Source organism: Sturnira hondurensis, unplaced genomic scaffold (genome assembly GCF_014824575.4).
Source record: "Sturnira hondurensis isolate 20B ecotype Veracruz unplaced genomic scaffold, ASM1482457v3 Scaffold0008782, whole genome shotgun sequence".
Taxonomy (NCBI): domain Eukaryota; kingdom Metazoa; phylum Chordata; class Mammalia; order Chiroptera; family Phyllostomidae; genus Sturnira; species Sturnira hondurensis.
The window spans coordinates 1727057-2015414 of NW_028081413.1; the positions used below are offsets into that span (position 1 = coordinate 1727057).

The 288358-nt window shown below is 42.1% G+C and overlaps 2 protein-coding genes across 5 annotated transcripts; one reads left to right on the top strand and one right to left on the bottom strand.

Annotated features, from left to right (window-relative positions):
- The first annotated feature begins 13793 nt into the window (after window positions 1-13793).
- Window positions 13794-218844, top strand: FSIP1 (fibrous sheath interacting protein 1). 4 transcript variants are annotated; one of them, XM_037056100.1, is made up of 12 exons: window positions 13794-14026; window positions 23430-23562; window positions 34711-34894; window positions 38890-39044; window positions 40311-40404; window positions 58187-58285; window positions 62278-62402; window positions 63855-63965; window positions 75235-75393; window positions 90446-90586; window positions 209413-209929; window positions 217669-218844. In XM_037056100.1, the coding sequence occupies exons 2-12, from the start codon at window positions 23437-23439 to the stop codon at window positions 217719-217721; spliced, it is 1764 nt and encodes a 587-aa protein (XP_036911995.1). In that variant the 5' UTR covers window positions 13794-14026; window positions 23430-23436; the 3' UTR covers window positions 217722-218844. The 4 variants fall into 4 exon arrangements, with proteins under 4 accessions (XP_036911995.1, XP_036911994.1, XP_036911997.1 ...); XM_037056099.1 differs by having other exon boundaries at window positions 13794-14010; XM_037056101.1 differs by lacking the exon at window positions 13794-14026 and adding an exon at window positions 20173-20254.
- A 12896-nt stretch (window positions 218845-231740) lies between these two features.
- THBS1 (thrombospondin 1) lies at window positions 231741-245453 on the bottom strand. The gene is made up of 22 exons (XM_037056103.1): window positions 245281-245453; window positions 244625-244720; window positions 243789-244348; window positions 242809-242884; window positions 242338-242537; window positions 242106-242228; window positions 241058-241151; window positions 240094-240267; window positions 239629-239805; window positions 239125-239298; window positions 238745-238872; window positions 238484-238636; window positions 237832-238050; window positions 237257-237364; window positions 236543-236702; window positions 236269-236387; window positions 234486-234720; window positions 234070-234297; window positions 233630-233901; window positions 233103-233200; window positions 232865-233004; window positions 231741-231994 (listed from the first exon to the last, which is right to left on the bottom strand). Exons 2-22 carry the CDS (start codon window positions 244689-244691, stop codon window positions 231987-231989), a joined length of 3513 nt encoding a protein of 1170 aa, XP_036911998.1. The 5' UTR covers window positions 244692-244720; window positions 245281-245453; the 3' UTR covers window positions 231741-231986.
- Between the last annotated feature and the right edge of the window lie 42905 nt (window positions 245454-288358).

Genomic DNA, 288358 nt, shown 5'->3' on the forward strand with positions numbered 1-288358 from the left:
TTCCAGCTTGTGGAGCCCCAGTGTAAAGTCTGGCCGTGTGTTCACACAGCCAGGGCCTCACAGGCTGGCTCAAAGGTATTTACACGAGCGTCTTAAAAGAAAAAGAAAGCTTCAAGCCCGAAGGTTCAAGTGGACAGGAAGGGTGTGTTGCTGGAGCCACTGGGGGCAAGAGGTGACTGTGTAGGCGATGACACCAAGGACAGATGTTTCGGCACACACGGCCCACAGCACCATGGTGTAATGAGAGAGAAGGGCGCCTTGAATGTCTGAGGTTATTTCTATTATCCCATCATCTCAAAATGAAAATTGAGCTATAGTAATAATAATAAAAAGGTTTTTTTCACACTGAGTTTTTGGATTGAAGCAATTAGTTTGTACTCAAATGTTGATTGGGGAATTAGGCTTTAAATCCCCTTTCAACCCTGAAATTTTATGCTTCTATAGCCTATTATTGTTATTCTACATGTGAATACATGTTTATAAAAACTCTTACAGTTTATTTTGCCTTTCTCCTAGCAAAATTTTCACCTCCCCTTTGCATTTTTTTCATGGAAGAAATGTGGTGTACACGGGGTTTATATTATACTGTTCTAAGGTCCATACAGAATTAAACTCTGGCCTTCTGTCTGTGTTTGTTTCTCTCCGAGGAAACTCTAGTTTAAGTATATGATTATTTAAAAGGCCAATGATGAGAGGTATATCTTTCAAAACCCAGCTCTGGAAGATACTACTAAGACTCCAGCCAGTTAAATTAATTAATTAATTAATTTGGCTCTTTTTATTTATTTCTTACAACTTTTTCAATTACAGTTAACGTATAATTAGTTTCAAGTCTACACCCCAGTGATCAGACACTATATAACTTACTAAGTGATCATCCTAATAAACCTTGTACCCATCTGACAGCATACATAATTATTAGAATAGTGTTTTTTAAGGATTTTATTTATTGACTTTTTTAGAGAAAGGGGAAAGGAAAAAGAAAGAGGCAGAGAAACGTCAATGTGTGAGAGAGCCATCAACCAATTGCCTTTCCCACACGCCCAAACTGGGGATGGGGACCACGCCCCATGCATGTGTGTGCCCTGACCTTGGAATTGAATGTGGGTGACCTTTCACTTTGCAGGAGGATTCCCACCCAACTGAGCCACACCAGCCAGGGCTAGCATAGTATTGTCTACATTCCCTATGCTGGACTTTATACTCCCATGACTATTCTGTGCAATCAACTTGTATCGATCTCTGAATCCCTTCACCATTTGTACCCATCCCCTCAGTCCCTCTCCCATCACAATACTCTCTGTATCTGTGGATCTGGTTCTGTTCTGCTTGTTCATTTATTTTGTTTTTTTTAAAAAATTCTATTGTTGATCTATATTTACTGCCATTTTATTGTTCATATTTTTAAATATTTTTTCTTATTCTTGAAGAAGCCCTTTAACATTCCACTTAATCCTGGTTTGGTGGTGATGAACTCCTTTAGCTTTTTCTTGTCAGGGAAGCCCTTTGATTCTAAATGACAGCTTTTCTGGATAGAGTAATCTTGGTTGTAGGTCCTTGTTCTTCATGACTTTCACTATTTCTTGCTAGTCCCTTCTAGCCTGCAAAATTTCTGTTGAGAAATCAGCTGACAGTCTTATGGGAGCTCTCTTGCAAGTAAATAACTGCTTTTCTCTCGCTGCTTTTAGGATTCTCTCTTTTGTCTATAACCTTTTGTATTTTAATTAAGATGTGCCTTGGTGTGGGGCTCTTTGGGTTCATCTTATTTGGGACTCTGTACTTCCTAGACTTGTTTGTCTATTTCTTTCACCAGGTTGGGGAAGTTCTTAATTATTTTTTTCAGATAGGTTTCAATCTCTCTCTGGCAACTCTGTGATGTGAATGCTGGTGTGCTTGAAGATATCCCAGAGGCTCACTGCACTATCTTCATTTAAAAAAATTCTTGCCTCTTTTTGTTATTCTGATTGGATGTTTTTTTGCTTCCTTATATTCCAAATCACTCATTTGATTCTTGGCTTCATCTACTGTACTTTGATTCCCTGTAAATTACTCTTCATTTCAGTTAGTGTGTCCTTCACTTATGACTAGTTCTTTTTTATGGTCTCTCTGTCCTTCACACTGTTGAAGTTCTCACTAAATTCCTTGAGCATCCTTATAACCATTGTCTTTAACTCTATATTTAGCAGTTTGCTTGCCTCCGTTTCATTTAATTTTTTCCCCCAGAGATTTCTTATCCTTTCATTTGGGATGTCTTCTTTGTCTCTGCATTAGGGAAAGTGTGGAGCTTCCCTATCTTTATTTCTATGGATTAGGTAGAGTTGCTTTGCCTCCCAGACTTGGTAGAGTGGCCTTGGGTGGTAGGTGTCCTGTAGGACCCAGTGGCACAGCCTCCCCAGTCACCAAGCTGGGTGCTGCAGGTGCGCCCCTGTGTGGTTGTGTGCACTGTCCTGTTGTGGTGGAGTCTTTGTTGCTGTTGGCATCAGTGGGAGAGACTGACCCCCAGGCCGATGGGCAGAGGAGCTGCTTAGCAGGAGCTGACCCTAAGGAGCAGGGTTTGCTTCAGTGGGACTTCCACGCTCACTGAGTCTGCTCCTTGAATGTGTTGCGTGTGAAGGTGGTAGGGTTATGATCCCACGTGGTCTGAAGCTGTCAACAGAGAGCACTGGCTCTGGGGAGGTGCAAGGTCAGCCACTGCCTGTGCCCTGCCTGGGCCACTGGGCACCAGCTACAGAGCAGTCTTCAGATGGCTGCTTCTCTTGCTGGGCTTGGAGGTGCCCAGGAGAAGCCACACTTCCACCACTTTGCAATTATATTGTCTTAAATCTGATGAAGCTACTGGATGTTGTGCTTCAACAAAATGAGAGTATAAACCGTGAAAGTCCAAGAAACAGGGAACTCACTTAGGATATAGGCCAAGGAAACTCCTAGGAGGAGGGTGGAAGGAAATCCCAGGATGATATGCAGTAGGCCTAAAAAGCAACCAGTCCAAAGAAAAAGGGATAGAAATTCCTTTAGGAGGGAGGTCTCCTAGAAGAGTGTAACTGATAGAGTACTTGACCTGGTGCAGGGAAGTCTTTGGGAGATGTGGGAAGAGTTAGCAATGGGTACAAGGAGCACTAAATGAAGGAAACAATGAGGCTATACTGACTTCAGGTGAAGGGAAAGGTAAGAAAGCAGAGATGCTTAATAATAGATTATAATTTTTGGAGGTGATATTTGTGTGGGTATATTAACCTAAACATGGAATGTTGATTTAATAAATATTGTAATGCTATTGGAGAGGAGAAGTTGAGGCAATGATTGTGCAAGAGAGCAATATCCTCACCTGCTGTAACAGGTTGCAGTCAAATTATATCCAAAATGGATAATACACAAGACAGTGGAATACACATATTAATTAGAATGTGGAGATGTGTGAATGCCAAAAGAGCTACAATTTTTGCAGGTCCTTGTCTCTGGGACTGTTTTTGTTTATTTATTTTATTTAAGCCCTCTGTTCTATTTTAAAAGAATCTACATGTATAGGAAAAAAACCAAATTAACTTTAAAAAACTCCTGAATTTGATGTGATGCACCATTAGACTAAACAAAAGAAAAATAAGGACATGTGCATAACTAAAGGGGACTGAGAAAACAAGGCAATTTAGGCTTTTAGGCTCAGAGTAATCAATTGCTTTTTCTGATATGCTCAACTGATGTAAATTTATTCAGATAATATCTTTGGTTTGGTTGTATGAACTAGGCAATCATAGGCTGTTCTAAATTCTATTTTTCTTCCATATCCTCTCAATAACCAAGGAGAAATATTTCTTCTTTCTTTTTTTGTGTATTAAAGCACTTTTAATTTTATTCTTACTTTTTAAAAGATTTTATTTATTTATCTTTAGAGGGTAAGGGAAGGAGAGAGATACCAATGTATGGTTGCCTCTCGTGCGTCCCCTGCTGGGAACTGGCCTGCAACCCAGGCATGTGCCCTGACTGGGAATTGAACCGCGATTGTGTGGTTCGCAGGCCTGCGCTCAGTCCACTGAGCTACACCAGCCAGGGCATTATTCTTACTTTTTATGAGTAAGTTTAATTTAAATGATGCTAGTTTGCTCCAGAAATTTATTTTTGAACCCTTAATGTAGTATTTTTAGATATATACATATAAAATATCGAGTTTAATAAATTACAATATCCTGGCATTTTTATTTACTTATTTATTATTTATGTTTTCATCTGCTTAAAAAATACCTATAGTGAATGCAAAAAAGAAAAAGGAAAAAAAGCGAACTCAAAGAAGTACCTTTGCCTTAACTACTTCAGTCATTAGAATGTCACCGAGGAGACCTCAGTTTTCGTTTGTATTACTCTGTGCCTCAGAGTTTACTCCCTTGGCAGCATTGGCTGCTCCCAGCTTTGTTTTTATACACGATGCTTCACTGGAGGGCATTAAAGCACCGTGCGCAGACTTTCTGTAGGAAATGATAGGGTCTCTAGTTTGCAGATGGGGAAACTAGAAGCACAGATGGCCGCGTCATTAGCCCCGAGAGATGGAGCAAGTCAGAAACAGAGCTAAAAACAGTGCGGGAGGAATTACAGCCCCGTGCTCCCACTGCACCCGGAGTGCTGCTGATCATCATCCTCTATTGTTATGGTGACTATTTTTGAATACCCACTTGGCACATATTATTCAACTGTACTGGGGACTGGATTAAAATTCTTAATGCCTGGCAGCTGTTTTTCTCAAGGTTATTTCCTTCTGCTTCATAATTTCCAGTTTTGCTATAAAGTCAGTGGGTTCAGAGTCAATGGTAAAAATGCTTCATGGGATGCCAAGATGAAGATCACTGGGCCGGGAGGACTCACAGGCATCGCCTTCTGCCCCACGTCCTGCTTCTTCATTCTGCGCCAAGTTTGCCCTTAGGTTAATGTAAGAGTCACTGACTTCAAATCACTCTCACCAATTGCCCATGCTCCTTCAGGGTCACTTGATATTCTTGCAAATCCATGAACTATTAACAAGATTCATTCATTCCTAACAGTAAATAGCACCTTTAACACACACTATTATAATGGAGTATGAAGTGTCTGAGATATGGTCCTTGCCCTCCGGACAACTGAGGGAAGGAAGAAACCTCACAAGAGATGGAGAGTAGTGAATGGCCAAGTGCAGACAAGAAGTGCTGAAGTAAAATGAAAATTATATTTCTTTGAGAGCGTGTCTTCCTCAGTATTTTTGTTCGATGGATGGCATGGTTTTTCTTTAAATCCAGGAGATTTCTTTCTCCATAAAATGCTCCTTTACCTCATGAGTCAGAGCACCTGGAATCTGGAGGCTCTTAGCCTAATCATATCCCACCTCTGAAATTTAATATGAAGAAATCAAGGCCCAGGAGACTATGTGATCTTTTTTCAAGACCTTGGATCAGAAGTCATGATTTAAAAAAATGCCTAATCCATAAACAGGATGTGAGGAGCAGAAACCAGTCCTTTTAAGTGTCTGTTTCATGATGAAATTTAAATAGTTCAGTAGGTAGTAGGTTGAGAAGATTAAAAAAATATTTCTCTAAGGCCTTCAATTTTCTTCTTGCTAGTTATTGTGAATAGGTAGGTATCTACTACTTAGCACTCAGAAATCCCTCTTACTCATGACACTTTCATATATATGTATGTATGATTTATTTAATACTCGAGATTTGAGAGAAAGAGAGAGAAACATCACTGTAAGAGAGAAACACTTATTAGCTGCCTACCATGTGTGCCTGACCAGGGATTGAACCTGCAATCTAGGTATGTACCTGACTGGAATCAAACCCCGCAACCTTATGTTGTATGGTACAGTGTTCCAACCAAGTGAGCCATGTGGCCAGGGCCTCCTGATACTTTCTATTTGAAATGAGTGGAGATAAGAAGCTGGAGGGGATTCATGTGACCAACTAGCTCCCCTCGCCACCCCCCAATCAGGATCTCTGAACAACTAAGCATGAATAAGAAAAAGAATTGGAAAGTTCATTTGTCCTTAAATAGCTTGCCAGAGGATTTGACTCAGAGTACATGACCAATAAAAGGTAGACAAATGAATGCATGAGTGCAGGTTTGCCACCTGAATAGTAAATTCCCATAAATGTGGGCCAATGTAATGATCTCTAGATTCATAACAAAAAATAGTTGGCAATTTTCACAAAAATACCAAGTCGTCTGTAGCAAAACATACAAGATAAATGAGGTTTTAGTGGATGACTGATGTGACTTGAACCTGATAATTTACTTTTTTCATTTTCCAGCATAGATTGGAAGGCTGCTTTTATTTGAAATAGAAGTCTTCATTTTATTACCACTGCAGTGAAACATCCAGTATGGAATCTGCAGGACATTTACATTTTTCTACAGAGTAAGAAGAGTAGTTGGGAGTTATCTTCCCCATTATTTAGTAGATGGGCTGGTAAATGGAAGCCTGAAGTGAAGAGGCTTGTCCTAGAATCAACAATTGAGAGGGATACAAACACAAATCTTATAAAAGCTAAACCGGTGTTCAGTTCATTTTATTATTTCATGCTATAAAACAGGGCATACCTATTTGGTTTTACATTGTTTCATTCTTTGGAGATTGCAGAGGACAAAACAGATGGCTGTCACCATTGCCCAAATGTTTCTAAACAGACAATTCTTGCTGCTCAGCCTGTCGAGCAGGTGCTTTTGTGCTGGTACGAACACTGTTGCGGTTCAGGCTGGAATACACGAGCAGATCGTCTCCTAAGAGAGCTCTGCCTGCTGGAATAAGATAATCACAGAGTCTCAGAGCTGAATGTAAGCTCAGAAACCTTTCGCCAGTTTCTTATTTTACTAGATAAAGAAACAGAATGAGCCCTGGCCGAGTAGCTCAGTTGGTTCGAGTGTTGCCCTGATAGGCCAAGGTTGCGGGTTTGGTCTCTGGTCCGCGCACAGAGGAAGCGACCGATGAACGCATAAATGAGTGGGACAACAAAGCAGTGTTTCTCACTCTCCCTCTCTCTTCTTTTCTCTCTCTCTAAAATCAATCAATAATATTTTTTAAGAAGGAAAAGATTGAGAAAACTTAAGACATCAGGCCCAAGTCGGCTCTTAGCAGAGACCAGATGAGAAACTAGGAATGCATTTCAATTTAATGAATTATTTAAAATGGTTTTATGTGTCCAGGTATGAGTTATATAACACATTTTGAGCCAAATTAGAACACTAATTTTGAATATTAGGATAAAACTGAAGGAAAAAGATATCAGCTTCTGTTAAACAAGCGGCTTGGATGATCAAATAAGAAAAAGATTTAAATAAGAAAGCCAAGAGTCATCAAAATAATTAGTTCCTAGTCTGATAAACACATTAGATGTTCAAGGGAAAACATTACTTTGACTTTGAAACAAGAAACGAGAGGTGCAAGAAGTGAGGCACTAAGCATGCCGGCCGGCCTCACTGCTGACTGCGAACGACCCCTGTGGCTGTCGGCCCATTTCTTCTCCCTCTCTCCGCCACGTCGCCTCTGAGGGAAATCATTTCTCCCCCTTGCTGCTTAAGGCCTTAGGTTTGCTTGGAATCCATTTCTATTATGCCGTGTGAATTGCTTTTTCCTTCTTTCACTTTGTGTTAAATATAAAGGTTCATGTAATGATCAAGATTTATATAACAAATACTAAAATCATTTTAGCACACAGATCTAGAGGCCAATTTAAAACAAAAACAAACAACTAAAACTCACACAGGATCAGAGACCTAGGCGTGATACAGAAGGTTGAAATCGGCGACAGGCTTGCCAGGAGGCTGAAGCCTGAAGCACCCCACTCAGCGTATGGGCATGCGCAGAAACTGTGGGTGTCGACCCAAGATAGATGGGCACGGTGAACTTACTAAGTTTCTCTTCCGCGGTTGTCCACAAGCAGAGTCGCGTCCGATCCCTTGGCAGGGGCGAAAAGCCTGGAGGAGAACACCATAATCTCAACCGGCATCAGCAATGGGGACTGCAGCTAGCCTTGGGAAGCTTCTGGAAACTTTCATTTATTTACAGGTAAAGAGCTGCTGCAGGCAACCGAATTCCGGAGCCATCAACTCTAAGGAGAGTTAAGTAGACTGTTACTGTGAGGGGATTCCCTGAGGAAGGAGGAGAAAGGTTTCTCCCTTTCTGGTCAGAAATGACTCACTTGATGGAGCTGATCTCTTGAGGGCCGAATTGAAATGACAAAACCAAACCAAACCAAACAACAACAGAAAAACCACCCCCAATAACAGAAACCTCTGGATTTTAGAAGGTATCTTTATTTTCTTTTACGTACTTCACTATCTTTTTTTGGTAGATTTTATTTATTTATTTTTAGAGTCGGGGGAGAAGTAGAAACATGGATGGGTTACCTCTCACACACTCCCACCTGGGGACCTGGCCTGCAACCCAGACGTGCCCCAACTGGGAATTGAACAGGTGATTTTTTAGTTCACAGGCTGGCACTCAATCCACTGAGCCAGACCAGCCAGGGATACTTCACTATCTTTTGAAAAAAAAAAAACACCCAAGACTTTATTAAGTTTCTGGGCCATAAACGTATAGCTAGCTGCTCTGTCTGTGTGTGGGCACGCCCGCACGGTCTTGTTTTCTCCACACAGATATTCACATCCTGTGAACGGGTTACAGAAGGTGGCGTGACAATGCATAGGCCAACTCCTTTCTCTTACAAAATTCAGAAGGTATCATTACGTGTTTGGACTAATGAACACTGAGAAGTCACGGGCTTTTCCCCCCTGATTTTTAAAATGGGGACGCCCTCCAACTAGCCCTTAATTCTATGTAGCACTCCAAAATAGACAGAAATAGGAAGGAAAAGTTTCAGAATCAAGCCCTTGGGAAGGAAGAACAGCTTTCAGTTTCTAGCTTACTACTTACACGGGAAGTACTGGGTGTCTCTCCTCCACGCCGGAGTTGCAGGGCTCCAGGGGTCTCCACGGTGCCTCTCAGAGCAGCGACCTCTTCACTGTTTATCCTTTAGGATACAGTTTGAAGTCACTGTTTTTAAGAGCATGTTCTTGGTTCTCCTGCATCAGGATCATAAAAGTACTTGTTAAAATACGGATTCCTGGTCTGGACCCCAGACCTACTACATCAGGGAACAGACTAGTATCAACATTTTAAATACCACTGAGAAGATCCTTATGGGTAACAGAATCTGAGAGCCCGTTTTTAGCAAATTTATTACACAGCTTTTTAAGTACTAAAAATGTGCTAAAAACGTACCAAGCACATACTAAACTTAAAGTGCATTTTTATTTGACGAAAGATAGGATTACCTGTTCCAGAACCTGATTTTTGTTCTTTAAGGCTTTTTTTACTTTCCTCTTCATGAGTCTTGATGACACGGATGGTATTTTGGCCAAGCCAGATTGGGAGGTGCGGGAGGGCATGCAGCTCGTGTAGAGTGGGTCAGTGCAATAAAGCACAGACTTCTTTTTAAGTCTGTGAGGCCGTCAATCTCTCAGAGTCACCGATGGTATTTGGTATTGGGTATTTATAATATGTACCAAGAGATTAAAAAAATTCATTCTGTTTCTTTGAGATCTGATTTTCACTTTTCCTATTTGTGTAGCTATTTAAAGATGTACCCAAGTGCAGCTCAAACATACAGAATATTTTGGTTAGTGGTTCCTTGAATCACACCTAAAATCCAAGCAAAGTTAGTTTCTGGAAGAGCGACTGCAGTTTTGTCTTTAACAGAAGACAGCCAGCACCATCTAGTGGATACAAATAGCCTCTTTTCTTGAATTCAGTCCAGTGAGGAGAGAGCAGTCCTGGAACTTGGGTTGGCATCCCAGGGCTGATTCATTCCTGAAATAACTTTGGAAAAATTACTTAATGTCTCTGTGCTCTGCTTCTTAACTGTAAACCTGGATAATAATAGTGCTGACTCATCAGATGTTATGAAGTGAAATAATGCACCTAAAGCATGTCCTAAACAGTGTTATTTTTTAATAACACCAAGCCGTGGACTCACTGGAGGTGGAAACTGTCCAGTGGCACACACTTTTAACTGCCCTTTAAGAGAAAGGACTATTTAATCCAGTTCGTAGATTCTACGAGGCTTAATGAGGTTCCTCTTCTAATGTGTTGTTGCATTTGGCTGAAGCTTATGGTGAGAAAAAGGAATCTGGGGCAACGAGACTGGAAGGTGGTTGCAGTCCAGATGGAATACAATGTGGGCTCTCTCATTCCTTCAAAATCTGACTCTGCTCAGAAGGAGAACATCAAGAACAGAGAGAGACTAAAAACAAAAACAAAAACCAACTCTGAAACTGACACTGCCATATGTCCCCAACCTGGAATGAGACCAGAGGAATTTTAGCTTAAAATATTTTGACTCTAGAAGACATCTTTATGAATTATTTTGGAAGAAAAAATACTGCCTAGAATATGTTTGGGGGTTTTGAACATGCTATTTCAGAAAACGGCATGGAAGCATATGGTGCTCCCTGACTTACCTCTGGATGTAGTTTGTTTTCAGGGTGTCACCTGCAATACTCCTGACACAGAAGTATTTTAGAAAATTAAAAACAAAGACACGATTTATTCTGTATCGAAACACAACAAATGCAATTTATTAAAGTTTTCCCTCAAGGCACACACAGCTTCTCAGTGCTTTGCAAAAGGGAAGTAGCAGGAGGTAAATAAACAGAAAGTAATCCAAGATAAAATGTGTTTTCTGCAAAATGTAATCAATGGGGACTTAGTTTGGAAAGATCACAGTGAAGAGACTAAGTTTTTACTGAACCTGAATTTTCTTTTCACTTGCTTTATCTTATGTTGCAAAATATTTTAAAAGCAACAATTAAAAAATGAAAACACCAGTGAATCAGGGTCTTTGATCATAGTAATCAGTTGTTTTTAAATGTGTTGTTTTCATTTCTTTTTAAATCATTACCCAAGAATATTTTGAGAAAGAGAGAGGGAGAAGAGATAGAGATAGATAGATAGATAGATAGATAGATAGATAGAGAGAAAGATGGATTGGTTGCCTACCAGACATACCTGACCAGGGATCAAACCCGTGACCTTTTGGTGCAGGGGATGACAGTGGCTAGCGGGCCGAGATGAAATGTGTTATTTTCTGATAAGCATCATTGGTTGTCAAAATGGAAAGAATGGCCTTTATTCATGGACTACAAAATTGTGCAGGCATTTGGAGATTTTCTGGTCTTTACTCAAAATGGTCAGTGGACTACAAACATTGGTATCACTTGGGAAGGAGCCTATGAGACTCTTGGGTCACCCAGGTGTTTCACAGCAGAATCCAAACAATGGCATCTCTTCTCCCTACAAAAAAAAGTAAAGCAGGGTCAAGGAAACAGAGAATATGGAGTGTTGAGAGGGGGAGGGCTATTTTAAATAGGCTGGTCAGGAAAGGTACACCTGAGCAAAGAAAGGAAGCCAGCCACATGGATAGCTGGGGAACTGTATTTCTGGCAGAGGAAGCAGAGGGCTGGTGTGTATGTGTATGTGTTGGGGTGGAAGTTATTCCTATTGGAGAATGAGGAACAGTGTTTCCAAATTCTGAACAGAGAGGAAAGAATCAAACTGCCAGGAGTTCTCAAAATCTTAAGTTATTCTAAAACACTTCCAATTCTCTTCATATTCTTTACTTGTTATCATGACCATGCCAAGCACTTGTTTAAAATATAAGAACTCTTATATTTACAAGTGTTTAGAATAATTGTCACCCACAGCAAATATCAAATACTGGAGAACACAGAGAACATCACTGGGAGCCGTTTGAATAATGTAACATACAAATCTCCAAGCATAGTTAACGGCTCTTCACACAATCATGAGTTGGAAACTGCCAATCCAAGGGTCAATTTTGAATCAAAATTGACTTATTTCTTGGAACACCATAGAATTTATATAAAGTATACAATGAGTATTACCTTCTTAATATTTATACTATTTGCAAGACTATTTCCCTGTTAAGTAACGGACAGGGCAGGGAACACACACTTATAATATGGCACCAGCTCCAAGCAGTCAGATTATGATCGTATCTCTCCCAGGTGCTCCTGTCCCAGATTCTGGGATGCTGACCTCAACTTCTCAAAACCTCTTGCTTTGAACTCAGCATCAGTGGATTTCTTCAGTAACATCTCTATGTAGATTGTTAAGGTTTAATTCTCATAGGAGAATTAGGATACTTTCTTCCATTTTCCTGATTTCTCAATTGATTAAAAAAAAACACATAACACTGGGAAAAACATAAATTTCCTGAGAAAGACGGGAAAGAAATTCCTGTGTAGAAACACTGACAAGGAGGACAGTGAGGCTGGACTAACGTGTACCAGGGAAGAAGGAGAGGACTGGAGGTCTGAAAGTGGAGGGCCTGGTCCTTTAGGCCTGGTGGGCATGGTAAGGATGCTGTGAGAAATGGGGAACCATGGAGAGTCCTCAGCAGAGAGTGACATGGTTTGACATAGGTTTTGAATCATTTGGGCTACTATTCAAAAGCAGTTGGGGTGAGGAAGGCAACTGTAAAAAGGTTACTAGCAAAATCAAGATGAGACGAAGGCAGGATGGAAGCATTGAAGGCAGTGAGAAGTGGTTGGGTTCTGGATAGAGAGGGTCTGGCACAAATAATACCCCTTCTTATTACAAAATCTTTTCTTAACACAATCATAAGCATGTAATTCTGTAACAATATCACACTCAAACACACCATATGACAATGTAGGTGAAATATTCAAATGAAAACTGTAAATTATTACACCCATATTATTACCCTACCAGCCACACTCAAGCAGGCCTTACTTCTGCGGGCCCCTGTATATTGAATGTAGAGCTGCTAGGACTGATACCTGATTTAGGATGTGAGAGGAAGAGGATGGAGGATGACTTCAAGGTTTTTGGGCTGCGCCTGGGAGGAAGGAGTAACCTTTTACCGAGATGGATCAGAGGTTTTTGGTGGTGGAGGGGACTTGGAGAAGATTGTTTTTCCGTCACGTAAAGTTTGATGTGCTTCTTACATCTTGGGGGAGGTGTCCACGTGGACATAGTCAGATACAAAAATGTGGACTTCAGGGGAGAAGTCTGAGCTGGAGATAGAAAGGCAAGATTTAGCCGCATATGGCCGTATTTACAGCCAGCCAGCACTGCCCTAGTTTGGAGTTCTGGCTGAGTAATTCACTTAACTTTTGTCTATTTGCTCTGCTGAAAAACACTTAAAGAATACCTACCTAAAACGAGGATAAAGGGGCCAAGTATGTGAAAATGCATTGTAAACGTTTAGTACAGACTTAAAAAAAAAAGCAGGTATTTCATTGTACTAAGGATGACGAAAATCAGTTTGTGGACTCAGTGAATCTCACGCACCGAGAATCAGAGGAATGACAAATAGCAATTATTACCGCTTTTGGACTGTAGCCCAATTTGTGTAACTACTATTTTTAATTTACACAGCATTCAAACTTTACCAAGAACTTCACATACATGATCTTTTGGAGCTGCACAACAACCTTGTGAGCAGGTAATGTTACTATCTTCATCACAAAGTTGGAAACTGAGCCCAAAGAGGGGAGCGGACCTGCAGGGCACGCACCATACTGATAGTGAGGGGAGAGACATACAAACGCCCAGCCACCCTAGTTCAGAATTCGACCTAAATCCGAACAAACCATTCTCCACCCACACAGTCCTCCGGGAACAGGAGACAGTTGACCTGTCCCAGCTCCTGGGGTTCCGTCAGCTCTCCGCTGCCCCGACCCCTACGTTCCTAGTCGGGATGGTACAGCCCCTTTTTCTTATCGCGAGACTGGATGCATCGCGTCTCTGGTTGCCAGGGGAACCGCGTTCTCAGAAACGGGGGCGCTTGGCTCCGCAGCTCCTTTTACCTGCATAGTAGCTGTGGTAGTAGGAAAGACCTCTGTCCTTTCTGGGGGACAGTGGGTGATGCTGCGAGTGTCAGCGGTGCGCTTGTGAGCCCTCAGTGCTCTGACGACTGGCGACTAGCTCCCAGAGTTTCCTCCAGGAAGGTGAGGAACCGCACACGTTAGGAGCTGGTTCCTAGCGGAGCGACTAGCCAATGAGTGAGCGGAGCGGAGTCCTGTCCTGCCGCCGGCCCGGAGACTGGCTGTTAGGGAGAGGGGCAGGGTCAGTGGGAGGCTGGGGGGCGGTCTCGAGGGGTTGGGGAGGGTGTGCCTGGGAGCCTCGTCTAGCCAGCGTCCTGGAATTTATATAAAAATCAATCATCAGCCATTTAAAATAGACCATAAATGGCAAACTATGAAAATAGGCATTTCAGCGAAAAAGTAAAAATAAAAGGTGACCAGACCATTAACTAGAGGTTCAACCTCTCTCGTAATTAGAGCAATGGAAGTCAAACTCCAGATGCTTTTTGGCACCAGACTGACAAAGATGAAAAAAGCTTAGAGGTTAAGCAGGTTGACCCCAGTCCAGTCTGGGGGAAGAGATTTTCATTTCATCATATCTTGTTGGTAGTAGTGTGATTTGGTACAATGTTTCTGAAGAACAATTTGGCAGACTCCCAGAATTTGAAACGCAAATGTTCTTTACGCGATTCTGATTTATCTTCTGGATAAATAAATACAGCTACACAAAACTTTGTAAAAAAGGTTAACTTAAAACTAAGGTATACTTTATATACGGTAAAATTCATCCTTTTAATGTGCAGCTCGATGAGCTTTGACCAACACATAATTGCCACAACAATCCAAATACAGAACAATTTCATCATTTTCCCCGAATTCCCTCGTACCCGTTTGTAGTTAACCCCTCCTGCCCCCAGCCCTGGCACCACTCCTCATTCTCCCTACAGTTCTGTGAATTCCGGAATGTCCTGTAACTGGCCCAACGCGACAGAGCCTTTTGAATCGGGCTGCTTTCAATTTAGTATAATGCAGCCGAGATTTGTCCGTGTTTTGTATCAATTTTTGCTTCCTTATTTCGCTGTGTAGTATTGCGTTATATGGATGTACCACAGTTTGCTTACCTATTCCCTAGTTGAGGGACATTTGGATTGTTTCTAGTTTTTGGCAATTATTAATGAAGCTACTATAAACGTTCATGTACAGGTTTAAGTATGAATATAAGTTTCATATCTTGGGTGACTAATCATACCTAGGAATGAGATTGTGGAGTCATATGGTAAGTGTATGTTTAGCTTTATAAGAAACTGCCAAGCCGTTCTGCAATATGTCCTGTTGCATTGTCGCAAGCAATATATGGAAGTTCCAGTTACTCCCCAATTTTGACAGCATATGGTATTGTTATTTAAAAAAAAACTTTTTCACCATTCAAATGTGTACTGGTATTTATTGTGGTTTTAATTCTCATTTCTTTGGTGGCTAATAATGATGTTGAAGGTCTCACCTGCTGGTTTGCCATCCACATCTCTGGTGGTCTTTCTGATCAAATCTTTTGTTTTCTTCTTATTGGATCTTGCTACATCTTTATGTATTCTGGATACAAGTCCTTTGTGAGGTATGTGTTTTGCAAAGATTTTTCTCAATATTGGGTTTTGTTTTCCTTAACAGTGCCTTTTGAAGAGCAGACATTTTAAATTTTGATGCATTTCAATCAATATTTTATTTTATGAATCATGCTAACAAATTTTGTATCTAACAAATCTTTGCCTAACCCACAAGCACACATATTTTAGAGAAAGTTTTTTTAGGTTTGTGATTTATTTTGATTGAATCTTTGTACTGCTTTTAATAGCAAGTACTCCATATTCAATCTAATTGAGCTAATTAAAAAATGCTACATCTGCCCTGACCCATGTGGCTCAGTTGGTTGGGCATTGTCTCATAAAGCCAAAGGTTGACTATCTGGGCATGTGCTGGGTTGCAGGGCCCATCTCGGGGTTGGAGCTCAAGTGAGAGGCAGCTGATAGATGTTGCCTCTCTCTCTCCCTTCCCCTCTCTCTAAAAATAAATAAACAAAACCTTAAAAAATGTAAATTTTATCTGTATGTGACACTGAAGTCTCTGAAATATATTAAGTGTGAAAAAGCAAGCCGCAAAGCACCATGCCATTTGTTTGTAGTGTGGAACAGTAGGTTGGTACAAAGGATAAAAATTTGCATGGGCCTAAGAAAATGAGACCTACAAAAATCTGTTAATAGTGGTTCTTGGGCAAGGGGAATTTCGACTTTAAAGACGTTTATATTTTTCAGTTATATTTGATTCCCTCCCTCTCACGGGCAAGTATTTTTTAAAAAATATTTTATTTTATTTATCTTTAGAGGGGAAGGGAAGGAGAGAGGGAGAGAAATATCAATGTATGGTTGCCTCTCATGTGTCCCCTTCTGGGAACTGGTGTGCAACCCAGGCATGTGCCCTGACTGGGAATTGAGCCGCGGTTATTTGGTCCGCAGGCCCGCATTCAATCCACTGAGCTAAACCAGCCAGGGCATGGGCAAGTATTTTTTTAAAAATATATTTTATTGATTATGCTAGTACAGTTGTCCATTTTCCCCACTTTGCCCCCACCCAGTACCCCCTTCCCTCCAGCAGTCCCCCTCCTTAGTTCATGTTCATGGGTCATGCATATTAGTTCTTTGGCTTCTCTGTTTCTCTCATTGTTCTTAACATCTCCCTGTCTATTTTGTACCTACCAATTTGTGCTTATGTGCTCTTAAGGGGCATGTAAAAGATTGTGGCCACTTAATTTGGAGGTTCAGATTTGTAGACAATAAAAACTCCAAGTCAAATATGAATAACTAAGCACTTCATTAAGCAAGAACAAAGTGAAAGCAAGAATCAAGGTCATACATTACCAGACAGGAGTTCACCAACATCCGAACATAGATGTTCGGGAATCCCGGAGACAGCATTCGGGGTCCAACTGGGAAAGATCTGAGCAAAGCGTCCTTCCCTTGGGTGAAATTCCAAAGTCTTACTTTGGGGGCTGTGATTTAATATCTTTTAGACAAAAGTGGCTGGCAACGCTCCAAAGGTCATGTGTGACTTAACCAACCAACAGTTCCCTCTGGGACAAGAGCTAGTTCTCCCCAAGGACAGTTAAATATTAAAAGTACTAATCTCCTGGGGAGAAGGGCCAGCTCTCCCTGGGAGACAGCATGCTGGTATTTCATTCTTATAATAAAGGTCATGGCTTGGGCATAAATAGGGAGGATTCTCAATGTCCCTTTAACTGGGCAGTTTCTTAATCCCTACATCTTTTCTTCCATTTTCCCCCTTCCCACTCCCAACTGGTAATCCTCCAAATGATCTCCATATCTATGATTCTGTTCCTGTTCTTCTTGTTTGCTTAGTTTGTTATTTAGATTCATTTATTGATAGTTGTGAATTTATTGCCATTTTAATGTTCATTGTTTTGATCTTCTTTTTCTTCTGTAATTCCCTTTAGCATTTCATATAATAAGGGCTTGGAGGTGATGAACTCCTTTAGTTTTACCTTGTCTGGGAAGCACTTTATCTGCCTTTCCACTCTAAATGATAGCTTTGCTGGAGAGAGTTATCTAGGTTGTAGGTCCTTGCTTTTTCATCACTTCAAATACTTCTTGCCAGTCCCTTCTAGCCTGCAATGTTTCTTTTGAGAAATCTGCTGACAGTCTTATGGGAACTCCTTTGTAGGTAACGCTCTGCCTTACTCTTGCTTCTTTTAAGATTTTCTCTTTATCTTTAACCTTTGGCATTTTGATTATGATGTGTCTCAGTGTGGTCCTGATTGGGTCCATCTTGTTTGGGACTCACTGCACTTCCTGGACTTGTATGTCTAATTCCTTCACCAGATTAGGGAAATTTTCTTTCATTATTTTTTTAAATAAGTTTTCAATTTCTTGCTCTTCCTCTTCTCCTTCTGACTCTCCTATGATTCAGATGTTGGTATGTTTAAAGATGTCCTAGAGGTTCCTTAGCCTATCTTCATTTTTTAAAAATTCTTTTTCTTTCTGCTGTTCTTATTGGATGCTTTTTTCTTCCTTGTGTTCCCAATTGTTGATTTGATTCCCTGCTTTATCCCCTTCACTGTTGGTTCCTTATAGTTTTTTTGTTTATTTCACTTAATGTAACTTCCATTTCTGCCTGGGTCTTTTAATATGCTGTTGAAGTACCCAGTGAGTTCCTGGAGCATCCTGATAACCAGTGTTTTGAATTTTGTCTCCGAAAGGTTGTTTATCTCCGTTTCTGTTAGTTTTTTTTCTTAGGTCTTGTTCTCTTCTTTCATTTGGGCCATACTTCATTGTCTCCTCCTTTTGGCATCCTCCCTGTGTTTGTTTCTGCACATTAGGTGGAGCTGCTTTGACTCCCGTAGTAGCAGGGCCTGTTGTAGAACAGCGTACCTGTAAGTTGGATTGGGTGGAGCCTTAGGTAATTGCTAGGGTGGGGCAACCTGTGTCACTGCTCTGTTGCTCTGTGTTGAGGGAGGGCTCAGAGAGGGGACAAAGACACTGCCTGGCCTCTGGAGTTTTGTCTAGGAGGAAGCTGTCTCCCAGCGCTTGACCCATTGCCAGTCACTTCACTTTCCCCCTACATGACACTGATGCCCTTCCAGCTGTTGCTGTGGTGCTGAATCCCAGAATGGGCAGGTCTGCACGAGTCCTAAGTTTTTGCAGACCCTCAAGGGGAGTCTCTTGAGAATCCTGCAGTTTCTTCCACCACTCCAACCTCCACTGGTTTTTATAGCCAGAAGTTACAGGGACTTACCTTCCTGGTGCTGGAACCCTGGGCTGGGTGGTTTGGTCTGGGACTGGGATCCCTCCCTCCTAAGGTGTCCCTCCCAATTTTTTTCTACCACATGTGGGTGTAGGACCACCTGTTCTGTGTTTTTGCTCCTCTCCATTCCTAACCACTTCTCTGCACTTCTCTGCTCTCTGCATGTCTCTGCCCCTCCTACCTGCCTGGATGAATGTGGCTTCTTAAAATCTTTGGGTGTTGGACTTCCATACAGATCGATTTTCTGACAGTTCTGGGTGATATTTGTTTTATAGTCATATTTTTTGCTATACAGGATATGGCACAAATGACACCCCTTTTTATTACAAAAATCTTTTATTATATGATATAAGCATGTAATTATGTAACATAACAATATCACACTCAAGCACACCATAGGACATTTTAGGTGAAATATTCAAATTAAGAACTGTAAATTATTACGCCCATATTATTACCTACCAACCACACTCAAGCAGGCATTAATACTTGTTCTAGGAGGCAGTGTGTTTATCTACACCTCCATCTTGACCAGAAGTCTGGGATGTATTTCTTATATAATGAGTATATAAACTTAAAAGAACTACTGTGAAATAATTTTTTAGACATTAAAATTATGAAAATAAATGTAAAGCTACTTTTTTTTCTTTAGGTTGACTATTCATTATTACTAAACAGAGGAGCATTCATTTTCTTTTGATTCTGCTATTCATCCAAGGAATATCAGATCACAGCATCCATGTGTCCCCATTTTGGTTTTAAATTATCCATAATAGTTGCATTTCTCAAAAGGCTGTTTGAAAAAGTTTAACCTTGTTTGAAATGAATGGTGTAAAAACTTTGTATATGTTTATAGTGGCTTGTTATAATTTATAATCTGGTTATATATCTGTTTATTTAATGGTATATCATAAAGTAAATAATATTCTATTTAAAAATATTTTATTTATTTTTAGAGAGAGGGGAAGGGAAGGAGAAAGAGTGGAATGGAAACATCAGTGTGTGGTTGTCTCTCATGTGTCCCATACTGGGGACCTGGCCTGCAACCCAGGCATGTGCCCTGACTGGGAATCGAACTGGTGACCCTTTGCTTCACAGACCCATGCTCAATCCACTAAGCTACATGAGCCAGGGCATAATATTCTATTTTAATGCAGTCTTTAGTGTAATAAGGATATGGTCATCCTACAGTGTTAAGTGAGAAATTACAAGGCCAATTTTGTTTAAAAGACATAGCTCAAAACAGAAATGTGCCAATAATATTTAGCTCAGGGTGATGTATAATGGGTGACTTTTATTTATTTTTGAATACACTTTAATCTAGTAAAATTTTATCATAAATAAATTCTTTAATTAAAAATTCAAGATATACTTAAAAGAAAAGGGAACCAGAAATACAGATAAGCAAAAAGTCAAAAAAAAAAAAGATGCAAGAACATCCACCAAGGCATCAGTCCGTAACCCACCTCTGTTACTTCTTTGACTTGTGATCTTCTTTCAGGTCCCTTTCTATATATCTCTGTAAATAGAGATGTTGGGCTTGTTTTTTTCTTTAGAAGATACTGATAATTTTTGAGGGGTATGTGAATTTCTTCTTTATGACCTTAACCAGTTTTATATTGGAATTTTTTTCTTATTTATTGATAAGGGCGCTTTAAATATGTAAATGTATCAACTTTTGTGTATCATTTATGTTGTATACATTTTCCCCAGTTTCTCAGGTGCCTTTAATTTAACTTGAAGTGTTTTTTGGAGGTGGGGTTTGGCATCCAAGAGCGTTAAATAGTAACCAGATCTATTAGGCTCTTTCATTTTCATTTATGCTCTCTCTGTCATGCTTGATAAGCCATTAACTTCATACTTATGTAAATTGTCTTTAGTTTTCCTTCAAGCCCACTGGAGATTTAATATTTTATATTATTATTTTTAAAATTAGGTTTTGCCTTTATTAAAGTAATATAATATAAAATATCAAACTGTAATATAAAATTTACAATGGAAGAAGAAAGAAGCAAACTTCAGTCTCATTCTCCAGGGGCAACCATCTGTCCTTGTAAATACGGTGCTTATTTAACTGTTGTTTGGCTTTATCAATTTTTGGACGTTCTCTTAGCCTTTCTATTGTGACAGATTAGATTTCTCATAGTGCTTCTCCTTTTACACACTCCTCCCCTCACACATTCAGTATAATTAAGGCACAGTATTTGGTTAAATAAACATTTAGTGCTATGTATTATGAGTATTTTATTATCATTTGATTGCTTTCTTTTTTTGTGCAGTGCTTCATTTTTCCTGTGGCACTTCTATGAGGCTATTGAGATTTCTTCTCAAACTCTCAAATCCATCTGTAAGGTCCTAATGCAATGCCCTTTGTTCATACTTTTTCTATATGGCCAAATTCAAAGATTGTCAGTTGCATTCCCACTCACCCTGGGAACTGTATTTTATTTAATTTATTATTTCCAGGAGCAAAAATAATAGAATAGACCTATTTCTAAAGGAAATTGAAAGATTTCACGGGCCTTTTAGCTGATCCTCATCACTGACCGTTCCCTGGGCCTCTGCGGTGACTGACATGCATTATACTAGCTCTGCGTGTGCTTTCCCCTCACGGCTCCCTCCGTGAGCTGCCATAAGTCTCCACTGACAAGCTGCTTAGGGCATTAGAAGGCATTTGGCCTTTCAGTGCCTTATGCTTTTTGATTGTGACATGACAAGCCAGGGTGATCTGTCATTCCACAATAATAATGTCAGTGCCTTCCTGAGCCCAAACCCTTTTGCAGAGTTTGAATAACATTGAGATCAATGCCTTTTTCATTTGCTGAGATGGAAAGAGTTGACCTATTGGTCCCTTAAGCATCAGCTTTGTCACACTGAATGGTTGGCGACCAAATCATATCATCCCTCTGTCTGCCTTGGAGAAGCATCAAGTTGTTCATGTTTATGCTTCCTCCTGTGTCTAGAACTTCCCTGTGCTCTGCCTGTGCTGTTCAAAACAGAGAAAGAGGAATCATTTTGTAGGGTGAGGAGAGGACATTGTTATACTCGCTGGGCCAGATGCAATTGCCTTTCTTCATTTTGTTATGAAAGAAATGATTTAATTCATAATTGATAGGACTATAGGAAAAGATTTGTTGGATGATGCTCATTCAAATAAAAGCTAAGTATCAAGAAGGCAAAATCTGGAATTCTCCCTATTTCTTTAATAATATTTAGCATGCACAACACCCATATATTATCCAACTCATCTGGAACAGTCCCGATCAACGGCATGGTTTGGAAGGATCAACGTGCCTTCAATGCCTGAGTTCTCCCACTAGTTTAAACCACTTTGCCTAAAATTTCCTGCTTCAGAAAGCAGCACTGGGAATAGAGCTGCTAGAGTGGTGGGAAGCCTGTGGATGGTGTCATATAGAAAATAGTTAAAGAGGTTGGTGATATATGAGGTCTGTCTGGAAAAAGTCCAGCTATTGTTAATATAATGAGAACAGGTTGCATGACATCGATGTAACCTGGCAGCCAAGGAGAGTAGACTAGAATGCATATGTGTAAACAATGACAACTTCAATTTATTAGTCAGTAGGGGTGGTAGACACCATTGAGTGAGCATGTGCACTGTGTGGCTGTCCCATTCAAAATGACTGAGCAAGTAGAGCAATGAGTCTGCATCAGCAGACTTGTTGATTAAGTCTGCTGTAACATTCCTCTGTGGAAACTATTCGAATGATTCAGAAGCCCACAGCTATGGGCAACTGGTGATTGGCAGCTTCATTACAATAACATGCTGCGCCTGCATCACATCTTATGGAGAGTTTTTTGGTGAAACATCAAATCACCCAGATGACTCAGCCCCTCTACAGCCCAGATTTGGTGCCCTGAGACTTCTGGTTTTTCCCAAAACTAAAATCACTTTTGAAAGGGGAGAGATACCAGACCATCGATGAAATTCAGGAAAATATAACAGGGTAGATGATGGCAATTGGGAGAAATGTGTGAGGTCCCAAGGTGCCTACTTTGAAGGGGACTGAGGCATCATTGTCCTATGTACAATGTTTCTTGTATCTTGTATCTTCTTCAATAAATGTCTCTGGTTTTCATATTACATGGCTTGATACTTGCTGGTCAGACCTTGTATATAGGCAGATAATGGAAATCTGTCCCCTGGTAGAGAAAGTAGGTTTTGCTCTCTGTTGATTCAGAGGGCAGAAGTAGTATCATGAGTTTTAGAAGGGGTGGGGGATTCATAGAAAAAGGGCAGTGACCTGGAGGTAGGTACTCCATGAAAATGTGGCACCAAAGAGAAGATGAGAAATGGAGCTGGGAGAAAAGACTGGGCTGAAGTCTGAGCTAGAATGGGAAAGGCTGCAACAAGGAAGGCAAAGCCAGGAGAGAAGAGTCCTTAGCCAACCATTATGATAAAACATGAATCTTGGTTGAGAGGTGTGGTGCTCCATGGGGGTATTCTCAGTCCAGGGACACAGTAAATGTTTCTGTTGGAGGCACTGGGAGCCATTAAGATGGCATTCACTTGTGCATTCTTTTTTAGCCACTTTCAGAATCTAACATCCTAGGCAGCATGTTTTCCACCTCCAGTGACATGAGTTTTAATGATCCACAGACACAGACATCTTTTCATGAAATCAGGGTAACTTTGGTAGCAACATAATCCTTATAACAAAGGTTCTCAATTGCATATTTACACTAATGAAACATTTAAATACATGGCATAACTTGCTTTAACATTTTTGTTTCAGGACATCAATGGATATTATAAAGGGGAACTTAGATGGAATTTCCAAACCAGCCTCACATTCAAGAACCCGTCCTGGGAGCAGATGTTCAAGTGCTTCTTTGGAGGTGCTCTCACCAGAGCCTGTGTCCTTCAAGGTACTTTGCTGTTAAGGAGTGATTTAAACTCCTCCTCCTGACCTCTGGCAATTGATAACTGAGGGTTGTCGTCAACATCCCCTTTTAAGGTTCCTCTTTGGAGGGTGTGCTGGGAGCACTTGCAGATTTCTTGATTTTTACTTTAGATCATTTTATGAGAAAGGCTGTTTCCTTCTTTGTCTCCCTTCCCTCCTTTTTTTTTTTTTTGAGTGAGGCTTGTTTTTGTAAGAAAGCTTTGTTTTCCATTATCTGCTATGCCACCATTGACTCTTCCTATGAAAAAGACTTATTAATTTAAAAAATGTAGTTTGGTTAGAGGACATTAGGTATATGTTTAGTAGGTATATTATCTGGCCATGACTTCTTTTTCTTTAATGACTCTCTTTAAAAAATTAAGATAGATTTGTTGTACAAAATTATATATCATGCTCATGTAAAAAGGCCTTTCATATGTACAATTTTGGAGTGAAGCCCCATGACAAATAATTTTACTTCCTTAAAACTCTATCATGTCCTCCATTTAAGCCATTAGGTTAGTAAAAAGAAATAGGGCACGTTTAAGACTCATGATATATTGGAACACTTTTAAATTTACTTGAGTAATAACAGTAGATTTAGACTGAACACGTGGCATAAAAGGCATGACAGTCATTTAAGTCTTGCGATCATGTTGTCACTCTGCCAGTCATTTGCATATTTAAATATAGCCTAAGAAGACATGAAATTATAAAAAATCGCAATGAAGTATAAAAGCAGAAAGTGAACGGACTTTTGTGGTTTCCAATTATACAGGCAACTTTTATCATGGAAATATCTTTTTAAATTTTTTTCACTTTTTAAAAGTATATTTTATTGATTATGCTATTACAATTGTCCCATTCTTTTTCTCCCTTTTAACCCACTCTGCCCTGTACCCCCTCCTTCTAGCATTCCCCCACTTAGTTAATGTCCGTGGATCATACATATAAGTTCTTTGCCTTCTCTGTTTCCTATACTATTCTTAACCTCCCCCTGTCTATTTTGTGCCTACCATTTATGCTTCTTATGCCATATACCTTTTCCCCCATTCTTCCCCCACCCCCTCCCCACTGATAACCCTTCATGTGATCTCCATTTCTGTGATTCTGTTCCTGTTCTAATTCTTTGCTTAGTTCATTTTTGTTTTTTTAGGCTTGGTTGTTGGTAGTTGTGAGTTTGTTGTCATTTTATTGTTTGTATTTTTTTATCTTTTTTTAGATAAATCCCTTTAACATTTCATATAATAAGGGCTGGGTGATGGTGAACTTCTTTAACTTGACCTTATCTGAGAAGCATTTTATCTGCCCTTCCCTTCTGAATAAATGATAGCTTTGCTGACTTGGCACTTCCCCTTCTATTCCCATTTCCCTGCCTCCCCTCTGGTCACTATCAGTTTTTCTTTATTTCCACATCTCTGGTTATATTTTGCTCTTTGTTTGTTTTGTTCATTAGGTTCCATTTATAGGTGAGATCTATGGTATTTGTCTTTCACCACCTGGCTTATTTCACTTAGCATAATGCTCTCCAGTTCCATCCATGTGGTCTAGAAGGGTAGGAGTTTGTTTGTTCTTTTTGCTGTGTACTGTTACATTGTATAAATGTACCACAATTTTTTGACCCAGACATTTACTTAGGGGCACCTAGACTGTTTCAAGCACTTGGCTATTGTAAATTGTGCTGCTATGAACATTGGGATGCATAGGTTCTTTGAATTAGTGTTTCAGGGTTCTTAGGGTATAATCCTGGCAATGGAATCGCTGGATCAAAAGGCAGTTCCATTTTTAGTTTTCTGAGGAAATTCCATGCTGTTTTCCACAGTGGCTGCACCAGTCTGCATTCCCACCAACATTCTACTAGGGTTCCCTTTTCTCCACAATCTTACCAGCACTTGTTTGTTATTTTGTTAATGATGAACATCCTGGCTGGTATAAGGTGGTATCTCACTGTGGTTTTAATTTGAATCTCTCTGATGGCTAGTGATATGGAACATCATTTCATATGTGTGTGGGCCCTCTGTATGTCCTCCTTGGAGAAATGTCTGTTCAGGTCCTTAGCCCATTTTTTAATTGGATTGTTTGTCTTCCTGGTGTTGAGTCATGTGAGTTTGGAGGTCAAACCCTTGTCCAAGGTATTATTGGCAAATATGTTCTTCCATAAGGTCAGTTCCCTTTTCATTTAGATGATGGTTTCTTTAGCTGTGCAGAAGCCTTTTAATTTGCTGTAATCCCATTTGTTTATTCTTTCCTTTTATGTCCCTTGCCCTAGGGGATGTGTCAGTGAAAATATTGCTGTGTGGAATATCTGAAATGTTCCTGCCTGTGTTCTCCTCTAGGACTTTCATGGTGTCACAACCATGAAGTCTTTTATCCATCTTGATTTTATTATGGTGTGTGGCATAAGTTCATGGTCTAGTTTCATTTTTTTGTATGAAAGAAATAATGAACCAGATCTCCTAAAACCATTTGTTGAAAGAGACTATTTTTACTATCTTTACTTCATTTTATGCTTCTGCCCCATTTGTCAAATATTAATTGACCATAGAGTCATGGGTTTATTTCTGGGCTCTCTGTTCTATTCCATTGATCTCTGTGTCTGTTCTTATGCCAGGAGCAGACTGTCTTGATTACAGTGGCCTTGTAATAGATTTTGATATCAGGTATGGTGATCCATTCTACTTTGTTCTTTCTCAGAATTGCTGCAACTATTTGGGGTCATTTATGGTTCCATATAAATATTTGAAATATTTGTTCTGTGTCTGATATGCCATTAGTATTTTGATAGGGATTGTGTTGAATCTATAAATTTCTTTGGACAGTATGGAGATTTTAATGATGTTAGTTCTTCCAATCCATGAACATGGTATATACTTCCATTTATTTATGTCTTAATCTCTTTCTTCAGTGTTGTGTAGTTTCTGAGTACAGTCTTTTACCTCTTTAGTTAAGTTTATTCCTAGGTATTTTATTTTTCTTGTTGCTATAGTAAATGGGATTTCCCCCCTAATTTCTGTTTCTGATAGTTCATTGTTGGTATACAAAAATGGCTTCCATTTCTGAATATTGACTTTATATCTCGCACTTTGGCCAAATTCACATATTAGGTTGAGTAATTTTTTGATGGAGTCTGTAGGGTTTTCTGTGTACATTGTCATGTTGTCTGCAAATAATGACAGTCTTACTTCCTCCTTTCCAATTTGTTTGCCTTTTATTTTCTTTTTCCTGGCTGATTGCTGTGGCTAGAACTTCCAATGCTATGTTGAATAGAGGCAGTGAAAGTGAACCCTCTTGTCTTGTTCCTGATCTTAGGGGGAAAGCTTTTAGTTTTAGCCCTTTGACTGTGATGTTGGCTGAAGGTTTCTTGTATATGGTCTTCATTATGTTGAGGTGTGCTCTCTCTACTCTCACTTTGCTGAGTGTTTTTTTCATGGGTGCTGTACTTTATCAAATGCTTTTTAAGCATCTATTGATATGATCGTGTGATTTTTATCTTTCATTTTATTTATGTGATATATTACATTTATCGATTTGCATATATTATACCACCCTTGCTTCCCTAGGATGAATCTCACTTGATCATTGTGTATGATTCTTTTAAAAGATTTTATTTATTTATTTATTTTTAGAGAGGGGAAGGGAGAGAAACATCAATATGTGGTTGCCTCTTGTACATTCCCCACTGGGAACCTGGCCTGCAACCCAGGCATGTGTGCTTGACTGGGAATCAACTGACAACCCTTTGTATTGCTGGATTCAGTTTGCCAATATTTTGCTAAGGATTTTAACATTTATGTTTATCAGTGATACTGGCCTGTAGCTTTCTTTCTTTGTTGTATTTTTATCTGGCTTTGGAATAAGGATAATGCTGGCCTCATCAGAAGAGTTTGGGAGTCTTCCCTCTTCTTGGATTTTTGGAATAGTTTGAGAAGGATTGGGGTTAGGTCTTCCCTAAATGTTTGGTAAAATTCTCCTGTGAAGCCATCCTGTCCAGGGCTTTTGTGTGCCAGGAGTTTTTTGATTACTGCTTCAATTTCACTAGTTGTATCAGTATATTCAGGCCTTCTGCTGCTTCTTGACTCAGTTTTAGAGGATTATGTTTCTAGAAATTTATCCATTTCACCCAGGTTTTCAAATTTCTTGACATATCCTTGTTTGTAGTAATTTCTTACAATTCTTTGTATCTCTGTGGTATCAGTTATAATTTCTGTTTTGTTTCTCATTTTATTAATTTGCATCCTTTCTTTTTTTTCCTTGATGAGTCTGGTTAAAGGCTTGCTGATTTTGTTTACCTTTTCAAAGAATCAGCTCCTGGATTTCTCGATCCTTTGAATTGTTCCTTTTGTCTCTATGTCATTTAATACTCTTTTTATTTTCCTTTTTTAAAAGATTTTATTTATTTATCTTTAGAGGTGAAGGGAAGGAGAGAAGGAGAGAAATATCAATGTATGGTTGCCTCTCATGTGTCCCCTGCTGGGAACTGGCCTGCAACCCAGGCATGTGCCCAACTGGGAATCGAACCGTGATTGTGTGGTTCACAGGCTCCCGCTCAATCCACTGAGCTACACCAGCCAAGGTTCTTTTTCATTTCCTAAAATATCTAAACTTGGTGTTTTTTTAAGAGTAAGTTTTTTTATCTGTAATATGGAATAATTTTTTTGCTTTAGTGGTGGTTGCAATCAGCAATTTTGAATCTTATGGTGAAAAAAAATGCAATTTTATGAATGCATACTCATTTATTCTTTTGATTTATGGCTTGACTCTGTATTGTGACACTCTTAAATTTTTTTGTTCATTATGATTTAGTGTAGGAAATAGTAAGCACTGTAAGCATTTCCAATCCCAAAGGGTTGAACACAGGAAATTCACTTCCTCAACATCAGAAACAAAAAATTGGTGACCAGTCATGCAGAGATAGTCAACTGCCTTTGCTATTTCTTTCAACTTCCTCTCAAGATGGCTTCTACCGCACTTCTAGAGTCTAAGTCTTGTGCAGATGCACCTAACTGGATGACCCTAACATGCAACCAGAACCCTACCTGCTAGTGGCTTTGTAAAATGCAGTTTCTGGCTTAGCTCTGTTTTGTTTCATCTAACCCTGCATCGTTACTGTACTGTATGTTAACTCTTATAGCTTTGTAACAGTTCTTGGTATCTGGCAGGATGGGTCTCCTCATCCTATTCTTTTCTAGGACTATTTTAGCTATTCTTGGCTTTTTATTCTTTATATATTTTAGATCAGTTTTTCAAGTCCTATAATAAATACTTTTAAAATTTTGATTGAATTGCTTTGAATTTATAGATTAATTTGGAAAGACCTTCTAATTTTATATTATTAAATCTTCCCATTTGTTAACATTGCATCTTACTAACTTTTTTTGTTTCTGATTTAATAGCTTTACACACTGTAAAATTCACTCTTTTTGATGTATAGTTTTGAGCTTGGCCACCATGGAGAGTAACATACCATCATGAGATATAAAACAGTTCCATTACCTCTCAAAAATTCCATTTGAGATATGGAGTAACATTGAGTAACATTTGAGTAACATTCCATCATGAGATATAAAACAGTTCCATTACCTCTCCTGTTACCCCTACGTATACAATTTCTATTCTTAATCCCCGGAAACTCCTGATCTGTTTTCTGTCCATTTAGTTTTTCTTTTTCCAGAAGGTCATGTGAATGAAATTAAAAAGTACGTAGATTTTGAGACTGGCTTTTGTCTAATGGCACAGTGCATTTGAGACTCAGCCATGTTGTATGTATCAATAGTTCATTCTTTTTGTTGCTGAGCAATATTCCGTTGTATGGATGTACTGCAGTTTGTTTATCCATTCCCCCATCAAGGAATATTTGGGTAGTTTGCAGATTTTGGTGACAATGAATAAAGCCATTATGAATATTTATATACTGAGTTTTTTGGGGGGAATTAGGTTTTTATTTCTCTTAGGTAAATATCTAGAGGTGGGGTCACTGGGTTGTGTAATAAGTGTATTTTTAACTCTAAGAAACTCAAACCGTCTTCTGTTCCCACCAGAAATGTATCAGAGTCCCAGCTGTTTTGCATCCAGTTGATATTTTTTTTAAAACAGCCATTCTGATAGGATTACAATAGTAGCTCTTTGTATTTTAACTTGCATTTCCCGAGTGACTAATAATGTTGATATGTTTTCATGTGCTTACTTGTGGTCCACATATCTTCTTTGGAAAGCATCTGTTCAGTTATTATATATATATATGTTTTTAAATTTTGTTCTGTTATTGGCTTTTTAGGGTACTTAATGTATTCTAGATACTGATTTACAAATATTTTCTCTCAGTCTGTAGCTTCACTTTTAATTTTTTAAATTGTGGCTTTAGAGAGCATTTTATGTTTTTTCAAGTGCAACTTATTAATTTTTTTCTTTTGAAGATTGCATTTTTTTTTGTTGTGTGTAAGAACTTTTTGTCTAACTCAAGATTCCAAAGATTTTCTCATGTTTTTTTCTGAAAGTTTTCTGTTTTATGTTTAGGTTTTTTGTAGTCTCTTTTGCTACCAATGAGAAGGCTTTTGGTAAGCCCAATATTTATTTGAGTGTGGGTTGTCTAGTTTAGATGTTTTTCTCTGATTGCTTTGTTTTCTCTTTGTCTGTATCTACTATTACTTACCTATGTATGAGGTTATTTAGTTTACCTTTCTGGAGACTAGTAATTCTTCAATCTAAGAATTTGTATGTTTCATTTAGTTTGAAAATTTTTTAGCTGTTGTGTTTTCACATTTCAAATATTTCAAAAATGTCATTTTTTTCTATTTTGTCATCCTGGAAGTCATATTAAATGTCTGTAGAATCTTTCCCTCTATCCTTCATGTCTGTTATGTTCTTTTAAATATTTTCTATTCATTTATTTCTCTGCACTTTATTCAGGGGCATTTTTAACATGTATTCTGTAATTTTGAATTATTTCTTATTTTATATCAAATCTGCTCTTTAATCTGTCTACTGGATTTTTAAATTAATGATATAGTTTTAATTTCTGAAAGTTCTTTTTAGTTTCTTTTTGGTCTGTCTGTTCTTTACCATATATTGATCTCTTTTTTTAATTTTAAAAGTACCAAATAAAATATTTATGATTATCTTTATCGACATTTTAATATCTTAATTTTTGTTTATTGTGATTCTTGGTTATTGTTGGTAACATGTTCATGACTTTTAAACTTTTGGAATGTAGCTGGGAATTTTATGGAACCTGATTCGAAACTGTGTCTTCCTGAGCAGGCTTGTGTGTGCTTCTGCTGGATGCCTCGGAGATATAACATGAGCATGAATTCCTCCCTCCCTCTCTCTCTCTTTTTTTAGCCAGTTTTTCAGCTTTAAGCATCCCAGAGCACACGAATAATATAAATTGGAACCCAAACCCACATGAAGCATGACCTTGTAGTTGCAAATCTCAGGGAAGGCTTTTCATACTTGTGTCTTCATTCTTACCCTGTGCTTTTGACTAGATGTATTTTTCACTGAGGATACACCTCTTTGGGGCATCTAGCTTTATGGAGTGGAAATGGGAAGGTTCCTCTCCATCTCCTTGCCTGCCCCCTTTTTTTAAGATGCTGATTTTCTTTTTCTTGTTTTTTTAAAAAGATTTCATGTATTTATTTTTAGAGAGGGGATGGGAGAGAGAAAGAGAGGGAGAGAAACATCAGTGTGTGGTTGCCTCTCATGCATCTGCTACTGGGGACCTGGCCCGTAACCCAGATTTGTGTCCTGACTGGGAATCGAACCAGTGACCCTTTGGTTTGCAGGCTGACACTCAGTTCACTAAGCCACATCAGCCAGGGCTAAAGGTATTGATTTTTAGAGAGAGGGGAAGGGATGGGGAAAGAGAGGGGGAGGAACATCAATGTCAGAGAGATACATCAATTGGTTACCTTTGGAATGCCCCCAACTGGGACTGAAACCCAGGCATATGCCCTCCGGCAACCTTTTGGTTTGCAGGATGACACTCTAACCTGCTGAGTACACTGGTCAAGGCAGTCATCTTCTTGTCTTGCATGGAATCCAAGGCCTATTCTCCTACCATTGTGTGTTAAAACCTAAGCCCATTGTTTTCTGAGGCCAGCACATTCTCATTTGTCTCTCTTTTTTACTTCTACTCCCCCCCCAACCCCAGCCAGGAACGAGGGCAGCTGCTTTAAGGATTTATAAGGCTCCTGTTACTAGTTTTCAGTTTCCTTTTAATGTCTGTCTACTGGCAATTTCCCTAATGTTCTTGTGAGCTCATCTATGTATTTATAAGTAGATGGAGGGTTTTAGTTCATTCAGTTTTCCAGAGACCCAAAATTGGAATCTGAAAACAACTTTAGGTTCTTTAGTTCCAAGCATGGTAATTATAAACCTGAACTCTAGAGTCTAGGGTTTAAATTGGGTTCCGCTGCCCATATTTTATGTGATTTGGGGAAAATTGCTTTGACTCTGTCAATTTTCTCATCTGTTCAAACCTCATAGGTATGGTTTAAAGATAAAATGACATACAATGTTTAAAGTTCTTAGAATAGTGACTAGCACTTAGTAAGTATTCAATACTTCTTAGTTACTGGTTTCAGTTCTTCAACTCAGTCCTTTCTGTGTTATTCATAGCATTCAGCATAAAGTCTGGTACATAGTAAGTATTCACAAAATATGTGTTCAGTAAATTTAGAATGAAGATTTTCCCACTTTATGTAGGTAGAGTGGCATGGAATTAGTGTTTCTGCTTATTTATTCCTGGGTGATGATTTTGTGTAAAGCAGCAACTTCACAGTATTGACACACAGGTTTCAATACATAGATTAATATGGCTTTGTTCAAGACTTATTTAGAAGAGAAGTATCGGTAACCAAGTAAGATTTCATTTTAACCCACTAAGCTACTGTTAAAACTCTACCATATTTGTAAGTTAACAGGGCTTTGATAACTTTATAAAAGGAAAGCCTCCTAAAAATTGTGATTTGTGTTAACAAGTTCATGGAAGATAAGATTTGTGTTAGGCCGGGGGAGAAAGTCACAGATGCACTGCATGCTGACTGTTGATTGCAAATGAGTCAATGATTAAGAAACCTTGTATACTGTCAGAATAACGAATCCTGGGATTTTGATTAGTTCTATTGTTCAAATCTGGCTTTTATTAATATCTTACCAAATTTTTCTATGTGGCAGAAAATGAGTTTAAAATGCTACATTTTTAATGAAATTTCTTTAGTAATAATAGATTTCTCATTCTAAAAATTTTGGTTTATTGTTGCTTATGAATATTTTTACCAAAAGAACCTATAGTTGTAATTTGTTTAAAAATCTCACATCTCTCAGGTAGGTAATCTAATTGTCAGGAAGGTTTTTATAGGGTATTTACTTTTCCTGGGACTAACATGCAAGGTTTGGAGTGGGGGATGTGGAGCAATGAAAAATGGAGGTGGAAAGTGGCTTTGAAAATGAAGGAGAAAGGAAAGTCGTGCACACAGGCCACAGGGCAGAAGAGCGGAGGGTAGGGAACAGAGAGGCCAGTGGGCGGTGAATGGGCTAGGGAAGCTGGGTGGGGCACTGTGGGTAAAATTGTGAAATGGGCCAAGTTTGCCTTTTGTCCTCCAGTTCATCTTTTTGCCTTGTTGCTTGTTCTAAGAGTCAGAATTGCATGGGGTGATAAATGTGAGAGGTCTTTGTGTATCCTAAAGTGTGCTATCTGAGTATACTGTGAACATCTAGTTATCTTTTGTACATTCTATATAAAAACTCAGTTTCATGGTAAGGTCGGCTAAATTCACTTCTGCTGTGATATAAATGGCTGACAAGACTCATGTGACCTTTCCCAGCAATTTCAGCATTTTCACAGAACTATGTAGCCTTAAGGGTTTACTGGATATTATGGAATTTCAGGTTTTACCTGGCCCTTGATAGATGTATGTTTTTGGAGAGGGAACCGTCTTTAACACCTCTGAGATTACGTAGAGTAGGCATTGTTTTGTTTGTTTATAAGTTGGGCCTCCGCTAGTTTCATTCTGTGCTGGATCTGTTTTCTTCTCCATCAAGCCAGGTAGCAGTGCCTTTACCATAGGGTCATCGTGTGGAATGAGGGAGGCCGTGTGTGTAAGGCACTTAGCACAGGGCATGGCTAGTAGTAATTCATCAATAAATGGTGGTTATGATTGTCACATCACGGACTCAGCTCATTTCTGCTGGGGTTTATGCACTAGTTCAGGTGAACAGAGATGCTCCTGCAGTCCTGTATCCCTGGCAGTTTATTCTCAGTACCACCAACCTTCTGCTTTGGAGATTCACAAGGGGCCACAGTTACAATAGGAGGCAGCGATCACAGGATGCAGAGACTGAGGACAAGGGCTGGAGCAGTCAGTCTGTCCATTGGGAGGGAAAAGGTCCCTCTCTCAGAAGTGGCTGCTTCTCTCTCCCTTGGGCTGCATTCATCTCCACCTTGACTCTCATTGCCCTGCGCAGTCCTCAGGGCCCTATGATCCCTGTTTTTCTCCCGACTCAGCCATGAATGTCTTTTCTTGTTCTCTCCCAGGAAAACACAGCTGTGGTGTTTTCAAAAGGGACTTTCCTAAAATGGAAAGAGAAGCCATAATGAAATAGGAAAACTGTGAATAGCATAAAAATAAATTAATCACCAAAGCACATGATTCTTGCGTGAAGAAGTTCAGTAGAACCACATCTCAATTCAGACTATTCACTTTCCAGCTGTTCAGTAGCCAGTCACATGTGGCTGGTGGCTGTGGTATTGTGTTGGACAGCACGGCTTGACTTCTGACTCTACGTCTGAGTGTGAGCTCAGGGAGCAGGGGCCGTCACGCCTCATGCCCAGAGCCTGCCCGGCAGCAGTTCTCTTCAGGACTGATTCCTGACTTTTCTCCATTAGTGCTAGAAATTGCTACAGAATGGTGCATATTTCTTTGGTGCAAATTCTTATTAGATTTAACTGTGTAGTTAAGTTGCATTTAATTAAAAAGTGTTATTTTCCTAGAATACTTTAATGCTAATGTATGTGTGTTCCCTTATATGCTTCCATTATCTAAAATAGTCCAGAAATTTAAAGTTTAAAACCATACATTATTATTTTTTTTCATACATTATTTTTGAAAAATGTTTCTTTGGAAATAATTTTTAGGTTGATAGTGCAATCAAGTTGAACTCTGATGAAGAGGGCCACTCATTAAGCAGTAACCCAGAGGGAAGTAGAAGCCGCGATGATGATAAAGGAGAAAAGTACACTGAGAAAACAAAACTGGCTGGAGAGGGGTCAGGTAAAGATTTGAATTGGGTTCAACCTCAAATAATCTCTAAATGTTCAGGTAGGTGATGGCTAATGATGATTATAGATGTTAAAATATTAGAATTAGATATGTTTTTTATCAGTTAAGTAGAATAATTAAAAAATGAGTCATTACTTTGTGAATAAGCAAGCATCAGTTATTATTTAGAAGAATATTAAGAGTCCTTCAATATACTTAGAAAAATATGTCATTTAATAAAATTGTTATTGTGACCATTTTACATTAATCAAGTACGAAATATTTCTGCATTTTATTACATGAGTTATTATTGATCTTTTTTTATGACTGAAATTGTACAGTAAAATATATGCTGTAACTTATACTTTTTTTAGGGATAATCCCACTTGATCGTAGTCACTTTTGGATTTTAAAAGACTTCTTTTTTCATGGGTATTAAGTTAACACTGGTCAGAGTGAAATAGAACAGCAGTTCTCAGAACGTGGGCACAGAGCTCTGAGGGTCTCGTGAGACCCTTTCAGGGGCTCTGCAAAGTGAAAACTACTTTCATTATAATACTTGACATAATATACTAGTAATATAGTTTATCATAGTACTGAAATAATCTATTTGCTTTCTTGCCCAGTGAATGGGCATTTGCACTGATGGTACAAAAGCAATGTTGGCAAAATCGCTGATATTTTTCCCTGAGTGGTGTGGCTCAGTGGGTTGGGTGTTGTCCTGCAAACTGAAAGGTCACCATTTTGGTTTCCGGTCAGGGCACGTGCCTGGGTTGCGGGCCGGGTCCACGGTTGGAGGCCGGTGAGAGGCAACTGATTAATGTTTCTCTCTTGCCTTGCTGCTGCTCTCCTTCTCTTTCCCCCTCCCTTTCTCTTTCTCTCTAAAAGTAAATAAATAAAATCTGGTAAGAAAATTGCTGGTGCCTTAGTATGAATCAAGGCAATGGCTTTGAATCATGCTATTAGTCATTGTAATCCTCAGGACCAGGCACTGGCAGGAAAAAGAAATAGCCAGTGTCACTCAAGAAAGGCTTTGGAGCAGTACAAATTAATAATTTTATGAGACCTTGACTTTTTAAAGAGTATATTTTTAATATCCTGTGTGTTAGAATGGGAGATACACATAAAGCAATTCTGCTGTATTCCAAAATGTGACGGCTGTGTTGAGGAAGAGACTTGTGTGATAGTTTAAGCTGAGAGCTGAATTGGCCACTTTTTAAATGGAGCATCATTTTTACTTTAAAGAATGACGAACAGAAAAACTGTTATCATTCAGACGGGTATTTGGCGTTCATTTAAAAAAAATAAAATGAGCCTATTAACTCAAGGAAGACAATTGACAGTATTTTTTGTCACTGATAAAATTTGAATAAACTTTCAAGTGAAAATTAGAATTTTGGAGAACTTGTGTATGTCCGTGTGAGCTCAACAGCTTCCCAGCCCTTCGATGTTGCTTGTGTTTGGCTCCCCACTGGGGAATTGAACCCCTGTTGTCCTGAATGGACTTTTCTGATAAAAATTGGTGGCCATATTAACAAATGTGATTTTTTTTGATATTGTGTACTAAAATATGTTAACAGTTTGAAGGTCAACGTAATTCAGTAAAATAAAACCGAACCACTGTTTTCCAAATGACCAATGTAGGGTGAAAGATCCCTTTAACATGATAGATGGATCCATGGATTTTAATGGAACAAATACAAAAAGCTCACTGATACTGTTACAGATTTTTCATTATAACTCACCTTTTAGAGAACAACCCCTGTAGATTTATACAGTGTCAAAGAAGGATATTCACTGCTATATGAAAAGGCTATTAAATTTGTCTTCTTCTTTCCTGCTACGTGTCTGTGTGAGGCCAGATTTTCTTCACACACTTTAACTAAAATAACAGATTGCAATAGATTGACTTCAGAAGCAAACATAAGTATTCAGCCGTCTTCTACTAAGCCAGATACTCAAAAATGAAAACAAGGCCATTCCTCTTAATATTTTTAAAAAATATAGTTGTCAAAGTGTTCTGTTTATGTTAATATATAATTAGTAGTAATGCTTATTATTTAAAATGAATAAATATATACTATTTTAAATTTTTATTTCTAGTATTACAATTATTAATAGATATAACTCATATAAACAAAAGCTATTTTGGGTTTTGAGTAATTTTTAAGGCTGTAAAGGGAAGCTGAGATTCATAAATTGTGCAAACTGATGATTTAGAATATGTTTGGGATAAAGTCAGCTCCCAAAGTTAGGCCAGGTGATTCAGGCTTACCGTTATCAGGAAACAAGATATTGTAGTTGAGATTAGCTATCACCCAATTTCATTGTATTTGTATGTTTTTTTGACAATTGATGCATTTTTTAAAATTGTTGTTCAAGTACAGTTGTCTCCATATTCCACCACCACTTTCTCTTGCCCCACCCACCCCCACCTCCTACCCTCAATCCTTCCCCCCTTTGGCATTGTCCATGGGTCCTTTATACACGTTCCTTGATGACCCTTCCCTGTGTTTCAGTACAGCATGAATTACTTCAGAATGCCTGCTATATAGACCACCTTTGTACATGGAGCCTGAGAAGGCTCGGATTTGCACTTGGGAATTAGCACTAGAGGCTGTTGCATTTGAAGTACGTAAGCAATAAGATTTGCAGAGCCTCTTTATTAATATGATCAGTATTAATCAGTATTCTTTTTTTTAAAGATTTTACTTATTTAATTTTGGAAAGGGGAAGGGAGGGAGAAAGAGAAGGAGAGAAACATCAATGTATGGTTACCTCTCAAGTATCCCCTACTGGAAACCTGGCTGGCAACCCAGGCATATGCCCTGGCTGGGAATCGAACCAGCGACTCTGGTCCACAGGCCAGAGCTCAGTCCACTTCAGCCAGGGCCACACTAGCCAGGGCCATCAAAAGTTTTTTTGAATAAGCTTATTCAAAAAAAAGGCCTCTAAAAATATTTTATTTTTCTTAAAGGGAGAGTAATATACATTATAGAAAACCATCAAACCAAAAACTCTTTGGATTTCCAAAAGTCACAAAATTTGGCCTTTGTTAGCATAATATGCCATTTCTAATGATCTAAACTGGGGTAGTTGAGACTTTAGTATTTGAGCATTTATGCTTATTGCCAGATTATTATCCTTTGTCAGACTTCACAGAGTAAGTATTACCTACCTAGTGGTGAAGCACTTTGGCTTGGGAGTCAGACAGATCTGGGTGGAAACTGACCCTGCCACTTACTAGTTATATCATCTTGGATATGTGTGTAACCCAGTTACACATTAGCCTCAGGCTACAAATTTGTAAAAGGGTACAATAATTATAGCACCTCACAGGGTTATGATGAGAATTAAGTGAGATAATGCGTGTAAATAAAGCACTTAACACTGTGCCTATCAGGTAACTATAAATGTTAGCCACTATGATGAGAAAAGTTTCTATAGAGTTCTTAATTTGAAACAAGTTATTAGGAATTATCCACAACTCAAGAACATTTTAGGTACATTGAGAAAACAGAACAAGTGGGAGGGGCATAGATAAAGGTGTCTGGTTACACGGAGCACTTTTCTGAACGTGTTTCTGTGTGTCGGAACCTTTTTGTGTCACTACGGCATGCTGTGTTTTACCGCAGCACCGTGCACATGCCTTCTCTTTCGGTTAGTCTGAAGCAGCTCTGGGATGGGGTTTTGGTCTTACTCCATACTTGTTAATCATGAATGTAGAAGGTATAGCAGAATGAAAGAGAAAGAATTGGGGGTATACAATCATACAAGACCCACTTTTGGGTTCAGTGCTATAATTTATTAGCTATTTAAAAGGGCCCATCTATCTCAACTCTAGAGAAACATGTCTATTTTGCAGGATTGTTAGATAGTTATGTGAAAAAATACATGTGAAAGCAACTTGAAAATCAAGACACTTGACCTGTGTTAGCTATTACTATCAGCCATAAACATTTGTTGAATGAAAGAAGAAATAGTAAAAATAAAACAAAACAAAGCTTTAAGGTTTGCTAAACTTCAAGCTTATTCCTACTTTCAACACAATATAGATGAACCCGAATTAAAAGAATTAGATTCTCAACTTCAAGATGCTATTCAGAAGATGAAGAAGCTTGATAAAATATTGGTGAAGAAACAATATAGAGAAAAGGAAATTAAGAAACAAGGTCTAGAAATGAGAATAAAGCTGTGGGAAGACCTTAAGGTAAGAATTGTATAACCACATTCTGACATGTAAGAAGCAATTTCCTCTGTTTTGAGTAAGAAGAGCACGGACTGTGGTAGTTATTAGTGTGGTCTGCGCTGACTGATCCATTTTGTGGAGGTAGGTCACTTTTCAGCACTCAGGCCCTGCCCCGGCATGGGTGCGTTCATGCCCTGTGACCGCAGCCCAGCAGGCCTCTTACCGCTGTTGGCCGGGGCTCCTCCATCTCCAGACTAGAAAGGCGTGTGATGCCTCCTTTCATTAAGCATGTATAGTTGCTTTTCTTCAGCAAGTTTACATTTTGGAGATAAATGTACAAATACACAAAATCTAACCTCCCTGTTCTCATTATTATTTGAGTCAACTTTTGCGACCAGTAAGTGGGAGAGTTCATCATTTCATATGCTGGTCAAGATCCCTTCGGGAAGCTGTAAAGTGGTTGAGACTCAGGGTCTGGGACCATGCTCTCCTTGCTTGTGTCTTAATATTTCTAGTGCTTGATTATCTGTCCTTGGCCTTCTTGGACCTCTTATTCTCTGTAGTATCGAGGGGTGGATGTTGACCAGATGTGAGCACTGACTTGATGTATAGCTATTAGCTCACACTTGAACTTTGCCCCTCAAAGGAGAGCACTTTTAAGGTGAGGAACATTATAATAACTGGTTTTGACAAATTCCACCTTGATCAAATGACTGACTTTGGAGGAAATTTCCCAGTCAATAATATGAGTTAATAATACAGCAATTAAGAATACATTTTTACAAGTTTCCCAGGAAGACCACTAGGACAGAAAGAAAGCAACACACAAAATGCAGTGCTTTAAACTAAGGAAATAGTCTGTGCAAATTTTAACAGAAAAATATTAGCCTATCACTTATTTCTATTGAATCTCAAAGCAAATTTTTGCCTTGGAAACAAGAATTATAACTGGAAGGAAGCATAATAAAATATAGTAGTAATCTTAAAATATCTGAAATTGTAATTTGATGATAGCCTCATTAGTTATAAAAATATTAGACAATCTTAAGAAACGTTAAGCAAGGTAATTGTGATATGATGGTAGACACACACTCCAGTGCTCTTTGTGAGTGTTCGTTGACAGTTTTGAGGGGACAGGAGACATTAATGGAGTTCTTAATTAAAGGAATAAAAATGGTCTGAGTTGTCTTGTTTGTATATGCACAATTGGAAACCTCATTGAAATTTAACAAAATATCAATGTTGCTTTCTTTTCTCATATTTAAACTTTCATTTCTCTTTCATTAGTCTGCAAAAAATAGTGACGCCTTGTCAAGTAATGAGGAAATGGAAAATACAAAAAAGTTTCTAGCTTTGACTGCCGCATCAGAAGAAACTGTTGGTGAGTGAAATTGACTCATCTAAGAGGCATAGAATATTTGGATTAAGGTAAAATTCCCAATTTAATTATTTTTTCTTTTTTTAAAATATATTTTATTGATTATACCATTACAGTTGTTCTATTCCCCCCCTTCATTCCCCTCCACCCACACACTCCCTTCCCCACCATTCTCCCCTTTAGTTTCTGACCAGGTGTCTCAAGTTCTTTAGATTCTATATTTCCCCCACTATTCTTGCCCTCCCCCCTGTCTATTTTTTACCTACTGTCTATGCTATTTTCTGTGTCTTCTCCCCCGTTCTCCTCCTTCCACTCCCCTGTTGCTAACCCTCCATGTGATCTTCATTTCTATGGTTCCACTCCTGATCTAGCTGTCCTCTAGGTTTGCTTTTGTTTTAGGTGTGGTTGTTAATAACTGTGAGTTTGCTGTACTTTCACTGTTAATATTTTTCATCTTCTTTTTCTTATATAAGTCCCTTTAACATTTCATATAATAAGGGCTTGGTGATGATGAACTCCTTGAACTTGACCTTATCTGAGAAGCACTTTATCTGTCCTTCCATTCTAAATGAAAGTTTTGCTGGATAAAGCAATCTTGGCTGTAGGTCTTTGGATTTCATGACTTGGAATACTTCTTTCCAGCCCCTTCTTGCCTGTAAGGTCTCTTTTGAGAAATCCGCTGACAGTCTGATGGGTACTCCTTTGTAGGTGACTGTCCCCTTATCCCTTGCTGCTTCTAGGATTCTCTCCTTCATTTTAGTCTTGGCTAATGTAATTATGATGTGCCTTGGTGTGTTCCTTCTTGGGTCCAACTTCTTTGGCACTCTCTGAGCTTCCTGGATTTCCTGGAAGTCTATTTCCTTTGCCAGACTGGGAAAGTTCTCCTTTATTATTTGTTCAAATACGTTTTCCACTCGTGGCTGTTTCTTTCCCCCTTCTGGTACCCCTATAATCCGGATGTTGGAACGTTTAAAGATGTCCTGGAGGTTCCTAAGCCTCTCCTCATTTTTTTGAATTCTCATTTCTTCATTCCTTTCTGGTTAGATGTTTTGTTCTTCCTTCTGGTCCATTCCATTGATTTGAGTCCCAGTTTCCTTTCCATCACTATTGGTTTCCTGGACATCTCCTTTCATTTCAGTTAGTTTAGCCTTCATATGTTCCTCTAATTTGTGACTATAATCAACCAGTTCTGTGAGCATCCTGATAAACAGTGGCTTGAACTGTGCTTCTGAGAGGCTGGCAATTTCTCGGTCGCTTAGAGTTATTGGCTCTGGGACTTTGAGTTCTTCTTGCGCCATCTTTTGGGCTGTTCGTGCCTGTTCTGTAGCAGGATTGGAGCCCTAGGTGTTCACCAGAGCAGGGCAACTCAGTAGCTGGGTTGTGACGTTGTATGTGGGGGCGGGGTCAACGAGGGACAATGGTGTCCCTCTGCCCCCACAGGTGCTGCAGCTGCCACCATCACCGGGCCCACTTGCCTAGTCCCACTGCACGCGAGTGTGCCACCGCCATCAGCCCTTGCCCCCTGGGGCCTGCGTGGTCCATCTTACTGTGCGCAAATGTGCGACCGAGGTCAGTCTGCCCCACACCCTGACTGGGTCCGGGCCACTTGCGCCCCTGGGTCTGGGGATCTGTCCTGCCCAACCCTGCTCTGCTGCTGGCTCTGCCCCTCTTACCGTCCCCGTTGAACGGTGAGTGGTTGTCGGACTTCCGTATAATTCAATTTTCTGTTTTGTGGCTGTGTCTTTGTTCTCCAAACCTTTGTTGTATTCAAACTTGGTTGTGGGAGAAGGCACAGTGTTTCCACCTATGCCTTCATCTTGGCGGAAGTCCCTCGCTGAGCTAATTATTTTTTCTTTTTCTTTGTGAGTTTTTTTTAAGAGGAAATGATCACATTAGGTAGGATTATTTGGAACTATCTCAAGTTTAGGTATGTTTCTAGAGTTTTTAAGTAAGGTTTATATCTGCTCAAAGGTGGGGGACAAGGCAGTGAAAAGTTGGGGAATAGACAAAGCATGTCTTTGCTTTACTTCCCGTGTGTCTTAGCTGCCTCTGTACACCCAGTTTATGCTGACAGTCCCCTGAAGGCCAGGGCCTCCTGTGAGGTAGCTCTGGTCTCTGCAGCCCCTTTCATAAAAATTCATTACTGGTTTGTCCTGTTTTCTGGTCTTTCACAGTTCTTTTTAAAAGACCAGCCAATTAATTTTGCACATATGTTTTTACTTCTCCACCTGTGTGTGTGTATATTTGTGATTCCTCTCCTCCTCCTCATCTTCCTTTATCTTCTTCTTCTTGTATAGAACTGTTATGGATTCATGTAACCTATTTAAGTTACATAGTGGTGAAACCTTTAGGGATTGGGAAGCAGTTGGTATTTTTTGGAAGGACACTTTTGAAATCCTTTAACTACATCACATAAGTGGTCATCTCATATTGGTTGGGCATTAGATAGGCTTCAAGCAGGGGCTTCTGATTTCTCTGAGAATCCTGGAATCCATTTGTCTTTTACAAAATGAATGCTTAACATTTTAGAATCCCAAGAACCTGATACAGGCTACTGCAACTCTTTAGCATGAGTTGTGATGTGGATGAAATTCCTTCAGGTTTGTGCCTTCCCAGTCCCAGCAGTGAGAGCTCAGAAGCTGCTTGGGTCTGTCTCCATGCAGAGAGAGAACGGCGCTGGCCAGATCCTGTCTGTAGTGAGTTCAGTAGTGTCCCTCCGAAGAATTCATGTCCACTTAAAACCTCAGAATGTGACCTTATTTGGATCTCTGCATGTGCAATTAGTTAAGATGAGGTCATACTAAATCAGAGTGGGCCCTGAATCTGATAATTGGTATCCTTATGGGAAGACTAATAGAGACGCAGAGACACACTGACATAGGAAAGATGACCATGTGAAGATATAGGTAATGATTAGAATAATGTAGTTACAAACCGAGGAACACCAAGGATTCTAGAACCACCAGAAGCTAGGCAAAGAAGGATTCGTTTTTATTTTTTAAAATTTTATGTATGTATGTATGTATTTATCTATTTATTTATTTTATTGTTGTTCAAGTATTGTCTACATTTATTTCCCACCACTCCCCCACCCCAGCCATCCCCACCTCCCTCCCCTGCTTCCACCCCCCAACCCCCCTTGGTTTTGTCTATGTGGCCTTTATAGTTGTTCCTGAAAATACTTCTTCCCTTCTCCCCCATTATCTCCTCCCACCTCCCCTCTGGTTACTGTCAAATTGTTCTTAATTTTAATGTTTCTGGTTGTATTTGGCTTGCTTGTTTGTTTTGTTGATGAAGTTCCACTTCAGGGTGAGATCATATGGTATTTGTCTTTCACTGCCTAGCTTATTTCATTTAGCATAATGCTCCCCAGATACATCTATGCTGTTGCAAAGGGTAGGAGCTCCTTCTTTCTTTCTGCTGCATAGTATTCCATTGTGTAAATGTGCCATAATTTTTTGATCCACTCATTTACTGAGGGGCATTTAGGCTGTTTCCAGCACTTGGCTATTGTAAATTGTTCTGCTATGAAGATTAGGGTGCATAGGTTCTTTTGGATTGGTTTTTCAGGGTTCTTAGGATATAATCCTAGCAGTGGAATTGCCAGGATTTAAGGCAATGAAAAGGCAGTTCCATTTTTAGTTTTTTGAGAAAATGCCATACTGTTTTGTATGGTGTCTGCACCAGTCAGCATTCCACCAACAGTGCACTAGGGTTCCCGTTTATCCAAATCCTCACTTGTTGTTTGTTAATTTATTAATGGTGGCCATTCTGACCAGTGTGAGGTAATTTCTCATTGTGGTTTTAATTTGCATCTCTCTGATGGCTAGTGTTGTTGCTCATCCTTTCATATATCTCTTGGCTCTCGGTATGTCCTCCTTGGAGAACTGTCTGTTCAGGTCCTTAGCCCATTTTTAAATTGGATTGTTTGTCTTCCTGGTGTTGAGTCATATGAGTGTTTTATATATTTTGGAAATCAAACTCTCATTTTCAGTATCGTAGGCAAATATGTTTTCCCATAAGTTTGGCTCCGTTTTCATTTCGATGATGGTTTCTTTAGCTGTGTAGAAGTTTTTTTGATTTAATGTAGTCCCATTTGTTTATTTTTTCTTTATTTCTGTTGCCCTAGGACATATACTGGCAAAAATACTGCTGCATTGAAAATGGCCTTTTAAAAAATTATTTATTTTTAGAGAGGGGAAGGGTGGGAGAAAGACAGGGAGAGAAACATCAACGTGTGGTTTCCTCTCACACACCCCCCACTGGGGGATCTGGCCTGCAATCCAGGCATGTGCCCTGACTGGGAATTGAACCAGTGATCCTTTGGTTCTCAGGCCGACACTCAATCCACTGAGCCACACCAGTGAGAGCTAAAATGGCCTATTGACATTAACCTTTTCAGTCACAGAGTTACCACCAAGTGAACTTTTGGCCTTGGGGGGCAAGATGTTAGTTTTCAGTTGCCCTTTCTCCAAAATTAAATGAGAATTATCAAATACATTAATGCTTAAGGCTCATGACATGTGTATTTGGCTTAAACTTACAGAGCTTACAGGTGTAGCTCTGGAGTCACGTGACTCCGGTAGGCCCTATAGACAGTTATAGTCATGTTAGAGTAGTACTGGTGGTTTTTTTAAAAAAGATTTATTTATTAAATTTTAAGATAAGATTTTATTTATTTATCTTTAGAGGGGAAGGGAAAGAGAGAGGGAGAGAAATATCAATGTATGGTTGCCTCTCATGCGTCCCCTACTGGGAACTGGCCTGTAACCCGGGCATGTGCCCTGACTGGGAACTGAATCAGCAACCCTTTGGTTTGCAGGCTGGTTCTCAATGCCCAGCCAGGGGAACATTACTAATGTTCCAACATGGAAATTAGTTGGACCTAATGAGCTGAAAGCTGAAGTTACCAGGGGCTTGAACATTATGTTCAGAGAATCGTCACTTTAAATGATCACATTAGAGTTTCAGTTTTTAGATTTTTGAACTCTTAGTCACTTATTATATATTGGCAAAGCAGGTAAGATTTATGAGGTTTATTTGTGTTGAATATTTATCTATATTTCATTTATCTATATTTATATATTATTTATATTTATAAGATTTATAAAATTGATTTATTGTGGATTGGCGGAGCAGGTAAGATGCAAAAGTGGGGCCGATGTACGAGAGTTGGGAGTAAAGGACAGGTGAACCAAGTGTCTGTCGCCCTTCACTCTTGTTACCGTCTGTCTGGATTAGCTCACACTTGACCAGTCCCCCAAAGGAAGAGAGAATATTATTGTATTCCTGTGCTTTCAGATTTAATTAGAATGAATTAGAATTAATTTTAGTAATTCTAATTAATTCCCTCAGATTTAATTAGAATTAATCTTATTAATAATTAATTTTAGAATTAATCAGTTTTTTATACTGGTCTTTTATAGAAAGCAGATTTCTTAATAATTTTCTGCTGGCTCTTTATATCACAGGTTTGTATTTAGCAGTTACAAATATAATTTTTAAAAATATTTAAAGCACCTGGCTGGTGTAGCTCAGTGGATTAAATGCAGACCTGTGAACCAAAGGATTGCGGTTCGATTCCCAGTCAGGGCACATGCCTGGGTTGCAGGCCAGTTTCCAGCAGAGGATGCACGAGAGGCAACCATACATCGATATTTTTCTCCTTCTCTCCTTCCCTTCCCCTCTAAAGATAAATAAATAAAATCTTTAAAAATATTTAAAACAAAAGGAGATAGTATTTATTTTAGATTACATTATTAACTTAATTACACATTTAAAAATATTTTTATAGCATAATTATTGCCTTACTCCAAAAGAGGAAACTTTCGGAATCTGTGATTTCAGAAAGGTATTATTAGCAGAGTATGAAAGAAATAAATAGAAATGCAAGAGTTCAATTCGATCACATAGCATAGATTTTTGAAAGTCTCATATTCCTACTATTACAACGTGTTATAAAGTGGCGTGAAACTGCTTATATCTGTTTCATTCTGAGATTAGTTTCCCGTGTTACTCCCTGAACTGTGGTTACCTCTTAATTAAAAAAACATGAAATATTAACTAATTAAAATTATTTAAATCAAGCACATATGTAAGTTTTAAGGTAAAATATTTCTATAAGGCTTATTATGAAAGCAAATCTTTTGCACGGTTTCCTTCCATGAATGTTTTTTCTTTGTTACCAGGAAAGCACAAAGCCCTTATAAATTGTCCAGTAGATGGCAGCATCTAGTTAAAATACGTTCTGTACTGAAGGCTCTTGAGGATGTTAGAGGCAGATGTATTTGGATTTGAGTTCTAAACACACACGTGTACAAACATACCCAAACCTACTTTCTACCTTTATTCTTATTTTTTTCCTTTAAAAAAAAGGGACAAAGTCTTAGGATGAGTAGTATTCTTAGTGTCTCCCAGTCATTTCCTTAACTTTTTATTTGAGAGGAACTTGATGGACTTTGGAGTGGCGCGCAGTGGCAGCCTCCAGCCTCTTCTGCAGCCCCCCAGGCACGAAGTACACCCTAGGCCCCTGCTCACAGCACAAATAACCAATAGCAAAAAAGGCATTTGTTGTTGAGTTGTTATTTGGTTTTATTTATAGGTACTGAATAAAAAGAGGCCTTGAATTTGAAAGATAAAAACCACATAAATTGGTTTTCACCCTATTTTGACTTTATAGCCCAGAGTTAATAACTTCAAGTTTACTGAGATTTTGAGGTAGACAGTATTGTGCTTGCTAGAGATCTTCTTGGCGATACTTATTTTTAAACATCTTAAATTATTTATTTATTTATTTATCTTTAGAGGGGAAGGGAAGGAGAGAGGGAGAGAAATATCAATGTATGGTTGCCTCTTGTGGGTCCCCTTTTGGGAACTGGCCTGCAACCCAGGAATGTGCCCTGACTGGGAATCAAACTGCTATCCTCTGGTTCACAGGCCTGTGCTCAATCCACTGAGCTATGCCAGCCAGGGTGATACTTTTTTTTATTAAAAAATTTTTTTAATCCTTACCCAAGGAAATTTTTTCATAATGTGTAGAGAGAGAGAGAGGAAAGGAGAGAGAGAGAAACATTGATGTGAGACTGAAATGAAGATGGGTTGCCTCCTATATGTGCCTGGACCGGGGATCTTATGTGCTCAAACCCGAGATCAAACCTGCAATCTAGGCAGGTGCCCTGACTGGGAATCAAACCCTCCGTGTTTCAGTTATGGGATGATGCTCTAATCAACTGAGCCAGGCCAGCCAGGGCTTGGTAATATTTTAAAGGTTTATCCCACCCCTTTTTAAGGGATCACTTTTAAGTTTTTCTAGAGAATGTTGTGAAAATCCAAACTTTTTGCTATACCAGCAGTTTTCCTTTGGTTTTTAGCATTTATCGGATGGATAAAAATAGAATTCAGCCCTGGCTGGTGTAGCTCAGTGGATTGAGTGCGGGCCCGTGAACCAAAGGATTGCAGATCCATTCCCAGTCAGGGTACATGCCTGGGTTGCAGGCCAGTTCCCAGCAAGGGACACGCGAGAGTCAACCATACATTGATATTTCTCTCCCTCTCTCCTTCCCTTCCCCTCTAAAGATAAATAAATAAAATCTTAAAAAAAACAATGGAAGAACTGAGATTAATTAAAAAATAAATAAAAATAGAATTCAATACTCTCTGAGATAGATATATTCAGTGCTAGGGGTTGTTTGTTTTTGGTGTTTTTCATAGACATTATTCTTTTTCCTTTGTCACATTTGCCTCTTATATTTCTGGCTCCAAATTTATGTGTGTGTAAGCACACAACAGCAGCATATTAATCAATGCCTCTCACGATCTGTGAATACCTCTTTCAAAGTGCTTTTCTGTGAAATTCAGGTGTATGATACTTATGGTTTTAGATGTTAAGATTAAATATTCTGCCTCTCCCCATGCCACCCCTTGTCCCCCACCCCCCACCAAAGAATCTGATAGTTTCTTTCTGCTCAGATTTGCAAAGGACAGAAAGAGAAAATCGTATAACTGTGCTAACTGGTACAACTAAGGAATTGTGGTTTTTAATCTCTGTGATTCTCAGTATTGCCTAGCAATTTCCTTTGCATCTCCAAAGTGGCTATTTTAAATAGTTACTATATATTTAACCTTCTAATCTCTTCTTCAAGTTCTCCACTTTGGCAGTCTTACTCTCCAAAGGAAACAGTTCGGCTGGGTGGGAATCCCTTTCGGACTCTGCCTTCCTGGCTCAGAACTGTACTCAGTGCCCCTCTGTCCCCTTCAGTCTTACCCCGAATCAGCTATGTTCAACCTTTTTCATCTCGTGTCACATGTAAACTAATTACAAAAATTTTGCGGCCCGTCAGTATTATATTTTTTGCTGATCTGACCAAAAAATAGGTATGATTTGACTTATTCACAGTGGACAGCTATTGTCGTGTTGGCTGTTGTCATTTTTAAGCAATCCAAGGGAAAAGAGTCAGTGCCCCTGACGAAGGAACCCAGTACTGCATGCTTTAAAAATTCCTGCTGCATGCCATTGTGCCTCTCGTGGCACACCGGTTGAAAATTGCTGCCTTAGACTGAGGGAACGTGCTCTTCTAGAAGGCCAAGGTCAGTAACGTTTCATTCCTTTCACCCTGCCACTGACTGTGGATCCATTAGTCATTCCATTTCTCACCAAGCGCGTCACCCTCTCTCTTTTCTGACTCATTCCCTTCAGTTTGCTATAGTTAAATCTTCTGGTCCTAAACAGAATCCAAGAGCTGTATAAAACTTCCTCCCTCAGTCCTTCATCCCACCCCCAAACAGATACCATTCAATTTTCCTCCTCTCCTTAGAGGCCAGACTTCTCGAATATATCCTGAGAATCCCGAAATACCAATCAGAAAGAATACGCACACCCCTGTGTTCATAGCAGTGTCATTTGTAATAGTCAAGATCAGGAAACAGCCCAAGGGCCCATCTACCAAGTGCCCAAGTGGGTAAAAAAGCTGTGGTACATTTACACAGTGCAATGCTACGTGGCTGTTAAAGGAAGGAACTTATCTTTTGTGACAGCGTGGGTGGACCTGGAGGTGATGCTAAGTGAAATAAGTGAGTCAGACGAATACCAGGTGATCTCACTTACATGTGGAATCTAATGAACAAAATAAGACGACAAACAAAATAGAACCAGAGACATGGACACATAGAACAGACTGATGCTGGGGTGGAGGGAGTGGGGACTGGATGAAAGGAGGTAAAGAGGTTAATCAAGGAACATGCATGCATAACCCTAGACGCAGGCGATACTGTGGTGATGGCCAGAGGGCAGGGGCAGGGGCTGTGTGGAGGAGGGCAAGGCGGGGGAACATAGGCACGCTTGCTACCTGGTCGACTTATAACTTCTTAATTCCTCAGTGAAGTGCTTTTTCTGCATCATCAGTGGTCTTACTTCATCAGTAGTCTTCCTGAATTCTTAACTGAGTGACATACTTCCAATTTTTATCTTATTTAACATCTCTGTAGCATCTGACACAGTTGACCACTCATAGCATAGTGGCATTTTTACTGGATTCATTGTTCCCTGCTAGCTCTCCTCTCTCTCCTCCCTCCCTTCTTTCCTTCTGATTGTATGTTTTCTCTATCTTGGCTAATGGTTTCACCATCCATCCAGTCTTTGTGATGGTTAGTTTTATGATACCCAGATGTCTGGTTAAGCCTCGTTTCTGGGTGTGTCTGTGAGGGTGTTTCCCGAAGTGACTAACATTTGGATTGGTGGACTGAGTGGAGCGCATTACCCTTCCCAACGTGGGTGGGCATCATTCAGTCTGTTGAGGGCCTGAGTAGGACTAGAAGGTGGGAGAAGGGAGGATTTGTCCTCTCTCTGCCTGACAGCTGGCATTGGTACATTGATTCCTCCTAGCCCTCAGTGACAGTTAAATTACCTTACTAATTCTAAGTATCTTTAGTTGTTTGCTTTGGGTCTCGTTAGTTTATGATCTTCTGGTCATAATGTTAATTTTTGTGTCCTTTTCAGTAATTATTCATGTTCTGAGAATACTAGAAGGATTAGTGTTGAAATTTATTGAATGCATTCCAATATCTAACTTATCACAAAAATTTTCTTACTTGACAAACTCATTTAATGTTTTAAATTTAATAAATTTAAACTCTGAGTCTCTTATTCCTTGGTCAATATTTCTTGGTTATAAAGTATTATTCTTTCAATTTAGTACCAAACTTGAATGGCTGAATTTATTCAATTTTTGCATCTACATTTATAAGTTAGATAAGCCCTGTGTGTGTGTATGTGTGTGGGAGAGAGGGAGGGAGAGAGGGAGAGAGGCCGATGGCATCCCCCACGTGACTGTGTATTGTGTTGGGGTAGCCGTGGGATTGGGGGTAAATGTATGTATGTGTGCTTTGTCAGGCTCTGTTAACTTCATGAAATAAATGGGGCTGGCTGTTCATTTTCTATGCTTTGAAATAGTTTATATAACATGTGGATTATTTGTTCTCTAAAAATATGAAAAATTTCACTGGAAAAACCATCTGGTTGAAATAATTCCTTGGAGGCAATTTTCTGACATTTTTTCAGCTTCTTTCATATTTACTATTATATTTCAGTTTACTAGTCTTCTGGAGTCAATTTTGGCAATACAGCCATGTCACTGAGACTTTAAAGTATCCATTTCACTGAGATTTTAATTTTCTTTTTTTTGTATCTTTTTTTTATTTAATTATTTTTCAAGTACAGTTTTCTGTCTATTACTCCCATCCCATCCCACTCCCCGTGCTCCCCCCTCCCTCCCATTTCCACCCTGCTCAGTTGTTGTCCATGTATCTTTTATATAGGTTCCTCTAAATCCCTCCCCTATTTCCCCTGAAATTCCCTCCCCTCTTCCCTCTGGTCACTGTCAGCCTGCTCTCTATTTCAGTGTGTTTGGTTATATTTTGCTTGCTTGTTTGTTTTGTTGTTTAGCTTCCTGTTAAAGGTGGGATTATATGGTATTTGTCTTTCAACACCTGGCTTATTTCACTCAGCATAATGCTTTCCAGTTCCATCCATGTTGTTGCAAAAGGTAGGAGCTCCTTCTTTCTTTCTGCGGCATAGAATTCCATTGTGTATATATACCATGGTTTTTTGATCCATTCATTTACTGACGGGCACCTAGGTTGCTTCCAACTCTTGGCTATTGTAAATTGTGCTGCTATGAACATTGGGGTGCATATGTTCTTTGGGATTGGTGTTTTAGGGTTCTTAGGATACAATCCTAGCAGTGGAATTGCTGGGTCAAAAGGCAAGTCCAATTTTAGTTTTCTGAGAAAATTCCATACTGTTTTCCATAATGGTTGTATCAGTCGCAATCCCACCAACAGTGGACCAGAGTCCCCTTTTCCCCACACCTGAGATTTTAATTTTCAACAACACAAAATTTCATATTTCAGAGCATTTTTGTTTTTTATTATTAAAACCCCTCACTCAAACATATGTTCATTGATTTTCAAGAGAGAGGAAGTATAGTGAGGTGCAGAGAGAGAGACAGACAGACAGACAGACAGACTGGAGATTGAACCCAGAATTTGTGTATGTGCCTTGACTGGGGATTGAACCTACAAACTTTGGTGTATAGGATGATGCTCCAACCAACTGAGCCACCCAGCCAGGGATACCATAGTATTTTTAAGTAATAATTCTCCTTATTGTTTACATTTCCTATTTCTTATTCCTATTTTTGTTCATGTTTTTCTGCTATTTTTAATCTAGAAGTTTTTTTTAAAAGTTAACTTTTTAAGTATAATTTTAGATTTACAGAAAATTACAAGGCTAGTATGGAGATTTTCTATACACCTGCAACCAGTTTTCCCTGTTATTAACATTAGTATCATACCATTAGTTATAATTAATGAACCAGTATTGATATATTATTAACTGAAGTCTGTACTTTATTCAGACATTTGGTTTTTGCCTAATGCCCCTTTTCTGCTCCAGGGTCCCGTGCAGAGTACCACATTATGTTTAGTCCTCCGTTTCTCCTTAAGCTACTCTCGACAAGGTGCTTTCTCAGACTTTCCTTGTTTATGATGACCTTGGCAGTTTTGAGGAGTACTGGTCAGGCATTTTGTAGAATTTCCAGCAGTTGGGATTTAAGCCATATTTTTCTTATCATTTGGCTAGGGTTGTATGTTCTTGGAAGACCACAGAGTGAAAGTGCCTTTCCTTTACATCACAGGACCCTATCAGCATAATTTACCACCATTGCTCCCCTGGCTGAGGAAGTGTCGGTCAGGTCTGTCCACCGTGATGCTCCTGTGTTTTTACCCCTTTTCATGCTCTCGTCTTTGGGAGGAGCCGTGTGCAGACCATGCGTAAGGAGTAGGGAGTTAGGCTTCACCTCCTTGAAGGCAGAATATTTAGGTACATTATTTTGAATTATTTTGCATAGGGATTTGTCTGTTCTCCCCATTTATTTATTTATATCAGTATAGACTCATGGATATTTATTGTGCACTTTGTTTTATAATCCAATAGCACTTTACTTTCTTGCTCAAACATTTCCAGCTTCTGCCATTGGGAGCTCTCAGTCGACTCCTGTGCCCCTTCGGCAAACCTCCATCGTTGTGTTTTGTTTCGTTTTGTTGCAGTTGTTGAGCACTTTCTTACTTTCTGGCATTGCAAGATGCTCCTGACTCACCTATGTATCGTCCTACCTGAGTCCTAGGTGGAGCCCTTTTTCCAAGGAAACCTGGTTCCTCTGATTTGAAAATATTAGAAACCAGGATTTGGATGTTAGGTGTGCTTGTTGCTGCTGGGGAGTTGTAGATTCTACACTTCTGAGAATGGGAATATTTGTATGTATACTAACCTGTTATATACATATCTATGCATATTTCTACATGTGACCATCCATACATGTATTAAGATAAAAATGACTTCACATCGATGTCTCTGACTTTATTACCACATGGATCACTGTAGCCTTTTCCCCTTGCTCTTAGTAACCTTCACTTTAACAGTGACAAATGTGGCTGTCACCACTGGCCGCCTATTTGCTTAATTCTTTAATTCCACCACACATGTGTAGTGATATCAAAATTGTTGACCTCTACTGCCCCCCGGGGGATATAACTTAATCAACCGGAGTGCTATGCTCGTGTGCAGTTTCCGTTGCCTGTAGTCTTTCTCCACTCACTTCTGAAGTTGCTTAGGTAGCATGTTTTTCCTCCACTCCCTTCAGTGAAATTGTTTCATATACTTGTAGTACAATTAGATTGCTTTGAGTGTTCTGTATTTCTTCTGGGATTCTGTTACATCCTAAATAATTTTTTGAAAATTTGCATCATTAAGGTTCACTCTTTGTGCTGTGAAGTTACAGGTATTCAAAAATGCATAGTCATATAGCCACCGTTACAGCATCATGCAGACTAGTTTTACCACCCTCAAGATACCCTGTGTGGCCCTGGCCTCTGTGGCTCAGTTGGTTGGAGTGTTGTTTCATAGGCTGAAAGGTCACAGGTTCAAATCCCAGTAGGACACATATCTAGGTTGTGGGTTTGGTCCTTGGTTGGGGCACGTGTGAGAGGCACCTGATCGATGTTTCTCTCTCATATTGATGTTTCTCTGCCACATTGGTGTTTCTCTCCCCCTATCTCTCTCTCTCCCACCCCCTCTTTCTAAAACCAATAAGCAGGTCCTCAGGTGGGGATAGGAATAAAAAGAGTTGCTGTGTGATTTTCTTCTTCAACTCTCCCTTCTTCCTCCAAACTCAGAACCACCGCCGATCTTCGTACTGTCTCTAGTTCTGCCTTTCCCAAACGGTATGTAATTGGAATCATACGGTATGTGGTCTCCACAGACTGCGGGTTTGCACTTAGCAATATGTACCTAAGATTCATCCATGTCTTTTTGTGGCTTGATAGGTATTTTTCTTGTCGCGGAATAACATTTCATTCTATGGATATACCATAGATTCTTCACCTATGGAAAGGTATCTTTATTGTTCCCAGTTTTTTTGTGATTATGAATAAAAACTGCTTTAAACATTTGTGAGCAGATTTTTGTGTAGACATAAATTTTCAGTTTATTTAGGTAAATATGTAGGAACAGAATTCCTGAATCACATAAGACTGTTTAACTTTATAAGAAACTGCCTGTGCTCTGAACTGGCTGCACCATTTTGCATTTCTACCAGGGAAGCGATGGAATCCTGCTGTTCTGCATCCTCTCCAGCAGTTGGCGCTGTCGGTATGGTGTCTCATTTCATTTTAATGTGCGTTTCCCCAGTGAACTATGATGTTGAGTATCTTTTCAGATGCTTATTTGTTATCTGTATATTTTTGTTAGTGAGTTGTCTGTTCAGATATTTTGCCCATTTGAAAAATTGGATTTCTCTTTCTTATTGTTGAGTTTTAAGAGCTCTTTGTGTATTTTAGATACAAGTTCTTTATCAGATGTGTGTTTTGCAAATATTTTATCCCAGCCTATGACTTGCAGTTTCATTGTGTCTTGGCAGAGCAGAAGTTTTTTTTGAAATAAAGTTTAACTTATCAATTTTTAATTTCGTGGATTATGCTGTTGGTATTGGATATCAAAACTTATTACCACACCTAAGGTCACATAGATTTTTCTACTATATTTTCTTTTAGATGTTTCACAATTTTGCATTTCACATTTAAGTTTGTGATTCAGTTTGAGCTGGATTATAGGGCGGGGAGGAGGGGAGGAGACCTCTGATGTCTTGTCCTTTTTTTATAATGACACCCTTCTGTGGACTAGGACCCACCCAATGGCCTCATTTAATTTGCAGTCACCTCCTCAAAGGCCCTGCCTTGAAGTACAGCCACATTGGGGGTTAGGGCTTCAACATATCAATTTTGGGAGGATACAGTTCAGCCCATAACAATATGATAAAAGCATCGTTGCTCTGAATTTGTTTTCGAATATGGCTTTATCTCTGATACTGCATTCTTTGGTATGTGGTGTCACCATTGTTCTCTACAAGTTGCTATTGTATTCTTATTTTCTCATTGATCTAATAGTTAATTAGAAAGTGATGGTGCTTTCCTTTGTTCTCTGGAATTTTTTAGAAGCCCTATATTTGAAAAACTAATACAGAAATTTGTAATGTGATTATTATTTTAATATTTTGAATTTACTGAATTTTCTATAGTGTAATAGAGTGGCTCTCAGTTGTAGAGGTCATTTGTATACGTGCATGTTCCGTTGGCATGATGATGTGTGGTGGGGGGAGGGCCACTTCCAGTTCACAGGGGCAAGTGAGAACTTCTGAATCTCCTCCGTGCCACTGGCCAGCCATGGGGAATTGTGGGTTTGTGTGTGTGGTGTGTGTGAGTGAATATTTCAGGCCCTGCCTCTCTTTAAATATGCCACACTGCATCACTGCTCTGTAGTTGTCAGGCGTAGGCTGAGCACTGTGTGTGGAGTCTTCTCCCAGAGTCCCAGATGTGCAGTGAGGCAGAGCCCATCCTGCACTGGGCTTCCCCATTCTCTCTGGGGCTCTTTGTCCGGCTCCAGGATGTAGAAGGGACGTGTGCCAGGGAGCAGCCTCATGCTTGTGTCACTTTATTTTATTTCTCTGAGAGGGGAGGGAAACATTGACATAAGACAGAAACGTCTGTTGGTTTCCTTTTATATGCCGCCCAACCGGGACTGAACCTACAGCCTAGGCGTGTGCTCTGACTGGGAATCGAACCTGTGACCTTTCGGTTTGCGGGATGACACAGAATCAAGTGAGCTACACTATCCAGGGCTTGTGTCTCTTTTGTCGAAACTCACACCCTCTTTTAGGTCCTTCCTATTGTCTGGGGTGGACTTTAATTTCTTCTCTAGGTGGCAGCAAACAACTTAAATTATATCCTTCAATCTTCCTCTTTCAAGACTAAGTAAAAATGGTGCTTAGTCCTTCAAGCTCTCAGTCTCTGAAGGGAGATTATTTCTTTCTAGATAAACGTTTGTAGTGAGGAGAGGAATGTAAAAAAAATTCCTATTAACTTTTAATTTTGATGTAATTTGAAATCTAAAGTCTCAAACCAAGTACAAATAATTCTCAAATACCCTTAACCCAGATTCTGTGTGTTAACATTTCACCACATTTCACCTTTTCTCTCTCTGTAACACATCTGTGTGTGTACAGATGTGTATATATGTATAGATGCTTATATATGTTTGCGTGTATGCACAGTCCCTCCGCTTGTCTCCCTCTGCACATGAGGATGGACATACACAGAAAATCAACATAGACAGACTGTAATACTCTTATCCTATCTACAGGTTTTATTCATATTTTGTTAATTGTCCCACTACTAACCTTCATAGCAAAAGCAAATCCCAGATCATATATTGCATTTAGTTGTCATATCTTTTTAGTCATTCTTTGTGTTTTATGACATTTGCATTTTTGAAGACTATAGGCCTGTCATTTTGTAGACTTTTCTGCAGTTTGGGTTTGTTTTTGTTTCATACCATGCGGTTCAGGTTATGCATTTTGCATAATGCATTTTGGACAGGAATCCCACGGAAGTGATACCGTGTGCTTTTCAGTGGATCATGTCAGGAAGCACCTGGTGCTGATTGTGCCATCGCTGGGGATGTTAACTTTGACCACTTGGTCAAGTGTCTGCAAGGCTTCACTATAAAGTTACTGTTTTTCCTTTTGTGCTGAATAAGTTACCATGTGAGGAGATACTCTGAGGCTATTATCCTGTTATTCTTCAAACTTTCACTCACAAGTTTTATCATATGTTGATGATTCTTACCTGAATCAGTTATTATGATGGTTACCAAATGGTTATTTCCTAAACCCACCATTTCCTCTAAGAAGGAAATCATTTCATTTGCCAGGTTCTTTCTTTTCCCTTTCCTTTCCCCTTTTCCTCTCTCTTTCCTTCTTTCTTTCTCTTTCTAAAAAAGGACTTCTAGAATTCAGGAAATGCTTTTTTTTCTTTTCAAGGAGTTAAACTCCTGGACTGAATGCTTGACTTTCAAAACTGTTGAATCTTAGGTCCAATGCCAAGCTCTGAGGCCTTTGTTGTGGGCGGTACCACCCTCCACCTGAGGTGTAAACCCCGGCAGACTGTGGGTGAGGAGCCGCGGGGTCACAAGAATAATGTCAGCATCAGAAAAGCCTCTAGATTTAAAATCTTCAAATATCATATTGCTATAATAGTTTTTAGTATTTCCAGTTTTTATATTTGTATTTTTACAGGTGCTTTACTGTATAATTGAGCAAAACTCAATTGAGCTATTAAAAAGGAATTATGGGATCAAAAATAAATATCTTAGCACTTTAAGTATATGAAGTAACTTAAACCTGTAATAAAATGTTGCCAAATTGCTGATTTGCTGCACATGCCTTAATGGATATTTAAAATCCTTAGACACAGTCTCATCTTAATGACCGACCATGTATTTGAAATCTGCACCCTGGCAATCTAAAACAAAAAAAGAAAAACACACTTAAAGTTACTCAGTGTGCATAATCTCTGTATTATGAATGTTGGAATCTAGCTGCATTATCTCCAGAGAGTTAATGTGATATTTTACAAGTCCTTGTATGATCTGTTCACAGAAGTTTAGGGAAACGCTGTTTGGCCCTGTAGCTCTCTGCTGTCTGTTTCAGCGGTCGTGTCTACATAGGTGATCGTCACTTCTACCTGGAAGTTACACTGTCTTCAGAAATGTGTGTGTTGAGGTGATTGAGGACTATTGCAGAGAATATTAGATTTTATCTTTTTCTTTAAACTGTTCGTATGCACAATTCCTTATTTATCTTGTGTGTATAAAGTAAATGATTTTTAAAATTAATAGATCCTTCTCGCTATGAACGTGAAGACACCTTTTTCTCAGTGTTTCATACTCAAGTCCCTCCAGAAGAATATGAAAACCATATACAGACTGTCAGTCAAGGTATGTTTTGATTTGTATGATTTTTTACATATTGTCACAAGAAATTACTACCTTTATATAGAAATGTTCACTGATGAAATGATTTGATATGACTTAGTCTGGAAATAAGGGGATGTAGGTGAGGTTCTAGATGAAACAAGGTTGGTCATGAGTAAATTATTGTAGAAATTAATTGTTGAGGATTCATTATACCATTCTTTCTCCTTGGAGATGTTTGACATTCTTTATTTAAAACAAGTTAAAGGAAAGCTGACTGCAAGTAATGAAAACCTAGTTTAAGCATAAAGGAAAATGCATGGAAAGAATCCTGGTGATAGACAGCCTCTTTGATTCCCAAGAGCACATTCTGTGGGTGGTCACTGAGAAGGACACTGTATTCTGAAATGCTGCAGACCAACTGATCCAGCTGGGGTTAGGTGCCTACCGCTGGTCCAGTCAGTTCCTTCAGCCCAGCATGGATGGGGGTCACTCCAGGAACATGGCAACTTCTACCGCGGATCACTGCTGGCATGAGGAAGAGAAGAAGGTGCTTCTAGTGAGACAGTTGTGCCCATACAATCCAATGTTTTTCTCCTATAATTTATTAAAAGTATATTTTAAAGAAAGTCTTACAGGTGTAGACATGGGTGCATTTAATTTGAGTTACTTTAATGTTGTGTTGTTTAAGACTATTTGAAACTTCAACTGAATGAATACATTTCATATTTTAATTTAAAAGACTATTTACAACTTGGATTATGGTAAAAGTTATATATTTTATATCTAAGGAGGCTACTCATCAAAAAGTGACTCCTACTTTAACTATTGGTAGTTGTTTAAAAAAATTATGTTATTGATTAGAAAATAAAACCCCAGGCACTTCCAGCCAAGATGGAGGCATAGGTAGACACACTGTGCCTCCTCACACAACCAAAGTAAAGACAACAAAAATTTAGAAACAAAATAACAACAGAACTGACAGAAAATTGAACTGTATGGAAGTTGGACAGCCAAGGAGCTGAAATAGTCACATTCATCCAGACCGGTAGGTGGGGTGGAGTGGGGCGGCTGATCAGAGAGGGGTCGAGGCACAGGAAGTGGTGACACTTCCTGGGTGAGCAAGGCATCCCGGGTGCACAAGACAGCACTGGGCAGACCCTGGGTGCCCAGGCGGTGGCTGGCAGACCCTGGGCGTGGGGTGGTAATGAGCAGACCCAGCAAGGCGGCGATTGAGAAGTGGGGCACCATGCACAAGGTGGCTGGCTGACTGGGCAGCAGTCCCACACTCGCACACAGATAACTGGGGAGCGAGACATATCGCACAACACAGGGTTCTAGTGCCAGGAAATAAAGCCTCAAATCACTGATTGAAAATACCTGTGGGGGTCGAGGTGCCAGGAGAGACTCCCAGCCTCACAGAAGAGTTCATTGGAGAGACCCACAGGGTCCTAGAACACACACAAGCCCACCCACATGGGAATCAGCACCAGAAGGGCCCAGTTTCCTTGGGGGAAGCGGTGGAAGAGACTGAAATCCGACAGAGAGCGGAGGAGGTGCCATTGTTCCCTCTTGGACCCCTGACCCATATACAGTGTCATAACCCAGCAACTAGTTGCCCTACCCTGATGAACACCTAAGGCTCTGCCCCCATACATAACAGGCATGAAAAGACAAAAAAAAAATGGCCAAAAAGGAAGAGCAGATCAAAGCTCCAGAAATAATACGATGAAGCAACCAAGAGGTAGCCAACCTATCAGATGCACAGTTCAAAACACTGGTGATCAGGATGCTCACAGCAGTGGTTGAATTTGGTAGCAAATTAGATGAATACATGAAGGCTACACTAAGTGAAATGAAGGGAAATGCACAGGGAACCAATAGTGATGGGAAGAAAACTGGGACTCAAATCAAGGGAGTGGACCAGAGGGAAGAAAAAAATGACCAAACAGAAAAATATGAAGAAACAAGAATTCAAAAAAAAGAGGAGCAGCTTATGAACCTCCAGGACATCTTTAAATGTTCCAACATCCAAATTATAGGGGTACCAGAAGGGGAAGAGGAAGAGCAACAAGTGGAAAACTTATTTGAACAAATGATAAAGGAGAACTTCCCCAATCTGGCAAAGGAAGTAGACTTCCAGGAAGTCCAGGAAGCTCAGAGAGTCCCAAAGAAGTTGGACCCAAGAAGGAACACACCAAGGCACATCATCATTACATTAGCCAAGATTAAAATGAAGGAGAGAATTCTAGAAGCAGCAAGAGATAAGGGGACAATCACCTACAAAGGAGTTCCCATCAGACTGTCAGCTGATTTCTCAAAAGAGACCTTACAGGCAAGAAGGGGCTGGAAAGAAGTATTCCAAGTCATGAAAGGCAAGGACCTACATCCAAGATTGCTCTATCCAGCAAAGCTTTCAATTAGAATGGAAGGACAGATCAAGTGCTTCTCAGATAAGGTCAAGTTCAAGGAGTTCATCATCACCCAGCCCTTATTATATGAAATGCTAAAGGGACTTATATAAGAAAAAGAAGATGAAAAATATGAACAGTGAAAGGACAGCAAACTCACAGTTATTAACAACCACACCTAAAACAAAAGCAAGCTAAGTGGACAGCTAGATCAGGAGTGGAGCCACAGAAATGGAGATCACTTGCAGGGTTAGCAACAGGGGAGTGGGAGGAGGAGAAGGGGGGAGAAGGTACAGAAAATAAGTAGCATAGACAATAGGTAGAAAATAGACAGGGGGAAGGGCAAGAATAGTACGGGAAATATAGAATCTAAAGTACTTGTGACACATGGACGTGAATTAAAGGGGGGGAATGTGGGTGGGAGAGGATATGCAGGGTGGAGGGGAATAAAATGAATTGGGGGGGAATGGGATAACTGTAATAGCATAATCAATAAATATATTTTTTTAAAAGAAAATAAAACCCCAATTATAAAGCACAGATTTATTTTTCTCAAAACTTGTAAATTATATTTGAGTAAAACTTTTTTAACTGATAATTTTTTTTTGTTTTAAAAGAATTTAAATTCAGAGATCTTACTCTTTCCTGGTTCTTTCCAGCTATTATCAGAAGTTATTGTTTAATTATTTAATTTTTATTGAGTCTGGGATAATTAGCTACAAGTATCCTTAATCCTTTTAACCGAGACAACCTGTCTTATAAAACAAAGATAACTTTTAAGTAAACCTTGTCTGGATTGAGCTGCTGGCTGGCGGTTCCTCCCTCTGGACTTTATTGTGGTAACTTACCCTATTTTGCAGTGGCTCCATTTGTCATTTAAGAACACTCTTCTTTAGGCATAGTTTTAAAGCATTAATGAGGCTTTCACATGGTCTTGTTTTACATGCTTTAAATATGACTACAGTGAAAACAAGATACTTAACAAAGGCAATAAGAGTGTACAAGAGTTTTTCTTCCCTCGTTTTGAGCACTCAGTGCCTGAACAACTCAGAGTTGACCTAAGCCTCCGTTCCAAGGAGGAGAAAGCTGACACCGCTGGGTGGGCCCCAGGGGTGCGCGCAGATGGGACGCAGGTCACCCGGGACACTTGTGCCCAGACCTCACTTAAAAGACAGGCTTGAACAAAAAGTTTATTGTTCAGAAGGGTGATGACAAATTAGTAAAGAATCTAGTCTTTAGGGAAAGTTCTGGTTCATATAAAGACTAAAATACAATATATTTTAAAATTCCAAAACATCAGAGATTTCTCCTTCACATGTATCACCTGCAGTATTTTTCATATGCCCCATGATTCCAAAGGAATCAATAGCAAGAAGTTTGATATGTGATAATGAATAACAAGCTTTATGAGAACTCCATTGTAAATTATGTAGCACATTTATCTTTTGGAGAATAAATCTTTGTGTATTAGATTTCTGGATCTGGAATTTGGACGTTCTTCTATGTGTGTTTTATTTCTTATATATTTTGATATATGCTTAAGGTAAGATTTTAGCATAATGGACAATTATAATTATGAAAAAAATTGAACTTTTTTAATATTAGATTTTACCTGTGATGTGGAAAGAAATGAGCCATTGATCCATGCAGAAAAGAGACCTTTCTCAAGTTCAGAAAAGATTGAGCTCAGAGGTCAACACAGCCGGGATTTTATTAAGCGAAATATTGAGGTATGTACTTAGGAATTTAGAAGCCACAATGTGGACTAAATAAGTTCTGAAAATGGAAATAGTTGTGTTCAGTGTCTTTACATATTTTCTGATTGTGATACATGTATATGTAAACAGCACTTATAACGGAACGAAAAATTTTATGAACCAATACTTCACTATTTTCTGTTCAATCTTATTCTCTCCTAGCCTATCCCTTTAAAAATGCTAGCTTCAACTCAGTACGTTTATTTTGTTGCCCAGAAATGAATCTTGCTCCTGTAATCTGAAAAACACTTATTTAGATAAGAGTTTTGGAACATATTTCCCAGATTTTAAATAGCATGTTAGCAACATTGGTTTTTTAGAGTAACGCGACAGGTTTTATAGTCGGTGCACTTGGAAATTTGAATGGAAAATGCTCCTGGCAGAGCTGGAGAGGCCAACTGGTTGTTCCTCACATTCCTACCCAGCCTCACTCAACTGAACCTCCTGGCAGCCCTTCACTTGTCCCTTGTCTTTATTAGCTCCCTGCTTCAAGGCCTGACCTTGGTCTTGCAGGGCCTGCAGCCTCACTTGGTTTGTTTTTGGTGCAGACTCAGATTAACCAAGGGCGCGCATGGAGGCTCCTCTATTAGACCAGAATGCGAATTAGTTAATTTATAGCAAGACCTGTAAGTGCAGTGGGTGGAAGGCTCTTGGCAAACCACTGAGGCAGTCAGGTCATCAGAAAACCGCATTGGTGTGTGTGAAGCGTTAACAAGAGGAGAGAGTTAGATAATTTTCACAGTTGAAGCCTGATCCTTTTTCCACAATTGGCATGTCATTTCCATGCAGACTGGGTTCATGGGTCAGCCTGCTCCTGTCACAACTGGAGTCTGGGACTCTCGATTTTTCTTTGCCCCGCATTCCTATAACCAGAATGAAACCTTTCCCAGTGTGCACTGTCTCTTCGTGTTAGCCCGCTGTGTGTTGCTTTACTGTTTTTCCCATATCCAAGTTCTTGTTGACACACCAGCTCCACTGGAGATTTCCCTCTTAACAACAGTAACTAATTCTTTATTTAGACTACTGTTATAATCTTCTTGAATTTTAAAAGTGATTTCATTTAGTGGACATATGCCACATAGAAAGTGACAAGAAGATTCTTCCCAAATGTCCCAGCAAATATGTTTTCACGTTGCTATAATATAGAGGTTTGAACACTGCTTGTGTTTTGCTTTCTTTTTCAAATAAAATGTTTGTTAAATGGTTAACAGGCAGGCCTGCTTACAGGGGAAATCTATTTGCTTGGAGAATGAACCTATACCAAAAATCTGACATAAAATGAAATTACCTGCTAGATGAAAATGCCTAATTTCACAAATTTTACCTTATTGTATCTGTACTATAGAAACCTCAGGTTTCATTTTTATTTTCCTGAATAATGAATTGCTTTGAGTTTTTAATATTTTTCACTAATGCACTCTGTAGTTGGCCAAGAATTCAGGAACACCAGTGGTTATGATTGACAGAGAGAAGAAAAGGCTGGCTGAACTTTTGAGGGACTTGGATGATAGAGACTCTGGGCTGTCCAGTTCTGAGGTATGTAAACGCTGATATTCAACAGTCTCTACTCTTCTTTGTATTTATTTTTTATCATGTTATTCACTTATTAGTATAAATCAATCATTATTTTTTAAATTATGAGATAATGTTCTCTGACTTTAAAAATCCTGTTTTACAAATTTATTTATTCATTTATTTATTTATCTTCCCCTCCAGAGAGAGGGGAAGGGAGAGAGAATGAGAAGGAGAGAAACTCTGGTGTGTGGTTGCCTCTTGCACACCCCCAACCAGAGACCTGGCCTGCAACCCAGGCATGTGCCCTGATTGGGAATCGAACTTGTGACCCTTGGGTTCACAGGCTGGCACTCAAACTACTGAGCCACACCAGCCAGAGCTACAGATTTATTGATTTTCAAATTTATTCTTGGTCAATTCATTATTGATATTCTTTGTTCAGATTCATCTTTTTATTGTTATTCTGTTACAGTTGTACCAAAATTTTCTGCTTTGCCCTCCTCTACCCATTCCACTTCCTGCTCCCACAGTCAATTCCCACACTGTTGTCCATGTCCGTGGGTCATTCACACATGTTCTTTGTCTAGTCCTTTCCTCTCCTTTCCGTCATTATCCTCCTCCGACCTCCCCTCTGGTCACTTTCAGTCTGTTCCATGTTTCCATGCCTGTGCTTGTATTTTGTGCATTAGTTTATTTTGTTCATCAGATTCCTCTTAGAGGTGGTGTCATACGGTATTTGTCTTTCACTGACCAGTTTATTTCTCTTAGCATAATAGTCTCCAGTCCCATCTATGCTGCTTAAGATTGTAGGAGTTCCTTCTTTCTTTCTGCTGCATAGAACTCCATTGTATAAATGTACCACAGTATTTTGATCCATTCATTTACTGATGGGCACTTCGGCTGTTTCCAGCACTTGGCTATTTTAAATAGCACTGCTATGAACATAGTGGTACATAAGTTATTTTGAATTTGTAATTTGGGATTCTTAGGGTATATCCTAAGATCCTAGCAGCTGTGTCACTGGGTCAAAAGACAGTTTGTTTTTTGAGGAAATTTCATACTCTTTTCACGCAGGATGCACTAGTGTGCATTCCCACCCACAGCGCACTAGGGTTCCCTTTTCCCTGAATCCTTGCCAGCATTTGTTGTTTGTTGATTTATTAATAATGGCCATTCTGACCAGTATGAGGTGGTATCTCACTGTGGTTTTAATTTGCATTTCTCTGATGGCTAGTGATATTGAGCATCTTTTCATATGTCTGTGGGCCCTCTGTATGTCTTCCTTGGAGAAGTGCCTGTTCAGGTCCTTAGCCCATTTTTTAATTGGAATATTTGTCTTCCTGGTGTTGAGTTGTATGAGTTCTTTATATATTTTGGAGATAAGTCCTGGTCCAATGTATCATTGGCAAATACGTTCTCTCATATGGTCAGTTCTCTTTGCATTTTGTCGATGTTTTCTTTAGCTGTGCAGAAACTTTTTAGTTTGATGCAGTCCCATTTGTTAATTTTCCCCTTTACTTTCTAGCCTTAGGAGATATATTGGCAAAATCTGAAATTTTTGCCTATATGGGATATCTGAAATTTTCCTGCCTATGTTCTCCTCTAGGACTTTTATGGTATCACAACTTATATTTAAGTCTTTTGTCCATTTTGATTTTATTCTGCTGTGTGATATAGGTTGGTGGTCTAGTTTCATTTGTTTTGCATGTACCAGTCCAGTTCTCCCAACACCATTTATTGAAGAGGCTACCTTTACTCCATTGTATGCTCACATTACCTTTGTCAAATATTGCTTGACCATTGAGATTTGTGTTAATTTCTGGGCTCTCTATTCTGTTCCATTGGTCTATGTGTCTGTTCTTATGCCAGTAACAGACTGTATTGATTACAGTGGCCTTATAGTATAGTTTAATATCAGATATGTGATCCCTCCTGCTTCCTTCTTTCTCAAGATTGCTGAGGCTATTTGGGGTCATTTTTGGATCATATAAATTTTTGAAATATTTGTTCTATGTCTGTGAAATATGCCATTGGTGTTTTGATAGGGATTGTGTTGAATCTATGGATTGCTTTGGGTCGTATGGACATTTTAATTATGTTAATTCTTCCAGTCCATGAACACAGTATATGCTTCCACTCATTTGTGTCTTCCTTAACTTATTTCTTCAGTGTTCTGTAGTTTACTGAGTGTAGATCTTTTACCACCTTGGTTAAATTTATTCCTAGGTACCTTATTTTTCTTGTTGCTATAGTAAATGGAATTTATCCCTAGTTTCTGTTTCTGATATTTCATTGTTGATGTGCAAAAATGCCCTCTATTTCTGAATATTGACCTTGAATCCCAGTATTTTGCCAAATTTCATTTCTTTTTTTCTTGATGAGTCTGTTTAAAGGTTTGTCAATTTTGTTTGTCTTTTCAAAGAACCAGCTCCTGGATTTATTGATCCTTTGAATTGTTCTTTTAGTTAATATGTCATTTAATTCTGTTCTGATCTTGATTATTGCCTTCTTTCTACTCACTCTGAGCTTTGTTTTGTGGTTGTTTTTCTAGTTCTTGTAGATATAGTGTTAGGTTAGTTTTTTGAGATTTTTCTGTCATTTTTAGGTAGGCCTGTATTGCTATGAACTTCTCTCTCAGGACTACCTTCGCTGTATCCCACAGGTTTTGGGTTGTTGTGTGTTCATTTTCATGTGATTCCAGACACTTTGATTTCTTCTTCATCTCATTGTTAACCCATACATTATTTAATAGCATGTTATTCAGTCTCCAGGTATTTGAATGTTTTTCAGTTTTTTCCATGAGTTTGGTTTCTAGTTTCAAGCCATTGTGATCTGAGAAAATGTTTGAAACAATTTCAATTTACTTGAATTTGTGAGTCTTGTTTGGTGTCCTACTATGTGCTTTGTCTTTGAAATGTTCAATGTGCATTTGAAAAGAATGCATATTTTGCCTCTTTGGAGTGGAAGGTTCTGTGTATATCAGTTAAATCCATTAGATCTAGAGCATTGTTCAGTGCCACAATATCCTTTTGTTTGGAAGATCTATTCATTGTTGACAGTGGGTTGTTGAAATCTCCTATAGTGATGTGTTGTTGTCCATATATTTGGAGTCCTCTATGATTTTTCTTATATATTGGGGCACTCCAGTGTTGGGTGCATATGTGTTTACTAGGATTATATCTTTCTGATGGACTACTCTCATAAGTATTATGTGGCCTTCTTTGTCTCTTTTTATGGCCTTGTTTTGAAGTGTATTTTGTCTCATATAAGTATTGCTACTCCAGCTTTTTTTTTATGTCTGTTTGGAATTTTTTCATCCCATCACTTTGTTTGTGTAGATCTTTTGATCCGAGGCGGGTCTCTTGTAGACAGCTTATGAATGGGTGATGTTTTCTTATCCATTCAGCTACCCTATGTCTTTTGATTGCAGCATTTAATCCATTTACATTTAAGGTTATTATTGATAGACACTTACTCATTGCCATTCTTTCCCTTTGTACCTGTGTTCCACTCTCTCTCTCTCTTTCTCTCTCCTCCTTTTTATAGCAGTCTTTAGCAGCTCTTACAGTGCTGGCTTGGTGGAGATGTATTCTTTTAGCCTTCTTTTTTTGTCTGGGAAGCTCTTTATTTCGCTTTCCATTTTAAATGAGATCCTTGCTGGGTACAGTAGTCTTGGTTGCAAGCCTTTGCTTTTCATTACTTGAAATATTCCTTGCCATTCCCTTGTGGCTTGTGGTATTTCTGTTGAGAAATCATTTGATAGCCTTATCAGAGTTCCCTTGTATGTTACTAGCTGTTTCTCCCTTGCTGCCTTTAAGATTTTCTCTTTGTCTTTAAAATTTGCCATTTTAATTATGATGTATTGTGGAGTGGGCCTTTTTGGGTTCATTGTGATTGGGATCTTCTGTGTTTCCTGCACTTGTGTCTTCTTCCCTCACCAAGTTAGAGGAGTTTTCTGTCATTATTTTTTCAAATGGGTTTTCTATCCCTTGCTCCTTTTCTTCTTCTTCTGACATTCCTATGATGCAAATGTTGTTACATTTCATGTTGTCCTGAATCTTTCTTAAACTATCCTTGTTCTTTTGAGTCTTTTTCTGTATTGTTACTCTGGGTATTTCTTTCTATTTTGTCTTCCAGCTTGATGATCGGTCCTCTGCTTCATTTAGCCTGTTTTAATTCCTTCAAGTTTATTTTTATTTTTTGATATTGTGTTCTTCAATTCTTCCTGGTTCTTATTCATAGTTTCTATGTCTTTTTTCATGCTGGTGTAGTTCCCACTAAGTTCCTTGTAGTTCCTATAAAGTTCGTTGTAGTTCTCACTGAGTTCCTTGGTCATCCTTTTCGCCATTGTTTTGAATTCTATGTCACGTAGGTTGCTTCCCTCAATTCCATTTAACCCATTTTCTGGGAATTACTCCTTTCCTTTCAACTGGGGGTTACTTCTTTGTCTCCCCAGTTGAGGTAACTCTTTGTTTGTTCTGTATCTCAGGTCTCTCTGCTTTACCTGCTTGTCTTTGTGGGGTGGATTGCTGCGGTAGGAGCTCTGTAGGGCTCAGTGGTGCAGTCTCTTTGATCTTCTGATGCGTATGCTCTAGGGTTTCCCCTTATTCAGTTAATGTGGACTCTCGTTGCATGTGGGCTTTGATAACTGATGGCTCATTCATTGGTGGGTTCTCCCCTCCAGCTGGCTGACGGGACTCACAACCACCGCTGCATCTTGTGCTGTTGTACAGGTGCTGCTTAACAAGGCAGCACTGTCCAGAAAACCAAACCCATGCCAGGAAAAATATCTCCCTACCACATCAGCAGTATCAGCAGCTATTGAGCAAAGACTAATAAAGGTGGAGAGAGATTAAGGTAGTTATGAGATAGGAGAAAGGGAACATGTGATGCCTACTGGAGAGACAAATGATTTTGATTGGAAAGAAGGAGGAGAAATAGTAAGAGTAGGGAATAAAAACGAGGCAAAGAAAGGGGGAAATAAAATTTAAAACAGAAGTAAAACAGGGAAGGTCGATGGCAAAATGGAATAAGAAAAGGGAAGAGTATAATATGAGGGTTGAAATAAAATTAAGAGAATAGTAGATCAAAGGGAACAAGATTGCAGAAAAACCATAATACGGTCTGAGCAAAGATTGATAAAGGTGGAAAGAGAATAAGAATATTATATGAAAGAGAAAAGAGAATGTGAGATGTCTACCATAAATTATTTTGAGGGGTTAGAGGAGGGAGACATAATAAGAGTAAGGAATAGAATTCAGGCTAACAAAGGGGAACAAATACAATTCCAAACTCAGATACACAAGGACAGGAGGAGGGCAAACTGGAGCAAGACAAGGGGAAAGTAATCTATAAGATTTTAAATTAAAAAAAGTGAACAAATAGGAATACAGTTGAAGAACAGCAATAATTATAATATCCATTCCAAACAAGCCACAGTTTATAAAGGTGGAAAGAAAATAAGAATATTATAAGAAGGGAAAAGAATGTGAGCTGATTAAAAGTAAGGGAGAATGATTTTGAGAGGATAGAGTGAGGAGAAATAGTAAGTAAGAGTAAGGAATGGGAACAAGGAGTAGCATGGGGAAAAGAAAATTTACAACAAAAATAAGAAAGCTCAGGAAGAAGGCAAAATGGCGTAAGACAAGGGAAAGGTACAATGTGAGATTTGAAGTGAAAATAAAATAAAAATAATATAAAAATCTAAATAAAAAGAATAAAAAATAAAAGACAAAATAATCAATTAGTTGGAATACAATTGAGGCAAAAGAAGAAATATTAAAAGGCTATGTGAAAGAAAGAAAAAAGCAAATTCTGAAGAAGAATGAGGTGGAATTTGTCTCAGCAGAGTATGATGTTTGCTTTCTGATTTCTCTTTCTGGATCCACCTCCGTTTCTTTTTTTTCACCAGCTCAAGGTCCAGGATGGGTGGTCCAACTTCTGGCAACACCACTTGTATCACCTTCACCTGCCTCTAGAGGGGGCTTCTGTTGTGGACTGGAGGGTGGGATTCCGGGGTCTCCCCTGGGAGGCGCTGTTCAGTCTTCTGGGAAAATTGTGGGTGTGTCCCCCTGCTCATCTTGGTCTGTCCCAGCTTATTTCCAGTAATGTATAGTTTCTGGTGAACTAGCTGTCCATTTCAAGGGAGGGACCAATCTGTGTAAGAGGGTCCCTCTTTCCTGCTTGGTGCTGATGGCAGCTCAGTGTGGAAGCCAGCGCTGGGTTGGGCCCTGATTCCCCCGTTGCTGCACTGATTTCTGATCTCCCTGCATTGCTGGCCTCAGTGGAATAGGGACCTAGGAACCAGTGTATTTTGTCTTCCTGAGAGAAGTTCAAAATGGGCCCTTTAGGTATTTCTCTTTCTTTCGCAGATAAGCACCCGGCATGGGGTTCTTCAGCCTGTCCTGCCTGTTTTGCCAGAGCTTCTGTGTTGGTGGTGCTTGCCAATCTGCAGGAGGTGGGGCTGGATGTGTCCTTCTCTTTCTGGAGGTTTGATCTCTGCCTTGGAAGGGGGCTCTGTCTGGCTATAAATAATCTCAAGTGCTCAACTCTCTCCCATCCAGTTCCCAGCCCACTGTCCTCCCAGCAGACTCAGTCCTGAGCTCTCCACTCTGTGCCGCCTCCAGCCTGCTAGCCGCCCTGGGCTGGGGCTGACAAATCCCCCTGCTGTGCTTTCTGATCTCTCTGTCCAGCTGTATCCAGTGGGAGCGAACGGTGCCCTCAGTAGTTTCCCCTTGCTGGCAGGGCAGCAGCACACTGGGTTCCTGCCCAGCACACCTTAACTCCCCTTTAAAAAAGTCTCTCTGGGCACTTCCACTGCAGTGCTGAGTCACTGTCTGGCACTCCATACACACCACCTCTCCAAAAAGCCAAGTCTCTCACACTCACGGCTGGTGGCAGCCTGCCTCCATCTGACCCAGGTGCAGATAGAGTCCCTCTCTCTCTCTGGCATTCTCCCTCTCGGGCGTTTGCCGGGTGTTTGCCTGGCGTTTGCTACGGTATGGGTGTGCTGCTTGCTGTGTGTGTGTGTGTGTGTGTAGCATAGATCTCCTGACTTTGTGTATCCACATCACTCCCAGTCTGGGTCTGGGGGTTCCCTGCCCCAGGAGGGGAGGGAGCCCAGAGCTGCAGTTTGTGACTGGGTTCTCCCTGGCTGTAGGCGCTATGCATACACGAGGTAGCTTCCTTTCAACCTACAAAATCTTACCGCCGCTGTGAAGCGGCATCTGAACTCCTTGGCTTCCACACTTCATATCAGCTGAGATTCTGCCAAATGTTCAGTTTATTTGTTGGAAGATCAGCCAACAAATAAGTTGGTGGCAAGCACAAGTGGACTCAGCTTTCACTTACAAGGCTGCTATCTTTTCCCGTTATTGACTTTCAGAGGATTATTTGTCATAGGAGTTACAGCACATTGGTTATCACAGTAATAACCTCGGCCTGTGATATAATGGGCTTAGTCACTGATGACATATAATGTGTTTTCCTGTATTTTTTTTTTTTTTACTTTGGACATTTCTTATTGTGCCTAAATTGGCTCCACCATATTTCAGTGTGGTCCTCAGTAATCCTAAAGAACACTGTCCTGCTCCTGCCCAGTTAACTTGGAGCATACAGTTCCCTGATGAGTCTAGGGGCAGCACAGAGTGGGTCTAAGAACAGCATGAAATCCAGGGTGCAAACGCCAGTATTTGTAGGGCCTGGGCAGGTCACGTAAGGAGCACCACCACCGGTAGGCATTTACACTTATTTGTATACTACACTGAGAGCAATATTCTTTACTTCTGCAAAGAAACATGTTCTTCTAGGTTCCTTGAAGCTCTTAGCCCTGTCTTCTAGTTTTTATTTTTCTATGTTTAATAGAGATGTGATGTAGTGAATGCTACTGGCACCCTGCCCAGATCTGTTTAACCTGGTGCTTGTCTGTGCATCCACCTCCCTGGCCTGTTCCAAGGGTGCACAGCTGCCCCCTTCTCTGGAGCACTGTCCTGGACTAAGTGGGAGCTGAACAACCCATTACAGCACCCTGTCCCCACCCCATTCTCTCACTGAAGATGAGATCGGCTCTGTGGTGCATGTGTTCTCTCCAGCTTCCCCAGGGGTCAGCTGCTCTTCAGCTCACCTGGCTTTGTTTCCCTGGCCTACCCTGCTTTTCTAGCCGGCATCCCCTTCCTGCCATAAGTCACTGGAACAAGAATCCTTGCCTTGGGTTCTGTATCTAGGGAACCCAGCTAAAGACCTGTAGGTTCTGAGGGTAATTTTGCTGTAGGTGCAGAAACAGGCCATGGGCAGCAATAGCTGTGACCACTGGGGCACGGCTCTCCAGTCCATGGGAGCCAGCACTTGGCGCCAACTGGTTGCTGCTGTGTGGAAATCCCAGCCAGGGCCACCTGGGTCCTCCAACTCGTCAAGAGATGCTGGAAATTCAGATCTTTTTAAATAGGAAGCATTCCTCTTTTTTAAGTGTTGACAACTAATTCTGTTAAAAAAATTCTGTGTGGGCAAATGCAGTCTGTACCCTAAACCAAAAGCAAATCCATGAAACAGAACAGACTCCAAGCTCAAAAGTCTTTTCCAATATGGCGAAGGCTCACTGAGGGCTGTGTCGAGGAATGTGGTAAGGTGTTGCTTGAATGAATGAACACTTTTTTTTCAGTTACAAGAAATCCAGGTGTGAGCAGCTAGTGTCTTTTTCTCTTTCTGCTCCACATTCTTAGTGTGGTTTTATTTTTAGTTTTGTAAGATTGCTGCTATATCTGTAGGTAATGTGTCCATTTCCAGATAGAAAGACAGGCGGAGGGTTTAGGGCCAAAGAGACACTCCTCTGAGGCTTTGCCTTTTCATTTGGGAAGGTATGGTGGCCCCAGGACTTCTACCTGCTTGTCATTGGCCAAACTTCATCACAGAGCGATTCATTTCCCAGGTTGCTGCCAGTGAGACCGAGGATTCAGTTATTCCAGTTTCTCATTTTTGTAGCAGAGGAAGACAAGGAAGAGGAAAACTGGAAAGAGAGATCAGGTCAGTCAGTGTACAAGTCTCTATCGCAAATGGGTGTCGAACCTATGGATCTCTCCTCCAGGTCTTGTAGCATTTTTCTCAGAATCTTCATCTTTTTTTTGTTGTTTTGTTCCTAGGAGGTCATTTTACAGTTTTCCAATTTGGGTTTCAGTCATGTCTATTCTGCTATTTAGTTAATTTGCCTTTTTTTTGCGATTGTTGTTATTTTACAATTTTGAAAACTATTTGCTGAGAGTTTCTTCCTTCATGTCCTGTGAAGAGAGACAGGGTTCTGTCTTACTCTCTGACGTGGGAGAGAGCCGTCCGATACTGAGGCCCCACTGAGTCAGAGGCTGGCAGGTGTCGGAGCAGAGACCCAGAGGCGGGTCTGTGGAGTCAGCAGGGTGGGGGTAGGAGCACTTTAGGAGGGGCCTATCCACTGGATTCTCAAACTGAGCTGAATTTCCTGCCGTCCCTTATATTTGCTGTGTTCCCTCAAACCTCTGTGTGTCCTTTTCTTTATGGTACCCCACTGCTTCATCTCTGATACATGCTATGTGACCGAAAGAGGATGACTAAGATGATAATTTTGTTTGTACTCCCTAGAACTCTTGCCCTCTGGTGGTTCTTTATAGTGGCATGTTTAATTGTGTGGATGTAGTGTTCTCTTGAATCTCTGTGGGATACTTAGAATGTTTAAGAGATTTTCTTCTGTGGTGGGAACTCACGCTTAGTCAGACACTCCACATAGTCAGACGCCTCTACTTCCACCCACCCAGCAAAAAGGGTTTTACATCAGATCTCAAGGGACAACTAAATCAGTGCTGAATGGGCGCGTCTGGTTGTGGACTCTTGCTTGCTAGCCCGAACCCTAGCTGTAAGGGAAGGACATTTTCTAGGTTCTGTACTGGGGAGGCAAGTGTCTAGAAGGTGCTAGACAGGCAGAATACCATGATATCATCTATTACCTGTTATATATAATTTTCTTCTTCACTGCATAGAATGAAACATTTAAATTTCTGTTGAATTTAATCTGGGATTTTTTTTTTACCTTCAGTTCATTAAAAAAGAATTCCATTCAGACAAGAATTTAAAATGTATTAACCAATATTTAGGCATTGCAATTCTGTAACTTTACTTTTTTTGTGATTCTTTATCCTCATTTAAGTCATACAGTATTTATATCACTCTTATTTAGGAAACATTAACCAGTGTTTCTTATTTGTAACTAGATAATATTATTTTTAAAATAACTATGTATGACTTCCATATGCCAACTTACAGGTATAGTTAAAATCTTTATTACTATCTCATATTCTTGTATGGATATACTAAAATCTTCTCATTCTATCCTTATTTTTAGACATTTAGGCTTTTTGCCTATGCTCTTTATTATGAATAACTTGGCAAAAAATGTATTAGTGTTCTGGGTTGCAAGAAACAGAGATCGACTTAGGTTAAAAACCAGAAGATGAATTTAGTGGGAGACTTGAGTAGTTCACAGACTCAGTGGGAGGTTTGAGAACCAAGTTTGTACGCCACGCCGATATCGAAGTAGCCGAGCTGCGCCGGTTGGGGCATGTGGCGACGCCTTACTGGTCTGGTTGTTCTGACTGATTTTTTCTTTAATTCCTTGGTTGTTGGAGTTCCATGCAGTCTGATTTTCTGGTGCTTCTGGTTGGTTGTTGATTTTAGATTGGTTGTTACCCTCCTTTTGGTTGTGTGAGGAAGCAAAGGGTTTCTTCCTATGCCTCCATCTTGGCCGGAACTCTAGTATGAGATTTTTGAATAAATGTTATGAATGAGTCTTAACCTATTATGAAACTATAATGTTAGTTGAATGAGTTAGATAACCAGTTAAGCTCGTAAAATCCAGACAACTGAGTTTATAGATCCTATGTTACTTTTTAGGAACAAATTTTGAAAATACCACATTCATTATAGGGTAAATATGATTTCTCCCTGTTCAACACATCACAACCACTTTTTCAAAGTGGAGAAATGAGAATACAATGAGAACCAGACTGTAAGGCTAAGAGATTTTTTTTCCACAGGCCAAAATCTCCATCAGGTGTAATTTATGAAGATGCTTTACAAAGAATGGGCAGATAATGAAGCCATAAGCTATTTAAATATTTTCTTTTCTATGCCAGTGTTAATGCTGTGCCTTTCTTTTCTTTTCTTTTTAAAATTTGTTTTTGTGAAGTCCTGAGCATTGGTGTAGCAGTCTGAAAGGTACGTTTGGGGAAAAAGTCAGCATGGGGCTGATGTGGTGCCTGTCGTTTCCTCCTAGGGTGATCAGTCTGGCTGGCTGGTCCCGGGCGAAGGATACACGCTAGAAGCCGCCCAGCACCAGCAGCTCGCTGAAATTGAGGTAAAACTCCAAGAACTCTCTGCAGCCTCCCTGACAATGTCCAGCTTTTCTCCAAGACGTGAAAATCAGAATGATCAGGTATATTAAACTCAAGAGTGCATGGACGATTCAGGTTTATGTGTTTTAAAGCTAGTTCACATTTGCCAGTCTACTTGTTTAACTAAAGAGGTTTCTTCACAATTGCTTTTCATTCACTGACTTCACCTGCAGTGATAGTAATTTTTTAAAAAGTATATTTTATTGATTATGCTATTATAGTTAACCTAATTTCCCCCCATTTCTACCCCCACCCAGCACCCACAACTCACTCAGGTGGTTCCCATACCTCGTTCATGCCCATGGGTCATGCATGTAAGTTCTTTGGCTACTCCATTTCCTATACTGTACTTTACATTCCCATGGCTATTCTGTAACTACCTATCTGTACTTCTTAATCCCCTCACCTCTTCACCCATTCCCACACACTCTCCTCCCATCTGGCAACCATCAAAACCCTCTCTGTATCCATGATTCTGTTTCTGTTCTTGTTTGCTTAGTTTGTTTTTTAGATTCAATTGTTGATAGGTAAGAATTTATCGACATTTTATTGTTCATAGTTTTGATCTTCTCCTTTTTCTTAGATAAGACCCTTTAACATTTCTTGTAATAATGGTTCGGTGATGATGAACAACTTTAGTTTTTTCTTGTCTGGAAAGCTCTTTATATCTGCCCTTCAATTTTAAATGATATCATTGCTGGGTAGAGTAATCTTGGCTGTAGGTCCCTACTTTTCATGACTTTGAATATTTCTTGCCAGTCCCTCCTAGCCTGCAAAGTTTCTTTTGAGAAATCAGCTGACAGTCTGATGAGAACTCCCCTGGAGACAACTAATTTATTTTCTCTTGTGCTTTTAAGATTCTCTCTTTGTCTTTAACCTTTGGCATTTTAATTGTCATGTGTCTTGGAGTGTGGCTCTTTGCATCCATCTTGTTTGGGACTCTGTGTTTCCTGGACTTGCATGTCTATTTCCTTCACCAAATTAGGGAAGTTGTCTTTCATTATTTTTTCAAATAGATTTCTAATTTCTTGCTCTTTCTCTTCTCCTTCTGGCACCCCATGTGATGCGAATGTTGGAATGCTTGAAGTTGTACCAGGGGTTGCTTACACCATCCTTATTTTCTTCATAAAAGATATTTTCTTTTTTTATTGTCATTCTGTTACAGTTGTCCCAATTTTCCCCCATTGTCTCCCCTGCCCACCCCCACTCCCACAATCACCCTGTTGTCTGTGTCCATGGGTCATTGTCATTCCTTCACTACACCCTTTCCCTTCCTTCTCCCATTCGTCCTCATTTTTTTGGATTCTTTTTTCTCTTGTTTTTCTGGATGGTTGTTTTTTGGTTTGTTATGTTCCATATCATTGATTTGATTCTCACTTTCATTCACTCTACTGTGGTTTCCCTGTAAATTATTCTTTATTTCAATTAGTGTATCCTTTGTTTCTGAATGGATGTTTTTTATACTGTTGAGGTCCACACTTAAATTCCTTAAGCATCCTTTGAAGCAGTGTTTTGAACTTTGCATCTGATAGATTACTTATCTCCCTTTTGTTTAGTCCTTTCCTGGAGTTTTGATCTGTTCTTTAATTTGGGCCATGTTTCTTTGTGTCTTCATTTTGGCAGCCTCCCTGTGTTTGTTGTTATGTATTAGGTAGAGCTGCTATGACTCTGTGTCTTGGTAGTATGGCCTAATGTAGTAGATGTCCTGTAGGGTCCAGCGACACAGCCTCCCCTATCACCCAAGAGTACTTGAGGTGTGCCCTTCTTGTGGGCTGAGTACACCCTCCTCTTGTAGTTGAGCCTTGGTTGCTGTTGGCAGATCAATGGGAGGGATTTACCCAGGCCATGAGCAGAAGGACTGGCTGTGACCACTGACCGCCAGCCTCTGCCCTCCATGGAGGATCAGCTGTGAAGGAACAGAGTGGCGGTACTCTGACATGGTCTGTAGCTGTCCACTGGGTGTGCTGGCCCTGGGGTTTCCTGGGTGGTACAGGCCAAGGTCAGCCCTTAACTGTGTTTTGCCCCAGGTTACCCTGCCTGAGCTGTAAAGCAATCTGAGATGGCTGCTACTTGTGCTGGGCTTGGAGATTTCCGGGTGAAGCCAAACTGTGAATCTAGGCTGGTTGCTGCTAGAGCCATGACTGGGACCCCTTAGGAAGAGGTACAGGGGCTGGGGGTTTACTGAGGCCAGGTGTTGCTTGTTTGATGGGATTTAGGAAGTTGTGAAGTAGGGGCCAAGACCAGCCATTCCTATGGAAAAGTCACAGTTAACAGTTTGAGTGGGCCCATAAATTGGGTGGGATAGAGTCTCAGGGAATCTCCAAGGCAAGGCAAACAGTGTTAGCCAGGCTGATGTAGCACCCACCTTGCCAGTGCTGTGGCTCTGTTGGGGGGAAGGCTCAGAAAAGGGACAAGGCCACTGACTGCCTTTCTGTCTGAAAGAAAGCTATCCCCAGCTTCTACCTTGATGCCAGACACGTAGTTCCTCCCTGTGTGCCACTGGTGCCTTTTACACTGCTATCCTCGTGCTGGAGCTCAGAGGGAGTGAGTCTGAGTAAGTCCTTGTGTGGGTTCTTTAAGGGGAACTGCTTGGGACTCCAGAAGTTTCCTTCACTGACTCAATCCCCCTGGATTTTGCAGCCAGAAGTTGTGGGGACTTATCTTCCTGGCACGGGAGGGCCTGATGTGGGGCTAGGACTCCACTCCTGAGATACCCTCCCGAATTTCCATCTGCCGCATGTGGCTGTGGGACCAGCCTTTTCCACATCTCTGCCCCCCTACCGGTCTGGACGGATGTGGTTTCTTTAGTTCTTTAGTTGTCACACTTCCACTGAACTCGATATCTGATGGTTCTGAGCGATGGTTGTTCTGTAATTTAGTTGTAATTTTGATGTGGTTGTGTGGGGAGGCAAACTGTGCTTAATTATGCCACCATCTTGATTGGAAATTAAACGTGATAGTGATTTTCATAAGTGTATTTTCCTTGGTGACTTCTACTCCCTATTTATTTTTACTTTATTTGGTAATACACTGGGATGGAGTCACTGAGGAAATATTATTTAATATTATTATTTCTTTATGATTTAAGCTAATTCTTAATCATGACCAGGAGAGAGGAGAGGGAAGAAAATTGTGATAGCACTAATTAGTCCTTTGAGAGCTGGATTTCTCTGTAGTCGTCTAGTTACAGGTGTGAGCAATGGCAGCCACCTGTCCCTTATTCCGACACATTCTTCCAGCTCCTCTAACGTAGCGTCCCCAGGCCGAAGCAGTGAAGCTCACTAGGTTGATGGCTATCCTATGAGGGTTTTGAAATGAGTGTGTTTCCCCTCTTGGTATTTTGCTCTGATATTCTTTTTCAAAGCGAGCAAAGGGGTAGAAAAACAGAAGAATAATATCAGCTTTGGAAAAGTAAAATTCTTTTTCTCTTTGTTGTATTTCATTACTGCATGGAATCTAGTTTGCGGTCAAGTGGTAGTTTTCACCTGAAAAGAAAATGGCTGGTCTTTTGTTATTTTACTAACCTTCTACCAGTTTCCTAAAAACCTTATCAAATCATTTGCTGTACAATCTTAGATGCATGTCATTTTATTTAAAAAGATTTAAATATCAATAGTCTATAGGCAATAATTCTGCTTTCTAGGGAATCTTTGCTCCAAGCTCTCAATTGAAGGTTAGGGATTTGGCTTTGGGCAAGTTGAAACAACCTCAGGGGAAAGAGCAGTGTTGAAATGTCCTAAAAACAGTTTGGTCACTGGCAACCCTTTATGGAGCCAACTTAGCTTCCTCAGGTTCTGTGTCTAAGGGCGGGGCACAGCGGCTTCTGAGCCCTTTGCGCAGCAGTTGTGGTGGCCGTGGAAACCGCCGGTTTCAGGGCTGGGATCAGAGTTCTTGGGAAACAGAGAATTGGAATCTTGGTCTCCACCGAAGGTGCCCCTGGACATTGACACTGGTGACGTGGGTAGTTTGTTTATGTTACTGGTACCATTTCTCAAAAGGAGGCGGCCAAGATGGGGCCATAAAACTGTTCTGGGATATTCTTTGTTCTTTTCATGTTACTACTGATTTTTTTGGTTATTGTTGTTAGGTATCAAGGATAGCTGACATCTGAAAGCTGGATAATGGTTCTAAAGATGGGAAATGTCTTTTTCATGGCTGTCAAGTATTATCCTTGAAAGAGAAATGGAGAATTTAGAGATTTGTTTAGCCAGTAGGACTTTAAATAAAGCCTGGCTATGGCCAGACTCTGTCGTTGTCATCTAAATCGTATTTTTATAGCTCACGTTGATGGTTCTGATAAAACATTTAAAAATAATGAAAGGGAAACCAGTACATTACTTATCTGTTACATACTGAGATTATGTATTTTTATGTGGAACAACAGACTTTGGAGGGAAAAGAAAAATCTGTGTTGTGGGACTCCCACTAGATGCAGAAACACAAATGTAACATCCTAGTTGTTGAAAGAGAAATAATTCATGGTTCTTGCATGCAAAATAAAGAATATCTTTTGAGCTTTTGTTCAATTTCCTCTTGGCATTTTCTCGTTTCTAACTAAAACCAGCATTGCACATTGAATTTTCAAGCCAGAAATGCTAACTTGGAAAATTATTTTATGGATATTATTTTTGGATTGGAATTCTTTTGGAATAAATATACTGAAAAGTATCTTGGATAAACCCAGCATATCTATTCAGTTGATGAATGGGCTCCGATCTGTTGCTGAACCACAAATATTCATACTGAATATGCACATTATTTTTATTTCTTAACCCTTCTGCAAACCATTAACTCATCAGTATCTTTTCTCCATGCTTCTTAAGAAAGAATGTCTTTTCACTGAAATAGGGAACAGGCTGACAGGGTCCAGAGGGGAGAGGGGAGAGAATCATAGGGGAAAAGGGGATGGACTCACATGAACAAGTATAAAGGACACATGGACAATAACTAAGGGTGGGGGGCGGAAAGGGGAGGGAGGTGGGGAGCATGGGGCGGGGGGCGGGCAGGGTTGGGAATATAAGACAGAAAGCTGTACTTGAACAAGAATTAAATAAAAAAATTATTTAAAAAAAGAAAGAATGTCTTTTAAGTAAAATATAAATTCCTCTTTTTCAACAATGAATTCGACAAATATTAATCAAGTGCTCACTATGTGCAAGGAAGTATAGGGCACCTACAGATCAGCGGGGCCAATGTAGAGCTGTGGGGGTAAAAGCCTTCAAGTTCTGGCTCTTACTCGTTCTGAGGACTTGGGAATTAATTAGAAACACTCCGCACTCCAGTTTCCTCACAGTAATAATAATAATACCGTTCTTTAAAAGGGCAAATGAGTTAATGTATGTAAAGTGCTTAGCAGTGTCTGACACAGAATTCAACCAAGGATATAATAATAATAATAATAATAATAACAACAACTTAAGGAATTTATTTCCTTATGGGAGGCATGGATTATACGTAGATAACATAGGTTCACACAATAGAAGGCTATAAGCAAAATATTGTGATGGTTCAGGAGAGAGAGAGAGGGAGGGAGGGGGAGAGAGAGAGAACACATCAGGAAGGAATATCAAGAAAGTCTGTTTCTCTAATTGAGGGTCAAGGGGAATGAGAGGAACTTGTGGATGAGGCAGAAGGGTCAGAGGTCCAGGAGAAGGCTGTCACTGTACAGTAGGAGGCGGAACACTGGCGGTCTGCATGGCAGATTTGGCTCGCAGGTGGGTTCTCTTTAGCCCACATAGAGTTTACAGTCTTCTTTTTCTAGCCAACATTTAAAAATTGGATGACTGCATATAAAAATTCAAATTTCTAGTTTTTTTCCTGAAAAATTAGGAAACCTGGCCACAAACCTTGGCCACTACAGGACTGAGCTGAGTAGCAACTGCTGCTGTATATGGAGCACAAATTCCCTGGTTTGCTCTAGCGGCCACCACTTCATATTGTAGCACAGGCCCTGCGTCCTACTGTGTGCATTTATGTTGCTTGTCCAGCCCCTGCACAAGCCATCAACACATCTTTGAATGCCAGCTTATTTCATGAGAGATGTTGTGCTGGCTGATGTTAAGTATTTGGATTAGTATTTAGACTCTAGAACAGCTTGTGGGTTCCTGGAGGAGAGGGCGTAGACACAGAACAAGCTGCGGAGTGATCATGTGGTGAAACAAAGGTACCGCATTGCAGGAACTGGGAAAGGATGGGTTGGGGGACCACAGAGAAAGAAAAAGTTACTTGAAGGTATGATATTTACAAGATTCCTTTGGAGATTCAAAAAATTTTGGACCAAAAACAGTTTCCTAAACCAGTGGAAACGTGCAGACTTTCTGACCAACCTGACTACGGCAACTAAGAGTGCCAAGTTGGTAGGCACGTAAGCTTAGGATGATAAACGTACCTGAGTCATAATGATGTGAGGGACTCCAGAAATGCGACTCATAGATTAAGAAAGTGTTGATTGTTATGAAAGGGGAAGACAGGAAACTTTCTTTTCCTTAGGAGCTTTCTGGTTATAATGTTCTCATATAGATAGATGCTTTGGCCTGGCTCTGAACTCTATGGCAGTATTCTAAAAGCAGCATTTGGCTTTTACGGATCTGGTTTCCTTAGTATAAAACCAAGTATGTGGTCACATTCAGAAGGACGAATGGCATATCACGGCTATTGCTGTAATGTGAATAATGTCATGTAGCTGCAGTTTTACATCTGCTTTTTATTTTCTTTTCAGCTTAGCAAAAGGGCTCTAATTGAAGCATTTTGTTAAAGATATGTGGCTTAACTGTGCACACTCTCCTGTATTTATCTCCTAACTCTCTAACAAGTCATTGAGTTCTTTCCATGTATTATAAATTCCACCATAAAATTGAGTGATGTTCCACAGTCTAGTACTGTATTTCTTACTTGTAGCTGAATTACAGTCTAGCTTTCTCCAGAAAGAGCTAAGATATAGGAGTTGTGTAAGCATTCAGTTTCTTAAATTCTTAGCAACTGGATTCAACAATAGATTTTTTTCAGTTTGGCTCTTGTAAAGAAGTGTAGTTTATTTATCTTCTGTGAAATCAGTCTTACTGCATCTAGGATTCCAGTTCCTGGAAGATTGTTTTTTCTGGTTGGGAGAGTGTCTTCAGAAATGGTTCTTATGGAGACTTCCGCCAAGATGGAGGCATAGGTGGAAAACTGTGCCTTCTCCCACAACCAAGTTTGAATACAACAAAGGTTTGGAGAAACAAAGACACAACCAAAGGACAGAAAATTGAATTATACGGAAGTCCGACTACATCTAACCGTTCAACGGGGATGGTAAGAGGGGCGGAGCCAGCAGCCAGCAGGGTCGGGCAGGACAGGGCCCCCGACCCAGGCGCGCAGGCAGATGGGAACCAGTTGGGGTGCGGGGCAGACCGCGGGCGCATATTCGCGCACAGTGAGACAGACCACACAGGCCCCAGGGGGCGAGGGCTGACGGCGGTGGCACATTCGCGTGCAGTGGGACGAAACGTGTGGGCCCGATGACGGCAGCAACTGCGGCATGGGTGAGGGCCGTGGCTGCAGGTGGCGGACAGGACGCCATAGTCCCTCTTTGACCCTGCCCCCACATACAGTGTCACAACCCAGCGACTTAGTTGCCCTGCAATACCAGTGAGAGCCATTGTCCCTCTTTGACCCCGCCCCCACATACAACGTCACAACCCAGAGACTTAGTTGCCCTGTTCTAGTGAACACTTTAGGGCTCTGATCCTGCTATGGAACAGGCACGAACAACCCGAAAGATGGCACAAGAAGAACTCAAAGTCCCAGAGCCAATAACTCTAAGCGACCAAGAAATTGCCAACCTCTCAGAAGCACAAGTCAAGACACTATTTATCAGGATGCTCACAGAACTGGTAGATTATAGTCACAAATTAGAGGAACATATGAAGGCTAAACTAATTGAAATGAAGGGAGATGCACAGGAAACCAATAGTGATGGAAAGGAAACGGGGACACAAATCAATGGAATGGACCAGAAGGAAGAACAAAACATCCCACCAGAAAGGAACGAAGAAATGAGAATTCGAAAAAATGAGGAGAGGCTTAGGAACCTCCAGGACATCTTTAAACGTTCCAACATCCGAATTATAGGGGTACCAGAAGGGGGAAAGAAACAGCCACGAGTGGAAAACGTATCTGAACAAATAATAAAGGAGAACTTCCCCAGTCTGGCAAAGGAAATAGACTTCCAGGAAATCCAGGAAGCTCAGAGAGTGCCAAAGGAGTTGGACCCAAGAAGGAACACACCAAGGCACATCATAATTACATTAGCCAAGATTAAAATGAAGGAGAGAATCCTAGAAGCATCAAGGGATAAGGGGACAGTCACCTACAAAGGAGTACCCATCAGACTGTCAGCAGATTTCTCAAAAGAGACCTTCCAGGCAAGAAGGGGCTGGAAAGAAGTATTCCAAGTCATGAAATCCAAAGACCTACAGCCAAGATTGCTTTATCCAGCAAAACTTTCATTTAGAATGGAAGGGCAGATAAAGTGCTTCTCAGATAAGGTCAAGTTCAAGGAGTTCATCATCACCCAGCCCTTATTATATGAAATGCTAAAGGGACTTATATAAGAAAAAGAAGATGAAAAATATGAACAGTGAAAAGACAGCAAACACACAGTTACTAACAACCACACCTAAAACAAAAGCAAACCAAGAGGACAGCTAGATCAGGAGTGGAACCAGAGAAATGAAGAACACATGGAGGGTTAGAAACGGGGGGGTGGGAGGGGGAAAAGGGGGGAGAAGGCACAGAAAATAGCATAGGTGGTAGGTAGAAAATAGATAGGGGGGAGGGCGAGAATAGTGGGGGAAATATAGAATCCAAAGAACTTGAGACACATGGTTATAAACTAAGGGGGGGAGAATGTTGGGGGAGGGAGGGTACGGGTGGAGGGGAATGAAGGGGGGGAATAGAACAACTGTAATGGTATAATCAATAAAATATATTAAAAAAAAGAAATGGTTCTTATGGACGAGACTTCTTTGTTTTTAAACAGAGTAGTTTAATTGAGTACAAAGGTCCTCCTTAATTTGATTTATTTTCTTGTTCTTAAAATATTGATCCATTTGTGCACAATTTGGTAAGAGCAACAAAGCTTCAACACACATTTAATTGAGGAAAGTTAGTTGCATTTATCTCTTTTGTTATCAAGAGCTTCCTATTGCTAATAGCAACAACTAACTGTTTTTTGTCTCTTCCCCTTTCAATAGTAGCTAAAACTGAGGAAATATAAACCATTGTTTAACATGCAATCCTGCAAAATGTTTTACTTTTGAGTCCAGGGATTTTCAGGAATCCAGTAACAGCCATGTAGTCCAGATGACTTCAAATCACTTAATACAATGCCTGAAGGCAGGAATCTAGGAATTTTTTAGGTACGCTAGTCACAGGCATAGAAATCTTATCGGCCATCTGTTCACTTCCAAAAACTATAAAAGTATGCTGGTCTTAAGAGCATAGGAATTTGGATTGAGGAATAAACAAGAAGATACTTCAGAGGTTCTTGCCCCTAATGTTAACCTATCACACATTTCCACTTAAATCTGAGGAATTCACCTATATTTTACAGATGACTTTGAATTTTATATTTATGTTTCATTTTTTTAATGCTAAGCCTCCTGTGTAGTCAAGGTTTCTTTCATTTCATGGCAACATTCCAAGATGATAAAACGAATCTGGCTGAAAGATTTTCCTACTTTTAGTGCTGCCAGGCAAACGGTCCGTCTGATGACAGGGAATAGCAGTAGCCTATGGAAAAGTGTAGCATTAGTTTGAAAACACAGGGAAGCTGGCTTTGTTTAGGCAGCTTTGTATTTTTCTGGCCCTTAACTCATCATGCCTTATTTGCATGTCAGATAATTTACGAAGATGTGAATGATTTCCTCTGTATTTCGCTTTTGGAAAAAAGTTTACTTAACTTCTAAGACCCCTCTTGGCTTGGTCAACAGCTTAGATATGTTTCTAAGGGTGAACTTAGAATCTCTTGGCAATCAATAAATCAAATCAACAAATATCTATTGACCTCAGGGAGAGTTCTCTTCCTGTGGCTCCTTAGATATTCTGTGCTTGTCACAAAAGCTCTGTCTGAACTGAATTTTACTTTTTAATGAATAGAAGCATTCCTATCTGACTCAGAAATGCAGAAAAGACATGGATGGTCAGAGAGTCTGCTCAAATATTTCTCATCATAGGAGATCAAGGTATTTCTTGATGATTGTGAAAACAGACAGTACTGGTTGGGGCATGGATGTGCCAATAGAATCTCTCCCGGTACCACGAGCTTCCTGAATATGCCACTGGGCACTTTCTGCCAGAATCAATGACTGTCTTTTTTTGCTTCTTAGCCTCTGCTTTCATCAAAGGCTGTCCTTTAAATATTTGAACTCTGCGGTTATGCTATCAGAAACCACGGCTAAGGAAATATATTACGTATTCTTAGGTCTAACTGTAGAGAATTACAGACATATAAGCTATTAGAGTTTGAAGAAACGTTATGAGAAGAAATTTAGACCCAGAAAGAGAAAGTGACTTACTCAAAAGAACAGAGTAGAAATGGGGCTAAAATCTAACTTCTAGACCAACACCTTTTGAGTACAGAGAGTCACATTGTCAGAAAAGAACAAAAATAGCCTTGGTAGAAATTTATTTTGTTTTCTTAAAAATAAAAATATCTTTTTCTGCTTATGAAATTAATGCTTATTGTAGAAAACTCAGGAAATACAAAAGCACCTAAGAAAAACAAGATAAAAAATACAATTTTTAGTATAAAGTTAAATTTCCTTCCAGTCTATTTCTCTACAAATACACACAGAAACACATATGTACATACATATATACATACAAACAAACATAGTATAGCAGTTAGAGTTCTTGGTAAGAAACAGAAAAACAGCTTGGATTTGAAGATAATTAAATGAGGGAACTATTTATAGATTCAAAGGAGCCAGTAAGGGGTGTTGGTACACCCACAGACTAGCAACAATGGGTAGGAGGAAGAAAGAGTATTGGAGTTTAGGGAGATCTAGAACCACAGTTGAAAAATAAGCCATTCAAAGTTGGCATCATAGAAGATGTAGGCAAAGGATTAACCAATTCTTCCCCCTTCAGCATAAGAGTTTGAGTGTCATTAATTTTCTAATTGTTTTCTTGGCAACTGATGAAAATTAGAATGTCAACAATGTTAGGAGGCAACTTCACTCATGCTCAAAATGACCCCCTGTATTGGGAGATCTCTAAAGACCCGATGGGGAAGCCATACTTTGAGCTTCCCTAAGTGCAGTGATTCTTGTAGCTGGGAGTGTCCCTTGCTGGGACCTTGGATGCTATTCCTATAAAGTCATTTCAAGAGATAATGCTTCTGTTGAACATAAAGCTTTTAAACCAGGGTAGTTTCCTTGGCCCTTGTGCCTTTATGGTGATGACATGGACTGCGGCAAAAACTTCCATGAAAGAGGGATACCTAACACTACCTTGCTGCATTTCCTGTCCGAAGTCCGTCTGAATAGACTCACTCCAAGTGTGGTCTGTGTGTGTCTTTGAGTGTGAATATGCAGTTGAATATATGAAAACCTTCCTGATGGGCACCTCAGGAATACGTCACTGCCAAAACCACGATGCCAAAGCGGAGAGGGGAAGGGAAAGATACAACAAGCATTCTCTTAATACTACTCCCCCCCACATTGACTAAACAGAATCAGGAGACAGAGGTCAAGCAGACAGTCTGATTGTCCCAGTTTGCATCAGGAGCCTCTCACAGTTTATCATTCTCGTGTTGATGGGCATTTGGGATATGCATACAGCTGCTATGAATATCCATGTGCAAAATGAGCAATACATTTCCCCTTTCTCTTGGATAGATTCACAGGCATGGAATTGCTGGATCATAGAATAGATAGATGTATAACTTTTTAAGAAACTACCAGTTTTCCAAAGTGGTTGTACTATTGTACACTTCCCAACAACATATGAGAATTCCACTTGTTTCATACCTCTCCAACATTTGGTGTTAAACTTTTTCATCTGGGTTCTAGTGGCTGTGTAGTATTATCCTATTGTGATTTTAATTTGCATTTTCCTGATGCCTTTATGATGTTGAAGACTGTAATTTATTTTTATTTTTTAAATTACTCTTTATTGATTATGCTATTATACTTGTCCTGATTCTTCTCCCTTTGCCACCCTCCACCCAGCACCCCCTACTCTCTCAGGCAATCCTCCTACCATTGTTCATGTCCACAGGTCATGTGTATAAATTCTTTGGCTACTCCATCTCCTATACTGTACTTTATATCCTGTTGGCTATTCTGTAACTACCTATTTGTATTTCTTAATCCCCTCACCTCTTCATCCATTCCTTTCACTCCATCCCATCTGGCAACCTTCCGATAACTAACTTCTTTTCCCTTGCTTTTAAGAGTCTCTCTCTGTCTTTAATCTTCAGGCTTTTAATGATGATGTGTCCTGGAGTGGGCCTCTTTGCATCCATCATAATTGGGTCTATCTGTGCTTCCTGGACTTGCATGTCTATTTCCTTCACCAAATTAGGGAACTTTTTCTTCACTCTTTTCTTCCAAAGATATTTTCAATTTCTTGTTCTTTCTCTTCTCCTCCTGCCACCCCTATGAGGTGAATATTCACCTTCTTAAAGTTGTTCCAGAGGCTATTTACACTATCCTCAACTTTTGGATTATTTTTTCTTCTTCTTGTTCTACATGGTTGTTTTTTTGTTTCCTTATGTTCCAAATCATTGGTTCGATTCTTGATTTCATCTACTCTACTGTTGTTTTCCTGTAAATTGTTCTTTATTTCAATTACTATATCCTTCATTTCTGAGTGAGTCTTTTTTATGCTGTTGAGGTCCTCACTAAGTTCCTTGAGCATCCTTATAATCAGTGTTTTGAACTCTGTATTTGATAGATTGCTTATCTCCATTTTCTTTTAGCTCTTTTATCTGCAGTTTTGATATGTTCTTTCATTTGGGGCATTTTTTTTGTCTCTTCATCTTGGCAGTTTGTTTGTATGTATTAGGTAGAGCTGCTTTGACTCTGTGTCTTGGGGTCATGGCCTAATGTAGTAGGTGTCCTGTGAGGCCCAGTGGCATAGCCTCCTTATCACCCAAGCTGGCTACTTAAGGTACACCCTTTGCGTGGGCTGAGTACACTCTCCTCTTGTAGTTGAGCCTTGGTTGCTGTTGGCAGGTCATTGGGAGGGATTTACCCACGCCCTTCAGCTGCAAGGACTGGCTGTGACCACTGACCACCAACCTCTGCCCTTCATGGAGGATCAGCTGTGCAGGGGCAGAGTGGTGGTGCTCTGACATGGTCTATAGCTGTCCAGTGGGTGTGCTGGCCCTCGGGTTTCCCGGGTGGTGCAGCCCAAGGTCAACCCTCACCTGTGTGTTGACTTGGGCCACCCTGCCTGAGCTGTAAAGCAATCTGAAATGGCTGCTACTTGTGCTGCGTTTAGAGATGTCCAGGTGGAGTCAAGCTGTGACTCTAATCTGGCTGCTGCTAGAGCTCACTAAAGTCAGCTGTTGTTTGTTTGATAAGATTTAGGAGCTAAGATGAACCACTTTGATGGAAAAGCTGCTTGTGTGGGCCCATAAATTGGGTGGGGCAGAGTCCCTGGGGATCTCCAGGTCAGGTCACATAGTATTAGCCAGGTTGATGGAGTCTCAGATATGATGTCATGCTACTGGCTTTGTGGGGGAAGGGGTCAGCAAGGGGACTAAGGCCTCTGCTTGCCCCAGTGCCAGGCACTTCCGTCTCTCACTGTATACCCTGTTGGTGGAGCTCAGAGGGAGTGAGTCTGTGTAGATGAGTCTGTGTGTGGGTTTCCCAAGAGGAACTGCTTAGGGTTCCAGCATTCTCCCTTACCAACCCAATCTCTGCTGGTTTTTGCAGACAGAAGTCATAGGGACTTATCTTCCTGGCACTGGAATCCTGGGCTGGGGGACTGGTGTGGGTCTGGGACTCCTTGCTCCTGGGATATCCCTCCTGAATTTTTATCCATATGGGTATAGGGCCAGCCTGTTTTGTGTCCTCACCCTTCCTATCAGTCTGGATGGATTCTGTAGTTGTCAGACTTCCATTCAGCTTGATTTTGTAGTTGTTAGACTTCCATTCAACTCGATTTCTGACATTCCTGAGTGATGGTTGTTCTGTATTTTAGTTGTAATTTTGATGTGGTTGTGCAAAGTGGTGAGCCATGTCTGCCTACGTCACCAACTTCAAAGGGTTTTTTCATGTACGGTGGTACCTTGGTACTTGTTAATTCTTTCCGGAACTTGTGATGGGTGCCAAAACTGATGAGAAAAACCATGAAGCATTTTTTCCTGTCAGGCAGCATTACGCAAGTTCCACCATGTGCAATGAGTCCCAGCAAGCCCCAAAACATTTTTTTCTCATCAAAATGCATCGAGTACAGGGTTTGATGAGTTTTGAAGCTGGTGAGTGCTGAGGCATGACTGTACTTACTTGTCATTTACATACCATTTTTTTTACAAAGTGTCTGTTCAAGTTGTTTTAGAATTGGATTGTCTTTTTATTAAATTGTGTGGATTCCTTATATATACTAGGTTCAAGTCCTTTGTCAGACTTATGTGTTATGATATTTTTCTTTCGGTCTGTGGCTTGTCTATTAATGGCAGCTTTGCAAAATTTAAAAATACTGATGAAGCTTTTAGGCTATTAAATGCTTGCTTCTCATAACATAGATGGGCAGGGTTGTTTCTTGTTATTTATATATGATGAACTTGCAGTTTAGAGAAACTCTTATTTGCCTAAGATTCCATGCTGATAAGTGCAGACCAGGGGCCAGAGCCCAGGTCACTGCTTCTTGGTCACTGTTCTTTTCACTCTAACTTTCTGCTTTCCATATGTTTGAGATTATTTCCCTCCTTGTTTTATCTATAGGTGAACCTTTTCCTTCTCAAGTAGGGAGAGTTTAGAGAATTATAAATATAATTTTAAGGGAAGAGATATTGTTTGACAAGTAAAGCCAACCTTCAAGGCTTTAGTGGTGTGTGATGGTACATTTTCAGCCTGAGCATGACTTTTTTTAAAAAATTAGGAACCTGACCTTAATGCTGATGATGCAAATATGGAAATAACTCCAGGGGATGAGGCACTTCGGAACACCAAAGAACAACGGGATCAGCAAAATCGGCTGAAAGAGATAGATGCAAAGCTGAGAAAGATGAAGGAAAATGTGGTAAGTCTTTTTTAATTTGAAATTTAATTGTAAGCAATGATTGTGTTTAAAAGGTTCCAGTTTCCTTTGTCTGTTTTATGGTTGTTTTTATGTGTTTTTATGTATTGTGGGGGTGGGGGCTGTACCCTCAGAGCCCCCTGTCTGCCATGGATGAGAATAAGTCTACCAAGACATGATCTGCCTGGGGAGGAAAGGTGGCCAGTCTCTCAAAGGAGAAGGGCCAGGAGCCTTTTTCTCAATGGGCTTTGATTGGGTTCAGTTTGCACAGGAATACAGGGAAAGCTCATCAATCATTGTCAGGCAGTAAGGACCAAACAATAGATAACATACAAAGAACTATGAGGGCTTATTCTGAGTCAGGGTCAGTTAGCTAAAGGGCTATAAAACTTTGGGAAACAAAATCATTTCCAGCTTGGATGCTTATTATTAAATTGAGGGCGTTCTTATCAAAGCAGGTTTCACAGGATTTTATGTGTTCTTTCTTAGGCCTTGATTGCCCCAGGGAGCCTGCCCTTTCCAGCACAGGGTTACACCACCTTCTGTCATTGTTTCAGGCTTAAGTCAGGCAGGGCAAGTAAGGCAGCCAAGAGATTAGGAGACTTCTTGCAGAGAGAATGAGGACTCAGGCTCTGTCAAAGCTGAGGGGTGAGGGTCCATCATCCTCTTTTTCTATAGCCCTCTAAGTCCTTTCCTGAGGGCCCCTTTGTGACTGTGCCTGTCTTAGGTCATCCCTCCCTTGAGGAATCTTACCTGTCATTGGCTAACCAGTCATCTGCCTGGGGCCAAGCAGGGTGAAGTAAAAGGGGGCAGAGGCAGTGCCCCTGCCAGGGAAATAACCCCCCTGCTTTGTCTCCTTAGTAGCTTATGGTCCCAAAGTCTCTCTCACTCAGCCTTAGTTATGGGGGGTTATACTTCTGAAACCAGGCAGGGCAGTTCCAAACAGAGTATTATACTTAATATGACATGATAAATTTGTGAAATACTATCTGAAGTCAGAATAACAATCCATGTGCATAATATTCTGTCTTACAGTGACATAAATGTCCTTTTTGGGGGGATATTTTGGAAAAATGTGGAAAAATTTGGTAGTTGCTCTCCATATAAAATATCTTTATTATTGAACTTATCACTTAAATATTCCCACTTTTTGTTCATAATTCATAAAATATTACTCATTAATTTTTTAAAAAATTTATTTATTTATCTTTAGAGGGGAAGGGAAGGAGAGAAGGAGAGAAATATCAATGTATGGTTGCCTCTCGTGAGTCCCCTGCTAGGAACTGGCCTGCATCCCAGGCATGTGCCCTGCCTGGGAATCGAACTGTGATCATGTGGTTCGCAGGCCTGAGCTCAATCTGCTGAGCTACACCAGCCAGGGCTACTCATTAATTTTATTAATCCTTCTTGAGCCTATTTAATGTTTTAAATACTTGCCATTTAAAGACATATCATTGCTGATAGAGAAAGCTCTTAAGTCAACTAAGTTGTGAACTGGTTAATATCCTGAACTTACTAAAAATGCTCTAGAATATGATTTTTCCAACTACCCATACAATGTTTCCAACTGGATACTTGGCTTTTACTTAAAGTTAAACATGACAATGCTGAACTTGTGAATCTGCCTACATCCTCTCTCCCAGGGCTGGTCTTGTCATAGTGACCAGCAGTACCTACTTTCTGCCTCCGACTAAATCCTATCATCTTGGGTGATCTTCAAGCCTCATTAAGTTTTAACCAGCCTGTCTGATTTGTTGCCGTATCTCACCGTCGTTCCTTAGGACTCCTAAAATCTTTTTTGTCCCGACTTGTGTCACCCTTCTCTCAGCATTGCCACCTCCTGTCTAGCCATTTCTAACCTCGTCACTCTCTTCTCTCATTATTCAATTTTATGTGCTGCTCCATAAGAGAGACAGCAGGTAAGTGATTTTGGTTAAATTCTGATCTCCTCAGAGCTCTCCAAGAGTGTGCACCAATCCTGACTGACAGGCTTCACCCTTCACAAACATGCCCTTCTGAACTGCTCTTACTGTAGACAGCAGCACTGACCTGGAGCCTCGAGGATACATGTCTAGGTCTGCCTAATCAGTCAGGCAACAGATCTAAAGGGAATAAATGCATTGTGCTTCTCTTTATAATTCTTTTAAAAAAATTTTTATGTTTATTTATTTATCTATTTATATTTAATTATTTTTCAAGTACAGTTTTCTGCCTTTTACTCCCATCCAGCCCCGCCCCTCCCCCCCCCACACTTTTAAAAAAAATTTTAAGGGAAATTTAATGGGGATTATACTTCAGGGAGACCTCTATTTTTATTTTTGGAGGGAATTTTTTCTTCTGGAGTTTGTATATATGGGGAAGAAGTAGAAGTAGGAATGGTTAGGAAGTGTGAAGGGGCCTTCAGCCGATAGTTGTGGTGGTGGCAACGGAGCATTTCAAACTCAATGTGACAAATAGAATGGTTGTGGTTTCACTGGTTTTGGAAACTGTTGGTACTTCTCACCTTGTGCCTGCCATTCTCTATAAATCAGTTTTCCTGATTTCTGATTATTTATCATATGCCTTGAAAATGCAACTCTTCTTTTCTGCCATGTCTCTGTCATTATTTAATTTTTGATTTAAAATCTGGGTCCTTTAGGAAATCTTGTATTTTATTCTAGTACCTTATGCAGGTACTAGATTTAAAGAGACATGATAAATATCAAGAGTTGGTTGTTAAGTGAGTGGAAAAGAAAAACATAAGTAGAGAAGAACAATTATTATGTGCCTACTATGTGCCAGGCACTGTTTCAAGTACTTTATAAATTAATGACTTATCCAATCTTCGCAACCATTCTAAGATGTAAACACTGCTGTGTTCATTTCATAGATGAGGAAGTGGAGGCACAGAGAGGCTGAGCCACTTCTTCAAAGTTATGTAGTTGATAAGTGTAAGCGTAGGTTCAAAAGTCTAGCTTTTTTTAAAAAAAGATTTTATTTATTTATCTTTAGAGGGGAAGGGAAGGAGAGAGGGAGAGAAATATCAATGTGTGGTTGCCTCTCATGTGTCCCCTGCTGGGAACTGGCCTGCAACCCAGGCATGTGCCCTGACTGGAAATCGAACCACAATCGTCTGGTTCGCAGGCCTGCGCTCAATCCACTGAGCTATGCCAGCCAGGGCAAAAGTCTAGCTTTTAACAACTGTGCTTAGACTACCTTTCTGGTACTGATTTACTTTTCATGAATAATGTTGTTTTTTGATAATTAAAGTAGATAAGTCTTTTATGACCAGTAATATTCATGGGAAAATGTTTGGAACTAGTCACATAAATGATAATTTCACAGTTTTGTGTTTTATAGTCAACACTTTAAGAAACTGGTATCTGGTCGATAAAGGACTATGAGGGTTGATCTATACTGTCTTTATGTTTCAATTGCTTAGTGTTTCACAGTTATCCCATTGTGTACAGTGTGTGCTTTTGAGGGAAGAGACTGTTTCAAACTCTGCAAAGCCCGTTGTACTTCACAAGCTTTTAAGTGCTCTGTGGGTTGGGAATCCGGAGACCTGAATCCTGTCTCAGTGTTGTCAGCACCCTGCTGCGTTGTCTCGAGTGACTCACTGAGTCTCCTAGAGATCTGGGTAATTACATTACCCAGATTAAAATAAGGACAGAATCTTAAAAGCAGCAAGAGAAAAAGAGAGAGTTACCTACAAAGGATAAAGCTATTAGCTGATTTCTGGAAAAAAAAAAACAAAAACCAAAAACCTTACAGACAAGAAGGGGCTGGAAAGAAGTATTCAAAGTGATGTAAAACAAGGACCTACATCCAAGATTACTCTCTCTAGCAAAGCTGTTGTTTAGAATGGAAAGGCAGATAAGGTGCTTCTCAGATAAGGTCAAGTTAAAGGAGTTCACATCACCAAGCCCTTATTGTATAAAATGTTAGAGAGACTTACCTAAGAAAAAAGAAGATAAAAACTATGAACAGTAAATTGACAACAAACTCACAGCTATCAATAACTGAACCTAAAAACAAAAACAAAAACAAATTAAGCAAACAACTAGAACAGGAACAGAAGTAGAGATCACATAGAGGGTTATCAGTGGGGAGGGGTGGGGAAGAAAAAGGTACAGGGATAAGAAGCATGATTGGTAGGCACAAAATAGACAAAGGGAGGTTAAGAATAGTATAGGAAATGGAAAGGCCAAAAAACCTTCATGTTCAGCCCATGGACATGAACTAAGAGAGGGGGAATGCTGGAGGGTGGTGTAGTGCAGGGCAGAGGGGGATAAAGGGGAGAAAAACTTGGGACAACTGTAATAGCATAATCAATAAAATACACTTAAAAAAGGATCAAATCCATGTTCAGTCTTAGAGATGGGAGAAGGAAAGAGTGAGCTAAGGGGCATTGTAGGAGCCATGGGTGGGGTTACTCTTGGAGTCACATTGGTCCCAGGCATGATTTGTCAGTAAACGCTGAAAAAGTGACTTAATTCTGTGTTTCAGATGGTTGGCTGAGGCTCCAGATGCACATTCGCCTTGGTTAAGATTGGATGAGAAAGTGGGATTTGATTTAGCTGAAGGTGGTGGTGGTGGCATTGTCGTTATCAGTGAGTCTAGTGAGGAGGAGCAGGGGAGGTGGGCGTGGTGAAGTGAAGTTGGGGCTCACAAATGGAGTGTGAAATTCAGTGGGCGTGCAGGGGCCCTGTGGGAAGTCCTCCATAGCAGCTGCATAAGTAGCAGGACGAGCCAGGCTGCTGGAAGCAAATCTTCAGAATTTGCTCGGTAAGAGTCAGCAGTGTAATGGGGCTGCTATGCTACACATTAAGGGGGAGGTAGACATGGTGGATCGTGTTTGCGTAGTAGAGTGACAAGTGTGAGGGTGAGATTTAACACTGGGTCATATGAAGGGTTGTTAATGGGACTGTCTTTAGACTGGCGAAGGAAAGTGTATGTGTTTTGGGGGGAAGAAGGAGTGGGGTGGTGTGGTAGAAAAATCACACATAATCATTTCCCAAAGAGATTTAAAGTCCTGTTACTTCAAGTAATACTTTTGAGGTATTACTTTTTATTTTTTTACAGTACAGGAAAAAATATGGTGATTGAGAGGCCATATAAAGAGACAGGTTTCAGACAAATATTAAGGCAGTTGGCATTATCTCAGTGGAAATAGTCTACCCTGGGTAAGTAAGGTTTTCCCATTAGACCGGAGTGACACTTTCCGCAGAGCTGTAGAGAGGGGTTAAGTATCAAAAGGATGTCTGAATGGGTTAGGTGGGTTTCCCCAGCGCAGGAGGTACTTTACCTACGGCACGTGTGTGGAGCTGCTGTGCTTTGAGGTCCTTTTCACACATTGAGCGGAGGCTTTGTGCCGAGCCCCTCACCTCTTGCCTAGTTTATTCACGGGGAAGAGTTCCCCCGTCAGGGAGCTGCTTACATGGAGATAATTTGAGAAGGTGGAATCAGAAGAAAATGGAAATGGGCATACTCATAGGATAGACAACATAAAACAAACCCCACAGATAACCTCTCAGTCACTTGCCATACGGTGGGCTCCGATACCTCTTACCCCTGAGCTTCCCATCTAGCCCAGGGGGTCGCTTTCTGTTGTTTGGGGTGCTCTAATGGCTTCTCTGCCTGTTCAGTCTTCTGAGCCCACTCTGCTTTTTACAATATCGCTGCCCTAGGTTGTAGTCCTGTATATAAGCTTCTGTAAATGGGGTGAAGAGGTTCAGTTTGAGATCCAGGTGCTGAAGCCAGACTGCTGGGGTCTGAATCTCAACTCTGCTTACCAGTTGTGTGACCTTGGTCAGGTCTCCTGATCGCTCTGTGGTTCAGTTCCTTTACCTGTAGAATGGGGATAGTTATAATTAATACTTACCTCATAGGCTATTTTGCAGATTAAATCACTTAACACATGTGAAGTGCTTTGAAAAGGGTCTGACATTTTAAGTGCTATATAAATGTTTATTATTGACCTTGCTATTGTTATTATTAACATTACTAATATGGCATTTACATAAGCTTGTTTCTATGATAAGGAGGGGGAGAAAGTAGTATAGAGGATGAAATTGCAGCGATAAGCCTTGGAGAAAAATCGAGATGCCTTTTTCCTGACTCAGGGTGGAAGAAGGGAAGGATGGGCCTAGAAAAACAGAGGTAGAGATGAGACAAAATGATAGCGGTCAGGTTGCATGTTCCCTGTTCACTCTAAGTTAGAGATCCAGCCACATGGTCAGAATGAGAAGGCAGGGTGGAGATGGGGTCTTGAAGTAGGGGAAAGGACTGGAATAGACTATGAAGATGAGAGGAAAAAAAGCAGTGGCGAACAATGAGGACAGCCCAGCTGAGACCAGAAACTGTAACTGTGAAATGGAGCCAGTTGCAGCGTAGAGTGTTCTCTGACAGCCCTCGGTGGTACCCCAGAGATGGAGAAAATGGGTCATAAGTTGAGGCAGAGGTGAGGGTAGGCTCACTGATTGCAGGGGAAGACGGAGGAGGCAGTAATCGTCGATACCTATGAGACCATAACCAAAATGAAAGAAAAAGAAACAACTGTAATGTGTATACCTCAGGTATCAGGGGGACCCCTTTGCACTTCTTTGACCCGTTTTTATAACTTATGTATCCACATGTTAGAATACTGCACTGCTATAAAAAGAACGAAGTAGGTCTGTATGTCTTGGAAAGATGCCTGCGATACAGTATTAAGGGAAAAGAGCCTGTTGCATAAGACCATGATCAGTATGATTCCATTTAAAGAAAATAATAGAAAATTTCTGGAACAATATTTATCAAATGCTTAATGGTGATTGTTTTTAGTGAGGATAGGATGGATGGAGAATGAAAAAAGGAAATTCACTTTTTATAACATACACTATTTAAAGGAGAAAGTAAGTTGGATTATGAGTGATTTTGAAATTTCTCACACTTTTTTTCCTCTATATTCCAACCTTTCACAATACATGTGTTGCATTTGTAAGCAAAATTAATGTTTAATGATGTGGAAAGCATTGATGTATACAAAAGATCACTCTGTTATCTCTCAATAAAGTGGCCTTTATGCATTTAGAAAAAACAGAGTGAGTCATCACAATGAATAATGTTCAGCTTCACCAGTGATTACAATATGTATGTAGACAACCTTTAGTCACTGTATACACTTACCAATAATGATAAATGCGATATAATTATATGTTAGTGAGAGTGGTGTGGAGGTGGGGACAGCAGTGTTTGAACATTGTTGGTAGCTTCTAAAATTGGTTGTTTTAGTCCTGGCTGGTGTGGCTCAGTGGATTGAGTGCCAGTCTGCAAACCAAAGGCTTGTAGGTTTGATTCCCAGTCAGGGCACATGTCTGGGTTGTGGGCCAGGTCCCCAGTAGGGGACGCATGAGAGGCAACCACACATTGATGTTTCTCTCTCTCTTTTTCTCCCTCCTTTCTGTTAAAATAAATAAATTAATAAATAGGTTATTTTTCCCATGGAAAGCAATTGTTTAATTGTTATAGCTATACCATTATTTATATTTTTGACCCAAATAATTACACTTTGGGGAATATTTCTAAAGAAATAATACCCAAGGAAAACCAAACCAAATAAAGTAACAATTTAAGTGCTCTCAATAAGAAACAATTTAAGTGTTCACAAATAGAATGCCAAAGCAATTTATACAATCATAACCCATTTAATGCTATGGTAGAATAATAAAGGCGACAGTATATGGATTTGTCAGTAACTTTTAGTTGGGAATGGGTAATATAAAACAAAAATAAAAATTCTAGATAGATTTTAAGTATCAGCTATAATTATTTAATATATACTGGTAATAGTCTGAAGGGAAATAGGATGTCTTAATAGCCTTATTATCTTCTACTTTCTGTTAAATTGTCTTTATTTCTAAGAAGAGGGTAGTCATAATTGAGGCAATTTCATTACTTAATTATTTTTATTGATATACATTTTAACCCTTTAGTCTAATGATGTATTTATTGACTAAGTTAAATAGTAACAATAATTCATGTTTGGTCTAATTTTTCTGAAACATTGAATGTTCCATTGTGATAATAAGACTAAGGGAATTTAAAAGAAATTAAAGAACATCTTCAGCTTTTCAGATTAGATTTTAAAAAGGCCTTTAATGAAGTTGTATAATAATTCTTGCCTTCACAAATGAAAAGAATTCAATTTTAGTCTTGCATTTTCTGAGAAAGAACCATCGATCTGTTTTCATCTCAGTGACTCCTTTAGTGATCAAATGTTCTCAGAGATGTTTTGTTGGTGGTGTTAGGAAAAGCTCTCCACGGTTCCACACATTCTAACTACACTGACCACACTTTTTTAGGTCTTTATTGTGTCTCTTTTTGATTCTCAGTTTGAACTTTATTCATTTTTTTCATCATGTGAAGTCTCTACTATTTCTTTCTACATTCTTTCCTTTTTCAGTTTCCTGGAAACCAGTGAGCTTGGCCTTGTTTGGTGGACTGCATTGTCATGATTGCATAAAAATGTTTAGCACTCTAAGCCTTGTTGCTGGGCATTGTGGATAAGAATGTGGTTCACAAAAGATGATAAGTCCTTCTGTTCTGATTCTTATTTCAACGTGCTCTTGCCATTTAACCTAGCATGAGAATACATGGATCCCAATCAGAACATTGGAGGGTTTCTTCTGCTCAGTGAATGGGTGGGGGTCTATCTTCAATTACTAAGCATGCCATAGAATCAGAATTATAGAATGTGAGAGCTGAAAGGGCCTTAGAGGTCACACAGGCCATTTCCATTGGATTATGGCAGACTTGGGCCAATCCCCAGTGCTTTTGTGAACTTTTCATTAAATCCAGCCCTTTTCAATTATAGCTCTGTAGTTCAGTCAATTTGAGACTACCTATAAATATGGGCTTTTTCCAAAAAACTTGAAGCTGTTACCACCTCTTTTCCAAATTCAACAGAACTTCAAATAAACCTGACATCTTTGTGGTTAAACTGGAAGACTAACTAGTATGCTTTAGTATTTGCATATTAACTTAGACCTGAGTTGGAAAAGCACTTATACTCTCTTGGGTGTTATTATTCAGAACTGTAGAAATTATTTAATCTTTTTTTCATTTGCAATAGTTTTTAGAAAGATGGATAAAATTCCATTGATGTAAAAACTTGGTGTTTTTATAGGGTGCACAACCTTTGTTTTTCTTCTGTAGGTGGTGGCAGGTGGTATACAGTAATGATGCAAAATATTTGGTTGTGAAATTTTGAGAGTGGGATTTGTACATTAACAATTAAACCTTAAAAATTTGTTCTTATTAACATAGGCTAAGAAATACTTTCTGAAACAAGTAGATCATAAAGTTTTCAGAAGCACTAATATAATTTAATATAGAAATTTTGACAAAACTTCTTGTAATTGAATAGTATCATTTAATGGGTGAAAACCAGCTTGTAGCAGTTAAGGTACATGTCTGGTGTTTAGAAATTATTCTGGAATGAATAAATGAGGACAAAACTTTTTTAAAGTTATTGGCTACGTATGATAATTGAATATAGTATAAGTTGAAAACACAGCTGTAGTACTTTGGGAATAAGATGTTAACTGGATGTTTTTCATTGAATTATTTTATTTCAACTATAATTTTTAGTCTACTTATAAAATACATTAATATACTTGTGTTTTTAGTTTCAAATCTATTTTGGAACAAAAGGAGTTATAAATATATTTTTATTCTGCCTATATGATAAAAAATTTTAAAAAGTATTAAAGATGTTTTCTTCTGGATCATGACTTCACATATATTAGGATAATGCAAACTTGATATTGTTATAAAAGGTGTACATATTGTGCTGTTTCTGAATGATGCAACATATCAAGAAAGTTATCTGAAAATGAAAATTTTGATCAGTGTTGCTATATAATATTTTCTGTTTTTTTCCTTAAGCTTTATTGTTGAGCAGAGGTTCTAGATATGGATAGTAAAGCTAGTTAGGTCCTAACATAACTCACCTTTTGCTTTCTGAATTGGTTTTCAAGGTTGGTTGAGGCTTTGTGTCATGGATGTAGTTATATGGAACAAGTGCATGTACATGCTTTAAGAAATAAGCAAATGATATCTCATAAGATGATATAGTTAAGTATAACTGTATAAGGTAAAATAAATATTATAAAAGTTATAATATTATATATGTACATACAAAGTATATTTAACCAGTATAGCATTTATTGATACAAAATTAGGATTCATAAATAAAAATTATGACTGTTTTAGTGGTTGAACTCAAGCCTATTACCTGGATATTAACATGGGGTTAACATCCTATTTAATTTGTTTTCTAACACCTAAGATTATTTTTAGTATATTAAATTCTTGAATCATTTTTCCCCAATGGAAGTGTCATTAGTATTCAGAGGTAGTCTTTACCCTTCATTATCTTTTTGACAGCTATTGCCAGTCTTTAACAAACTTTCAGAGCCTAGCTCTACCTCTGGTTACTGGCTAAGGCTGCCTCTGGCCAGCGCAGTGTTGTGTAAAGCACTGGTCTGAACAGAGATGGTCAGAGAACTGTATGTTACTGGTGGGCGTGAGGAACTTTCACCAGAATACAAATCTATGCATTCTTTACTTCATCAAGAAAAGCTTGCTTGTTGACATGGTTGTTAGATGTTCCGGCGTTGCTCCTTGCCTCATAGCAGACTGTAAACTGTTCAAGGACTGGCACTGGCTTTGAGCAGCAGTGAGCGAAGGCCCATTCCTGATTCTCTGACACTGCAGCCGTGGTTCTGGGCACCCAGACTCCGTGATCTCTGCCATGGGCATGTAGTTGTCCTCCCCCTTCTTTACCTTCATCTTATGTCTCCTAGACCTATGTTCCTCTTGCACAGTGATGTCTCAATGTCACAGGGTTTTTCCTGTGATATTTGGCTCATGTGTATTATAGGGAACCAGACGCCTCGACCTCTGGTTTATTGGGCTCAGAGGTTATCAAATTCTTCTTCTCAACATCTGGTATGATTAACATGATACCATTGTTCACTGACACCAGCTTTTATTTTTAACAAAACTATTTATTTATTATTTTATTTTTTATTCTTTGCAGTCTTCTTTTTTAAAAAATGTATTTTTTATTTTTTTCAAGTACAATTGTCTTCATTTTCCCCCATGCCCTACACCTTGCTCCACCCTCTACCCACCCGCCTTTGGCTTTGTCCATGGGTCCTTTATACATGTTCCTTGATGGCCCTACTCCTTCTTTACCTCATCATTCCCCTCCTGCCTCCCCTCTGGTTACTATCAGTCTGTTTTTTATTTCAATGTCTCTGTTTATATTTTGCTTGCTTGCTTGTTTTTCTTGATCAGGTTCCACTTATAGGTGAGATCATATGGTATTTGTCTTTCACTGCCTGGTTTATTTCACTTAGCAAAATGTTCTCCAGATCCATCCATTCTGTTCCAAAGGGTGGGAGTTTGTTCTTTCTTTTTCCTGCCTAGTATTCCATTGTGTAAATGTGTCACAGTTTTTGATCCTATCATTTACTGATGGACATTTAGGTTGCTTCTAGCACTTGGCTATTGTAAATTGTGCTGCTATGAACATTGGGATGCAGGTTCTTTTGAATTGGTGTTTCAGGGTTCTTTGGGTGTAATCCCAGGAGGGGAATTGCTGGTTCAAAAGGCAGTTCCATTTTTAGTTTTCTGAGGAAATTTCATAGTGTTTTCCATGGTGGCTGCACCAGTCTGTATTCCCACCAGCAGTGCACTAGGGTTCCCTTTTCTCCACAACCTCGCCAGCCCTTTTGTTTGTTGTTTTGTTTATGATGTCCATTCTACCCGGTGTGAAGTGGTATCTCGTTGTGATTTTAATGTGCATTTCTGATGGCTAGTGATGCTGTACATACTTTCATGTGTCTCTGAGCCCTTTGTGTGTCTTCCTTGGAGAAGTGCCTGTTCAGATTCTTTGCCCATTTTTTAATTGGGTTGTTTATCTTCCTGGAGTGGAGTCATGTGAGTTCTTTATAAATTTTGGAGATCAAACCCTTGTCTGAGATATCATTTGCAAATATATTTTCCCATATGGTTGGCTCCCTTTTCGTTTTGCTGATGTTTTCTTTAGCTGTGCAGAAGCTTTTTATTTTGATGAAGTCCCATTTGTTTATTCGTTTTGTTATATCTCTTGCTCTAGTATACATATCAGTGAAAATATTGCTACATGGAGTATCTGAGATTTTCCTGCCTATGTTCTCCTCTCGGACTTTGATGGTGTTGTGACTTATATTTAAATATTTTATCTACCTTGAGTTTATTTTTTGTGTATGGTGTAAGTTGATGATCGAGTTTCATTTTTTTGCATCTAGTTGTCCAGATCTCTACAAACCATTTGTTGATAGGCTGTTTTTACTCCATGTTATGCTTCTGTCCACTTTGTCAAGAAATAATTGATCATAGAGACTTGGGATTATTGCTGGGCTCTCTATTCTGTTACATTGATCAATGTGTTTGTTCTTATGCCAGTGCCAGATTTTTTTGATTACAGTGGGCTTGTAATATTGTTTGATATCAGATATTGTCATCTCTCCTACTTTGTTGTTCTTTCTCAAAATTGCTGAGGCTATTAGGGGGCATTTGTGGTTTTATATAAATTTTAAAAATATTTGTCCTATGTGAAATATGTCATTGGTATTTAAATAGGGATTGTGTTGAACCTGTAAATTGCTTTGGGTAGTGTAGACATTTTAATGATGTTAATTCTTCCAATCCATGAACATAGTATGTGCTTCCAGTTATTTATGTCTTTTGTAATTCCTTTTTTAATGTATAGTTTGCTGAGTAAAAGTCTTTTGCCTTCTTGGTTAGGTTTATTCCTAGGTACTTTATTTTTCCTGTTGCTGTAGCAAATGGGATTTTTTCCCCTGGTTTCTAATTTTGATATTTTGTTGGTGGTGTACAAAAATGACTTTGTTTTCTGAATAGTGACTCTATCCTGCTGGCTTGCCAAATTCATTTGCTAGGTCAAGTAGTTTTTTGGTGGAGTCTCTAGGGTTTTCTATGTGCGCTATAATGTCATCTACAAACAGTGATAGCTTTACTCCCTCCTTTCCAATTGCGATGACTTTTATTACTTGTCCCTCTTTGATCACTGTGGCTAGGACTTCCAATACTATGTTGAATAGAAGTGGTGAAAGTGGACATCCTTGTCTTGTTCCTGATCTTAGGGGGAAAGTTTTTAGTTTTTGCCCATTGAGTATGATGTTGGCTGTAGGTCTCTTGTATATGGCCTTTTTTAGGTTGAGGAATGCTCCCTCTATTCCCACTTTGCTAAGTGTTTTTATCATAAATGGGTGCTGTATCTTGTCAGATGCTTTTTCTACATCTATTGCTATGATCATGTGATTTTTGTCTTTCTTTTTGTTCATGTGATGTATTATGTTTATTGATTTTTGAATATTGTACTATCCTCGCATCCCTGGGATGAATTCCACTTGATTGTGGTGTGTGATCTTTTTAATGTATTGCTGGATGCAGTTAGCCAATATTTTGTTCAGGATTTTAGTGTCTATGTTCTTCAGCAATATTGGCCTGTATTTTTCTTTTTTTAAATATATTTTATTGATTATGCTATTACAGCTGTCCTATTTCCCCCGTTTCATTCCCGTCCACCCCCCTCTCCCACCCACAATCCCCACTTTAGTTCGTGTCCGTGTGTCATAAGTTCTTTAACTTTTACATTTCCTATACTATTCTTACTCTCCCCCTGTCTATTTTCTACCTACCATCTATGCTGCTTATTCTCTGTACCTTTCCCCGCTCTCTTCTCCTCCCACTACCCTGTTGCTAACCCTCCATGTGATCTCCTTTTTAATCTTCTTTTGCTTAGATAAGTCCCTTTAACATTCCCTATAATAAGGACTTGGTGATGATGAACTCCTTGAACTTGATCTTATCTGAGAAGCACTTTATCTGCCCTTCCATTCTAAATGAAAGCTTTGCTGGATACAGCAATCTTGGATGTACATCCTTGCCTTTCATGACTTGAATACTTCTTTTCAGCCCTTTCTTGCCTGTAAGGTCTCTTTTGAGAAATCAGCGGACAGTCTGATGGGAACTCCTTTGTAGGTTACTGTCTCCTTATCTCTTGCTGCTTCTAGGATTCTCTCCTTCATTTTAATCTTGGCTAATGTAATGATGATGTGCCTTGGTGTGTTCCTCCTTGGGTCCACCTTCTTTGGGACTCTGAGCTTCCTGGACTTCCTGGAAGTCTATTTCCTTTGCCAGATTGGGGAAGTTCTCTTTTATTATTTGTTCAAATAAGTTTTCCACTGTTGCTCTTCCTCTTTCCCTTCTGGTACCCATGTAATTTGGATGTTGGAACATTTAAAGATGTCCTGGAGGTTCCTGAGCCTCTCCTCATTTTTTTTTTTTGAATTCTTGTTTCTTCATTCTTTTCTGTTTGGTTGTTTCTTTCTTCCTTCTGGTCCATTCCTTTGATTTGAATCCCAGTTTTCTTCCTGTCACTATTGGTTCCCTGTGCATTTCCCTTCATTTCACTTAGCGTAGCCTTCATTTGTTCATCTAATTTGCTATCAAATTCAACCAATTCTGTGAGCATCCTGATCACCTGTGCTTTGAACTGTGTGTCTGATAGGTTGGCCATCTCTTGGTTCCTTAGTTGTATGTGGAGCTTTGATCTGTTCTTCCATTAGGGCCATTTTTTTTTGTCTTGTCATGCATGTTATGTATGAGGGGCAGAGCCTTAGATATTCACCAGGGCGGGGCAACCCAGTTGCTGGGTTGTGATGCTGTATGTGGGGGCAGGGTCAGAGAGGGAACAATGGTGCTTGCTCCGCTCTTTTCGAGATTTCAGTCTCGTCTGCCACTTCCCCCAAGCAAACTGGGCTCTTCTGGTGCTGATTCCTGGGTGGGTGGGCTTGTGTACATTCTAGGATCCTGTGGTTCTTTCCAGCGAACTCTCCTGTGAGGCTGGGGGTCTCTCCTGGCACCTCATCCCCCACAGGTGTTTTCAATCAGTGTTTTGAGGCTTTATTTCCCTGCACCGGGGCCCTGGTTTGCACTGTCTGTCTCACTGCCCAGTTTCACCTGGGTTATCTGCATGGATGTGGGATCACTGCCCTGTCAGTCAGCTGCCTTGCATGCTGTGCTCTGCTTCACAATTCCTGCCTTGCTGGGTCTGCCTGCTGCCACCTGGTGCCTGGGGTCTGCCACCTGCCACCTGCATGCCCAGGGTTCATCCACTGCTGTCTTGCATGCCTGGGGTTTGTCAGCTGCTGCCTTGCACGCCCAGTGCCATCGCTTTTTTGGCTGCTACCCCTCTCTGACGGGGCCACCTGACTCTGCCCTTCCTACCAGTCTAGGAGAATGTGTCTATTTCAACTTCTTGGTTGTCAGACTTCCATACAGTTCAATTTTCTGTCAGTTATGGTTGTTATTTTGTTTTTAAATTGCTGTTGTCCTTAATTTGGTTGTTTAAGGAGGCACAGTATGTCTACCTATGCCTCCATTTTGGCTGTAAGTCAGTCAGAGTGATCTGTAATTTTCTTTTGTTGTTGTATCTTTATCTTTATTTGGATTTTGGTTTAGGATGATGCTTGCTTCATAAAAAGAGTCTGGGAATCTTCCCTCTTCTTGGCTTTTTGGAATAGTCTGAGAAGGATAAGGATTCCCTCTTCTTTCAATGTTTTGTAAAATTCTCCTGTAAAACTGTCTGGTTCAGGGCTTCTGTGTGCTGGGAGTTTTTTGATTACTGCTTTGATTTTACTGTTTGTTATCAGTCTGTTCAAGCTTTGTACTTCTTCATTCAATTTTGGAAGGTTATATTTTCTAGAAATCTGCCCATTTCATCCAGGTTTTCAAATTTCTTGGCATTCAGTTCTTTGTGGTCATTTCTTACAATCCTTTGTGTTTCTATGGTATTAGTTGTAATCTCTCCTCTTTCATTTCTGATTTTGTTGATTTGGGTCCTCTCCCTTTTTTTTCTGGATGAATCTGCTTAAAGGCTTGTCTGTTTTATTTATCTTTTCAAAGGAGCTGGTGCTCCTGGATTTATTGATTCTCAGAATTCTTTTTTTTGTATTTTTGTCATTTCATTCTGCTCTGATCTTGGTTTTCTTCATTCTGCTCACTCTGGGCATTATTTGTTTGTTGTTCTTCCAGTTCTTGTAGATGTCAGTTTAGGCTGTTTATTTGAAGTGTTTTTATTTTTTTTAGGTAGGCCTGTATCACTGTGAACTTCCCTCTCAGGACTGCTTTTGCCGTGTCCCATAAGTTTTGGACCATTGTGAGTTCATTTTCATTTGTTTCCAGAACTTTTTTGATTTCTTCCTTGATTTCATTCTTAACCCATTCATTGTTTAATAGCATGCTATTTAATCTCCATGAATTTGAATGTTTTTGAGTTTTTTCCTTGAGGTTTCTAGTTTCAGGCCCTTGTGGTCCAAGAAAGTGCTCGATATGATTTCAGTTTTATTGAATTTGTCAAGGCTTGCTTTGTGTCCTATCATGTGGTCTCTCTTTGAAAATATTCCATGTGCATTTGAAAAGAATGTGCTTTTTACTTCTTTAGGATGAAAGGTTCTATATATGTCAGTTAAGTCCATTTGATCTAGGGCATTGTATAATGCCACAATATCTTTGTTGACATTTTGTTTGGGAGATCTGGCCATTTTTGACAGTGGAATGTTAAAATCCCCTAGTCTAAGTGTGTTGATGTCAATATCTTTCTTGAAGTCCTCCAGGATCTTTATTATATATTTGGATGCTTCTGTGTTGGGAGCATATATGTTTATAGTGTTTATGTCTTCTTGATAAATTCTTCCCTTAAGTGTTATGATGTGTCCTTCTGTGTCTTTTTTATGGCCTTTGTTTTGAAGTCTAATTTTCTCTGATATAGTTATTGCTACACCAGCTTTTTTTTCCTTCCAAGTTGCTTGGAATTTTTTTTTCCCCAACTCTTTACTTTCAGTCTGTGTAGGTGTTTTGTTCTGAGGTGGGTCTCTTATAGGCAGCATATGTGTGGGTCATGATTTCTTGTCCACTCAGCTACCCTATGCCTTTTGATTGGAGCATTTAATCCATTTACATTTAAGTTTATTATTGATAGGTACTTATTCATTCCACCCCCCTTTTGTACCTGTGTTCCTCTCTCTCTTCCTCTTTCTTTTCCTCTTTAGCATATCCCTCAGTACTGGTTTGGTGGAGGTGTATTCTTTCAGCCTACTTTTGTCTGCGAAATTCCTTATTTCACCTTCCATTTTAATTGAGAGCATTGCTGGGTACAGTAGTCATGATTACAGGCCTTTGCTTTTCATTACTTGGGATATTTCTTGTCATTGCCTTCTGTTTGCCTTGTAGTGTTTCTGTTGGGAAATCAGAAACGCTGATGTTTCTGAAGTTTTAGCCTAATAGGAGTTCCCTTGTATATTACTTCTTGTTTCTCCCTTGCTGCTTTTAAGATTCTCTCTTTGTCTTTAAAATGTGGCATTTTAATTATGATGTATCTTGGAGTAGGCTCTTTAGATTCATCTCGATTGAGACCCTCTGTGCTTCTTGAACTTGCATGGCTTTTCTCCTCTCCAGGTTTGGGCAGTTTTCTACCATTATTTTTTCAAACAGAGTTTCTATCTCTTGCTCCTTTTCTTCTCCTTGTGATATTCCTATGATTCAAAAGTTGTTGTGTTTCATGTTGTCTTACAGTTCCCTTAAGCTATCTTCATGTTTTTTTAGTCTTTTTTCATGTAGCTGCTCTACATGGGTGTTTCTTTCTACCTTGTCTTCCAGCTCACCAATTCAGTCCTCTGCTTCATCCAGGCTGTGTGTAATTCCTTCTAGAGTGTTTTTTATTTCAGAAATTGTATTCTTAAGTTCTTCCTGGTTCTTGTTTATAGTTTCTATTTATTTTTTCATACTATTGTAGTTTCCACTCATTCCTTGCAGTTGTGTGTGAGTTCCTTGAGCATCCTTATCACATTCTTTTGACTTCTACATCTGATAGTTTGCTTGCCTCCATTTCATTTAGCTCTTTTGCTGGGGAGTCTTCCATTCGTTTCAGTTGTGGGTTCTTTTTTGTCTCTCAATTTTAGGTGACTCTTTTTGTTTTTTCTGCAATTCCTGATGCTCTGCTTTGCCTGCTGTCTTCATAGAGTGAACTTCTGGGTAGGAGTTCTGTGGGACAGTTGTGTAGTCTCTTTGATCTCCTTGTCTGGATGCTCTAGGCTTGCCCTTTCTTCTGTTTGTATGAACTGTATTGTTTTTACCTGATTACCTTGTTTTTACCTGTTGGTGGCTCCTTTGTTGGTGTGTTCTCCCCTCCAGAGGGTTTACTGGTACTCACATCTGTCTTATATGTGATCAGGGGCTGGATGAAGGTGAAATGGAGTGGACAGTGGGAGAGTTTTCTGTGGGATTTAGAGAACTAACAAGTAGAGAAGAGATAGGAGGTCCTTTGGGAGAGTACAGCATAACCATGATATTTCACCCAGGAGCCATTTTTTGTAAAAGGTGTAAAAGAGAGAAGACTCTCATTAGAAGGGAAAAAGAATATGAGCTGACTTTAGAAGGCAGAACACTTATTTGAGGTTAGGTGGTGAGATATAGTGAGAGTAAGGGATAGAAACTTGAGGGTAGTGTGTGAGAGTGTATTAACCACAACGGTAATTAAGCTCAGTAAGATGGCGAAATGGAGTAAGGCCAGGGTAAGGTGATGTGTGGGATTTGGAATGACAATAATATGATTAGAAGCATATAATCTAAATAAAATGAATAAAAAGTAAAAGACCAAGAATAGTACGATACTAGAATATGAGTGAAGTGAAAGAAAAAAAAATTGAAATGAAATATAAAGGGGAGAGTAAAGAAAACCAATCAGACAAACAAACAAAACCAAAAAAAGCTAAACGGAAAGAATAGAAGTAAAAAAAAAAAATAAAATGCAAGTTCTGAAGGAGAGAGAAGTGAAATTTGTCTCAGCTGTCGGTGTTGGCCTTCTGACTTCTTTGTGGATTTGTCTTTGGTCTCACAGCTCCAGGTCTTTTTGTCTTACACTTTGGGGAAAAAAAGGAAAAAAAAGCTGCTAACTTTAAATCTGCCAAGCAGGTTTTGCTGTTTTCCTGGATGCTGCTGGGGGACAGGGACTGGACTCTGTTTTTCTTTTCCCCCCTTTCCTGTGTTTCCACAAGGACGGGGGCTTGGTCTGGACTATAATAGTCACGGTGCCCAGTTTCAGGCCATGCCCTCAGAGCACTGTGCAGCTCACACTGCCTACTGTATATGTGCCAGGCTGGCTCCCCTGATCCACCTTGCTGTGCATCCCTTTGATTAGTTCGTGAGGTGCACTGAGTGGGAGCAAATCGCATCCCTCCTTCTCCCTCTTTGTTGGCCTGGGTCTGCATGCAGTCACATAAAGTCACTTTTCGGGCAGTTAAGTTCCCCTGTTGATTTAAGTCTCTCTGGGCACTGCTTCCTCTCTGAGCCCCTGGTACCACCCTTTGATCAATCTGTGAGGTGCTCTGCATGGGAGCAAATTGCACTCTCCTCCTTCCTCTTCCCTGGTGCAGCTGCTTAGCATGAGAGGTCCTCTTTCAGGGCTGAGAGCTTTTTTTTTAAAGCGAATTCCCCTTGTTTGCGGCAGGCTGTTCCTATCAGAAGCCCCACAGACCAACTCTCTGACCAGTCCAGAGGCTATCTGAGCCAGTTGTGGTCCTTCTCTTCTCCCATCTCCAGGTGTCATTCAGCTCACCAGTTTCTCTGTTACTGTTCCAGCCAGCGACCATAGACCCACACAGGATCCTCAGCTAGCTGTGTGTCTCTTACTGAGTCTTTACCTGCCCAGCGACTTTAAGTGCATAGTTCTCTCCTGGCGTGGGTCTGTGAACTCGAACTCCCAGCTTTGGGAGGGGAGGTAGCTGCAAAGTCAGAATCACGGACCTGCTCTCCTCCAAAGCTGCAGCAGCAGCCCGTTCTCTGGGGCAGGGCCTGGGGACTTCCCATCAGCCCACAAAATCTCCTTATCATCCGTTTTTAAATGTCCTCTGCAACTTTGGCTTCCAAACTTCATCAGCTGGAATTCTGTTGGCTGTTCAGTCTGTTCTTGGGAAGATCAGCTTGGTGTCCCAGTTGGGTGCATGAACAAGTGGGTTCAGCTCTCACCTGTCTTTCTGCCACTTTCCTCTTTTTTCTTTCCTCTTTTTTTTCTTTTCTTTCTTTTTCCTTCTTTCTCTCTTTTTTCTTTATTAGAGCGAGAGGGTAAGGGAGGGAGAACAAGAGAGAGGGAGAGAGAAACATCAATCAGTTGCCTTTTGTTCATGCCTGACCAAGGATCAAATCTGTAACCTAGGCCTGTGCCCTGACCTAGAATCTAACCAGTGACCTTCCACTTTGTGGGATGATGTCCAACCAACTGAGCCACACTTGTCAAGGCTGACACTGTAGCTTTTATATTAGTATTGTAGGAGAAAACATATTAGATATGTGAAAAAAATTGCCTATGAAATTCTACCTGAAAATTCTGTTAAAAATGCAGTCATTTAATCTTGATTTCTAGTCAAGGCCATGTACTGATCCTATATTGACCTAAACTTATAATTACTGTAGCTCTAGCCGTATAGGAAATTTAAGACATAGCGTAGTGATAAAGCAGTATGTATTATTACTCGAAACAGAAATGCACTAGAAACATAAAACTTAGCAGATGTGCAGTTGGGAGGTCAGAGTGATCCCTGTGAGGCCGGGACCGAAACCAGATTCATTCTGTGGGACTGAGGCCAGTGTGGCGTTTCCATGGGCGTGGAAGGAAATTGGAAAAAGCTGAAGCAAAATGAAAACTACTGCCTGGGACTATGAATTATATAAAGTACTTAGAAATAGGAGAAAACATTTCTAGGAGAAATAGGAGAAATTTCTGGAGCCAGCTCCGGTGCCAATTCTCTGAGTTCTATTCCTAGCTACGTGGCAGACTCGATGTTTAGAGAAGCTTCTTGTAGTGGAGCAAACCCAAACATGATGGGGAATATGTATTTTTTAAACTATGGCTGAGCAGGCTGAAAAGTAAGGGAATTTTTTAGAGGACAGGGATTACAAGATAGCATCAATCAGTAGGGGTAAGTGGTCCCTGGAGGCAGCGTTTGTCCTCAATGTGTTCATTGATCTTCAGTTGCCTAAAGCCTGGGTTTTAGCAGACCACGTGTAGGGTGCTCAGGAAACAGCCGGAGGAAATCAGATCTCTCACACAGAGCTGGCACACCACCTGCTTAAAACGTCAGTGGGTGAGCTAGGAAAAACCTGCTCTGAAGAGGGAGGGGCGGACATTCATATCTACATATCTGTGTCTTTGTCTGCATTTGTTTATATCTGCTTTGGTTGTGGGTGGAATGGAAAACAAAAGTCTCCCATGAGAATTTCTGACTACGAGCCTGTGTGAAGACAGGTTTGGGGTTTGAGTTCCTACTACTTGTAGGACCTGAAAAACCCCAAGTTGAATGCTTAGTTGGAAGTGGTGGTACCCCTGACTCCTGGTAGAAGGAAAGGGAAATCTCTCTGCAGAACACAATTTAAATCTGGACCTTAAAGAATTCCATAAACAAAATTTGAGGACTATGAATTCACAATAAAAGCCCATCCCTCTCCCCCAGCACATAAGGAAATAAGCCACTATAAGCAATAGTTAATAGAAAAAAACCCCCCCACACTATAGAATCTGTTCCATATAGACTGCAGTTTGGAATAGTCTTATTTCAGAATGTAAAGTAAGTCTGTTAAATATATTTAAAGAAATAAAAGGGGCTTTTGGGAGTTTGGCAAAGGAAGATTTGAAATGGAACCAATTGGAACTCACAGAAGTGAACGCATAATGAAAGTGGAACTTCTTGGAGTAAGACCTTCCTTCATCTCTGCGCAGAATCCTGGCACTTGCACTTGTTTTGCCCTCATTTTTTTTCCCTGTAGATTTTTTGAAAGCTTTGTATCATCCCTCTAGTGAGAGCAGCAGTATTTTTAAATAAGCCATAGAAAACTTGTTGTGCAGCTTTTCTGGAATAGCGTTTCAGCCTCTGAGTTGGAGGACAGAGGAAGGAAAAAGAAATATAGTCACACAGAACCTACATTTGAGAGGTTATATCACTATTATTTTTTTTCCCAGTAGATGGATTTTTTCCAACTCTTTATCTGACTTTCTTACTACCTCTTCTAACTTTAAAGTGTTAGCTCTGATTACTTAAACTTTTTACATTGAACAGGTTTTAATTGGAATACACACTAGATTTTCATACTCCCTGATAGATTAAAAATTTAATAGACTTTATTTTTTAGAACAGTTTTAGGTTTATAGAAAACATGCACAGAAAGTATGGAGTTCTTGTATAACCGCTTCCAGTTTTCCTATTATTAACATCTTGCATTAATACTGCTACAACTACTGAGTGCCGGCCTGTGAACCAAAGAGTCGCAGGTTTGATTCCCAGTCAGGGACCACATGCCTGGGTTGCAGGCCAGTTCCCGGCAGGGGCCAGTTCCCAGCAGGGGATGCACAAGAAGCAACCATACATTGATGTTTCTCTCCCTCTCTTTCTTCTCTTTCCCTCCCTCTCTCTCTAAAAATAAACATAAAATCTTAAAAAAAAGATAAACAAAAAAAACAGTGAAGGACACCTTTAAAAAATACTGCTACAGCTAGTGAACTCATATTGATACATTATTATGAATTAATGTCCATATTTTACATTAGGGTGCATTCTTTGTGTTGTACAGTTATGTAGATTTTACCAAATGCATAATGGCATGTTTTTACTATTATAGTATCACAGAATAATTTCATTCCCTAAATAGTCTGTCTTCTACCTATTCATTCCTTCTCCTAATCCCTCAACCCCTAGTAACCACTGACCCACAATTTCCCTTCTTATTAACATCTTGCTTTAGTGTGGAACATTTCTTCCAGTTGATGAGCCAATATTGATACATTATTATTAACTAAAGCCCATGGTTTACACTAGCGTTTACTCTTTGTGTTGTACATTCTGTGATGTAGACAGATACACGACATGTGCTCACCATTATCGTGTCTCACGGGGTAATGGTTCTATTGCCCTAAAAATCACCTGTGCTCCACCTGCTTATCCTCTCTCACTCCGCAGGAATCCCTGACAACCACTGATGTGTTTACTGTCTTTATAATTTTCCAGAATGTTTTTACTGTCTTCATAGTTTCCAGAATGTATTATTATCCCAGTGAGGATAATGCAGTATGTAGGATTTTTAAATTAGCTTCTTTCACTTAGCAATATATATATAAGATGTATTCGTATGTTTATGTATCTTAATGGCTCCTTTTTATTGATGAAAATATTCCATTGTGTGGATGTGTCATCTACTAATGTGCATCTTGGTTGCTTCCCAGTTTTGGCAATTCTGAATAAAGTTACTAAAAACATATGGGTGCAGGTTTCTGTGTGGACATAAATTTTCAGCTTACTTGGGTAAACACCCAGGAGTGTACTTGTTGGATCCTACAGTAACCTATGTGTAACTTGGTAAGAAATTGCCAAACTGTACTCCAAAGTGGCTGTGCCATTGTGTTCCCGCCACCGAGGGTGAGAGTCCCTGTGGCTTGTATCCTTGCCTGCAGTGGGCGTCAGTGTTTGGGTTTTAGCCATTCTCACAGGTGGGTAGTGGTATTTGTTTACTTTGTAATTTCCTAATGACATATGATGTTGAGCGTCTTTTCATATGTTTTTCATCTGTATGTTTTATTTATTGAGGCATCTGTTCAGATCTTTTCCCATTTTAAGATTGTATTGTTTGTTTTCTTATTGTTAAATTTTAAGGGTTCTGTGAATACTTTGAATGGAAGTCCATTTATCAGATATGTGTTTTGCTAATATTTTCTCCCAGTCTGTGACTTGTGTTAACGCCCAATACATATTTTACTGCTTTAAGTAATGTACATATAGGTATCTCAAAAAGTTCTAGAATATAATTTAAAAACAATGTCAAATACTAGAGTTTAAACAATATTAGTTTAAACCAAGAGTATTTGCTCTTTTCATAGATCAACAAATGATAATTTAAATTTTGTATACTTTCATAGGAGCCAAAAATCTTTCTCCACTGTTTTCTGTATGTATACTGGTCATCAACAAATCATTATCTTATCTTTGAGATGATTCTAGAAAAAAACTAATCTTGTTTTGGAATCAAACGCAGATGTACATGTTATAATACACAGCTTTAATTTTCAAAGACAGCTCCAGTTATTCTAAGACTTCTTGCCACTTAAAGATACATTTTAAATGGGAGCTTACCTGCAAATGGTACAGAAATCCTGTGTTTTAATTTTTGGTTTAGGAAGTCTATTCATTCCCTGTAGGAGCACAAGAAACTTCGTGTTACTGGATTCTGCTGTTAAGTTTATTGGGGGGGGGGGGAAGGGACTGCATAGGGAAATGAGTGCTTTGTGTAGACATTTATAGGCAATCTTCCCTCCCTGCTCAGAAAGCCGTAGGATATCCCTTTAGACAGTTGTAATAGTTTTCTCTGGACCTCCACGTGAAAAGCAATGGGCTAATTATTATTTTGAGGGTCATCATTCATGACCCCATTTAAAAAACCATGGCAGTCAATAATGTTGCAATATTAATTTTAATTGTTCTGTCAAATAGAAAAAAATCCAGGTTTAATTGAATACAAACACATTTTTGTGTATTTAATATGCATAAGACTATCTTTGAAAGATGGGTTATAAAATCAAGCTTTTGATCAAGTGGCAGAACATAGAACTAATAAACAGAAATGAGAAGGCAAAATAAGAGATGTGCAAAGAAAATGTTATATTTGTTCAAATCAGAGAATGATCACTGTGCTCCTGTAACCCTTCCTATAGTCATTACGCCTATAGTGATCCAGAAAGGCTTCGTAGAAGACGTGAAGCCTGGGTTGAATCCTGGGGCAGGCGCAGGCCTTCGTGTTGCGAGGAAGGGGGTGGGTGTTACAGGAGGAAGCCACCCAGAGGGAGAGGGCCCTGTGTGAGAAAGCTTGGGCCATTTTAGGGACCAGTAAGACAAGTAGCAATCCTGGGCGAATCAGATAACGTTTTGACTTTATGCTAATGACATGGATATGTGACTTGTTAGACCCTTGGATTTTGCCGCTGCAGGCACTGGAACCAGGCTTTCTGCAGGGCTGTTGTTGGGGAGCGTCGGGGAGCGCGCCACTCAGTGAGGGCCCGGCCCCATCCCCTGCGGCCCAGCAGCCGCAGCCAGCACGGCTTCTCTGCTTTCGACTTGGCATCATGTGGATCTTAACACTTGTGAAGTATTAAAAGCTGTGCTTATATGTTTATTTTTTTAATTAAAAAAGCTGTTTCAGTAATGGTGATTGAGACTGCAAAGAGGACAAAGATAGTGGTGCCTATTGATATTCAGGTACAGTTGTCTGCATTTCCCCCCACGACTCCCCACCACCCCAACCATCCCCACCTCCCTCCCAATTCCACCCCCCTTGGTTTTGTCCATGTGTCCTTTATAGTTAGTTGTTCCTGTAAACCCTTCCTCCCTTCCCCTATTATCCCCTCTCATCTCCCCTCTAGTTACTGTCAGTTTGTTCTTAATTTCAATGTCTCTGGTTTTATTTTGCTTGCTTGATTGTTTTGTTAATTAGGTTCCACTTATAGATGTGATCATATAGTATTTGTCTTTTACTGCCTGGCTTATTTCACTCAGCATAATGCTCTCCAGTTCCATACATGCTGTCACGAAGGGTAGGGGCTCTTTTTTCTTTCTACCATGTAGTAGTCCATCGCATAAATGTACCATAGTTTTTTTAGCCATTAATAAAATACAAAAAAGAAAAACAAAAATTGAAAAAGTTAGAAACTGTGTTGCATAAAAAATTGATCAAGCATTTTCACTGTGTAGATAGTGCTTCCTCCAAAGAATATTTCCTAAATAAGAATTCACTGATATTGGTATCATTCTGTAATTTTAATGAAACTATTTTTATTCATAAACATGAAAAAAAAGTGATGCCCAGTAACAGCAACACTTGAGATAAATGTTAGAGTGGAATGATGAATTTGTTATTAGGTCAGATTGGTGACAGGAGTTTGGAGTTTTGCAGATGACTTGGGACAAAACTCCATCTGTGATCAAGGGTCTCCTTTTATCCAGCTGATGGGAAAGGAACAGAAGAAAGTAAAATTGTCACAGAGCAGAGGTCCAAGGGGGGCAATATTTGGCCCACCCAGGGATGCCAAAAACTGTTACAGAACAACAGGGGTCCCCCACAAGGACAGTATACTAATACTGTCTGGACCACCTACTGGGCTCATCTGTCCACTGCCAGAGGAAAGACGTTTCTCAATGCCAGAGATTTGTGAAAAGGAAAGGTTTATTTAAAGCTATACAGACTTAAAAAGTAGTGACCCAATGTCCCCCATTAAAATATCAAAGTCCTTTAGGATAACCACAGATGCCCACAGTCCTTCCTTCTCCCCATGCCATAATTGGGGGTACCGTAACTCAGGAAAAGAAGCACACAACCATGTTTCAGGCTGCTGGCACCATCCGGTGGGTCGCCATCCAGGCAGGATCTCTAATTACTCCAAAGCCATGTGGCACCTTCTCATGGTGTACTGGCAAGAGTTCTTTGTACCCATTTTCCAGGCAAAGTCTCTCCTGCTTCCCAGGCCACGTGGCCAAAAGGAGTACCCCAAGGTTACGTGGGCCTCTTCTACCAAAGCTGCAGGGGTCTGCACTCTGCCGAAAGTGTGTGGCTTTCTTCTTCACCTGGCCAAGAGGGGGTCCTCACTCTGCCAAAACTGTGTGGCTCTCTCCTTCACCTGGCTGCGGGGGTCTCCACTCTGGCAAAGCTGAGTGATACTCCTTGCTAAAGCTACATGGTGATTCTCTCTCGCATGGCTGCGCGAGTCCCCATTCTGGCCAAAAGTGCATGGTTCTCCCTCTCAATGGCTGCTGCATCTGCGTTTAAATCCCCACACCAGTCCTCCTTTGCAGCCCCATTTCCAATTCCTCCCACAACTGGCTACACCTGCCAGCACTCCCATATAGTCCAAGTTTACTGGGCTGGCATTGTGAGTCTGGGCATGGCGTGGAGCCAGCCATCTCCATGCTCTCAGGCAGGTGCTGTAACCAAGGGGTGTTGGCTCCCAGTTACATCCTGGGTGGAAGTCACTCCCTTCTCCCTGGCTCAGTGCATGTCCACAGCTATTTAATGTATCTATGAAACCAGTTAAAGGCTATAGATATGGTAAATGACCATTCTAGAGGTTATCTGCGAAACTGTTGCTATATAAAACATCTCTCAATGGCCCCTCTCCATTTGTCCCTTCCCCCAACTGACACCTGTGGGGGTTGGTAAGGGGTGAGGACATCTTATTTGTTTTCCTAATATTTCCTGGACACCCTGAGTTCTGGACCCCATTCCAAATCCCTTTTTGGGACCCCCCTCTTGGCTGCACCCTGTAACAAAATCATAAAAGGAGAACGGGGCTATATTTAATAGCAGCCTATGGCACGCGGGGTAAAGTTTTCTGAGCATCTGTTAGATAGGATCTGAATTGTGCTTTTAGAAAATTTTTATTAGTGTGTTCATTCAAATTTTACTATTAGCAAAGATGATGCTGAAACTAATATAAGGACTATTCAAACAAGTAGAAGTTCAGTAAAATGAAACGATTCATATAATAGATGTCACATTCTCAAAGCTTCCATTCTTCCAATTTTGTGCTTTACATTAAGATTGTAGGAGGACTTCCGCCAAGATGGAGGCATAGGTGGAAACACTGTGCCTTCTCCCACAACCAAGTTTGAATACAACAAAGGTTTGGAGAAACAAAGACACAACCAAAGGACAGAAAATTGAATTATACGGAAGTCCGACTACATCTAACCGTTCAACGGGGATGGTAAGAGGGACAGAGCCAGCAGCGAGCAGGGTTGGGCAGGACAGGGCCCCTGACCCAGGCGCGCAGGCAGACGGGAACCAGTTGGGGTGCGGGGCAGACCACGGGCGCATATTTGCGCACAGTGAGACAGACCACGCAGGCCCCAGGGGGCGAGGGCTGATGGCGGTGGCACACTTGAGAGCAGTGGGACGAAATGCGTGGGCCAGGTGACGGCAGCAACTGCGGCATGGGTGAGGGCCGTGGCGGCAGGTGGCGGACAGGACGCCATAGTCCCTCTTTGACCCCGCCCCCACATACAGCGTCACAACCCAGCGACTTAGTTGCCCTGTGATACTGGTGAGAGCCATTGTCGCTCTTTGACCCCGCCCCCACATACAACGTCACAACCCAGAGACTTAGTTGCCCTGTTCTAGTGAACATTTTAGGGCTCTGATCCTGCTATGAAACAGGCACGAACAACCCGAAAGATGGCACAAGAAGAACTCAAAGTCCAAGAGCCAATAACTCTAAGCGACCAAGAAATTGCCAGCCTCTCAGAAGCACAATTCAGGACACTATTTATCAGGATGCTCACAGAACTGGTAGATTATAGTCACAAATTAGAGGAACAAAGTCACAAATTAGAGGAATATATGAAGGCTAAACTAATTGAAATGAAGGGAGATGCACAGGAAACCAATAGTGATGGAAAGGAAACGGGGACTCAAATCAATGGAATGGACCAGAAGGAAGAACAAAACATCCCACCAGAAAGGAATGAAGAAATGAGAATTCAAAAAAATGAGGAGAGGCTTAGGAACCTCCAGGACATCTTTAAACGTTCCAACATCCGAATTATAGGGGTACCAGAAGGGGGAAAGAAACAGCCACGAGTGGAAAACATATTTGAACAAATAATAAAGGAGAACTTCCCCAGTCTGGCAAAGGAAATAGACTTCCAGGAAATCCAGGAAGCTCAGAGAGTGCCAAAGAAGTTGGACCCAAGAAGGAACACACCAAGGCACATCATAATTACATTAGCCAAGACCAAAATGAAGGAGAGAATCCTAGAAGCATCAAGGGATAAGGGGACAGTCACCTACAAAGGAGTACCCATCAGACTGTCAGCGGATTTCTCAAAAGAGACCTTACAGGCAAGAAGGGGCTGGAAAGAAGTATTCCAAGTCATGAAATCCAAAGACCTACAGCCAAGATTGCTTTATCCAGCAAAACTTTCATTTAGAATGGAAGGACAGATAAAGTGCTTCTCAGATAAGGTCAAGTTCAAGGAGTTCATCATCACCAAGCCCTTATTATATGAAATGCTAAAGGGACTTATATAAGAAAAAGAAGATGAAAAATATGAACAGTGAAAGGACAGCAAACACACAGCTATTAACAACCACACCTAAAACAAAAGCAAACCAAGAGGACAGCTAGATCAGGAGTGGAACCAGAGAAATGAAGAACACATGGAGGGTTAGAAACGGGGGTGGGAGGGGGAGAAGGGGGGAGAAGGCACAGAAAATAGCATAGATGGTAGGTAGAAAATAGATAGGGGGGAGGGCGAGAATAGTGGGGGAAATATAGAACCTAAAGAACTTGAGACACGTGGTTATAAACTAAGGGGGGCAGAATGGTGGGGGAGGGAGGGTGCCGGTGGAAGGGATTGAAGGGGGGGAATAGAACAACTGTAATGGTGTAATCAATAAAATATATTTAAAAAAAAGATTGTAGATTATGCTGAGTTTTTCTGTAATCTTAATCTTCATAGGTATTTTTCTGTATCTCTAAAAGAATTACAGTATTTTTTAATAAAAATATAGTTATGGTAGACACTGTCAATTGCCTACCCGTTTTTCTTACTGATAAAACTCTGGGACAACCATGGGCCTAGTTAAAAATACTGTCCCAGATATCTTTATATTTAGGGATGGTCATGTGAACCAATTCCGGCCAATGAGATGGAAGCAGACATGTTCTGATAAAAAGAGAAAGAGAAAGACTGGGCTGATTTAGGCTTTTTCCTTTCTCTTCTTGGTCGGAACATAGAAATATTGCCTGAACCTTCCAGTGGCATTCTGAGCCCACAAGGGTTGCGCCGAGGGACGGGGCAGTGATGCCATCCTGAGATGGCTCCTCCGCTTACCTCTGACCTATTTCTTAAGTAGGAAAAACAAACTGACCTTGGTTATTGTCAAACAGGTGGTTCGGTTCCTTTTGTGAAAGCAGGCCTAACTGATGCAGCAGCCTGCTTCCAGTCAGATGTAAAATGGTTAACATTTCATGATAATGCACTGGGAAAATGAAGGGAATTACTGAGTTTTGCTGGGGGATTGCTAGGGCACTTCTGTGTGTCTGTCTCATAGGAAGTGAGTTTCAGCTCCAAGCTGCAAATGAACATCTTCCACCACTGGGAGCAGACTCTGGCCTCTCCCTGTTGCTAAAGGGCATGTGGTACAGAGAGCGAAACACCCAGGGGAAGAGCACTGCTCACGGGGAGGCCAGAGTGCTCAGGTTAAAGTAGCCTGGGGGCTTCCGGTCAGCACAGAGTTGTTTTTGGGGGACAGTGAGTAATTAGCGTCAGGCATTTTGCAGAATGTGGTTCAGAGAGCAAACCTCCTGCAAAATGTCACTGGTAAAGACCCACTATTTGCAGAGTAGTTAGAGAAATGGTAATAAGAATGCTGATGTGATGAACTAAATTCTAGACCAGCACTATGCAAAGAAATATAATACCTTTAAAAAGGTAAAAAGAGCCCTGGCTGGGTGGCTTAGTTGGTTGGAGCATCGTCCCGTGCACCAAATGGCTGTGAGTGTGATTTCCGGTCAGGGCACAGACCTAGGTTGTGGGTTTGGTCCCCAGTCAGGGTCCATGTGGGCGGCAACCGATCAATGCTTGTCTCTCACATTGATGTTTCTCTCTCTCTCCCCCCCTCTTCCTCTCTCTCTAAAATCAGTGACCATGTTCTTGGGTGATGATTGCAAAAAAGGTAAAAAGAAAAAGATAAAATTATATTTAACTCAGTGTACCCCAAACATTGTTTTAATATGTAATCAATATAAATTACTAATGAAATATTAAATGTATATTTATATTAAGTTTTGAAATCCAGTGTGATCCAAGCTAGTCATAATTTAGTTGCTCAATAGCCACATGTTGGCTATTGGAGGGATTCATTTAACTTGTTTTATCATTCTGCTAGTATAGCCTTTTCCTTCTTTAACTTGGGGGAAATGAGAGAAGATGAATTTGGAGAACACAGAAGGATTTATGACTTCATCTTTCTAGCTGTTGAGCTTGATATCCATTTAGTTTGTATTTGATTCCTGAAGATTACGAACATCTCCGTAATCTTTCTTTGGACATTGTATTTGCTAATGTGATTGTTATCTATCCCAGTTCATTTAATTAATGAATTATTATGAGCTTTTTTTAAAATTTCCTTTTTTGGTCAGCTAGCATCAGGTGCCCTATTAACCAGTGCAACAGTCTGTTTCAGGTCTTGCCCCCTGAAGTACCTCTCCCATTGGAAGTACTGGGGAACATTTTCTTCTGGTGATCTCTGCAGACATACAGGAAGTCTTAGTGGGGTTTTTCCCCATAACTAGACCCACACTTTGTGAATACAAAGTATTCTCCTGTGTCCAATTAGAAATAATAGATTACTGCTTTTTTTAAAAAAGATTTTATTTATTTATTTTTAGACAGAGGGGAAGGGAAGGAGGCAGAGAGGGAGAGAAACATCAATACGGGGTTGCCTCTCACATGCATTCCCACCAGGGACCTGGCCTGCAACCCAGGCATGTGCCCTGACTGGGAATGGAACCGGTGACCCTTCAGTTTGCAGCTGGCACTCAGTCCACTGAGCCACACCAGCCAGGGCTAAAGTGCTGCATCTAAAGATAAAGGAGAATTTGTTTAAATATTTCTTTTTAGGAATTTCAAAATTAAATTTATTAAAAGGTTTCTTTAATTATCATTATGAAGACTTAGTTACAACTTAAATTTATTTTCATAGTGAAAATTACTTTTTTTCTTTTAAGATTTTTTATTTATTTATCTTTAGAGGGAAAGGGAAGGGGAGAAGGAGAGAAACATCAATGTATGGTTGCCTCTTGTGAGTCCCCTGCTGGGAACTGGCCCACAACCCAGGCATGTGCCCTGACTGGGAATCGAACCGTGATACTCTGGTTTGCAGGCCCGCGCTCAATCCACTGAGCTACACCAGCCAGGGCTGAAAATGACTTTTTAGAAATAGAATTCAGGCAACTCAGAAAAATAAAGAAAGGAAAAATCACCCATAATGTTACTTCTTAGAAGGGTGACCTGCAGTACAACTACAGTTAGCCCTCCGCCGTCCTGTGTGACATTTTTTTAAAAAAATTTACGTGCTCCCCACATGCTCAAACACCTGCCACAACACAGAGACGTCCTTTCCCCCTTTTCTCTCTTTTCTCTCCTTCCTGCTGTTTTTTTTTTTACAAAACTGGGATTATATTCTACACATATTTTATAGCCTGCTCTTTCATTTAACAATACATTATGGGCAAATTCCTATGTTAAAGCATGTGCCAACCCCATCATTTAAGAGTATGCTACTATAGGAGCGTGTGTCTACTGAGTCAGTCCCCTAGTTGTTAATTTGTTGTTCATGTTTAGTGCTTTAGTTGTTATGAATCATGATGCACTGAGCATCCTCGTCCACACAGGGATGTTGAATTGTTTTCTTACATAAATTCCCACGTGGAATTCGCTAAGTCAGAGTATCTGTGTGAAGTTTGGCTCTGTTGCCAAATTATTCTCCAAAGATGATGTTTAATTTACACTTGTGCTGACAGTATTCCAGAGTGCTGTATCTGTGCCAATAGAGCTGTCATTAAGAAAAAGTTGCCAGTCTGATAGTTTAAAACTGTATTGTTGCTTTAATTTGCATTTTTGGTTACTAGTGAGTTTAGGCATGTCTCCAAATGTATTGGCAGTTTGTGTTTCTTCTTTGGTGGATTGTCTGTCTGTATCTCTGTTCATTTTTTAAGGGTTTCCCTCTGTTTTATACATAGCTATCTTTATATATTTAGAACATATACTCTTTGTTACACATGTTACAGATTTAACTATCTCCAAATGTTTATTCTCTTTATGGTTTTCTAGTATTAAAATTTTTGCAAGGTACTCTTTTTCTAGCTTATTATCATATAGAGGCATTTCTGAGAAATATGTTGACTGTTACAACTTGCTTTGTGTTTCTTGAAATGATCCATTGGATTTATTTATATCCTTTTATGTCTAAGCCCTGAATCATCTCTAGAGTATGTTTTGAGTAAGTAATGTCAAGGAAATCACCATCTAATTATGTTCTCGCTAAAGTGCCTGTTATTAGCTTTGAAGTTATTAGCTTTGAAGCTAATCTCTTCTTAGGTACATTTCTTTGGGTCTAAGGTTTAGATAAGCAGTGACATGTAAAAGCATGAAAGAATGTAATTTCTTTTCTTGAGAGAGTCTACTTTTAATATTTTAATTTAATGTTAACAACTGAGAATTAGCAAACTCACTGTTATTTTTACTTTATCTCTACATTGTATGAAAACACACAGGGCCAACAGCAGTGGTCTAAGATTGTCCTTCAGAGAATTTTCTGAGCCAGTTACTCAAGCAGTTGGTGAGCTCTTAATAATGTGTTGAGACTTCCAACACCTGTCAACTGATACTGTATTGTATACGTGACTGTTGACTGTTCTTGTCACAAAAAAGAAATTGTAGCTATGTGACAGGATGGAGGTTGTAGCTAATGCTGTAGTGCTAATCATTTTGCAACATATAAATATATTAAATCAACACTTTGTACACTGTAATACTATATAATATGATGTGTCAATAATATCTCAATAAAGGGAAGGGGGGGTTGAAATACCTGTTTAAAAAATAGGGCTTTCCACAGTGTGGGGAGGCTGCACACAGAATGGCGTTTTTACTCACTCTTATAACTTTGGGTATGAAAGTCACATGGAAATATTAAATCTGACTACAAAGATAGTAAATAGTAAATTTGTGTCTTTAAGAATTTAAAATTAAAAAGGAAACAAAACAATTAAATGTATAACTAGTGGGAGACCATAAACAATAATTTAGAGATTTTGAAGTTTGCAAGGTGGTATTTGATACTTTGGGAAGTAGGAAAGAACACTGGACAGGTGGAACCTGAGTGACTCAGAGAGAAGGAGTGGAGTGAGATAAGCAGAGGGGAACAGTAGGGCAGCGGGTGCCACAAGGATACGGATGGGGATTGGCAGCCGTGGAGGGCAGGCTGGCAGGGGATGCCGAAGGCAGTGACCAGCAATGGGTCCTGGTGTAGCTGGAGGTCAAGGACTAAGTCTAGGTGGGCAGCTAGAACCGTGTCAGAACAGTGGGCACTGCATGGCTGTGGTGTGCAGTCTGAGCAAACCGGTGTGATGCTGACACGTGCAGACAGCGGAGAAGCACAGCTCACGTTGACAAAGGTAAGGCAGAGATAAAACCCGTGGTTCTGTGATTGTATAAGCTGGGAAAATGTACACCCCACTGACAGCACATCTCTGTGGTAAATGTAGGGGGGATAAATGGGCTAATAAGGAGATTGTGTAAGTCATTATGGTTTTTCTGTGTATCTAACTCAGGTTAGGTAGATTTTAAATTATTTGATTAGACTAAAAAAGCCTTTGAAAAATGGGTAATAGTGAACTTCAAATTTGCACATAAATATATATAAAGATACACACTTACATAGTTCTTGAGAATTTTGTGCATATAATTTAGATCTTTTAAAAGTTGACTTTGTTTTATAATGCTTGCTGATTTCTTTTGCCACCCATTTTAAACTATATATTCTATTTAGACAGATGTCATAATTCTTAAAACTTTGATAGTCTGACTTTTATATTCTTCACATTTTTATTAAAATTTTTTTTCAATTACGGTTTATATATAGTATCATTTTGTGTTGGTCTCAGGTGCACAGCGCAGTGGTTAGACGGTCGTGTACTTCACAGTGACCCCTGGTACTTCCGGTGCCCGCTGGCTCCCCACTGTTCTCAGACTGTTACTGTCTTTCCTGCGCTGCACTTCACATGACCATGGCCGTTTGTGACTGCCACCCCCTCCCCCGAGCCCCTCCCCTCTGGCGACCATCAGTCTGCTCTCCACATCCACGAGTCAGTTTCTGGTTTGTTCTGGTTTGTTTGTTTCTTTAGATTTCACATGGAAGTGAAACCATATAGTGTTTGTCTTTCTCTGATGACTTATTTCACTTAGCACACACCCTCTAGGTTCACCCATGTTGTTGTAAATGGCAATTTAACTCTGTTTTTGTGGTGGAGTCATATTTCCTTCATTGTGTGTGTGCGCCACAGCTTTGTACCCACTTGTCTGTTGGGGAGCACGGGGGCTGCTCCCGTGGCCTGGCTCTTGTGAACAATGCTGCGGTGATCAGAGGGCACGTGCGTCCCTTCAAACCAGTGTTTAGGGCTTCTTTGGACAAGCATCCAGCAGTGAAGTCGCTGGGTCATAAGGCAGTTCCATGCTTAGTTTCCTAAGGAAATTCCATCCTGCTTTTTGCAGTGCCCGTGCCAGTCTGCATTCCCACTGACAGTGCACAAAGGGTCTCTTTTCTCCACATCCTCTCTAGCAATTATTGTTTGTGGATTTATTGATGACAGTGATTCTGAGAGGTGTGAGGTGATAATCTCCTTGTGGTTTTGTTTTGTGATTCTCTGATGATTAGTGACATGAATCTTTTCAGCCCTGGCTGGTGTAGCTCAGTGGATTGAGTGTGGGCTGCAAACCAAAGGGTTGCTGGTTCGATTCCCCATCAGGGCACATGCCTGGGTTGCAGGCCAGATCCTAAAGGGGAACATGCAAGAGGCAACCACACATTGATATTTCTCTCCCTCTCTTTCTCCTTCCCTTCCCCTCTCTCTAAAAATAAATAAATAAAATCTAAAAAGAAAGAATCTTATCATATGTCTATGGGCCATCTCTGTATGTCCTCTTCGGAGAAGTGTCTGTTCATGACCTTTGCCCATTTTTTAATTGGATTGTTTGTTTTTTTGGTGTTGAGTTGTGTGAGTTCTTTATAAGTTTTGGATTTTAACCCCTTATCAGGTGTGTCATTGGTGAATATGTTCTCCTGTTCAGTGGGTTGTCTTTTCATTTTGTTGATGGTTTCCTTTGCTGTGCTAGCACTTTTTAGTTTGGTGTAATCTGATTTGTTTATTTTTTCTTTTGTTTCCCTTACCCAGGGAGATATATCAGAAAAAATATTAAAAAGAAAAGTGTCCAAGATTTTACTGTGTGTGTTTTCCCCTAGGCTGACTTCTATGTTCTTGACAGTGGGCTAGGGGAGTTGCACTGACCCCTCAGAGTAAGCGGAGGGGCATCACGTGGCCTCAGTGGCCATGACAGCTACATATTCAAATCTTTGAATCAGAGTGGAAAATAGAAAGATCACTTGGTGTCATTTGCAGAGCATAATTGTTCCCTTAATTTTTACTAAAGTACTGGTGCTTGCATTGACTTGATCTTCATGCCAGCCTTGGAGACGGTGTGACCTAGCCATCACCACCTCCGGTGTGGGCGAGGTCCCGGGACGTAGGGCTTTACGTGGCTTGCCCGTAGCCCTTGTCTCCTGACTTCCCGGAGAGTTCTTTAAACACATACAGCCTTGTCCTCATCATGTGGCCGTAGCTCCTCAGTTACGATGCTGGAAGGCACATCTTTGATGTTCCTCCTTGTATGTGCCACACTTTCTTAAAAAAAGGATTTGCAGAGTTGGCATTCATATATTTGAAGGAATTCTTTTTCCTGAAAGAGGAAACAATATGGTTGTATCTCAAATAGATTGTTAAAATACTTAAATCTTACTCTCGCAGGTATTTTGAAAAGTGAGGTGCCGGGTCAGCAGCCCATCAGCTTGATTCTTTGGCCGAGATTCGTGGTAGCGGGTGGGGGTGGGGGGGGAGGTGGGCAGACGGATCTTTGAATGAGCCCGCGGTCGGGGAGCCTGCCTCATTTGTTTGAAGGCCTGCAAGGGCACAAAGAAAGGTTGTTTCAAATAATTTTCATACTGTTTTTGTGGCTTGTGTGCTTGACCGTTCAGGAGTTACTAGACCATAAAATCCAGCCAGTGAGAACATTGGAAGTCACAGAGCTCAAAGGTTTATTAAGTGGTGTGAAACTCTATTGTTTTGTGCATGTGTTAAATAATTGCTGTCAGTGCAAGACTGTTAAAAATTCCCAGCTAGTAATAACACAAACAGTACTTTATGGCTCTAAAGGAAGATTAAAGAAATTTCTTAGTCAGCACTTTGGTGATATCACAGCATATGCCAGTTTTGTTATTGTGAGGACTTTACTTTTGGCAGATGCTTTCCCTTCTGGCAGCGGAGCTCTAATTACCATATAAATGAAGCTGGGAAACGAGTGGAGGGCACAAAGCCTGGCCCTCGGGTTTGTACCATGTTGTGAGGGCTGCAGTGCCAAGCCGGCGTAATATAGGCTGATGGGATAGAGAGGGCGCCGCTGCTCCTCCTCCTTTCCATCATGATTGATTAGAGGAATATTAAGCTGCTTATCTGCTGTGCAAACACAGGGTCCTTCTTTCTTTTCTTCTTCTTTTTAAACCTACGGTCTTCCGTCCAGCGGCATCCACAAATCAGCCCAATCCGCCCTGCTCTGATTCACAGGCACTAATTATATTTCAGCATACATCTTTACTCACTAAATCATAAGTGTCCTTACTTTAACTGATTGTAGCTAGTTCTTAAATTGAGGGTTTAGTACTTCCCTTTTATAGGATAACAGACTTTGCTGTGTTATGTGATGGGATTAAACCCTTTATTTAAGACATGGAGTTGAAGATGTGGCTGATGCATTATTCTCCCCGTGCCCCCCCGCCCCCGCAAAGAGCTCTGTGTTTTCTTCCAGCCAGAGTATAATTCAAAACTTACTATGTCACTTTAAACTTTGCAGAATAGTTTTTAATGCTTAGGTAGATTTGGGATGTGAACTAATAACCACAATTTGTAGGGACATAATTATGATACAGATGTATAATGGTTTATAGCTGCACAGCTTTCCACACATAATCTATTTTGTTTGGTGTTTAAATAACCCTGAACATGGGTAATTTAGGAATTAGTATGAGGTGGTGGTTGCAGGCCACACAGTTAGCTGGTAGCACAGCTGGCGTGAGAATGAGCGTCACCTCCCTTCAGGGGACTCTCCCCCACCTTATGCCCCTTCTTGCCTGGAGGTTCCCCCCAGTGAAACTTACGTGCTTATGAGGCTCCCTGTGGAATATCTTTTCATACCAGCGTTGTTTATTTATATGTGTGTTCAACTTTGTAGGAATCATCAGACTTTAAAGACAACCCACTCGCGAGCATTTTACAAAATTTTACATTTTATTGACAGCATAAAATAAGAAACGTTTTTTTCACTATTTGCCGAGTCATTGACAGTCTAGTTGTGAAATGAAGAACAAATTGGGAGACTAAGTATTTGGTTGGAATGGAACTTTCCCAACTGCCTCTGGCATCGTGCCAGATAGAGTTGTCCTCAAGGATGAATTCAAGGCCTCTTCCCTGCTCCATCCTACAGTCTAGGAGAGCAATTTTCAACCTTTTTCATCTCATGGCACACATAAACTAATACTAAAATTCTGAGGCACACCAAAAAGTATAATTCTTTGCCAATCTGACAAAAAATAGGTATAATTTTGATTGATTTACCAAAAAATTACAATTACCCTTTTTGCTCCATAGTGACTTTTTAAAAAATCAAGTGCCTACACTTGTATAGAAGGATTTCTGGTACCAAGAGTTTACCAATCAGATGCAATCTTATTATGTGATGTGACCAAGAAGATGCAACTCTATTATATGACCTATTTTTTTATAGTTCAAGTCAGGGTGTTCACACTGGACAGCTTTCATTGTGTTGGCTGTTGTCATTTTTTTATTTGACAACCTAAGGGAAAAGAGGCCAGTGCCCCTGACTAAATAGTCAGGTATCACATGCTTTAAAAATTCTCATGGCACACCGGTGGAAATTGCTGTTCTAGGGCGAGGTTCCCAAAGAAGAGGAATGCTGTTCTCCTTTGACACTTTCATGTGTAAACGTGTGCGGTTTTCTCTTTCTTTTTTCCACTGGCTGGAGTTGTGCAGGAATGACTTCTTTGAAACCGGGAGAGGCTTAGACAGTGCTTCCTTTTTCATTTCCTTCCTTCCTTGCTCTTCTCTCCCTCTCCACCCCTCCCCCTTTTCTCCCCCTCTCCCTCTTTCCTTTTCAGAGGCAGGTGGATTCAGGGGCTGTGCTCTGGCTAGATGTGGCCTGGGGTAGGTGGCAGTAGGCTTTGCTTGTAGTCTGGCTGTATGGTCACTTTTCCTTCCCTGCTGACGAGCATGCCATTTTGTCCCCATGCAGTGGCAAGTTCCACTGAAGCTTGGATTTGGGTAGGGCAAAAAATAGGGCAGCTTTGTGCCCTGTTCTGGTTGAAAAAAGGCCTTTTTCATGGGCTCATCCAAATCTTAGCTAACATTAAGTTTTGCCCTTTGCACATAATAACTTCCTCAAGTGTCCCTTTTGTAATTTATCAGAAAAACTCCACTCCAAACCATCTGAATCCAACCCTGAAAGTCTAATGCATAGGTACTGGCCTCCTATCTATAAGGCTAGTTGTTTTCAAATTTATTAAAAATTGTGTATTTGTTCTTACAAATTTAAACTTCAGTTACCTTCAAAGTACTCTCCATTTGAAGCAACGCACCTATCAGGATGTTTTTTTCCATTGCTCAAAAAGTTTTGTGATTCTCTGATGATTAGTGACATAAAGAATCTTTTCAGCCCTGGCTGGTGTAGCTCAGTGGATTGAGCGTGGGCTGCAAACCAAAGGGTCGCTGGTTCGATTCCCCATCAGAGCACATGCCTGGGTTGCGGGCCAGATCCTAAAAGGGGACATGCAAGAGGCAACCATACATTGATATTTCTCTCCCTCTCTTTCTCCTTCCCTTCCCCTCTCTCTAGAAATAAATAAATAAAATCTAAAAAGAAAGAATCTTATCATATGTCTATGGGCCATCTCTGTATGTCCTGTTTTAGGATCTGGCCCGCAACCCAGGCATGTGCCCTGATGGGGAATCGAACCAGCGATTCGATTCGAATCGAACCAGCGATTCGAACCAGGGAATTTTCAATTTTGATGCCTTTTAGTGCTACTGCCATTTTTTGTACCACCTCTTCCACAGCAGCAAAATGTTTCCATTTGAGGACTTTTCTCATACTCGATAATGCTTATACTTTAAAGTTTCTGATGTTAACTCCTGCCTCCTGATCCTTGCTGAGTCCGTGGCCACATGGAGCCCTCTGCCCCGTGCCGAGGCAGGTGCCCTCTCTCCACAGGAGGAGGCCAAAGCGCCTGCGTGCTTGGTGGCCTTTTCCCAAGTTCAGGTGTCCAGCAGGCAGGGTTGCTGTGGATGCCCCTTGGGGCGGCCTGGATGAATGTTTCTGTAACTCCGTGGCTGTCAGACTTCCATACAGTTTGATTTTTGGCAGTTCTGGTTATTTTTTGTTTTTAAATTTGTTGTGGTTCTTCTTTTGGTTGTTCGAGGTGGTAAAGTGTATCCACCTATGCCTCCATCTTGGCTGGATGTCCCCTATGAGGCCAGTTTTGATTGATAGTTTAGTTGTTGGTTAAAGGGAGAGTGGAAGCGTAGATTTTCAGCATGAGAAATGAATGACTTAAGAAAACCCGTATTAGCAAACAAAAGGGGGAAATAAAATAATAAGGCACCCAAAAGATTTTCCATTCACTTCCAATGTTTTCTTTTGGAGGCCTTTAGTAATTGACATCATTTTGGGGGCATTCAGGTAACTAATCTTTTTCTTATTATTTTAAAGATGATAATTTGCCTTAAACGTGTCTTTATCTCTCTGATGAGAGGGTTTGCTGTGTATGTATCTTTGTTACCCTCCGCCTGTAGCTGTGGTATCTTTAGAGTACTTATTTTGTGAGTGCGCATCACTGCAGCAGCCTTGGAACAGACTGGTCTGGTTTTCTTCGTGGGGACTAGTCTGTCTGCTTCGTGTTTAGGACAAGCAGAGCAGGCAGCTGCCTATTGAAATGGTCCTACGGCTGCGTGGCAGGCCCCTTGGTCCAATAAGATACCTCCTTTCTGGTTTCTCATACAGAAGTTCTTTTTGGTATGCTTTGGCTCTACGTTTTTGGGGTTAGAGCCCCCTTAAGAATCTAATGAAAGCAGTGAACCTCTTTCCAGGATAAAACATGCTCATATGCACGCAGATAAAAGCGTGCACTTGAACTCTGACATTAAGAACTCCTGCAGTACATGGAGGGAAAGCCTTTCTTAGCACAATTAGTGAAGGGGCTGAAATGTGACTGGAGCAAGGCAAGAGGACACAATTGTCAAGAAAGCATTTCTGGAGGACTCCTGCATGGAGGAGACCCTCATGTAGCCCCTACAATGTGGGGGCGTGGGGGCTGGACTAGAAGCGGGTAGCAGAGTGTCGGGGGCAAACAGGAGGGAGGGGCTGCTCCTCCGGGTAACTGGTGCATCGTTACCGTAAGTGGAGATGGCTAATTCCAGACCCTTGCTTTGGTTGGTTGTGGAGGAGAAAGGGCACTGAGTGTCAAGAGCAGGAGGTGTTATTGAGCAAGAGGCTGAACACAGGGAAGGCAACAAGTTGGGGAGGCTCTGCACACACTTTTTACTCGGGGCCCAGCCTATTGGTAGTCATCTGAAACAGAGGTGACATTTTGCAAATAAATAGGCAGAACTGTCTGGCCAATGCCCATGCCAGTGACAAACAAAATAAATTTAAAATTTTCAATAAACAAAATGCCCATTACTGAGGCTTTCCCTTGCAGTCTAATGATGCTACTACCAAAGTCTTGGGAAATTTGCTGACTGTGAATGGTGCAAGGTCAGAGTCTAGACCTGTTATTAAAAAATTTTAAAAAATGTCAACCTTGTTTATTTAAAGTGGATGAAGAATTTATGTACATTCTGCCTTGTTTGCAGGGTTATTTGACATTTGCTGTCATCGACTGGGATTTGAAAAGTGTTGGAGGTCACTGTTTATCGTTTCTTTTAGGTAGACACAGCCTTGTATGTCAGCCACCTTATATAGGGAGGGGCAGAAAGGATGCCATGCGCGTGCAGAAGGTATCTATGACCAAAAAGAATGAAAATGAATTTATTTCAATTTTATGCTAGGTGGGGCAAAAGTAGTTTTACAGTTGTGAGTACTTGAAACAGCTTATTCTTGTGTTATTATTTATTGATTATTGTGTGACTTTCCATGTGAACAGCTGTAAACTTACTTTTGTCCCATCCTGTGCTGTAACACTGGGATAGTATCTACCAAAGAGAGTGCAGACAGAATACCAGTTTATAATTACGGTTTGGTGAGTTATTCTTTGGTGATTATATAACAAAAAATGATATGTAGACAGTTATAGGAAGAATTTTAATTAAAAATAAGTTTTCTAAATTATTTAGATTGTTTTCTTTGTTAAAGTGTGGCACTTCTATAAATTTTGCACTGCTGTTATGTTGGGAAAGCCAGAGTGAAGGAGGAAATGATTCCCCGAGGAAAGAAACGGTGTGAAGGTGCCACCTAGTGGTCACATTGTCATGTTTACAGTCTCTTTCTTGCTAGAGGTGGTTGGGTGCCAGTGGTGGGTTGCCCGATAATGTTGGGGTTTCCAGGAGAATCCCTTTAGGATAAAAGTGGTAAATTCTGTTAGTGTATTGCTGTCCTTGATAAGATAATGTTTTTACATCTGTTTTTTAAAAGATTTTATTTATTTATTTTTAGAGAGAAGGGAAGGGAGGGAGGGAGAGAAGAAGAGAAGCGTCAGTGTGTGGTTGTCTCTTGTCTCTCGTGTGCCCCCTACTGGGGACCTGGCCTGTAACCCAGGCATGTGCCCTGGCTGGGAATCAAACCAGTGACTTTTTGCTTCGCAGGCCGATGCTCAATCCACTGAGCTACACCAGCTGGGGCACATCTGTTTTATGTTCACTAAGATTATCCTGCACCAAATTCATTATTTGAAATTAGTTTTATTAGCTTTTAAAAAAATATTTACTTATTTATTGATTTGAGAGAGAGAAAGAGAGAGTGAGAGACATCAACTTTTGTTGTTCCAACTCTTCACGCATTCACTGGTTGATTCTTCTGTGCACCCTGACCGGGGATTGAACCCGCAGCTGAGATGATGCTCTAACTGCCTGAGCCACCTGCCAGGGCTACCTGGATAGTTTTCTTATCCATTTTGCTAATATTTTTAGCTAGTTATGTCAGCAAAGATTTGAATTAAACTAAAAAAAATCACAGCTCAGTGATAGTTTACTATTTTATTGTCATGATATCTCTGTACATGTAAACAGATGGAAGACATGTATGTCATCTGTAGTGTACCACAGGACCTAACCAAAGGTCTGGATGAGGGCCAGATGCTGTGAAATTTTCTCAGAAGTCTTTCTTGTTCTTTTAGGCTTAATCTCTCTTTGGTAGAATGTTGCAGAAGGAAAATATCAATGGGAAGACTCATCTTTTGGAATTTTTTTGTTTTGTACAGGTGAGCTGTGTTCAGCAGGCACACACTTCATAGAGAGACAGCCATGAACAGCTGACTACAATCATTTCTTTACCTTTAAACCACATATTATCCAGAATTGTATCAAATATTGAAGTTCTCCAAAAACAAACTGTTAGGATAGAGATCTTAAAAATGATCAAAGTTCTCAGAGGGCATATATGATGTATCCCTTCAGTGACAAGAAATCTGGGAACATCCCTCTGTGTGGGGGACATGGGAGGATGATTTTAGGAAAGGACTTTCACTGGGGTATAAAGTAAATTTTCTCAGGAGGATTTTTACTTTATTAGTGTTGTTTTCATATCCATTTTGAGTGGTGTTTACATAAAAATCTTAACATATGACTAAGTACTGGCATTTTGTCTCTATTACACATGAGTAGATTTTTGTTGTTGTTGTTCAGAAAATTCTTCCTGGTGGAATGAAATAAAGAATTAAACTAGGACCCTTCAAAACAGACGTTAGCATCTTTCCCTACAGCTGTCTGGCTTTGTGAAGGTAGCTCGGGTCATACACCAGTGGTGAAGACTGTAGAGTGTTGCATGCCCAGCACTGTTAGGTGGTGGTTGCTGAGATGCGTGATGGAGTCTGGGACCTTAAGGTCATGGTAAGAAGCAGTATTGAGATAAGTATGGAGCCAAATGGCCAGTTTTTGACTCCATCCTCTGGCATTTACTACTAATAGTTTGACCTTGAAGAAGTTACTTGACTTTTCTATGCCTCAGGTTCTTCATTTGAGTGGAGATTAAGAATTACTGGCATTTTTGAGGGGAATGGAAAGTGCTTAGGGGCCTGGTGTGGGACTGAGACCCCTTGCTTCTCAGGGGGTCACCAAAGCTGAGATATCCCACCCAATTTCTATCCCCCACATGTGGGTGTGGCACCAGCCTGTTCTGCATCTTTGTCCTCCTACCAGTCTTGATGTGGTTTCTTTAAATCTCTAGTTGTAGGACTTCTATTTAGCTAGATTTCAGGTGGTTCTGAATGATGGTTGTTCTGCAGTTTAGTTGTAATTTTGATATGGTTTTGGGAGGACGCGAGTACTGCATTTACATGTGCCGCCATCTTGGCTGGAAGTCCTCCTGAACTGTCTTAGTTACTCCGGTTTTATCAGAAGTCTTAAAATCAGGTCATGTGCTTTCTCTAACTTTAGTTTTCTTTTATCAAAATCATTAAAGCTATCCTAGTTCATTTGTCTTTTCATACAAATTTAGAAGCAGCTTGTCTATATCTACAGACAATCTTGCTGGAATTTGGGGTTGCACAAATCTATAGATAAATTTGGTGAAAACTGACATGGGGTTTTGCATATTGAACTAGTCCTGTATTCCAGTGATAAACCCCATTTGGTCATGGCTCATGTCAGGTTTTGAAGTTCCAGCTGGAAATGTCATATAAGAGATAAGCTAGCAGAGAACTTACAGATGTGTGTTTGGGACACAATAATACCGGAGATCAGTTGGCTCTGTGGGCTGTTAACCACTTTATTAGCTTCTGCTGACCTGCCCCCCTCACACTCAGAGACTAACTATGCCTCTGACGCCAGTGTATTTTGCCTCCACCCACTTCCGTCTACTTACATTTAGTTTCATTCTCTTTCTTTGGAACTTCCATGTACTGGTTACTCCTGGGCATCTCCTTCCTCCATTTGTGCTTGGGAGAGTTTGGGGACAAATTGTATTTTTAAGAAACAAACATGTACTTTAATATAAACGCATCTGTGATTAGAATATTACAATTGAAATGATATTAGACAATTCTTTTCACTAATTTTGTCTTTTCATGAGGCAAGAAAAGAGGTAATGTGGATGTCATGTCATATGTAGTTTTTAAGATCTGATTTTAAAATCAATTTTTTTGAAAGATGTGGAAATAAACCATAGAGTAATATAAATGTTTGCATGTGGTTAACATAATTTGCTTGCCTCCTCAGAGGCTAAATTCCAAAGAATTTGTTTCTGTGTTCTTGAATCCGGAGACGGTTCAGCAAGACAGAGGTCCCTGTGAAAGCAAGCCCTCATCCGGGGCCACGGCACACACAGCCGCCCGCGCATCCCTTCCCGGGGAGCGGCGAGGATGCCATGGTTTGCGGCGTGAGCTCCCAGTGCTGCTTTCTGTTAAAACATGTCTTCGTTTCTTTGCGCAAACCATTAATAGATGTCAGTTTCATATTATAGGTTTTAGTTCCCAAGCAGTGTTAAAAGCAAATGTGTGGGGTTTTATGTTTCCAGCTGCCTTTTTTTTTTTCAAAGTAAAATATGTAGGTTTTGGTTTCAGCAGGCCACATTTCTTCTAATAAAAACAGTTGGAATAAAATGTGTTTTATAAGCATATAAAAATGTCAGACTATAATGATTTTAGGGCTGCATATTTAAAAATGGGTTACTAATGGTTAAGATATTAGTGTCTGCAAAGAAAGTAAATTATGGAAAGTAAATTACAATATATTATTTATATAAAGGAGAAGGTGGTTGGAAACTAGGCTAGCCACTAAACTGAGACATTTTATTTCAGGTTCTATATAATATGCAAGTTATTTAAACTTTGGTCTTAAAGTTATTAAATTTTGTTCTTGAAACTGAGCCCCAAAGTTTCAACAATTCTCTTTGTGTTTGGAGAGACAGTACATTTTGGGAAAAAGTTCTGCGGACTCACCAGAGAGAGGATCTCGGTAGGTTCTGCTGTTGTCTCACTTCCTGTTATCTGATGGGCACTTTGAGCCCCTCTTTGTTCTGTGTGCTTGGAAGCTCAGAAAAAAATTTCAGCCTTTGTCTACCAAGACTGTAGGACTTTAACACATGTATTCTGCACACTGAACATACATCTGGAATAATTTTCCTCTTCTTTCTTTTATGTTTTGCCTAAATTAACTCTCCTCCCATATTATATTATGTTAGTGTTATATCCACTAACTATATATAACACTAAGATGCTATATATCCATATTGGAATAATATAGTTGGAAATAGATGTTTAAAAATCTGTTTTTTCATCACTTCATCCAAATCATTACATTTTTCTAGTACTTTGACAGTTTTTCTTCATAACTTACAATTACACATGTAATTACACATATTCTTAAATGATAAAATTATAAATAGGAAAATTCCTAGGACATGTTTTAAGAAATCTTCATTGCCTTTTGAGATAATAAAAGTAACACTACCTAGTTCTAAAACTTCAAACATGATAGAAGTATATAATGAAAAAACTAAAGGTCTTCTATAATCTGTTTCACCTCCCCAAAAAATACATCAAAATTTAAAAAATCAAAAGCCCAAACTGTTAACTCTTTGGTATATAGCTTTATGGAATGACTTTCAGTTGTGTTATGTTGGAGTGGCAGTGGAATGATGTATTTTCTCTGTGACCGTTGACCATGTAACACTTTCTCATTTTATGCTCTGTTGTGATATCATTGTATCTGACATATATGATAACATATCACAAACATATGAGATCTGTCTGGAAAAAGTCCAGCCATAGTTACTATAATGAGAATGGTTTGTGCAACATCGATGTAACCTGGCAGCCAAGGAGAGTGGACTGGAATGCGCATGTGTGAACAATGACGACTTCACTGTACTGGTTGGTGGAGGTGGTAGACGCTGTTTAGTGAGCATGTGTACTGTGTGGCCGTCACATTCAAAATGACTGAGCGAGTAGAACAAGAAGTCTGCATCAAATTGTGCATTGAGCTTGCACATTCCTCTGCAGAAACTATTTGGGTGATTTGGAAGGCCACAGATATGGGCATCTGGTGATTGGCAGCTTCATCACCACAACATGCCTGCTCTTGCATCATCTTGTATAGAGTTTTTTTTTGGCAAAACATCAAATCACCTGGGTGACTCAGCCCCCCCTACAGCCCAAATTTGGTGCCTTGTGACTTCTGGCTTTTCCCAAACTAAAATCATCTTTGAAAGGGAAGAGATTTCAGAATATTGATGAGATTCAGGAAAAAACACAACAGAGTAGCTCTAATGCAATTGGGAGAACTGTGTGAGGTTCCAAGGTGCCTACTTTAAAGGGACTGAGGCATCATTGTCCTGTGTACATTGTATCTTCTATCTTGTATCTTCTTCAATATGTGTCTCTATTTGTCATAGTATATGCCTGGATACTTTCTGGACAGACCTCATATACATTTGTTTTCTGCACAGTCCTGAAAACGTGACAGTAAAATCTGAGGGACATACAAATCAGTGTTCTTGGGGTGTTTTGTGAGAGGGATCATGGTTCTCCTCCACACCAGGCATGTGGAATTCAGGGAGTGGCGGGCGGTTCCCAGCTTGGTCATGGCACTGGCATCAGCTAGGTCAGTATTCAACTGCTGATGGCGGAGCGACTGTAGGCAAGTTACTTCTCCTCCACAGGCCTGTTGTTTTTCATTTTATTTTATTGTTGGCCTATTATAGTTGTCCCAGTTTTCCCCCATAGGCCTGGTTTTAAAGTGTTGTTCTGAGCAAATGAGAGATTATATGCAAAGCCTTTCCTGTAGTGTCTGGTATGTAGTAAGTAGTAAATAAATGTTAGCTGCTGTGTTTATAAACTCTAAATAGTCATGGTGCAAACAAGATACAAGTGTATTTCTCTCTCATACATATGTCTGGATAGAAGGTCCAGGGCTGACTGTGGTTCCACAGTTACTAAGGATCTAGGCTCTTTGTACCTTGATGCTCACATATCACCCATCTCACAGCCTAAGGTGGCTGCCAGAGCTCTGACCATCTCAACCATATTCCAGTCAGGGAGGGGGCAGATCATGACTGAGAGTTGCACATAGCATATATACTCGCATCCTATTAGTCAAAACTTAGTGCTGTGCTGATACCTGGCAGTGGGAGCCTGAGTCTTCAGCTGAGTGGCAATAGGGCAAACTAAAAATACTGGTACGTCAGAACAGAGCAGACACCGAGAGGTGACTTGCAGTCCCTGTCACGGCAGCTGCAAAACATCCTCTGAGACAAGGCGGAGGAATATGAATATTCCTCTGAATATGTTGTCTTTAAGGACTGGCTCCTGCTCTGTTGTTCATGCACTTATCACATGCCTTTAACTTTTTATATTTTTATCTTTTCCTTATTCCTTGGAATAGTGATTGCTATATGCTTAATAGCTTTTGAATAAGGAAGTGTTTGGTTTCATTCTAAAACTACTTGAAGACCCCCTAATATCTAGGATTCTGGGCCTTATTCTTAACGATTCCCTAGTTCTTTGTTTTTAGTTGTATAGTTTATTTATTGAAATTAGTTGAGTACCATGGGAACTTGCTCAGGAGTTTTACTACTTCAGATTAATGTGACATAGATTTCGGTTCTGTGATTATAAACATTCAGATGAATCCTGAGCGATTCAGAGTTGGAAAAGCTACCTGGTGGCTCTTTTAAATATTAATGTTAAGATTTGTGCCTGTGACAAATGGAAAATTATATAGCCTGGGATACACCTGTGATGACATTGTTGGCTTTTCTGCTGTTGATAGATCAGTATTTCTTAGCACTGATGAATCATTGAAATGCTTTAACATAAATGTTCTTGTTGGTGTCTGTGATACAGTTGCATGTGGTGGTAAAGTCTCCTGTTTGACTTGGATATCTTTATATCAAATTCTGTGTCATCTCAGATATACCCGAACTCTTTTTTTAAATTAGACGTGGTGGTTGTTTCAGCTGACTAGTAGCCAAGGCTGTGACTGAAATGGGGGTGTTACTTGAGGCAGCTGTTCGTTTCCCCAGGCCAGTCCGTAGTATCTGTTCAGATCTGTTTGGTTCCTGAAGCTGGACTTCAGAAGCTCAGGGTTCCTGGTTGCTTAGCTTTTAGCCTATGCAGACTCCTAGGCTACTTCAGTAGTTATGCTGAACTACTTTCCATCTTTCCTAAGACCCTAATGTAAGTTGTCTAAGTACAGAACTTCATGAAAATCTGTTTAGCCTGTCTTAATCAACAAGGAGAAAAACTGATTGAAGACAATAGACAGCATGGCAGACTCAGCTGAGTAGTGAAGGTGTGCACATGCCTGGCCGGACGAGGCAAGGTGCTCGCTTGCGTTTTCAGCTCTGTTTTGAGACCTTTGTAGTGGGAGCTTTTCCTGGATTGAACAACAGCAGTAGTAGAGTAACACTCAAATAATTAAAAATCCTAAATGCCTTTGAATTGCCTATCTGGTCTCGCCTGTTTGGTTTTAGCAGCCTTTGGGACTCGGTGCCGAAAGACTGTGGGGGAGGCAGACTGGGACAGGTGACTGCAGCCTGCCTTCCGGCAGGGGTGCCTCGTTTCCATCAGATGAGCCCAGAATTCTGAGACAGTCGTGGAATTGAGGCTGCAGGAGCATAGACAGCATTAGAGAAGGAAGGTCTGGCATCCTTGATAAGAACTGGTAGCAGAATTTTATTTTTAGAAAGCAAAATTTGGAAACAACTATATTTGTTATTTTAAAAGATTTGAAAGTATTTTTATGAAGTGTATTTTACTGTTATCGTTACTCTAAATACGAATGCTTCTACATTTCACATAAAGTATTCACTAATATTTACCTTTCCAATGAGATATTTTACTTGCATGACTATTTTTAAAGTGTGTGCTCATTTTGGTGGGGTTGCTCTTGTGGTGTTTAAACTGTATTTACATATTTTCCTCTTCCTTATGAATGTCTCATTTCTGCCTTATAAGTCTGAATACTAAATGCTTTTTTTGTGGTTGTTGGATTGCTTACAGATGGAACACACACACAAAAGAGTATGTTTGTTAGTAACTAAATTCATTACTAAGGGTAATTTTATTTTTGTAAGTTTTTAAATATACTGACTACTAAGTTCTATTTATTAGCAAAATGTTTTAACATTTTGGTGTATTTTTTCTACAAGTTCTTTTTCTATGGATAAAAGTATACACATGCATAATAAATTAGAATTTAGTTGTATATGTTATATGTGTATCATATAGATTGTATATATATAATGTTATAGTATATAAATTACCCTTGTCAATAATTATATTGTGTAAATATGCTTTTCAGTAACTGCTAGTACTACATTACATTGTATGATATACCACATTTTACTAATTCCCTTGTTGTTGGACATATAGATTTTGAATTATTATAAATAATGTTGCAACAAACATCCTTGTTTATTTATCTTTGTTTCTCCGGTAATTTCCTTAGGGTAAATTCCTAGGAGTAGTATTATTGGTTTAAAGGGGTGTGAAAAACATTTTAAAGGCTCTTGACACATAATGCCAAGTTCATTCATTTAGTCAAAAAATGTTTTCTAAGCACAAATATTATATCATGCCCTTGGGACACAATAATAAACAGAACAGTCCCTGCTCTCAGCTTACAGTCAAGTTGGGGGACAGATTATGATTAAGTTCAAGTTCATTTTCTCCAGAAAGGCTGTGTCCATTGATGTGTCACTGACATTGTCAGTATATGCAAGTGGTTTTGGAATGTGTGTATATGTTCTTTTGAAATGATGGCATCCTATGATACTTTATAAGATGTAAAAATATTTGTGTTTTGTTTGTTGCATCTCATGAATCACATACCTGATAATTAGAAAATTAGTGATTTAGAAAACTGAACCCATTTCCATATCCTCATTTGATTGATAAAAAACACTAAAGTCATATTGCTTAAAACTCTTACCACTATTTTGTTCTCCCTTTCAAAGGAGAAAGATTATATATATATGTATATCCATATACATATATATGACATGTGACTAGAACCTAAATAGTTAGAGTTGTGAAAACTCATGGTGATGCTGTTATATTTAATTTGTAGATTCTCTGGTACTCACTAAGCACTACCTTAGTATTCAGAACAGAAGTTGAAGATTTTCTATTGTTTAGGACAATGGGTTGATTGGTTGTATTCATATAACTAGTATATTAAATTATCTGACAATCAAAGGCAATTATTTGTCATTGGAATAGACTATTGACATTAAGGAGGGGACCCCCCCCATTTTTAGTGTTGAAAGTGGGGAGGGCAAATGTGGCTTCCGTGGAGCTCTGAGCTGCATTCCCATGTCCAGAATACACAGTCCCAGAGAATAATTATTCCATTCACTGCTCAATAGGTTTCCCACGTGTGAAGGCTGCCAGGCTCTTTAGGTTTCTAATTTAGGAGCTCAAAGATTTCCTTACTGGGCTCAAAAGTAATCTTTGAGCAAATGTATAGCCAACCCCATTCAGTCAAAAATGGCTACAGACAGCCGCCGTACCAAGTGTGGCAAGATAAATTATGTGAATAAGCTGTTTTCCAGAGTGTACCTTTTCACAGTAATATGACTATTATTTTTCTGGTTCACTAGAGTTCTTCACGATTGTCATGAGGGTCTGAGAGGGTGATCTCTGCCCTTAAATGAGCAAGCAAACTCTTCCAAATAAATAATGTGAGATGGCAGAACATTTATTATTGCACACTTCTAGTTTTTTCCATTTGTATTTCATTTGTTCGTGATGAAGTACTAATTGTATTTATCAAGTGAAGTAAGTAGATTACATATTACACCATGGAAATTCTAGAGATTTATACTTTTAGGATAAGTTTTTAGAGAGGTAGAGGTTTTAGTTTGGTTATTATTTTGATTCCTTGTTGAATATATCCTTAAATTTTATATTTCAGTTTATATTTGATAAAATGATATGTTGGTATTGGTCATCTTTTGGGACTTGATTTTCCAGGCAGTTACTATGTTGCCAAGATCTCTCGATTTTTTTTGTGTGTATCAGTAGTGTGCTCTTTCCGAGGGCAGTGGGACATTTCATAGTGGGAATACACCTGCGTTTATTTACATATTTTCTTGTGAATAGACGTCTGTGTGGGTTATTTCAGACTTTTGTTGTTATGACTGCTGTTGCCAAGAGGATTCTTGGATGTATTGTCTGCTGTACATAAATCTGAGTTCCCTCTGGTTTCCACCTCGGAGTGGAATTTCTGGGTCACCAAGTATTTATCTGAATGTTCAAATTCACAAGGTAATGCAGTACTGCCTTCCAAAGTAGTCGTACCAATTTACATTCCTACCAGCACTACTCAAGAAACCTTGTTCATCCATATTCTCTTTAAACACTTGGTATTTATCAGACTTTTATGTTTTGGTTAGTTATGTGGATTTATAGTTATCTTTATATGCATTTTCTGATCAATAATGAGGTTAAATATGTATTTGAATAATTATTGCCAGGTATTTCTTTTTTAAAAGATGCCTATTTATGTCTTTTGCCTAGCTTTTAAAAAATTGGGTTAATTGAGCTTTTCTTATTATTATAGGAGTTTTCAATACAGTCTTGATACTAATCCTGTGGTGATTACATCGGTGGGAGATATCCTTTCCATGTTTATAACTTTCCCACAAGTTTATAACTTGTGTTTCATATTCTCTAAGGTGACTTTTAATAATCAGATATCCTTGCTTTTAACAGAGTCAAGTCCATTAATGTTTCATTTTAAAATGAATGCTTTTGTATTTTTATAAAGAAAGCCTTCCCTGCCCTGGCTGGCGTAGCTCAGCGGATTGAGCGCGGGCCTGCGAACCACACGATCGAGGTTCGATTCCCAGTCAGGGCACATGCCTGGGTTGCAGGCCAGTTTCCAGCAGGGGACTCACGAGCGGCAGCCATACATTGATACTTCTCTCCTTCTCTCCTTCCCTTCCCCTCTAAAGATAAATAAATAAAATATTTTTTTTTAAAAAGAAAGCCTTTCCTGTCAAGATCAGAAAGAGAAAAGTATTTTCCACTAAAATTTAAAAGTTTTTCTTTTGATATTTTAAGTTCCGGTCCATCTGGAATTAGTTTTTGTATGATGTGAAATAGAGATTCAATTTTCAATTTTACCATGCTTCACCACTTTTATTATGTATAAAGTTCTCTGTGTGTGTGGGAGGATTTTTTTCTGAGCTCTCACATTCCATAGGTCAGTATCTACTTTTTTCTTTAGTTATTAGCTTGATAAGAAATCCTTATATTTGGTACAACTCTTTTTCTTGCTGTTCTTTTACAGAATGTCTTGGCTGTTCTTGGCTCTCTGTTCTTCCATGTGAATTTAAAAATCAGCTTCCAAAGTTTCATGAATAACCCCTTAGGATTTTAATTAGCTTATATTGAAATTTAAGGTCAATTTAGGGAGAATGTCATCTTAATAATATTAGGTTTTCCTAATTATAAACCTGGTGTAGTTCTCAATTTATTTAGTTATTATTTCATGTCTCCTAAAAAAGTTTGAAAAATTCTTCTGTTTGAATCTTGCATGTATTTAAAAATACTTGTTCTTAGTTATAGTTGATATTTTAAATGCTATTTTAAATTATGTATTTGCTGTTTATTGCTGGTGTATAGGTATGTGATTGGTTTTTATATATTGATCTTACATTTGGTAATCTTGCTAACACTATTCCTTCTCAAACTATTTCATAAAATTCAAGAGGAGGGAAGACTCCCAAGCTAATTTTATGAGGGCAGTGTTATCCTAACTCCAAAAACACATAAAGACACTACAAAAAATAGAAAATGATAGGCCAGTATTCCTGATGAACCATAGATGCTAAAGATCCTAAACAAAATATTAGCAAACCAAATACAGCAAAACATCAAAAAGATCATATACTATGATCAAGTGGGATTTATTCTGGGAATGTAAGATTGGCACATCAGTCTCAAATCAATAAATGTGATACACCACATAAACAAAATGAAGAATAAAAACCACATGATCATATCAATAGATGTAGAAAAAGCATTTGACAAAATTCAGCACCCACTTATGATAAAAGACCCTCAGCAAAGTGGGAATTGAGGGAACATACCTAAACATAATACAGGCCATGTATGACAGATTTACTGCCAGCATCATACTCAATGGGCAAAAACTATAAGCATTCCTCTTAAGATAGGGAACAAGACAGGGATATTTGCTTTCACCTCTTTTATTCAACATTGTACTGGAAGTCCTAGCCATAGCAATCAGACAAGAAGAAGAAATAAAAGGCATCCAAATTGGAAAGGAAGAAGTGAAACTGTCTTTATTTGCAGATGACATGATACTGTACATAGAAAACTCTAAAGATTCTACCAAGAAACTACTAGAACTGGTTAAAAAAATTCAGCAAAGTAGCAGGATACAAAATTAATACCCAGAAATCTGTTGCATTTTATATGCCAATAATGAACTGTCAGAAAGGGAAATTAAGAAAACAATCCCATGCACAATTTCTTAAAAAAGAATAAAGTATCTAAGAATATATATAACCAAGGATGTAAAAGACCTGTTACTCGGAAAATTATAAGACACTGAAGAAAGAAATTGAAGACACAAATTAGTGGAAGCACATACTGTGTTCATGGATAGGAAGAATTAACATCATTAAAATGTCCATGTTACCCAAAGCAATCTATAGATTCAGCACAATTCCTATCAAGATAACAATGACATATTTCACAGAACTAGAACAAATATTTAAGAAATTTATATGGAACCACAAAAAGCCCTGCATAACAACAGCAGTCTGACAAAGAAGAACAAAGTTGGAGGAATTCTGCTGCACTACCTAATATCAAACTATACTATGAGGTCATAGTAACCAAAACAGCATGGTACTGACATAAAACCAGATGCATAGATCAATGGAACAGGATATAAAGCCCAGAAATAAATCCACACCTTTATAGTCAATATTTGACCATGAAAGCAAGCACATTCAATGGGTTGAAGATAATTTATTCAGTAAATGGTGTTGGGAAAATTAGACAGATACCTGAGGAAAAATGAAACTAGACCAATTTCTTATACCATACACTAACATAAATTCAAAATGAATTAAAGACTTAACTGTTACACCTGAGACCATAAAAATCCTAGAAGAAAACACAGGCAGTAAAGCCTTGGACATTGTTCATAGCAATATTTTATCTGATATTTTTCCTCAAGCAAAGGAGACAAAAGAAAAAAATCAGACTACATCAAGCTAAAAAGTTTTTGCACAGCAAAGGAAAACATCAACAAAATGAAAATACAGCCTACTGAATGGGAGAACATATTCACTGATACATGTGATAAGGGGTCAGTATCTAAAATTTATAAAGAACTTATAAAAGTCAACACTCAAAATAACAGAGTCTAATTTAAAAAAGGAAAAGGACCCGAATAGACACTTCTCCAAAGAGGACATACAGATAGCCAATAAACATATGAAAAGATGCTCAACATCACTAATCATCAGAGAAATGCAAATTAAACCACAATGAGATATTGTTTCACACCTGTCAAAATGGCTATTATTAATAAATCAACAAACAACAAGTGCTGGTGAGGATGTGGAGAAAGGGGAACCCTTTTGTACTATTGGTGGGAATGCAGATTGGTGCAGCCACTGTGGAAAGCAGTATGGAGATACCTTAAAAAATTAGAAATGGTTTTACCTTTTGATCCAGTGATATTCTGGGAATATATCCAAAGAAACCCAGAAACATTCATTCAAAAGAACATAAGCACTCTTATGTTCATTGTAGTGTTATTTACAATCACCAAAGTAAGGAAGCAGCCCAAGTGTCCATCACTGGATGAGTGGATGAATCAACTAGGGGACACACAATGGAATACTACTGAGCAAAAAAAAAAAAGAAGACAGTTTTACCCTTTGTGACAATAAGAATGGACCTGGAGAACATTATGCTAAGTTAAATAAGCCAGTCAGAAAAAGACAAATACCATATTATTTCACTCATTTGTGGAATCTAGTGAACAAACTGAACTAACAAACAAAATAGAGGCAGGCTCACAGATGGAGAGCTGGCTGACAGCAATGGGGAGGCAGGTAGAAGGTGCAGGGACTGAACAAACAGGAAAAAGGACTCATGGACATGGACAACAGTGTGGTGATTGGTGGGGAATGAGGAGAGTATAAGGGGGATAAATGGTAACAAAAAAATACAGTTGAAAATATATATATATAGCCCTGACTGGTTGGCTCAGTGGGTTGAGCACCAGCATGTGAACTGAAAGGTCACAGGTTTGGTTCTCAGTCAGGACACGTGCCTGGGTTGTGGGCCAGGTTCCCTGTTAGGGGCGTGCGAGAGGCAACAGATCAGTGTCTCTCTTGCATGTTGATATTTCTCCCCTCTTTCTCCCTAAAAATAAATAGAATCTTAAGTAAAAAAATATAAAAATAATAACTTTTAGATTGTTTTGGTCTTTCTATGTCTATAGTCATACTTGCATTTTTGTTTCCTTTTCTACATTTAGTTGCCTTTTCCCCTTCTACTGTTTAGGAACTTCATGACAATATTGAATAGAAGTATGATAATGGGAATGCTTGGCTTGTTCTTGATTTTGAAGGCCATACTTTTTAAATTTTTAAAATATATTTTATTGATTATGCTATTACTGTTGTCCCATATTTTTCTCCCCTTTATTCCCCTCTGCCCTGTACCCACCCCACCATCATACCCTCACCTTAGTTCATGTCTGAGGGTCATATAAGTTCTTTGGCTTCTCCATTTCCTATACTATTCTTAACCTCCCCCTGTCTATTTTGTGCCTACCAGCTATGCTTCTTATTCCCTGTAACTTTTCATCCATTCTCCCCCACCCCCTTCCTGCTAATAACCCTCCTTATGATCTCTGCGAATCTGTTCCTGTTCCATTGTTTGCTTAGTTTGTTTTTGTTTTTGATTTTTTAGGTTCACTTGTTAATAGTTGTGAGTTTGTTGTCATTTTATTGTTTGTATTTTTAATATTTTTTTCTTAGATTAAGTCCCTTTAACATTGCAAATAATAAGGGCTTGGTGATGATGAACTTCTTTAACTTACCTTATCTGAGAAGCACTTTATCTACCCTTCCCTTCTAAATAAATGAAAGCTTTGCTGGATAGAGCAATTTTGGATGTAGGTCCTTGTCTTTCATGACTTTGAATACACTTTCCAGCTCCTTCTTGCCTGTAAGGTTTATTGTGAGAAATCATCTGACAGTCTTATGGGAACTCCTTTGTAGATAACTGCCTGCTATTCTCTTGCTGCTTTTCAGAGTCCTTATCTTTAATCTTGGGTAATGTAATTATGATGTGCCTTGGTGTGTGCTTCCTTGGGTCCAACTTCTTTGGGACTCTCTGAGCTTCCTGGACTTCTTAGAAGTCTATTTCCTTTGCCAGATTAGGGAAGTTCTCCTTCATTATGTTTTCAAATAAGTTTTCTGATTCTTGCTCTTTTTCTTCTCCGTCTGGCACCCTTATTATTTGGATGTTGGAACATTTAAAGGTGTCCCAGTGGTTCCTAAGCCTCTCCTCATTTTTTTGAATTCGTGTTTCTTCATTCTGTTCTGGTTGAATGTTTATCTCTTCCTTCTGTTTCAAACTATTGATTTCAGTCCTGGTTTCCTTTCCATCACTGTTGGTTCCCTTTATTTCACTTTGCATAGCCTTCACTCTTTCCTCTATTTTGTGACCATACTCAACCATTTCTGTGAGCATTCTGATTACTGGTGTTTTGAACTCCACCTCTGATAGGTTGGCTATCTTTTTATCACTTGGTTGTATTTTTTCTGGAGCTTTGATCTGTTCTTTCTTTTGGGTCATATTTTTTTGTCTGAGTGCATCTGTTATGTAGGAAGGGGTGGAACCTTAGGTGTTCACCAGGGCGGGGCAACCCATGTCACTGTGTTGTGGCGCTGTCTGTGGGGAAGGGGTCTGAGAGGGAACAAGAGCTTGCTTAGCCCTTGGCCAGCTTTCAGTCACTTCCCGTGCTTCCTACAAGCGAATTGGGCCCTTCTGGTGCTGGTTCCTGGGTGGGTGGGCTTGTGTACGTTCTAGGACCCTGTGGGTCTCTCCAACAAACTATCCTGTGAGGCTGGGGGTTTCTCCTGTCGTAAAGGCCACACTTTTAATGTTTCCCCATTAACTGTAATATTTGTTATATGGTTTTAAAAATCAAACCAGGTTAGGATTATTCCATTCTCTAGTTCTCATTTACTAAGAGTTTTATCAAGAATTTATATCAAATTTTATCAAATACATTTCTGATTTTTTGACATATCTATATTCCTTTAAACTTTTAGTGTCTTAAAATAAAAGTAACTAAAACTAAACAATATGCTTTAAGATATACATGTGTATTATTAACTATATTTAAAAAGCAAGTGAATGATAAGTACATGGTTCAGGATAATGTTAGCGTAGGTGGGATGGGGAGAAACACTGGTAGGTGTAAGTTATTGTTAATATCCTAGTTCTCGTGTGAGGCGGTGGGCTCATGAGAGTCCAATATATTATCTAAAGCATATAAACATATGCATAGAAACACAAATTGCTAACTATAAAATCAGATTGTGCATGGGCCATTAAGTAAAGATAGGTATACATGTTGTGAATTAAGAATTATAATTAATTTAACTTTGTGGTTAAAAAATTCATTTTTGTTTCATAAGATTCATTTTTGTTTTTAACTTTGTTTCTTATTCCTCAGTTAGTTAAAAGAGTCTTTTAAAAATACCTATATTAAAAATGCCCATGTTCTTCACTGTTATTGGTTAAGTTCCTCTTCTTTAGAAAACCTTTGAGCAATTTTTGGTTGGGAGGCAGTGATATGACTCACGTGTGCTTTCGGGTCTACAGAACCTAAGAGTGAAAAGTTCCAGAATATCTCATGCTCTCTGTTGTTTAGTCCTAAAATTACCCGGTGACTCAATGGCCCTCGTTTTAGGCAACACTTCATACAGAATGTTCTGTAGTGCATAGGGGCTTGGTCCTTTCTTTCGGTTGCTTAGGCCACACACTTGTGTAATGAACGTGCCGCGCATTTCCATCTTACTCTGTGCTGTTCATACCGTCCCATCACGGGGTGCTGCTGAACGAGGCTTGCAGCTGCTGCCAATGTGTTGTAGTGGTCCTGAGCAGTTGGGGGAAAACCAACTTGGATTTGAACCTTGGCTCTTCTCTTTATTGGCTGAGTAGTCACCAGAGATTTGGTACCCCCTCTGAGCATGTTATCTGAAAAACTTGCATGTCATTTTCTCAGAACTTCTTGGGTTACATTGTATCTGTTATTACTAGTATGATTATATATTATTATGTAATTAATTTTTGTGTTTCCAAGTGTACCAGATACAGTTCAAAGCTCCTGATCTAGACTTTCCTTTGAGTGTGTAAAGGTACTTGCTCTTTTATTCTTTAAGCCCTGAAAAGAATCACAATGCCAAAATGTCTTTACCTTTGCTTTTCAGCCAGTGATTTAAAAAAATAATTTTCTCCTGTGCTACTTCTGGAGAGAGGGGAGACAAGCAATTATGTTGCTAAAAGCCAGGCCCCTTCTGAGCACAGCAGACAGAGGGAGGTGTTGGCTGGTCTCAGGGCTTCGAACGACAGGAGTCAGCAGTGATCGCTCTGTGCCGAGCATTTCTGTGGCCGCCACTCTAATGACTGTCTTACCCTCAGCGATGCGCCAAGGTTCTCACCTTGTTCTCCAAAGCAGATCATTCGCCTTCATCTTCACATGAGGAAGCTGGGGCTCGGAGAGGTTCGACAGCTGGCCCAGCGTCACCCAGTTAGTTACTGGTAAAACCAGGAGGTACTCCCTGGTTGACCCCCAAACGCCAGCCCTCACCACTGCCCATATGGACGCTGCGCCCCGCAGAGTCTGTGTGTCTCCCTGTGTTCTGTTTGCTGACTTGAAATGTGTGGAGCCGGAACCCAGTGGGACCTTGGTCGTGGGTGACTAGTTGGATTCTCAGTGCCTTTGGGGGGCAGCCAGCCCCCTGCTGAGGCAAGAGGGGTTCTGGAAACTTTGGGGACTCTTTGGCCATTTTCTACTGAAAATTAAATCAATAGTGATCTAATTCTGGGATTGGTAGGTTTGAGAGATTTTTGTGTTATTCACTTTGGATGAGGAATATTTAGTTATGTGGTATTTATGGCTGTATTTGGGATTTTATGTCAGAAAACTAGAGGGTTTATAAAACCTTTGGAAAATATCTGTAGCATGCTGAAATAAAGTGAGAGCTTAATAAAAATATGCATTAATGCAGGAATCCACTGCCCTCACACTAAGCACAAGAGATCTCTGTTGAACCTTGGGAAAAATAAACTTACTCCCTTGGCTTTTATGGGGGTGGCACTAAAACTTGGTGGTTGTGCCCAGGAGTGGGGTAGTGGCAGAGAATGAAAACAGTCTGCAGGAGCCTTCGGGTTCTTTAACACACACCCGAATGAAACATCAACATCGTCTCTGCAGAATGAATCCCTGGTTCCCTCGTCCCACACAGAGCGATGATCTTTTAAAAAAGAAATTCAACTGGAAAGTTAGGTCTCTTTTCTACTTTTACCATGTATTTAATTAACTATAATGAATTGAAGGATAAAATAATAAATTTTTTATTTTAAAATTCTTTTCTTCTCCAGCACATCAAAAAAGTGACTTATTAGATTGTTTTTTGCCTTTTTGCTAGTTCCCTACCTTAATCCAGTTAACGTTAAAATGCTTGAAAAGCAATTAAAATTCATCTTTCAACTTGATGAACAAGTATTTTTATTGCAAGTGAAATATATCCTGTCAATGATTAAACGTTAATAAAAACAAGAATCAACCTGATTTGTTTCAACAAATCTGTGTCTCTGCAGGAGGTGACGTCTTTCTGTCAGTGTGTCAAAGCGTTGTTTTCACAGCCTGCCTTTCACTCAAATAGTGTCTGTTTGGCTTGGTTTTAAATTCAGCAAAGAACATGACTGAATTCCAAAATAAAAATATCATACTTCTCAGATTGTATTTATAAAAATGTTGCATAGGTGTTTACAATACATTGAGAAGTTGTGACTCCCAGGAATGCCTGCGAAGTCCCTCAGTGTTCAGTACGTACGACGCATCTAAGTTACTGGTGACACTGAGCAGCACACAGTGTCGCGTGGCAGCCCCGCTGGGCTTCCCCGGAAGCAGCCTCAGTGAGACGCTGTTGACCAGATAGCGGTTGACTGAACACTGACAGCTCTTTCTGGCTGTGGAGGGAGCTGGGCTCCGCATTCTGGTTCAACCAGTTGACCAGCTGGCCTTTCTTCCATATTCTTTTGTGCATCAGTAAGAGAGTAATAACCACTACTCTCCAGTTTACATCTAACATATGGTTCTTTAATTTACTCAACATATGGGAGCGCGTTTTCTGCCATTTTCATGAGTAGATTTTTGGTCCAAATGTTTCCTCAGTTCCTGTTTCTGTTCACCAAACTAATTACTGTTGGGATAGATTTACCCACCCAAACATTGACCGACACATAGTAGGTGCTTAATAACGTTTGAATGAATAAATTCTAGTGAATTCTGGTCTCTCTGCATATCTGATTCAATGGTCATTGGGGTGGAGAGTGAGCACTTTCTTTCACATCTACACAATGTTTTAGAAATTAATCTTACGTGGATGGTTTGAAATTTCTGTGTTTAAACATCACCTCCAGATTTAGATAAAATAAAATTGTAGCTTTGGCTCTAAGTAAGCAGGGAAATATATTAATTTTGACTTTCTAGGAGGGTTGGAAGAGAGACTTTCCTGGAATATGAATGATGATTTTGTTCTAATACGAGAACTAAAACGAAGTGGCTCGGGTTGCATAAAGCCGTGGTGGTGGGTCTTCTGTCCCTTTGGGTTTATATACGTGCTTTGCTGGCAGAATTGCTGATTGTTAATTTATTGATGCTAAGAAGTTATAGACCCAACTTGTGTAAAACATTAAAACCTGGAATAAAAGATATCACACATATCTTGATTATTATGTTTGTTTTCATACTCTTTTACACCATGGAATTAATTGCATGTACACATATGAAAATGACCCTATTGATGTTATTAAGTATCTTTTTATATTTTAGAGTTTATTTTTCAAGATATAGTTAAATGTTTGTGCTCTGAGTAGAATGAGAAGTCCTTTGAAAGATAAGTTTAAATAATCTATTATGAGAAGGCTGTTTTATTGCTGCTTTTGAAGTAGATATTTTTGTTTTGATGTGATACGACTGGAAATGTTCACTCTGAACCCTTAAATATATGAATTAGATATGCAGGGAGGCCAAATGTTGCCTTTTGTGTTGGTCCCAGAGGGAATGTTGTCTGTTCTAGCACAGTAGGTCTCTACCCTGTGGGGACCAGTAGCAGGGTCACTGTCATTGTATTAGGTATGCTGTCTGAGTGTTCTCCCTTTATTTTAGCTTCGTAACTGTTTCACAGAGTCATTTGGGATAAAATGTCAAATGTTCAAACTTGGCATATAATTAAATTTACCCAAGATTTTTTTTAAAGCATCAGCTAGGACTTGATTTGTTTAAAGTATGAGGTAAAAATATGTCTCTGTTCTCAATTTCAGTGTCTTTGGTTACATTTTGCTTGCTTGTTCGTTTTGTGGATTAGGCTGGCAGTGACCAGAGGGGTGAGGGGAGGGGATTATAGGGGAAAAGGGTGAAGGGTTTCCAGGAACAAGTATACAGGACACATGGACAATAACAAGGGGGGCGTGGAAACGGAGGAGGGAGGGAGGGAGGTGGGGAGGAATGAGGTGGTGGGGAGGGGTGGGGGGAAAGGCAGAAAATTGTACTTGAACAACAATAAAAAATGTTAAAAAATATATAATTCTGTTATACTAGAGCAATTTCAAATCAAGTTACTCAACAGGCCTGCTCTTGGCATTTCAAATATGTAGTTAAGTTTTACATTGACCTAGTTAATATCAGTGTGGCAGTGTGGGTTTTCCAGAGGCTGAGATGGAGTCTGGGATAGAAGATGTTTCTTAGGAAGCATCGCCTGTGAAAAGGAGGGGAGAGCGTGTTCGGGCAGAGGGAGAGGCCGGACTGCCGTGCAGACCTGGCAAGCCGCCACCGACCCGGCAGTAAACTGTGGAGTGAGGGTTTCCAGCGAGCGGTGCCCCATGCTGGTTCCCCTTCCTCAGTCACTGAGTGTAGGCCGCTGGGGAAAATGTGGGACCTCAGGCAGGTGGCTCTCAGCCGCTGAGGTGCCCGAAGAGCTGTGTACTAGAGACTGTCTGCCAACCACACTCCCCACGGCTGCGCAGAAGGTCCCAGAGGAAGGGCCCAAGCTCTTCCACAGGGGCTCGCATAGTTATTATTAACAATGCTACTTATATTTATATACTTACATCATTATCTTCATTTAACCAATGAAAAATGGAGGCAAAACAGTTTGCTTAAGATCTCATGGTTAATTCTGGGCACTGCTAGAAAGAATAACTTGTATGTCCTAATTTACTAGCCTTCAGCAAACTGGCATGATCTTGCAATGGACATATTTAGTATTTTTAAATTGGTGGTCAATGTATGTGAGGAAAAAGGGAAACGAATTGCAGCTACTCAAGAACTAGTGTGGATGCGAAAGAGCATGGGTTTAGATTCTGACCGACTTGGCCTCCCACTTCCTGTTCTCTCTGGCTCTGTGATGGGCACGCCCCTTGGCCACTGTGCCCTCAGGGTTCTGATCTGTCAGGAAAAGGAATGGAGTTGATGTGTTGTTTACACAGTGTAGGTGAAAGTACATAGCTTAGGTGTTCGTAGAAGGAAGCCAATATATATGCTATTTTTTTAAAGTACCAAAACCAAGTCGAGCTGTAAAATGTTGGTAGAAAATGAAGATTTGAACTTGCAAGGCAGAGAGAACTTTTCTCCATAGTATTTTTCTTTTGTATCTCTCCTTTTTAAAAGATTTTGTTTATTTGTTTTTAGAGAGAGGGGCAGGGAGGGAGAAAGAGAGGGAGAGAAACATCAATGTGTGGTTGCGTCTCATGTGTCCCCTACTGGGGTGGGGACCTGGCCCACAACCGAGGCATGTGCCCTGACTGGGAATTGAACTGACGACCCTTTAGTTCACAGGCGTGTGCTCAATTCACTGAGCCGCACCAGCTGGAGCTATTTTGTGTCTCTTTGATACCTTTAGTGTTTATGTATTGGGAATGAATTAACCTTTTTTTTTGGAGAAGTTGCTTCTGAAATGTGGGGCCATTGCAGACATGGGGAGGCCACTTTATAAAATAAGGAGAAGAAGAAGTATGGTGCCCTGGCTGGTGTAGCTCAGTGGATTGAGCGCGGGCCTGCGAACCACACGATCGCGGTTCGATTCCCAGTCGGGGCACATTCCTGGGTTGCAGGCCAGTTCCCGGTTCCTGGCAGGGGACGCACGAGAGGCAACCATACATTGATATTTCTCTCCCTCTCTCCTTCCCTTCCCCTCTAATGATAAATAAATAAATAAAATCTTTAAAAAAAAAAGAAGTATGATATGGAAAGTATTAACTGAATCAGCTAATATTCATGATATGCTCATTATGGGCTAGGCCTTTTTTGTTGTGAAGTTTAATATAGTTTATTAGAAGGTCAGTGTGAATCCCCGATCTGAAATCGTCAAAGGCTGCCCACTTCTGTCTTTTCCACCGCCATCCTGATGGATCTGCCTCCCATTGTTGTCCTAGGTTCACTGTGGTAGGCTGGCAACCGCTGGCCAGCTACATACTGCAGGCCCACCTTCAACCCTTTCTTTATAGAATTCTTATCCTGTTATAATCGACTTCACATTATTTTCATAAAGACCAAAGTGCTGTACTTGACATTGATTATTGCACGGGACACTCCAACCTCATCTCTCACTATTTTAATACGCCGACCTCGCCCCCCGCCCCTTCCTCAACCCAACCCTCCTCCTGTCTGCCTCTCTAGCTCCTCCTACAGGACTGTCCTTCTTGCGTCGGGCCTTTGCCCACACTGGTTTCTAATCTTGGAATACTCTCCCTTTCTTTCCACACTGGCTAACAGCTCCTTGGTGTACACATTACACCCTTTGGCAAGGCTGTTGCTGACCCCTAGGTTTTATTGGGTCTCCCTCTTACTCTGATATTCTCTTACAGCTGACCGCAGGAGGTGCTACGTGTTTACTTGTGCGACGGTCTCCTTCCCTCATCCGGCCGCAGCTCCACGAGACCAGTGACTACGTCTGTTTTGGCTCAGTTGCCAAGTACAGTCTTAGCACAAGGGAAGGACTTGATGAATCTTTGTGTTTTTTTCATTTTTTATTGCATTTTTTCCCTTTACCATTTATCTCCCTCATGCCCCCTCCATCCCCATCGTCACCACACTGCTGTCCATGTCCATGAATCCTTTTTTATTTTCGCTCAATCCCTTCACCCTCTAACTCCCACCCCCAATAGCTGTCATCCTGCTCTCTACCTATGAGTTTGTCTCTATTTTGCTTTTTAGTTCAGTTTGTTCATTAGATTCCACATATAAGTGAAATAATATAGTATTTGTCTTTTTCTGACTGGCTTATTTCACTTAGCATGATGTTCTCCAGGTCCGTCCATGCTGTCACAAGGGTAAACCTTTCTTCTTTTTTATGGCCGAGTAGCATCCCACTGTGTACATGTCCCCTGGTTGTTTTATCCACTCCTCTACTGATGGACACTTGGGCTGCTTCCATATCTTGATGATGTAAATAATGCTGCAGTGAACATAGGGGCGCTTATGTTCTTTTAAATTAGTGTTCTGTGTTTCTTCAGATAAATTCCTAGAAGTGGCATCACCAAGAACTTATAAAACTCAACACCAAAAAAAATGTAATTAAAAATAGGCAAAGGACATGAATAGATACTTCCCCAAAGAGGACATACAGATCATCTAAGACATATGAAAAGATATGTCTTTTCAACACTCAGCAACACTAATCATCAGAGAGATGCAAATTAAAACCACAATGAGATAGCACCTCACACTGATCAGAATGGCTATTGTCAATATATCAACAAACAAGTGCTGGTGAGGTTCTGGAGAAAGGGTCCCCCTTACACACTGTTGGTGGGACTGCAGACTGGTGCAGCCACCGTGGAAAGCAGTATGGAGATACTTCAAAAAATTAAAAACCAATGAATCTTTGGGTGAAGGGCTTAGAAGTCTCCCATAATCTTCTCCTGAGCAGCCTGTGCACCCCACCTCACTGCCATGGTCATCTGAAGGCAGACATAGACCAATATAAGTCCCACTTCTATTAATCTGTACACTTACGGGCCCAGAGACTAAGCACCAAGATTTTACTCATAGGTCCTACATGTGAAATGGAAATTCTTATCTTTGTTTAAACAGAGTATTCTTTAGGTTTTAGTGTATGCTGTCAGGTTAAAAAAAACATAGTAATCATGCTACTTTTGATTTATTTAAAACTTATTTTCCTTAAGCCATTGAATTATGAGAAATGATGACCTTTAAATATTATTCAGATCTTTTTTGAAGGACCCATATTTGGGGGGTAGAGAGACTCAAACACTTCATTCACTTCTCCTGAAAGCTCTCCCGACCTGGTGTTTTTTCCTTGGGTTGAAAGCGCATCTCTTCACAGGGCCCAGCGTCTGTGCGAGGGAGGGGGCACTGAGAGGAGAGGAGGCGTGAGGGTAGAAGCCCTATTGTGCTTACAAGAGCAAATGCCAGCCTTTTTTTGCGATAAGTGCATTTCTGGGCTGTCTATGCTAGTGTGAGTTCAGGCTGGCCTGCTTTAAAACGGACATCTATTTTTATAGGAAACACATGGAATGTCTGGAATTCTGCTTAGAAAAAGGACTCCGCATCCTGCTGTGAAGCAGCAAAGCGCTTGCTGTCTGCTAGTCACGGCCTCGTCTTCGGCCTCGGTTCTGACCTAGAAATTGGACGTGACTGACCAGAGGCAGCACTGCTCCGTGGGAAACCACAGGAGTCGTTAGATGGGGGCTGTCAGAAATGAGAGGGGCTATATGTATTTAGCTTGAAAAATGGAAAGTTTGTGCTTCATTAACTTTGATAGCGTGACTTGACTGGCCATTTTGTGTTTTATTTTGAAACCGTTTACTGTATAAAGCTTTTTCCATGGATATTTATTTTCACTTTGAATAAATTAAAACAGTTGATAGTTTAATGAATGCCAAAACTAATGGGCTTAAAAATAGTTTGTAATTATTCATGCAAATAACAGTATTGAAATCATAATAACTATTTTATCAGTATCAAAACAACTTATAAATTATAAGCTTGTAGTTCATAGATAATGTTTGATCTCTCTATGTTGTTCTGCCATGCTTGTTATCTGTACCAGAAACTGGGCTGGCTAAAATTTTTGGTCGCACAAACATGGCTTTATCTTATTTTTCAGTACAATCTGCCATTGCCCTTTGAGGAAATGAATGGACAGAGTGGATTAACATGGAGTTTCTTGCTTCATTGTGTATTCCCTCATGATTAATCAGAAGGTCCAGATTGCTGATATTGTGTTTAATTTTTATGTTTACTAGGGTTAATAAGTATGAGATTGTTCTAAGAACCTCACTTTCCATGTGTGAATGTAACTTTCTTGGGAAACACTAGAACTCAAGAGAAAAGGAAATTAGGTGTTTTTCTTGCATATCATTACCTTGTAGGAATCCACACAGAAAAGTAACCACTGTACTCTGAGGGAGTTTTTTAAAAGTGGCTTTGTTTAGCTCTGGGGGGTAGGGCCAGAAAAAATCTTGTTTGTTCATATTAATAGCTTTTCCTCGTTGCATTTTATTTAGTACAATTAATTAATTAGCTAAAATTTTACCTGCTAATAGACAAAAGAAGATGATCAACTATCTCCATAATAACAAAAATCTTGAAATCTAAGGATGTGGATTGGTGGAAAATGAAATCTTTTTTTTTGGTGTCAGTGAGAAAAAGAGGAGTTCATTAACTTTGCCATGGTCTTAGTCCATGATATCGGGGAAAAAACATTTTTAGTTTTCAGTTTTCTCAGTACAGACTTAGACTATCTTTTCATCAAATTGTGGTACTCTGCTTGTAAACTTTGTATCTAAATGACTTGCAAATAAAGGACAGGTATTTTTTTGTTATTCCTAAAAGAAGTATTTTTTCTTATACATTTCTTGTGAAAAATAAGAGATGAGTTGGAAATTAATTTATAAAGCATTTTTGGAATTTGGTCCCATTCAGTTAAAGAAACTTAGTGAGTTCATTCAGGCATGATTTAGAATCCAGTAAATGGAAAATAATAAGGCACGGTCTTTCCTCATTAGCACCTTATTTTATAGTGTGGATGAGAATCAAATAAGGGAGAACCTATTTTTTAAAAGTTCCCTCTGTGTTGTAAGAAGAATACAAATATTATGGGGGTGATTAATTTGGGGGGATGTAGTTGGGGTTGTATCAATCAATGGCGCTGGTGATCGGAGTGGAGAATGTCATTTCAAACAAATACTTGAAGGGGTATTTGAGGAGTAAATACTTGAAGGGGTAAATACTTGAGGAATATTTACTGCACACCTACTACACATGAGCGTTCTTTCACGGGCCATAGAGCCAGTGTGAACGAGACAACATGTCCGCTGCAGGGGGAGGAAATAGCTACTTTTGACAAGTAGGCAGCATCAGTATTTTTAAAGATAGAGAGGAGGGAAGTTTTTTCTGGTTCTCCCTGCACTTTCTCCCCTTGGGTGGGTCAGAAATGCTTTGTGGGGCTTAGTCTTGGTTGGAGGAGGGACACTTCTCCCTAGAAACAGGAGGAAGAAAGGGAGAATGGGCATCAGTGCAGGGGTTTATGACTCCAGAGCAGGACTTTTGAGAGCTCTTATCTAAAGGCTTTTGTTTTTCCAGCAAAGTTGAGTGAGGTCATCAGCTGAGGTTGGACTCAGGTGTGGCTGAAGGCGAGCAGAGCAGGTGTGGAACAGTTGTCCCAGGTGACCGTGCACACTTACAAAAAATATATCAGGATATCTGAGCAGCACTGAGGTGAGCACTCATGAGTGTAAAAGGAAATCTGCTTGGTTTGATTTTTCTGTGTTAATATTCTACTAATACTCAGCTCCTTGGCTACAGGTTGGTGACTATGTTCAAGTAGGACTGAGGCTTTGATTGGCAATAAATTTGAGGAATGGATGGATTCTTTACCAGTTTATACAGGTCTGATGAAACCTACGTGTTCATTTTAAAAATCCTCTAAAATGTACTTCATTTAGCCAAAATTATAACATTCCTTAATTCTGATTCTTTCTGATCATAAAGACTTCTGCAAACTGACATTAAAACTATGCCACACTCTTTTTCGATCGACATGTCAGTTTATTAGCTTGCTTTTATAAATGGAACAAATTGAATCAGGTGAAAGATACTGTTGAACATTTAAAAACAATGTAATTTTGCCATTGTGAAGAAGCCCCGCTCCCTGCTGGTGCCGTCTAAATGGGAAGGGCCCTTCCCCGCCCCTTTCCTGCTGTTTTGTGGCTTCGCTGCTCTCTGCATTTGTTACTTTAGCAGCTTTTTTCTTTTAACATTTTCAATTCAAAAAGCTATTAGTTACTATTAGGAATGGATCCAAAGTCAGTGACAGAAATTAATAGACAATACCATCAAACAGTGCTTTGTTCCATCCCATCGCACAGTATCTAGCTCATAAAATTCTTTTCTTGCCAGTAAGCAGAGTTTAAATAAAGCCCAGGGTCACTGAATAAGTCTTTAAGAAAGACGAAGACTAATTAGATAAAAGTCTTTGTTATCCCTCTAAGACTTTTATCTATTTTCTTTTTATTTCCTCTTGGACAGTGTTTTATACTGTATATTAACTATATATCCTTTTTTTCATACTTTATTTTTCTCTGTATGCCACACATTGTTACTTCTGCTCAAGTGACCTTCAGTGAAAATGGCTTAGCCCATTTTCATTCCTAGCCTTGTAAGTATGTATTACAAGTGTGTCAAGTACAGTACCTATTGTTTTGAGTTGAACGTAACTGCTGCTACCATAGAGACCTAAGTGTGAAATTTCATTACCTCCCCTTTACTTTATATCAAAATGTAATTTGCATTGGGCATTGAGTTGGATATAATTACCTTAGATACGAATGCAAATAGGTAAACAAACATATAGAGATTATGTGTGTCCATCTAGATACAAATTTAATTTTATGTATTTGTTGATAACTATGTATATTATATTCCCCTGGGAGTAAATTTCTTCTGTTGGGACATCAATTATTTTTGGCTTTGTAGGTTTTGTGTTAGTGGCCCTATAGGTTTTGTTGAAAAGCTGCTCAAGTGCAGGTGGGTTTGGTAATGCCATCCGCTCATTTTCAAGTGAAAATAGTTGGGTTGAGTTTAGTCCCCATGATGTAGCGTTCAGGGCTTGGAGAGCCACAGTGTAGGCCTGTGAGGAATCTTTCCTTTATGCATCGTGAATCTTCCAAGTTTTCGGCAGAGTTAATTATCAAAACAAATTTATGACAAGAGAGCTTGTTTTAATTTGGCAAAGATTTTTTGATCAGGTTTTTAGTGTGTCGTTCTGTATTTTTGCTAAGTAAGTTTCTGGTGGCGGGTTTATGAGGCAGTGATCCTTGGGCTGTGTTTTGGTTTATGGTTGCTTTTCACACCAACCAGATTTGTTTACATTTGTAATTAGCAAGGGATTGTTTTGTTTTTGTAAGTGCTGTAGAGTAGCACTTACATTTTATTTTCAATTAGTGGACTTTTTAAGGAAGTCAGTTAGTACAAAGCATGAATTGTGTCATATTTTCCTGTGACTTAATGGACGTTTCTGAACCTCCTAGCTTAGCGCTGGGTGTTAAGATAATCCCCATCTGAGGAGGCTGGTTTAAGTTCCCAGTACCGTTCGGTGTAGAAGGCTGGAGAAGTCTTACTGCCTATTAATGTATCCACCTCATTCTTCTTCTTTGAGTGCTATTCAGATTATTTTAGCAAAGAGTTACAGGCTGTGTGACTGCATATTCTTAATTTCCAGGCCATCTGCTATTTCAGAACATCTTACCTTTCCTCCTCCTTTACTGGTGGATGATGAGACCCTCGTGATCCTTCGTCTTCTGAAAACCTCTTAGGCCCCGGGTCTTCCACTTTTCTAAATTTCATATTCATGGTTTATATTTTTTAGATTAGATGTATTCTATGCATGGCACATCTAGACTTCTACTATCATTATAACTTTATTAAAATTTAAACATAATGCAACTGGCTTAAACTTTTAGCTTGAGTGCTTTTGAATGATGACTGTCGCCCCTCCTCACAACCCTTTAGACCACCTCCCCTCCTGCCAGGAACGGAGGTAAGCAGTTGAACATTAAATAAAAAGTCTCTTAATGTTATAGTTCACTATATTTCTAAAAATTGGGTACTACCCTTCTTCCACTTAGTCCTGTGACTCATCTGTTTGGGGTATAGTACCCTTCGGGGGGAATCTAAAAATTTTTCGCAAACATCCTGGCTCGTCCAAGAATACAGCCTTTTCAGTGCTTCTGCTGGGCGAGAAGGTGTTAATGGAATGCAGGAGAGCAGACTCCTGAATGGCTGATTAAATACTGTTTTTATATCCTGAAGTAATGTCAAAACCAGGCATCTTAGTAGGGGAAAAGGGTGATTTCCAATTGGGCAGAAGTCTACTAAATATGACCTAAAGTTAATATTTGTGGTTAGGAAGCCGTATGTCTTACAGAGTCAAATTTTCTCTGGTGTGTGACTTGGGGGAAAGAGTAAGGTATTAAGTTCATTAGTTCTGGCATGTGTAACCAAACCCATAGTGCTCTGAATCCAGGTTGTTGTACTTCCAGCAATTCGGGCAGAATGAATTTTCACCAGCATTGCCCAGAAAAAATATATGGCTGTATTGGAACTTAAGGTGAGCAAATGAAATCCACTTGGAATTATATTCTAATTTTCATATCATTCAGATTTCCCCAGAGTCATCATGTAATTAGGTCCTAGTATGAAAAATATCCAAGTAATAAGATCGCACAAAAGAAACTGGGATTAATTAAAGTGTTTTTTTTTTTTTACACATTAGCTAAACTTGACTCAGAAAAGTCAAAAATTTCAGCAAAAGCTCAGTTTTCCAATTATTTATCCAGACCTATTGCCCAGAGAAAGCTACGTCGTCACTCAGAGATAGCTCGACTGGAAGTTTGCCTTTGTTCTGTATCTTGAGAGCTTGTTAAAGGTATGAAGATGGGAGAAAATTCCAAAGGAATGTTTAGCTCCGTAGTATTTTGGGGTTCTTAGTTTGCATACCAACAATTTAGTGCATTTTTCACCAGAGAAGCCAATAGATCTCCAAATGCTTCATTTCCCTAGTTATTGTATCTAGAAGTGGAATCTCTGGGCCATTTGGCAATTCTGTGTTTAGCTTTTTGAGAAACCCATTGACTTTTAATACGAGTTCTGAATAGAAAGCAGTCAGATATAGGTGTGCAAGACTTTAGAATTAGATTATTTGGGATAAGCCGAGTATTGTTATATCTAACTTAAAAATTGTATTTTAATGCAGCATTCTCATTTTATAATTATAGTTATTTTAGGGAGACTTGTGTAATTGTACAAATGAAGCTGATTGAAGGGATAGATTATCATATCTGCTGAGGTGGAAAGAACCACATTTCCGTGTAGAATATGGTTAATTTGCATTGATTCTTCATATCTCATTGCATAGTGTGGTAACGTGATAACTAATGTTAATAGATTCCTCATTTTTAAAGGACAGAATAAAAGAACGTAGCATGAATATTTAAACAGTGGAAATGTCCACATGTTTTGTTTTATGTCAAAGTCAGCACTCGAATGCTACATCGCCGACCAAGTTAATCAGCATCTCAGTGTTTTTGTCCTGAGCCTCACTGGTTCTACTAAATACGCTCTTCTCCAGGGAGTGGCCGAAATTCAAAGTCAGCCTCAGAATTTTTTTAGTTGTTACTACTTTCCTATGAATTTGTTCAGTCATCTCTTTCTATGATAACTTTTTTTTTACCCACAGTTCATGATTTGGGGCCGTTCTTTTGTACCCTTGGGCGAAGTCACTTCAGTCCATGTCCGCTGGCTGTGACTTTGTATTAATATTAATGATATGATCAGAGGGTAGAGACTTAGATGTCATTTTTATGTCCCAGGTAGTGTTGGCGCGTGGTGGGTGCTGCCCAAGTGTTTCATGAGTGAAGAAGAAAATGAATGGGATTTGAAACTGTATTAGTTTATTTTCAAGAAAGAGAAATGGTGGAGTAAGAGTTTATTTGCTATTTTTACAAACGTTATTTAAACTTTCAAAAACACAGGAAATTCGCTATTGAATTAAAGGTGTGAAAGTTTTTCTCCAAGAACAGAAAAAATAAAATCCAGTAAGATTTTTTTGCTTGAGCTTAACACAATAGAAATAAACATGTCATTTTTGTTTGCTGGTGTTTTCTTTTTGTCATAATATAAATTTAGCGCGGTGACCGTGTGGACCAGTGATGGAGTGTAAATTGTAAATTGTGTCTGTTTTTTCGTGTGGCCTCTTCTCCAGGTTGAAGACATGAGATCGTTGCTTATGAACCTGATCTACAATAGGAGACTGTTTGATCCTTATTGTTGGTCCCCATTCAGGTTACTGTTCACCTTCTGTCCGTTTAAGATGTTTCTCATATGATAAGTGTTTTGTGAACTTCTGGGCTGAGTCTGGATTTGGACATCCAGATTTCTTATTTCTTGATGATTTTATCACAGAGTTCTCTTTGTTGCTTTTCATCATACAAGGAACTAGAATTATAGTGTTCCAGTTATTTCTATCAAAGTATAATTTCTTTTACTTAACCGCAAGGCAAGAATTCTTTAAATATATGTAATGAGGGATACCAGCAGTTGGTAGAGTTTTGTTCATATAAGAAACTTTTCCTTTCTAATGGATATTAGTTTTCTGTTATTTTTTGTCTATATTTGAAACCTTGGACATTTATTCATTTTCCTGGTGGCTGGGAGAGTCAAGAAATGCATTTTGTGTTAAGCTCCTTCAGCTTCCTGCTGATACAATTTCAGCAGCCACAGAAACTGAGGCTGCATTTTTCCTTTGGTAGATGCCTCGTGTGCTTTCCGTTGTAGCAGACTGCAGAGAACCCAATTCCTGCGTTTAGCAGTCTTGACAGTTATTAGGAGTCTCACCCAGGGGTTATGTGATCCTCACTGAGATTGAGTGCTTGCTGAAGAGGAGAGCGGAGCCCCTGGTGGATGGGGAGAACCTAACTGACCCTAATTGTTGCTATTTACACTTGGCCAGCCCAGCCAAATGTGTCTGGATCTCACATCTAGCTCCAGGATGTGAGAACTGAGATGCATGTTTTCAGGCTCTGGTGGCGCTCGGCCAGTCTTCTGAGCATCAGCGCTGATAGCTTTTTACAGGGCGTGCCAGACACATTGGGTCCTGCATCTGCGTGAGGTCTGTGGGAGGGAGGCCAGTGAGGTACAAAGCCCAAACCTCAGAAAGCAGATTTGGCTCTGGTGACTTCTCTTAGAAACTGTTTTAATTTAAAAAGAAAAGCAATGTTTTTGTCTAGACTTTTCCCCCCCATAGTCTTTCAAAGTTGACTTTTAAGTGCAAGATGTATAAAAAACCCAACATTTTGAAAAAGAAACAAAACATATACAGTGTTAGGTTCTGGAAAGTACACAATTTCATTGGTGCTAATAATCCTGCTCTTAAAAGAATTCTTTTTGAAGACGGGTGGGAGGGAAAACCAGTGTTGGGGAATTATAAATATGGTAAACTCTGCCTGAGAAATTGTCCTGGAAAAGAGAGTTGTAGGAACTAGGGGGCAAGAGTGGTATTAGACCAGCGTGGTGAGAGACACGGGTTGGTATTTGGGCCTAGTGGGGCACTGCCCCTCTGTTGGGTCACCTCTGACCCAGAGCACTGACCCAAGGCACAGTGACCCTCCGTCTTCCCTGGGGACGCCATGTCTTCTCTGAGGCCCACTTCTGCCCATTGGGGAGTGTGTGAGGGTTCCAGCTGATGCTTTCCACATGAGGTGGTACTTTTGCTTTTTCTTAGCATTATTGTCGAGGCTTCTGGCTTGTAACTGGTGAGCAGACCTGGGATCCAGGAGGCCGGGGCTCAGTTTTCCCTTGTTACTGACACGAGCAGGCCCTCAGTCTCTCTGCTTTTTCTCTTCTGTGAACGAGGACCTGAGGTAGAGGGTCACACGATCCCTTGAGTATAAGTAGTTCAAAATAAATGGTTCCCTCTTTCCCAGGATGGTGTAAGCTTTATTTCCTCCCAATAGTCACAACCCTTCTAAAAATGTCACTTAATTCAGTAAAATTTGGTTGTCTTTTGCATATTAATGTAAGTTCACAAGATTGTGACAGTAGGAACTTCTTAGAAAATACTTTGTAGATAACGTGCTTTCCATATATCTCTTGATTTTCACAAAAACTATGTGAGGTAGGCTATTTGCTTACTTTATAGATGAAGAAATTGAGATTTGCATTGATTAAACAATTTGCTCAAGTTCCCAGCTAGGAAGTAGCAGAGTCAGAGTCTGAACCCAGGTTCTCTGCTTTTACATCCCCTGCGCTCAGACCATCGTCAGTCCCGTCAGTCCCGTGGGTCTTTGAGACACACTTGAGAATAGCACTGCCTACCTTTGCAACTTGGTTTGGTTCCCAGTTTCATAAAAGCCATAGGTATAAGGGATATATGACCTGTTTTATGTTGTACACACTTAAGTAGCATTATGAGAACAATAATTTAAAAATTATTTACAAGTAGCCTGTGCAATACTCAAGGATGAGAAATATTGAGGTGAAGGATAATGCTATTGAAGCCTTTTCCTTTCTTACCTTCTTATCTGAACTGTTATAACAAACTCTTCATTGAGTTTGAAGAGTCTAGTTGAGACTGGTTGAGTCTAGTCTGTTTGGTGCTCACAAAAGTAGTTTTAGGGTCCAAACCCATTCATGTCCTCCTTTCCTCTGTGCGTAGATGTTTTTGCCTGGCATTCAAGGACCTTTGAAATATGCACAACTGCCCTTCCTGCCTCATTTAATCTCTCTCTCTCTATATATTTTAAAGATTTTATTTATTTATCTTTAGAGGGGAAGGGAAGGAGAGAAGGAGAGAAATATCAATGTATGGTTGCCTCTCATGCATCCCCTGCCCGGAACTGGCCTGCAACCCAGGCATGTGCCCTGACTGGGAATTGAACCACGATCATCTGGTTCACAGGCCCGTGCTCAATCCACTGAGCTACACCAGCCACGGCTAATCTGTATATTTTTTTAAATTTTATTTTTCAATTACAGTTTACATTCAATACTATTTTTTATTAGCTTCAGATGTACAGCATAGTGGTTAGACAGTCCTATACTTTACCAAGTGATTCCCCACCAATATTTCAAGTACCTACCTGGCACTATGCATAATTATTATTGACTATTTTCCCTATACTGTACTTTACATCCCCATAACTGCCATCCCTGATTCTGCAACTGCCAATTTGTACTTCTCAGTCCCTTCATCTTTTTCATCCAGGCCCCCACCCGCTTCCCTCTGGCAACCATTAATTTGTCATTGTAGTCGTATAATTCTATAGTGAGTTCTCCCCGGCACCCTCACATGAATTACCAGTGCCTATGATGTACCCTCTCTACCTCCCGTGCCCAGCTTTTGTTTGTCTAGTGCTATGCAACATTTATAGCCAGGTCAAGATCCTTCTTCTAGATTAAGCATTCCCATAAGACCCCAGGCAGAAACAATCTCTCTCATCTTTTTTAGTGGTGTTAAAGTGTATGTAATGTAAATTTACCATTGTAATCATTTTTCAGCTTACTGAAGTATAATTGACAAATAAAATTGTAAGATGGAGGTCTGTCCAGAAAAAGTCCAGCTGTTGTTAATATAAGGGGAATAGTTTGCATGACATCATTGTAACCTGGCAGCCCAGGAGAGTAGACTGGGATGAGCATCCGTGAACATTGACGACTTCACTGTAGTAGTCAGTGGGGGTGGTAGACACCATTGAGTGAGCATGTGTACTCTGTGGCCAACACATTCAAAATGACTGAGGGAGTAGAGCAATGAATCTGCACCAAATTTTGTGTTAAGCTTGACCATTCCTCCCCAGAAAGTATTTGGATGATTTAGAAGGCCATAGCTATGGGTAACTGGTGATTGGCAGCTTCATCACAACAGAGTGCCTGCTCATGCATCATGTCTCATGCAGAGTTTTTTGGCGAAATATCAAATCACCCTGGTGACTCAGGCCCCCTACAGCCCAGCTTTGGTGTCCTGTGGCTTCTGGCTTTTCCAAAAATAAAATCACCTTTGAAAGGGAAGAGAATTCAAACCATCAGTGATATTCAGGAAAATACTGTGAGGAGCTGAGGGTGGTTGGGAGAACTATGCGAGAACCCATGGTGCCTACTCTGAGAGGGACTGAGGCATCATTGTCCTAGGTACACTGTTTCTTGTATCTTGTACCTTCTTTGATAAATGTCTCTATTTTTTGTATTACATGGCTGGATACCTTCTGGGCAGAACTTATATATGAGGTGAAGGATGTGCTAATTACCTAGAAGGTGGGAATCCTTTTACAATATGTATGTATATCAAATCACCATGATGTATACTTTAAATGTGTTTGATTTTAGCCATTTAAAATGTGTAGTTCAGTAGTTTTAGCACATTCACATTGTTACACAAACATCACCCCTTTCCTTTTCTAGAACCTTTTCATCTTTCCCAACTGAAACTGAGTGCCCGTTAAACAAGCAGTTCCCACCTCCCTCCTCCCCAACCCTGAAACCGACCCATGCTGCTTTCTGTGTCTGTGAATTGGACTACTGTAGGTACCTCGTATATGTGGAAACCTACAGTGTGTGTTCTTTTGTGTCTGGCTTATTTCACTTAGCATAATGTGCTCAAGGTTCATCCATGTTGTAGTATGTGTTAGAATTTCCTTCCTTTTTAAGGCTGAATAATATCCCATTTAAATTATGTAACAGATTTTGTTATTCATTCATTTGTTGATGGACCCTCAGGTTGCTTCCACATTTTGGCTATTGTGAATAACGCTGCTATTAATATGAGTATGCATGCATGTCTGTTTCAGACCCTGCTTTGAGTTCTTTCGGGTGCACACCAGAAGTGGAATTGCTAGGTCATATGGTAATTCTGTGTTTAATTTTTCAAGGAATTGTTTTCTGCAGTGGCTGCCTCATTTTATGTTCCCACCAACAATACAGAGGATTCTGATTTCTACATCCTTACTGATGCTTGTTATTTTCTCCTCCTCTCTCTCTCTCTCTCTCTCTCTCTCTTTTTATAACTGCCACCCTAATTGGTATGAAATGGTTTCTCATTGTGGTTTTGATTTGTGATTCCTTAGTGATACTGAGCATCTTTTTAAAAAGATTTTATATGTTTATTTTTAGAGAGAGGGGAAAGGAGGGAGAAAGTGAGGGAGAGAAACATTGACGTCAGAGGAAAACAGTGATCAGGTTGCCGAACTTGCAGCCCAGGCAGGTGTCCTAACCAGGAATGAAACTTGTGACCTTTTGGTTTGTGGGATGACACCCAACCAATTGAGACACACTGACCGGGGCGGGGGGGGGGGTGGTGGTGTTGAGCGTCTTTTCATGTATACATTGGAGAAATATCTGTTCAAGTCCTTTGCCTATTTTGTAATTTTTGTTGTTATTGTTGTTGAGTTATTCCCTGTTATTTTTAAGCACTTAAAAATGTTTTGTGTTTGTCTTGTAATACTTCCCATGGTCTGGCTGGCATGGGCATTATTTATGTGTGCCTTTGTCTCTGTTCTAGACTGGGTGAGCCCCCCAACTATCTCTTTCCAATGTTTTCTAGCACAGGCACTGCTGTGCACATAAAAATCCTTAATAAAAATCTGTTAAATAGGTAGTAGAACACGGTATAGTCATTCATTTAACAAATACTTGAGTGCCAGCTGTGGCAAAGATGCTGTCTGAGGAGCTGACTCTGAACCAGCTGGCAGTGGGGGTGGGGAAGACTGGGAGCAGCCATTAGACAATGTGGTGTGAAGTCTCTCCGTGAGATTTTTCCCATTGAAAAAATACCCTGAGGCCGTAAGTAGAGCCAGGACTTATGTTTGAAATTACACAGATGATTTCTTTTTTTCTAAAAAAGATTTTATTTATTTATCTTTAGAGGAGAAGGGAAGGAGAGAGGGAGAGAAATATCAATGTATGGTTGCCTCTTGTGCGTCCCCTGCTGGGAACTGGCCTGCAACCCAGGCATGTGCCCTGACTGGGAATCGAACCGCAGTCCTTTGGTTTGCAGGCCTGTGCTCAATCCACTGAGCTACACCAGCCAGGGCATGATTTCTTAATTTCCTGTCCTCCTGCCTTGTTTCTGACAGTTACTTTTCTCTAGTCCCCTCCCCTTTTAGGGGCTAGCTGATTGGGGTGTTAACTGGAAGGCTGAGATATTACACAGGGGCATTGGGTGTGAGCCCCTTTCCCCCTCTTTCCTTCAGAAGGAAGCTTAGGTTTCCAACATCCTGTAGACATTCTTCTATCTTTGTCCAAAATCTTTGATATTGGTAACTGAAGCTGTGAAGAGTGACAGTTTTTTAGCAAGGCATTACCAAGCTACTATTCAGGGATGCACCAAACCACATATGGCAACTCATGACCTTGCTGTGACATGTAAGAAATTCCAGATTGAATCCAGCCATGTGAACTCTGACCTCCTGGGTGAGGTGGTGTTGTTAGCTCCAGGAGAACCACGTATGCCCTCCTGCTTCCTTTGTCCTTGGCTTTCCGAAGCCAGAACCATTTGCCTTAATGAAGTGAATTTCTGAGGTTTTAGTAGAGAAGGTGTGAATTGTGCTCTTGAAATATTCTTGAACCTTTTCACTTATTTCCATGACAACTACCTTTTAAATATTAGGAAGGATAGGCATTTTTAAGTGTTCTCAAATGCTATCAAATGACTTCAACTGATTCAAATACATTTGCAGTATTCTCTGATAATACTGATATCTTTGAATCAAGTTCACAGAGTTTGGACTTTATATAAATTGCAAACACTTCAAAAGTAGGAGTTGGCTGAACTACTTTTTTTTTGAACTACTTTTTAATCATTTTTATCTCATTAATTTTCTCTGTAACCTGCTTAGATTGTATATTTTTCTAGTACATGAGTCCCCATGAAAATGGTGTTGAACTCATTTTCTAATATACAGTACATTTGTGTTAGGGGGAATATTTAAGAACTAAAGAAAGAGGAGCATGTGTACTTTTTGTGTGTGTTTGGGGGGTGCAGTTAGCACCAATTGCCTGCAGAATATCTGTGACAGATTATAAAATTTGGAACAAGTGCCCACTCCTGGTTCTTATCCTGTCATATTTGGTCAATATATTTAGCTATTTTAAAGAATTTAATTTTAAGGAAGATGAGAGCATAGTGGTTATCTGGTGAGAAGATAAATTTGTTGGGGGAAATAATTCAATAATTCTTTGTTCTGAGTTGAATACTAATGTTTTCTGCATTTATAAGTGTTTTAGATGTTTTTTTCATGGCCAAATATTGGCTGCATACATACACACACAAAAACCCTAAAATATTTGAAGATGATGAAGAATTGGAAACATAAATAATAAGACTACAGGTAATCATTTATCATTTGTAATTGTTGAAGAAGCTTGAATCACTTACAGTCTTTAGGTTTCAGACATTTCAGTTTTGAATATTCATAAGTCAGGGTTCCTGCAGGAAATAGATGGACTTTCAAATGAAATAACTGGTGGGAGGCTGGTAAAGGGACCAGTTACAAAGATGTGAGGAGAGTGAAGTGAAACCAACAGAGGGTGATGCAGCGCCCCGGGACACCAACTGTTGGAAGCTGGTACCTTCCTGTTGCCTTCCTTGCCAGAAAGGGTGAGGAAGGGTGAGGTTACTAGAAAACAGAGGCCAGGGGCTTCCTGATGAGGGGTGGACCCTTCCTGTTGAGGGGTTCTGTCAACCCACGGCGACCTGGAAGGGAGGAGATGGGGAACAGACTCTCGGCCTCACTCTCTGCCCTCCCTTTCATCTCCTGCTGATGCCTCCTATTGGCTGAATCCATGAGGAACCTAGAGGGAAGGAAGCCCATACGTGTCAGACTGCCAAGAGCTCACAGCAGATGGAGCAGAGTGTATTTGTAAGGGCGAATGAAAAATAGTTTCCCGAATGTGTTCCTTTTTCCTTCCTGTCATCCCATCATTATATTATGAATTGGGTCTCTGAAGAAGAGATTTAGCTGCCTCGCTGTGTGGGCAGTGTCAACGATTTAGTAGTGGAAGTTCTGACTGCTGCTTCCCCAGGAATCCTGAGCAGCCCAGCTAAAAAAGAGAATTGAGCCTTGCTGGTGCATAGCCTGTTTCTCCTGCTGGAGAAGTGAAATGCCAGGGGCTGCCTTTGAATGTAGCTCAGGCACTGCTTTCCCTGCGTTCTATGATTTGACACTGGGGATTCTTCACCAGGAGTGCCCAAGCATTTTAGAAAACTGAGCGCATCCAACGTGCCAGGTATGGACTGAGTTTTGGAGTCATAAAGACGAATAAAATGTAGTTCCTTCCTCGAGGAGCTTGTGGGGTAACAAAGATGACTGATCTTTAAAAATTACATGACACAAATGTTGTAGCTAAGGAAATTAACCATGAAACATGAGGAGACTCTTCCAGGTGCAAGGGCATTAGAGCAGCGTGAACCAAGGTTTGAAGGGATCCGACACACCCCAGGACCCTCCCAGGACCATTTTGGAGCAGCCATCTCCTCCAGGTCAGCCAGGGTGATTCTGTCTTTAAATACACGGAAGGAAAATTCCCAGCATGTGGTCTTTCCATCTGGGAGTGTGCCGGTAGCAAAAGGCCGGGAACGACAGAACCCACCTTCCACGCACTCCCACGACCAGCTAAGGTATTCCGAGGCTCCTGGGAGTTTTAGGCACTGCTGTCATGTGATGTTCGATTTCTGCAGTCTCACCGCTGTCTTGACCAGCTTCTGAAAGTGGAGTGGGGGCCCACCTGGACACGGCTGTGGCTGATACCTTCGGAGATTTCTTCATCTCAGCCGATGTCCAGGCCTGAACCTATCTAAATGGTTGCTTTTAGTGTCTCAGTGAGTGACTGTATTCTGGGGCCAGGCAGAAGGAGCCAGCACAACCTGCCTGAGATTCTGAGTTCTGTCCTAAAACCATTTTAAAATATACCATACTCTTCCTCTGGGTTGACTCATGTACCTTCTTTCATCTGAGTAAGGAGAATGGTGTTCCTCAAACTTATTTTAGGGAACATGGACACTTGACACTTGAGAGTTTAAGAAACTTATTCAAAGTTACACAGATTTTGAGTTTCGGAACCAGGACTCCCAGGCCTTATAAAATGATCACAACATTGAGCTTAGTAGTAGGCATTGGAGAATGTTCGCTGAATGAGTGAACGAATGCATCATCCACCTTGTTGGAATGTTAGAGTAGCGGAAGAATGAGGTGATTGCAATTGAACAGAATAGTTACATTCTGAGGCCTGTTGTTATCTGAAGAAATTGCTAGGGTGTAAAAGTCCTTTTGATACAGTAAGTGTCTAGTTCAATATTTTTGAGCTTAAAAGGCACAGCTGTTCCTGGGGGAGGATAGTGTGTATCTGTGAAGCCCTTTAAAAAAGATTTCCTAGAAGTTTAAATTTACTTTCCAGAAGGACAGGTTCTCATATAACATAGTCTGTGGTATGTCCTAAACCTTTTTTATAGAGTGTTCCTTCTCACATTGCTAATGAGGAGGAGACAGGTGCTGGGCAGGGTATAGCTCGAGGAACACAGATGAAGTGGAATTTCCTTGGGACGTGTCTGTATTGAAGTTTTGTAAACTTCCCTACCGTGATGTCATTTTATTGATGAAACTGATGAGAAATAGAGAATGTCAGCTTAAGCAATAGCACGTGGTTGTAAATGTTTTGGTATTTTTCACTTATTAATGGAGAAACCATCATTGTATCAGCTCGTGTGTCTTTTTCTGTAACAGGATTTTCATGATTCACCTTTAAGCCTATGGACAAACAACCTTCCTTTAAAGGGAAGGAATTTATGTGGTCAGAAGAGGCCAGCTTTTTTTTGTTTTTGTCATTCGTCATTTACCATGCTTGGGGGCCATGGAATTTTGTTCTCTGTTTAGCTCGTTTAGTCACGAGAGCCACTGGTCACAAATCTTCCTGACTGATGTGCTGTCCTTGGGAACAAGCCTCAGTGAGCCCATGGTCCCTGAGACTGGAGAAAATGAATGAACTTGTTATGTCAGAGAGAACACATGTCCTTGCCTCCCCTTTTAAGACTTCTGAAGGGCTGTCTTTTCTCTGGCTGGGCAGACTAAATTGGAATCATTTTGTCTTGAAGGACTCCAGCAGTTTTTAGATGGTTTATGTAAAGCCGCTCTTGAGTTGTGTTTCAGGCATTCAATGTTCTCATTTAATGTTTTTGTGAAATTTTACACCTGTGGGGGTAAATACAAGAGGAATGTTAGAATTTTCTAACCTAGTGAATGATAAGACCAGTCCTTCTGGTTTAACCTAAAGAAAAGCATGCCTTTCACACAATTTATGTGACTTTGGGAGCACTTCTTGGGCTCATGGGCACATAAGATGACAGCTTCTCTTCCATTCTCAGGCAACCTAGGAAGTTTGGCTTAAACAGCTAAGGTAGAGCATATTTTCATGCTAGTATTAATTAATCATTGCATTAATTAATTTAGTGATGGATATAATCTCCTAGTGATAGAATTCTTTGGCATTAGGAAGACTTAACATCTTATGAATGTGAATGAGAGGAAAAAACAATAGGAAACACATACTGTAAGCTATTTACATTATTAGGCATATTCATTTTTGATAAAGTATTCCTTCTCACATTGCTAATGAGGAGGAAACAGGTGCTGGGCAAAGTGTAGCTCTAGGAACACAGATAAAGTGGAATTTCTTTGGGACTTTTCTCTATTAAAGTTTTGTAAACTCCCCTGCTGTGATGTAATTATTGATGAAAGTGTATACTTGAACTTGTTTTTTTAACCTTTCTCAAACATCATTTATTTAGATTTAGCAAAACTAGTATTCAAAGTCAAACACATTGGATCCTATGGCCTTTATATTTTTCTGTATGCATGTTTCACTAATTAATGAACAAATGTAAATGGTCTTTATTAACCCCAATGTTCATAGCAGCACAATTTACAATAACCAAGTGCTGGAAGCAACCTAAGTGCCCATCAGTAAATGAGTGGATCAAAAAACTGTGGTACATTTACACTATGGAATACTATGCAACAGAAAGAAAGAAGGAGCTCCTGTCCTTTGCAACAGTGTGGATAGATCTGGAGAGCATTATGCTGAGTGAAATAAGCCAGGTGGTGAAAGACAACTAACATATGATCTTACCTGTAAGTAGAACCTGGTCAACAAAACAAACAAGCAAGCAAAATATAATGAGAGACATTGAAATTGAATTTCTAAAATGTCTTTCAAGAATCTTGAAGTATTTTACACATTAGATCTTATTGATTTATTTGTTCAAATTTAATTTGGAATGAGAGTAGGGAAATTGGAAAAATGAAAATTCGTACACACTATACACAGAGAAATAGAAGTATATTATTGAAAAAGTGTAAGTCTTGACATTTAGAATCTAACATTTGTAACCCTCTTATATGTGAGCTTCTAGAGGCCAGAAACTGTACTTTCATTTCCATAGCATCCTTAGGAACCTCTAGGGTACTTCTTTTCATATTGAGTTAAAGAGAATGGAAGTTTTTGAGCCCATTGAGGGTGGGGACTCCAAAGAGCCTTGTTCCCTGAAAACATCTAGCTCAACATACAGTGAATGCTTACTAGATTCGTATTGTTAATAAATTATGTTTGACCCCAATCCAAAAGAGCATAGTGTCGGCTTGAGGAGCTTCCATTAGTTAATAATTACAAAGTGTTATAACAAATGAAATGGACTGAAGATTTAGAAAAGGGTATTTGAACAAAATCATGGATAACTTCAGTTATTTATCATAATATGATAAATATTATCCATGATATTGCTTATCCATGATATTGCTATAAATGCAGAGCTTCATAAGTTTATGAAGCTTATACATTTATGATAAATAACTGAATCATAAATTTATCATAAACTTATCATAAATAAATTCAGCTATTTACTTAAGTGAAATTATTTAAATTCAGTCCAATAGAAAGGAAGAATATTTGGATAGGTAGGATCCAAGGTTAAGAAAAAAGTAGGAGGGGAAAAAATGGGAGGAAACGTTTAGGTAAATGTAATCTTTAGATTGTTAACCTGCATGACTAAAACTCACAACAAATTTTTATTTCAACTTTCCTTAGTCCTATGTAAGTAGACTTTGCTTCTGCAAACACAAATGCAAGTTCAAAATATGTAACTAACAAAGTACTAACTCTGAATGTTAGCAAATGTTTAGAATGAACTTTTCATCAAAACATCAGTTTATGCCCAGGCTGGTGTAGCTCAGTGGATTGAGTGCGGGCCTGTGAAGCAAGGGTCGCCGGTTCGATTCCCAGTCAGGGCACATGCATAGGTTGCAGGTCAGGTCCCCAGTAGGGGATACGTGAGAGGCAACCACACATTGATGTTTCTCTCCCACTTTCTCCTTCCCTTCTCCTCTCTCTAAAAATAAAATAAAATATTAAAAAACAAAACAAAACAAAACAAAAAACCCCCCATCAGTTTATATTAATCTATATAGGAAATATTTAAGTAAATCTGTTGAGGTTGAATTCCTCAAGACTTAGTTGTGCCACATTCTTGATTAGCACCGGGCTTCTTTTTAAAATGATAATATTTAGACTGGTCGCCCCCTTCAGACCTGGCTTTTCAGAAAGCAAGTTTGGCCTTTGAGGCTGACTTGGAGTTGGGAGGGAACCACGGAGGTCATCCAGGCTAGCAGTTTCTCACACGCTCACTGTCGCACAGCAGGTTACTGACAGGTACGGAAGTACACTTCGTGGCTCCTGCCTGGGGAGGGGGGCACACCTCATCTGTTCACTCTTCAGTTCACCCTCTAGTCTGTGTGTCAAGAATTACGGTGTTTTCAGTCTGGCTTCATCCAATTTCATTTTGCTTCTTTCTCCATTTAATTGTATTAAGCTTCTTGGATGATGTGAATTGGGGGAGACAGATGCTGAGCTGGGGAAACTATACAGGGTAAAAGAGACCATATGAGAAAGATTTCCTGGGCTTTTCCAATTTGTATTTAATAGGTTGATTTAGAACAGTGCAGTAAGGTTTTGGCTTTCAAATCAAAGTGATGTAATCTTCTTAAGAGGCTTAATAGAATACTTTTAACTGTCCTTTTTAAGAATAATAATGCCAATTAAGCAATAACAATAACCATAATAAAAACAACAGTAACATTAGCAGCAATGCTGTGTCAGTGTTTTGAAAATACTGTTTTCTTTAGCACCGTGACAACCAATGAGGTAGGTGTCACTAGACTTTCCACTTTACAGATGAGAGAACTGAGGTCTAACTTTCTCAAGGTCACACACCTTAAAGCTTCTCAAAAGAAATAATGTACTTCCCATGTGTTAGAACTTTAACTAAATACAATATTTATCCCTTTTTAATAGATGATTGAAATAAAAAATGAAAATGTGAAAATGCTTATTGTTTTGCATTAAACATTGTGAGAAAACCAAATTAATGTTGCAAAATTCATTAGAAAAATGAGAGATAGTTTCAACAGACATACCAAGATTCATCAGATTTCTTTCAAATGGGCTCCCGAAGCGTAAGAAATTTAGTATTTGGTAAGTTATAAATCTCTAAACTCTGAAATGAACTGTACTCTAAATGAACCTGAACCATGACTAGACATGGAGACCTACCACCACTGTTTTTCGCAGGTTCATGCCTGTCCTTCCTTTTAAGTGAGTTTCTTTCCCATGGCCAACGCGCCCTGAGACTCCATCTGACTGGCCGCCAGAGCTGCATGTTGCAGACCAGCGCGAGCATAGCCGTTGCTATGGCAGCGGAGAGGCATTCTGTTTTCTGCCTAGGAGAACCTTGGTTAACTCAAATCAAAATCTTGAGAACCCTAGATTAACAGGAATTGTTTTCATTCAAAAGAGGCAAATTATAAGAAAGTAAGTTAGTATTAGAATAATAAGAAAGCAAAATGCAAACGCAAAGACTTGATAAGAATGTTCTGGGAATAGTGAATTTGGTCTAATATCCGGTCATTTTGCATTTTTATAGGATTGCAGTGAACGCCTATTTAAGGAATCATAGCACTGAAATGCTGGAAGGTAGACTGGGAGGGTCCCCTTATTTAGACGAGGACGCGGAGGCTCAGGCTGTGGTCTGTGTGAGGTCTCTTCATTATTTCTCCCTGCTTCACTCAACGGAGATTCATTCCTTGTACTGCGTACTGTGGCAGGGAAGTAGAGTAATGCATCTTAGGCAACTTTTACCAGAGGTTGAGAGATTCTTCTGCTCTAACCCTGTGCTGGTTGCCATAAAGGAGCCAGGACTTAATATTTTGGATAGTTGAAAAGGATTGAGATGTATAGAAAGGACTGAGGAATAACAGCATCATTGCCAGCACGCAGTAAGTGGTAAACCACGTGGGGCCAATTTTCAGTAACATGAACAACAGCTCCCACTCACGATTTCTCTGGGACATCGGTAGTCATGCCATAAAAAACTGTGCTCTGTGTCAAAGTAAGTTTGTGAAATGCCGACTGCTGTGCACCTCTCTCAGGAATTCACTACTGGTGTCAGCTTTTTAAGGTTCTGAGAATTCCTACAGTAGAGAAACATGAACTTTGCTTAAATCAGTTTCCAATTTTATTTGAAGAATGAAATCTCCGAAAGTGTTCTAGAACAGTGCTCTAGAACAGTGAACCCAGATTGAAAAATGCTGATTTAGGGATCCCGAGGGTAAGGGAGCTGCACAGTAGGTCGGTTTATTTGAGGAGAGCTCTGTGGAGGACCAGGGATTTGAGTCAGGCTTGTAGTTGGGGTGAGGTGTGTATGCACAGAGAGGAATAGGATGAGCAGGAGTGCGGGGCCAGGTATGAGCACCAGACCTGGCACGTGGTGCCCCGCAAATGTTTTTTGAATGAATGTGTGAGCGGAAACATAACATTAGCTTCATTGGAATGAAAAGGTTGAGGGAGGTGAAAACACAGTTGAAGAGGTAGAATCGGCAGATTGTGGAGGGCCAAGCTGAGGATTCGGGGCTCGGTCCATCAGAGAGCTCTTGTTGGTACCTGGGCAGAGGGTGACGCACAAAGTAGTGTTTGGCAAGAATAACCTGAGAATGGTATGGAGCCAGGTGGGGATGGAAAAGACCAAAAATACAGTGAACAGCAAGGAGCCTTGCTGATCTTTGTGAGTAGAAAGTGGTCACACACTGGTTTTTGTACTTGCCTAAGTACAAGGAGAAACAGGAGACCTTTTTAAATACAAGAAGTGGAGTACACTGTTCAATCACAATCACCTTTGATGGTTGAAGAGCAAAGGAATAGTGAAGTGTTACCATAATAGGCAGAAAAAAGGCTTTGGTGAAGGGAAACCTGAGGTAGTATTACTTGGAAGCCTATGCCTTTATTACTATGGTGTATTTTCCTTTGTTATGCTTGCAGGCTGTGAAATTCAGGATAAAATACTCTGTCAGGAAACAGTCACCAGCTAGGTTCCTGGACTGGGTTAGACACTGGCTTTCTAAGTGTTGTTGGTGTCCTCATGCTGTAAAACTGTTTATGTAAATAGGCATGTAATTTCTCTTTATGTGTCTTACTGCTGCTGAAAGCTCGTGGGACTTTTAGCATAACTTTCGTTTTTAAAGAAAGAAGGCTAAACTACTGTTCAGTCATATGCTTATGTGCTTGTCTGCATTGTGCAGTTGAGTTACGGGTTCTTTTCTGTTGGCTCTGCTTAGCTCTCTTTTATTCACTCTCGTGTTTGACAGCAAGTCCGGTTCTCTTAGCGGTGAAACATTTTTCAGAACAGTTATAAAAATTAGCTCAAATAAAAGACTTCCCACAAAAATATCTCCAGTCTTAAATGGCATTCCCTTTTAACATAATGTAAAGATATGACACTTCATAATTATAGCCATTATTGTTTGATGGCTTGAATACTCAGATTATTTTAAGGGGATTGTCTTGAAATGCCTGCCCGTTAATTCTGTGACTCATTGACTCTCTTGACCTTATAATTCAGTTGAGAATGTCTTTCCTAGGAAGTCTTCCTTAGTACAAAACACTTAGTACGTTCCACATTCAACTTTCCAATCTACTTTTATATTTGTATGCAGATATTAGTATTTTATTTACATGATTAGTATTTTCTATTTGTGGACTTTCTTTAGGTTCTTATTGTTGCATACTTTTAAACTTTTTTCTTAAAAATGTTTTTGAGCAGGTAAGGTCTTGGAGATCATTGGTCTGCACTTGTGGTTCTCAGCCACTGAAGATGAGAATCACAGTCTGGAGAGCCTTTTACAAATTCTGATGCCTGGGTCTCATGCTCTAAGGTGGTGATTTAATTTGTAGAACCGCCAATCTACGTCAATCAAAAATTACAAAAACATTATGTTATAGTGAATGATACAAAGCCTTGGACTCTATGGGCATATGGCAAATGTTTTGTATTAAGTTCGGGATAAAATGAAAATTACCTAGGAAATTTCAAGCTGCCAGTACAATGCCAAGTTTCTTTTGTTTTTTTTTGGTAACAGTTTTATACAGATTCCTGTGTGCATTTAATGCTAGGTACTAATGTGGTTACTAGAACATAATAATAAATTCACTGTTGGATTCTAGACTTTATAGATCATTTAGGTTTTTTGTTTTTAAACTAATATATAGTTCAGTATATATGTGTCCAATGTAGCAGATACTGTTAGAGCATTTAAAGATGCATTTTTTGAAATGAAAAATGAATAAGTCTTTTTTTAGTAATATGCCCCCCTTCCATTCTTGGTGCTTTTTTTCAGCCTTTAAGTAATATTTTTTTGAATAATTGTTTTGAAATTTTAACTATAAATTATTGTTCCATGGCTTGAGATGGTTAGAAAACAACCAAACCGGAGTAACACACCGTTGGAGTCGTGAGGTGGTGTGAAAAAGTGTGTGAAGGGCAACGGCATGGTGTGCCCCTGGGGCAGGAGGGGGCGGGACAGACGCCTGAGGCCCGCTTGCCAGGAGATGACGTCACACACTGGGTGTTGACTAAAGCCCAGATTCTGTATCCATAGGGCTTTTGTTCTCATACCTCTTAACAGCTTTATTCTGAAAAAGTTCTTTTGGGTACAACTGCTTAGTAATTGTTCAGCTCACTGGTGTCTGGATGAAAAATGGAATTACACCATTTTACACAAGCAATTTGAAAACTTGAATTAAATAATTTTATTTTCTCAACTTTTGAGGGCAGCAGACCTTGAAAAGGATTTTTCCTGAGCAAATTGAAGCTAATTGTAAAATATTTTTACCTTTAGTTACATATGCAAAAAAGTCATCTCTGCTAAGTTCATTTTTTCAGTACTTGCTTCTAAATCACAGTGCTTTTCACAGAGTTTTTGAACATTATTCATTTATGTTGATTTTCTGTCCTAATGGATATACTTCTTTTCAACTTCTGATTTTGAAACAACTTTGCAGAAGTTCTCTCGAATTCTTGGAGGCCATAAAGCAAGTTATGGGCAATTCAAACAAGGGTCTCTCTTCTTGTTTGTGTCTCAGATGCACACCTGAAAAGAATTATTTTGGCAGATTTGACTGATAAATGAGTACTTGTTAGAAATAGGCCACATGATGTGTAGGTTCAGCAGGACATCTTGATTGGTGGCAACAGTGGAGGTTCTGGGTGACCTGTCCCTCGGGAAACAAAAGAGCTGCGAGTTTCCAGTCATTAATCACCTTGCAAACAGCTGTTCGAAGTCCTCGAGTCTAACTGATAGGGGCACAGAGTCATGCTCAGCCAGGTGGCTGGAGGTTAGCGTTCTTTCCTGTAGTGAGGGGCAGTGTTTTGGACATGCACACGCATTCAGCTGTGATGAGCATGAAATTCCAGGTGGAGGTGCATTTGGAGGGGTCAAGCATATTTGGAAAATGTCAGAAGTTAAGTTTTTAGAGCACTGAAAGCCTGATGAGGAAGCTACGATGTAATAGGATGTCTCACAGACTGTTTTAGTTGATAGAGATATTCAGCTGAGGGAAATGACTGCCGCCAAGGTTTGCTTCTCAGACTTCATGACGTTAGGTCGTCTGTAGGCTTAGAAACCATGCGGTTACATTCTGCCCCTTCAGACTTTAATTTGTGGTTGTCACACTTCCCTGGCTTTGCAGAATTTTCCAATCACACCAAAGCTAAACTAGAGGGTTGAAAATGTGACACTGATTTTTGAAGATTAGATCCAATTTAAATAACTTGTTATGAAAGACTGTGTTGAAGAGTAAAATATGAAAGCACATTTGTAAAGTATGTAGCAGGTTGCAGGCAAATTCAGAAATAAGGGCCAGACTTGATGTTCCTACTTGTTTTAGGCGACCTCCACTGTTTCTTAAAAAAGTTAAGAAGTTAATCATCTAGATTTTTTTTAGATATATCCAGAAATCCCAGAGTAAATTCAGGCAAACTTGAGACTGAGAAAGCATTGCCTATGCGCTCGTGGATGGTGGGCAGTCTTGTTTCTGATCAGAAAACAGGCAGTGTTCTTCTGGTTCTCCATCCTTTTTTTTTTTTGTCACTGGCTCCTTTTTCCTCTTCCTCAGGATTTGGAGATTGTCAAGCTAATACAGACGGGCAGCTCCACATAGAAATATCCTCTGGAATAGATCTAGTTAGTACTTGTGTGGGCAGATATTTTCTAGAATTAGTCTCAACACTTAAAAACTCAGTGTTAATTTTCTCTAATGACTTCAGGTTTGAAATCCATAAGAAAACCAAATTCTTGTGATTTCATTGTTGTCTATTTTGTCTTCTAAATATTTTCATTCATATATATATATATATATATATAAAATCACTGTCATACTCAAATGGCAGTCACTCTATGTATTGGACCTTGTTTTTTCTTTTCTCTTCCCACTTTACAACTGAACTATAGCTCTGATCTGCCAATGCCTAACGTGGTGCCATTATTTGCCACATTTCTGAGTTCTGGTGCAAAGGATTAATTAACTGCTTATGCCACAGGATTTTCTCCAAAGATAAAATCTGAATATGAATGTGTTGGTTTAATGTTATGACTACCACCTAAAAATAAACTGTTCTAATGACTAAATCATTTGTGGGAAGAAATTGTCTTCACTAGAGGAATTTTATTTTTTCTTTAAAACTCCAGGAAAAAAGTTATATTACAGTGTTATTTTAGAAATGTGCTCTGCGAAGGTTGACAAGTACAATGACAATAAACAGACAATTTACGTACTTTACCAAAGGAAGAAACATGTATTTTATTTTAGATTCACCTAGTGGACCTTAATGGTTGTCATTTCATGACTACTACCTAGAAAAATTGAAATCATTTTGAAAGTTTATTCTGTATATCCCTTAATTTAAAAAATGGTTTTAGATTTTCTTGTTTCCTTATTTTCACTGAGACATTTTCCCCCAAGGAATGAAAAATGACTTTATAACTTTGAACTTGCAAGCTGAGTCACAGCAGGCCTGAATATAAAATAGCTGAAAACGTGTGTGTGCATTCCTACCCCAAGCAGCACCCTTTATTCCATTGATCACTGTCACTAAAGAATTCAGTTCAATACAAAGACCCTCAGGTAGAAATGGGTTGTTAAGAGCCACCCGAAGTCTGTGAGTCTGTGAGTGAGCTGGAGAAAGCCACTCATATGTGCCAACCCTGCTGGAAAGGTCGTTAATAAATGCCTATCACTCCAGGCTAGGAAATGGTTTCTTGGACCACAAGCAAGTTAAAAATAATAAAATAAATAAAAATGGGGTGGGGGGAGGGAAGCTTGCATCAAGACATTTCTGTGTTATTAAAATTAGCAAGAATGCAAAGACTTCTAGTCCAGATAGAGGTGCAGGTGAACACGGCTTGCTTACTCACACAACCGCAGCAAAAATCACAGCTAAACTACAAAACAACTGTCACAGAGGATTGTCAGAAAATTGAGCCGTATGGAAGTTCAACAACAAAGGAATGAAAGAAATCACACTCATCCAGATGGGGACTAGGGGCACAGACGTGCAAACATGGAACGGGTGGGCCCACACATATGTGTGGTGGATGGAAATCAGGAGGGATACCCAGGAGTGAGGGATCCCGGCCTCACACCAGACCACCCGGCCTAGGGCTCCAGTTCCAGTAAGAGAAGTCCCCATAGCTTCTAGCTGTAAAAACCAGTGGGGGTTGGAGTGGTGGAAGAAACTGTGGGATTTTTAGGCATCTTTTCTTGAAGGGTCTGCAACAGACTTAGGACTTACACAGACTTACTCTCTCTGGGCTCCAGAACTGTGGCAGGGGCTGGAAAGGTACCAGTGGAATATGAGGAGAAACTGAAGTGTCTGGCATCAGGGTGAGGGCTGGAGGACAGCTTCCTCCTGGACAAAACTCCAAAGGCCAGGCAGCAGCTATTGTCCCTTTTCTGAGCCGCCCCCCCCACCCCCCAGAGAGCCACAGAGGGGTAACACCATATTTGAGACTCCATCAACCTGGTTCACAGGGGTTGCCCAGCCCTGGAAATTACCTAAGGCTCTGCCCCATCCAACTTACAGGCACACTTTTTTTTTCAGTGGGCCACCTTACTAAGACAGGGAGTCAAAGCAGCTCTACCTAACACATAGAAACAAACACAGGGTGGTTGCCAAAATGAGGAGACAAAGAAACACGGCTCAAATGAGAGAACAGAACAAAACTCCAGAAAAAGTACAAAACAAAGTGGATATAAGCATTCTATCAGGAACATGTATAAAGGACCCATGGACAAAGCCAAAGGCAGGTAGGATTGAGGGTGGGAGGTGGGTGGGGTGGGGGAAAGTGGTGGTGGGAAAATGGAGACAACTGTATTCAAACAATGAAAAATGGTTTAAAAAAACCAACCAGAGTTCAAATCACTAGTTACTAGGATACTCAGGAAACTCACTGGGTACTTTAACAGCATAAAAATGACCCAGGCAGAAATGAAGGTTATACCAAGTGAAATAAAGAAAAATTTACAGGAAATTTACAGTGGAGTAGATGAAGCCAAGAATCAAACCAATGATTTGGAACATAAGGAAGAAGAAAACATTCAATCAGAACAGCAAGAAGAAAAAAAGAATCTTAAAAAAATGAGAAGGGTAAGGAGCCTCTGGGACAACTTCATTCATACCAACACTGGAATCATAGGGGTGCTGGAAGGAGAAGTGAAAGAGCAAGAAATTGAAAACTTATTTGAAAAAATAATGAAACAAAACTGTGGTGAAGGAAGTGGACATACAAGTCTAGGAAGCACAGAGAGTCCCAAGCAAGGTGGGTACAAAGAGGACAACAGCAATACACATCATAATTAAAATGCCAAAGGTTGAAGGTAAAGAGAGAATCTTAAAAGTAGCAAGAGGCAAGCAGATTTTCCTACCTACAAAAGATTTTCCAAACACTGTCAGCTAATTTCTCAAGAGATGCTTTGCAGGATAGAAGGGACTGGCAAGAAGTATTCAAAGTGATGAAAAGCAAGGACCTACAACCTAGATTAGTCCACCCAGCAAAGCTGTCATTTAGAATTGAAAGGCAGAGAAAGTGCTTCCCAGACAAGGTAAAGGAGTTAAAGGAGTTCATCATCGTCATTAAGCCATTATTATATGAAATATTAAAGGGACTTATTTAAGAAAAAGAAAATCAAATCTATGAACATTCAAATGTCAATAAATTCACAGCTATCAACAATTGAATCTAAAAAGCAAGCTAAGCAAACAGCTGGAAGAGAAACAGAATCATAGATATGGAGATCATTTAGAGGGTTATCAGTTGGGAGGGAGAAGAGGAGGATGAGGAAAAAGGTGCAGAGAATAAGAAGCATAATGGTAGGCACAGAATAGACAGGGGGAGGTTAAGAATAGTATAGGAAATTGAGGAGCCAAAGAAATTATATGCACGACCCATGAACATGACCTAAGTGGGAGGATTGCTAGAGGAAATGGAGGATACTGGGTAGAGGAGGTCAAAGGGAGAAAATTTGGGACAACTGTAATGGCATCGTCAATACAATATATTAAGAAGTTAGCAAGAATGCTTAATACTTTATCATAATGAAGGCATCGGCAGCTAAGGTTTTTGGTCCTATGACATTCTGCTTCTGCACCATGAACAGTTGCAGTATTGTCTAATAATGACATGATAATAACAATGAAGTCATAGATAGTGACTATGATTCACTTTAGTTGTACTAACTCTGCAAGTATAACATTAAAATTGAAGGCTTTATGGCAAAATATCAAATGTCAGGTGGAAGAAATGAAGGTTGATTTCAAGGGACCCAAACCCATTCCTATTCTGGTGACTGCAATTTGCATTTTTGTGTATCCTGTGATCAGGAACCTCTCAGTAGTTTTGTGAATGTCATTAAGGCTCGCAGGCTGCTATACATTCATGCTAACAGCTGGGTGAAAATTCAGAAAATCCTGTTCAGAATTACAGACTTTTTTTCTATTTACATTTGCTGGGTGCTGCAAATGCCCTAGAACATGAGTGGTGGGGCTTGTGTTTTACTCCTGTGTAATTTTGTTACAATACAGGAAAGAGAGCAGATTTGGGCCCTAAATCATGTAAAAAATGGTAAAGTGGCAAACAGACCGGAAGCCGAGACTCAGAGCTCTCCCCCTGTGCTTCTGAAACAGCATAGCATTGGGTGAACCAGGAAAGCGACTTTCCCTGGAAAGTCAAGTAGAACACTGTGGTTTTAGGTCATTTTTATGAATCATGTTTTATAGTATTAGTCATAGTGCTTATTTGATTTCAAATACCATACACCCTGTTCATTGTAGTTAGTAAATAGTGCTGAGTGTTTTTTTCCTACTTATACAACCGGTCACTATACACGATGTGATGAGAGGCAAATGACAGACACCCAGGAGAGTTGGGTGCCTTCACTCCCTGGTGCAGTTGACAGCTGCCAGCTGCCCATGTTGATTCTCCAACGAGGGCCTGAACGATGCCTTTGTGCTGTGGTGGTGGATGTTGTTATGTGGGTATCACAGCTCGGGCTGCAGAGTGTATGCTGTGGAGAGAAACTCCTGCTTTCTTCTCTGTGGAGAACAGGAATTAAAATTTTGGGTTTTTTTCAGCTTGAAATAGAAAAAAACTTGTGTATGTAACTTGTGTTATTTTCCTTACACATGCCTTTCTATGGCTATTTGAGGCATTTTTGTGTCTAAAAATTTCCTGGTGTCTTTTAGGTCTTTATATGTAGTAATGAATCATTTTTCCCATGAGGCCTCGGGGTTGAGGAACTTGAAAAAGTGATGTACAATTTAGTGTCCTTTGCAGTACCTGGTGGATGATGTCCAAATAGTTCTCTATAATGCCAGGTGAGAAGAAGAATTTTGGAGGATAATGTTTTATACATAGATTCTCCCAACTTTATTTCCTCTTATGTAGCTTTCATTTGTGCCACTTTTAAGAGTCCCCTGAACATACAATGTGCGAATTGAGCACCTGTCCTTCTTCCATGCATTTGGTTCCTGCTACTACCAGCTGGATTTATGAGGGCCTGGTATCATCATTTAGACAGTTTAATGAATGAGCCTATGAAATTTTACCGGACTGTAGGATGAAAAGTGTGCCAGAGAGGGGGCGGAAAGGCCTAACCTGTGAGTGGGAAATGAGAGACTAGAAACTGAAATATTTTCTGTAGAGCTGTTTCCACTTACACACATTCTGATACCACAGTGGGACTCAGTCAATCCACGAGTTTTGTGTAGAATGACTGTAACATTGTTATCAAATGAAAGTGGAGGCGGTTTAAATCGAGAAGTGGTTTGCAAAGTCTTGAATTCCAAATGAATAGTTAAACCTGTGGCCAGTGGACACTATCAAGTATCTCGACGTGTGAGACCTCAGGACACTGCAGAACCAGAGCTTCAAGCTTTTGCTCTGCTGCCAGGGCACTGGGGGAGGCTCTCAGACCCTTTGAAAGGTTCCTCATCTGTGAATGAATGTGGTTGGATTAGGTGGTTCACATATTTCCTTCTCGCTCCAGGTTCTCTGAATGTATGACATTGTCACCTGAAAGTAACTGCACAGCCAGGCGAGACCTCCTTTTATGTTATTAGGCATAACGGGGCAAAGGGAACTATTAATTATGCCCATTACCACATTATCTCCTTGGAGGTACCCGTAGCTATTCCATTTGAAGATGAGCCTCTATTAGTTGAAGAATGAGAGTTTTCAAGGCACCACAACCAACAGATAAACTGCGAATAACATCTTCCAAAGACAAGTGATATTTTTTCTCTTGATCTTTTTGTTTTAGTTTCTTGTTTTTTAATTTTCTCACCTTTCCCAACCCTGTGTATTTCTTTTTTATTTTATTTTTAATAGATTTTATTTATTTATCTTTAGAGAGGAAGGGGAGGGAGAGAAATATCAATGTATGGTTGCTTCTTGTGTGTCCCCTGCTGCAAACTGGCCTGCAACCCAGGCATGTGCCCTGACTGGGAATTGAACCATGGTTGTTTGGTTCCTAGGCCTGAGCTCAATCCACTGAGCTACACCAGCCAGGGCCCAACCCTGAATATTTCTTAGTGGACATTATTTGAGGCCTAAGTATATTTTAGTATACATTTTATATATATATATATATATATATATATATATATATAAAGTTGACACAAATATTCATTGAGTTATTATTTTATATATTGAATATTCATATATTCAACCAACCTATATTTATTGAGCATCTTCTCTTTTTCAGACCCCCTACCTGGTGCTCGTATTACAACAATAGTGAAAAGATAAACCAGGCCTTTGCCCAAACAGTACTTTCAGTGCAGTAAGAATAAAATGCTATTCCTTGTTTAAATTTTGAGAAGAATTTGGAATGACTGTTTTGTAAGTAAATTAAATTGCTCTTATTTATGGATGTTCATTTTTTCCCTCTTCATGGATTAGTGTGAATTTATATGAAAACAAAGTCCCTATGTGTCCCTGTATAAACTCTTGGGCATCCGGAGTGTGCTATTGAATTTACAGCCCTTTCCAGTACGTTCTCATTTGCATTGTGATTTCAGACAGGAAAGGTGCTCTTCATACATCTCTGTATACTTTAGGGTAGAGTCAAAAGGATTACTTCGGGGGAAAACATCTGAAAATCATAGGATTCATGAAAACCCTAGCATATTCACTTGTGCGCAAAGTTACATATAAAATACAGTTCATCCAGTTCCTGACTACAACCTTTACAAAAGCATAATTGCAGAGTTTTGTATATCAACTTCTAATTTATCTTTGTTGTTACTGTTTTTATTGCCTCTGACTGACATCGTTTATTTAATTACAGGCCACGCTTGCGGTTTCCTAGCTTGCTTTTCACTCCCTGGCAAGGGCTTCTAAGGCCGACCTAGGAGAGCTGCGTTAGAAACATTTTAAAAACGTGTTGTCAGAGAAATAAGGAAAATGCCTTCTCTGCTTCCTCACCTGCAGTGTGCAGAGTCCTCTTAAATTCCTCTGGGCCCCCCACAGCTCTTCCAGCCTTGGCAATGACCACGATAGTTTCAGCTTCAGGGGAAAAAAGGGTGAACTTTGGTCTTAGTTGTTGGTCGGGACCAAGAGAATTAGGTCAATTTTTAACCTCATATTTTGAAGGTTATGCTTTTTCCTTCCCCCCTCAAGTATTACTTTTGATTTCACAATATCCCTCTTACGTCATAAACTACATTTAAAATTTAAAGATATACCTCTATATTTTATTAACATAGAGCATTATGTTTTAACCTGACATTAACTGTTTTTCCACCCAACTTTATTGAGATATGATTAACGTATAAAATTGTGTAGGTTTAACATGTACAATGCGGTGATTTGATATACGTATATACTGTGAAATGACTGCCACGTTAAAGTTAGTTAACATCTCTGTCACCTCACACAGGGTTCTTTGTGGTGAGAACATTTAACATCTTCTCTTGTAGCAACTTTCAAACATGTAGCACAGTGTTGTTCATTGTAGTCGCCATGCTGCATGAGACACCCCAGAACGTAATCTTACAACTGAGCTTTGCACCCTTTGACCACATCCCCTCATCATCCCCTTCCTTCCCCCAGCCCTTGCCAGTCACCGTCCTAGTCTGTTTGTTGATTCCCAGATGTAATTTGAAACTGGCCCCAGGAGAGACTGGGAAGAGGGCAGGCCACTCCAGATGGGCAGGTAGCAGGCGTAGAAAGCCAGGGAATTCACATCAGAGGCTGGTCTTGGGTAGCAGTAAGATGAGTGGATCTCCACATTTGCCTGTCAGAATCTTAAAGTTTATTTATACAGAGGCCTTAACTGGGCTCCATCATGGGTACCCGCCGAATGGTCTCAACAGCACCTTACCTCCCAAGGCCATGTCTATGGAACGGCTTCCACTGGGGGAGCCCTTGGCAGAGCAGACATTCCAAGGGCAGGGTAGGGGGTGAGGAGCCTCTGATTGCCCTGATCCACCTTGAGGGTCAAGCTACAGCCACATCATCTTGATTATCTCTTCCAATAATGTTCGGCTTTTTTTTTAGATTTCATACACAAGAGATGTCATACAGAATTTGTCTTTCTCTAACTTATTTAACTTGGTATAATGCCCTCAAGGTCCATCCATCCATATTATTGCAAATGGAAGGATTTTCTTCTTTTTATGGCTGAATACCCGCGTGTGTGTATTTTCCTTATTTGTTCATACATCTATGGACACTCTGTTTGTTTCCATATCTTGGCTGTTGTGAAAAACTGGCATTAACCTTTGTCTTGTCAACCAACAGTCAGCACCAGTTCAATACCAACAGGAATCCCCAGTGTGGGGTGTGGTGAAGAAGGAAACTATCCAGTGCAAACAGCTCAGCTGTGATACAGCGCAGCTGTGGGACTGTTCAGTAGTATTATAGCTCAATTACGAAGCAGTGTGGCTGCAGAACAGCACTGCTGTGAGGCGGCCCTGGGGAGAGGCGGCCCTGGGGCCAGGCCCCTCTCTCGGCTCTGCTGTGCTCTGCTCTCTGCAGGTCTGCACTGCTGTACCTTGCCCGGTCTGCTCTGCTCTGTTCCTGGGAGACATCTTTGGTGTTTCATCTTTTGTGTTTCAGCTCCATCTGGGGAAATACACTCTTCAGTCTTTGATGGAAAGGGAAAGTACACTCTCCAAGCCTTCTGACTTTTATAGGCAGAAGTCCCTGTTTCTGGTCCCTGATTGGTCCATCCTCATTCAAATGAGGACTCTGAAACTTGCAGTTTAATTGGTCCAAAAGGTATTGTCCTGATGGTCAGAATGGAGCTGCTTTGATTGGTTGGTGAAAATGCTGATGGGGATATAGCCGCGGTGCTGCTTCTATTGGACTGGAAAAGCTTCGGTCCTGTTGTTTTAAATAGGATTCCAGAAATTGCTTTATAAGGTCTGGCTCAGATGGCAGAAGCAGACAAAGGCAGTTCAGTGCAGGAGTCAGGTAGCCTAGTGCAGGCTCCTTGCCGAAGTGAGTTTGCATGAGAGGCCCCTGTGTACAAGTAGCTACTAGGCTCTGTTTTATTTCCCTCCCTTCCTCCCTTTTTAGAATTGGAGCCCCACTTGCCACCAGTAACCCTTTTTAGTAGGTATCTTCCTTCTCAGGATCCACAATACTTAGGAATAAAATAAATTAAATAATTGTGAAGTTTAAGACTTCTATTGAAATGGAGCAAATTTTCTATGAAAACTATACACATATACACACATGTACACATACATACACACACACACTTATCCACAGGGGAAATAGTAAAATAGTAAAGTCACTTCACTTCCCTCTTTGTCTTCTTACTGTATCCTTTTTCCTCTTTTCTGTGTTTCTCTCCTACTTACCGTCCATCTAAGCACATTTTTTATTGAATGTTTTGTCTCCTAGATGTCTATAATCAAAATGCAAAAAGTAAAATAAATGTAATTATTCAAATGTTAACAGAGAAACTAAAGTACTTATATAACACTCAGGTGATTATATCAAGAGGGAGGAATACCATATTTTGCCATGTATAATGTGCACTTTTTTACCCAAATTTTTGAGGGAAAAATTAGGATGCGCATCATACATGGTAGTACTAATTCCATATCTATATAAATGTTTTCAATGTTTTCTTTATGCTTATGTGTTAAAAGTGTAACTCTAGAATACAATAATGATACCCATATCTAAAATAATACCCTGGAATAGGATAAATGGTTTTATATATAAATTAAAAAATTGAATTAAAAAATTAAGATGAAAGAATTTTTTCCTGAAAGTTTTGGCCCAAGATGTGAGCACAGTATACTTGGGAGCACATTATACACGGCAAAATATGGTACATCCCTCCTTACTTTGAGAGATCACTGTATTTCTGTGCCTCTCCCTCTCTGTCTTTTGTTTTTTATTGTTATTCAATTACACTTGTCCCCATTTTTTCCCTATTACTCTCACCCACCCTACCCACCGCCACCTCCCACATTCAATCCCCACCTCAACCCCCGTTGTCTTCACCCACGGGTCCTTCTTCCATGTTCCTCAATGACCCTTCCCCTCCTTTCCCCCGTTATCTCCCTCGGCCTCCCCTCTGGTTACTGTTAGTTTGTTCTTTATTTCCATGTCTCTGGTTATATTTTGCTCACTTGTTTGTTTTATAAAAAAATGCCCTGCTTTTCACCATTGGAAAAAATATCTAAAATCACTCTTGTAGAGCAAATTACCTCAACATCCTTTGCTGTAATGTGCTCTGAACACATTTAAAGGGAAATATGAAATAAAATTATTACAAGAATTTTCTTCTCTTTGATGTTTTTATTCATTCAAATTGGTAGCAAATGTTCTCTTGTGGGTCCTCATAGAATACTCAAACATTCTTGAGCAATATTAGCAGATATTTTACATACTTTTTAATGAATCAGCCTTAGTGAGAACTGAAAAAAGAATGAGGGAACAAGAATATTATTTCCAGATTCTCTATTTTTCATAGTTAAACTCAAGGGAACTTTTACTCTCTACTAGATTTCTCTTACTTCTTTAACATTCCTCTTCTCCATAGATGCCAAACACCAACAAATAAATGAAACTTGTGCACACTCTTTTTCCTTTAGCATGCAAATTCAGCTTTGGCTTACATAAAAAATCCATCTTACCCTGTTTTAGTGATGCTTCCCTATAATATAAAGAAGGTATAAGTAATGGATATTTGTCTTTTTTTTTTTTTTACTGGTAGTTTAGCATTTAATTCCTCTTCCCATGTTTGGGAAATTACCTACTTTGTAACTCTGAGCAGAATTCCAATTCTTCCTCTCACTGTAGAATAAGGGAAGTCCCACTGTTCATTCAGTTTCCTGTTGACCTTTGCCACAGGACATGGGCAAGACCTAGGCCATCGGGCGTTCCTCACCCAGAGCTAACAGATGGAACAGGAATAGTGGAGAATCCACTCAGTGTCAGCAGTGGTGATGGAAACGTCATTTTACCGAGGCAGCAGGACAACAGTTCTAACTGCGATATCCTGTCTCCAGTGCTGGTCGGTTAGCTCAGCTGAGTGGTCCGGTGGAAGTAGCAGCCTTGAATCACGTGGTTTGATTTCGGTCGTGGTTGGTAGTCTCTTACTGTTCCTGGTTATTTTCCAAAAGCTACTCTAGCTTTCTCAGTGATTGGGTGAAAATATCCAACATTGTTTCAGTTCCATTTCAGTGCAAAGCAGACAGTCTCAGTTTTGCTATTTCTCTTATTTTCAACTAGGAGCCATGATGGGTATGAAATTTGACACCAGAAATAGTTGCAAGAAATGGGACCACAGAGAAATGGCAGGGTCGGGGGGAGATTGAGATTGGTCGTTTGGTTTAATTGGAGCTGAAGGTTTTGGGTTCAATGAAGTATGAAAAGTCCAGGCATGTAAGTGATAAGACTCTGCAGCAAATAAATCTTCTGTGAACTTCTAGCACGATGTGCTCATTGAAGGAAAAGGCTTTGGGAACCAAGTGGGAGCTTCCATAACGAATGTAAAGGGATAAGGAGTGGAAGGACTAAGGTGGGGTGGTAGCTGTTTCTCACAGTGCGGGATAGCTTCAGAAAAGAGAATGTGAACCAAATTCCTGACTCCCCCCCCCTCTAAGCATGGATTAAAAACTAGGGACTCACTAGGATTGCTTTAAAAAAATCCCATCTTTTGTTATTCAGAGTTGAAAAGGTCAAAAGCCAAATGTGGGCTGTCAAATTAGAATGTCTGTTAAATTCGTAGCCAGGTCACTCATGTTAAAGTTGGGCATTTAGAGAGAAAGAGTGGGGTCCTGGGAAGTGGAACAGGGGTATGTGCGAGTCTAATGAACTCAGGACCCTCAGAGCCATCAAGCCACCCTTGCCAGCCGGAGCACCCTCTGTGCCCCTCTCTGATGAGGCTCCTCTGTCTTAATTGAGTTTCATGTCACCCGAAGGAGTCACATCAGAAAGTTAGTTATCCTTATGCCTTATTTCCAGATTTATAACTAAACTTAGATGCCAGTGAGGTCAAACCTAAGAGGAGGTGGCTAATGGTGCTAAAAATGGAAAGGCCTTGCCAATTACATTAATATTGGAAAAAATCTGAGAAATATGTGTGAGAAAGGAGTTTTTGAAGGTTCTATGTCTAAGAAAGAAAAATACAACTTTAGGTGGGTTGAATTTTTGCTGTGGAAGCATGTAATCAGAGTTTCTGGATTCAGTGTACCAGCATGAACAGGTGGCATTGACCAAAACCTGACTCGAGCCCACTAAGATGACAGAAATTTCTTTATAGACTGTAGGAGTTAGGAATTCAAATGCTTAGGGAGATAATATTGTTGGAGGGGATGTATTATGGGCATTGAGCCCCGTATTTTAGCTGTGTTCCTTTCGAGGGTCCCGAGGAGACTCTTTTCGGTAAGAGTTTGAGTGAGACTCTGATGGGAGGTCCGTTAGCGTGTTTAGGGGAAGAAGTGAGTGGCCATTCTGTGTCGGCTGGTGGGGCTGATGGAAGATGCTCAAGTTGAAATGGGACTTTCTGATCCCAGGATGACAGAGCTCATTCAGGAAGCAGCACCTTCCCATCAGAAGGCACGGTGGGCAACATGGCTACCACAGTAGGCAGCAGGATGGGCGTTTTAATTGGAATGATCAAAAGGGATCTTTGGAAATGGCTGTTGATAGTGGGGTCTTTGTGACCGAAATAGGCACTTAGTCCTGCTACTTGATTTTTACAATAAAACAAACCAAAAACTCTGGGTCTTCTGGCAAATGGGCTTGATTTGAGCCATTATAATAGGAAACCTTAGCTTCTCATCTAATTTCCGGAGAGATCAGTTTGTCAGCTCAACATCATTTAAATGGAAGCAAAGTCAAGAACTTGCTGGATAAGACCTGCTAACGAGACCTGAGTGCATCTATTAGGGTAACCGGGGGAAAGGAAGTACTATCACCTGGTAGCAGTTGGTGGACACTCGCCCTGTTCAAGATACAGTCACTTTACTGGAGCAATTTAACATATGCCTGTATTTGCTATGCATTTATTTGTTGGGCAAATGCTTCTTTACTCTGGACAAATACGCCAAGAATACTCTGAGCGGTCTGCTTTTATCTGGCGAGAGCTTCGGAATAACTGCACCGCCTTGCCTCAGGGTCGTATCTTTTTCTGTCACTATTTTGGATATAGACTTGTTGGCTGTCGCACAGGGCTCCATGCTAGTCCAACACATGGTGACATGCTAACGGGGTATGGAGGTGAGGTACGGAGGCGAGGTATGGAGGTGGGGTACGGAGATAGGCTATAGCAGACGGCGCTGATGCCTGGGCATGAGACGCGTGTGGACTAGTGGGAAGGCGACAGTCTGGACAGTTTCCTGGCACCCACTCAACAGTAAAGCTTCGTTCTCGGCCCCTCCCTGCTGACACAGAAATGCTCTCTGTCTTGTATTTTATTTCGTTGTGAGAAACAGTCCTGGAGGGTCGTAGGATCGTGTGGTGGTGAGAGTGAAGGAAGGGAAAGCTAGTTTAAGAAAGTGATGGTTCTTGGTCCACAAATGGGATTGCCGGATAAATGAGATGAGAAGGGTGCGTGTGGAGATGGGGCTGGTGGGTGAAATCTGCAGAGAGCTCTGTGTGGGCGTCACTGAGTGCAAGTCCCCCAGAGGCCAGGAAGTTTACGTAGATGTATGAAACGGATGAAGGCGAGGCAGTGCAGAGAAGGATTGTTCTGCGTGGTTGGAGAATGTACACGTTCTTTCTGAAGGTCAAATTTAACAAAATAAAAAATGCTCGGCTGTCTAAAAGAACATTGGTTTGTGATACTAGGATGACACAGGAGTAAGTAAAAGTGACTTATGAATTTATTTGAGCAAGGTTTTCAAATAGTGCAAATATCTCTCATCAAATAGGAGATAAAATTTTACCAGAGAATAAAAAAGGATGCTTAAATCGTGGTATGTGCCCATGTTTGTGCAGCACATGCCTCTCCAAGAAAAATCGCTTCATTCTCTAAGTAAATATTTGTGAAATTCCTACATGTTAAAAATGCATTTCTAGGCTCTGGGGACAGAGTAGTGAAATGATCAGTCAGAGCCTCTGCCCCCGTGGAGCATGTGTTCCAGTGGCGGGGGCAGTCAACCAACTGAGCGAGTGGGCACGACTGGTGTGCCGTGTTTGGAGGGAAGTAGGGCAGGGAGGGGCAAGCGCAGGTGGGAGCCCTTGTACTTTGACACAGGGTGGTCAGAGAGGAGCTCGGGGAGAAGGTGACATTTGAACAGGCGCTTAAAAGGCACGAGGGAATGAGTTGTGACGACCTCTGGGGGAAAAGCGTTTCTGGAAGGTGGACAGCCAGGGCAAGGGCTCCAAGATGGGAGAACGGTCAAGGCGGCAACGAGCAGGGCAGTGCGTGTGGCTGGAGGGAGTGAATGAGGAGGGAGTAAAGAAAAAACCAAGTTCTTAGGGAGTTTGACGTTTCCTCTGAGGGAGCTGGGAACTAGTGGAGGATTCTAAGCAGACAAGTACCCAGTGCTTTAATGTACATTCTTACTAGGATCACTGTGGGTTAGGAATACTCAGTAAGGCAGTAAAAAGAAGCAGTAAGGACAGTTTTGGAGGCCGTACCTCAATCTGGCGATAAATGATGATGGATTAGGGTGGTAGCGTGGAAGAAGTACGAATGAGTTAGAGTCTGGATATGTTGTTTTGAGGTAGAAGCAAAAAGATTTCCAGACACGTTGTATAAATGGTGTGAGAGAAAGCCGATCAGTTGTTTTGGCATTTTACAAGGGTAGTCTAAGTGGGGGAGATTTGGGGTATTGAAAAATGGTAATTATAGTAAGGAAGTTTACATCTAGCAAAAGGAAGTGCTTATTTGAATCTACTTCTCTATGATTCCATTTTTATGCATTTTGTATTTTAGTTTATTATCCTTAAAGTAATTGTTATTAACTGATTTAGGAGAAATTGGATTTTTATTTTGTTTATAGAAGTTAAAAAATTAATTTGAAATTTGATTCAAAGGAAGTAAAAATAAAGGCTGTTCCAGAGATAGTATTTTCTGTGTTAAAATAAGAAAGTACAAGATTTAAGGCTTTCACAACCTTTTTTATATTTCTTCAGCAAAGATATTTTGACATATTCAATTAGGTGATGCTCCAACACCACCACACTGAGCGTCGATCGCATGTGTCAGTCTCGATACCATCCACATCCCATTCTAAATAAGTGACTTAGCAAGCCCACTCGGTGCAGGGGCTGGAGCCCGCCCTGGCTCATCACTGGGAGTCAAAAGAGAGAATGTTAATATGACATAATCAGAAAATATGTCTCATGAAAGGTGGGGACCCTATTTTGGCTTGTTTATTTGAAGTATTTATATTCATTAATAAAGAACCTTTGAGAAGGCTCCTTCCCTATAAATACTTATGAAAAGAAATGGTTTTCTGCCATGCTTGTGAAACTTTTTATGTAAGTTCATGAGTAGATTTCCATAATTAAACCTAACCACAATTAAAGACTGTGATTATTATTCAGTTCTCTTTTCATGATGGACCAAATTAAACCCTGTGCTTCACAAGTTTTATCTTGAGCCCCGAGATTGATTATTTTGAGCAAAGATAAAAATATCTTGACCAGTGTCTTTCTGGGTCCTTCCTGGGCCTGACTTAGCCCAGGACATGTGCTGCGTCTGTCCGAAAGTGTGAGCTGTCCTCGGGGGTAAGAGAGATTCGCATCCACCTTTCCCTCTGGTGTGCCCTCTCCCGCCCTCTAACAGCCTCAGTAGCCCCCACACTAATCTCCAGCGCAGTGTGACAGTTTACTCATTGCAAATTGTTGGTTGTGAGATATCTGTAGAGCTCTGTTCCTGGTACCCTAGTGAGACACTCAAAGGCAGGCCCATTGGAACTGGGGTGTGCAGACTTCGGTCTGTAACTTCCTGAGAGCGGTCATGTCGCCACTACTGCTATCAGCTTCTCACACCGAAGCGGAAGTGTTACTACCAGCACTCTGGCCTGGACCGAGTCCTCTTTACTGTACACGAGGTGCAGTGCTGAGCACCTTCACACAGGTACCTTACGCTCACCGCAAATTGTTAGTTGTTACAAGTTGGCCAGTTGTTATTGTTTCTGTTGTACAGTTTAGAAATTTGAGGCTTTGAGAAGTCAAGTATTTGCCCAAATGGAACAGCTGGGGAGAAAGCGGGCTGGGATTTCAACTTGGAGATGTCAGCCTTCCTGTACTGCTCTACACTGTCATTAGGGTATTTCCTCTCCATCTGGAAATTTCTGTCTTTCCCCCCCAAAGATAGCACGTGGCCTAAGGAACACTGAACTTGGGGAACTTTGCCAAATGAATATAAGTGGCTGTGGGAAAACAACGTGGAGAAAGGGTGCTGGAGATGCATCCAAGGTGTGGAGGAGTGTTGCAGATGCGCACGGCTCGCCTAGCCCCCCATTTTGATTTCTCGGTGGCTGCTTACGTGGTTGGCTCTGCCCCTGCTGAACGCTCTTTAGACCCCGGGCCCAGCCTGACTCTGTCCAGACTGAAGGCGGGCCTCCCTGTCTTCCTGGTGGAAGTGCCTTAGTACCGAACACCACACCTTGGCATCTCTTACACCTTGTGTTTGTCATGTTCCTTGTTTATCCTCACACTCAAACAGAAGCTGGCTTTGGCTTTCTCCCCTTGGCTTCAATTTATGTTTTTCCAGCTGTGCTCCCTCTGGCTGCTCTGGGCAAATGTCCTCCCAGAACGCCACGGGATTTTTGTCTTTTGATTGCACCCCTTGGACAGGGCTCTGCTGCTCCTCTCCCCCACCTCTGAGCAGTGCCAGTAGGAACCAGCTGTTAAGCCTGAGCCCCAAGATTCTCGAAGGATCGTTTTCCCTCCTGTGGCCTTGATGGTGCAGGCTGGAGGTGTGCTGTCGCGGCACCCCACCAGCACCCTCCTGCCAGCCTTTGACCAGCTTGCAGAGGCTGGGCTGGGGCCGCTGGCTCTGTGCTCTAGGCCCACCCTGTGCAGCTCCAGCTGCCACTTCAGAGCCCTGACAGGACTTGGGAGCTGTTGCATATTGTGACCCCCTTAGTCTGAAGCAGTGGAGCCTGAGGCAGAAGCTTATATGCTATCACTTAATTGTCGAAAGCAACACTAGAGATGCAGAAATCGGGGGGTGGAAAGGGAGACAAAGCAGGAGGGAGAATACGAAAGATGCATTTTGATCTGACAACTGCTTACCAGCCAAGTACAGCTAATTGATACTGTGGCAGAGAGAATCCGTATGAGTGGCTGCATTTCAGGGCAGTCCTCCCAGGGGCAGGAGGGGAAAGGGTTTTATTCATTGGCTCCTCTCTCCTCCTGGTCAAAGTCTACTCCATGGGCAGACGCATACTTTCAGTTTTCACAAGCCTAGAAGTGGCCAGCTGCCCGTCTCAGACCTCATTAGCAGCTCATGCCTCAGGAGCAATAGAGGAGTCCTGGATGGGAGGCAGGAGGGGCATGATGTGCCCATGGGCAACGTGAACAGCCGTGTAGTGTCATCAGTGGTGGTACCCGTATCCACAGCTGGGGGGGCAGCACAAGCCGTGTTAGGTCTGCTCAGCCTGATAGCACGCAAGTGGGCAGATCTGAGTGATGATGAACTGAATCTGGTCATATTGGACCATTTTCACTTCAGTACAGCTTGGCCCCTGGACTTGTTTGTGATGCTAGGAAATTTCTTGTTCATTCAAGAAAATATTTGGCTGTCCTTTCCAGTTCTGAGATTGAGCATCATTGTGAGGGGGCTCTTATGTGGGTGGGGTTCAGCTGAGTGTTCTTTCTAATTGGGGGAGTTCAGATAATGTTACAATAATGAGATACTTCTCCCAGCAAGAGGCAGGAAAGCTGTCCTTGGAGCAGCTGATGAATGTGGCATTGATCACATATGGAAGGCCCAAGTCTCTGGGAAGCAGTGGTACTCGTGGTCAGAGCCTGGAGGCCTCGTCCAGCCCACTGACAGGCTGGTGAGGCTCAGGCGCTACCTTCTAGGCTGCGAGGTATATCCACCGGGTGTAGCAGCAGTAGATGACCTCCTCTGGGCTCTCCTGCCCTGAGTCTGATTGGTGGTCATTTATCTTCCTTAACATCTGCTGGGTGTACTCCCGTGCCCTGGCCTAAATGAGCCCTCGATGGGAATGATCCTGTAGGAACCACAGTACTGCCGCCACCACCACCATCACCACCACCACAGGCTAGCCCAGAAAATGCGTGTTGAAGATCCTGGAGACAGAGTTCTGAGGTCCCCTTCTCTTCAGTGGGGAAGTTTAGATGATGTCCAGGGAAGTATTTAACGGTCTAGAGAGGCAGCCCTGGGTATTATACTGAATTTTTCTAACTTGACTCATCTCCCTGGTGACCTCCTACCAAAGGGTGGGGCTTGACCTGGACTCTGGCCCAGGGTAAGGCATTTACATAGCTAATGGCCTTCTTGACTTACCTCTACATAGTAAAAATAGACTTTTCAAATTGAGAGCAGGGGAGACTATGCAAATGATCTTCGAAACTGTTACTATGCAATAAATGAGCAAGCTGCTCAGCAGTGGGAGTTAATTGCTCTAAAAGTGACATACTGGATATATTTCCCCAGAGAATGGAGGGTGGGTGGGTGGCCCAGCCCTCTGTGACCAGAAAAAGTGTTCTGTATCCAAACTTGCTCACCTTATTTCCAGTGGCCCCCTGGCCAGGCTTTGTTTTGCTGGGAGCATGTGGAGCAGGGGCGCCAGTCTCTCTTCAGCTGTGGAGCTGGAACCCAAGCCTTGTTTCTGGAGAGAAGTGACAGATGTGTGACAGAAGGTCCTTCAGCTGACTTGCTCAGAGCGAGGGGGACCTAATGGAAGTGGGCTTGCTGTCTCTGTTACTAGAAAACAGCAATTGCTGGCAAGCCTCAAATAGTAATTTTCCTGCCAAATGGAAAAATCAGAGCCTCCATCACCTGTCATCCTGTTAGAAATCAAAGCAGTGACACTGGTCAAGGTCATCTCTGAGTACGTCTGCATCGTTCCAACTGTTACCAGCTAAAGCTGAGTTCCCGGCCCTTTTTCAAGGTGGAGGAATTGAGACTCCTGTGTCCTACTTGTAGTTCCTCCCACCGTGCCATTCTTCCCTAGTACGCTGGGATCCTGCTGGCATCCCACCCCTCTTGTCGTTGCAGGTGGAGACAGCAAGCCTGAATTCTTGCTGCCCTGGAGCCACCGTGTGCACTTGAGCTGAGAAGCACCTTCACGGATTGCTCAGGGGCACTGCAGACTTTCACTAGGCAAACCCTTCCAAGCCCTGCCTCGCCCAGCTGTTTGGGGATGATCTGTGACCTGCGCATGGGTGGTGTCTTGTTCTACATGGTTACTTTGGCATCCAGGCCCCACATAAAAGCAGGCTTCCAACACCACCATGACGTTCACAAACTCACTTTAGAGTTGCTTGCCTTGACCTATTTTCACAGTCTATATTGTTCTATCTACGGTCCTCCCTGTTGCTGACCAAGGGCCTGACTCACATTCCTGTTCACAGCCTCGCCTCAACTCTCATTCCTAATGTTTCACATATTTTCTCTGGCGATGACCTTTGCTTCCCTTTTGACCAGAGTTCAGATTCTCCTTTGGCCAGACAACCCTGGATATTCTGGATAAATATGTGCCAGATTTTTCCTGGCTCCTAGGACCATTGGTCCCTGGTATGGCCTCCTAAGAACTTTGTGTCTGCTGGACTTTGCATATGTGGCTGGGGCCGCATTAGTGTAAGAGCAAAAGAGGTAGAAAAGAACCTGGGAAGGGAAGGAGGAACCACTCGTTCTTTGACTCATTGGCACCCTTGATGTAGTCTTTCACGTGAACCCCATCATTTTACCTCGTGATTTTTAGACTTATTTAATTTCAAAGAGATGCAGGAAGTGATAGGAACATACTGAGCCTATTGGGAACATGTTGACCTGGTAATACTGCTCTGTAGTCCCACTGGGTGTCCAGCTTATCGTTCCATCCGCAGGTGAGTACTTCTGATAAGTAATTCTGCTTTCATATCTTAATTAACTCTTTATTGAGTACTCAAGACTGAATGGAATTTCTGAAGTTTGGAAACATCTTGATTGTTAATCTTGTAGTTGGCTATAGAGCTTCATTAAGTGTTCGGTCCTTCTGATGGTTATTTACTTCATAGCAATTGTAGTTTAACAATATGGTAGATTTACTTTGGGGTCCTTGCTCTGCGTATGCTTTCTTCTTTGGGAAATCCTCCTTACCCACAATCCTGCCAACAGCTTGGACTTGGGTGGTCATGTTCATACCACGTGACCTTCACCACAGGTGATTGCATTAATGTTGAATTCTTGACACTGACATTATCCATTTACAATTTGGTCAGTGAGCAGCCAGGTTATCTTGCTTGAAAATTTGAGTTAATGGACCTGGAGAACATGGTCAATTATTGGTGGGTGCTGGACTTTTAAGGTCATGTTGAATGAAGACCGAAGTCAGTTCATGCTACATAGGCAAGCTGAGGTTGTGAGAGAGCAGAAAACATCAATAAGCAGAGGAAGTCGGTTTGCAGGGAGGAGGATGCATCAGACAAACAGCGGGTTAAGAGACCACAGGGACTCAGTAAGAGAATGATGAAGCACATGACTGGTTTCTGGTGGCTTCTCAGCTCCAAATCCCAAGGGCCTATCCAGACTTCACTTCCTGTGTGCTGGTGTCCATGAGATGACTTCTTCAAGCCCACAGCACGCCCCTCTACCTGAGATAGTTTTCCAGACAAGCAAAAGGTAAAGGATTCATTGCCTGCTTTTTTTTTTTGAAGATAAGGATTTCTGTTCTTATGGCTAAAAATCCTTGACTGAAATTGCTACTTAGGCGTTGCCAGCAGTGGCTGCAACAGGGAGCTGTAAACTTACATTGTAGGAATTAAACAAAGGGCGGGATGTTTTCTCGTTGCTTATTTTGGAGTAGAACTTGATGTCATGGAAAGCTATGTGTACTCTTGTCGTTAATCATTTAGGACATTCTGGCTTTCTACCCTTTTTTCACTTGTGATAACATACTGGCTTTATAGGGCGGGTCTTTAGGAACTCAGTGTGTGTGCGGTAAAAAACCACCCGGCATTGGACATACGCTTACATCAAAGGACAAGACTGCCTCTGCTCGTTTATAGTGGAGGACTTTCTGATTATCTGCACCAGAGGCGTGATCTGAATTGCTTTGTCAACAAACCCAGTGCCTGAATGACTAGAGACTTTTATGGCTGGGGAACCTCCGGATGTATAGCATAGGAGGGGAGGCAGGATGAGGGTGAGGTAATCTGCAGTCTGTGATCCGTCTCCAGCAATTACAAGCTGCACTCCTCATCAGATTTAGCTCCTACACCAAACTGGTATTTATCTGGGTGGAGAAGTGTAAACAGTAGGTACCCTGGGAATGGAGCTGGGGTTGTCTTTTTGTTTTTCTGAAATGAGCCAAAAGAGAGGGCACTATGTTAGTTTGCATAAGACACTAAGTTAGTCTGGGTAATAAAAGCCAAAGTTAAGTGAAGTACTCTGCAGGGAGTGTATTTATATCTGAGGGAATGGGCAGAAAGATGAATGTCAGTTGGGAAAAGGATATCTAGAGAATGGTAGAGGGAGAACTCGTTTAGAGTGAGGGGCTATGTACCTAGTAGTTAGGTGTGGGGCGGGGGGGGGGGGCGGCGCTCTGCCCACAGGGCCCCTGGCCTCCATGGATGAGAATGAGAATAAGTCTACCAAGACATGATCTGCTTGGGGAGGAAAGGTGGCCAATCTCTTAAAGGAGAGGGGCCAAGAGCCTTTTCCTCAATGGGCTTTTATTTGGTTTGTTTTGCACAGAAATACAGGTAAAGCTCATTAATCATCGTCAGGCAGTAAGAATCAAACAGTAGATAGCATACAAAGAACTATGAGGGCTTATTCTGAGTCAGGATCTGTTTGCTAAGGGGCTATAAAACTTTGTAGCCAAACTCATATTTTGAGTTTGAGTTTGGCTGCAAACTCATATTTTGCCCAGACCCTTATCATTTAATTGAGGACCTTCTTAGAAAAGCAGATTTCACAGTGTTTTATGTATTCTTTCTTAGGCCTGATCACCCAGGGAACCCGCCCTTTCCAGCACAGGGCTGCACCGCCCTCTGCCATTGTTTTAGGCTTCAGTCAGGCAGGGAAATAAGGCAGCCAAGAGATTAGGAGACTTCTCACAGACAGAATTAGGACTCAGGCTACATCAAAGCTGAGGGGTGATGGTCCATCACCCTCTTTTGCTATAGCCCCCCAAGTCCTTACTTGGAGACAACCTGTCATCATGCCTGTCTTAGGTCATCCCTCACTTGAGGAATCTTACCCATCATTGGCTAACTGGTCATGTACTGGGGGCCAGGCAGGGTGAAGTAGAAGGGGCAGAGGGGGCGCTTCTGCCAGGGAGATAAGCTTTGTCTCCTTAGTGGCTTCTGGTCCAAAGGCCGTCACTCAGCCTTAGCCGTGGGGGGCGGCTACAGCTCCTGAAACCAGGCAGGGCGGTTCCCAATGGTTAGGCCCATATGCTCTGGACCCAGACCTACACTCAAATCCCAGGTCCGCCACGTCAACAGGTTACTTAATTTCTCAGTTTATTAATCCATACATGGAAATTAACAATAGTACTTACCTCATAGGTTTGCTGTGATGATTAAAGGAATTGATACATGTAGTATGCACTGGAGTAGGAGGTTAATAAATGCTAGTTATTACTGTTCTGTAAGACATCACCTGGAGTGCCAACAAGACCAGCAAAATGCAGGAGCAAAAATGCCACAGCTGTTCTACATTATTTTCCTGATGAGAAAATCTAATATGTTTACTCTTTGCCCATGGAATGTGTGTGTTTTGGCTAAAACAAGAAAGAAGGCCCATAAAAAGGCTAAAGTGAAGATGGGGAGAGAGGGGCTTTCATGTGCGGAGAGAACATAGATGGGGCTTTGGTTTGGGAAAATGAAGACTGAGATGCACTATGATGAATTTTATGAAGGGCAGGAATAGCATGAATAATAAGTTGTTTATGAGTTATGGGAAAATTAGAACTGGCATGGAAGCTGAATACTTCGAGGTCAGTGCTTGAACAGATGGTCACTTGCCTGAGCTTGAACAGTGTCCTTCAGTGACGGAGCTCACTGGCCCAGTGTTCCAAAGCAGTCTGGGCAAAGGGAGGTGTTCTGGTCCTTTAACTAGTGAGGGTAGTTAGAAATGTCTGTGACACAGCCCTAGTGTAGTTCAGTTCTCCATGTGTGACTAGCACATTAGCCTAGTGCTTAGCCATTTCAAAACACTTGGCAACCTTCATCCGTGTGGCCCCACAGCGGTGACCACCGAGCTCACCACGCTGTGGGCAGGGCTCTGCAGGGAGCCGGAGGTGAGCAGATGGCGGGAGCTGCGGTTCTGATCGGCACCGCCACCCAGAAACACTGGGATTGAATTGATTTAAAGTGAGGTCTTCATATATTTGGTTCACTTTCACTTACAATATTTTGAGACCAGAGAATTTTTTAGTTGCTCTTTGAGTTCAGGATTAGTATTGTAAAGAAATTAAAGAAACAAAGTTCACTTTTTGTTATGGTTTTCGTAAATTCTACTCAGGTGATATTCTAATGTCAATTTAACAGCTTATTCTTTTATTTATCTTTTTAAAAGTAGTTATTCATAAAAAGTCACTTAATAGCTAGAAGGGAATTCAGAGATCATCCTCTTCAACTCCCCATTTCCTAGCTGAAGGGGGTGGGCTGCGTAGGTGACGCGCACAAGGGTGCGGAGCTTGGGCCAAAGCCCAGGCTCCTTCTGTGTTCCTTCCCGGCAGGCCTCTTCCCCCAGCGGTCAGGGCGATTGTCGTGGTGCTTACTCCTGTGCACACGCAGACCCAGATGGGTTCCACTTCATCGTGAAGCGCCCAGGAGCAGGTTTACCATAAAGCCAGTTAAGGCCTCTCACTTTTTGTGTGTGTGCACACCAATTTTTAATAGCTTTACTTAAGACATCACATTTCCTACTTTACAATACAGCGCTTATGCACTGCTTTGTCTCCACTCCCAGCGCACGTATCCCGTATCCAAGTGTCAGGAATACTCTGCAGCTGCTCAGCTTTTAAAGCTGCCATGGAAGTTGCTACAAATTTGGGTCCTTCACTTGGATCTGCTTTTGATGCCCGAAGATGTAATTGGCTGGGAATTTCATTTAAATATTTCAGATTGTTATTTTAAAAATTTTGTTAAAAATTGAGTATATTTAAATTAATCTTATTTTTATATTTTGAGTTTATTTTAATTTTACTAATAAAATAATTAAAGAAAAAGTTGTGATGAAATGTTTTCAACAGAAAGGGCAGTTCCCTCTCCCCATCCTTCCCCACCTCTCAGGTCGTTCTCCAGTCGGCCACTTGCAGTCCCTCTAGCTCGTCCCCTCCTCTTTACCTCTGTGTTGTTTCATCGTGACTTGTGTGTTAGTTGACCAATTTTTATACCAAGTTACAGTGATATAAAATTTTATATTAATAATGATGTCGCACTATTACATCAATTATATATTGACTTCCTGTGACAGTAGCTAACAATTTAACTTTGTTGCTCTAAACATCCCTTTTCTCTCCTCTCATTCCCCCAAAATAGTTAAATCATAATTTTTGTCACTGCATTACCACTAATCATATTATGATGACTGTGTAATATTACTTATATTATTGTATGGTATCCTTTCTTATACAGCTTTTGTTTGTCCTAGAGTTAATTATTATTGCATTTTCTTTTGCTTAATTTTCTGTGTTATCTGAAACTCACCCTCCTTTCCATACAGCTTTTTGTTCAGAACATTCATAGTTGCTTTTTTTTTGCTTTTACTTAATTTTCTATGAATCTAGCCAAATATATCATCAGAACTGTCAGCCAACTACCTTACTATTTGCGGAAGTGGTCGAACATAGCAGATAATCTACCAGTCTCTCCCCCACCCAGAGACCCCTGCCGTAATTCTATATCCTCTTGCCCCAACATGGACTGTTTTTTTCCTGCTACCTGGACACCGCATGTGATAAGCCTGTGGGGAGGATGTTTGGTGAGGGTCACACTCAGGAGAGCCTTTCTAAGTCCTAGGGAGTTGTCTGTTCGTTATAAACTATTTTATACAGGCAGGTTCTGAAGGGGTATTTTGAGTATCCAGTGCAGTGCAGGGACTGCTTTCATGTTTTGGTTGACTAGGGTCAGCTAGTCGACTAGGGTGGGGTGAGGGGAGCGCTCCTGATAGTGGACACAGTACCACATCTGGGTGCCTGAAATATCCGGTGATTGAAAGTAGGACTTGTGAGTATATAATTTGATTCCTGTTTTTTGACAAGTATGTGAACCTCAGGGTGAATTATGTGAATTTTGAATCCCAGATAATTATTAAGATATTCTCAGGCAATTTTTTTGTTACTCTCAAACTCATAATGATACTTGCCTCTATGAGAACTAGTTTTTAATTTATGGAAGTCAAATATAACTAAAAACACATGATATATTTTAAACATGCTACAACATTTGTTTTACATACTATTGTTTTTGTTAGCTGTATTAGAAGCATTTCACAATAATGAGGAATTGACTGTACTCATTCCAGTCACAGTGCTCCCCCTCCCCAGCACGTTACCTGTGCAGATTATCTGGTTAGTTCTCACTGTGTACCACAAGGGAGGCCAATAGCATTGTTCTCCTTTGTTGAAGCAAATATTAAGGCCATTGCAATTAATGTTTAGGTTTTCTAGTGGGGACTTCCTGTTCTTTGCTAATTCATTCCCCTGTAAAGGAGGACTGGTGTTTTTCTAGCCAGTCCAGGGGGTAAATCAGGAATGGTGCTGATTCTTTAGAGAAGGAATTTTTTTTTCATTGTGATTCAACATACTTCAGTCTCATTCATTTTTGAGATTGTTGGATTCATTTGGCATGCTGTTTGGTTGAATGCTTGTAGAACATAGCTTTACACTTTCATTTGATATTTTATTTCCTGAGAACATCTCTGAAAGAAAAAATATTTTTAAATCCTGAAGATCTTTGTTGAAGCACTCAGCCCTGATAGCCTTTACAAGCAGAGATTAACTGTGTTTGATCCTATCCTTCTCCCAGAATGCACTGCTACTGGAATGCCCCTGGCCTCTGTCTAGACCTCCTGCTTCAAAGCAGCTACACATCTCAGGACGCACCACCCCTTACCCTTCCTTTTCTCTCTGCAGTGGTATTGTCTGCTGAAAGTTGTGGACAGACAGGTTCGTGGATGCATCCTTATTCTTGTGATGAACCCCCAGGGCCAGGTGTAGTCTGTGCTGTTTGCCTGAGATTTTTTTCCTTAAGGAATTGGGTGGTGATGGGGTTCACACCAAGGAGTTGGGGGAACAGAGAAACCCCTGCTGGAGATATTGGCGGTATTCCTGGCTGTTTATCACAGACGTGGTTGCTCACTTCCCTGCCTGATGTTCCAAGATTTATAAAATGGAAGGTGCTTTTCTAGTATCTCCAATTCCAGTTCAAGTTATGATATGTATAGAGAGTGTTAGTATTTAATTTGGTGAAGTAATTCATCTCCATCAGTGTTGTGGGACTTTTTTCCTGGATTTGAGTATGTAATTGATTATAAACTCATTCTCTAGGAATGTTTTACATTTCTCCTGCTATTTTGGGTACCTTAAAATGAATAATTTTGCTACTTGTGTGTTTTGTGTAAGGAGTTTCTGGGCATTTGGATTTATATTGTGTTACTGGAAGCTTACCAGAAATAAATGTTTACTCAGTCAATTGACTACGAAACTTTTGGTTTGTTTCATCAGTTAGACTCAACATCACTTCTCTCCGAGGAACAGTTAAGGCATCTTCTGGGTGAATGCGCATTCAAACAAAAGTCCACAGTTGGACTGTCTTCGGAAGGAGAACAGAAAGACATTGAGAATGTAACACCTGAGTCTCCCCAGCTTTCCAGACCTGTCCCCTCTGAGTTACCAACTGAGTCAGAAACAGAAGTCGCAACAGAAGTCGCTGAGACGGAAGGTGCAAACGCGCCCGAGACTGCGGGCTGCGAAGCGTCCCCAGGCTACTACCTCAGCAAAGCCTTGTCTGGGCAGAACGTGTCACAGGCCCTTGTCATTGAAGCTGAGAACATGAAAGGCCTCCAGTTTTCCAATGACGAGGTTGTTAGTGACACGAAGGACTATTTTATGTCGAAGGCACTTGGCATTGGAGGACTGAAAAGGCCTTCTTTTTTGGACGATCCACTGTACGGCGTGGATGTGGGCCTTTTATCTGAAGACCAACACCTGACTCTCAGCTCTTCGGAGAAACCCAAAACAGGTGAGGCTTGGAGAATGTGTTCTGGTGAGTGATTCTTACGGAGTATCCCATGTGAAGGTATTATAGTTTAGGAAAAGTAGGGTATGGAGGCATCTGCGTGAGTCCCAGGTGGTGTTGACGCAGAACATACAAACATAAGAACATATTACCAGCGTTCATAGGAGGTCAAGGTCACGATTAGTGCTCGTGTGAAACACATTATTTTTCATGGTAATTAATACATGTTCTTTTTAAAAATCAGGATAAAATTGTTATGTAACATATGTGTTTTGGTGTACAATATTTTAATTTGATATTTGTATACAATGCAAAGTGATCATCACTGAAATTCTCATTACCATCCTTTATCATATAGCTGACCTCCTTCACTCATTTCCACTACCCTAAACCCCCACGCCTTTGGCAACCACCAATCTGTTCTCTGTATCTGTGCTTGTTTTTGTTTTGTTTTATTTGTTTACTTGTTTGTTTGTTTGTTTAGATTTCACATATGAGTGAAATCATTTGGTATTTGTCTTTCTCCATTTGGCTCATTTTACTTGGTGTAATAACCTGAAGGTACAGCATGTTATTGCAAATGACAAGATTCTGTTCCTTTTTATGGCTGAGTAGTATTCCAGTGTGTGTGTGTGTGTGTGTGTGTGTGTGTGTGTATGTGTGTATGTGTGTGGTGAGGGGGCAGGAGAAGGGTTAGAACAGTGCTTGGCTAAAATAGGACTTTACTTCCATGTGAGCGAATGTGTGTCTGTTGCTGAGTGGAACACAGAGTGAACTAGAAGTTCAAGTGACTTACTGGGAACAGGCTTTGGTTGCTCACCTCTCACCCCACAGAGCATGCCTCTGACGGCACCAGCCGGTCCTACTCTATGACGACAGTAACACTTGTGAGTGTGGCGTGTGAAGGTGGCATACATGTGAATATGGGAGCCACATTTTATTTTCTGTTTATGACGTAAAAAGCTTTAAGGAATATGTCCTACATTATCATTCTAATGTGTGTTAGCATATCTAAGGTTGGAGTTTTTTTAAATTTTACTAACTCCAGCATTTATGATGATTAAAATAACTTGCTAATCAATTCTACTCTAAAATACTAAATTGTGCATTATATGTTTTCTACAAAAGTGAACACCAACACTGAATACTAAACCATTTTTCTCGGCACAGAGCCTTTTTGAGGTGTAACGTGATGAGGGGCTGCGGTGGGTTCAGCTGTCACACTGTACCCGGCTCGTCCCCAGTAGACAGACATGTGCATGTGTGGTTCAGAGTAGACTTCTGTAATCAGACGGAAAGGAAAAACCACTTATCCTTTTTCTCTTCCAATAGCAAATACTATTAGTATATAGTTTTCTGTGTCTGTTCATCAAGTATTAAAATTCTGCTTCTAAAAGGCAGAGTCAGATAACACTTAAAAAATAGAGCCAAGCCTTGTGGCAGTGAGGACCAATTTAAATTGTGGGACTGGAAGGGAAGGAGTTGCTTCACAGTTATATTAAGTTTCAAATGTGAAATACGTGATGTTTCATATTTGTGCTTTAAACTTAGTGGCAACTGCTGCTGTTTGAGTTTCTGTGTATGAGGCCCAGTAAGTTCAGCGTTGTCCTCACTCCTCACTGTTGGGATTCTAGGGGGTCCACAAAGAGCACCCTCTCTTCCTCACTCGGATCAGAACCCACTGAGAGAGGATAGATGGGTTCTGGTGAATGGGGATCAGGGAGCTCAGCTTTATTGCTGATGAAACGTAGGGATTCTTGGCACTTAGGTGGGCAGCCTGACAGTCTTCCCAATGCTGTGCCTTCTCAAATAAATGTACACACCCAGTCCCTGGCGTAGGGGAAAAACCACGCCTCACCTGTGGAGACCTGTCCATGTAGAACCAGTAGTGAGGAGGGGCACACAAGCACCTTTGTTTGGGGTGGAATGCTGATTTCCTTAGGGGAAGGGGCTGAGCCGCCCAAGCCCGCCAATCAGATGCCTGGCTCTTCCTCCCATGGCAGGAGTGGAGGGGGTGGAGTTGGGCCAGATGCTTCCCACGGTCAGTTCTGCTTCGTGGAAGCGTGAGAGGCCTGGGAGGAAGTCTTCCTTGGTATCAACCTTGGAGACACCTTTGAGTGCACTGGCACTTCAGAAAGCAAGCGCTTCGGGTCTGCAGTTGGTCTGCTTTTCAGTCAAATTATCTAGTGCGGAATTGCTTTCTAGATGATAAAAAAGACATCTGTGCATGTATAGTATTTTCTTTTTGCCACTAGTCATTTGAGCTAGTTATCAAGAGAAATTTATAAAATAAGGGGAAAATATAACCAACAAATAGAATAGGGCAGAAAGGGACAGAAAGTGGGCCCTGTAGTCAAGAAGCACAAGGCAGAACCACCCTGATTCCTCAAGGAAGATGGAAGTTTCCCATAGGGCCCATTTAGTGAATGTTGGTCTTAAAAATTTCTATAATAAATTCAAGAAATAATTCAGATGAGGTTGTTTTAAAAATAATTCTTTAAATGAACACAAGGGTGAGCAAATGTCTGGTTTGCTTTGGCGTATCCTGGTTTTACCACTGAACGTTCCTCGTCCCAGGAAACCCTCAGTCCCTGGGCAAACTGGGCTGCTGTAAATGGAAACTGGGAACATAAAGCCATAGAGCAAATTAATTACCCACAGGGCGAGGCCAAGAGAGCCAGGCTAGTACCTAGATGGGCTGCGTGGCTTGTCCGTTCACCGGCTGGTCAGGAGCAGGGGCCCTGGGTGAGGTCCACCTGGGTTTGAATCCAGGCTCTGCTCAGAGAAGGCGATTTTAGGCAAGTTACTTAATCTCTCTCCTTTACTATGCCCTGCCTTCCTTATCTAGAAGATAAAATGGCTTCAGTATAAATACCCTGTAGGGTCATAATAAGGATCAAATGAAAAAATTCACGTAAGTGATTAATTAGATCAGTGACTGTACTTGGTTGGCTTACATGGTGTTTAACATTTAACCAGGAGATTTTCCATAAAAAGCCTGGATTTCCGACTTTTCTAACGAGTCAGCAGGGCCTTCCATCAGTGAGGGAAGCTGAGTCGCAGATGTTCCCCTGAAGGGACATACTCTCCAGGAAGACCTGACCCTCATCTTGTCTTCATGTTTCCGGCTCTTTGGAACCCTGTGGCGGCCACCTGTGTCATATAAGCCTTTGTTGCTTAGAAGGTGGTCCAGTCGCTGGGGGCTCATTGGTCCCCACCTCAAACCTACCGAATCAGAATTTGCACTTTAATAGGTTCCCCCGGTGATCCTTACGTGATGTTTGAGAAACACTGTTACATCCACAGAGCGTTATTCCTAAGGATGGGTGTGGGGGTCTTCTGGGGGGCTTGGTTGCTTGTTTTATACCTATGTCCAGGACCCCAGCCAAATTTACTGAAATCAGAGAGCATTCAGACTGTCAAACTAGTGCAAACCATGAGATTTTGCTCTGCATATTTGAGAAATATGGGTTTCAGTTTAGATATAAGAAAGCTAATTATTAGGTGATTGTCCTCAGAAGTTCCACGAAAAATGGCAACTATACAATTTGAATATACTTTGTGTTGAAGTTCTGCCCAGCAAATGGTCTACTTGAGTGTAACTTGTTTGATGAAGCCCAGTGACACGCAGACTGACTCTAGGGAAGGACATTGCAGCGGAAAGGGACGTGTGTTAGTCTGTGTCATTGCTTACACCACCTGCATCGTTTCAGATTGCTTCGAGAAGGTTTTCTTTGTTTCAGTTATTGTCTTCCTCATTGGCAGTGAAGCCATGAGATTCTAAAAATAGTAACACTATTAGCTGACTTTAAAAAAAAACTTTTTGGCTTGCTCTTAGGAAAATACTTAACTCGTTTGGTTGAAGGAGTGCTGTTACTCCGAACCAGTGTGTGCCTTAAGGCTTCCTCGTTGTTATTTGTTAAATTACTTTCCCAAGGCTGCTCATTGCCCCTCAGATGGTCCTGCTAAGTTAATCAACCCTCACCCAGTTTGTTCGATCAAATGATAGGAGCTGCTGTGTTACAAATTTTTAGTGTTAATTCAGTTTTATATAAGATTTTGGTATATAGTACATTTATATTTGATGAACTTACCTTTTTATTTTTTAAACTAACTTTTAAAGCCAGTTCTCCTTGATGTAGATTTCTCATGTAAATTACTTGTTGCTTATTTACTCTGCTTATTAAATATCACTTTATCCATTTTGTTACTAGTAGCAAGTGAACAATGGCAGATTGGAGAGTTTTAGTATTTGATTGTAGCACTTACCACTTTCAGTCACTGGGAACTTCGATTCCATTGCTTCCTTCACGTTGGGTGAAAGGAAAAGTTACTGGGGACCACGGCTGGAGACCAGACCTATGCCCAGTAGCACTGTAATCACCCGGGATCTTGTTGGAAGGCCAGCCCCCAGGCCCTGCTCCACATCCACTGTGCCCGAGCCTGCTTTTCAACAGGATGTGCCAGCAGGTGATGTGTGTACACGTTGCATTGTGAGAGGTTCGGGACTATCTGGTTTGCTAGTCACTCTACTTTAGGGTTGTAAAAAACAAGCAAATATGGTGGTGCTGAAAATGATGTCCAAAGGAATGTTTCTCCCCATCAGCTCAATCCCTGCTTCTCTTCTTAAATTTCATTTTGATGAAGATACTGCCTGTTCCAGTTTGTCTCCCTATCTCTGCAGCCAATTCCATTGTCCTTCTTCTGGTTAACCTTCCCTGTAGCCTCTGAGAGCAAGCGTACTCCAGCTTGGATTCTCTACTCTCTCACAGTTAATATTTTATTTGGAGACATGTGTAGTGAGTATGGGATCATCTATGCTTTGTTTATGTTTGGTTTGTAGATTTTTCTACTTGATATCTGCTTCAGATTTGTCTGGCATTTAAACTGCTCTGAGTCCATCCCTCAGGCAGCGCTTCCTGACTTCTGGCTGTGTGGTGGAGTCCATCAATGCGATTGGAAACAGTTATGCTTCGGTTCCATCCCCGAGGAATTAAATACGTTTCTAAGGGTTGGCCGTAGGCATCAGTGTTTTTAGTCAGTTTCTGGGGACGGGGCCCAGGTGGTTTTGTTGTGTAACCATGCGTTACACCGCTGCTCCAGGGCTCCATCGTCTCTGTTTGCCAAAGACTTCGTTCCAGGACATCAGGTGAGCAGGACATAGTCACAACTCTGAATTATTTCAGTCTGTCGATGAGGCAGGCATGACAGTTGATAATTGCAGCAGGCTGGGACAAGTATGTAAGGGTTTTCAGGAACAACTAACTATAAAGGACACATGGACAAAACCAAGGGGGGGATGGAAACAGGGAAGGGAGGTGGGGAGGGCTGGGGTCTGGAGGTACGGGGGAAAATGCAGACAACTGTACTTGAACAACAATAAAATAAAAAATATTAAGAAAAGTTAAAAAAAGAGTTTCAGGACAAAGTCCATGGCAGTGCTACAGCGGTAATGATGAACACTGGGGGTGGGGAGGTGGCATGGAAGTTGAGCCTCCCAGGGTGAGTGGTCATTGACTGGGTGGGTGAGAAGGGGAGCACGCCTGGTAGGAGGAGTCACTTACAAAGGCACAGGGTCCCGATCCTTTCGGTCCTCACCTCAGGTGTGGGATATTGCAGTCTGCTTCTTATCTATCCCAACTTCCTCTGTATCCTGTTTACTATTTCTTCTCCATGGGTTGGCAGTATTGCTGCATTTTTCACTTTACTTTCTGCAACTACAAATCATTTACCCTTAATTATTAGGTTGATTTTTTAAAAATAAGTGACATATACTTTATAAATGTGTCTTAGATTCTTATGGTTGCCACAACAAGTTATCACAACAGGAATGTATAATCTCTTAGTCCTGGAGGCCTGACCTCTGAAATCAAGGTGTCGGCAAGGCCGAACTCTGCCTGGAAGTGCTAGAGGGGACTGCTTCCTTCTCCCAGGGTCTCAGGCTGTGACCTTTGGCTTCCTTGCTTTGGGGTAACATCACTCTTCTGCCTGTCTTCACATTGCCTTTATTCCCCTCCCCTCCCCCTCCCTCCCCCTCCCCTCCCATCCCCCGTCCCCTCCCCCTCCCCTCCCCCTCCCCCTCCCCTCCTCCTCCCCCTCCCCTCCTCCTCCCCCTCCCCTCCTCCTCCCCCTCCCCTCCTCCTCCCCCTCCCCTCCNCAAACATTCTCTCCCCCCCCCCCCCCCCCCCCCCCGCCACTCTCTCAAATGCCCTGCTTTTATAAAGGCATTTGTTAGTGAATATAGAGCCCACCTGGATAATCCAAGATTATCCTGAATCATCAATAGTCTTATGTCAAGATTCTTAGCTTAGTTACATCTGTAAAAACTCTTTTTCCCAAATAAGGTAACTTTCACAGGTTCCAGGGATGAGGATATGGATGTAATGGTTTTTGGCCACTGTTCTACAATACTATACAATTTGACGGTTTTGGGTATATTCACAGAATTGTGCATTCTTTACCGCTATCAATTTTACAACATTTTCTTCACTCCCCAGAACAAACACTGTACCCATTAGCAGCCACGCCCCATTTTCCCCAAGCCTCCCAGCCCTCAGCAACCACTAGGCTACTTTCTGTCTCTAAGAATTCGCCTAGCCTGGACATTTCCTGTAAGTGGAACCATACTTTATGAGGCCTTTTGTGTCTGGCTGCACACGGTTAACACGATGTTTTCAGCATTCAGCCGCGCTGTAGGCTGTATCAGGAGTCCGTTATTTTCATTGTTGAATCATAAGTATTCTGTCGTGTGGATATAGGCCACGTTTTATCTTTTGGTGCATCAGCTGGTGAACGTTGGGGTCGTTTCTACTTTTTGGCTGTTGTACACAGTGCTGCTGTGAATGCTGGTTTTCACAGGTTTTGGGTGATGCATGTTTCCTCTCTTGGGCAAATGCCTCGGAACGGACTCGCTGGCCTTCTGGGAACCTTTTCCTTGGACTCTTCCAAGGTGACTGCACCATTTCCGATTTTCACCAGCAGGGTGTGAGGATTCCATTTTCTCCTGATCCTTTTTTCATTGTCTTCTTGTCTTTGGTCCTGTCTCTTTGGTCCTTTTCTTCGGTCAGTTCTGCCTTTTCTGATACCCTGCTCACTAAGGCTGGCAGGAGAATGTCTCCATTCCATTTCCGTCGGTGTCACCGTTTCGAAGGAAGGAAAGGTGGTCAGTTCCTCTCTACGCTAAATGTGTTTACTTTGAATTTTACCCTACTTGCAAGAAATGTAAAGAAAAAATGTTTTTTAAAAAAATATCTTATTTATTTGTTTATTTTTTAAAGAGAGGGGATGGAAAGAAGAAAGAGTGGGAGAGAAACATTAATTTGTGGTTGCCTCTCATGTGTCCCCTACTGGGGAACTGGCCTGCAACCCAGCCATATGCCCTGACTGGGAATCGAACCAGTGACCCTTTGCTACACAGGCCTGTGCTCAGTCCACTGAGTGACACCAGCCAGGGCAAGAAAAAAAATTTTTTTTTGATGCTCTCTCCAAATCCATAATCACTTTAGCTTTCAAAACCCAAAAGTTCTTTATCAGCCGTAATTACAATAAAGGCAGGCACCATATCTTTTGTTTTTTTCTTGTAAACTTTGTGTGCATCTTGTGGTGACTGTCCAATCAATATTAAATGAAAATGTGGTTACTGTCTCTTGTGTAAAAGATTCACTGTTAGATAGGCTGAACGATTTTTTCTTAATTTTGTGAATATTTTTGATTGCCTAACAACTTTGGTGGTTGTTTTTAAGGTGCGGATGAGCAGGAGACTGGAGATGTGAGAGAAGAATGTGAAGAATTGTAGGCAAAGCCTGGCTGATGTGTGCTGTCCGAAAGTTGGTAAATTAAGTTAAATTATACTTTTTCTGACTCTTTGAATCCATTGAATGGATTGTCAAGACCATTCCTCATATAATGATTTTAATATTTGGATTCTCTCTTTCTGGATTCCATTTCCTTGATATTTTTGACACTTTGGTATTATTGTTCAATGGTTTTCCCTGGGAGAAAATTTTTTTTTTATCGCTAATCTTGCAACCTCAGGGATATATTATAGGAACCAACATTTTCTGTATCTGTGCTGTTTTAAAACTAGCTGATGTGCTGATTGTTTTGTGTTTGATTTTATATGTGACAATGTTATTGTGATTAAGATTTAACCACTGAATTTTTGTTTGGCCCTGACTTTCCTTTTTTTCTCTGCAGTTAAATGCCTGTTAAGTACAGTTTGCCATAGAAACAAATAAATTTTCTCAACAAAGCAATGTTAAGGTAGGCTTTACTCTCTTATTAGCAATGATACTTTTCTTATGTAGAATTTTGAAGTATTTGATATATTACTTTAAGTTTGTTATCTTTTAAAATGCAGCAAATAAAGATCAGCTACTTAAAAAACTTCTGCGGTACTATTTTAAGAGAGACGGTTTGTCTAGTTACAAGTCGGCAACCTGGATTCATGAGAAAATTTCATGTCAACACTCCTTATGATGAATTGGCGTTAGAACTAGAAGTCCAATTTTTTTTTAATTAAAAAAATGAGCTGGCTATTATGCTGCCTTTAATAAAATTTGAAGTAGTGTATTTGTAGCATTATTTTTTGCTTGCCCATTTTCATCTACTTATATTGGATAATATTAGTGATTGCTTATGTCAGATTTATTTACTATTTAGAATGAAGAATTCTGTAGCTACTATTTTCAGAGCACACGATAGGCAATTTCCTTTTCAAGCCTCCTCTTTCAGTTTGCATTAAAGTAGCAATGTGCTGTTGTAATGCACTGTCTGTCCATGTGATGCACTGATGGAATATGCTGTAATGTGATTTGTCTTGATGCTAAGAGTGTTTTGCAGTGGGGTGCCATCATTTGTGACGTAGGGCTTAGATCAGAAGAATCAGAGCGGAGAGGTGGTATGGGCGGGACTTTGGAGTGCTGGCCCAGAGGAGCATTTTCACCCATCAGCTTTTCAAAGGAGCTCAGCTTTTTAAACCCATGTGCTCCTGGAATGTGATGTGAGTGTGTCACAGAGAAAGAGGGAGGGCAGTGGCGGGGTGTGGATTGGGGCAGGGCGGCTGGGAGAGCTTTATGGCTTTATAATGTGTTTCTGCAAATGGTATTTGGGGCATAGTGAGCCCCGAATGTTATAGGAGTTTAAGATAGGGGGCAGAAAATTGAGTGGTTTGAAGAGATGAATTTGGCCATTACAAGAGGTGACACCATTCCACAGCATATCAGCTGAAGGTACCTCTAACAAGGACCGATAAGGCTCCAGATTAAAAAAAATAAAAAGTTTGCCTAGGCTGGTGTGGCTCAGTGTATTGAGTGCTGGCCTGCAAGCAAAGGGTCGCTGGTTGGATTCCCAGTCAGGGCACGTGCCTGGGTTGCAGGCCAGGTCCCCAGCAGGGGGCACACAAAAGGCTACCACACATTGAAGTTTCTCTCCCCTCTTTCTCCCTCCCTTCCTCTCTCTCTAAAAATAAAATCTTTTTAAAAAAGTTAACTTGCTAGGGGGAGAAAATGTTCTTATTGAAAATCAATGTTTTTATTTTAAGTTTCCCTTTACAAGAAAAATGTTGCCCCAGAACAAGATAGAGATGAAAAAGTAAAGAACAAGAGCTAATTCATTTCGGGAATGATTTTAGTATCTTAAAATCTGAAGTTTTTGGACATAACACTCCTCAAGAAGACTACTGGCACCGCTTTGTTGTACGTTCCCGCAGGCCCCACGGTTCATCGTCCGTCAGTCCGGCTCCTCTGGAGCACATGGCACGAGCTCGTCCAGGGGGAAGCTATCACTTCGATGCCGTCGTTTTCATTTCTTATATTACATAACTAAATTTAATAAGAAACAGTCCTCTTAAAATATATAATTAGGAAGCAAGTAAAAATGCTAAAACAGAGAAAAAAGTATAGACTAGCATAATTAGGAGAAATATTAATAAATTCATAACATGAAGTAGTCAGAAGTAGAATTGGAGAGCAGTCACAATGCTTTCTCTAAGAAAAGAAAGAAGATATTTCAAGGAAGTAGTATAATTCTCAGTAGTAAGGTTGATAGACAAATTTCCAATATTGCAGAAATTAATTTAACAGATCAGTTATATTGTAATCAGTAGAATGAAAGATAAGGCCTATAAAAATAACCTAGATATTATAGGACTAAAATTAAGAGATGTTTTTTAAGAAGGACAATGAAAAAATTTTTCTATTTTTGAATTACAACTCACATACAATATCATATTAGTTTCAGATGTACAACATGGTGACTACACATTTATGTAACTTATGAAGTGATCACCCCGACAAGTGTAGTACCCACCTGACACCGTAGTTCTTACGATGTTGTTGACACTGTATCCTGTGCTGTACTTGACATCCCGGGGACTCCTTTTATCACTGATCATTTGTAGTCCTTAATCCCTCTCACCTTTTCCACATAAACCTCCAAACCCCCTCATCTGACAACCATCAATTTGCCCTCTGTATCTATGAGTTTCTTCTTGTTTCCTTGGTTCATTTATTTTGTTTTTTTGATTCCACCTATCAGTGAAGTCATGTGGTATTTGTCTTTCTCTCTCTGGCTTACTTCACTTAGCATGATACCCTCTAAGTCCATCCATGTGATTGCAAATGGCAAGATTTTATTCTCTTTTACGACTGAGTAATATTCCATTGTATATATTGAACCACTTTATGTGTTTGTTTATTGATGGACACTTGGGTTGCTTCCATATCTTGGCTATTGTAAATAATACTGCAACCAACATGGGTATTGCATGTATCTTTTGAATTGATATTTTGGGTTTCTTCAGATAAATACCCAGAAGTAGAATCACTTTGTCATAACACAGTTCTATTTTTTAAAGATTCTTTTTTATTTTTATTTTACTTATTTATCTTTAGAGAGGAGGGGAAAGAGAGAAGGAGAGAAATATCAGTGTATGGTTGCCTATTGTGAGTCCCCTGCTGGGAACTGGCCCGCAACCCAGGCATGTGCCCTGACTGGGAATTGAACTGCATTTGTGTGGTTCGCAGGCCTGTGCTCAATCCACTGAGTTACACCAGCCAGGGCAGTTCTGTTTTTTAATTTTTTGAGAAAACTCCATCTTGTTTGTCATAGTGGCTGTACCAATTTACAATCCCGCCAACAGTGTACAAATGTTCTCTTTTTTCTATCTCCTCTTGTTATTTGTTGATTTGGTGATAGCCATTCTGACAGGTGTGCGGCGATATCTCATTGTGATTTTAATTTCCATTTTCCTGATGATTAGAGATATTGAATGGCTTTTCATATGTCTCTTGGCAATGTTCTCTTTGGAGATGTGTCCATTCAGGTCCTCTGCCCATTTGTTAATTGAATCGTTTGTTTTTGCTGCTAAGTTATATGGGTTCCTTATATATTTTGAATATTAACCCCTTATTGACTGTATCATTGGCAAATATCTTCTTCCATTCAGTAGGTTGTCTTTTTGCTTGATCCTTCACTGTGCAAAACGTTTTAGTTTGAGATCCCACTTGTTTATCTATTTGTTTTGCTTGTTTCTGTTTCCTGAGAAAACATATCAAAAAATGTTACTAAGAGTGATAATCAAAGAGTTTACTGTCTCTGTTTTCTTCTAGGAGTTTTATGGTTTTGGGTCTTACATTTGTCTTTAGTTCCTTTTTGAGTTTATTCTTTTTTTAAAAGAGATTTTATTTATTTATTTTTAGAGGAGAAAGGAAGGAGAGAGAGAGAAATATCAATGTATGGTTGCCTTTGGTGTGTCCCCTGCCGGGAACTGGCCTGCAACCCAGGCATGTGCCCTGACTGGGAATCGAACTGCGATCGTGTGCTTTGCAGGCCCACACTCAATCCACTGAGCTACACCAGCCAGGGGGTTTATTCTTGTACATAATATAAGAAAGTGGCCCAGTTTCATTTTTTTGCATGTATCTGTCCAGTTTTCTCAAACTGAAGAGAGTGTCATTATCACACTGCAAATTCTTGCCTCCTTTGTCATAGATTAAATTACCACATTATTGGTTTGGGTTTATTTCTGGACTCTCTATTCTGTTCCATTGATCTATGTGTCTATTGTTTTTATGGCAATGCCATGCCATTTTGATTACTATAGCCTTGTAGTATAGTTTGAGATCAGGTAGTGTGATACCTCCAGCTTTTTCTTCTTTCTCAAGATTGCTTTGGCTAGTTGAGGTCTTTCATTCTAGTTCTGCAAAAATGCCATTGGTGTTTTGATAGGGATTGCATTGAATCTGTAGATTGCTTTGGATAGTAGGAGCATTTTAATGATGCTGATTCTTCCCATCCATGAGCATGGTAGGTATAACCTTTCATTCATTTGTATCTCCTTCAGTTTCTTTCTTCAGAGTCTTACAGTTTTTCAAGTACAGGTCTTTTGCCTCCTTGGTTAAATTTATTCTTAGGCATTTCATTCTTTTTGATGAAATTATAGAAGAGATTGTTTTCTTAATGTATCTTTCTGATAGTTTGTTACTGGTGTATAAAAATGCAACCAATTTCTGAACATTTATTTGTATCCCACTACTTTACTGAATTCATTTTTTTCATTTTTTATTTCTAATAGTTTTTGGTGGATTATTTTAGGGTTCTCACTATGTAGTATTATGTCATCTGAAAATAATGGCATTTATACATACTCCCTTCCAATTTGGATACTTTTTCTTTCTTACTTGATTGCTGTGGCTAGGACTTCCAATATTATATTGAACAAAAGTGGTGAAAGTGGATATCCTTGTCTTGTTCCTCATCTTAAAAACAAGCCTCTCAGCTTTTCCTTGTTGAGTATGTTAGTTGTCAGCTTGTCATATATGTTTTTTATTTTGTTGAGGTATGTTTTCCCTGTCCCCACTTTGCCAAGAAATTTTATATACATGGATTTGGATTTTGTCACATGCTTTTTCTGCATATATTGGTATGATCATATGGTTTTATTCTCCATTTTGTTTATGTGGTGAATAACATTAATTGATACATAGATATTGAACCAGCCTTTCATCACTGGAATTCATTCCATCACTGGAATAAATCCCACTTGGTCATGGTGTATGATCTTTTTAATGTTTTACTGAATTATGTTCACTAGTATTTTGTTAAGGATTTTTTGTGTCTATGTTTATCAGGGATATTAGCCTATAATTTTCTGATTTTATAATGTCTTTATTTGGTTTTAAAATAAGACTGGGAGTCTTCCCTCCTCTTCAGTTTTTTAGAACAGTTTGAAAAGGATAGGCATTCTTCTTTGAATGTTTGGTAAGATTCACTCGTGAACTCATCTGTTCCAGGGCTCTTTGTTTGTTGGAATTTTTTTGATTCCTGAATCAATTTCATTAGTAGTTATTGGTTTGTTCAGATTTTTTTCCTGATTCAGCCTTGGAAGATTATGTTTCCAGGAATTTATCCATTTCCTCCAGGTTGTCCAATTTGTTGGCATATAATTGTTTGTATTACTTCCTTATAATCTTTATATTTCTGTGATGTTGGTTGTTACTGCTCTATCATTTCTGATTTTATTTATTTGGGCCCTCTCCCTTTTTTTCCTTGATGAGTCTGGCTAAAAGTTTATCAATTTTGTTTATCATTTTATAGAATAAGCTCTTGGAATCATTGGTCTTTACTATTGTTATTTAGACTGTAATTTGTTTATTTAAACTCTGATATATATTATTTTCTTCCTTCGGTTCACTTTGGACTTTGTTTGATATTCTTTTCCTGGTTCCTTTAGGTGTCAGATTAGATTGTGTAGTTGAGGTTTTTCTTGTTTCTTGAGGTAGACCATGAATTCCCTCTGAGAACTGATTGCCTGTGTCCTGTGGGATTTGGGTCATTGTGTTTTTATTTTTATTGTTTCCAGGTATCTGAGTTTCTTCCATGATCTCATTGTTGACCTAGTCATTGTTTAGTAGCATGTTGTTTTGTCTCTGTATGTTTTTGTGTTTTGCAATTTTATTCTTGTAATTTATTTCTAGTTTTATTCCTGAGTTGGGAGAAGATGCTTGATATGATTTCAGTCTTCTTAAACTTGTTGGAAGTTGTTTTGGGGCTTGATATGTCATCGGTTCTGGAAAAATGGTCCAGTGAACGTGAAAGAATTAGTGCTCTGTTGCATTTGGGTTAAATGTCCCCAAAATATCAATGAAGTTTCTCTGGTCTGATGTGTCAGTAAGGCCACTGTTTTCTCGTTGGTTGTCTGTCTGGATGATCCATCCATTGCTGTCAGTGGGGTGTTAAATTTCTCAACTGTGACTGTTTTACTGTCAGTCTCTCTCTTTATGTCTGTCAATATTTGCCTTCTATATTAAGGTGCTCCCACATTGGTTGTGTAGATGTTTATGAGAGTTATGTCCTCTTTTTGGATTGATCCCTTTATCATTATGAGATGCCCTTCTTTGTCCCTGTTCCAGCACACCCTGTAAAGTGTCTTTGGTCTGATATAAGCATTGCTATCCCAACTTATTTTTTTTGTTTCCATTTACATTAAATCTTTTTTCATCCCTTTGCTTTCAGTCTGTGTATGTTTTTAAATCTCAACTGGGTTTCTTATAGGCAGAATATGCATGTATCTTTTTTTTCTGTCCATTCATTCACCTTATGTCTTTTGATTGGAGCATTTAGTCCAATTATAGTTAAAGTAATTATTGAAAGGTATGTAGTTATTTCCATTTTATTGTTTCTGATTTTAGTTCTTCTCTTAGTTTATCTGTTGATTACTTTCTATAGTTCTGTGTTTGGATTCCTTTGTCTTTATTTCTTGTATGTATCTTGCAGAGATTTTGTTTGTGGTTACTATGTGCTTCATCTGTACCAAGCTATGTTTATAGCAGTCTATCTTAAGTTGATGTTGCTTAGTTCAAACGCATTCTAAAATCACTACCATTTTTACTCATTCCCTCCACGTTTATATTTTTGTCATTATTTTTACTTCTTTTTTGTGTATGTGTCCTTAATTTATTATTGTAATTACTCATGATTTTCCTACTTTTGCTTTTTAACCTTTGTACTAGCTTTATAGTTGGTTGATTCACGGCTTTTACTATTTGCCTTTGTCAGTGGTGATTTTTTCTTTCATGCTTTATATGTTTGATCTTTTTCACTTAAAGAAGTCCCTTTAATATTTCTTTAAAACATTTTTTTAATTTTAATGGTTGTTCAAGTACAGTTTTCTGTCTTTTACTCCCATCCCAGCCCACCCCCTCAGCGCTCCCCACCTCCCTCCCATTTCCACCCTCCCTAGTTTTTGTCCATGTGTCCTTTGCCTTTAATATTTCTTGTAATGCTGATTTAGTGGTGATGAAGTCCTTTAGCTTTTTCTTATCTGAGAAATTCTTGATTTCTTCTTTGATTCTAAATGATAGCCTTATTAGGTAGAGTAATCATGGTTGCAGGTCTTGCATTTCATCACATAAAATATTTTGTGCCACACCGTCTGGCCTGCAAAGTTTCTGTTGAGAAATAAGCTGACAGTCTTATGGGAGCTCCCTTGTAGGTAACTAACTGCTTTTCTCTTGCTACTCTTTAAGATTCTCTCTTTGTCTTTAACCTTTGACATTTTAATTATGATGTATCTTGATGTGGGTCTCTTTGGGTTCATCTTTTTTGGGACTTTCTTTGCTTTCTGTACTTGTATGTCTATTTCCTTTTGCCATGTTTGGGTAAGTTTTCAGTCATTAGTTCTCCAAATAGGTGTGCAATCCTCTGTGCTCTCTCTTCTTCTGGTACCTCTGTGATGCAAGTGGTGGTATGATTGATGTTATCCCAGAGGTCTTTTAACTATCTTTGTTTTTTAAAATTCTTCTTTATTTTGCTGCTTTGATTAGGTATTTTCCACTACCTTGTCTCCAAAATACTGACTCAGTCATCTGCTTCATATAATCTACTGTCATCTTCATATAATCTATATAATCTTCATATAATCTTCTATAATCTTCTATAATCTTCATATAATATGCAAGATTCCATCTTGCATATTCTTCATTTCAGTCATTGTATTCTTCAATTCTGACTGGTTCTTTTTAATGTTGTCTTCAAAAAGTTTTTTACATTTATTGATTTTAGAGAGAGGAAGGAGGGTAGAGAGAGAGAAAGGGAAGGAGTGATTTGGGGGGAGAGGGAGGGGGAGAAAGAGAGATTGATCAGTTTGTTGTTCCACTTATTCATGTATTCACTAGTTGATTCTTATGTGTTCCCTGACCAGTACTGAACCACAGCCTTGACGTATTGGAATGAAGCTCTAACTAACTGAGCTACCTGGCCAGATTTAATGTTTTTTATCCCCCTTTTTTATGTTTTCTCTTTGTTGAAGTTATCAGTGAGCTCATCTGCTCTTTGCCTAAGTTCACTGAGCATCCTTATAACCAGTATTTTGAACTCTGAGTCTGGTAGATTGCTTGCCTCCATTTTGTTTAGTTGTTTTTCTGGAATTCTGTCCTTTTCTTTCATCTGGGACATGTTTCTTTGTTTCCTCATTTTGGCTGCCTCCCTGTGTTTGTTCATATATATTAGGTAGATTTGCTATGTCTCCCAGTCTTGGCAGGGTGGCCTTATGTAGTAGGTGTCCTGTGAAGTCCAGTGGGCCAATTTACTATTCATCTGAGCTGGAGTGTCCTTGTGTAGGTTATATGTGCTCTCTTGTTATAGTTGAGCCTCGATGGCTGTTGGCATGTCAGTGGGTGGGACTGACCCTCAGGCTGACTCACTGTGAGGACTGGCTGTGACTACAGAGGATAAGCTGTTTTTTAGGGGTTGACCCCATAGAATGGGAGTTGCTTTAGCTGGGCTCTGGTGCCAGCTGAGTCAGCCCTTTGAGTGTGTCATTTGTGGAGCTAATTGGGGATTCTCTGGTGTGGTTTGAAGCTGGCCATATGTGTGCTGGTTCTGTGCCTCGTGGGGAGGGGTCCAGAGCAGGCCAAGGTCTGCTATCATTTGTGTTTGGCTTGGAGCCACCTGGTGGGAGCTACAGAGTGATCTGCAGTTCTTGGCTGCTTGTCCTGGGTTTGGATGAGCTTAGGAGAGGCTAAGCTGTGGACCAAAGCTTCCTGCTACTAGTGCTGAGCCTGGCACCCTTTGGTGGGCACCACAATGGGAGCTGAGGTCAGCTGCCACTTTTGCTGGGTTTGTGGCCATGTAGTTGAAGCTGTGTTCCAAGCCAGCTCTGGCCAGAGCTTAGGGCCACCTGATGGGAGGTACAGTGCAAGTTGAGAATGGTTGCCACTTGTGCTGGGTTTAGAGCTGCTTAGCAAGAGGTACAGGGCATGCCAAGGCCAGCTGTTGCTTGGTTGGGGTTTATGGACCTTTGAGAGATTTTAGGCAAGTCCATAGTATGAGTTGAGACAGGCTGCTTGTGTGAAAAAGCCGCTGGAAGAGGCTTGGGCCAGTCATGAAATGGGAGGGATGGGGTCTCAGGGAACTTTCAGGCAGGGCAGGTAGTGTTAACCAGGTTAGTGGAGCTCTCAGGTTTGGCTCCCATCTGTGGTACTTCTGTCCCCAGAGAGGGCCGCCCTGACTCCTGCTACTCCATCCTTCACTTTGTTTCCTCTCTGTAAGTCCATGGCACTTGTTAGCTGCTGCTGCTGTGCCCAGAGCAAATGAGTTTGTGGGCAAGCCTGTGTGTGGACCCCTTACCAGGACCAGTTGGGACTCCATCAGCCCTCCCTTTCACTTGGACGCAATCCCTGCTGATTCTCACAGCAGATGTCATGGAGACTCCCCTTCCCAGCACTGGTGCCCTGGGCTGGGTAGTCTTGTGTGAAGCTGGGACCCCTTGCACCTAATGGGGAACCTCCACAGTGGGGGGCCTCCCTCCAGATTCTCAGTTGCCACAGTGGGTATGGGGCAAGCTCATTTGTGTCTCTGCCTCTCCTGCCACTCTTGATGGGGCTTCTTTATATCCTTAGTTATAAGACAGTGGTGCAGCTAGCTGTTGGGCGGGGCTGAAGGGTGGTGGTCCTGTAATTCAGAGGGAATTCTGACGTGGTTCTCGGAGAAGGTGTGCACGTTCAGTACTCTGTCATCCTGACTGGGAGTGACAGCAAACACTTGGAGGAAGAAAGAACTATCACCGTGATGTCACAATTTTAATTTTTACTGAGTTCATTATTTTGATACAGCTGCTGACTTGAAGGTCAGTCTTGTGATAAGACTGGGGAACATATCTGGGGAACAAGCTCTTCTTCCCACCTTTTATGCCCCACCTGGGGGTTTTCCATTACTTTTGGTCTGCTGATTAACAGTGAATCAGAATTCTCTCGCGAGACTCCCCTTGGTGAGCTACTCTGAGAATGAGTGATATCATGTGTCACAGAATCACCTTTTCAAATCAGTTTTTCAAGCTCTGTGACTATTAGCACCTCTAGTTCATGGTTTCTCACCTGAGTGCCATAGAATGATTTGGCAACTTATACTTACATATGATATAGCCTGAGTAAATGTTTTCAGAATGGAAGAGAAAAACAAAGGAAGATTCTATCTTGCTCAATCCTTTCTAGTGTTTAGTGGACCTCGAAGCCAGACCTTTAACTACTTGTAATATTCTATTCTACTTGTTTTATTTTATTTTATGTTCACTGTTCATTACTTGTTTTTATTAAAGCTTGAAGTTAATTGGTCAGTTGACATTCATGGTTAGCCCACCTGAAACTGAATGTCTGCCTATATGTCAATGCTTTGTCCTCTTCGAAAAATAATTTGGTATTTTCTAGGTATATGTATTTTTTAGGATTTGTCGAGTTATCTGTTTATGGTGAAAGTTATATTAGTTTTCAAAAATGTGATATTTTGTAGAGTTTGGCTTAATTTTTCAGGGACAGTTCCTCCCTCGTAACACTTAATTTTAAAGCTTCTCCGCAACACGCAGTGCGTTGCTCATCTAGTGCCATCAGTTGTGGGTCAGAAGTGCAGGTGTGCCTGGTCAGAATGGCCATTGTTAACAAGTCAACAAACAACCAGTATTGGGGAGGATGTGGAGAAAAGGGAACCCCTAGTGCACTGCTGGTGGGAATGCAGACTGGTGCAGCCACTGTGGAAAACAGTATGGAATTTCCTCAGAAAACTAAAGACCCAGCAGTTCAATTGCTGGGATTTTACCCTAAGAAACCTGAAACACCAATTCATAAGAACCTTTGCACCGCACCACGATGTGTATAGCAGCACAATTTACAATAGCCAAGAGTTGGAAGCAACCTAGGCACCCATCAGTAAAGGAGTAGATCCAAAAACTATGATACATATACACAATGGAATACTATGCAGCAGAAAGAAAGAAGGATCACCTGCCCTTTGTGACAGCATGGATGGAACCGGAGAGCATTATGCTAAGTGAAATAAGCCAGGCAGTGAAAGACAAATACCATATGATCTCACATGTAAGAGGAACCTCAGCAATAAAACAAACAAGGAAGCAAAATAGAACCAGAGACATGGACATAAAGAACAAACTGACAGTGACCAGAGGGGAGGTGGGAGGGGAATAACGGGGGAAAGAAGGGGCAGGGTCAAGAAACATGTATAAAGGACCCATGGACAAGGACAACAGGGTGTGGGGGAAGGATTGAATGTGTGTGTGTGGGGGTGGGCAGGGGAAAGTAATGGAGGAAAAAGGGGGACAACTGTAAATGAATAAAGAATTTTTTTAAATGTAGTTCAAGAATTTATATGCTTCAATCCTGTTTTTTTTCCTTCATTTTTTAACAAAGATTTTGAAAAGGATTCAGTAAGTTCCATTAATAAAACATGAAATTGTATATACTTTGGGGGCCCACATATTGGGGGCTGTTTCATTTTTCTGTATTTTTAATATGGCAGGCTAATTTCTTTTGTTTTTTATTCCACAAATCCAGCAAGTGTGTATTCTAAGCAACTCAGCATTTTAAAATTGTATAGAAACTATGAATGTTAACAATTAACTGGAATTTTTTTTATGTATGCCATACTGGTTTAAGAAAAGAATGTACCCACACCCCATAACATAAAGCCAGTAGAGAACAAATAAACATGTGTACAATAAGTATAAATATAAATTTTCATATGATTTATTGTTGTTCCTTGTACATAAGAAACAGTAATATACAACTTACACTGCTTTAGAATGGAAAATGGATAAAATGTACAAAAAAAGCACATTCCTAGAAAAAGGTATCGGCAAATAGTAAAAACCGGGCAAGGGGGCAAGCAACCAAATCAAAAACAAAACAAAAACCAACAATTCTTCAATTCAGTGTGCAAACATTTTATAAAAATAGAAATACTAACTCTACAGGCAGTATTTCTTGATAAATTATTTAAATAGCATATCTACACAATCTGAGATATCTATTCCAATGGCAATGAGAAAATAATTTATAAAAATAAAGCAATGGTATACAAGATGATAGAAAAAAATAACTTTCAGAAAATGTATCTAACATTTCAATGCTATTTCCTCACTGCGAAGGCTTTCTGCAGAGTTTTTATACTATGTACAGCGTTGACTTGTTTAGGTGCTACAGTAGCTTTCAGTTTGTTAGACACTTAAACTCTTTCTGCTTGAGCCAAAAATTCTTTTCTCAGTCACACAACAAATGAGGTAATATTTGTATATAAGTTTCACCTTTGTCACTTTTTTCTTTTGGAAAAATGAAAAACAAGCGTAGATGCTTTTCTCTCCCTGGAACAGGCACAAGGGACGCGGTAAGACAGTATGGAAGGCACGGCGGCTTTCTGTGCCATCTAAAAACACTTGCAAGTAGGCCGCCAGCTCATTCCACTGGGGAAGGCAGAGGAAAAAAATCCCCAATCACTTATGCACAAAGTGAAGAGCAGCCTGCTATGCTGATCTTTCTTGTGCCCTTCTGGTGAGATTTGCTGATGAATCTCAACTACCTGCTCTCTGCTCTCGCTTTCCGTACAAAACCTAGGTTCCAGGTAGAACAGAGTTAATAAATAATCTGTATTTACAATCTTACAGTCATGAAGACTCAAAGATGATGTGGATAGTCCTTATGCTTCTTCCTGTTCCATGAAGTCTTTCAGATAGGTTCTCCAGAGTAAGTAAAAAATAAATATTTTACATTGCAAAGTGTAAAAAACAAAACAAAACAAAAACTACAGTCCAGAAGAGAATTAGAAAACGCCACAATATTCAGGACAAAAGAGAGAAAAGGAATGTTTTAGTTAAGTCAGTAATTTTGTGCCTTTCTAACCATGAAAATACAAGCGTGGCTGCCCCTCCCTCAGGAGGCAGCGTGCTGCTCGCTGAGATGGTAGGAGTTCTTGCCTTCCTGCTACATCTGCACGAGCTACGTCTGGAGTGAAACCAACGATTTCAGTGTAACCAGGCAGTGGCAGCCAGCACCGCCTTGCCCTCTGGTGTAATCCTGTCTCCCTATTCTGGTCCCTACAGGCGACGTGTAAGGGGTGGGGATCCAAGAGGAAGTCCAGAAGTCAGTACTCGCCTCCCTCCCCTGCCTCCACTTAAGTGCCTATCCGCTAACACCAGTCAGCATCATGAGATCCAGCAACAGTCTTTCAGTCCCCTGAAAATGGTTGAGTACCGCACGTGTAACAGTTCCTCCGTGTTCTCCTCATACAATCATCTCTTGGGTTTGTGCCCCGACGTAGGGCTCTGGCCCCTGCTCCCCCTGTTCCTGAGGGAGGACAGGAGTGGTTTTGTTTGCCAATTCTCGTGAGTCCGCCCCTTCTCTCACATGCCTGGAAGCGCTTTTGAGTCCACTGCTCAGAGGTGGCCTCACGAGGGCACTCGGCTCTGACAAAAGCTGAGTGGAGCCGGCACCTTCCAACTGAAGCAGGTGGATGCTTCTGCTTTTTCCAAAAGCAAACCAAAGTAATTGTTTATATTCTTGGAAGATTCTCTTCTCATTCAGAGGCTGACTGCTGAGTCTGATTCGGAAAATCGCATTTTCTGGAGTCAAGTCACGTGTTTTAGGAGTCCACACTGATGCAAGCAGAGGAAAAGGGCAGGCAGGGAGGCGTGACCCCGGGGGTTTTCTTAAGCCCAAAGTTCCAGAAGGTGCCATGCCAGCATCGGTCATGATCAGTCTTTTGATCAACAGTTTGAAGATTAGGAATCTGTTAAATAAACAAACACAAACAGGTAAACAAAAACTCATTCATAAAGGGACTGTCATCTTAGTATCAGTTAATGAATAAACAACTGAGGTATAGCTCTCCTTTTATAACGACAAAAGCACAATTAAAGATGGTCAGTGTGTCAATTAAACGTTACTGTGTCTGAATGCTCTTGCCGAGACACTGGGCCAGCACGGCCTCACCAAACCTAGGCTGTGCAGTGTGGGAAGTTTAAGGTGTTGCATGTTTCTGTGACACAATCTTAGAGCCTAAGTTTTTAAGTATTTTGAGTAAAATTAACTTTTTTTTTACTCTAATTGATTTTGTTGACATTAGGCCTTGTCCCAGTACACATTTATAGCACATTTTTTTTTTTTGGTGGGCCCAGTGCTGAGACTAAGTAACCACTGAGTGAACAGGAACGGAGAACAAACAGCTAAGCTTGGCGGTGAACAGTGAGGACCAACATGAAGGCGATACTCCTTCCCCTTCCATGTACAACAGGGAGAGGTTCGAAAAGCAACTTGTGCTCCTGTGGCATAAATAAAACTATGAGGAGTAAAGTGTAGAAACATGTCAAATTTTAAGTAGTGTTAGTGTGGTCTCAACTGGATAGGAGCTTGTTTGCAGTTCACTTTGCACTGTGTATGAAGAACACAGATTGCTAAGTAAATTAGCGTTGTTAACAAGACTCAGGATTCCATGAGCCACAGTTGACAGGCCTTATTTTGTTTTTATCACTGTGTCTTCAATGGCAAAATACAGACAACTTTGTAACATGGTCTTTGAATCAGACTCTCCCGTAACTGCCGTTCCTGATACTGGTCTGCATCCGAGACAGCCGCACGTCCACCGCGATGTTGCTCCTACCTCTGCATTCGTACTTCAGGTCGGAGAAGAACACCATTTCTTGAGAGAAGACAAACAGCCCTAGCCTGCCGCCGGCATAGGTTTTGTCGTAGATGGGCCCTGAGTCTGCCATGATTTTCTTCCCTTCGTACATCACCACCCTGCAGGAAGAAGGAAAATCTCGTTAGCCCCCGTTTCAGTCTCTTCCTTCCCGCCCACTGTGGTGACTGTACGTGAACTTCAGTCGCTGCACCCTTACCGAATGAAGCCAGTCTTCGGCCTGTGGCTGAGACGCCATCTGTAGGCGGTGAAATCTTTCCAGCCTATGTGCCGAGGGTCGTGCCACAGGGTGCGCACCTGAAGGAAAAGGAACACGGTAAAACACGGCTCCATGATGACTACACTTCTGTTTCACTCTAGAAGGAATGGTACTTGAAAGATGCCAAGTCGACTGAGATTGGCGGGCTGAAAATCAGGTTTTTTTCTAAGGCTGCCCTCTTTCCTTTGATGTGTGCCCTTGAAAGCACACAAAAAGTAGAGAGAGAGGAGCAAGGGAGCCTTTATGTTTGAAGAGGCCAAAACTGCCTTTGGACTTGAAGGGCAGCTCCAGTTATGGTGCTCTCCTTTCAGACACAACTGTGGTTTCGCAAGCAGAGCTCAATGCTGCAGCTGGTGCTGCTGGGAACATGGTACCTAAGACTCCCTCTGCGTCCTGGCCAAAACACAGTGTCCCCAGTGCTCGCGGAGGGCCCGTCCCCTGGCTCCCTCTGCAGGTGTTGTTCCTACCTGGCCAGGGGTGTTCCCTGTGTGCCACAGGGCGTTCCGCAGGTGCTCGCCGGGCCCCGTGGTGGAGTTCACGACTTTCACAGAAAGGCCTGAGTATCCCTGAGCCCGTGTGGGGTTGGTGTCCCAGTAGGACTGGGTGATCTGCTTCCACATCACGACATAGAAACGGCTGCTGGACTGGTAGCCAAACACAAACCCGGCGTAGTCGTCATCCCTTTCGGTGTTGATGAAGAAAGTGCCACTGAAGTCCACGGCATTAAACTCATCATAACCTTGAAGATGAAGCCAGACCCAAATTAAAAGCTGCTGCTTTCAGAAGGTTCTCTGTGACATTCCCAGACATCATTAGTCCCCACGGGGATGCACACAACGGCCAGGTTTTTTATTTGCTGCTTTCCTACATATGAATTAGCCTTCTGTTCAAAGAACTCGCTACTCACCTACGGCAAGTCCAGGGTCACAGTTGACGGTCTGGACGAGTTCTTTACCCTGATGGCGGACCACCCAGTTAGGGTCATTTTGGGATGTCCCTTTGGGGTCCAGAGGAATCATCTGGAATCGACGGAAGTCAGTCTCACTGATGTCAACGTTTTCAGGACAGATGTCATCAATGTCTGGCACATTGTCATGGTCAAAATCATCTTTGCAAGCATCACCTCGACCGTCACCTAAAGGAAAAAAGTGAGAATTCAGTGAAATCCTGAAATGCTACTATTGCTGATGCCAGAAACTCACAATCTTGTCCAGGTTGGCATCTGGGCTCTTCACCCTCCGAATGCACTCAGCTGTTACTGTCCCTCGACCTGGAGAGCCACCAATTCAGTCACTCTCCTAAACAGCGGTTCTCCCAACTCACCATCGGAGTCCTTCTGGTCAGGGTTGGGCACGAGTCTGCAGTTGTCCCTGTCGTCGGGAATGCCATCGTTGTCATCGTCATGATCACAGGCATCTCCCTTGCCGTCTTTGTCATGGTCGGCCTGGTTGGCATTGGGCACATAGGGACAGTTGTCCAGGTTGTTCTGGTGGCCGTCCTCATCGATATCCTGGTTGTTGTCGCAGGTGTCTCCGATGCGGTCTGAGTCGGAGTCCAGCTGGGAGAGAGAGACAGAGGTGAACCGAGGTGCAAGTTCCTAACATCGGTTCTAACTCAGAGGCGACTCTGCGCCCGACGTTTGAGTCAGCCAGTGGGGTCTTACATCCGCACACTACTGCCACGAGACAGTGATATTAATATGTTTCACGTTTTTTCTTGGTCCCTGTTTTCATATGACAATTTGAAAAGGGATATTTGAGCTTTTTAAAAATATAACACATTCTAAATAAAATGAAGTAGTAAGCATTACTTAATCACAAAGGATGAAGTACACTGTTAACTGCTTCTAGCTTTGGGTACATTTTGTTATTTTCCAGTTGAAGGGTTTCAATTGGAAACTTGCTGACATGTCAGCTTCTACCCTAGGCCATTACGTCACGGAAACCCAGCCCTGCTTTTTGTGCGCTCTGGGCAATTCAGATGGTGGGGATCAGGGAGCTAGTTTTAGGTGTTTGGTTTTATTCGACTGGTCCATGAAGATTGCCACCTGTTGGCTCAGGTAAAGCCCGAACTCTAAGGGCTTTTGAAGCTGTATTTCTCAGAGTCCTTGTACATCACCCAGTGTGCATGGGATGCTTCAAAGTTATTTATATACAAGGTGAGATTTTTCTTGCCAGTATTTATGCCCTTTGCTAGTAAGGTTTTTACACGATGCCTGAATTTTGTTACAGGTTTGATTACAGTCTGAGGAACCAAAAAAAATCACCCAGGGAGGTTAAATGGTGGTGAAAAAGTTTAATTTATGGTGAGACCCAATCTCAAAATGTGGCCCTCAGTGCCCTTGGGCCAGCAGAGCCAACTTGGATCCTTTACACTTTCCCTCCTTACTCTCTTGCCTTTTGTTTTGCAGTGCCTCCTAAGAGCAAATACTGGGGGGAAAAAGACAGCTTTCTCGAATCTTGAATCTTATGAAAATATTCCCATTTTTGAAAAGCTGGTTCCTAAATTTTCAGAACAATGAATTTTAGGAAAAAAATTCCTTAACTTCTGCCCCTAGGAAACAATGACGGGCAATCACAGAAGAAAGGGAATCCTTTTGGACGCGGAGGCCGTCCTGGCTAACGTCTGCCTGTATATAGCACATGCCCCGCACAGGTGGAGAGTGAGGTTTCTTTGCGATGCCAAACACTTGTGACGGATGACAGGGACTTCTCCCGTTTAGAGGGAGTACTTTTTGATGATTTTCCCTCAGCCAGATTACATCATTAGCCATGAAATGGTTATTTAGTTGAAGGATATTTTCTTTCATCTCTTAGCCTTAAATATGATTTACTAGAGTTGTCAGTTACAGATTTCGATTTTGTATGAAATTGTCTTAACAGTGCGTCAGGCCGAACAAGCCATGCAGACCTTCTAGCACAGACAGGTGGAATTTGACAACATCGTCACGCTGAGGTCTACGGGACTCTGCCAGGAGGCCGCACCAGCAAACTGTCCACACCGAAGTACCGTAGTGGGCTGCGTGACCACGGAGGGCCACGGCAACGGGAGTGCCTGCACTCTGTGCTTTAGAGGCCTGGGAAGGGTGTGGAAGGAGTCCACCTACCTGATCTGGATTATGTTCCAGTGGGCAGTTGTCACACTGATCGCCGACCCCATCCATGTCGGTGTCCCTCTGGTCCACGTTGTAGACGTACTGGCAGTTGTCTCGTTCATTGAGAATACCTGCAGAGAACAGGGGTCACAGTGTGAGCTGAAATCTGCAGCCTGTTGTTTCAACCAAATTACACACTTAACAGCCAAGGCTAGAAAAAAATCATTTGACAGCTGAGTGCGGTCACTGCCACCTCTGGGCCTGCTGGAGTCAGGGAGGGCCTTACCATCCCCGTCGATGTCTGCGGCGCAGGCGTCCCCTTCCCCGTTGTTGTCTGTGTCGGCCTGGTCCGGGTTGTGGTTGTAGGGGCAGTTGTCGCAGCGGTCTCCCACGTCATCTCTGTCGTAGTCATACTGCGCTGGGTTGTAATGGAACGGACAGTTGTCCTGTGAAGAGAAGAAAGGGACCATTTCACCACACTGTGAACCGGCTCGGGGCTCAGACCACGTGCACAATGCATGTAGCGCAGTGGCAGGGGTTCCCGCCCAGCGGCTGTGCCAGTTGGGCACTCAGTGTAAACTGATCACGGCGCAAGTTAAGAGCCAGGACATAGTGAATCTGGGGAGCACGGTGTCCTTTGTTTGTTTGTGGAATATCCTGTTGGTTGTAAGTCAGTGAGATGTAAACATAAGCTCACCTCAGTTCTCACTATGTCCAAAGTAAATTTTACTGTCATTTAGATCAGGCATTTGAAATGAGTCTGGGAGCAAAGTCACTTGTTTATATGTGGAATCTCGCTCAGATGAGGGAGAGAATGTTGTGATGAAGATGAAAAACAAAGCCCTCCTTTAAAAGTTCTCTCAGCAACATCTACGTCCTCAACTTCCCAAAACACAGTAATTTCTGATTATTCCATGTATCAGTTTGTGACTCTGAACCTTACAGTGTTTCAGGCTGTTAGTGAACAGCAAAGGGGAGAGGAATGGAAACGTGTTTTTACCCTTTCGTCTGGAATTTTGTCGTTGTCATCGTCATCGTCACAAGCGTCGCCGATCCCATCCTTGTCGTAGTCCTCCTGGCCGGAGTTGGGCAGGTTGGGGCAGTTGTCCTGGGGAGAGAAGACACACACTGCAGCTGCCGTCCCCACGTCCCCTGCTCCACCCGTGCAAGGGGACAACTGACTACTGCTCCATAGCGACACATTTTTTACGGGAAAACAAAAAAATTAAAATGTTTTCTTGGGGGATATATAGGGCTACGTATAAAATCTGTGTAGATGCTCTAGGCCTCATACGTGCTGGAAACACAAGCCATATAGTCTGCTGGCACTTAGCAGGGAAATGAACATTTCTGCAGGGACAAAATGACAGACTATGGAACGCAAGGGCCACAAGGGCCCGGTGCAGCCATGTTCTTGGCCCCGAGAGCTTCCCCACTACTGAGAATTAGTGCTGCTCTGCCTCTGGGTAACCCAGCCTTTCGGTTTCATTTTCAAGCTTGAACCATTTAAAAATCCCTCAGCCCGCGCTTTTGACGTGCCTTCTCTCTGGGGGCTCACGAGGGAGCGGCTTTTACCTTCTTGCAGTGGTAGGTGGCATTGGCCACGCACACCAGGTCCTCGTTGGGCCAGCCGTCCAAGTCGGTGTCCTCCTCGCAGATGATGCCGTTGCCGGCGTAGCCGGGCTTGCACTCGCAGCGGTACATGGGGTCACTGTAATGGCCCAGGTAGTTGCACTTGGCGTTTTTGTTGCAGTCGTGCGTCCCGTCTGTGCACGGGTTGCGGGGCTTGCACACCTGCGGGGACAGTATCCTGATGTTAGCCCGGAGCCTTCATGTGTCTCCAGGGACCACGGAAGCAAGAAGAACCCAGATCCCTATTGTGTCGGGACAGAGTTTCCATGGGGAAGAGTGTGGGCTGCCTCTGCCCATCCCGTGCTCCCCTGCAGTGTCTGGCTTCCAGGTTAACATCGCTCTGTGTCTTTCCTGCCCTGGATTTACAGCTCCATCAGCTCACAACTCATTTGAGAGCAGCATTTTCAAATGTGCTGGACTGTTCTCCCACTGCTGGACTTACCATGGATTTTCTAGTCATGATTCTAAAAGCTGGACTGGGTGTTCACCCCTCCCGTTTTTTTGTGAAGAGATGAAATGACATTCCTCCCTGTCCTAGTGTTTCGGTCAGAGACACCCCCCTCTGTGCGGCCCACCAGGCTGGCCCCGCACACACCTGTCTGTGGGCCGTGGCGTGCTCCACGCCCCGGCCGAAGGGCTGCGGGCCCGTGAAGCGCGGCGGGCAGGGCAGGCAGTTGTAGCCGGGGTCTGTGTTCTCACACCTGTGCTCTCCGTTGTGGCTGAAGCAGGCGTCAGGCACGAGTTTGCACTACGGAAGGAAAAGCAGTGTGCTCGCCGTGTGCAAACATGCCACACGAACGAGGGCCCCGGTTGGCTGCTTCCCCAGAGTGGGAACTGCAGGCGGTCAGCTTCTCACCTCATCGACATCTTTGCAGTGGACGCCATTTCCGCTGTAGCCGGGAGGGCAAGCTCCACATTTCCAGCTGCCATCGGGGTAGCTCGTGCACTTGGTGCCGGCAAAGCAGGGATTGGACAGGCACCCATCTGAGGCGGGACAGACAGGGAAACGGTTGGTCTGGCTGCTGTTACCTGCCACACCGGTCCGTGAGGACACGACGCAGTGGAAGCTGCTGTCGGGACTGTGTAACTGCTAACTGGAAATTGTGCTGCCCACCTGGCATTTCCGAGCAATCAAACCACTCAGCACTACTCACAGCCAGAGGGCCCTGGAATGCTGACCCTGACACTCGGTTAGTGGAACCCCAGGCTGGTTTTGTCCCGGGCTGTGTGGCTCACCGATTGGACAGTCCTGCTTGTTGCAGACCTGGTTTTCCATCACTTCACCAACGCAGTCCTTGCCTCCAAACTGGGGGGTGGGGTTGTTGCAGAGCCGGCTACGTTTCTGTACCCCTCCTCCACAGGTGACAGAACAGATGTCCCATGGTGACCAGGGACCCCAGCCTCCATTGACTGGAAGAAAGCAAACCACATGCAGAAGTTAAGTCTATTTCCAACACCTGATCTGTCACAGACGAGTCTCCTAAGTCTGTTCAAGAAAAGACTGCTACCCTGACACATGAAGAATGTTTGGGAAGAGGGAGAGTTTGAAATGGCTTTCCTTCTGGTTTTCATTAAAAGAAGCTGCTGAGTATGTAGGACTTTGCCTGTTTGTTTCTCTAGAAAGTAACCTTTCCCCTCCACGGTGCACTGAGCAGACAGGTCAGATGCCGGGCGAGCAGCGGGGCAGAGCTGCCGCTGGGGCTTGGGGCTCGGCCCTGGGCCAGCCGCATGCTCACTCACCAGGGCAGGCGTCTCTCTGGCAGGCCCTGGTCTCCCGAGCTTCGCCTTCACAGGGTTTCCCATCCATCTGGGGGCTCGGGGAGTTGCAGAGCCTGATCCTTGTGATCACACCCTCGCCGCACGTCACAGAACAAGACGACCACGGCGACCAGTGGCTCCAGCCGCCATCCTGTTTGACTAAAGTTCAAAACTGATGGTTACTGGGTGCTGACTGTGAGCCAACCTCTGTGCTGCTTTCAATGCAGTATCTAACCAAACTCCTCAAAACAACCCTATCGAGGACTATCATTGGCCCCAGAGCGCAGACGCGGAGCCTGAGAGAGCGAGCGGTGCTCAAGGGTGCAAAGGCAGACAGCAGAACCAGGCTGCAGATCCGGAGAGTCTAGAACCTGTGCTTTGGGGCTGCTCTAGCTGATGGCAAGCAAAGGCCAGTTCTTCACGTCCCTAAGAGACCAAGATGCTTACATCTCTTATCACACTCCTGAATGTGGCAGGTGCGCGTCTGGACGGAGGAGCCCTCGCATCGGCTGTTGAGGCTGTCACAGGAACGGCCGCGCTGCTGGATCCCGTTGCCACAGGTTGCGGAGCAGGAGGTCCACTCGGACCAGGGGGACCAGCCATCATCCGCGGAGTCGCTGGCTGCAGAGGAAACGGGTTCATTCAATGTGTGGTCATTACGGCTATTCTTTAGACTGTTCTGTTCAGGGCTTTCTTCCCTTGCCAAAGGGGGAAAAGCAAGAGATTTTTTAGTCCAACAGCCAAGGGGTTTGCCCCAGGTCAGGACAGGCACTGTGAGGGGTAACTGAATGCTTTGCCCAGGGTGGCACGGCTCAGCCCTGCCCAGTGTGTGCGCTGTTCATCGCCGCCTCCTTTCTCCCCTCTCAGCATTTCAAATGAGTTTCCCTTTACTGACTTAAGATCTCTTGGTAGGCATTTCCAGTCCCAGGCTTCCAAGAACGCCAGAGTTTTAGGCAGCGTGTAGGAGCCACTTCTGATTGTTAGGGGAGCCAGAGGTCATGCGTTTGGCAGGTGAGCTTCCAGGCTGCTCAGCAGCTGTTGGCTCTGGGCTCCAGCTTGGTCATGGGGTTAATCATAGTGTCGCCCCTCTCGCCTGAGCATGTAGGGCCTTCTCTGCACGTATGTCACAGGAGAATGTATGTGTCTGCCACCTGCCCAGGCGCCAGGACTACGCTCACACCCAGCTGCAGCAGACACAAGATGGAGAACGCGTGTCCTCTTGACATCAGTTGGAAGTTTTCCTGGCAATCTCCGATTCAAGCTCAAAACTCCATGAGTCCCCAGCTAGCTGTGTTCTCTCTAACCCACAGCTGAAGTGCATACCGAACAGAACCAGATAAACAAATGACTGCCCCAGTGCCACCACCCCCACTGTGACCCCTGGCGGGGCTGTGTGGTTCTCGGGACTTACGCCAACACCGGGGGCAGCACTCTCCGTCAGGGACTGTGGCATTGGAGCAGGGCATGATGGGACAGGACACCTTTTTGCAGATGGTAACTGAGTTCTGCAGGGCAAGATGGAGGAGGAAATGGCTCACTAAACATATTGCAAACGGAAGTTGTTGACATACTATTAACATTTCAGCTATAAGACAAATGGTCACAGCCATAAATGCCCTCCAGGCCTATCTTCCCTGCATCCACCTGTATTGCAGACTCAGTCCTAGAACTGGCTACTCATCACTCCATCCCATGGGGAGGTCTACTTAGTCACTGGCGGGAGTCACCGCGTGAAGAATTTATCCGAAGGGAATCACCAGATGCCATGGGCCAAATCAATTTCAGGTGCAGATTCACAGAACTCAAAACTCAGCTGGTACTTTTAAATTTAAAATTATTCTATGAGGAAAAGAAGCTCAATGAGCATGTTCTTCCCTCCTGTACAGATTTGGAATGGGAATTTAGTAAAGATGGCTCCAAAAGTCCAGCGATCCATGATTTGTATTTAAGCCTGACCTTGCTTAACGAGCTGGATACACTCCCAGGCTCACCTGCCACTGGCCCTGGGGACAGCTAGAGTGGCACACACTGCCGGACCTGCCACCGGAGCCCAGCAGACAGCTACGTCCTGACAATGTGCGGATGTCACCTCAGCAGCCAGAAAGAACCTCCTTGTCATGGCTGCATACAAATCAAGGCTGGGGGCAAGCTCCAGCCAGGTGTTGTGTGCCTGATATTCAACACTGAGTCTTTGAAACAAAGCAGGCAAGTTATTCAGCTGTCTTAGATTTGTTCTTTTCGATACTTAGCCTGGAGTATAATTAAGACTTTGGAAAACTTTGTGAGTTTAAATAGATTCTGTAGATGTCATAATTACATCTTAAAAACACATACACGCACACACTGGTATCAAGCCATAGAACATAGAAAGAGCTTGTGTGGCCAACTGGCATTTCTCCAGAGACCGCGGCAGTGAACGCCTGCCATCGGTTTGCGTTGTAGCCGGGAAAGACCCTTACCTGACAGCGGCACTCAGTGCAGCTGTCGACGGTCCACTCCTCATTGTTCCTGTACTGGATGCCATTGTGGTAGCAGAGCGGGGGCCGCCTCAGCTCAATGGCCAACTCTTTGTTCTCTTCAGTCTAAAAGGGGGAGAGAGGTCATCAGTGTCCACCCTTGTGTTTGGTCCATCGGGCTCACACTAAAGCTCCAGGGGCTCCTGCTAAAGGGCTGGGAGTGGAGGCCACTGACCACTTTGCGGATGCTGTCCTGAAGCGTGGTCACGATGGTGCGCAGGCCCCTGAGCTCCAGGACCATGCTGGACAGCTCATCGCAGGAGATGCCGCAGATGGCTTGCAGGTCCTTTGTCTTGTGGCCAATGTAGTTAGTGCGGATGGCCGGGCTGGAACCGTTCACCACGTTGTTGTCAAGAGTGAGGAGGACGTTGGTGGCTGCCGAGAAAACAAGAAACACACAATGAGAATGGTAACAGGAGATACTCTCACCAGTAGCCCCCAGTGTCCCTAGTTGTAAAAGACATTTTGTTTGGGGTGAGGGGTGGACCTGTGTGTGTGGAATAGCCTTTATGGTCACTTTATGTACCTCTTACCTATGTTATCCAGGGTAATTTATATACAACCAACACTGCTAAATTTCTTGGCTTGTTTTGGGTCTAATCTCCCCCACTTTCCCCATGCACCCTGAAAACAGAAGGGCACTCACAGCTGGAGCAGCCTCTGTTCCTGAGGATGTCTTCTGGTGTGGTTCCGAAGACAAACCTCACATTCTGCAGCACCCCCTGTGGGCAGAAAACAGGCATTACTTGCAGAGTGTGTGTAGAGGGGAGGGACATGGGAGGGGAGACTGTTTCTGTTAGGAAAAGCACACAGTCGATGTTCTAAAAGTCTGAAAGGGGTCCCTTTTAAGGTCGCCATGTCAAAATAACACACCAACATAAACTGCCAGACAACTTCAAAATCTTAATTATGTCTTCTGCCAAGTCTTCAGTATTTTGCAAAGAATTCAGTTATCAGCCTGCTTGGGTACACAGGAAGTGGAATCTGATATCACGCCGGAGGATACAGTGACACTCTTCAGCGTCCAAGAGTTAAATGTGGGAGTTTCAAAGCCACAGTTGCAAAGACCTAGACGTTTATGCAAGGAAGAAGCTGCAGCAGCACATGGCCACCGTTTTAACCTTCTGTCTGAGACCCGCTACATCCCCACGGGGGATCAAATAGCAAAGTGGTACTTATTACACTTGAACCAAGTGTCTGATATTAATATTTCAAGCAATATTACAGTTGGTTGGATGCATCTGAAATATTCTTGAGGACAGTAAAGGAGCTAAGGCTTTTACAGGCTCTTACAGGAAAACCGTTGGTTTCCTTCCGTGGGTTTCAGAGTGAGGTCCCCAGAATACCCACCCCCAACATCAGCCTCATCAGGACTCTGTTAGAAACACAGATTATCAGGCTCTGAATACTTTCAGACCTACTGAAATTAGGTCAGACCTACTGAATCTGAAAGGGGTTGGCTGTTTTAACAAAGCTTCCAGGTGAATCTGATGCTCCCTGGAGTTTAAGAACCACAGTTGCCGCCCACAGGCAGTATTTCCCAGACAGGAACACCTGCCTCTCCTGCTGCAGCCGTCCTGACAGATCAACTCGCTAGCACTCCATCCCACAGAGAAGAGGCCTCACCTGGAAATTATCATTGACACCTCCTTTTGCGATGCGGAGCCTGGCAACACCGGCCAGGTCCCGGGTGAAGATGCTTTGGATGGGGACGTCCAGCTCAGCATTCTCCATCTTCTCACAGTCGATGTACAGCTGGGCCCTGTCCTCCTGCACGAACAGGGTGATGGTCTTCCACTGGCCGGTGGCCAGGAGCGCCTCTTCCACCGACACCACGTGTTGTTTCCCCTGCACAGTCAGGCTCAGGTCCAGGGTGCCCGCTTTGCCATTGGAGACCACACTGAAGATCTGGCCAGAGTGGTCTTTCCGCTCCACCGCCAGCAGTGTGCCTCGGGTCTTCTTCATCTGTCTCAGGGAGGCCAGGAGGAGGAAACCTTTCTCTGCCCGCACGGCATCCACTAGGTCTTGGAACTTGTCATCAGGCACAGGGGGGATCAGGTTGGCATCCTCAATGCGGAAGGCTGGGCTGGAAGGGTCAGGACCCTTCACTAGTCGGCGTCCAGAGCCCTTGCGGGCAGCTCCCGTGAGTTCAAAGATGTCAAAGACACTGTTGTCTCCCCCAGCCTCTGTGAGACAGAAGCAGGACACAGTGTGAGCTTCCTAGACAGGGGCCCGGGATGGGGAGACTCAGCTCTCAGGGGCGGGGCCAGAGAGTCAGGGTGAAAGCTACAGAAAGAGCTGATAAACACATTGGTCAAAAAGAACCTGCATGCAACCTGGTCCAGTCCAGGCTCAGGGACAACAGCTGGAAGGGGAGAGGGGAGGTGGGAGGGAGGCACACCTGTCATACCCAGCACCTCCTCATCTTCCCTCCCCCCTCAAAAGCATTATACTGGACTCACCTGAAATGCGGTTGCAGCCACACATATGCAACAGGAACAGGACCCCAAGTCCCCAGGCCAGTCCCATGGCGGAGCTGTCTGTGCCCAGCAGGGAGCCTGCGGCAGGAAGGGAGCCCAAGGTAAGAGGTGGCAAAGCAGGGACAGTGGCAACAACTGGGGGCTGGGCACGGGGCCAGGTCCCTGGGGATCCCCCTGCCCCACATCTGCTGGGATGAGGGAAAACAGAATTCACTTTACATCAGGGCATCGGGAAGAAAGTGAGAGTTGGAGTCAGGACACCGGTTTTAAAGTGGAGCTTAAAAACCAACCATCTGGGGGTTTTCCTGGGGAAGTTGAGGGTAAACAGCAGGACCAGGAAGGTATAGGGAAGTGGATTCTTCTCCAGAGGACTGACAAAGATTTAGGGGGGACTTAGTGTTTAGAAAAAAATCTTGGGGTGTCCTGAGAAGTGGTTTGTGAACCCCAAGGCTCTGGAGAGGTCCACCCTCAGAGAAGAGGGCTCTGGATCTCTTCCATGAGGAGAACGCGCCCCCCCCCCCCAACAGCTGGGCGCGGACAAGATGGGGTCCAAGGTCCCTGTGGGGCTGGAGCCTCGTTGCCCGAGACCGATGGCCAGGGCAGCGTTGGTCCTCTGCGGCCGCCCGCGGACCCCTTACCTGTGTGTACACGGGCGCAGAGGCCCGGAGTGGCGGCGTGGAAGCAGCGACGAGCGCGGAGTCCTGGAGAGCGCGGTGCGCCGGGAAGGCGACAGCGGCCGGAGTCGGAGGGTGAGCGGGGAGAGCTCGCAGGAGTCCAGAGGCACCGGCCGGCTCGGCTGCACTGGCTGGCGAGGCGGAGAAGCCACGCGCTTTTAAAGCGGCGCTGACATTCCTGGGCATTCCTCTGGCCAATGGGAGGCGGCCGGGCAGGAAGCGGGAGGGGGGCCAGTCTGGGTTCCTCTCTCCGCCCCCCCGCAGCTCGGCGCGCTACTTTCCAGCTAGAAAGTGAAGGGGGGGGGTGGGGGTCGGCTCGAAGAGCTCTGGAACTTCTCAGAAGAGGTGCCTGCCCACGCGGCCCTGGCGCACGCGGGCTCAGCACTTTCGCTCTTGCGCCACGAAGGCAGGATGTGTTCAGGATGTGAGCATCTCGACCAGCTACGGTCGCCCACCTAAGGCCATTAGGGCGCTTTCAGACAAATCTGCCTCTCCTCATCCACCCATGCCGGTGGGGTGGGGGGCCACACGGGCCTTCGCAAAGCCGAGCTTGTGCCCTCGCCTGCCCTCCGGCTGACCCGATAGAGGAGGTGAGCTCGGTGTCGCGCCGGCTGGCAGGTCGGTGTAGAGAGCTCCTGTTCTCGCTGCCCGTCAGGGGTACACTTTCTGCAGTGACCGCAGTCCGAATCCTCGCACAAGTCGCTTTTCTGCGCTTCCACGACTTGCCGCTTGGGGGAGGTATGCGAATTCTGATCAAGGGGACCTGAGAGGACAATTTCTTTCTAGTCAGGAATGTTAAGGAAACTTGCTCCCATCCAGTTCCCTCAAGCCAAAATTGAAATTGTGTATTGAAAAACAGTTTTTTTTTGCCCACTCGTGCTTCTTAACGTGACTCTTGGTTGGAGGATTTGCAGAACCATCTGGCTCCAGGGTCTAAAACTATTTACAGAACAGAGTCATAGAGTAATAAATTACCCTCTGCCTATTATTTTATTTCCTTTTTTTCCTCCCTAAACGTTCTTTTCATTTTTCGGCTCCTGAAACCGAGGTGTGGGTCACATTTCTGTGGGTGCACCAGTTGCCATGAGCGTTACCACTTAACGCTTCTGTCATTGGAAGTCTGGTCTCCAAGCCACTGTCCCAAGCCAGCATGACTCCAGCTGCCTGGAATTCCATTCATCTCTTTGGGCTGGGATGACCAGCAGCCACACTTCCCCTGCTGTGGTCCCCAGGCTGGAGACACAGGGCACAGGTAGTAGCTTCATCAAATAAGGATCTGAGTACAGACTGGGAAAGCCCTGGGGTTCACCTCCCTGCTCAGCACTCACACCTGGCAGGACTACGAATTGCTGGAAACACCCACACGTTTGCATTCATCAAACAGCAATTTCACTTTTATTGTGTGGGAGTGCTGTGTGACAAGGTGCATGTGTGTGTGTGTGTGTGTGTATTACAGAGTGAGTGTTTTCCAGTTACTCAGTATGCATCCAGTACCTCTAGAAGATGACAACTATGTTCCTAAGATACACGTTTGTTTGTTGCTTAAGTAATAACTAAACCCTAAAGTCAGAGAGATTTCACATGTTGAAAGATAGAAATAAAAGTCTCTATCAGATGATTAGTCAAATCGGATTCCTGTGGTGGAAGTCATGGGCAGTGACTCATCCAAACAGATCTGAAGATTCCACAGTCAGCAGCCATACACCTCCCTCCCCTTCACTCTCCTTCCCTAGTATCCCATTTAATCCTTGAGGAGTGATTTTTTTTTGTCACTTGCTACTAATTTATCATGATGCTAGGTACTTAGTTAGGAACAGTGCTCCAAGGAATGGCCAGCTTGTGGCTCCTGCCCCTTTGCCACTTGCTAATTTTACACAGGTCAGCTGGGGGCTCCAGGCCCATGAGAGGTCATCAAGCACAGGGCACATCTCTTTTTTTATAAAAAGATCATCTCCTTTGCCTTAGCCCTTTGGGATAGCCATGTTTGGACTAAGTGTCTCTAGGAGTCCCTCTGGAGTTTTCCTGGAACTTAACTTCTTTCAACAAAACAAGGAGAAACATTTTAACCTTCTCCATGCTTTACAGATAGGAAGGTGACTTATATGGCGGCAGGAAAGTTTTCTTGTCAGAGAAAGCTGAGAGAATTATAGGAGTTAAACACACAGGCCTTCCCCTGAGCCCTGGTTCCCCAGTTGTTCCGGTGAAAAGAAGGATAACAGGGGAGGGGTGTTGAGACAGTTGCCAGGAGCTCACCCACATTGCTGCTTGTCTCTAACATGTGCTGAAATAGTCCCCAAAGTTTTGGGAGGAGCGGGAATGGGAAACAGGGAATGAAAACCTACACCTTCAATACTGGAGATACAGTTCCCCCTCTGTGTGTGTCTGTGTGTGTGCGCAAGCGTGTGGCACGTGTACGAGTGTGTCCTTAACCTACAAGTGATAGGATTTCAGACCACTAATCTGATGTGGCCCCAAGCGATGGGCCTTCCAGGGAGAGAGGGTTAGGGTTAGGCAAAGAGCGCTCTTTGCCAAGTTGCCATCTTCGAGGATTACTTATTTAAACAAAAGTTGTCAGGCGTGTGGCATTTCACTGTAGGATTTCCTTTTTCTGAGTTCCCCTAGTTGGATTGACCTAAGGGGTTGACCTAAGAACATTGCCAGTAAATGGGAGGAAAGAAGTGTTGGTAACAACTAGTTTAAAATTGCATATGATTAAGGACAGCAAGACAATTGAGAAAAAATGTTTGTCTAGCAAAGAACAGCAAGGTGGGCTGTGATCGTATGTGGGGATTGTAAAACACGTTGGAAATGTTCAGCTGTAGAACATTTCTTAGAGGTGAGCAGCAACCAAACATGGTTGTGTTTTAGAATAGACCCAAGATACAGCTTCTCTAAAAATGAGGACCTCATAAATTCATTCTCTCTCCCCCTAGATCATGGTCAAAGTTGTTTTAGCTCAGCTACCTCCATCTGCAGAACCAGAGGGATGTTACCAACAGATTTTCGGAATGCATAGGGGATTGCCTCCTTATTGCCCTCCTCCCTGCGGAACCGAAGCAGTGCACTTGGGACCTGATCTCGGTGGGAAGGGGTAGGGCTATTGGTTTGAGGGTAACTAGCTTCTCTACCACCATCCTTTGCTTCTCAGCTAGTGACTGATTTTGAATTAGCATGTGACCGAATTCTGGCCAATGAGAGACTTGCTGAAAGCTTCTGGGAAAATCCTTTCTTAATTTTTTTTTAAAATTCTCACCTGAAGATGTGTTTATTGATTTCAGAAAGAGGGGAGAGAAACATTTGATGGGTTGCCTCCCATATGCTCCCTGACCTAGGATCAAACCCACGACCTAGCTTGTGCCCTGAGCAGAAGTCAAACCCACAACCTTTTGGTGTATGGGACACAGCTCCAAACAACTGAGCCACCTGACCAGGGCTTTTCTCACTTTTCAGGAAGAGTCTAGTGAAATCAGCCTTTCTCCATCTCCATTTGGACATGACCGAGAATGCTGGTAACTGCTGTTTGGTGCTGTTGGCCACTAGGGGAGCCAAACCCAGCGCATGACCAACGTTGGGGCAGGAAGAGCAGAGAGATGGGAAGAACCTCTGCTTACTTTAGACCCCATTTCTGAGCTGCTAAATGTACCAGCCCTAAAGGCCATTGTACCTCCAGATTTCTCTGCACGTGTGCTCGTTATTTAAGCCACTCTGCCGTTTTCCATTACTTAGGGCCACAGACACTGGAACTCAGGCCATCCTTTCCTCTCTCTGGATCGCTTTGTCCGAATCCCTTCTGATTGCTTTAGGTTAAGAAAAATAAGAATAGGTCATAACCTAGAAATGTTTTAAAGAATCTTCGCTTACATCATTGACGTGCTTTCCAGAAAAGTCACACCACTCTCTCTTCTCCCTGTCCCTTGGCCAGCGGGTCACTCGAGACCCAGACGCGTTCACTGCCGATCACTGTGTCTCTGTACCCCTCTCTCGGGGAACTCTGAACGCGGTCCATTGAGTTCAGAAAGAACAGACCCTCTGGGGTGAGCTGGTTCGGGGTGAGGGAGCCGGGAAGTTGGGGACATGGCTGCTAGAGGGTGGAAAAAGGAGATGGGGAGAGCGCCACCTGGGCCCAGAGGGCATGTGGGGAAAGTCAGCAAGAAAGGGAAATGCGGACTCGGAGAACAGCCTCTTACTATGTGATAGCGATAAACTCCCCAATGCTGCCTTTGGATAAAGGCCCGTTAGCACTCTGGATAAGGAGGAAGAATTACGGTTGGTGATAGAAAACGTGTTTGGGAGCAGGCTCTCTGACTTGTCAACTTTTTTCTTAGCTTTATTGAGGTATAATTGGCAAATGAAATCATAAGATACTCAAAGCGTGCGATGTGGTGAGTTGATGTAAGCATACATTGTGAAAGAATTTCCCGCATTGAGTTAATTAGCACATCCATCACTTTATATTTTATGTATTATGTTTTTGGTGAGAACAAAAATAATTGTAGTTCTACTACCTTAACAAATGTCAGGTACACAGTATGGCATTAGCAACCAAAGTCACCATGTTATGCATTCAATCCTCAGACCTTATTCTGCATGTAACTTTTGTGCGTTGTCGTCCTGACGTCCTTCTAGGGCACTGTTAGTGTGGGCTGGTCTGGGTTTCAGTGTTTCACCATTTCAGTGTTTAAGAAAGAAAACATTCTCTTTTCAAGTGTTTGTCACCTTACAAGGTGGTCACACATTTAAGAGGAGCCTTATAGACAGGGGAACGGGGCTGAGAAATGATCAATGTGATTTAATTGGATGAGTCCAAATCACACTTTCTGTTTCGTCTCTCTCCACTGGGGCTTCAACTTTCTCCAAAAGTGAACTCATGAAAATTTCAAACCAGGAGCTCTCTAGTCCAACTCTCAGTTAATAGAGGAAGAAGTTGGTTTAAAGAGGTGAAGTGACTTGGAAAAGCCACCAAGCCTGTTGGTGGGGGAAGTCCCAAGAACAGCTCAGGTGCTCTGACCTCTAGCTCGAAGTCCTTCCCTTCATAGCCTTATGCTCCTTGAGATTCATTTCACTTGGTTTCAAAGATGTTTCAGTATGAAAATGAGCAGAAATGCTTTCTAGTTTGTCAGTGGAGAGCAAGGTTTGTGCCCAAGGAAAGAAGATAGGGAGAGGCGGGAGAGCCAGGTGGTGAAAGGGAGAGGGAGGGGGAAAGAGAGCAGAAGAGACTGAAAAGCAGCTCATTAACAAAGGCCCCCCCCCCCCCCCCCTGCTATCTCATCCCCTCTGTGACCCTGCAGAGCTCCAACTGTCCCAGTGCCCTGACTCTTCTGAGTTTATTCAGTTACAGCTGCTCCTGGGAGGGGCCCTGACTGGAGATAGAGGAGCATTCACTTCAGATTTACCAGCCTAGGATGTGATGGAGAATCGCTTTGATTCTTAAGCAGGTTCTATGGAACTAGAGACAACCTGGCCTTCTGGGTTTCCAGGAGCTGTAGACAGATGTTTGATTGGTCTGCCCACAGCTAAAGCGCCTGGGAGCACCTCGGTGGTGTTCAGGAACCACACAGATGACTAAGGAGCTTAAAAAAAGTACACGTTAGCCTGAAGAAGAGAACATACATTAATTGTGTATCTTTTTTTAAATTGAGATTGTAAAGGTGTTGATCTTGTTATTTTCATAAAGGATGTGGAGCAGTAGCAGTCTTTGAAAATGACAAAGGTTTCCTGGAAGTGAGGATTGTAACACATTGGCACATTACTGAGCTGGGCTGTGACACAGTTTCTGGATGGATTTGCCGAGAGTGTGGTTCGGTAGTTAATCGGATCGAGCGACTTCCAGAGGAGTTTCCGGGACCTGCACAGGGGACTTTGCTTCTGATGCTGATGAAAACACATTCCCCCTAAAGAATTTAACTTCCTTGAGGTTCCACATGCCCCTTCAAAACACCCATTTGTAGATTATAATTTTTCAAAATTTCTGAACTGTCTTCACATGTACAGTCCAGATGAAGCAATGTTTCCAAGTTTTCTTTTTTTAACTTTTTACTCTGGAAGAAAATTATGAGTGTTAGTTAAATGACTGATAAGACAAGCAAACATAATGAAAACCCCAACGATTGCGTGAGTGATTTTGGCGACTGACTGTGACCGGGAGATCGGCATCCAGCTGGAGTCTGGACGAAAGACCCGCATGCCACTGGGAAGCGTAGACGGCGGTCCTGGGCATTTGTTTTAAGTGATATCAGTCTCTTGGGAGGTCATTTTTCCCTTTCTTAATAGTGAGATCATGACGACTTGCCTTTTGCAGAACTGCGCCAAAAGAATTGTCACTCTTTCTAATTTAAGAGGATGAGTGTATAGTCTGAAGAAAGCTCTTAATTTTATTATGACATCAAAGATAAATATGCTGCTTCCCAGGGCAGAGGTATAATGTGGAGAAAATGTTTTATTTTTCCTTCTTCCCCCTTTCCTCTTTATTCATTTCCTTCCCCTTCCCTTTTCCTCCTTCCTTTTATCTTCTTCTTCTTTCCCCCTGTCTCCCTTTCCCCCCCTCCCTTCCCCTCCTTTTTCTTCCTCCCCCCCCTTCTCGTCCTCCCTTAGACTGGACTGAGGATGGACTATAGTAACACGTGTTAAGAATTTCTCTCTCCATTGTTCGCTGACCAGGAGCCTACGCGAAGGTGTAGGGTTAGAGGTTGTACCACACATACATGTCCTGTGGCCTCTGACATTGGATGCACATAGGTAGTGGAGGAGGAACAAAGATGGAAATGTATGCAGCCAGAGGGCAGTCTGTGGAAAAGTTTTGCTTATATTTTCTGTTCTTTATGATGTTTGTGATACATGTTACTTAAAGTATTTTTAGTTGATTGTGACTTCTCTCATTTTAAAGAAACATTAATTTTTGCCTAATTTTGAATTCATAATTTTATGTTACACTTCTTAAATGAGACTCCCCCCTAAGCCACATGCATTTTAGGCCCGTCTAACTTGAGTGCTGTCCCGGGGTAGGGGTGTGAGAGGGAGACAGAAGGCAGAGAGAGTGCGGGGAGGGAGCGGGGAGGGGGCACGCTCAAGCCAGGATAACAGGGACTGCAGAGCCAAGTGCCCAGCACTGTGTGGTTTGGTGCCTGTGCGCATGCGCATGTGCGGTCGGCCTGGCTAAGCACCGGAAGGGCTGTGGACTCTGGCAGTCCTGCAGATCTCGAAGAGTATGTTATTAAGCCAGAACAGGGAAAGGAATGTATAACTCAGCTGTGCTAATTATTATAATAGTCTACGTAAGTTGCTTGCCCCCAATACCTAATTGCTATATACCAAAATAATAATTATGTACACCAGTTAATGTTTCACATTAATTTGTCTAAATTGTATTTGATTAGTACCGTGCACATTCTGTATGTGCAATAATCTTGCAGAGTTTGAAGAGTAAGCGCCAACAACCAGAGCTTTAACTGGTCCTTGATTTCAGCAGCTCGCACCCTGGAGCCTTCCCTTTGTGTGTGTGTGTGTGTGTGTGTGTGTGTGTGTGTGTGTGAGAGTGAACATGCCGAAACGCTGCCCACTATTGAAAATGAATGGACCCCACGCCGTTAGTGGTTAGAGTTGAGAGTTACCCTTTGGCTAATTACCTCTCCTGTGGCAATTTGGAAGACATGGCGGGTTACATATACCCTTTGAGACAGGTCATTGTTTATCTTCTAACATGCTAGATTTTTTCTGATTATAAATGTGAACTGCCTTTAATATAGTCTTTATTATTCAAATGTACACAATAAGTATATTTTAAATATTTTTTCTTAAATTCAGGCTTTGAAAATTTTATAACCTATGTATTATGTATCATTTAGTTTGTGCCAAAGACCTCACATATATCCACCTGGCCTGTGAGGGAGAAGGACCCCTCCCTTCTTCCCCCCTCCCCCCCCTCCCCCCCCCCACACACACACACAACGCTGATCCCAAGGGCTGAGCTGTGAGGGATGAGCATGGGTGTGTGGCAGTGCTAAGGGAGCCTAGCCTGGCCCTGTTGTATGTGCTGGGTTGGGGGTGAGGAGGTCACAGGAGGTTCTCTTGGAGAGGCGCTGTCTCAGCTGAGTCCTGAAAGACTGTTCAGAAAGGCTTCGGCCTTTGGGTACAGAAGAAAGGTCAATTAATGTGTTAACATTCACAGCTACCGTTCTTGCTTCCACTAAGCTCTTTTAGGATCTGGGCAAGAAGATCTGACCAGTCGAAAGGTCCCTGGAGAGGAACATCTGTGTTTTGGTTCTTCCCTAGTGAATTTTGGAAGGATTGTTCTTTTATGTCCTCTTGCCTTCTGTGCAAAGACAATTTCTGCAGAGTCTGGAAAGCAATTAACCAAAGCCAGTGAATAAATACGTTTCTCTTTAAATACGTTTCTCTTTATTTATTTATTTATTTATTTATATTTATAGATTTTATTTATGTATCTTTAAAGAGGGGAAGGAGAGAGGGAGAGAGGGAGAAAAATATCAATGTATGGTTGCCTTTCGTGCATCCCCTGCTTGGAGTTGGCCTGCAGGGAACCGGCCTGCAACCCAGGCATGTGCCCTGACTGGGAATTGAACCTTGATCCTCTGGTTCTCAGGCTTGTGCTCAGTCCACTGAGCTACACCAGCCAGGGCCAATAAGTTTCTCTTTAAACGGGCATAGTGAAGTGAGATTTCTTGGCTGAAGAAATGTACCGTGGATTGTTCTGCATGGTATCTCTAATGTGGGCAGTTTTGTCAGCAACATAGATGCTACTTTCCCTGACATTTCATTAATCTGAAATTGCAGAAGCTCAAATAATTACCTTCCATTTGTATGTGTATCCATATCCTGCTCTTTAGTGCTCCAGGCGCCTTCCTGTATATCTCCCTCAGCACAAAGCATTGAGCCTGATAGGTAGGCAGACAACTTTTGTGAATGAAAGAGCAGATGAATGAATGAATGGATGGACGACCAGGATAAACGTCATTATCAACATGATTAAATCGTAAAGTTTGGGATAGTATGGGAAATAGTTGAATTATTTTCTTCTTTTCTTTCTTCATTTACTCTTTTATTGAGTTTACTGGCGCGACATTGGTTAATAAAATTACATAGGTTTCGGGTGTAGAATTCTGTAACGTGTTATCTGTATATTGTATATGGGTATGTTCACCACACCAAGTTTTCCTTTTTGTTTCTTGATCTGCTTAATTATACTAAACTTCCCTCCTCCCCTTCTCCCACAAAAACAATACTCACTCGTAAAAAACACTTTAAATTCCAAAGGAGCAGGGCTTAGAAGATAGTAATTAGTTTATTTTTAAGTTCACAGGGGTTTTAAGACTAATTCTCTGTGACAATGCATCTGATTCAGAAAATGTGCTTTGTGGAGGCCAACAACCCGTATTTTCTTTGAACAGTTTCGGTTTTAGGTGTCACACACACACACAGAAAAAAACCCTCCACCCAGAGTTGTGGCTGAATGGCAGACACACAGGAGTGAATTAGCCCAGAGGACATTCATAAGAAATAGCAGTGCCCCCCCGGCCAGCCTGGCCTGGCTAGGGAACACGTGTGCGTGGCTGGGCTCAGGCCTGAAGATCTTGCTCCCCGCTCAGGCCCCCAGCCAGGGAAGCTCCAGCTGCCACCTCCCAGAACGCTGACCTGAAGCCCCGCTGAGCTGTTTTCCGAAACAGAAAGGGAGCAGAGCCAGACCTACCCGAATGGCCCCACCGTGAACCACTGCTGAGGTGGGGGATCCCTGCCCCGGGGAAGGGTTGCGCTGGTAGCACCCCTTGGTTCCACCATATCTAGCACAGGCCTGGCTGTGTTTCCTTTCCTTATACCTCCCTCCACCACCCTGGGTTATGGGTCTCAACTGAAATAGACAATTTTTCTTTCCCAAGTTACAGCCCCAACAGCTAAGGAAACCCGTTGTATTCCTCTTCCAGACTGACGTTAATAGGTTTAGGGACTAAATGTAAATGAAAATAATTCTTAGATTCTAAGAATTATGGACCAAGTTATAAGAGTTACTTTAAAACATCCTCTTGGCATCAGAGCCCAGTGAAGCTTGCAGCCTTTTACTTAGGGACAGTGCCTGACCCGATCCCCAGATGGTCTTGTGTCCAGCCACTTGGTTGAAGGGTTTCTGGTTGTCTGACGTGGATGGCAGGAGCCTGCCTCGGGGTGTGGTCCTGTTTGCACTCAGGGTGGTGGAGAGAGCACCTGAAAAGACAGAAACTGGGACTTCTCTGAGCTTACCATACCTGTTAATAAATTTCTATCTAATAAATGTCTCCAGGTGGAACAGAGTTCGATCCAAGACCTGGTTTAATTATGATTGGTAGTGAGACGATGGGGAAGTAGCCGCACCTCATGCTCCTCAGGCATGACCACCCCGGCGCGGGCTGGTGGGTCGCTGCAGCGTCCACAGGTGCTGGGCGTCGCTTCCAGGGATGAATCTCTGTCTTTGTGACCAGGTGGGGAAATGGGCTCCATGACCGATGTGAGGCCGTAGTTTCCTGTGGCCCAAACCTTGCCTTCCCCTCCCCTGCTATTAAATAAGGTTGACTTTTCAACTAAGCACTTATTTATATTTTTCTCTCCCCAACAGTAGACTCCCAAATAGGTTCCATAAAACATTTCTGAAAAGTAGGGTTTGTGAGTAAGTAAATTTGGGAAACTGTTAAATGCATATTTAAGATTGCATTGGAGATTCAGAATGCGTAGTAGCATCATGTTAAAGATATTGGGAACGTTAGAGGTAGGAGTCTTGTTGAGATATATTTAACCCAGCATTACCACATGGCTGAGGGTCCTGTTTTCCCGTCAGGACTCCTGGTAATGTCCCTGGTAAAGGAACACATTGTCTGAAGTTCTAGATAGTGTGATGAGATTTGCTTCCTTTTCTTCACATAATAGAGAAAGTTCTATCTTTTGCTATTCATACATCTAGGCAAAAAGTGTCCAGGCATAATTTTCAATCTATGGTGAACCAGATAATTGATGGATTTAATTATATACCATTTCCCTAGATGCAATGGCTTATTTTTCGAGAGGCCAAGACCTTGCTTGGGAGCTATGAAATATGTGATGTATTGGAACCTGAACAGGAACCCCCTCAGAGCACACTGGCAGGGCTTTCTTGGGCCCTGTTGCTCACGGCACTTAAATGGTGGTCCTGGGCTTAATTTTTTCAACTCTACCCTTTAAATGTCGGGATTTAAAGATTTGTTCTTTTCAATACCCATCATTTCCTAAAATTCAAATGAAATGAAATGAAATGAAATGAAATGAAATAAAATGTGTATAATTAAAATGTCATGAACCAGACATTGCTGGATACAGGAGAAAGCAACCACAGTGAAGGGAACCCTCAGGCAGGCAGTGCGGCCCCAGACGGGGCACGTGCTGAGATCAGTACAATTCTGGGCTGGCGAAGGGCAGTGGGTTTGAAGAGAGGAACGTGCTCCGAGCGAGAATGGACTGGGAGTAGCCATTCCTAGACCACGCTGTTGCTCAGGGTAAGATAAACCGCGGAGCCCAGGCTCTGTGTGTTTAGAATGGTGTGGTGGCTTATTAGTGCCGTCCACCCATGTTCTCAAGTTGTCTTCCTTTTGGGAAGTTGGTGGGATTGAATCTCTGTGCCCCTTTGAAGCCGGCTGTGGTCATGTGACTTGGTTTGGATGGTAGAGTGTGATCGGAAATGGCCTGTGTCAGGTCTAGACAGGGAACTGGGGGGCCGTGCACAGCTCCCTGCCTTGCCTTCCCCCGGCCTAAGCCACAGCATTCAATAGCAATAGGCAAGGGTTAAGAAGAGTGCGAGTATACAGTATTGATGATATAGTGATAAAACAAACAATTTTATAGCAAAAAAGTGAAAAAGTAGATTACAAAAATATTTATATTTTCCAATGAAAATGCATACGCATGTTTAGAATTTAAAAGTTGGACAGAAATCGAATTCATTTTAAGCTTTTAATGTATTTTTCAAAATTTCCAGAACATATAATATTTTTATAAAGAGAAAAATGTCATTTTTTAAAACAATGTGAGATAAAAATCTAAAGTCCTCCTCAGTCTAGATTCCTTCATATTTTCTATAAAAATCTCTTCCTTTTCATCAAATTCTAATTAAACATTATTTCCTTTGATTATCATTAAAGATAACTTGTGTAAATATTTTCCTTTATTTTAAAGTTAGTTGTAATGTAGCAGAAATGCTTCCAGTGCACCTGTGTGATTTTAGCTGCGTTATGAATTCATTAGTTCTGAACTGCATACCTAACACTGTCCCTTTGAAAAAATGTGTTCTGACCCTTAAACCACAAATTTATAAAGAAACTTTGGGATACAACCTGTTTGTATGTAACTTGCAAGTTCCAGATCTTGCACCTTAACTTTCCGATCACACACGGTTCTGCCTAGTCCCACTCAGTCTTTAAAGCTGTCTTCTTCTCTCACGTGTGAGACTGGACACAGCTCTGGAACACGCAGGCCAGGCAGGGGGTCATTTTGCCATCCTTCCCAGGGTATCCATCAGCGCTCAACAAACGCTTCAAGAACAGAACAGGAAAGAGCCTTGGCTTGGAAGAAGGTGGGAGCCAGGAGGCTGCGGTGAGGAAGGCCTGAGCGAGCAACCTGCATCCCAGCAGTTGCCAGGTGTGCGCTTACAGTTGTCTTCTGGTCCCTGCACCTGGGTACAGTGTGTTTGTCAGATTGAAGTTCACAATGGCGGCTTAATGCTGAGAACTATACAAACTTACCAGTTGCTCCTTAGTCCTGTTTTTGAGTTCACTCAGTCACACACACCTGCCTGGTGAGGCATTGAACTCTTGGTCCAGGGAGGGGCTGTTTCCTGACCTTGAGCCTTCAAGGACACACCCTCCCGACGTCAGCTGGCTTTCCCACAGAGCATCCTTCCAGTCTATGGTCTTTTCTCTCTCTCTCCATCAGGGTTTGCAGGGGAATGCCCCTTATTGTTCTGTTCCTTCTCAAATCCATTAGCATGAAGACAGTAATAACATAAAATTAAACTTTTATGATGTTTTGCAGGATACTGAGCTCTCAATTTACTCATATTTTACAATAATGGAGAGGGTGACCCTGTTCTCTTTCTAAAACACAATTAAAACCTCTGTGTTTTCCAGGAATTTTCTCTTCAAGGGACATGTGCTTTTATGTCATGTTCAGGACTTTTAGTGGGGCAGAGGCTGTGGTTCAGATATTTCTCCCCTTTGCTCCTGGTTGCCCTGGGTCTCGTTTACTGAAGAGTGGGTTTGCATGCTGTCACCTCCAGGACAGTTCTACCTGCATTTGGGTCTTAGAGAGGACTGTGGGGCCCATTAACATCTGAGAAGCTAAAGCGTTCCCCTGGGGGAAGAGGTGGCCAGCACTCTGATCATCTCTGGAGCGAAGGTAGGGTGACCGGTCAGGCGGGAGCTGCAGCAGCGGTCCCTTAGACTGCGAACCTCCGACCACCTGGACCAAAGTCACCTGTGGAACTTGTTAAGAAAGCAGGTTCCTCTATTGCAAGGTTGAATTTGTTTTGTTAAGTTCGTCATTATAAGCAGATTCATGACTGTATAAGGACTATAAAGAAAGAAATTTCATGATGAAAAAACAAATGCTCTTACTTCTTTTAAAGATGCACTTGAGTAACAAAGCAACTCCAGAAACGTTCACAGTTGCTTGCGGTAGATGGGATTCCAAGACGGCCCCGAGACTCCACGCCCTGGTAGACACGCCCAGGGTCTGAACGTGATGGGACGTACTTCCTGTTATGTGGCAGAGGTACAAAGGATTCGCAGATGTCCCTGGTCAGCTGACTTTAAATTAATAACGGGGGAGATTGCCCTGGGTGGGCCCTTTAGAAGACGCCTGGAGGTCAGAGAGATTTGAAACAGTAGTTGATGTCCTGGTGTGGAGAAGTGAACTGCTATGTTGAGGAGACAGCCACCTGGCAGGGAACAGAAGGTCACCTCCAGGAGCTGAGGACTTCAGTCCTACAACTGTAAGAAACTGAACTTCACCAACAACTCCAAAAACTTAGTAGAGGACCTGGGTGTTCGGATGAGACCCTAGCCATGACCAGCATCTTGATTGCAGCCTGGTGAGACCCTGGGCAGTGGACATCACCAATCTATGCCTAGACACCTACCCCATAGAAACTGGGAGATGACACATTTATGTTGTTTGAAGCCACTAAATTATGGCAATTTGTGGCGCAGCCATTGAGACTAATATATTTCTTTATTCATAATAGCCAAAAGTCAGAAACAACTGAAGTATCCAACCCATGTAACCAGAGAATGGATAAACCAATTGTGTCAACTTTTCACAATGGAATAATCCTCAGCAATAGAGAGGAATGAATGACTATACATGAAACAACTCAGATGGACCTCAGGAGCTTTATGTTGAGCAAGAGAAGCCAGACACAAAAAACTGTGAGTCTATGTTTATTTTCTATAATTTCACTTACATGATATTTAAGAGCAGGCAAAAACTATCTATGGGGCGAGAAAGCAGAACCACGGTTGCCTGTGGGGGTGGGGGTGGGGGTGGGGGCGGGGGTGGGGGGTTCACTGAAAAGGGGAGTAAAGAACTCTCTGGGGTGAAATGTTTTAAATCTTCATGGGGATATGGATTATATGAATTTTACTCACTTGTGAAAACTCGTCAAGCTGTATGCTTAAGACTTATGTGTTTCACTGTATGGAGATTACTCCTTACTTCGAAAATAATAATTCTACCCTAGGTGTGTGGAAAAAAAAGAAAGAAAAGCAAATTCCCGGGCCCCCACCCCAGAATCATTGTTCTTGGGGGATGGAGCTCGAGGACCTGTATTTTTACCAGGGTCCTGGGAAATCCCTCCGCACACTGCTCCAGAGGCCCGACACCGAGCCTGTTCTCCTCCTACCGGGCTGGCCCGCCTCTCACCACCCCCGCCGAGTGAACTGCTTTTCCCTGCCTTCCTGGGAGCGGGTTAAAGTGAACCTGACCCCCAACACGCATGCTTTCATTTCTTCCATTCTGCAGATACGTTCTGAGAACATACTGTGTTCCAGATATTGAAACAACTCAAGAAGTCCTAGCCAAACGGTGTTTGTTATTGAACCTCTTGCCTTTCCCACTTCTCGTGCTCGAGGCTGTGCGCTAGGAGGCCTCCCACGGGGTCTCACTCCGTGCAGGCAGGGCTCTCAGGCTTCTCTCCTTTGTGGCAGAAGCAGCTTGGGGTCACGCCCACTTTGTAGCTGGGTATTGGGCGTGGTGGCGGTGGCGACAGCTGTCATCCCCGCGGAAGAGTTTTCAAAGAGGTTTAGAGGTGGTGGGGCGAGGGGCCGGCAGGTTGGTTTGGACTAGTTCATGTTGGAGTCGGGCACCTGTGTTCATATTTAATTTTTCAACATCTCAACAGCTTCCCAGTCTGCCCAGGAGTTCCAAAACGTAAAGGAATTATCAGTTAGAAGAAGCATCTGTTATTGCCGGAAATGTTGACTGAATGTTTTGGAATCAAATTTAATGATTTCTTGTTTGTCCCCACCCACCCCCCCTTCCTTCTTTTTGCCTAAAGGGGCCCATTTCTGGCAGCCACCCAACCCCACTGCACACTCGTCTGTCATCCTCACTCGCCTGTCATCCTCATCTCACTTAGGATGAGCTGTTGTCAGAACAACTTCAGAGGGGTATTGGTCTGTACGGGACAGGAGAAAGAAACGTTACCCTGGGGAGGCAGCTAGGGGAAGTCAGGATATGAAAAGTCTTGTTCTGGGGATGTTGAGGATGCATTTTGGGGCTTCTACAACCTGTCTCTACTATGTGATTTTTTTATTTAGCGTTCCTCAAACATTTCAAACTTTGCTCTGACTGCTCACTGCAACCCATTTTACTTATGAGGTAACTGAGTCAGAGCCAAGATTTGTACCCAAACACTCCAGCGTCAGCATCTGCACTCTGAGCTGCTCTGCTACCTGCCCTTCTCAAGGGAGGCTGCATTTCCTTTCTCCTCTTTTGAAATGCCTGACTACCTTATGGCTCCTTCTCAACCTCATGTGCCTGATTCTTGACCCATTGGGCCATTTCCAAGGAGTAGGGGCTTGCCCAAAAGGAAGGGATCTTTGTCCTCTGTGGCTCAGTGAGCCAGAGGGGCAATGAGATCGGTGGAAACCACCTATGTGTATGAGAAGGAGCAGCTTGCTCAATGCCTGGGCCACGGTGGAAAGGTCCTCGAGCCAACACTGTCTCAGGAGGCTTTCACGCCTCTAGCGGCAGAATGGAGGAAAGGAAGAGAATGTGGGAGGAGCCCCCTTTGAAGAGAGCAGCGCATGACTGCGCAGCGGGGGAACCCAAGTTCAAACACAGAGGGTTGGCCTCACTAGATGTATGTTCTCACACAGGTTGCTCAGCTTCTCCAGGTCCTCAGTATTAACGGTTGCCCTGCCACTCTGCCATCGCAGTTAAATGCAACAATGGGAATTCTGGCTCTACTGTGGGGCTGGACCCGCAGCGGGCACGCAGGCCATGGTGGCTATTGAGCAGTCCTTTCTCCCTGCGCCCCACCAACCCAAACCCCCTTTTTTCTTAGATCAGGCTGCTGTAGCAGTATGGAGGTTGTTTAGATTTTGGCTATTTGCTCATGCTGATCAGGGCATGGTAGTGGTTGAGGAAAAGATCCTGAAGTGAATTACTTGGCTAATAGAAATTTCTTGAGGTATTTTATTTTTCTGGAGCAGAATGAGCTACAGCTGGTAATCCCTGTACTGAGCCTTCTCAGGCTGAGTCCGACCCAAAGGCTGGACAGGGCAGGAGCAACGGGGCAGCCTGGCTTGCTGGGTCCTGTGCAGCCCAACCTCCTCAGCGGGGTGTTATCCACTCCTGTTAGCTTAGACATTTCTGTGGTCTCGGTGCTTTTGTTTCTGCAGTATAAGGGTTTCTGATTGATGTCCCTCTAATGAGCTAGTTTGCCTTCTTGTAAGTACTTCCAGCTTTCGGTGTGTCTGCAGGTTAAACCCCAGGGACTCATCCATCTCCATCTGCTCTGCACCCTGGGCTTTGCCAACACGCCCCCTTGCAGGCCTTCTTTAGACTTGGTCGGTGCGGTGTCTCGTTCTCTCTTCCACTTTGCTAGCTAGGATGCAAAGTGAAATCCGAAGTGAGCAAGCACCGCCCCAGGGCACTGTGCTTAGCGCCTCTTCTTGGTGCGGACTTGCTCGAGGGCCTCGCCTTTCCTTTGTGATCTGTTGTTCATATTCAACCCATGTGAGTTGCTCTCCCTGCCAACTTGAACCGTTTTAGCAATTAAAACTTTACAAGTTGCTATCCCAAATGCTGCAACTCACATCCAAAAATGCAACATCTGCTGTGTTTCTTCTCTCCTATCTTATGGTTATCCTTTCCGAAACAAAACCCAAGGCACCATGTTGGTTTGCATTCTTTGTCCTCAAGCAAGATTTTTGCATGGTTCTTGAGAATTCCACTGTCCAACATGTATTTACAAATCACATTTTTACCCATGACTGTCCTTGTTTTGTTAATTACAGGCCTGCAGGTGCTGGTTAAGTTCAAGACAAATGTCCAGACATTTTAGTTTCCACTCCCTTCCACCCTGCGCTGGCCAATAAATTCTGAGAAATAATGAAAGCTTTCACGGGTTTCTTACCCAGGTCTTTGAACATCCCCAACTACTCATTATCTGGCCGCTTTGATTTGTAAATGCCCAGGTTGTCCAACTGCCACTTTTTGTGTTCTTTTCCATTAGCTCTATTCATGGAATCTCTGGAGTGATACCATGGTATCCGATTTCTGTTATGTAGGAAACTCCTTATCTGAGAGCAGTAGTTTTTCAGTGAGGGCTGCACCTTAAAATCCAGATAGGACCTTTAAAAAGGCAGATGCCCAGGCACCCCCTTGATTGTAAGGGGTCCTGATTTAGTAGGTTTGGGGGTGGATCTTGGCTCTGTATGTTTTTAAAAGCTCCCAAATTGACTCTCAAGGCAACCTGGTTGAGAGCCACATTTCAAAGTGAGTCCCAGGTCTGTAGCGTCCAGGGTACCACCCAGCTGGTCCACCGACCCCTGGGCTCTGGACACAGACCCTGGGTCCTTGCTTCTGTTATCTCTCCCTGACCATAGAAAGGTCCGTTTGAGGGGGAATGTGGATATGTGAGGAAGGTCGACGGGCAAACAGGAAAGGAGGGCTTTCTAGGTGGTGGGAAGAGCAGGAAGAGGCAAGATAGCAAATGCCCGTTTTAGTGGAGAGAGGACCAAGCTGAGTTGGAACCAGTCGGGGCTGCCCCTCGGGGCCGTGGGGGTTGAGGCTGGCTGTGGGTCCGGGCCTTTCTTTTACACGGGGAGCAGTGGTGCCGGCCAGACCAGTAATGCCCAGCCAGAGGCTGCTGATCCCAGTGAGGTCACCGCATAAACAAAGCCTTTCTCTGCTCATTATTTCTAGGACAGGTTATTTAGACCCCAGGGCACTTTGAAACAGTTAAGAAGGCGCTTTTCCGTCTCCTTCTAAGGGGGATTATGGTCCTGTGGCTCCCCATCCCCCCATTTTGCCCAGAGGCCTGGCTCCTGCTAAAGCAATTTGCTGCATCTTGGCACTTTGTGCCAAAACCCCTGGCCCACCTCCCGGCCAAGGCACCCCACGACGGCAAACGCAGGAGGCGCTCCTTATTCAGCATGGGGTTTCCGACAATGTCTGTTTTACCGTATCTTTGCTGAGCTTCGTAGGTTCCCCTTACAAGGTAAGGGAAGATGGTGTGAGAAATGAAGAGCTTGTTTGTATTTTAATCTTTCCCAAAATGTATTTGGGCAGGCATTATAATCTACATTTAACGGCTAAGAACACAGAGGCTTAAAAGAGGTGAAGCAACTTGCCTGCAGTCCTGAAGTAGTCAGTGGTGGGACTCGGGTGGAGAAACAGGTCTGTCTGGCCCCAAGCCCGTGCTTTTTCCATTACACCTCTTCTGCCTTTCTCTGCAGAGGATTGGCTAGGGGCTGTTGAGGCATCCTGAAGCTTAAACCTCATTTGCATTTTTAATCAGACACTGGTCTGATGGCATGTCTAGGCTTATTAGAGGGTTTGGCGCAGATTTAAGGCAGCTTAAGTGCGTGTGGTGTCTGGGAGGTTGATTTGAGGCCAAAGTTGGGACAGTCTCGAGACCAACCTGGCCTGCTTTGCAGTGTTGCTCAGGGCAGCTGCTGAAGCTGAGCTATCCGTGCTTCTTCAGAGTTCTTGACATCTGCTCTCTCCAAGTCAGTCTCGTCCCCCTGCCCAACAGAGGCGTGTGGGGATACAGGTACAGCTCAGCAGATTTTCTTGAGTTGTCCCAGGTGATTCTCTTCTCTGGATGTTTCTGGCTGGTCTTCCCCTTTCTCAGCACTCCCAGGATGAGAGCGCACAGCCTACTGGATGTCATGGGACCATCTCTGGAGAAATCTCGGAGCTGCTGGAACTTGACTTCTGTGAGGGCAGGCAGGGTTCAGGTCCAGCATCTCCAGCACCTAGTGCAGTGCCTGATGTAGGGCCAGTGTCTTACAAATATTTGTTGAATAAACACAAGTGTTCTGTTCCATAAGGACTTTTTTTTCCAACCGATGGCTGTACACCCAAGCCATCTCTCCAGTTCTACAGGCAGAACGGAGAGGCACCGGATTAGCCTCGTGTTTCAGTTTTCTCGCTTTCCCATGCAGTCGCTTTAGGGTCCCTTTGTCTCTTTCATTTCTGCACCCAATGCCTCTTGATGTAGCCTTACATTGTACTCATGTTATAAAGAAATGAGGTGAAGGGGAAGAAAAGGCTGTCAGCACACCTTGGTGACTGAGTGAGAACACAGATCATGGGTCCCATTGGCTTTGAGGGACCCCTCACCCATGGCCAGGCTAGGATATCCTGGGGTGGCAAGGGCAGGGCAGGGAAGAACAGGGGCTGATAGTCCTCCCTGGAGGGAGGGCCCCCCTCTCCTTGGGGTGGAAGTGTCGGTCATCTCCTTCCATGGCACAGGCTGCCGTCACAGGAATGTGAAGAACGTCTGTGGATGGTGTGTCTGCCTTAAATTTCACTCCTTAAAATACCTCCACATGCTCCATTCTAGGTGTTTGAACTATTTAGGGGTGGGGGTGAGGGACTGGGAAGTTGAGAACCTTTGATTTTTATTTAGACCTTGAAAATGTCAGAGGCTTGGCAATGGAGCGGGGTCAGATCCTCTGAACGACTTTGGTGTGGTTGGGCTGGGCCGAAAGCGCGAGGAAACACACGGGGGACTAGTTAAACAAGCAGCATGGCTTAGCATCACAGCTCGCTTATCCAAATATAGATCTCCGTTGTAAAAAGCACCCCCGCCCTTTCTTAGTATCGGGGCTGGCCCACTCCTTTTTATTGCCTTTTCCTCTTCTGGGTGGTGCCACCCTAAGAGAGTTTTTCCCCCCAATTTGAAGTCTTTTCATTGAATGCTTGTGATAAAGTTCTGAGGATTGCAGAGTTCTGAGGTGAGCATGATCAAGCAATTTCCCTTTTGCTTAATTCTTCAAGGAAACCAAAGAAATCAGAAGTCTTCAAGAGTTAAGTTGTTAACTAAGAGAAACCGACAAAAGCAAAGCAAACCCGGGGAGAGCAAAGAGGATCAGGTTGAATCCGCACGTCTCTGAGGGACCGTCCACTGTGGACTGGGATTCCAGAGCGGAAAGGTGCCTTAAACATTTAAATTAACACTAAGTTCCACTCGACACCAAGCTTGCTAAGTGGCCATTTATGCTACTCTTGCAATATCCTGTGTCGAGGAACTATCATTTATTTTATCTAAAAGTCAGTCTGGCTCTGAGAAAAAATTTTCCTCAAACAAAATTTGACTGTTTTCTTAGATTTTCCTCATATATTTCCCACTGGGTCATCTAATCTCTCTTACACATGATAGAATTTTAAGAATATGTTTGTAAACCACGTATAGTTTGGTATGCTGCTATTTTCACTCAAATTACATTGTAAACACTTTCCTAGACCACTGTATGTTCTTCAAAAAACTGAATTGTAAAGGCTTTAAAGAATCTTATACTATATTTTTTGCTTATCCCTCTCTTGTGGGACATTTAGATTATTTGTATGTTATAACGATAATGTCACAACACTAGAGTAAAAAATCTGATTCTATCTCCCATTATTTTCGTAGACTATCTTAGATGTGAAGTCAATGTGCATGACTGCTTTTAGGATTTTTATGTGTCTATAGAGGTTCAGATCATGATCCAGAGGAACAGACCCCGAGACAGCGACCTGTGCGTGGCATGTGCACTAGGGAGTGCCCTCTGCCCCTTACAAGCTGGGGACTCACTCCCCCTTTGCCAGACTGAGGCGAAGGAGCTGAGCCTTTGCGCCTTTGCACTGACCACCATGGGCTGCAGATCAGTGAGCAGCCATGACCTCAGGGGAGGCATCTCCCTTGGCCAAGGGCAATTCCTGGAGAAAGACTCCACTGTTAGCTGTCAGCAGCTCACAGTCCTGGGGGCTGGGGGAGTGAGTCCCCAGCTTGTAAGGGGGTAATCTGGTGGGCTGTCACAGCACACACTGGAGTCTCCCCTCGTACCTCTAGGACCCACCTATTTGTTATAAAATCTATCCTGTCTGGGAACAGAGCCTCTAGAATTCGTATCGGCCCCTTTTCCTGGGAAAATGTGTACGAAGAAGTTTCATGTGACAAACGGTAGCTGCCACTGGTGCAGCTGTCCTCAGGGACACCTGACTCTCACCAATTCCTTTCACTACAACCTGTTATAGACTCTTCTTCCCTCGGCTGGCAGTTCTTCTGGCCCAGGGAGCTTCTTGCTTGTTGGGAGACTCAGATTCTCACCGTCAGAGGAAGTGAGCTCTTGGCTGTCATCCTCTTCTCAGTCCACAATGACTACTCTTATTATCCATTTACCATCACACCCAGAGGACCTTCTGCGTGTCAGACATAGTCTTCTCTGTCCCCATTGTTGTAACAGCCCAACCTTCTTCTGATGACCAGGGTTAATGGCCCCTGAAGGGATGGTGAAGCCTTCCCTTGCCTGTTGATCTCTTGGCACAAGCAGTCCAAAGTGCCTGGGTAGCAGCCATAGCGTTCAGTTTAGTGGGATTTTTTTTTTGGTACTCCTGGTGAAAGTGTTTCTGTTCTCGGTAATAGAGTCTCTAGAACTACAGAGCCCAGAGATGGAAGGCATGAGCTCCCCGGGTAGGTCATTGGGGGGATGGTGAGTAGAACGACCCCTACTTCTGTCCCGAACCATGTGTTCCGTGTGGAGGGCATGCAGCGCCATGTAGTGCTGCTTGACTGAGCGTGTTCACTGCATCCTGAAGGGTGACGCCCCGTTGTTAGGCACCATCTCTAATGGGGTGCTGCAGCAGCACCTTCAAGAGGTCGCTCCTTCACCCTGTAGAGTCCAAAGCTTCTGGGTGCAATCGTGTGTGACAAGGCCAGTGGATCCCATGGTGACGCGCTTACAACCGCTCCTCCTCCATTTAAAGTGAGTTCCTTGGAATGATGTGATATCAGGTGGGGTACTGTGTTAGTGAATTAAACACGAGGGGAGCCCTCACATAGTGATGCTGGATGAGGCTCTGTGGGCGGGAAAGGGAGGCCTGTACCCCGAGTGTGTGTTGGTTCATTCAAGATGGATCGCTGGCCCTTCCGTGGAGAGAAGGGCTCTGTGTAATGAGTGCGCCACTGAGTGGTAGCTGGTGGTCTCTTTGAAGAATGCCTCTGTGTCAGGGGCTTGGCCAGGACCCCTGTTCCTGGTAGTCTGAACATGCGGCAGCAGAAGTGGATAGGTCGGCTTTTTTATTTGATGGATTCAGGCAGAGCCCCTAGTCCTGCCACCGCAGTTACTCTGTTCATTGCCCATTGTACCAGCACTGGGGTGGGTAGTGAGAGAAGCAGCCTGACATCAACCAGCCAAATCATTCAGTTCACTTGACTGTGAAGTGCCTTTTCCGTGGTGAGTGCTTTGGGGTGGATATTCACGTGGGTACAAAGATCTTCACACTTCGTGCTCAGTCTCATATTCCTCCTTCTTAGAACTTCTTGTCCCTCATCTTTCAATCTCTCTCCTTTCAGGCCACTGACCACCCAGCCAGGTCATTTACCACTGTCTGTAAGCATGCATGGATTTCAGAAAGTGGGTGACCAGGTCCATCACCTGAAGTCCACTGAGAGGATGTCCCCTCACTGCCGTCTCTCAGGGTCACTCTGGAGTGGGACTGAGAACTCCAAAGTCCCTTTCTGGTTTGCATCCAGACATTAAGCAGACCCATCTGTGAATCAAGCTGAGGGCTTTCCCTCCCCCGTCAGCTGAACTGTGGGTGGTCCAACAGAGGTGACCCATGTGGGCTTTGGATCACCAGGTCATTCACCTTGCTTGTGATCGAATCTCCTCACAACGACTTCATTATCTGGCCGCATATGACCTCACTGTAGCAAGGGAGGTACGATGCGGCTTCATTTCCCCAGATATCCACGCCATCTTGGACTCTGTATCAGTTTTTGAGGGTTGGGGCATCCCCCTTGCCTCAGTTTATAAAGGTTGTTTGAGTAAGTGGCCAGAGGACCCTTTAGAGAAGACTTAGGCCATCATTACCTTACACGCTTACTGTGAAATCGCAAGGTCTTTTCTTTGGACTATTTGGCTTTATCCTTCAGTCAAAAGGTGGAAGATCTAAAAAGTAGTTTATTCCGGAAACTGGGCAAGAGATCACAACTTTTATTGGGTGGATGCCCTTCGCCTCCTGATTGTCCAGTCTTGGTTTCCTTTGACTCTTCAGACTGAGAAATATTCTTGTTGACTGCCTGCCTCTCCTGCCCTTACGGTTGCCTTGTTCCAGAGCTCCCCGAGTGTCAGGCACCCTGGCTGCCGTTTCAGTTTTGCTGCTCAATACAGTTGTCATGCTCAGCTTGTTTCTGACAGCAAAGTGCTGCCATTTGGCCTCTGTTATGTGTAGTCACTTCTCCCATCCCCACTGCTCCCAGGGGGCCCCGTTCCAGTCAGCACCTGACCGGTCAGTCCGGCCTCCAGGGGAGAGTCCCTGCCGAGCTTCTCGATGTTGCCGCTGTTCTCACTGGTACGTCTCTCACTCTGGTGATTGCAGTGCCCTGCCGGCCTCCTGCCAAATGTCATCTACCGGTAGTTTTTCCAGCTTCCATTATACACCCCACCTCATGCCAACCTCCTTGAACCTTTTGCTTTCTTTTTCCACGACACGGCATGGTAGCCTGGCTTTTCTGTATTCCTTATTGTGGGCCATTGCCTTTTCCTTGTTTCCAGCAGCCATGTGAGTAGCATGCCGACTCTCCCTGCCTGGGTGCTCGCGGGGGTCGATCGACCCTGCAGCAGAGAGAACGCTTTCCCAGCAGTGACCTCGCCCTTATTCAAGCTCATCCTGCACCCCCTGGAGGCAGCCCTCTGAGGATCCAGCCCCATTTAGGGTTGACCCACCCCTGCTGGTACCTGTTGTCTGGCACCTGTAGTCCCTCTGGGACTGGTCTCTTCCTTCCCATTGCAGACCTAGTGCTTTTCTGGCCAGGTTAGGTTGCAGCTGGACCCTCTGGTGGGTGGCCTGAAAGAGAGACCACGTTGTTTTGGCAGGCGGAGACTCCTGCGCTGTCTTTAAGTAAGGAAGTCACCTTAACCTTTCACAGGAATGAGACTCAGGTCAATTGTATATCTGTAAGAAAGCAAAAGTTTCATTTTGGCCTTTAAGTCCACGCCACGCTCTTTCATTCATCATTGTCCTATTCTGTTCTCTTGAAAGTTTGGCTTCTTGTTTTCCTATGGACAGCAGATGATGGCTTCCTCTTCTAAAACAAATCAGAGAGAACAGGGGCCTTCCTTAGCCCTTAACCTCTCCTCCAGTAGGATAACCTACTGTTCTCTCTCTTTTCTCTCTCTGTCTCTGTCTCTCTCCCAGACACACACGTGCGTGCACACGCACACACTCATACACACAGGTCTGGTGAAAACAAACACAGGACGTGACCTGGCAGGTGGCTGGTGCAACATCTCGGCACCAGTGCCCTTGGCCTTCAGTTGGCTTCTCAAGTGAAATCGCCATCCTCTAGTTTTGGCACCACTTTTGGCTAATTTCTCTACTGCAGTAGCAAGATGCATTTTAGCTGTGCTGTCCCCTCCAACCTTAAATTGCCAAGGGCAGCAATAAATCATTTTTTACTTTGCTCCCTTCTTACTCCCTTCCTGTGCCTCCTTCCCTCAGGCCGTGCGTATTTATTTTGAAATTCCTGGAAAATCGCTGCCAGCGGGCTAGCTCCTCTGAACAGTTATTGGTTTGTTGTCTGTCCAGTAAATAGAAAACTTGGACACATTTTAGAGACTCTCTCACCTTTCCTACCTTCCAGTCTCTATGACAGGGCCAGGCTGGGATTCCACTCCACGATCCCAACTCAGGAAATAAGCTTAGGAACCACCCAGGTCTGTTGGTTCCCGGGCATTCTCGGGATGAGGGAATGTTCCTGTCGGGCCAAGAATGCTCAGCTGGCTGCAGGCTTTGGAGGGCAAGGCAGGGACAGTGCTAAAGACAGAAGCAAAACTGTACCCTGTGTTCTGGGTCTGCTACTAAAACAAAACAGGAAAAGACACCCGTCTTTCAGGCCCTGTGCTAACTCTGTTTGAAGACGAAGTTCTGTAAAGGTCACACATTCATGAAGAAACTTCTTCCAGGGGCTGCCAAGCTTCTTGCGGTTGCCTTTCTGTTGAGAAAGCTAAAGTTCACTCTCTGGGGTATCGGGGTGGCCATTCGGCTCAACAATGCAGGCTTTCTTCCTGTCACTCCGCATGTGGCCTTGTAGCTTTTAACTAAAGACAAGGCAACCTTCTCCTGTCTCTGAGATCACAGCACACCTGGTTTGCCACAATGGTAGACACTGTCTCTCTAGGAAAAGGGGATACTTGGCTTCCTCAGATTGTTTATGGGAGACAAAAATTTAGGGACTTGGAAGACTGGCTTCCCAAGTCTTTTTACCCCAGCCCACTTTGAATTATTATTTTTCTGGGAGAAGTAACATGTTGCCCTATTCACAAAAGATGAACTCTCAGAGAATAATTTACCAGGAATGACAATAGCACATTGGAGTGAAACTGTTGGTTCTCTTACTCTTAGAGGGCTTTCTCTTCCCGTAAGGTTTTCAGCTGAGCCTTAGGAATCTGGAACGCGGTGGGATTGGCCCAAACCCTGGACTAGCCCTGAGGAGAAATGCGTGCGGGGAACGCTCCTCCTCACGCGAAGGAAGCTGACCCAGAGGCCGGGGAGCCTTCTCCCCAAGTGTTCGCTGACAGCCAGGCAGGAGGGAACCGCGATGGCTGGCTCATGGTGAAAAGTGAAGGGCACAGCGGGGGACCCCAAGTCAGTAAATACTCTCTGCAAATCTGGGTCAGTGAGGGACTCGTGGGGAAGGGAAGAAGGGCTCCTCTGTGGTTTGTAGAGTGGATACAGTAGGTAATTTTCACCCAACTTGCCTAAATACCTTACCGTCTCCAATTAAGCTGTAATCTAGGCTATGAATCCCTCAACTGCCAAGGGTTGGACAGTGGCCAGTGACCACTGACTGGCCAGAGGTGCTCACTCTCGTGGAAACTGAGCAGAGGCATGATTAGGGAGATACAAGGCTGGATGAGTCTTTTTTAGCCCCCTTGCTTGATCACGTTGAGCCTGTGGGTTAGGGCAGATGGCCGTCTCTGGGACTGTTGTTCTTATGAGAGGAACTCTAGATGTATTTGTACTTGGCATCCACATGGGATTCTCTCCCATGGCTCCGATTACCAGTAGTATTACTTATTTTAATATTGTGAATCCTACTCATTAATTCTAGATTAGGAAGGGCCAGGCCACTTGCTCAGGTACCAACCTTATTTTCTTACATGCGATTTGAACTGCACATCGAGGGTTTACCTGCTTGTGTGCCTTCTGCCATACGCTGACTTCCAGATGCTCCTCTGAGGCCCGTTCACACCCATTGCTCTGGGCCTTTGGATCTGTGCTTCCTTTGGGCCTCCAGACCAGACCCTCAAGCCATGAATGTGCTAGTATCTACTCCTCCAGGCTTGGACCTTAGAGTTGTCCTCAGGGCTTTGTGCAGGCACATACCTTCTACACAAATTACTTTGGCCAGTGTGTTTAGCCTGACCAAACTCATTCTTCATCAGTGCTTCTCAAATAGTAAACCAGTGACCACCTGTATTAGCACCACGAGAGAAACTGTCAAAATGCTGACTCCTGGTTGATCCCTGCCCCAGGCACGCTGAATCAGAATCTCTGGGATCGAGCCCAGGAATCTGCATTTTCGCAGGCCTCCAGGTGGTTTTTTTTATGTGTATTAAGTGTTTGACTAACCACCGGTTAAGTTTAACCCTGCCCCTTTGCTATGGCCTAAAGTCTTTGCCCTGGTTTATCCTGTCCCTCAGCCCCCAGGGCCTGGCCTTGGAAGGCCCTCATGGTCGCGTGTCAGACACCTCTGCTCCCCATGGGTAAGCCACCATCCCAAACCTGCGGATGCCTCTTTAGTTTGCTCTCTTGTCCCTGTTCCCACACCACCCGCAGTCATTCTTTGGAGGGACCCACCTCTGGCTGGAATGTCTGTCAGCTGCTCTCAGAGGGACCAAGTGCCACACTGGAGTTGGAATGCATTAGCTATTGTTTCCACTCAAAACGGGATGCAACCATAGGACATACGACAGGGCAATTGCAAATGGGCTGAGGTTCCCGCAGCTTCAGTCCTAAGTGGGAAACACAGGGGAGTGGGGGAAACTGGGACTGCAGGAGCCTGGTTGCTAAGCGGGATAGCAGATACACACAATAACTCCTGACTTTTCTCCTACTCAGCTTTGTGATTTTAAAAGGACAATGAAATGTAGAGGGTATAAAAAAATAAAGGCAAGCTTTTCCAATCCCATTATGAAAGAACCTTTATAATCTTCCATTCTGATGGGGCCTTAACACAGGAAGCAGGGGGTGAGGGGGGCCTGGCCTCTCCTGGGACTTCTGCTGAGGCTTGGCTCCGCCTCCCGGTCAGAGGTGGGAAGCTCCCTGGGACGCCTGCCTGGAGAAGGGACAACAGGCCCCTCTGTGAGTTCCTGCTGATAATACTGCAGACTGTGTGGGCAGACATCGCTCATCACTGACTGGAGGGAACTCGTGTCTCAATGCATGGGCTGTTCTTCACCTTTCTGTGCCATGTGGCTTGGCAGGCGAGAGAGCATTAGGAGGCTGTTGATTGAAATCCTGCTGACTGAATTCCATGTTTCAGAGTCCCACCCAAAGGAGATAGTTTTGGGGCTTTATTGAGGTGTTATCAAATCCAAGGTCAATATTCTTCAGAGTGTGGCCCCTCCTTCAGGTCTGTTCCTGTCTCTCTTCAGTCCTGTGAAGAAAGGGGAGAGCTAGAAACTTTCTCAAATGAGGTATCTGAGAAACATCCCAGACTAAACTCTTTGCTCTGTGCTCACTCACGTACTTGTTTTTCAAAGGCCGCGAGTTAAAAAGAAAAAGATTGTATGTGTTCAGACAGGTAGGGATGAACAGGCCTGTGAGGTGGTGAAGGAGCACAGAGGACTGAGAGGGTAGCTGGGGACAAGGGTTAGATTTGACTTCCCAGAGTGTGGCGGCCTGGCCCGTTCATCCTGGAACACCTAGGCCCGTGGGCCCAGATTTCAGAGCCTCAGTGCAAATTGGCTGGGAAAGATGTGACCTTGGATTTGCATCCCCTGCAGAACCTACCACGATTCTTACATACAGCTGGTGCTCAAAGTTCAGTTGCTGAATATCTACCACTGCCTCTTAATGGGCTTTTGGGCTAATTTACCGGCATAGAACTCTGCCTTCTTTGTCTCATTCATTCGCTCCTTTGGCAAATGTGGTTGTTGGGCTTCCTACTCCTCATGGTGCTGAGTCAGAGGAGCCCCAGGCCAAGGTCTCCTCCCACAGGAGTGACTCCTGAGGCTCATGGGCATGTTCTTCCAGTTCCCAGAATGAACTGATGATTAAATGTGCCTGAGACATGAGCAGCTAGCTATCTGTAGAGGATTGCCTTGTGCCTTTTAAGTTTCCATGACCTTTGAAATATATGCATATATGCTGCCTATTAAGTGGGCAGCAAGTACCCATCTTATTCTGCAAAGAATGCCTTAAAAACTCAATTAGCTTCAAGGTGGTTTCTATCCCTACTGCCTTAGGAAAACAAGCCCTTCCATCTAGAGGATTTCCAGCCAGTCAGGCTCCCTTGGCATCCTGTAGCAGGGAGACGCCAGGCTGGAGATGTAAGATTGGGAATCATTGGTGGTGTTAGAGTCTCAAGGACTGATGGGATCACGGGGGAGTGGGTACAGGTAGGAAAGAGAAGGCTCAAAAGGCCAGGGGCACTGTAACATTAAGTCGCAGGGGAGGGAGGAGCCAGTGAAGGAGACCAGGAGGAGCAGCGAGAGAGGAAGGAGGAAAACCAGGTGTGTGCATGTGCATGTGTGTGCGTCCTGGTCGCCACAGGGAGAAAGGATTTCAGGATCCATGAGGGGAGAATGAAGCTGACAGGTGTGGTAAGAGGAAGGTATGCTGCGCCGCAGGCAGTGACCTTGGAAAGGGCATTTTTGGTGGAGAGGTGGAGATGACAGCCTGATGGAGTGGGCTCCAAGATTCCGTTCATCTTTGCTGTAATGAAATGGAACAGGACAAGAAAACCTCTGGTCAGCGCCCCATCCTGCCTGTATCACCTCCTTGTGCAGCCTCTTTGGAACCGTGCACCCATTCCTAGTTGTGGGCAGCGTGGGCCAAGCTCCAACGATGAGGAGCCGTGTGATCAAACTTGGGGATGGTGGCAGTTACTGCCAGGCTTTGAAGTGAAGCCCTAGCTTTTAGAGGGGGCTTAGAATGTGTAAATGGGAAGTTAGAAATCCTCCAGTCGAGTCCTTTTAGTTTACATAGGGGGAACTTTGGCCCCGATTAGGGAGGCGACTTGTCCAAGATCACGTAGCTGCCTTGAGACACTTCCTCTCTTCTTTCACCTGTGTACCCGGCAGATGAATATCTGTGTTTTTAAAAAGACTGCTGTGGACATATTCGGCCCTCACCTTAGGATATCCATTTTGGGGCTGTCAAATTCACTTTGTAAATAAGTTAAGCAATTCAGATCACAGTGTGAGGCAGTTTTCCTACTAAGGTTGAATAATCGGGGCAGACCTAGTTAGGCAGCCCATTCCCTGTGAAATGAGATCCTTTGGCCCAGTAATGTCTCGTGTTCAGAAAGCTCAGGGCTAGGGCTTCCTGTCCTCCTTCTGGACTCTTCTGTGATGTCAGCAGAGTCCTTTGGCCAGCTTCCCCTGGCTTGTTCCTCCGTAGATGGCGGCTGGCTACCCCTGCCTCTTGCCAGTTGGTGTTGTCATTCTTGGACAGAGCCCAGGTGGGACTGTGCTGGTGTGATTCGAGCCTGCTGCTATTAGGGTGTTTGTCCAACAGCTTCACCCCCTGGGCTGTGCTCCGAAAGGAGAAGAGCTCATAGCCTCCCGAGAGGAGTTATAGATCCTGAACTGGGAACAGTAATGAGACTTCGGGCCAGTCATCTGCTGGATTCGTCCCTGAAATTCATTTGTTCCTGTGCCGATATGACATGACAGGCCCTTGCTCTGCCCTCTAAGAGGATTCCAGGCTGGGCCTATGTCTGCCGCCTCCTTCGCTAGACCTGCCGGCTCCGTGGAAGATGCGAGACGTATCCTTGGGACTCACTGGAATGATCAGCACTGAACAGGGGTTGAAAGTCCACTTTAACCTAAAGAGAGCTCTCTGTTGTTTTGTTCAATAACTGGATGCTGAATGAACGGAGACCCAGTTGGAGACGTGCTGAGACAGTGGTTTTCAGGGTGTGCATCTCCCACAAGAATCATCTGAGGAGCTTTGAAACCCTCAGCGCCTGTGTCTTACCCTGTCCCGACTAAATCAGAATTTGGGGAGGTGGGGTGTGGGTGTCGTTCGTGGTGAAAACTCCCCAGGTGATCCCACGTGTACCTAGTTTGACCACAAGTCTCATAAATCAGTGCTTCTCAAACTTTACCATGTGTAACAACCACCTGGGAGTCTTGTTGGGATGCAGATTCTGATTCGGTAGGTCTGAGGAGGAGCCTGTATTTCTTTCCTTTTAATTTTTAAAAAGATTTTATTTATTTATTTTTAGAGGTGAAGGGAAGGAGAGGGGGAGAGAAATATCAATGTATGGTTGCCTCTCATGAGTCCCCTGCTGGGAACTGGCCTGCAACCCAGGCACGTGACCTGACTGGGAATCGAACCTCAACCCTTTTATTCACAGGCCCATGCTCAATCCACTGAGCTATGACAGCCAGGGAGTGAGGAGCCTGTGTTTCTGATAGACTTCCAGGTTACACTGAGGCTGCTGGTGTGGGAACCACAATTTGAGTAGCCAGGTGCCAAAGGGTCATTCATCAGCAGTAGGCCGAGGGGCTCGCTGCGCGGTGACAAAGGAGAGGCCGAGGCGGAAAGAGCTGTGCGAGTTTCAGGGGGAGCTCAGTCCCCCGCTGAGAACTGAAGGAAGGGCAGACCCCAAATGAGGGGGTAGAGGGAGGAGAAGAGAAGAGGAGAGAAGGAGGAGAGAAGATGCCCCTGCTGCTGCTGAGGCGGGGCGGGGGGGGGGTCTTTGAGGCCCTAGAACGTGAAGGACAGTAGCCTCTGCAGTGGAGACCTTAGGAAGCTGATTGAGGAAGACAAATCTATTCCTTCAGCATCACAGTCTTAGGACTTCGGTGCTGGAAGGCCCAGGCATGAGAGATTCAACCCAGTCCTTTTGCTGCAGGTGAGAACACTAGGGTCCCTCAGCTGGTGTGGTTTCAGTGACAGAGCCCAGCCCAGTGGTCCCAGGACAGCTGACAGCCAGTGGACTCCCACATGGCTGCGCCTGTGTCCGTGGGTAATGGTGTCCCTCTGTGCCAGCCAGTGGACTCCCACATGGCTGCGCCTGTGTCCGTGGGTAATGGTGTCCCTCTGTGCCTACTGTGTGGATAGAGCTCAGCCCACAGCAGGAAGTGGCCCTGGGNACAAATCTATTCCTTCAGCATCACAGTCTTAGGACTTCGGTGCTGGAAGGCCCAGGCATGAGAGATTCAACCCAGTCCTTTTGCTGCATGTGAGAACACTAGGGTCCCTCAGCTGGTGTGGTCTCAGTGACAGAGCCCAGCCCAGTGGTCCCAGGACAGCTGACAGCCAGTGGACTCCCACATGGCTGCGCCTGTGTCCGTGGGTAATGGTGTCCCTCTGTGCCTGCTGTGTGGATAGAGCTCAGCCCACAGCAGGAAGTGGCCCTGGGTGCTCTGAGGCCCTTTCAGGGGTGGGGCCCAGGATTCTCTCACAGGGAGGCACGAGTCACATTTCTGCAGGAACCTGCTCCCTGCCGTGGCCTGACCCTGCTCCTCCTTAAACAGTTTTATTTATTCTCTGTAATCCTCATGTAGCCTGCCCAATCTTCTCATTTGTAGTCCCTAATAGCCCCCTTGTTAATTAATAGGAGATGCAAGATATGGAAAGAGATCCTTCTGGAAAAGAAAGAGGGGCTTTTGTCTCCATGTTTCTCTCTGAAGAGAGTTTCCAGGAGAGTGGCTCAGAGAGAGCCCTCTGCACACGCAAACCTCTGAGAAGACCTGTCCCACAGCAGGACTGCCCTTTCACTTCCAGGCAAGGTGAAGTTCGTGACAGGGTGGATGGGTGGGAGGAGTGGGAGGTGTTGGGGGGCCACGTCCGCCATGTAGCAGCAGAAGCACCTGCGCTGGCTGGTTGGACGCAGAGAGCACATGGGTCGTAGGCGGGCCATGCGCTGAGTCTGCTGCCCAGGGCGGTGGGGGGCCCTGGCTGCAGCCCGGGCCTCAGGGATCCAGAGACAGACCAGGCCCCCTCTCCTCCTGCGAGTGCTCCTCTGGGCTGGCGGGCAGACGGAAGAACACACCAGCATTTGTATACACTGAGATGCAATGTCGGAGGCTAGGCTGTCCCTGGGCACAAGTGTGAAGCCCGCAAACTGTCCTCAGGCCCGGTCTTCTACTGTTCCTCTCCTCTGGTCCCCTAGCCCTCTCTTGTCCCCACGGCTCCCCACTCCTTCCCTCTGTCTTCACCTGGTGAAGGCAGTGGTGGTGGGCATCAGACATTTACCCAGAAGCACACGTGCTGACTCCACAGAGGCACCACCCTGCCCCTCGGGTCCCACCTCTGTTCACCAAAGAGCCCAGGTGGGCCTTGGCAGGCAGTGGAAGATTCCGTTGCTGCAGACCCTAATGGTCATTGCCACTAGGAACCCTGCCAGCCGGACACTGAGCCGAGCAGCAGATCCTCATCTGAAGGGGAAGGGTGTACTCACTGGGAGGCAGGAGTGAGAGGCAGGTACTACAGACCTGCCAGTCACGAGTCGCACATCTGGAAGCAGGGAAGGACCAAACACACAAGCTATAAGGAACAGCACAGACACAGAACTACAAAAAGAACTAGAAGGGGATAAAAAATGTCAGGCATAAAGAAGGTAGAAAGCTGGTGTTTGTTGTGCTGCACTGCCCTGGGGGTGAGTGCCTGTGGAGGTGAGTGCTCATGCAGGTGAGTGCCCACAGAGGTGAGTGCTTATGCAGGTGAGTGCCCGTGGAGGTGAGTGCCCATGGAGATGAGTGCCCATGGACGTGAGTGCCCTTGAGCACTATCTTTAGTCCCAACTCAGAGACCGGTAGGTGCCTCCTTGCTCTCTTGGCTCACTTGTGCACTGGCTTCCATTTGCTCTTCCATAAATGGTGTTGTGTGGCTCAAGGACACCAGTGCCAAGGCAAATACATAGTCACTTCCTGCCGCTGGGCTCTCCGCTGAAGTTTGGCCNCACGAGTCACACATCTGGAAGCAGGGAAGGACCAAACACAGAAGCTGTAACGAACAGCACAGACACAGAACTACAAAAAGAACTAGAAGGGGATAAAAAATGTCAGGCATAAAGAAGGTAGAAAGTTGGTGTTTGTTGTGCTGCACTGCCCTGGGGGTGAGTGCCTGTGGAGGTGAGTGCTCATGCAGGTGAGTGCCCACAGAGGTGAGTGCCTATGCAGGTGAGTGCTCATGCAGGTGAGTGCCTATGCAGGTGAGTGCCCACGGAGGTGAGTGCCTATGCAGGTGAGTGCCCGTGGAGGTGAGTGCCCGTGGAGGTGAGTGCCCTTGGAAGTGAGTGCCCACGGAGGTGAGTGCCCATGGACGTGAGTGCCCTTGAGCACTATCTTTAGTCCCAACTCAGAGACCGGTAGGTGCCTCCTTGCTCTCTTGGCTCACTTGTGCACTGGCTTCCATTTGCTCTTCCATAAATGGTGTTGTGTGGCTCAAGGACACCAGTGCCAAGGCAAATACATAGTCACTTCCTGCCGCTGGGCTCTCCGCTGAAGTTTGGCCTGAGCTCCACCGTTAAGTCCTGATATTATCACTTCATTGACAGCTGTTGCCTGCTTAGCTCTCTTGTGATAGCTGTCTTCCAGAACAATGGACTGTCATTTGGAGAAAGCTTTCCGTATGTGGTTGTTTTTGAGTACCTTAGGGTTGTGCTGTTAGAAGCGTGAATGCACAGATTAAAGGGGAATGGCTAAAATCCAGAGGCTAGAGGAGAGGTTAAATGAACACTCCCAGTGGACTTGAGCTCCCCAGGAGAGGGGTGGGGAAGGGGGAGATCGGCCGGTATTGTCAGGCCACATAATTGAGACATTACGTAGGGTAGTTTTTGGCAATAGTGAAGGTATCTTTTTTTGTACACCAAAATACAGTCTGACATCTGTGCAGATGTTCCGAGTCCCCAAACACCCATCCAGCAATCAGGCGTGTTCACCGCATTTTTTATTTCATCTCCTCTGTTCGAGGGTTAGGTTTCCGCTGCTCATCCAGAGCGCTTCCTCACTTGGCTTCTCCAACTCTGGTTCCTTCTGTAGTAAGAATGGGGGTTGACAATTAATTTTATCTTCTGAATTGTTGATGCAAGGAAAGTGTAATTTCTAATTTTCTGTAATGAATTTGATCTCGCTCCAGCTCCCTCCGCAGATGGGTAGAAAAGGAAAACACTTTCCTAGTGTTTCGACTTGCCCGTTAGCGCATCCGAGACTCTTTGGGTTGGAAAGTCTCGTTCAGGTTAGAGTAGTCACCTTTGGGGAAACGTTTGTTTGGGGTAAATCCTCAGTTTTTCAGCTCCGACCCCTACCTTTTCTTCTCTCCAAGAGGGCCATGTGGGGCTCCCCGGGGTGGGGAGGGGGCCCCGGAAGCACATGTAGTGGCAGGTGGTGGGGGTCAGGTCCCTGGGTGCCTGTGTGGAGCCTGGTCACTGCAGCTGGCCCTTCCAGCATGTGAGGGCCACACCGATAAAGCGCGTCAGTCCAGCCATGTGCTGTACCGCACTCTGATCGGAACCCAGTGCCTTCCCACCCCCTCAGTGGGTTACACAGGGTCTGCTCCCCCAACTGCATTTTTCTGGAGCCTATTCTGCTCTCTCTGATTTGCTCCCTTCCCTCACCCTGACCCGTGTGCTATGCCCATGAAAAGGCATTAAAATCCCTTGGAACCATGATGAAGGTATTTTTAAAAAGACAGATGTCTTTGGTTTACTGGTGTATCCCACAAAGAAAAAGATATGGGGACGTCCCAACCCACAGAGTTCTGGTGTTCTGATTTGGACAGGGTCTTTACAGAGACAAGCAAGTTAAAATGACGCCGTTAACTCCGGCCCTAACCCAGGATGACTGGTGCCCTTATGCAAAGGGTAAGCAGAGTGGGAGCTCTGGGCACTGCGATGCATGTGGAGGGAAGGTGGTGTGAAGACAGAGAGGAGGCCGCCATCTACAAGTGAAGGGGAAAGTCCGGGAATAGCTCCTTCCCTCACAGCCTCAGGAGGAACCAACCCTGCCGACACCTGGACTTTGGCTTCCCGACTGTGAGGCGATAGATTTCTGCTTTTTCAGCTGCCCAGTTTGTGGTACTTTGTTACGAAGCCTGGGCAAACTCATGTAGGAGGAACTGACTTTTACCCAGTAAAGTGGTTCTCCAGATTCCAGGAGGCAGCTCTTGGGTCTGTACCTGGTGCTCCGGTACTGAGTTGTGAGTCCTCTGTGGCAGCTCTGAGGGTGGAGACTGGCTGGAGATGTTCGCCTTTCACACGTGCTGAACAAAGTCATTTAGGAGGGTATGGGAAGGAAATTCCCCCTTCCATTTCAGGGAGGATGTATTGTTCCAGAACTCTCCATGAAAATAAAGTGATTTATCATTGTTTTAGCTTGCAGTGCATTTCCACTTAATCCAGGGTCTGCCTTGATCAGGTCAGACGCCGCCCCCCCGCCCCCCATGAGCCGATTTCGAAACCTGACTGGCAGGACCACAGGCCCCAGTCCTCTGCTTACCCCCATGTGCAAAGCAAAGCTTCACCCAGCTTCCTACAGCCAACCCAAGGGACACTAAGTGACAGCGTGACACATCAGCCTACCTATTATAATGGGTGCAGGGCTTCATCGAAGTGAGGGCACTATCGAAACATGGACTTTGGAAATTCCCTCCCCAGGGACACCGGCTGCCCTCGCACGTGGTGACGCAGCGTCCACGGCGGTGCTCACTCTGCTGGGGCCCAGCTCTCCCCACCAAGGTCTGGGCTTAAGCTATTTTTCTTCATAGCATTTCTGTGGCTTCTGAGCCTTTCAGGACATTCCTGTTGAATCTTGCTGGAGGAGAAACTAAAGCTAAAACCGTTGTCAGAGACTTTCAAGCTGAAAGAGGAAGAGCAGGGAAACTCAGAAACACAAACCTGGTGTCAACTGACACATTAACAGTTGTGTGGCCCATGGCTTGATTTCACTGACGCCAAAGTGAGTTCCCAGATGTTGAGTGATTAGCCTAGAGTCACAGAGTAAGTAGCTGGGACCCAGAAATAGGAACAGGACCCAGATCTGCCTTCCAAGTCAGATCTCCTTCCTCTGCAGAGGAAGTGAGACGAGGCAGCTGAGTTTGTTGATTGACAGGCCCATCGCCTCCCATTTTAGTAATCTCTCTCCTGAACCAAGGGCAGTCTCCTAACACACGAAAACCTCAAGGCTGCCTCTCTCCAGTTCCTCTGCCTCCTCATTCAGAGACCCCAGCACCTGGCCCTAACCTACATTTCTCCGCACTGCTTCTGTATATTTGCCCCCAGGGTCTCTGGGTCAAGCCATTCCATTCCCTGACCTTGCCTCCTGCTAGTACTGCCCAGATCTTAGCACTGGCAAGAGTCTTCTGGAGAGACTGTGAGGACGAGGACGCCGGGGCCTGCCGTTCATTTCAGACATGCTGAATCAGGAAGCTGAAGTTCTAACGGGAGTCCTCTGTGATTCGGATGGAGGCAAGGAGCCCGAAATCACGTGCTGAGAACCCTGTTTCACTGTTTCCCGCCTCTGTGGGGGCAGTCTCCTGCGGGAGTCAGTGCAGGCTTTGCGATTCCCGCTTTGTCAGTTACCCGTTAATTTGAGCTTGGTCGAAATGCTTGACCCCTCTATGCCTGACTTCACATCTGCCAAATCTGGATAGCAGTTCCTATAGTCTACAGGCGCTGTGGAGGATTGAAAAGGCAACGCTAAGAGTAGGAAACATGAGCTCTGACCGGTTGGTAGTCACAGAAAACAAGGGGTAACATTTTTTTCCTCGGGGCAGGTATGGTATAAAAAGTGGTCTGGGAAAAACCCGCAAAGCTCTCAAAGATATTAATGGCAACATATTAAACAGCAGCCTGTGTAGAAAAAGGTGGGACTTTGATCAAGACCTTGCACAGTCCCCATAGGTCTGGGGGGTTGAGACCCAAACCTGATAGGTCACCTACCCTGTGAGGCTGACTGTCCTGCGGATCAAACAGGACACAGCCAAGCATTTTGTGAATTATAAAATTCTCTGGGGATATAAGTAAGCTATTTTCACACCAGAAAAAGGGAGGTGCCCCGTCCACCAGATAGTTCTCTCAGGATCAGAATAAAGTAGCCAGTCAAAAAAAGCAGACTGTCAGGAGAAACACCAACTTAAAATAGAGCCAGAATTGGATCAGTGCCTCATGTGGTCGAGAAAGGTATTCAGTTGCCATTTCTTTTATTGACCTGTTTCTGGGAGTTGTGTTGCTGCTTAATCACGTGATCGAGGCTTTGGAATTTCTCGTCTGTTCTTCAGTAGCAGCTTATGGCCTGTGATCCCCTCTATTTTTTTTCCTGATTGCTGACCATATTGAGCTCAAATTTTAGGGGCCTTAAGGTAAAGCCTGTGGGCAGTAAAAACCCCAGGAACAAAAACCCTGAAGAAATGAAACAGCCTACTAAGATTTCCCGAATTAATGCTGACAGGAGGTTGCTGACAGTTCAGTAAAGCAGCGTGTGTGTGTGCTTGTTGCACACAAGCCCATGTCCAAGGCCCCTTCAGGCTGTGCCTTCACGTGCCTTTTTGCTTTTCCCTCCCAGGCCTGTGCATTGCAAATTCTTTCCTCCTGCTTCATGGTCTGCTTTGCGTCCTCAGCCCACTGCGTGCATTCCAGCCTTCGCCTTGGTGCAGACGGTCAAACCACCGCCCCAGACACGTGTCTCCTCTGCCGCGCTGCCCTTTGTCAGTGCTGTGCTCTCTTCTCCAAGGGCACACAGCTTCCTCCAGAAAGCCTTCCTGCAGGCCTCATCTCACCTGGGAGGGCCTCTGTCTGTGCCTCGCCCATGCCCTTGGCCTAGGCCACCTTGTGCTGTAGGTTGTCTGGTGAGACACCTGTTACTGTCAGGCCCCCAGGCCTGTCCTTTTACCTCTGCCTCCTCACGGCCTGTCCCAGGTGCTGCCATCTGCGTGCGCAGCCACCACCTATTGTTGTTGGTGAGACTCTGAAATAGCCATCTTCTTTGGTGAGCGAGAATAAACAGGGGCAGGTGCTGACTTTTACAGAGCGACCGGACTTGGGGCGAGCCTGTGCCAGGTGGAATGGTTATGCATCTGGGCTCTGGAATCAGACTGCAGGTCCATTTCTCCCTTCTAAACGTGTGTAAATATTAATGGGGAACTTTAACGATTGGGGACAGCACTGCTTTAATAGTACAATTTCTTTCTTCCTGGTTTAACATTCAAGCTCCAGCACTCACTGGCCCATGACCCAAAAATGTCTTTTCATTTAGGCCTTGGAAACAGACGTAGAGGTGAATGCTGAACTCAGAAGAGTTTGGAACAACAGATATTTTACTGGAAAAGTATTTTTTTTTAACTCAGCAAGTATTTTTTAACACTCTTCTTTCAAAGGCAGTAAATGCGTATTGCTCACAAAGAGGATTTGTAAGTGGTTCTTTTTTTCCCACTATTATGACCATTGTCACATTTCAGTAATTCCATCAAATGAAGGAATTTTCTTATGAGACAAACTGCAAGCACGAAGGCCGTACCATGGTGAGTTTTCCAAGGGAGGCCAGCGTTCCCAGGTATTGGGGGCTCAAGGACTCAGAAATAAGTGTATCGATGGCATAAACTTATCAGTACCATCTTTTGGGCCATGTACACTGCACATTTTTTTGCTCAAATTTTTGAGGGAAAAGTAAGGATGCACATTATACATGGGCATAATGACTACATACCATGGGTATAATAATGGGCATAATAATCCCATGTATAATATGCAAAAAACGTGAGTGCTCATTATATGTGACCAAATACAGTAATACTTCCACAATCTAAATGCAACTTGTATTACAAACAATTATCTTTTTTTTCTCAAGGCACTGGAGATCTACATTGAATTAAAGAAACACACACACACACACACAAACACAGTTCTTGAGTTTGGTTGCTGGTCTTATTTGACAAAATACCTTACTTTAAATGAGCCTTGTGGGACATCAGATGAGTGAGACTTGGACAAAGGACAATGCTGCCTCGGAACCGGCAGTATCACTGCTGCCCAGTGATTATGGAAGGACGGCTGGCTAGGAGCTCTGACTGGCTGCTAGCCGGTAGGAGGTGCTGTAGAGACGTACCTGCTGGCTTTCCTACCTTCTATGTGGCAAACATCTAGTCCAGCCCCAGACAGGAGGCAGCAGTGAACTCCTAAGTGGAGTAGAATGAGTCAGTGGAAGTATTTGACCCAGAAGCTCTTCCACACCCATGAGGCCCTGGCTGTCGTGTTTCCAAGTCCATTTATCAGGTGATGGTGAGTGAAGACTAGTAAAGCTGTGTCCAGGTGAGACAGTCTCCCTCTCTACCTGGAGGCCTGTTTTCACATACATCTGAGCAGGGAGCAGGATTAAAATTCTTGCCTTAACAAATAACAAATGGCTAAAAATGGGTCTTAGGAATGGATCATGAATAGTTTGCCTCTCAAATACTAAGAAGTCCCATATAGACTATTTCTCTCCTCAATTTGTTTCTGAGTTAGGATGCTCAAGAGTTAGCCTGTCTTGGCAGCCCAGGAGTCCTGGAGTCCTGTCTGGGCTCTGGGGTTGACACTAGAAGGGACACTGAGTGTATTTGAACCTCACTTCCTCCATCTATACACTGAATGCTTTAGGCTTTGGTAAGTGCAGTGCATTTGGTAAAATGAAGCTGACCTTGAACTGTGTCAACCAGTGGCTGGAGGTCTTGTGATACATGGCCTTCAATAATTGACACCTGGTGCCCCTTGTCCCTACTCACCTCTTCAGAACCGTCTGCAAAGGCCCTGCATCCAAGGCTCTGTGAGAAAGTCAGCAGTCCATGCCCGAGGGAAGGACTTTCCTTTTTTTTTTTCCCTTTAAAATCACATTTGAGAAAGAAACAATATCTCTCTGTCTTTCTCTCTGCTTCTCCAACCTGGCCAAGGCCACTGAGTGTTTCACATTTTGCTCCAGGCCCCTTTCGGCAGCTGAAAAGTGCGAGGACAGGTCTGTGTGGATCGGGGCTGCACACAAGCTGTCCTGAACTCAGGCCTGAGCAGTGTTCTTAACGCCAGTGATCCTTGGCAGGAGCTGGCCAAGGAGCTGGCCAAGGAGTTGTTGCAGCTACTCTGTGTTTAGTCCTGAGTCTTCCCCTCTTACTTTCTTTCCTTAAGGAAAGGAACATGATCAGAGACAGCAAACTGTTTACTTTGCTGACATTCCTTTATCTCAGAGCACTAACCGGCTGTCCTGGTTTGCTGCTGGGCCAGAAAAATAAAAATTGAAGAGACGGGCAGAATAATCCCTTGATTTAAAGAGGCAACGATGCAACCAAACAAAACCCATGGACCAAGGCTCAAGCCTGGTGCCTACTAGACAAGACTTTGTAAACAAATTGCCCGCTTGCAAGAGCCAACAAGCATTCCAAGCTGCACATCTCTGAGTCATCGCATCCCGTCATGTTTCTGATGGCTGACCTAGGAGGGCCCTCTGATTTCCCCTGATTCTGGGAGCCTTTCTCTATGCTGCAGCTCAACTTCAGGAGTGAATGAATGAGCATATGTATTACGGCCCCAAGTATCGGACCTCATGGAAACTCTTCAGTCCCAGCTCAGGGTAATCGAGATTGCTCCCAAATTTGTGTGTATCACTTGGCTGTGTGAAATGCCTGTGTGTTCTTACAGAACAGAAACTCTTTTGGAGCAGAGAATGTGTCCCTACTGAAAGTATAACGCTTGGGGTGTATTTCCTGCCCCCTCCGCTCTATGCCTCCCAATGCGGGTAACCGGCCTCAGCTTCTCAAGTGGCTCAGACATGGGGTGGTTTCTCATCGTCACAGCTGGGACAGTGGCACTTGTTAAACTTGAATTTGTTCATTGCTGAGGCTCAGTCACCAAGGTCGCAAAACTGTTCTCCTTTATCTTTTAAAAGTTTTGTAGGTTTAGGTTCCATATAGAAGTCTGTGATCTATTTCAAGTTACAGTTTGTGTGTGGGGAGAGCTAAGGGTTAATTTTTCTCCCACCCTCTGCATGGGGATATCTAGTCGACCCAGTACCATTTGTTGAAGAAGCTCTTCTCCCCTCATTGAACTGCCTTGATGCGTTTGTCGAGAACCCACTGGTTGTGTGTGTGGGGCTGCAATTCTTCAGTTCTTGGATAAGTTTTAGAGTTGCTACAACTATAGTATGCAGTGTGAAGATAATATGTAGATGTGGGTAGATTTGAAATATTTCACACAGTAATGGAGTCGTTTTTACTAAAAATTACCCAAGTATTACAGACATGAAAAAAACTTCCTGTAGCTTACTCATGTCTGGACTCAACTTTCACTTTTCTCAAAGTGCAGTCGGTGCCCGCAGCCATTGCTAGACTTCACGGGGAGAAATGTATAGAATGTGATAGCTGTGGAATTGACTCCTGGCGGGCCCGGATGTTTAGGCCCCACCCACAAACTGGAAAGACATACAAGGTCAAATTTTAAACTGTTCTATTGGCCTCAGTTTTGTGGGGAAGGATCTTGTCTTTTGTTGTATAAATCTTCTGATAAACCTACATAGATTAGAAAAGGCGGATAAGAACATAAACCCTTTGGAGATTGTCTGGCTGCCCTGGATTTTCTTCATTTACAGCAGCAGCAGATATAGCGCCCCACCCCCTTCCTCCTTGGCCCTGAGAAAGCCCACCGGCATGGACCCCATCAGGGAGCCCCACGTTTGGCTATGGGAGGCATCAGCAGGAGACAAGAAGGTGGGAGGAGGGGAGAATGGGTGGGGCTTCCGTTCTCCTTCTTCCTCCGAGCTCCACTCCTGTCTGAAGGATTCGGCTTCTCTGCAGCTGCCCTTTCAGCTATGGTTCCCTTTCAGGGTTCTGGCAGCAGCTCCCACCCTCGCCCCTCGGGTCTAGGAGAGGTGATGCCTCTCTGTCGTTGCTAGTTCTGAAGTGTTAACCCTTCCCTGCCGGTTTCCGGAGTCCTCCCCCCACCGCTCCAAGGGTCCCTTTGTGAAGCTCTGCTCGACTGGAAGGTGCCCTCTGTTTCCTGCCAGGACCCTGGTGGAACAGCGGCCAAAATGAGCCTCCCCACGTGAGGCGAGGCAGAGAATAATGACAAGGAAGAGAATACTACCCACCTACTGCAGCCTTCTGTGTGTGAAGCACTGTG

Bases quoted from the DNA above. Each gene is read 5' to 3' on its own strand.
- THBS1 (XM_037056103.1), bottom strand. From the start codon at position 244,691: ATGGGACTGGCCTGGGGACTTGGGGTCCTGTTCCTGTTGCATATGTGT. The intron at 242,885-243,788 runs GTGAGGCCTCTT...TTCTGCCCACAG, and splicing joins GTGTCAATGATAATTTCCAG to GGGGTGCTGCAGAATGTGAG. The intron at 242,538-242,808 runs GTGAGTGCCCTT...TTTTCTCGGCAG, and splicing joins GAACAGAGGCTGCTCCAGCT to CCACCAACGTCCTCCTCACT.
- FSIP1 (XM_037056100.1), top strand. From the start codon at position 23,437: ATGGATATTATAAAGGGGAACTTAGATGGAATTTCCAAACCAGCCTCA. The intron at 40,405-58,186 runs GTGAGTGAAATT...TAAAATTAATAG, and splicing joins CGCATCAGAAGAAACTGTTG to ATCCTTCTCGCTATGAACGT. The intron at 209,930-217,668 runs GTGAGGCTTGGA...GTTGTTTTTAAG, and splicing joins TTCGGAGAAACCCAAAACAG to GTGCGGATGAGCAGGAGACT.